This window comes from Festucalex cinctus, chromosome 5 (assembly GCF_051991245.1).
Source record: "Festucalex cinctus isolate MCC-2025b chromosome 5, RoL_Fcin_1.0, whole genome shotgun sequence".
Lineage (NCBI taxonomy): Eukaryota > Metazoa > Chordata > Actinopteri > Syngnathiformes > Syngnathidae > Festucalex > Festucalex cinctus.
Genome location: NC_135415.1, coordinates 23183103 through 23405375, shown reverse-complemented (window position 1 = coordinate 23405375; position 222273 = coordinate 23183103). Strand labels below are relative to the sequence as shown.

At 41.0% G+C, this 222273-nt stretch overlaps 9 protein-coding genes across 14 annotated transcripts in view; 3 read left to right on the top strand and 6 right to left on the bottom strand.

The window, feature by feature from the left end:
• Positions 1-56058: 56058 nt before the first annotated feature.
• On the bottom strand, positions 56059-61733 carry elovl7a (ELOVL fatty acid elongase 7a). Its single transcript, XM_077522264.1, has 8 exons — positions 61575-61733; positions 59749-59834; positions 59481-59671; positions 59249-59329; positions 57717-57773; positions 57513-57618; positions 57296-57432; positions 56059-57188 (listed from the first exon to the last, which is right to left on the bottom strand). Exons 2-8 carry the CDS (start codon positions 59810-59812, stop codon positions 56940-56942), a joined length of 885 nt encoding a protein of 294 aa, XP_077378390.1. The 5' UTR covers positions 59813-59834; positions 61575-61733; the 3' UTR covers positions 56059-56939.
• Positions 61734-62144: 411 nt separating this feature from the next.
• Positions 62145-75548, bottom strand: ercc8 (excision repair cross-complementation group 8). Its single transcript, XM_077522045.1, has 12 exons — positions 75016-75548; positions 74413-74508; positions 73589-73690; positions 73368-73491; positions 70947-71028; positions 70186-70254; positions 68770-68836; positions 67271-67374; positions 66252-66376; positions 65592-65789; positions 63776-63862; positions 62145-62983 (listed from the first exon to the last, which is right to left on the bottom strand). Exons 1-12 carry the CDS (start codon positions 75090-75092, stop codon positions 62918-62920), a joined length of 1197 nt encoding a protein of 398 aa, XP_077378171.1. The 5' UTR covers positions 75093-75548; the 3' UTR covers positions 62145-62917.
• Positions 75509-99233, top strand: ndufaf2 (NADH:ubiquinone oxidoreductase complex assembly factor 2). Its single transcript, XM_077522046.1, has 4 exons — positions 75509-75744; positions 91258-91347; positions 93008-93048; positions 97309-99233. The coding sequence occupies exons 1-4, from the start codon at positions 75630-75632 to the stop codon at positions 97555-97557; spliced, it is 495 nt and encodes a 164-aa protein (XP_077378172.1). The 5' UTR covers positions 75509-75629; the 3' UTR covers positions 97558-99233.
• Positions 97905-100493, bottom strand: smim15 (small integral membrane protein 15). 2 transcript variants are annotated; one of them, XM_077522047.1, is made up of 2 exons: positions 100411-100493; positions 97905-99188 (listed from the first exon to the last, which is right to left on the bottom strand). In XM_077522047.1, the coding sequence occupies exon 2, from the start codon at positions 99182-99184 to the stop codon at positions 98966-98968; it is 219 nt and encodes a 72-aa protein (XP_077378173.1). In that variant the 5' UTR covers positions 99185-99188; positions 100411-100493; the 3' UTR covers positions 97905-98965. The 2 variants fall into 2 exon arrangements, with proteins under 2 accessions (XP_077378173.1, XP_077378174.1); XM_077522048.1 differs by lacking the exon at positions 100411-100493 and adding an exon at positions 100079-100380.
• Positions 100494-102663: 2170 nt separating this feature from the next.
• Positions 102664-169996, top strand: LOC144019116 (zinc finger SWIM domain-containing protein 6-like). 2 transcript variants are annotated; one of them, XM_077521949.1, is made up of 14 exons: positions 102664-103610; positions 142905-143261; positions 144730-144878; positions 147668-147818; positions 149482-149661; positions 150339-150509; positions 150587-150733; positions 150813-150959; positions 151947-152207; positions 153002-153137; positions 161815-161972; positions 162786-162949; positions 163052-163133; positions 165155-169996. In XM_077521949.1, exons 1-14 carry the CDS (start codon positions 103169-103171, stop codon positions 166018-166020), a joined length of 3411 nt encoding a protein of 1136 aa, XP_077378075.1. In that variant the 5' UTR covers positions 102664-103168; the 3' UTR covers positions 166021-169996. The 2 variants fall into 2 exon arrangements, with proteins under 2 accessions (XP_077378075.1, XP_077378074.1); XM_077521948.1 differs by having other exon boundaries at positions 151923-152207.
• Positions 169997-184857: 14861 nt separating this feature from the next.
• Positions 184858-187893, top strand: LOC144019678 (transmembrane protein 252-like). 2 transcript variants are annotated; one of them, XR_013283743.1, is made up of 4 exons: positions 184858-185180; positions 185480-185761; positions 186499-186533; positions 186690-187893. XR_013283743.1 is itself a non-coding variant. In XM_077522888.1 (2 exons), exons 1-2 carry the CDS (start codon positions 184918-184920, stop codon positions 185700-185702), a joined length of 486 nt encoding a protein of 161 aa, XP_077379014.1. In that variant the 5' UTR covers positions 184858-184917; the 3' UTR covers positions 185703-186172. The 2 variants fall into 2 exon arrangements, 1 of the variants encoding a protein (XP_077379014.1); XM_077522888.1 differs by lacking the exons at positions 186499-186533; positions 186690-187893 and having other exon boundaries at positions 185480-186172.
• Positions 186855-206153, bottom strand: pgm5 (phosphoglucomutase 5). The gene is made up of 11 exons (XM_077522887.1): positions 205685-206153; positions 202515-202677; positions 202298-202444; positions 201293-201418; positions 201024-201214; positions 199077-199231; positions 196147-196262; positions 192838-192973; positions 191768-191951; positions 188624-188761; positions 186855-187298 (listed from the first exon to the last, which is right to left on the bottom strand). Exons 1-11 carry the CDS (start codon positions 205940-205942, stop codon positions 187209-187211), a joined length of 1704 nt encoding a protein of 567 aa, XP_077379013.1. The 5' UTR covers positions 205943-206153; the 3' UTR covers positions 186855-187208.
• A 716-nt stretch (positions 206154-206869) lies between these two features.
• On the bottom strand, positions 206870-209902 carry foxd5 (forkhead box D5). The gene has a single exon (XM_077522415.1). The coding sequence runs from the start codon at positions 208755-208757 to the stop codon at positions 207690-207692; it is 1068 nt and encodes a 355-aa protein (XP_077378541.1). The 5' UTR covers positions 208758-209902; the 3' UTR covers positions 206870-207689.
• Positions 209903-210644: 742 nt separating this feature from the next.
• Positions 210645-222273, bottom strand: part of cbwd (COBW domain containing) — a 14529-nt gene continuing 2900 nt past the window's right edge. For 2 of the 3 annotated variants that reach the window (XM_077520525.1, XM_077520526.1), the window contains exons 6-16: positions 221033-221092; positions 220402-220439; positions 218295-218341; positions 217899-217985; positions 217762-217806; positions 217033-217089; positions 214043-214094; positions 211929-211997; positions 211731-211796; positions 211464-211590; positions 210645-211215 (exon numbers count right to left, since the gene is read on the bottom strand). In XM_077520525.1, coding sequence (XP_077376651.1) covers positions 211148-211215; positions 211464-211590; positions 211731-211796; positions 211929-211997; positions 214043-214094; positions 217033-217089; positions 217762-217806; positions 217899-217985; positions 218295-218341; positions 220402-220439; positions 221033-221092 — 716 coding nt within the window. In that variant the 3' untranslated portion in view covers positions 210645-211147. The remainder of the gene's footprint in view (positions 211216-211463; positions 211591-211730; positions 211797-211928; positions 211998-214042; positions 214095-217032; positions 217090-217761; positions 217807-217898; positions 217986-218294; positions 218342-220401; positions 220440-221032; positions 221093-222273) is intronic. The other variant, XM_077520523.1, reaches the window with a different exon arrangement.

The following is a 222273-nucleotide window of genomic DNA, read 5'->3' as shown; positions in this document are numbered from 1 at the left end:
AATGAAGCTTACCCTGTTAAGTAAGGCTCAGACGTCAGCATGTACATTCCGCGCTGCTCTTTTCCAGGTGATCGTTCCACACCATGTGTACAAGCCACGCCCCTCACTAAAAATAGACACAATCAAATCCGTGGCTCCCATTTTAAACACTCTGCTTTACTACAAAAAAAGGTCAAGGTTGGCTTAGCCTGAGACAAATTATTTGCTGTTGGGCTCCTATTCATGTAGTAGTTTGACTAGACAAATATTGTGGGACCGTCATGTATTTAACTAAACAGGCATTCATGCAGATGACCTTTAACCCATCCATCCCGCTGAGCTTTAGACTGATTGGTGTCTGCTTAAGATTTAAGGTCCTAATTAGTGTTCCTTGAAGAACTGCCCGTTTAATTGTCAATCAACAAAGACTACAAACAACCCTTGAAGAGATTAGCGCAGAAGCTGATTTACTAGAATTACTCTCATAACTTCTTCGCAAATATGATATGAATTAAGCCTGTTTCCTCTGGCTCGCTTTGGAATCACGGGCGAGTTCAGATCTGAGTTGACAGGGAGGTAGGAGGAATGATTGGCAAATGATTGGCAGATCTGCAGCGGTTATACGACAACCTGGTGAATTTCTGTCAGGAAAGTGCAATCTTACAACAGCCAATGTGGTTTAACAACAACACAAATGACAGGGGGGGTCAGCAGACCTCCATGTCTCACGGCGACACATCGTCCACGTGCAACACCATCAACCCATTCATTTTCTATACTGCTTAACCTGTTAGGCTAAGTTGGCCAAACATAAGTAAATACTTGTGTATTTTAAGAAAATAGTTCTATAATCACAGCTTGTAAAAAGTCAATATTAACTAATTCACTCCCAGACATTTTCACTGCAGCAACACCCTTCGCTCCTGGCTGTTTTACTGGATTTGGACTGATTTTGCAAGGCCCACAGAATATTGTGTTGCATTGCTATAAAAACACGGAACCTACCAAAAGAAAGATTAGAGTCTCTTTTTTCGTCAGCAAAAAAACGATATTTGTATCTATTTCTGTTTTGCAGCAATTAGCATTAGAATACAGCTAAGTTTAAAAAAAAAAAAAGAATACAGCTAAGTTTCCTCATTATTCACAAACCTGTTTTGAAAACACTGGGCAAAAGAGTTTGTTGCAACATGGCCCTGGTTGATCTCTTGTACTCTGCTGCCACCTGCTGGCCATTTTTTTGGAATAACTACCATTGCTTTAAGTGACCTCTTCAGGTCAGAGGCTGCATCAAAGAGTTCTGAATACTGTAGCATAAAAAAAAAACAAAAAAAAAACATATAAATACGTTTTGGGGAGCAAATAAGTTATTTTTAGTCTAAAGATGCTATTTTCAAGATCGTTGTGGTTGATATGGGCCGAGTATTATTTTCTTATTTTTCAAAATCTTGTCAAGTAAAATTTTCTTGTTCTGTTGGCAAATAAATTTGCTTATTTGAAGTAATATAACTATTTTTTTTCCTTAAATTTTCTACTGTCCTTTTTACACTGGACTGCTCAATCACAGGGCACGTAAAATAAATACTATTTTAGAAAATTATTCACAATGTCACTTAATGGGAACTGAAGCAATACTGAACCCATAATTAAAAAAAAAAAAAACAAGGCTAAATATATGTAATGCTGATAGTGGTGGCCTACGTGAACTGCTGAATCGCTGGGCTTGGATAACGCATCACCAACATTATCGTTCTCACTGGGTCATCGGGTAACATTTTTGACTGTAGAGTCCAGAAAAATCTATCTTCCTTTAATCTTTCCTCTGATCTCTTGAGGTCTCCCTAATCTGTTGGAATTTAGATGTTTCTGGGGTTGGTGAAAGATTCTGGTTTTGTAACTCATAGGTGGTCGTAGGTCTGGTTGGTGATGGATTTCACTTTGTTTCATCTTTCGTTCCTTTGATTCTTCCTCTGGTCTCCTGGCAAACTCACAAATCTGGCGGGTCTCTGAAGTATCCGGTTAAGGTGAAGGGTTTAGGATTTTTAACAGGTTGCATGTGAATTAAAGAGCACAAACTCACACACAAGCATGCACGCATATTTTTTAGCATTAGCAATCAGTGCTCAGATGAATTGAAACTTAAATTAGTTTTTAGAGTGACAACATTTTTGAAACATACTCTACCATATGTATGGCCCGGGCCAGCACAATCAAATGTTTCAGTTTCAGATTAGCATGAGGCTCTGGAGCTTGAACAGCAACACTGTACATCTTTATCAGTCCAGAAAACGCCTCACAGAGCAATAACTCGCATGCTCGTGCGCATCCATCAAGATGTCACTCCTCATTCAAGAGGCCACTGCGCCGCCATTTCCACATAATTAGGTGCATTACACTCACCGCCACAGACAGCGACTTGAAGTTAGGGGGACAAGGGAGCCCATTTGATTATCCTTGCTGTTTAAGCAGGTTGAAGGTAAAAGTATTAATCTCATCATCCAATGTGGTAAACTGTGATAACCATTAACACCCTAATTGAGATAAGAAAAAAACGAAATATTGCTCTGATATTGCTTGTATGTGTTTATCCGTTGCAGTCCTTGAGTGTAACTCGCTTGTGCTGTTCTTCAGTCCAAAGGCTTGATTTACTGAGACCCCAAATAAAAGGTGCAAATTTGCATGCTAGCTCTAACAGATTGCATACTCTGTTGGTAGGCGTATGGCGCACGATTTACGAAGATTAAATTGGGTGTTCGCTCACTCGAGCGGATTGTGTGACGTGCGCAGTTGGCAACAGGCGTAAAAACGGCCACAAAACTAAACAGTGGATATTAAGAGTTAATAGTTAATACAAACAAGGAATGAGTTCTCCTGTGGCGACCAAGTCATTTGAATTGCATTGCGCTCGCGAAATTTTTCTATTGACATACTCTCCTCCCACAATGTACAAAATAAAATGCGCAATAATTTAGCATGTTTGGCAGATGCAATCCTGGTTGAGCGCTGTTAGATAATCTTCCACATAAGGATGTCCATACAATCACGTTTGGGCCTGCCCTTGCACATGCAAACCTTTCGTAAACCAGGCCGCAAATGTCTGAAGAGGCACTTTATGATAAGTGGGATCAGTTAAAGGTTAATTAGCCTGCTGTGACTCTTCTGCACTCTTCTGCATTTGATGTGCCATTCCATTGGCAGTGGAGTTATGTTGTTTGAAATGTGGAAGGTCAAATTTGCTGCTCTACTTTACAAGCTTCTGCCTTTGAGTAAACAACTCGTCTTTAAAAGGTATGATTGTATGTGTCGGAGGAAAAAATCACGTGGAGGCTTCTTCTTTTCTTTCTTTCTTTTTTTTAAAGATTAATGGCAGTAATCACAGAATGCCTCTGTTGTTTTGGGGGTCTTAAATGAGCTGTGCTCAGCAGTGTTAGGATCCCCAGTGCTTAAGGCTGCTGATGTAGCTGAGGTATTTGAGTTCAACCTTAAAGACCAAACACAAAATTTCCATCCATCCATTTTCTATATCATTTGTCCTTATTAGGGTTGTGGATGAACTGCAGTCTATCTCAATTGCCTTTGGGCAAAAAGCAGGGGACACCCTGGACTGGTTATTAGCCATCGCGGGGCAAACATTCACACTCATATTCATACCAACGGACAATTTAGAGTTTTCATTAGCCAGCCATGCATAATTTGTGGATGTGGGAGGAAGCCATTGTATCTGGAGGAAACCTATGCAAACGTCACACGAAGGAGAGATAGATTTGAAAGTGATAAAAACTAACACCCTGGATTTTCAGTAGTAATGTTAGATTTAAGAATATTGCTTCTACTTTGGTTGAAAGTTTCTCTCTCTCGACCCCAGGACAGAGAACTAAAACTTCAGTTTTGTCCTAGTTAAGATGGAGAAAGTTCTGCCAACCAGGAATTGCTGATTAAAATGCGGTTAAAAAGACCATCCTCTGGACTCATGTCATCAGAATATACAGATGTACAGTATAATGCTACATAATATTAGTGTCGAGGCATTGCTAGTCAAATGGCTAGCTTATCCAAGCAGCTAAACATTCATAAACAAACTCCACGGAGTCCAGGTGTGCAGTGAAGTTGTCTATTTATATTGTGAAACTGCAACAAGAAACATACAATTGACATTTGCGCTACATACACAAAACATAAATAATAATAGGACAACAAATGTAATTAGCATATGCTAACAATTAGCGATCGCGATTAGCATTAGCATTTTTAAATTGACAAACATCTACATTTGGCACACATCTAAGCGTTGCATGCTTAGTATGCAAGGTTTCTTTTAAATCACTTACAGACGATGCTTGAGCAAAGAACTCTTGAGGAGGGAAAAGTGGAGCTGTCTGCTAGTTTCATTGATCTCAATTACTTCCGGTTTCTGACTTCTTCTTCTATTTCCACACACGCAAATAACATTAACCACTAGTTGGTGCAACGACACAACTTAACCACTGGGTGGTGCGCTAACACAATTAACAAACTGAACGGTAAACATAATTAGCATGTCACTCCCGGTGACACTGCTAAAAGGGAACATATTTAAAACGAAAGATAAAGTGCCTAAAATTGAACCCTGAGGTACACCAATCATTGTGTCATAGGATTGAGGGAAACTTGTGGCCAAACATAATAAAAGTTCTTTCAGTGAGGTAGGATAAAAGACATATGCAGCACCAGAGAGGCTACCGGATATGTAAGTATATTTAAAAGGATGTGGTCTACTGTATCAAATGTGGCGCTCAGATCCAGCAGAACCTCTAAAAATCATTTCAACCAACAAGAACTATGACTGGGTCAAATATTGATCTGATAGTGTTCATCTTTTGATTTGGCTTGCAAAATCCACACACAGAGAGTTAGTTGGAAATAAGAGGAAGCTGTTAAAATTATGGTTAAAAAAAAATGTAGTTAATGGTGACGTTGACGCTTTCACAGCACTTTTGTAAACGTTTAGTTAGTTGCAGAATGTTTGGTCATTTTCTGTGATTTTATGTTTCCTCCACCTTCGCTCTGCAGCTTGTTTTTAGTTTCTTCATGTCTCCTGTTTTCCAAAAGGGGGTTGTTTTTGTTAATGTTTTTTTTTTGTTTTTTGTTTTTGCTGACACAATCAGATCCAGGCTTGGATGACTGAAATCTACTGTAAAATTTGTGAACAATAGAACTACAGGGAGCAAGTAAAATGGGAGGAGAACATATGTTGAAAGCAATTATGAATTTTTGCAGCCACTTGGGAGGTGAGAAAGCATTTCGTCACAGTTCACACAGAGGCCTCTCGCTCGATAAAACCAGTGATATTAAATAAAATAAATAAATAAATAAAAACATACAGAGGTGGTCAGAGACAGTCAAGTTAGCAAGAGCGGACACATCCTTGAAAGCCCATGTTATCATCATTAGTATGTTATTGTGTTTTTTTCCCTGAATTATTGATTTAATTGAGAAAGAAATACAAAAGATGCAATATATAAGACGGCATTGCTCAGGGGACCTTATTTTATGCTGAAGGCATAGCAACATCTCATGCCATGCAGCCTTGACTCTTACACTGTGCGTCACGCCGAAAGAACAATTTCTTTGAGTCCAGAATCATTTGCTGGTTTCACAGGGATTTGGGATTTTGGCAGCTGCGAAAGAGCAAAACAAATCAATGCAAACAAGCTCCTGTTCCGTCTTTGCACAACCCTGGGGAAGCTGAACAGAAACTCAAGAGGAAATCTGTTTTTACCTTCTGGTTCTATGGGCTTAAATAATGCGTATTCACAACATACTTCATTTGAAGAGATATTCTAGCTGGAGTACAGAATCTAAATGAAAGCAACAAAGTTTTATGACAGTGAAGTGTCAAACAACCCTGAGATTGTATTGTTGGGAAAACTATACCAATAAAGTTTGAACTTGAACCACCATCATCATCCAAGCCTTATTGTAGCTCATTTGCAATTGGAGCAAAATATCTTCTCTGCTGTATTACAATCATTTGGCATTCCAGCCAGCATATTACATACAACACTGTATAAACAGCATATATCACCATATTGCCCATGACTTCAGCCTACCTGATTATTAACAATACTCCTTTGTTGTTGTTTTTTGAAACACCTATTCTGAAAGAAGAATGATCAAGAACGCAAGAAGGTAAAAATATACCCAGGAAGTTACATTAAAGTAAGCAGACTTAATTAAAATCAAGCAGTGATATATTTGTTTTAGGGTTGTTGTGTTTTACATTTTAGAGTGTTTGACTTCTCTTTAGACTCGCTTGACAATTAATAATGTTTAAAACAATGAATATATATTTGACAAACTTTTGATGGAGAACACAGTAGTGTTCACGCTATACTAGGGGTGTGAATTGCCTAGTACCTGACGATTCGATTTGTGTCACGATTCGATTCAATACCGATTAATCCCGATACGAATTTATAAATCAATTGTTGCGATTTGTTTTTTTATTCAAACTTAGAAAATACTAATCAGTAAACTTGTACAGTGTAAGATTTGTTTGAAAATGTATTATGTATTTATCTGAAACTTCAGTCTTATATAGGTTGTAATCTGTTTCATGTTTGATCAGCATTTAAATAAAATATTAAGGCTTAATGTACCATTAATATATCATTCTTTCATGCTTAAGGTGTGAACCCTAAGACGTTATGGTGAATATTTTTCCATCAAAAATGGATGTTTAAAAATCGATTCGGCCGCCTATTGAATCAATTCGAGAATTGCGCGATCTAATATCGTGATATATTGCAGAATCGATTATTTTTAACATCCCTACTCTATACATTTTTCTCAACATCCTTCAAGTTCTCCATTCAACCCGCCAGATTGCTTTTCAACCTGAAAAGCAAACATCTGGCATCATTTTCCTTGGCTCCCCATTTCCAATCAGGCTGTATCATGGGTGCTATTAGTGGTTTTTAAGCTACACTTTCATACACAATTGATGAATTAATTCATATCAATTAAATGGCACTGTCAGCAAACAGGAAGCCATTGCTGCTGATTTATTTTTTTCAATTATTTCTATAGTCCTGGGTGTTTCAGGTGACAACAATTATTGTGGTTTGTGCGAGTTTTTCACTTTTATACGGTACACTTAGCAATTGTTGGTAAAACTATGTGGAAGAATATTTGATCCGGCTAGACAAATAAAGCTTCAGTGTTCACTGTTCACTTTTTTTTTTAATTATCAAATCATTGAACTCACGATATTTCGATTCGATATTTCATAGTACAATAGCACAGTCAGTTCTCACTAATTTTCTAGGTTTAATATTAAATTTAAGCTCAGATTTTGATTTCAGTTTAATATGTTCCTCTTTCTTTTTTATTCAGAGTGATAAATGACATTCACTAGAAAAAAAAAGCAAAAAATAGCATATAGCATCACATGAAATAAAAAGACTACATTATTGGAAGGACATCAAAATTGTTTGGTTTCTTCATCCTCATCCCATCAGCACCATCTGCTCCAAGTGCTGCAGTCTTGTCTGAATTTACGAGGCCCCTTCCCTGATTTCCTCTCCGGGTTTCAGACCGCAAGCTCGCCGAAGGCGCTGCAATAAATATGAGAATTCGCCGCCATCGCTCGGAGCCACGAGGTAACCCGCGCACAGTATCCCGAAAAAGCGCGACTTTTCATCAGCAGTGCCATCATCCATCTCCGCCCTATGACTTCGGCAATCGACTCTATCTGTGAGTGAATCTTAAATGAATGCGGAGCAAAACCCAGCAGCGAGGCGAGGGAAAGTGATCGGGAAAGAAGTTAAAAAGGGGAAGGGTGGAGGAGATGAATAAGAAAGATTACAATTGGAGGAGAAGTGCTCAATCACCAGTTTAGGAAAAAAAAGTGATTTAACGCTTCCATTTTTCTGCCAGCAGTCTCGCTGGCGGAACAATGTTCTTGAAACACACTCGCAATGAGCTTTTGTCTACAGTTTATTGATAGCTTCTTTTGTGTCTCATTGCCTCTGCAATGAAGGCTTGTGATTGCGTAAATGTGATATGAATGTTCCTTGTTATTCCATAATTTACAATACACAGTGGTGAGAAGTAAAGTACAAATAATTTGTTATTGTTCATAAAGAGATTTTTCAGGTATTTTCTGACCACTATTTACTTCTTCTACAGATATCTATACTTTTTCTACGTTTTGTCAAAATATGTTTTTTTTTTGTTTTTTTTCAATCTCCATGAATGATGACAGGACATAAAAAAGGAAAATAATAGAGAGAGAGAAAGAGGTAAAGCAAAGCTCATTTGAGATCTTACTTGATTCAGATCCTGGGTCGTGATAAAGCAGAAAAAAAATGGGACAGGAGCAACAAGGAATAAACCAAGGAGCATTGACAACAACGGCAACAGATTCGGACAAGCCGGGTATACTAAATCCACTGCCTTATTTACGGTAATTGAAATGTTAAGAAGATTCGTGGCGAATTTGTTGTCTTGTGTCTCAAAGCTACCAGCTTCTGGCATTGAAAAATTCTCTGTCTCCACTTACGGGTTTGCCGCTTGAGTAAAAGGAGGCGTTTATCTGCTGCACGCTGGAATTTACAGCCATGTGTACGTTTTTAACAGCTTGATCTGCTGTCTCACCAGGCTGAGAATCCCAGAGGGTGTAAAAATTAACTCGGTTTGTCTGTTTGAGTAGACAGAGGTCACGTTTTTCACAACACATTTCTCCCTTGCACAGCAAGGGAGGAGAGGGGAGATGATTACTGGCAGTTTTTGAAATTCTTCTTCTACTCAAATTTGATTTGATCACCGTGGCCATTCTGCTAACTGAGGTTGTGCCATAATTAGTCGCCGGTTGCATCATACACAAACAAATGGATCCCTCTTCCCCACTTAGGACGAATAAATGCCTCACTTTTATCATCAGCGAAAAAACTAATGAGCTCAGTTCATATACTGCATTGCTCACACCCAGATAATAAATGGTTGACTGAGGAGTTAATTAAAGTCTGGAGCCTTACCATATGTTGTAAACAAGTACAGTATTAAGATGATCATTACGCTGACGTGATTACTCCACAATATTATGTCCATGTTTATGCTTAATTTTGTTTTAAACACCAGTTAATGTAACTTAGTAGCTTTATTATTAATTATTCAAAAAATGCCGCTTTATGTGCCCGCTTTTAATAAATGCCCAAGGCTACTTACTACCTGATAGAATGTGGTACTTAACTCCATTTATTTATAAGAGAATAACTACAGTCTATCTACAAATATAAGCAAGTTTGGGTCAAAATGTGACTGACCCACTTTTTTGGGTCAATTTGACCCAACATTCTGGGTTGTTTAAACCCAAACTATTTGGATCAAAAAGAGACCAACCTACTTGGGTCAATTTGACCCAACTTTCTGGGATGTTTGTGTTAAAATAAACACTTGGGTCAATTTGACCCAACTTTCCGGGATGTTTGTGTTAAAACAAATACTTGGGTCAATTTGACCCATCTTTCTGGGATGTTTGTGTTAAAACAAATACTTGGGTCAATTTGACCCAACTTTCCGGGATGTTTGTGTTAAAACAAATACTTGGGTCAATTTGACCCATCTTTCTGGGATGTTTGCGTTAAAACAAATACTTGGGTCAATTTGACCCAACTTTCTGGGATGTTTGCGTTAAAACAAATACTTGGGTCAATTTGACCCAGCTTTCCGGGATGCTTGTGTTAAAACAAATACTTGGGTCAATTTGACCCAACTTTCTGGGATGTTTGCGTTAAAACAAATACTTGGGTCAATTTGACCCAACTTTCTGGGATGTTTGTGTTAAAACAAATACTTGGGTCAATTTGACCCAACTTTCCGGGATGTTTGTGTTAAAACAAATACTTGGGTCAATTTGACCCAACTTTCTGGGATGTTTGTGTTAAAATAAACACTTGGGTCAATTTGACCCATCTTTCTGGGATGTTTGTGTTAAAACAAATACTTGGGTCAATTTGACCAAACTTTCTGGGATGTTTGTGTTAAAACAACCCAGAAGGTTGGGTCAAATTGACCCAAGTATAGCAAGTAAGTCACTTTTGATCCAAACCGGGTTGTTGCTTTAACCCAAACAACCCTGAAAGTTGGGTCAAATTGACCCAAGTATGTAGTTTTTCAGCCAAATTTGGTTATTTTTGACCCAACTGTTTTGTGTACTACAGACAGTCTGTTTTTGTTTTTGTTTTTTTGTTTTTTTAATGTGCCTAAAATCTTCTATTTGCTTGAAAATATTACCTCTATAGAAGTTGTGTAGTTGAACAAACATCTCTGCAACGCAAAGTGTAAGGATTGGAAAAGAGAGACACACAAATGGCGAATAATTCATGAAATGTGGTAGCAAGAATGGCAGTAGAGAGTGAACACAGGCACATGGAGACCATATCCTAGACAAGCCATATTACGAGTTGTCCATCCCTCCATCCATTTTGTACCGCTTATCCTGTTCAGGGTGAAGGGTGAGCTGGAGCTTTTTTTGGGTGGGAGCAGCGTAGGGCAACGAATGCAGCACATTTTCTGTAATTTTCTACAAAATGTCAGTGTCACAGAACAGAAATAAAGAACAAGAAAGAACATCCCACTTGCGATTTAGTCTGACTTCTCAGTGTAAGACTGATTGTATTTGGTTGGGAGGGAAATTCAATGTGTCAGTCATGATTTGAAAGCTGCTAAACTTTGACATCGACAGGAAGGTGCCTTCATCGCGCCGTGAAATCTCCATAACGACCTTCCCGAGAAGAGTTCACACATCACTCTTCATACATCAAGCCAACATTCTCGCTGAGCATGCTGCCAAACACCTGCGAGATTAATCACACTTTAAATGCGCTCAACAGGCTGTGAAATGAGAATGGTGGGCGGCTGGTGATGTTTTCTTTTAAGCCAGGTTTAAATAATAAATAAATAGCGGGCCTGCTTACTTCTCTAACTCAACACGACGCCAGAACTCGTTTAGTCAAGCGAGCAGACAAACAGACACAATCAAGTATTTTGGGACCAGATAGCTAAAACAAATGAGTTTTGGCAGGCTTAAGTCAAGGGATACAGCCAATGCCCGCTTCTGCATGAAGCTGGCTACTAATTTATTTAATTGTTTCAAATATGCAGTGGATTGCGCACCACCCTCATGAATAAATAAGCAGGTAGATAAGCAGTGGCTCAAAAACAAACCAATTGGCCTGGCTAATCAGTGATATGGAGGAAACTGACACCTCTGTTACTTCCACTCTTTATAATGGTGTAAAATGTTCTAGTAAATTACCGTACTTCCTTAAATAACAGCCTTCACTGTAATAGACGTCGTCTCACAATTAGTCACCAGGTGAGTCATTTAATAACCACCTCCTTCTCCTCCTGGCAGTTGAGGACATATAGTACTAATTGTGATATAGATTGGTGTCCTCATGTCAGGGTATGACTGTAATCGACAATATATTAATCGTTGAGATTCAGTGTGGAATCAATTGTTGAAACATCTTGAAAAAACTGCAGTCTAATCAACATGGTGTCAGCTGCGGGGATTTCAGCTACAGCCACGCAGACCTCTACTATGGCCTCGGGCAACATTATTGTGATCCATACAACATGGCACGGGAGCATGAGTTCATAACTTTCAAAGAGAGATTGCCCATAAAAATAACAATTTAGAAGAGACAGATTCGGTCAAAAAAAAGAAACTTTAGCCTGGGGGCAACAGAGAGCTTTTCCAGTTCCTCGTTGAGAGTTCCAATTAGGAACAACTAAGAAAGGTTAGCGGTTGGTCCTCAAAATGGAAGCACACTTATAACAAATATTACAGATTAGTAAACAATGTTGAGTTATTGCAAGAACATTGGACTTCTAAATATGTTAATACTCATAGTGAATGACTTACTAAGACTGTGAAATTTGCTGATTAAATATTAAGCATACGTGAAATTCCCTGTAAAGTGAAAACAAATGTATTTTAAATTCAACACACCACAGAAAAGAGTGCTGTTAACAACCCTGTCAAATAATTGGGGGGGGGGGGGGGAATTGCTAAGTAATGAGGCTTGAAAATTGAAAAATCAGATGGATTCCTACACATACGTGCACATTTAAGATGTGAAAATATGTACGCTTAAAGATTCCGGTAACTAGAAGTCGCAGTTGGGAATGCCCCGTGATGCGAGGTGCTAGCCACCAGCTAGCTCACAAGCTAACAAACTTTTCAGGCTCTTCCTCTGCGCTGGTGGCCAGCTGGCGGGCTCATCCACAGGGTCTCTCCCCGCTTGGGAATTTAAATGACAACGAGTAGTTCTGAAAATTATGGCATCAAGATAAGAGGCATTTACAGGATGTAGACATAGCTAGCTAGCTAGCTAACTGCACCCTATTGTGGTAGAAATGGGCCAGGTAGTAATAATAACGAAGTAACTTGTAATTGTGTCAGACAACCACTGATGCGATTGAAGGCTCTCAGGATTTTAGGGGAGGTGGTGACTCATGGTAACTAATAATAAGAATATTAATATTAATATTAATAATAATAATAATCAGAAAAGACCAAATAGTGAAAAGCAGCTTGACAACACTTATCTCCACAATTTAGGATTTTGCACATTTTGAGCAAACATGTAAAGTGTATTTAGATATAATCGCAGAATTTACTTTAAAGTGGCTTTTAACATGTCTAATTGAAAATCCTTCACTCCATCTATGTCTTTTAGTGGCAGCTAGCGCAGAAAAATAACATACGTTACATGACATGACCATTCTTTTCTCTTGTGCTGCTCACGTCTTCAATTAGATGGACAAACAAACTGAACCCAACGAACTGCACCTGGTTTCTGCTTTGACATAACAAGTGCACAACGTCCCCTTTTTGGACACAAAGTCAACCAAATCAATATACTGAGCACTTAAGCCCACCATTACTCAAAAGTGCTGTTCACATTGTTGTTGTCAGTACAAAGAGACGCTACCTGTAGAGAAGCTGTAATAAATCCTCCGCCTTTTCATTCCATTGTTCCATATCATGACTGTTTATTTCCTGCAGCTGTTACTCTTCCATCTCTCTTATGATGTTGTTCAATCTAATTTCCCAGCTCTGCTCATTTAATATCGTGTCACCCACTTTTCCTCTCATCTGCCTTCCAGCTCCCCCCCCCACCCCCCCCCCCCCCCCCCCCCAGTTTCATTTGACTTAACAAATTCAAATGCTTGTTTTTTTTCCTGTTTTTTTCACCCATGAAATGAAATCACCATCTATGGTCACCTGGCTCCGTGCCCCGTCTTGGACCTCGAAGTGGCGACCAAGACTGACTGGAGACAACAAAGTGCATTTGGCCCATTCACTTGGCGCGTTTACAGGGGCTACAGTTGCATCTGTGTTGCCATGGAGATGCTGATAAGGTGACTCATGACTATTCATCAATAGCCGCGCTTAATTATAAATAATAAACGGGCCACCCCCAAGAGCGTCGTGAGCGGGAACGCATTCATCAGTGCGGTGCTGCGTCCCTGCACTACCTCTGTAAGATTCACAACTGGGCTCCGTGTTTACATCCTAACCTGTCTTGGCCTCCTTTAATTACCTGTCCTCTTGATGTTAACGCCTCTTTCTGTTCTCCACCTTTACCCGATAGCGTCACTCAGCTTAACTGATGGTGATATCTAGTACTAATTAACTACACTGTATAGTATTTTTTTTGTTTATTTCTAATCAGGCCATCTGTCCATTATCACTTCCATATAGCCACTGTTTTAAGGAGAAATAATATGGCATGTTATATTTTAAAAATAAGATTATACACTCGCTACTTAAGGTTGTCATTGATTCATTTGGCAGCAATCACACAGTTACACGCTTGCATGACTGCGCAGTTGGGACCAAATTGGAATACCGTTGCTTGCAGATTAATGTCCTTTTCCAAGGTCAAAGTCAAGCCCTTTTTCAAGATTAATCTACAACCTTTTCCAGCACCTTGCCACTGTGGTAAACACATTCACACTATGCTCCAAAAGTACAGGAAGAGTGAGTTTCATTCTCCTAATTTTCTGTAAATGGACAAATGGGTTTGATACCTGTAACGATTATCGGCCGGTTGTAACTTTTTGCAACCTCAGTTCCAAAGGAATTGAGCTCCTGTGGCCTGAACATGCCACTGTGGGGGGTGGGGAGGACAAGAACATCCCCCACAAACGCTCTGATTGACACGCGCACGCGCACACACACACAAATCAGAACAGTAAAAGCCTTCTTAGAAACTTGACTTTCTTATTTTGCAACAGAACAATGAATTATGAAATGTTATGTTTGCCATTTGTGAAATGTTGACTCCATGAAATGTCATGAAAATGTTCCATTGCAGTGGCAGATTCTCCACTAAACTTTCATGTGTATGCACGTTTTAACAGTGTAAGCTAGGTAACATTTTATTTGAGGTATTCAATTGTACGTGTTGCATTGGTTGAATTCTGACCTTAGAATCTTAACACACATGGGATCCAGATTCAATCTGATTAGTCAACCAAAAACCTCCCCCAGCTGGTAACTTTCCACTGTGGTCTCAACCGGCCCCCCCCTGGTGTGGAGGCCGCCGCCTTCCCAATTTAAAAGCACACTCCCTGCGTGCTGCTCTCTCTCTTCCGCCTCTTCTCCGCTGCTCTTTGGCTCCCGCTTCTTCGCTGCTCCTTGGCTCCTTCCTGGTCTCCATCGGCGCGGCTGCCAGACAAAGGGCTAGCCCAGCTAGCTTAACCTCCAGCACACGGCAACGCACAGAAGCCATCGCGTGTAGCGACAGGCGCAGCGAAACACGCTGCTTTTAGTCCCTGCAAAGGCTCAACGGATGGTGCTTTTCCCAAGCACGCTGAGGCCTTCACCAAGAGGGCCTCTCCCAGCCAGCAGGTTGACCCCGTGACGCTCAGTTGGCCAGCCGGACGACCTGTCTCTCCCTCTCCTGAACTGAACCTTCTCCATTCTATCTTCAAACGGGCTTGGCGAGTCTCCATCCAGGGTCCTGCTTCTCAGACCAACCCCATCTGTAAGTGCAACTTTGCAGGCCTTCGCCCTAGTACAAATTGGTGCAAACTAGGTTGATTGTGGGTCCCATGTTGGTTTGATTTAAGAAATCCATCACCTTGGTTAAGACCGTTTCTCTTTTCTTCTTTTCTTCTCCTTTGATTATTTTTATTATTTTAGTTCTCGTTTCATTTCCTATCATAGTAGTTAGTTTTGCTTCTTGAAATTCTAAGTAGATTATCCCACCTAGGTTAGAGAATAAACGTGCACAAAACTCAACCCCTGGTTTACTGTGTGTGTGTTTCATCAATTTATAGTGACCTCTAAGCTGAACAAAGAACTCACAAAATTGTAGTAAGGGCACAACCTTCATTTTAATGACTGATTCAACGAGGTTCTCATCTGTTATCCTGATAAAATTATCAAAAAGAGATGTGGTGCTCCGCAGGCAAGCTCAACTTAATTTAAATATTAAGTTTGAGTCTCCTTCAATTAATGAGCCAATTGATTATTAATTTAATAATTAACAATTATTGATTTAATAATTAATTGGACCGATTTCCCTTACATAATGGTGCCCCTTTGGTGAGGCCAATTTATGTTACATATTTTGTGAAACACACACATGTAACAATCCAAAAACAGCTTAGTGCAGCGTGTTCTTCTGGGAAAATTTCAGCTCGTCTCTATAGCAACCTAACTACAACTTTATGCCAGAGCCAATCCGCTGTATAAAAGCAGTGTATTTGAAGCGCTAAATAACAGTCTAACGACTAGTTATTGAGAAGAGAATGAATTTGTCGACTATGTGAATGTTACACACACAAAAGTGGAAGAGTAACGATCACATTTTTTCTATTGCATGCAAAACTTTTTAGGCCTGGGAATGCTTTTTCTAGCTCGTCACGAATTCTGATTGGGTTAAAAATACATTCCAAACCTCACGTGGCGCAATCAGCTTAGCTACCTGATTACGTTACAAGCCTTTAGGCTGAGGAAATAGTCTAGTGCACGAAATTCTGCATTCAGACCACCATTTGAGTCACAGCACACTTCTCAAGGTGTTAAGTTGACTCCCTTTTGTCGGGTTTAGCGTAAGGCACATGGTGCTAAAACTGCTAGCCTTTTGTGTAAAACACACGTGTTAAGATCCGCCATCTTTGGAGGCGTATCCTTAACTCAACTGGGATTCAGGTAACCACCCCTTGAAACCAGTCGACCAATAAACTAATTTGAGGGGCGGGCCCAACGGCCAGACTTCCAAGTCGCTCCTCATTTGGCTGTGGCCCCCAAGAGGATCACATCTCACCACGTGACCCCCCACTGAGAGCCCAGTCTCTGCCAAATTGTAGCACTGAACAACTAGTTATACAGTTCGCTTAAATTGTTGGAATTAGATGTCCATCTGATTAACACTTATAGTCTACTGTTTGCTTAATATTCATATTGCTACACGGCCAGCTGCCAAACTACAGCTAGTATAGTTGATTCCTGCTTTCTAGCAACTCACGTGTGAAGAGGGACACACCGCAGCCCCCTCCCCCCGTGAGCCCACTGTCTGCCTTCTTCAACATCGCATTCAAAGCACTTTATAATTTAAATAATCAAGTTACCGTGATTTGAAACTAATCGAGGGATTTAAATTACTACTGTACCGTCCTAATCTATGATTCTTACTGGATTTAAGACAATTTAACATCACGTGTCTTCGCCACTCTTAAACGTTACATTATAATATTTTTCCTACTCCTGTTTCACCAAGTGTTTACACTGAGTTTAGGGTTAATATTTTTGTACGTTTTGCACTTTTTAATCTTCATTAATTCCGTCGTGTTTAATGAATTAACACCGTTTTACAGTAAGTAGTAGTCGCGATATAAACCTATGGGAATTAAAACGTTTCCGTGGTTTCCGCTCCTTGATTTATTTAAATTATAATTATTAGTGTCTTCTTGATAATTCGGCGTCAGTGCCGCGCATAACAACACGCGCGATTATCCGTAAGGAGTGAATTTAACGTGTTTGACAGATTGACAGCTGGTGACATACGCACGCGCAACTTCCGGTGACGTGCCACTCATTGACAAAGTTTACGTTAGCGGCGTCTTGCTAACAACTTTGCTTGCCAAGTGCTACGATTTTAAAACTTGTGCAAGGTATTTAAACACTCGTTTTAAGACACATTCTGTGTCACTTACGAGCGACGGAGTTGTTTTGTCTATGCGGTAAAGTCATAAAACTTTATTGATCGAACAAAAGTACGACTCTATACTACACACAGGAGCCTCGTTGCGTTTTAAACGCCGACGGCGTCCTCCTGTGGCTATTCACGGTACCGCAGCCGAGGAACTTTTGCCAACAAAATTAAAACGCTTGATAACTTTAATTATTGACTAACCAAAGAGTTTGTTTAAATAATTAACCACCGTTTTCAAGTACTTAATTTTGTTTTAATTAAAAGCAACACTCAACTAGTAGTGTATAGCTTTTCTCGTTGTAGTAAAAGTGTTTACCCAATTTTTAGGCACTTTTGGAAACCTCTATTGAATTAAATGTAATTTTAATTTAATGTGACTGTCCTTAGTAGACTTTTGTTTCCTAAAACCTGTAACCTCAAACGTATGCTGTGGTTAATAGTAATTTAACAGACTAAATTGCTTAACACAATACTTTGTTGAGGGTCCTCAATTATTTAATGCATTGCCATTTAAAATAATTGGTAACATATTTGGATACCATCCTTTAATCTGTGCCTTAAGAATTTTGGTAAAACATTTTGAATCAACTAATTGGGCCCAAAAAGCCAATCTTTAAGCATTAAGCATTTCCAGCATTGTCTAATTGGCTAACAATTAGTCCTTCCAAATTGAGTAAAGTAAGCTTACGCATATCTTTGATATCATAACGCTACTTTTAACAATGGATGCTTTGGAAAATGCCCTTGCGACCGTGACTAACAATCTCATTCCAGGCTATGCCGACGCGACAGCCAGCGCTAGCGCAGAGATTCTTGACACCAACATTGCGCAACTCGTTTGCGACACTCAACAAGGGTCGTTAACCCACGAAGATATGGCACAAATCCTCAGCCGACTAATGGTGAATTTAGTGGCTAGGTGGAAATTGAGTGACCATGAACTCGAACAAGTGAAAAGCGTTCTGACAGCAGAACAGCAAATTCACGCCCAAGTTAGCAGCAAGCTAACAGAGTTGGAAGCATGGTTGCATGAATCTGACCGCGTGGACTTGGGAAACCAAGTTACAAAATTGACACAGGAACTCAAAGTGAGTACACAAACTGCCCGCACGCATGAACAAAATTGGCATAATGCCACATCTGAAATTCGTGAGCTAAAAGAATGCATTGTAGAACTATCAAATCAGCCCACTGAAGCCCATTGGATTGATCTCCAAACTGAGCATGAATTTGACAAGTACTTGCTAGCTCTCGCGAATGATGAAATTGCGGAATTAACTCAAAAGATTAGACTTTTGAAAAATGAACGCACTGAAGGAAAAAGGCAGACGTTTCGCTTGAAATCTCAGTTGATGGCAATGGAAGAAAAACTCCGGCGATTGCAGCATCCATCCTTCAACACTGGCCGGGATGACGAGTCATCCCAGGCTGAATCGAAATTGCAACAAGTCCCACAAGGTAACACCAGGTGTCCATTGACACCGTCCCAAACCACTGCTTTGGAGGTCCCCGTTCAGGACCTGTCTCAGGTGAATTCTCCTTTGCATTTTGATCCACTTGTGGTGCACGCACCTGTTCCTTTTTCAGACGCTGCCACGTTGTCTGATGTGCTGCAGACTTCCTCTGCAAATCTTGGACCTGTTTCTCAGCCACCTGTGCCACTTCCGGTTCCCACTCGCTCCATGGCAAGCACTTCTCCAATTGCCGCTCAACACACACGGGGGCCCCCTCCCTCTGCAGTGTCACTGAGAGGAGCAAGCTCACCTGTCTCTGTGCTTCCACCAAGAAGCACACTTCTTGTTTCGGCACCCCCGCTAGGCGCCACGCCTTCTTGTGCGTCTCCAGTTGCTGCCAACCTTACTTCTCCTGCTCAACAAGCAGATGCTTCTTCACCTCATCATGTGGCGCAACCAGGCATGTCTACAAAAGAGTTAGACACGATTGCCAAGCACATTCAGAAATTTCAGCCAAAACAAGATTGCTCTGATAACACTTCTGTGTACCTCAAAGACCTTGATTTTCATTTGAGGAGATTCCCACAGGCAACAACGGAAGACAAGATTTACCTCATGAAATTGACGTCCACTCGAGAAGTAAGTGATTGGATCGACCGCCAGCCGATCCACATCTTGAATGATTATCGAGCACTGTGTCACGCATTGTCTCGTGAATTTGATGGCCCAGTATCAGCAATGAGCTTTCTTGCTGCCTGGTCAGTAAAACAAGGCCGAAAGGAATCACCCAGCCTGTATTATAGTCGCCTGCGCAAGGCATACTTTGGGCATCGTAACGAACCCAACATGGAAGAACAGGTAGAATTCAAAACACTATTTTTGAACAACCTCCACCCAAACACAAGCCGCCTCTTGGGTGTGACAACTTGTCCTCGCACGCTAAGTAGCCTAGAGCTACGTGAACTTGCATCCAAGGCCTTTGTGTTTTTACGCGAAAACGCTGCTAAATCAGTGGAATCCTCTGTTTACCATGTTGCAGGTGGTTCAGACGAGGTCGAACGACAGTCCGAATCACAGCAAAGCGACGATGACATCGCCGCTTCCCCATCAAATCCTGCACAACGGCCTCAAAATGGTTCTCATCAGCGGCACCAGTACGGCCGCAGTGCACCTGCGCGGTTGAGTCATAGCTCCAGCCGTGGTTGTGAACGGGAGAAACCCTTTGCGAAAACAAAACCTCGCAAAAAGAAACCTCCCCGCACAAATAGTCCTCAGGAGCCCCCATCCACGTCAGGTGACTCCTCAATTGACAGCAGCATCTGGACAAAAGTTCTTGATGGGCTGCGCAAATTGTCCAACGACAGTCAGCCGACAGCCATCAATGAGCCAGAGGTGTCGGACAACACCGTTCTTTCAGTCCAACTGGATCCAGCACCTTCTTTGCCTTCTGCCAGTGCACCTGTTACCGAGTCGAATCAACCATTCAAACAGCTCTTAGGTAACCTCAAGATTAAAGGTGCATCACGTAAGTTCTATTTGAGGACGACACTTGAACAAACATTAGACTATGACGCTTTGGTTGATCCTGGCGCTGACATTACAGTAATGTCCAACACGCTCTTCAACCAACTTCAAGCCATGCTGAAGAACAGTGGCCGGACGCTCCGCGTCAACCACTGCTCATTGGAGATCGGTGCATTTGCACTGACTAACACCCATCTGGACTCCATGGCAACGTTACACTGGACGATTGGACCACACAAATTGGTCCACCCTGTGTACGTGTCTGCTGTGGAATCAGTCCCGCTCCTCATTGGTCAAGATCTGCTGGGCCGCTTCAAGCCCCTGATAGATTACGACCGACGCAAAATCTGGTCACAGGTGCGGCAGCCTCTGCCTGCAGCACCGCTGACCAAAACTGCCAATTGTTATGCGGTAAGCCTAACAGAGACTTTTTGTGAACCTGTTCTGAGTGTACAAAACTCACACCAGGACTCTCACCCAACTCAAGGGGGGACCATGCCTGTTGTCCCCGAGATGCCCTCAAGAGGTCACCTTCGCAACACCAGCTCTCCCCTCGGCCAAGTTGAACGTCCCACTCAGGGTGTGCAACTCTGCCACCTTACGGAACGCGACTTGGATTGCACCTCTGAGCTACGTATGACACAAATTGAGGCCGTTGTCCTCACTTTTGAAGCAAACCATTCAGCTTCACCGCGGACTTTGAACTTGAAATCGCACTTGAAATTGTCATCTAACAACCCAAACAACACAGTGGTTGTTCTTTGCAATCTGCTTGGCGCATTGTGCCTATTTCTGAGCAATTTGTTACCCACCCTGCCCACCCTTGCAATGCAGATGGTGCGCACCACTGCCCTGCCATTCACTGCCCCCGCTTTCGCGCCTGCAGTACTTCGTTTGGGCCACACGTTGTCAGCCTTTGTGCTCAACAACACTTATCTGATTTCAATGAACTTGCAGTCCATTGTTCTTCTCTTGCTTTTGCTCATTGTGTGGCTCACCGCCGCCGCGTGCCTTCCTCGTTCGCCTGTCGACGGCTCACCTGTTCATGCCAAGACACTCGCTTTTGGGGGTCACCTTTTGCTTCCTGTCATGGGCTTTCTTCTTGCTCCTCCGTGGACCGCACATCTCTGCCGTTCGTGGCTCCACGTAGCCGAAGGGGGGGTCATGACATCATACGCCCATGACATGACACATAGCTGTCAAAGGGAGGTCATCACAACAGGACTGGACCAGCCAATCAGGTCCAACCTCCATGACCTCACTTCCTTGGTTACAATTGAGGGACGAACCTCGCCCACCTTTGTTGACCACCATCAGCAGGTACAAGATACACCTGTGATTCTTCCTGTGGTTCATCCAAGATGACTTGGAGCTTTTAGCTCCCACCCATCAGGCACCTATGGGTGCATTTGCCTTTCCAACTGATGCAGGACCCAAACGGTCCCTTCCCAAACAGTGGTTTCAGACACCCTGGCGCCTAATGGCTAACACATTTTTGCTGCTGTTGTGTATGAATGCGCTAACGACATATTTAAAGTGGCTAGGGCCAAACCTAACCGCCATAACGCCATTGAATAGCCAATTAAATTTGTGCTTCACCCATTCGCACACCTGCACTCATACGTATGACACCATGTGCATAAACAAACTTCCTAGAAAGTGTACAGTGACTCAAATGATCTTCAGCAGACTCCCCAAACGACTAAAGCGATTGGTAAGAAATGTGCTTTTAGCTACTGCTTTTATTAGCTTCTTATTTAAAATAAGAACCTTAACTGTTAACGCTGTTAGTCCAAACACCGTTAACTTTAAAATGGCAAAACACGCGAGTCACGACCGAGATTCCTTTTGCCTAACAACGCGTAGCAAACAAATTACCAATCTACCGTCTCCCGACAAAACAACCAAAAGGACTACGCTGGTCCTCAATCTGCCTAGCATCACGCTAAGCTGAACCAAACTAACCACGAGACAGTTTGTTTCTTCTCGGTGTCCCAACCAGAGCACGCTCACACGCAAGGTGTGACCGCGCTGAGACTTGACATGCTGCACTAATCTGTTTGATACATCAACAGCTCAGTTGTGAGAACGTCTTCTCGGCCTGCATGCTCCCTTAATACAGCTTTCTTTTGCCCTAGGAAGATCCAAAGTCATAGTAAGAACCGAAAGTGCCCCCTTTCAGTCACATTGACATGACATTCCTACACAGGCCTTTAGACAACTATTGGACTTCTATTTTTCACTCTCGTGTTCTTCTCCTGTTGCGTCTGTTACTTTCCCCTTCCACTCTATACACGACACGTTGTGTAGACCTAGAGGGAAAGATAACATCATAGCCAACTGCCGAGTCTAGCTTTAGCAAAGGGAGGGGAGGGGTGGGTTTGCACCAACTTTGTACTCTGGTAACTGCATTGTTGTGCTTCACCTGTCCACCTGCCGATGCCACGTCTAGAAGTGCCGACCGAAACGTTCTGTCGAAGAACGTTTCCATCGCCAAAGGGAGGATCTGTAACGATTATCGGCCGGTTGTAACTTTTTGCAACCTCAGTTCCAAAGGAATTGAGCTCCTGTGGCCTGAACATGCCACTGTGGGGGGTGGGGAGGACAAGAACATCCCCCACAAACGCTCTGATTGACACGCGCACGCGCACACACACACAAATCAGAACAGTAAAAGCCTTCTTAGAAACTTGACTTTCTTATTTTGCAACAGAACAATGAATTATGAAATGTTATGTTTGCCATTTGTGAAATGTTGACTCCATGAAATGTCATGAAAATGTTCCATTGCAGTGGCAGATTCTCCACTAAACTTTCATGTGTATGCACGTTTTAACAGTGTAAGCTAGGTAACATTTTATTTGAGGTATTCAATTGTACGTGTTGCATTGGTTGAATTCTGACCTTAGAATCTTAACACACATGGGATCCAGATTCAATCTGATTAGTCAACCAAAAACCTCCCCCAGCTGGTAACTTTCCACTGTGGTCTCAACCGGCCCCCCCCTGGTGTGGAGGCCGCCGCCTTCCCAATTTAAAAGCACACTCCCTGCGTGCTGCTCTCTCTCTTCCGCCTCTTCTCCGCTGCTCTTTGGCTCCCGCTTCTTCGCTGCTCCTTGGCTCCTTCCTGGTCTCCATCGGCGCGGCTGCCAGACAAAGGGCTAGCCCAGCTAGCTTAACCTCCAGCACACGGCAACGCACAGAAGCCATCGCGTGTAGCGACAGGCGCAGCGAAACACGCTGCTTTTAGTCCCTGCAAAGGCTCAACGGATGGTGCTTTTCCCAAGCACGCTGAGGCCTTCACCAAGAGGGCCTCTCCCAGCCAGCAGGTTGACCCCGTGACGCTCAGTTGGCCAGCCGGACGACCTGTCTCTCCCTCTCCTGAACTGAACCTTCTCCATTCTATCTTCAAACGGGCTTGGCGAGTCTCCATCCAGGGTCCTGCTTCTCAGACCAACCCCATCTGTAAGTGCAACTTTGCAGGCCTTCGCCCTAGTACAAATTGGTGCAAACTAGGTTGATTGTGGGTCCCATGTTGGTTTGATTTAAGAAATCCATCACCTTGGTTAAGACCGTTTCTCTTTTCTTCTTTTCTTCTCCTTTGATTATTTTTATTATTTTAGTTCTCGTTTCATTTCCTATCATAGTAGTTAGTTTTGCTTCTTGAAATTCTAAGTAGATTATCCCACCTAGGTTAGAGAATAAACGTGCACAAAACTCAACCCCTGGTTTACTGTGTGTGTGTTTCATCAATTTATAGTGACCTCTAAGCTGAACAAAGAACTCACAAAATTGTAGTAAGGGCACAACCTTCATTTTAATGACTGATTCAACGAGGTTCTCATCTGTTATCCTGATAAAATTATCAAAAAGAGATGTGGTGCTCCGCAGGCAAGCTCAACTTAATTTAAATATTAAGTTTGAGTCTCCTTCAATTAATGAGCCAATTGATTATTAATTTAATAATTAACAATTATTGATTTAATAATTAATTGGACCGATTTCCCTTACATACCAAATGACGAACTTGAAATGAGAGAAGTAAAAATGTGCTTTTATTTCATGTGATAACCACTTACATTAGATACAGCACTTTAAAACAATAACATCTTTGAATACTTTTCAAAGAGGGTGTGTGGAGAGAGTTGAGGGGAGATGGACCCAATGGTGGAAAAGCAAGGCCAAGAGACAAACGGAAATGAGAATAACTTTATTAACTGAGACCAAGTAGAAGACCGGATGGAACGTGAGCGGACTGAACGTGGACAGACTTGGCAGAACGGGGACAGATGTGGCAGGACAGACTTGACAGCACGTGGACAGACTTGGCATGACGTGGCAGGACAGACTTGTCAGGACGTGGACAGACTTGAAGAGGCTCGTGTTGACGTGGAGACGACTTGAGTTGATGTGGAGACACTTGAGTTGACATGTAGACACTTGGCTAGGAGGTGAGAAACTTGACCAGACGTAAAGAAACTTGACCAGACGTTGAGAAACTTGACCAGACGTTGAGAAACTTGACCAGACGTTGAGAAACGTAACCAGACGTTGACACTACACAGCGTAGCACACCTCAACTGGACAAGACGAAACAAGACAAAACAATGCTCCCACGACACGTGACCAAACACCGCTCACTAAATACAACACTAAGGCGACACTGACAAGACACACCTGGGAAACACAGCAGGCAGAGGGCACTAATTAGCATCATATACGGGGAGGGGCGACACACACAGGTGGACGAGGTTAACTTTGACGAGACTAGGGGAGACAAAACCGGACAACAGACAACATAAACACCCAAAACAACCAAAACCCACCCCCTCCAAACTGAAACATGACAGGTAGGCATACTAAAATGCATGCTCTACAGGGTTTAAGTCTGAAGGTCACCATGATCTTCCACTTCTTGCCCCTTTGTTCTCTGACTTCTGAGTTTGTTTTGCTGCTGCCATGCTCCATCAATGAAAATAAGGACACCGGTTTCCAAAAAGCCCTGAGTATAGCCTCCTGTGCTTTATAAGTTTAGTGTTTGTAATAATTACAAGTTACTGAACAATTTCAAGAACTTTTTAACCGTCGAAAGCACTCGACTTCAAAAGTCCCGCACATCAGGTCATTGGCAGGCCAGTGGAGTTTTTGTATCGACCCTACCGTGTGTTTGGGGACCACCTCCGGGGCGCCCATCAATTGGACGTGCCTAGAAAATCTCCATCTTCGGAGACATTCTAATCAGGGGTCTGAACTCCCTCAGTTAAATCCTTTCGATGCAAAAAAAGGCTCCAAACAGTTTTACTTTCTTTTCTTTGAGCCGAAGCCAAACCCCAGAGAAGATTAACACTTACTTTAGATATTCTGTTTGGGTGACAAAGCATTTTTGGTACAAGTAGTAAGTACTGTATGAAGCTAAACAACGTATGAAAACATGTTTTATTTTTTTTATTTTTTTGTTTATTTTTTTTTTTTTGAAGAGCTCAGAATTGTTCATTCGGTAGTCTTACCGATTCAACGTCTTGTCATCATTGCTCTTTTCTTTTTTTTTTTTTTTTTTTTTTGTGTGCGTGTATGTGTGCGTGCGTTTGCGTGCGTGCGTTTGCGTGCGTGCGTGCGTTTGCGTGTGTGTGTTTGCGTGCGTTTGCGTGCGTGCGTGTGCGTGCGTGCAAATACTTATAAATTTATACTCATTCATTCACCTAAAACCTTATAAATATCCCATTACCCTTCGCCTTAACCAGGTACTTCAGAATCTTGCCAGAGTCGTGAGATTTAAATGGTCAGGAGACCAGAGAAAAGGTCAGAAAAAAAAAGAAATAAAGAGAAAAGAAAGGTAAATCAAAGTGACATCCAGCACCGACCAAACACTTCCTGCCTTCCCCATGATTACAAAATCAAAGTCTTACGCCAACCCCGGAAGCCTCTAAATTCCAGCAAATTTAGCGAGATCTCAAGAGCCCAGAGGAAAAACTAAAGAGAGGAAGGAGGGAAGGATCGATAAGGCAGAGTGAGATCAATAGAAGCCAGTACATCCAATCCATCAAAGTGAAGTCCAGCACCAACAAGACCCCTCCTGCGTGGTTACAAAACCGGAGTCTTATGCCAACCCCAGAAACCTCATACTTCTAATAAATTAAGATCTCAAGTGACCAGAGGAAAAACTAAAGAGAGGAAGGAGGGAAGGATAGATAAAGCAAAGTGAGAACCACAGACACCAGCACCAACTGATTCAAGGGGCTGTGGGAGGGAGAGGGTACTTCTGTTGAGTTTCAGTAGATGCTGGTGCGACGGATCTGGCATGCATAAGGACCACCACCAAAGAAAGAAGCCGTCAACCGCGGTCCAGCAAAGCGAGCACCCCCCCCCCCCCCCCCCCCCCCGGAACCCCCAGGCCGCGGCAGCACCAAGGCCACCCCCAAGCCACCCGAGCGGACACCGGTCGGCGAGCCGACCCAGACACCCGGAACACCCCCGCCCCAGCCCCGGCCCACACCCCCGAGCCCAAGGCCGCAGAACGAGGCCCAGCGGGCCCCCACAGTGCCCCACCGGTCCCCAGCCCCCATCCCCCCACGACCCCCCCGCACCCCACCCAAACCCGCCATCCACCACGACCCAGGCCCCACCACCCCCGACCCCCAAACCCCCGAACACACCCCGACCCCCAGCACCCAACCCCCCACCCACCCATACCTCCACCCCCCCCCGACGGCCGCCACCCCCCCCCCGCGAACCCGGCCCCCCGCGAGAACCCCCCACCACCCCCCGGAAACCGGCACCGGGCAGCAGCGCAGAGAGGGAAGATGTGCCCACCCCACCTCCAGCCGCGCGAGATTTGCACAGCGGCGGGAGGGGGGAAGCAGAGGAGGAAGCACCAGGGGAGAAGGCGGAACACCAGAACACCGAGCCCGGTGGGGAGAGGCCCCGGTCGTCACGCCAGAGTACAAGTGACACCTAACCCTGTTACTGAGTCCGCCAGCTCGCCGACTGGCGAGCTCTACCCTACACCGTGAATGTGGCCCCACCCAGTGTATATACAAGTGTGTGCGTGTGGTGCATTAAAATTGGGAGCAGGTGAGTCGGAGCAGAGGGAAAAAAAAAAATTTCCCCTATTCCGACACACCCGTATCCCCCCCCAAAAAATGAATATGTATATGTGTGGTGCATTAAAAAAGGGAATGGAGGGACAAAGTGGTGGGGCAGGGACACAAATGGGGGGGACCACAGCGCTGCCAGGCACTGCAGTCCATCCCCTCTGATGGCTCCCCGCCCCAACTCACCCCTCCCCTTGGACGTGAGGTGCATTAAAATTGGAGGGGAGTTGAAGGGTGAAGACGGTGTTTCCACCCTTCCCCACCCCACCAAGAAATGTGTTGTGTGCCCTATGTGTATATTTACAAAGTGTATAGTGCAAGCTAGTGAAGTGAGTAAGAGGAGCGACCAGCGGGGCCTCACCCAACCCGGCGGGTGTAGGTGGCACGCCCGCCCCCCAGCACCCCCACCCCCTGCCGCCCCCCACCTCATCCACCCGGCACCACAATGGGCGGACAGCCAGCGCAGCAGGGCTACCGGACAGCCCACCGGCCACCGGAGCCCGCCCGGGGCGCCAGGAGTTATACCGGAGTGGGGCAGGCCCCAAACCCTCGCCCGGCCCCCGGAGCCCGACGCCCGGGCCGGGGAGGGAGCCCCAGGCCCAGGGAGAGGGAGGGGGAGGGGCCGCAGGGCAGACAGGGAAGGGGGGGGGGGGCGGGGGAAGCGGGGAGAAGACGACAAGAAGGCGAAAGGGCGGCTGCAGGGCAGGAGGCGGGGGGGGAGAGGAGGAGGGAGGGCGACAAGGGAAAAGGGACCGGGAGGCAGAGGAGGATGGGCGGGAGGAGGCGAGGAGGGAGAGGCGACGGGGGGGAGGAAGGGGGAGGGGAGAGGGAACCACGGGTCACACCGGAGGCCCACCCACCCCGAACCGCGCCGCCGGGCACGGAGCAGCGGACCGCGCCGGGACGGCACCGCCCCGGGCACCAGTGGAAGCACCCCAACACCGCACCCCACAGGGGGCCCAGGGAGCGGCCAAGACGCAACCGCCACCGAGCAGACAACGGGGGGGGGGGGGGGGGGGGGGGGCAGAACCACCCCCGCCCGACCACAGGGGACGGCGTCAAGAAAATTGACTAATTAGCATGCAGTAACACCAAGTGTTGATGCTTAGTGCCCACTAGAAATAGATCTTAAGGAGTTATTGAGTATAGTGTCGTATAGTGTGGTATGCTCGAGCCCACTAGCAGCAACTAGGTTCCTGACTATATAAAAATAAAAACAATCAGATACAAAATACCAAATACAGGAGCAGCGAAAACAGAAGTTGTAACGATGTGGTGGCTCTCGTTAACAGGCAGAATCTTGGCAGGATTAAGTTGCCAAATTGAGATTAAAATATTCTATGTACATAGACCATATTTGTTTAAATCTTGATACTTGATTTTTATTTAAGGCAGAGATTTTTTCCATTGAGATATAATTTATTAGTAAGTTTAACCAGTGGTCGATATTTAGAGATTGTTTATTTTTCCAATTGACAAGGATTATTTTTTTAGCAATAGTAAGGGCTATAAATATAGATTGAGATTGTTTACATGGTAGCTCAGTTATTGTTAAGTCACCTAGTAAACACAGTCTTGGAGATAAAGGAAGCCTACAGTTTAATATATCAGCGAGCTTTTCCAAGATTTTAGTCCAGAAATGCAGCACTGGAGTACATGACCATAAAGCATGAAGATAAGTATCGGCAGTGTTTTGTGAGCACTGGAGACAAATGTCGGAGTCAGAGAGTCCCATTTTTTTCATCATATATTGTGTAATATATGTTCTATGAAGTATCTTATATTGGATAAGTTGCAAATTTGTCTGTTTGGTCATTTTAAATACATTTTCACAGATTTGGGTCCAAAAGTCTGGTTCCGGAACTATAGACAAGTCTTTTTCCCATTTTAAAGTCGGTAAATACGTTTTATTTGTGTATAAAAATAACTTATATATTTTTGATATTTTCTTTATTGTTGTTGGAGAAAGCTTTATAATATCTTTAGCTAAGACAGGCAGTTGGAGCGTATCCTGAAGTGTTGGGATTTGTTTCTTAACCATATTTTTAACTTGCAGATAATGTAAGAAATTTCCCTTTTTTATTTCATATTTCTGGACCAAGTTTGTATACGATATAAACTTATTATCTGAGAAAAGATGATGAAGGTGTGTAATTCCTTTCTGCTCCCATAGGCTTAAATGGAACGACTGATTATTAAGTTGAAAGTCGGGGTTATGCCAAATGGGAGAGAGCCCACAGGGCGCCAATTGGGAGTTTGTAATTTCTAATGCCTTCCACCAGGCAGTCAGGGTGGCGGCTATCATTGGGTTTTTAAAACAATTATGTCGTCTTATTGATTTTGTAATAAAGAGTAAATCTGACAGTCTAAGATTATTACAATCCTTCTGCTCCAATTCCAACCAACAGTTAGTATCTCTGTTGGGTTGTGTCCATAGCACAAGATATTGTAGTTGATTAGCTAGATAATAGTACATAAAGTTTGGTGCCTCTAAACCTCCTTTAGATTTACTTTCCTGAAGAGTAGATAGACTAATTTTGGCTTTTTTTTTATTCCAATAGAATTTTATGATAGCAGAGTCCAGCGATTGGAGCCAGTTAGACGTAGGTTTAAATGGAATCATTGAAAATAAATAATTAATCTTTGGTAAAACTTTCATTTTTATAGTAGCTATCCGTCCTATTAAAGAGATCGGAAGATTATTCCAGCGCTCCAGGTCACTACGGATACTATCCAATAATGGTGAAAAATTTAAAGAAGTTAATTCAGTTAACTTAGGTGAAATTTTAACACCTAAGTATTTTAAATTACCTGTAGGAAAGGAGTAGTGTGGATCCTGACTTGTAGGATTCCATGAATTTTCTGTAATAGGTAATAATGTTGATTTTGTCCAGTTAATAGAGTAATCTGATAAGTGAGAGAATTTAGTTATTAATTTAAATGCTTCCCCTAGCGAGATAGCAGGTTCTTCTAAATAGAGTAATATATCATCGGCATATAGATTAATTTTATGTTCTATTGTCCCGGAGTGGATTCCTTGGATCCGTCTATCCTGACGTATAGCTAATGCAAGCGGCTCAATAAATATAGCAAATAATAAAGGAGAAATTGGGCACCCTTGTCTTGTTCCCCTTTGTAAAGTAAAACTCTGTGATGTAATCCCATTAGTAGTAACTGTAGCTTTAGGAGAATCATATAATATTGAGACCCATTGAATGAATGACTCCCCGAAGCCGAATTTATTTAAGACAGCAAAGAGGAAGGACCAGTTAACTTTATCAAATGCTTTTTCTGCATCCAGCGAAATAACAACTGCCTTTTTATCATACCGCTGTGACATACTAATCAAGTTAAAGAGTCTCCTAATATTATTAGTAGAATGACGACCTTTAATAAAACCTGTTTGATCACTATGAATAATTGTCGAGATTACCGTCTCTAATCGAGATGCCAAGGCCTTAGCGATAATTTTAATATCGGTATTAATTAGTGATATCGGTCGGTAACTTGACGGGAGGGTAGGGTCTTTTTCTGGCTTTAATAAAAGTTTAATTGCTGCTATATTCATATCTTGACGTATATCACCTTTACTTTTAATTTCAGTTACTACTCTTAGAAATAATGGAGCAAACATTAACCAGAAATGTTTAAAAAATATAGCCGGAAAGCCGTCTGGACCAGGTGCTCTGCCATTAGGCATACTGTCTAAAGCACGATACAACTCATCTATAGTAAGCGGGGTATCGAGAATATCTTTATGTTCAATAGATAACTGAGGTATATTTAAGCTGTTTAGGAATTCCTCAATATATTCAGGGTTAGGTCTATTAATTTCTGTGTATAGATTTCGATAATAGTTATAAAAAATATGGTTAATTTCTTCTGGTGATTGTGTGCATTCACCATTTATATCTTTAATAGCCGTTATAAGAGATTTTTCCCGATTCCGTTGAAGTTGATTTGCCAGGAATTTACCTGATTTATTATTATGTTCAAAATTATTATATCTCAACTGTTGTATATATATATATATATATATACGTATGAAAACATGTTAATAACAAATATCTCACCAGAACTGTCCATCAAATCAGGTACATCCACTTACAAACATAACTCGTGAATATTTGACATAGAAGTTTGACATCAAAATATCAAAACATGAAACAAAAGCAATGGCTGTGAAAACAAAGATCCATTTCAGCTTGAAAACATATTTTTTTAATGTAATGAAATAGACTGCTGTAAATTAGCATCCCAGGCTTCCAAATTCAATGGATCATCATAACCCGACTGTAATGGTCGTTTTGACATTTCAGTCTCATCCTTCCGCGTGACTCATGCTTTCCAAGTCATGTGACAGACACACAACAGCGATAGAAGATGCTTAAATCTGCCATTTATATTTCACATCATATTATCGTTTTGGCCTTTTTTTTCTTTTCTTTTTTCTCCCACGGAGAAAACGGCGCCATCTGTGTACCCAGTGCATTTCCTCTCTCACGTCAGCCCATTTGGAAGACTTCCATCTGGGGGTCGACAGCTATCGGGAAAAATCAAATTTCTTGTTCATGCCTGAGAGGAAAAGGCCACGATCATCCGCGGCGGGTCAATGCGAGCTGCAGTTCCAGTTAAACACGACTGCTCCGACCTGCCCAGCGATTAGAAGGACTTCTAAGAAACGTCTATTAAATCCAGACAGCCCCCGGTGGGTGATAGATAGCTCGCACACAGCTCTGACATCATCTGAGATGGAAACATTATGTTTGGGGGCTGTTTTTCTGCAGAGGGTAACGGGCGCCTTCACCACATTGATCGGACAATGAGCAGAACCATGTACCGTGAAATATTGGATCAAAACTTCCGTTCCTCAGCACATTGGAGATGATTCATGATATTGTCTTTTAACATGATGATGACCCAAAACAAAGCCAATGTGACATAAGACGTATATTAAAGTCTTGGAGCAGCAGTCAGTGTCCAAACCCCAATCCAAGGCAAAAGCCGAAGTGAGAGTTGAAACTTGGACCAAGTATCAAGCCCTGCTGATATTGACTGATATCCTGTGTCTGTTACCATTTAAAAAAATATATACATATATATAATGGGTGAGTACCGATACATTTAAAATGAAGGAAGATGTTAGATTGGGATATACGACATACAGTAGATAAATTATCTGTCATTGTTTTTGGGGGAAATTTTATGTACTACTGGAATTGGTATTCGGTATGACTACTTAAGGGTTGAGTCTTTATTTATTGATTTTGTTCCTTTGGTTTTATTGAATCTTCCTGCATATACTTTTGACACTACACAATATTATTAGTGGCCCTATTAAACTATTTTAACTAATTAATCGTACAATTTTCTGTTATTAATCGTGATTAATTAACTAGTTAATTAGTTAAATGAGTTAAAAACAAATAAATAAAATAAATAAATAAATAAATAACACTTTCATGAATTTAAATTGTTCTCCAGAGTTAACGTTTTAATTTTGACAGCACTAAATATTATATGTTAATATTTTAGTCATTTATGCACTTTTTTTTTTTTTTTTTTTTTTTTAATCCATGTGTTTTTTTTATTTTTTTGGGGGGGTAAAAAACATTTTCATTTATTTTTTTATTATGATTGTACTGTGTGTCAGCTGGAGCGGCTGGATAATTAAATTTGCCATTGGGATTAAGTACATATCTATCTATAAGCAAACATGAACACCTGATGAATATTTATAAAAAAATAAGTGTTTACAAAGGTAATGTTGTTGGGAGATAAGAAGGCAATAAAAATAACATATCTCCAATTATTTGCCAGATTCACTTAATACAAATAAAGGCCTCTCTCGCTCTCTTTTAAGTGCCTCCATTCCCCCATCAGAAAAAAAGATAACTGTAACTGTTATCTCGGTTAATAGATGCTATCACACAAAGACATTATAGTGAACTGCTGAGACTTAATGTGGGCTGTAAACAAGTTCCCTGCAGAGCATTAAAAATTCTAAGTTGTCAGGCGATTCTGCAATTAATCCTCCTGTAGACCTGTGATGGCTCCAACACTTTTGTGGTACCATCAAGTCTGCCCTTGGTTTGTGTGACTCATTACTCTGTAATATATATATTTTTTGTTCTAAACTTCAGTTTCAGCTTGACATAAATTATAATATCCTCTTAACATTGTTTAATATCAGTGAAGAATCACAAGGTTAGGTAAATACGTTCACCCGTCGAAAAAATAAGTTAGTTTAATGTAATTATGAACTGATTAAATTGATCCCTGTATGATATGTATATGTACTTACAATGCCCTTGTAGATTATTTGTTTTATAAGGAATAGTACATGAAAAATGAGGATTATAATAGAAGGGTATAAAAAGTGATTGAGGTGTGTTTTACTCACGCTGTCCCGCTGGGTGTCATCCACGGACAGGTCATTTTTTTGCATGGTGTGCACAAGCTCCAAAAACAAGGCAGGGCTCACTCAACCAGGAAGGGTGCTGGTGAGGAAAAAGAAGAACAAAAAAAAAACAACCTTGACAAGATGTTCGAATAGCATTTGTGCATTAAGATTTTTTTTTTTTGGTTGATCTCATAAGAGCACCATGATGCTCTGATCTCCTTGACAACCATGTGTGTGTATAATACATGTGTGTGTATGTGAGCGTGAGTAGAGGGGTCATACAGGGATCCACTGGCCTATTAGAATGCATTAGGCTGTAAAAGGTAAAGGTCAGTGAATTAAAAGCCAGAGTTACACAACCCTGTTCTGTTTACCTGGCCTAATAACCCCCAATCTGACACCTGCCTTTTTATTGTCTTTTTCTGACAGGACTGAACTGAATGTCCCGCACCGAGTGGAACGCAAGAAAAATCCGAATATCTGAAAGTGGAAATACAGATGTAATTGCACCTTGACTTGATCGAAGTCAAGATAATAAACAAGTTAGCAGGCAACTTTGCCCTCTCTGAAAAGTTGGATACATGTATGCATTCCCGAATAATACCTTTACCCAACAACGAGGAAATAATAGCAGCCTCCTCCTCACTTGCCATTTGCAACATGAGCCATACGCGAGGGAACTCCCGCTTAACCAATGTCAGCAGCATTGTGACGTGCTACCGATGAGCAAAACCTTCGCCAGTAAATAGATGCAGACTGACAGCCCGGCGAGGTAATTACTGGAGACTTGAGATAGGATGGAAACAAAGTGGAGGAGAAAGTTAGCACATAAGCTATATAATTCATTTAAAATGTATGTACATTATAGGATAATGGGTTGTTGTGTTGTGACAGACTAAAAAGAACTGTGTCTTAGGAAGTATTTGAAAATGATCATGTCAAATTATTCCAGGAAAAAAAAGTTGCTATGTTACAAGAAAAAAAGTCAGAACACTACAGGAATAAAGTCAATATCCAAAGGGGGAAAAAAAATATTTCTATATATATTAAGAGAATAAATTTGGCTTTAGTGGAGTTTGGGTCATATTGTAATAAACTCACAGAGAATAATGCCAAAAAAATTATAAAGAAGAGAGAAAAATTATAAGATATATCTAAATGTCATTGGAAAGAATGGTAGATGCAAATGTCATAATTTTCTGAGAAAATGTTTGAGAACAATGTATTTTGGGGGGAAAACAAATTTGCATGAGAATGAAGTTTTAGGGTTTTTTTGTAGTAAAAAAATGAAATGACAATGTTTACAATGCTCAGTTTTGGTTCACAATAATAATAATAATAATAATAATAATAATAATAATAATAATAAAGAAAAAACCAATTTTACAATGTTTAAAGGGATACTTGACTCACTGAACAATTTTCAGGAGTGAAAAGTTAATATTTTGCCCAGAATGAATTTGTTAACTTCATTATTTTTCATGTACAATTAACACCATATAAAAAAAAGTAATTTTTCTACTTGCTGTCGACTGATGATGACATCACCTGTGCTGAGGAAGTAGGTCGCGACCAATCATGGCTCACCTGTCTTCTGGGTTTGGTCAGTAAACTGAGCCATGATTGGTCGTGACCTACTTCCTCAGCACAGGTGATGTCATCATCAGTCGACGGCAAGTAGAAAAATTACTTTTTAAAGGTATTAATTGTACATAAAAAATAATGAAGTTACCACATCAATTATAGACAAAATATTAACTTTTTACTGTTTTTTTTTTTTTTTTTACTGTTATAAGTTTTTTATGCTTTGCAACTGCTCTGACTCATACCGATATCTATTTTGAATATTTTAGTATATAAACTAACCCAAATACTGCTCAAGAATCCAGTTCCTCTGAGTTTGTCAAGACTTGCGTTACAAAACGGGAGTTAATTCATACATTTCAGTCAAGGCCGCACTTCCTTGGAGCCTTCAGCGCAGCGTGTCAATGCCAAGAGATGCTAATGAACATCCTCTCCTGAAAGCGCTGACATTTTGCATCTGTCGGGAACGCCGGCAAACCGCGCTTGCATAATAAGTCACTCACAAAAATAACTTTGCGGCTCAGCTATTTCTCTCTCTCAATCCAAGGTGGGCTTAAATCCTTTAGAAAATGACATGATGGATTCAGGTTCAAAAAGCCACTGTTGCGATCGAGACGCGTTTTGACATACAAAATCTCTCAATGAGCAGAGTCTGCTCTTGCATCAATTTGTATTTAGTTATACCATAAACAATAAAATAGTCGTTTGTCACAAAGTTCTTAACCTATGATCCAGTCCGGTTTCCTGCACTTGGGTCCTCAACCACGCAAAACCATAACAAACCGCTAAAGGCTGCGCAAATTATTGCAGAAACTGTGCGACAGTGAACGCATCAGTCAGAACAAGACAGTAGAACGAGGGTCTTCTCGTATTTACTTCTCGACATGTGGCTGTCACTGACAGCCTGTCAGCCACTACAAGTGCCATGTCTGTTTTTTTTTCAGCCGTTTTTATTTTCTGTTTCAGTGCGTGGTGGGCTGGCCTTGGCATCACCTTTTTCAGAACAGCTGCAGCAGTGGCTAGTGTCAGACTATTAAATTGCTTACCTCAATGTGCTCAGAAGCATTTGACTCATCTGTTTCATATTTTTACACATTTACCGTTTTCACATTTTGAATTTTTGTTTGTGTATTTTTTTTTTAACTTAGCGTCTGTTATTTTACACACTTAAATTTACAACTTTTTTTTTTTTTTACCAACGCTTTTAGCTTCTATTGAGTAGTTTTCTATCAATGTGCCTACCTTTTGTTGTGTTGTTTTAGGTTGGACCTTTTTATGTCCTTATGTTATTGTGTACATCCAATGTTTTTTTAATTCACCATTTTCGTGCTCCTTCATTTAATAAATTTGTTGTACTTTACGCCAATTTCATTCGTGTAGCGACTAAGTGCTGTTCCAGTAAAGTGGAGAATGTGGAGTCGAAGAAATTCAGAGCTAAAATAAGTCTTATTTTTTTTCACTTCAGCGATGACAGATCTGCTCGACCATCGGTGGTTTATGTCACCTATGCGGCATTGAAGTACTACAGCTGACTTGAAGTAGTACCAGGTTGTCATGACTGGGTCATGCCAGGGTTAAGTTTGGGTCATGCAAGGTTTATGTTTGGGTCATGACCATGAGGTAAAGTGTGTTTTTAACTGATGTAACCATCATCTGGTTTCAACTGGAAAAACGCTATGTGATGTCCGGAGCTATGTGATGTCCGGAGCTATGTGATGTCAAGAACCTTTAATCTCTTTACTTGGTCAACAGCCAATCAGATAATTTCACGTCAGTCCTGTTACCCACATGTATAGCCGCAGCAAATCTGATCAATTCACTGTCTATTTAAGCCAAACCGAGACGTGTGTGTTTGTCGGATTATTACCTCTGTTCCTCTGCGCATCTCCACAGCCCAAGGGGGCGTGGCGTCTCATGATTCTTGATGCATTCTCGTTGTTTCTCGTCTAGTCAAGTTTGTTCTACGCCTCTCGATGTTATGCGAATAAAGAGTTAAAATCTTATTTGTGTCTGCGCTTTTGGGATCCAACCTCAGAACGTAACACAGGTACTAGAAATAATACAGCTCTTGCTAAAAAAAAAAAAAAAAAAAAAAAAAGTAAAAAAAAGGGCTGCTGCAGCAAAGCGGAGACTGTGGACTCTAGTACTGCAGCATCCAGGCTAAGTTAGCACGTTCTTTTGTTATTGAAGTCAGGCAGTCAAACTGAGTAAATCTAGGGTTAATAGGTTCAGATTGTCACTTGGCCCCAATGCAAGTGTACTGTAACTGCGAAGAGTAAAAAAAAATAGCTATTCTGCACTAGCACAAACATTTCTCAGCGTAAAAATGCCATCCATTACAAAAAAAAAAAATCAGGGTACAGGAAGTAACTAAACAAAGAGAAACAAACAACAAATGCATAACCTTCTCGTTACCTCTCTGAGAGTGTCAATCAAAAGTGAGCATCGTTATCTCTGCGAAAGGCAGCGCTTCTTTTTGGCTCCCATTCGATTGTAAAGACGTACCGTACCTAATATTGTGACCGGGGAGTTCCAGCTTTAGTGGGGAACTACTCTCATCTGTGTGCTTTTCATGTGCGTGACAGATCAGTGGGAGTGGAGCGTGTGCCCGTGGCGCGACCACAGGGGGTTGATTTCTGTCTGAGCTCAAACTTGTTCCTTTAGTTTTTAGAAGGCTGCACATCCCTCACGGGAAGACTTTTTTTTTTTTCGTTTCAAAGATGCAAAAGACCAGCAAGCAAGTTGTCCACAATGGTTAAGGTGAATGATGGATGGAACACCAACTGTTTTGTTTGTCCATGACCTGATGCACAGAATGCAGTATACAAGTGACGAACATGGCAGCTGTGAGCTCAAACATATGCATTTGCTTACAGTTACTTGGGAAAAATAAAAAATAAAAAAAATAAAAAAATAAAAATAAATAATAAAATAAAAAAATATCCATTATACTTTGCTAAGTACTAAGTGGCCTTCGGATAAATTTGAAAATGCAACCTTTCGACTTTGAGGCAGACAATCAAGAAAAATGTCAACGCAATATTTTAGAAGCTCACTTACTGTAGCTATTTCACAAGATTTGCTGATTTTACATGTGATGATAGTTTGAACTTTTAGCTTTTTTTGACTTTTGAAACATAATTTTCCAGGATAATTTGGCTGAACTTCAAATTTGCATGGAATCACTTGCTAGGTTCCACTCGTAACATTTAATAATTTGTCATTCGTTCCAGCTTAACCCTATGAGGAAAAAGCTCTATAGAAAATAGATGGATGTTTTGGATAAACTAGTCCAGGGGTCTGCAACCTGTGGCTCTGGAGACACATGTGAAAAAAAAATTAAATAAATAAAAAATTCAATAAAGATTAAAGTCCAAAAAGTGACTATAAAATGGAATAATTAATAATTAATTAATTAATCTTTCCTTGAGAATTATTACTAATTTGTTTTACCCATTTATTTTTTAGATCAAATATTCTTCAAATGAGTTAAAATAATAATAATAATAATAATAATAATTAAATCTTTCAGAAACGTCAGTCCAAATTTTTAAATTCTCAGAAAAAGAGACGAAAGTTATATGAAAAAAAAGGTTTTAAACAGAAAAAAATATTTAAAAAAAAAGGTCCAAAAATGACCATAAAATGTCCAAAAAGTAAGAGAAAAAGCAAAAACAAATTACCATAAAATGTCCACAAAATTGCCAAAAATGTCAGATAATTAATAGCAAAAAAAAAGGCAGAAAAGAATGTCAACAAAAAAAACAACAAATAGCCGGAAAATGTCCAAAAAAGGACGAGGCATAAAATTATCATATGTCCATAAAATTGTCATAAATGTCCGAAATTTGATATTAAGGCCGGAAAGTCTAGAAATGTATGAAAATTTTTTTTAAAAATAATAATAATTATAAATCCAAAAATGGATAACGAAAGGTAGAAGAAAATGAATCTCTACATATTGGATGCTACATATTTTTCTGTTACAGTACAGCGCTAATTAGCTTTTGAGCCCTCAGTACATTAGTCTAATTCCTTCATCACAATCTTCAAATGTTTTGCGTCTCCAGGCAGCTTTTGGGTTATATATTAGGCCAAAAATAGACAGGAAAGGTTACTAACCGACCCCTGAACTAGTCAAAGATGTTGACTATTCTGCCCTATGTGAATGCTGTTGAACTTTCTACCATCGGTAAAAGTGCAGCGACAGTTCATCACATTAAGTGAGGAAAAAAACAATTTAGACTACAAGGCCCATCCGGCCAGGGAAGGTCACAGCTGTCTTACGGGGCTTCTGAATTTCAGTTTGCCGTGCGAAACGTCTCCCCCCACCCCCCACCCCCCATGTCGAGGCTGCTTATTGAATAATCCCTCGAAAGTAACTCGGTCTTTTATCGTAGCTGTCCAATCGGCGGAGATGAGCTTGTTGAAGCTTTTATTCCCTTTGAAAGCAAAGCGGCGCACTCGCCATATTAATCAAGAGGGTTTTTTTGTTCCATTTGTAAAAAGTCTGTGGGCGCTTGTGCGCTACCCTCACAAACAGACAAGCTTAGATTCTTATTTACTAGAATGGAGCACCTGTCAAAAAGAGCTTCTGCGAAGCTGCAACTGCGCAAACATTGAGGGTCTACGTTGAAGTTCAGCCGATCATATCATCGATCTTGTTTCACCTCTTTGATGGGTGACGTTTATCATTTCATGTCGGATGCCATGGCAACCCGCACAACTTGCCATGTAAGAAAGCACATCCCTGCCTCTCAATATAATGCACTTCTGATTACAATCATAAAAGAAGAAGAATGAAATGTGGACTAGTGGAAAGTGATTTGTGTGGATTTTTTTTTTTTTTTTTTTTTTTTTTTAAATGTGAAAAGACTCACAGTCCCAAGCTGCAATCATTTGTCGTCTAAGATGAGGACCAGTACAAAATCTATCACTTTATACTCGGGCTGGGCAATTAATCAGTTTCAACAATCAATTCAAAGTATTAGTCAGGATGCTTCATGTTCAATCTTTTTTTTCCCCCGGTGATTGTAATTCAAAGTGCGCACTACTTGCACTACCTACTGAGAAGAGAGTGAAATTGTAACTTACAAAAGAACAGTCAGTGTTGCCAACTTTGTTCACTAACTTTTCTGAACCCTCTGATTTGCAAAAGTAGTGATTTATTGTTATGTTGGAAACTTTTGGCCCGAGGTATGTGCTTCCAAACCACTTTTTTTTTCTTTTTTTTTTGCTGAGTCACCAGACCTCACCTATAATGCTAGCGGCGAAACGATCGGGAGAGCTGGAGGAAGTATGAGAAAACACAACAGAACCAGCAGTGGGATTGTTGATTAGGACCAAGAAATTACAAATGAGAAGAATAGAGAATTGGCATTATTTTCATGTAATGTAAGGAAAATGCTATATTGGGATCTATAGTGCTTTCTTTAAAGTGATCTGTCATTGATTTTGGGGGGAATTTTATGGACTAGTAGGATCAATATTTGGTATCAGTATTGGTGACGACTCAAGTGTTGAGTACTCCAACTGGCATCGAACAAATGATGTCGAAAGTGCAATATAAGTTCAGAGCATTTACCATTTACCATGCCTAGTTTTTTACTTCATTTCTTGACTTGAAAATGTGTATGGTCATTTGCTTTTTCTATAACGGGGAATGACTGACATGGAAAATCTGACTTGATGCTATTTTAAGGCCACATTGTACAGCATGATATATATTATATTACATCATGAACGGTGGTTAACTTCTTTATACACTTGCATGTTGACAATTAAGACTATGTCTCATCACACCTAAGGGTCGTTCACGATTTATTGGGTCACAATTATTCGTAACTGTATTTTTTTTTCAACACTTGTATAGTATTACTCTTAAGTATGTAAATATGTTGATTAAAAAAATTCCCAATAATGACTGTTTGATTATCAAAGCTTGACTCAGGAACAAATTGAATATTTCCTGTTTGATAACTTTACTTGAAATTCAAACAAAATGGAGGTTGCCAGCATTTCTAGAACAGATTGATTACATTAGTGGCACCTTTTTATATGTTCAATCATTCAACATGTAATATTGGGTATGAAACATTCTAATATGATAAAATTTTCCCGAATTTCATTGTATCTGGCTAGTAGTATTCCTCAAAATCAATGCCCTGGTAATGAAGAGTTAATTTAAAAAAAAAAAATAAATAAAAAGTCCTTGCAGCATCTAACGCAGCAGTGGCTCCTCCAAGTGGTGGAATGCTCACTCAACATGGCACTACAAAAAAAATAAAAAAATAAAAACGTATAAATAGAAGAGATGAGTTAAAAGCTCACTGTGATGAAATCCTCAGCCACTGGGTTAGCACGACCTTGTCCTGTCCTTTCCACTCCCTCTGCCTTTCCCCACATAAATCAGCTGCAATCAAAGCACCGAGGGGCTGTCAACTCATGTAATGCAATCAGACTCACACTATGGGAAACAATAGATGTCACTTGGTGCAGGTGGGATTAGTACAGTGTGATATCCAACAGATCAACCTGGATTTCCATTGCCATTCATCTGTTGACAGGCCTTAGTCGAACCTCAAAACAATTTCACAGCAATTGGGCACGGGGATGAAATATATTTACTTGAAATGTAAATCAGCACCCGAAAGCCTCCCGGGGGGGTTTATGTCTTGTCTCCCAGCATCAAGTATGACTCACGCACTTCATATTGTTTTTGTGCTGTGAAATTGGGTCATCACAGGGGGGAGTAGAGTGGAAACTGTGTGAAATTGAAGTTAAGGCATTCATAATGAAGATGAAATTACTACTAGTACAGGCTTACACACAATTTGAAAGATCATTCAACACTATATGGGAGAGAGTATGAAACTATTTTACAGTGGAACACCCCAAATGCTATAATTTGGAGTTCAAACGAAACTTTCTGGGAAAATATGCCACAAAAGTCAAACAAAACTCAAACTTCAATCCACTAACGTGTGTGATGTGAGCAAATCTTGTGAGAGTCTTCAACTCTGTGAGCTTCACACGCCATGGAGTGGCTTGTGGTCGAACCCGGGTACATCTGTCAACTCAGCAGGAAGTGACAACGAGAGTTGCATTGTGGGAAATGTAGGAGTGGAAACAATACTGTTGTCAGAACTACACTTTACTGTGACAAAACAATGCAACAACACGTTAGCTGGCCATAAGTTGTAGTTGTTGATGTATTTATTTATTTTAAATGCACAATATGGATATACCTGTTGTGCACATAAATTAGCTAATGAACTAATTTAGCTAAACCACCTGTATCGACCTCTGATGTGCTAACAGTTTTTAGCTAATATTATTTGTTTAGAAGTGAATTAATAATGATTTTCCTTACTTTTTCCAGACTTCAAGCGGGTTTGCAGCTTTTCTCCGTTCGTGGTCCATGTTTGAAACCCGACTTTGTGCCAACATATCACATAAATGAATTAGTAGTGGTCAATTAGTTACTGGGTCAACGGATAATTCTCCCATTGCTACTGCTGGATCTAAATGGTCACACTGTGGTGTGACTAAATTAATACAATACTATATTATTTCTCAATTCCTGCTACAATTTATGTAGTATTAATTTGTAACTGTCACACGTAGTACACGAAACGCATCCTGTCGCCTCGCATAGTGGAGTCGGCATTTATTAGCTTAAAACCTGTACTGCACAATGGATCCAGCAGATGTCACCAGATAGTTGCAGACATTTCTGTGCACACGATTCACAGCCAAACTGTAAATGACTGCAACGCAAAATGCTTATTTCCGTCATAAAAGCTGATTTTGCTTTTATGGGGCTTGAGGATGAGTCACTCGTACATGTGCAGCTCACTGAACTGTAGCTTAATAAGTGAGCCAAACAACTGAATGGCAGTGCCTAAGGCGCACGTCATCTGATTATTTTCAACGTATTCAATTGCCACTTTTGATTGGGACTGTAACCATGACAACGCAAGTGCATAACGCCCTCAGCAACTGCAGCGTGAAGGAAAATTCTGCCCTTTCCAACGATAATAGTGCTTAGTTTTGATTCATGCTGTCAGAGAGCTGTCCGTTTTACAATGTGTTTATTTATTGTGGTTGTTGGCAATGGCATAAAACTGCATTTCATCTTGCTGAGAACATTTTAATATGAATATTTTGTGCCTGTGGTGCACCCGAATAAGATAAGTAAAATATTTATGTTCTATAAAGATGAAGTTTAGAATCACAAGACCTACATGGAGATATGGAAACGATGTATCTGTTTGCTTGTGTTTATTTATTCATGTAGTTGTACATTTATTTTGTATGTGTTTATTCATTTGTGGGTTTGTTTATTAGTGTTTTGTATTTATTTATCTATTTTTATTTTGATGTTTATCTACTTATTTTTGTTTGTTTAGTTAACCATGCATGCACTTTGCACTTGTGGACATTCAAATCGCATTGGCCTTCAACCAATGCTATGTTTAATGTTTGTTATATTTGTAATTTTCAGTATGACTGCTTTTTTTGTCATGTGGAGTCTACTGGAAATAATGATTTTCCATTGTGGATGACTAAAGTATCTCTCTATTTGTATATTTATCAGTTTGTATATCTGTGTTTATATTTTTATTTATTAATGTATTTAAATGTTTTCCTTAGCTGCGATTGGCTGGCAACTGGTCCATGGTGTCCCCCGCCTACTGCCAAGGCCAGCTGAGATAGGCTCCAGCACCCCCTGTGACCCTTGTGGGGAATAAGCGGTTAAGAAAATGGATGGATGGATGGATAGATGGATGGATGGATGGATGGATGTTTTCCTTAGTTCTTGTTCATTATTCTATATCTTTTTCATTATGCATTTTTTCATATAAGCGTTTACTTTATTTGTATACTTGTCTTGTTTATATTAATATTTAGTAATTTCTATATTTCTTTATTTGGTTTTAAGACTTTTTATACAGCCTATATTTATGTATTTATGTTTATTTATTAAATGTATTAGGTGTTATTTCAGTCACACATACAGCCGTTGTAGCCTTTTCCTTTTAAAGGAATTGGGATCCTTGGGAATTTTATTAGCAAAGGCCATAGAGGAGAGTGACATTGCACACGGTCCAAAAAAACAGCGAAAATGTCAACAGTTGTAATGGAAAAATTTTCCAGGGTTCCGGAACAAAAAAAAAACAAAAGTTGTTTAACAAGCTTCCGGATGTACTCCACAGCACATCGCATCATTCTCATGAGATATAAATTCAACCCCACCATCTCTCAACCCCCACCCACCCGCTTCCATTCCCAAATCCCTACAGTGTCTGTGGTCATAGTGTTTTTAACCTTTTGCTGGGTACTTTGTTTGGCTGCTTCAAAAAAACAAAACACAATGGCAGGACGTCCAGGCGAACAAGGAGAAAGGAAAACACAAGATGAACTCTAGGACACAGCTGCTTCTCTCTTCTTCTGCGCTTCCGCCACTCACTCGTGTCCCTCCGAGGTCATTCCTGATGTCCCGTGTCACATCGTGTCGTCATACACACTTGCACAGCTCACACACGCACACACGTCCTCGATCATCATCAGCTTGCAAGTTTACACAACGTCAAACCGATTCAAGTTGTCACACTAAAACCTGGGGACCTTTAGCCACATGCCACATTCGCAACCACTCATCCATGCCTTATAAAAAGGTACAGTGGAAGTCTAAAGTTCCAACTGCTGTTAAGCCATCATGACCTATCTACACCTCAACTGAGTTAGAATCAAAGCATTAGTGTCTGTTTTGCTTTTTCTTTGACTTGTTGGCTGCACTCATTCCAGCTAGCTAGCTAGCTAGATAGCGATAGATAGATAGATAGATAGATAGATAGATAGATAGATAGATAGATAGATAGATAGATAGATAGATAGATAGATAGATAGATAGATAGATAGATAGATAGATAGATAGATAGATAGATTAGATAGATTAGATAGATTAGATAGATAGATAGATAGATAGATAGATAGATAGCTGGAATGAGTGCAGCCAACAAGTCAAAGAAAAAGCCAAACAGACTAGCTAGCTAGCTAGCTAGCTAGCTAGCTAGATAGATAGATAGATAGATAGATAGATAGATAGATAGATAGATAGATAGATAGACATACATATGTTTGATTCAGAATATATTGTTTCTATTTCCATTTTCTCAGGGGGAAACTTCAGAAATCAGAATCGTGTTTGAATCGAATATTCTACTAAATGACAGTACAAGTATACAAGAGTAAGGCGATAGAAGAAGACCATCCGTGCGTGAGCTAATAGATCAAGTGATGACCTCTGTAGGTAGATGGCTGCCTTTTAAGCAAGTACAAAGCTTCATTATAGTTTCAAAAGTCACACGGGTCTTTGGATTTGGGTGGACGCATTCATCACTGGATTCATGACGGTATCCGCCTATATCTGCATGCAGGGAGCATCCTTAACATGATAACTTGAGATATGTTTAAAGAAAGAATAAATAAATATGAGTAAATGTTTAGTAATAGTTTTGAGAACCAACTATTCAATTAAAATGTACTTAAACACTTGGGGGTGTGTGGGGGTTTGTGCGCGTACTACTGGATACTCTGCCTCACTAGAAAAAACAAACAGCCTTATTATTACTGTCATGAATACGCTTTAATAAGCGCCTTATATAATATTCCGTTAAGTCTCCATTATAAAATGGCAAGAGTGGCTCAGGGAAATATGTGACATTTAACTTTGTTGGCACCAAGGCCAACCACTACCCCACTACCCCCCACCCCCCTCACTCCTCCTTTTCTGTAATGTAGCCCCTGAACTTAAACCTCTGCTAAGCGCCACAGTGCATCTCTCAGCGTGACTTTTCAAATGCGCCCCTCTCACAGAGCAGGACCATCTGGAATCCGCTAAAGTCAGACAAACATTTACACATATCCACGTGTTCCGGATCAAAGTGGTTGAACCGAGTGGGAGACGAGTAGGCATGACGTGCACGGCTGCTTTTCGTCTCCGTGCATCGCTCGGAAAGTGTGGCGGCTGATGCTGTGGAAGAGCTCGCGCTCTCTTAATGGACCAGTTGGACTGAAGTAAGAGTTATGTTTTTCCCATTCAATCCAAAGTGAAACTGATTCATGAACTTTACTTATGCTGTCATCACAACACTTAACCTAATTAACTAAGTTAATTTGAGCATTTTCATTTTTAATATTGCATTTGTGGAATATTAATTAATCAGCAAAATCCACCTGTTTTTATCCATCTTAGAGGGCGGCCATTTTGCCAGTTGCTGAGTGAAAATGACATCACAGTGGCTCAGGGCTTAAAGTAACAACCAATCACAGCTCAGCTTGCGAATGTCACATGACCAAACTCAGAAAACAGGTAGGGTGGTGGACCAAACTTGGGACTGCCCACACATAGAAGGTGATTGTAAATATTGAACCGGTATAACATTTATAGTTGTTAGCAACGACTGTTGTCCAAACAGACGAAGGGGTTGAGGATCCGTCTGTTTTAGTGCATCTGTCTGTTTATGTACAATACTGTAGCCTTTTTCACACAGATTCTACAAAATAACGATCACCTAATGTTCCATAATAAGCCAGCCTTTCCTTTTTACCCATCCAAGGTGAAATATTTCCACAACCACTTGTGCTGTTCCACAGTGAGTCAGCATCCTGCAATCAGATAATTAGATGACGACGACATCAGCTGGTGGTCTGGCATGACGTAAGAAGAAAAACAGAAATCGCTTTCAACACAGCAGCGGCAGTAGAAGTGTGAAACTTCACACCTCACTCCCGCCATCCCAGCATTTAGACAGGTGTCATCAGGCTCTGTTACTACCACCCAGGATGGAGCTACCTGGTACGAGATGGCTCAGTACTGGACTTTATTGGACTGAATGAACTCTACAGCTCCAAAATGATTCAAAGGACACAACAATACACATTTCCTGCTATGTAGCCTAGCTTCTGTATTGTCAAAAATCAAGCAACCTTTACAGTAATGGGACAAAAAGGCTCAGTATGGACCGGCTGGTCCATAAAAACGCTAAAGGTCCACAGGTCAGATCTGAGCGGTTTATTGCTGTAGCAAAATAAGCACATTAGACAGCAAGAGAGTAATGTACTTTTCCTGCAATGTGTCCTACACTAAGTGGTTCATATAAACAGCTGCTATAATGCATCATATCGTCACACGCTGTGATGATGTGAAAACAAAAAATTGCCAAGTCAGCGCGCCCACTTATTACAGAGTCCTTATTGTGACTTGCTCTGCACAATAGATGCCTGATCGCGGTTAAGGAGGCGAGACATTGACCCCCCCCCCCCCCCCCCCCCCCCCAACCCCAGTCGTGTTTCCATGTTGGTTATACGGTTCATTTCTGTGACGTCAGGTGACGATAACGCACAGGTGAAACAAAGGACTCAGTGTACCATTGTGCGGTTCCTTGACGTGGATGTGAAGTGTGGCGCGTTATTTGCATGTAGCTGAGATCAGATGAGGCTTGGATTGTTTGTGGGGGGGGGTCCCCCCCCCCAAACACATGCGGCTTAAAGGGAAGTCAACTCAAAAATGTTCTTTACGATAAATATGTTGTATGCTGCCCTATTAGTGCAAACATGGTACTGTATTTGATTAATATTATGTTTGTAGAATATGAATAAAGCAGCAAATTTTTATTCATATCAGATGGCGGCCATTTCGCCACTTACTGTTGACTCAAAATAACATGAAAGTTGCTCAGAGGTAACAACCAATCACAGCACAGTCCTTGAACGTCACATGAACAAACTCGGAAAAAGGGTGAGGCGTGATTGGTCGTTACCTGAGCTGAGTAGTTGTGATGTCATTTTCAGTGGACAGCAAGAGGCAAAATGGCTACCCCCTGAGATCTGAGATGGATACAAATTGGTTGATCTTGATGCTTAAATCATATTCCACAAATGCAAAGTTAATCATGTAGTATTTAGACTAGTGGGACTGCATAGAAGATTTTATTGTAAATACTTTTTTTTTTTTGTAAGTTTTATTGCAGACTCTAAACTGAGCAGTTGTGGATGTGGGCATGAATGGTTGTTTGTCCATAGCCTATGTGAGTTGTGGTTGGCTAAAAGTCAGCTGCGCTATGCTCCAGCTCACACAACCCTAAAGAAAGTGGATGGATATATAGATGTACGAATTGTGTACACGGAACTGTCATATTATGTACCGAATGTTAGCATAGCATAGCATAGCATAGCGCCAACACTCGATTTCAGCCAGCATCAAAGCACTGCACTGCTGTTTTATGATTTCTTTTGACATTTTGTGACTTTAAACAAAAATAAAATAAATAAAATAAAATAAAAAGCATATTGTAATGGACTGGTAACTACTTCCCATTGACTTTGTTAGCACTCTCAGCTGAAGCCGGTATTTACCCTCACATCAGTCTGTGTAGCTTAACAAGCAGCAGCAACGAGTAAAGTTGTAGACTGCTACATTAGCCTCCACACTCACTATGCCAGCTGGTTAGCTGCCATATGCTTGTCACTTTTGTGTGTCTTGTTTTTACATTAGTGTTGGCTTTCAAAAGTATACTTGTGTGACAGTTGATGAGAAAACGCAAGCCACAACTTCCACCAAGGAAATGTTTAGCGCTACGAAGCAGTTTGTCTTAACTGCATGTGCCAGTGAAACAAGGGAAAGTGTGACACATGCAAACACACCCATGCTGCACACAATTAAATATGGGCAACTATTCATGTTCCATTTATATATGTCAGAATTTCTCAAAATCAAATGGGTCACTTTACTCTGGTTCAACTATTGTTTGTGTGAACTTACATGTAATATCTGTTCTTTCATTTGTGTGCAGTACATATTATGACAATATATGACAGTAGGGTAGTTTTTATTTTGTTTCCTAGTGTAGCTTGTGAGCTTCTGCGGCACAATTTGGGACGCGACCCCTGAAAGTCACACCAGAGAAGATTCCGGGGAGGGGAGTTGAAGTCCTTGTGCTCTTCAGTCAAAGTGAGGCATTGCAGTTTGCAGCACGATCCCCCTGCTACCTACGCATCACTCCGAGCACATTAACTCAATGGATTCTAATGCAATGCTTTATCATATAGAATGTGGAAAACAGCTTTGACAGCATGAATACTGCATGTATTGCACTCATCATCACAGCTATTATTATCCATCAAGGAACTTACATGTATTGATCCTTGTCTGGTGTCTCCCCTCTCTGGTAGTCCCAGTCAGCTAGAACCAAAACAAACACGCATGCATCATCACAAGTGCGCTCCCACTCCTGCTGCCTGCTCAGGCTCTCTCATGATGGAAGGAAGGAGGGAACTCTCCACAGTGAGCTGCCAGGCGCTGCACGGGCCAGTGACGTCGCAGTGTTTCCTGCTCCCCATTTCGACCAATCGCAGGGCTCTCACGGTCGGGCCCCCACCCCCTTCCTCACGCTGGAAAACTGTGTGGAAGCAAGCATGAGGTGATAGACAAAAAAAAAAAAAAAAAAAAAGCTGAGTTGATTGGTGAAACGCAGGAGTGGTGATTAATGTTGAATACAATCCAATGTTTTTGTTTCCACAGCCCATTAACTGATCTGCACACCATTTGATGCATGACATTCAGTGGCTTGGTGTTGAAGTGCTGCCTCCGTGAATGAAAATGTGCCCTAGCACAGCTCTATCTTTGCATCTGGTCGTCAAAGTAATACATGCATTTTATTTGATATTCTAAAATACATTTATAAATTGTTTTCTCAAAATCCCCCCCATCTATCGGTCAAGAAAAAAATCCTGGATCCGTGCCTGCCCTCCCTTTTGAGGCTTTTTCAAAAGTCATGCCCTCACTAATGTGCACAAGCAAGATTCTGAAACACGCCCGTTCACAATGGCAAGTGATTATGAACGCGCATAGTCGTGATACAGTAAATAGTCCGAAAAAAAAAAATGTATATCCTGCTTCGACAAAATAGTAGCGCTAGCAATTCTAAGCTAGCATTAGCGTTGTAAACAAGACAACAGTAGTGTCACAGTATGTTCCGAAAACATTTATATAATGTTTTTAAACTGAATTTTTTTGGAGGATACAATCTAGCAAAAAGAAGAGTAAAGAAGCAATAAAATGTACCTGTTGATCAGAAATGTTGATTATTCCGTCACTTCTAAATCCTCAAATGAGGCTTGGCTATTTTTATGTTTAATTTTTGGAGGTGGATATGCCATCATAGTTCCAACAAAGCTCCCCAAGCTGAAGGTCAGCGCAAGGCTGTAGGGATGTCCTCCTATTAAGTAAATGATCGCACCTTGTCAGTCTGATTGGGTGCTTTTCCCACAGGTGCTCATGTTCTTTGTTTGCAAATCAAATTAGAGGAACAAGATGATGCCAGGCTATTTTTTTGTTTTTCACAGATCACCTTACTAATGCAATATGGTCTATTTATACTGACAGCTTTATCAAATATGGCAAACATAAAGTCATTTTAACCTTTATCATTTTTCATTAAGACTTTCAATGTTATGTAAATTTGAATTGATCATATTGTACTGTCAGGGACAGAGATAAGTGTACAGTTTTTTATTAATTTCTACTCCTATTCTAGGTCTTGGTTAATATATTGTCCTGTGGTTGTCATCACATTGTTCCTCTTTGACATCAGTACAAAAACAAATAAAAGCAATTAAAACACACATTTGGAGTTAATCCTTGAGCTGCGGTAAACTATGGGGTATATGCCACTTAAGAGACGGGACTTCCGACTTCCGTGATTTTGCACATGAGTTTGGTTCCGGTGGACTTAAGAGCATTTGAGCCAGCCCACCATGCAATTCTAAACAGACCAAATCTCAGAGGAACTTTTGTAAGAAGCTCCCAATAAAAATAAATAAATAAATAAATAAATGAATAAATAAATTTAACCCAAAAATACTAGCGCTATTCATTTAGTATGCCCGCCGGAGAATTGAAAGTGTAATAAAAAGGTTAAGGGTTGGGTGCATTATTCCGTGCATGCTCTCTCATCACATGTCCTTCCAAGAACAAAATGCAGCTGTTAAGTAATTTGGTGGAAAATGCAATTTTCCAGATGCAATTTAAAATTCCCAGAAACTGTGTTACATTTCTTGACCACAGTGTGGACCAGCTTACCAACAACTTAACAAAAGTGATCTGATTTTATGTGGAGTGGACCGAATGAGACATCAAAGCAGCACCATATTTCTTCAGACGTCACAATAAACGAGGCCTGGGGAGATCATCAGCAAGTTATCAGTGTTTGAGTTCAAATGATTGTTTGTTGAGAAAATGTGTGAAATGTGTGCGTGTGAAAATATTTATCAGTGTCCAAAAACAAAAACAAAAGTCCCCTCCGGGACCAATAAACTGAGGAAAAAAATAGATCTTCTGGTCCCTAAGAACGTGACCAAAAAAATGAATACACAAAACTACTACAGCAAGCGGGGCTAACACTGCGAGAAAAACAAAACAAAAAAAACACTCACCTATGTTACACTGTCACTAGTCATCACATCAAATTAGCCCTTCTGCCTTTTTCCTTACATGGCTGGAACATGTTGAGCCCAAGGCACTTCACTCACAGCGAGCCATCAGCCAACTAAAGCTCTTCTGCACTAAATAACACACAGGAGAATATTTCCTTTCTTTCTGGAGCCTGGCTGTAATATATATATATACTGTATATATATTGAATAGGATGTTGGCCAATGCTGATTTTATATTTCAGAGCAAGTGTGGCAGTGCTAAAATCATATCCAACAGAAAATCTGTTCCTCTTTAGGGTCACAGGTGAGTTTTTGTCTATCCCAATTGACTTTTTGTCGGTCTTCCTGTTGCTGCCAATTCTCTCTTTCCTTTTTCTAACAGGTAAAGCAAATGGCTCAGGCTCTCCCACAGATGAGTTGCAAAGGAAATTGCACAGTGGACATGACTGGATGAGTGATAGGTGCAATTGTAATTGGGTTTGCGGCAACAAATACCCACTAATTCTGCCAAGCAACTACTGGCAGGTTGGTAATTTATTTGTTATGTTTTTTGGGGGGTAGTTCATTATGTAAAATGAATTTAGGTTTTCTTTATTATGTGCCCAAACTCTGAGTAACAATATATAGTGGTGCCTTGAATTACAAGTGTTCCAACTTAAGAGTTTTTTGAATTACGAGTTGTCTTTCTTTTCTTTTCTTTTTTGCCTTAAGTGTAAAGTTTAAGATGCATAGCCAGCATTCTAGTGTAATGAAAAAATACACTGAACAGGATAAGAAGTCCAACACACAAATACGTAATGAAAACACTCGCAAGGAGCATGGCGTTGACGTGGAAAAAGGCCAACCGGAGCTCAGGTCATCTTTATGCCACACCCCCCTTACAGTCACAGATCAACACAAAAATACAAATATTTTAAACCTTTACATTCTCTTTTATGTTTCATCGTGTTTTTATATACATGTTAAAGTGCTAGTAATGACAGATGAATTTGAATGTGATCCTTAACTCATTCACTGCCATTGACGGCAAAAGACGTCAAATGATGTAGTTTTTTCTGGGCTGGCAGTGTGCCATTGACGGCAAAAGACGTCAAATGATGTCGTTTTTTCTGGGCTGGCAGTGAATGTGTTAACTGTCCCCGACGAATGAATTCAATTGCATTTTTAACAGGGTGCATCAATATCAGACATGTAAATAAGTGTATTAAGAGTACTGATTGTACCTGGATGTTAACAATGCAACTCTTTGGATGACATATCATCTGAGAAGATGAGAGAGAATGGTGAGTCATTGCAAGTCTGACAAGTTCAGGCAGTATGTACTGTATATTTCTAATAGAAACAGATGTATATTGTGATAGTTCTAATATCAAGAGTTGTGATCGTGAGAAAAAAAGAAAGCTCATGGAGATGGGATCGAAGGATGACTAGCGCTATCTAAAAACAGCCACTGACAAATCAACCCAGCCCATGCGGTGAGAGTCAGCATAGCTCACGGCTTGATGGCATGTTTGACCACAGCCCAGCAAATCTGACAAATCCAGGTCAGATAACTTCAGAGAACCTGACCTGAATTTGTCAGACGAGTGGTTGCCGTCCGGATCAGCCTCATCCCTAAATGCTACAGAAAGGAAGAACTAACTTGCTAGCTAGCTAACTTTGGTTGGTTTTATAAAGGGAGCTAGCAAATAAGCAGGCAAAAAAAAAAAAAAAAAATAATAATTCCTGAGCTGATAATGAATCACAATTGTTGTCCATCCAACCGATAACTTCAAAAACAGACAGTAAATGTGGTATGCTACCAGATTAAACCGCAATTGAAAACTGTATGATATGTTCATTTATTTGGAGTCACAAAGTTCATGACCCCATTGACGAAAAGTGTTTAGAAGGACCGTCGTAACCATTTTGAGTCAACTGACAAATTTCATTCCACCCACGTTATATGTCACTTGAATTTGGAGCTGCATGGATCCTGTTAGGCACTTTGCTTAGCAGTAAAACTAGCCCTTATTTAAATGCCTATCACACCGGTACATCCTGTTTCCCAACAGGAATAAAAAGTCAGAGGGGATATACTGTCCGTAGAGGAGACTGACGAGGCCCTCAGGGAAGTGAGGCAAACAGGAATGCAGACATGGAATCAGCAAAGCAAGCAGGCCTGCTGCGAGGCTCATAAACTCACTGGAGTGGAAAGGTTATGCTAATACTATGCAAAGGCTCACTGCTCCCTTTTGACTCTTTGCATCATAATAAACACCCACGAATAAACAGTTGGAATGCTCATTGTGGCATGAGGGAATGAATGGGTTTGTAAAACCAGAAGGGGAACAAATACAATCATATGCAGGTGAATTCAATCCAAGCCAGACACAAAATGGATGACAAAACAGTGATCAATAAGTCGACTTTGGGGACAACGTGATACACACTGCTGCAAGGCAGATAAGAAACTGTGAAAATCAGATTTGTTCCAGTACTGTGCACTGCGTGATAACGGCAAAGCTGTTGGCAACTGCCATCACAAAAATGAAAAGAGCAGAGATGTTCTCCGTGGGGTTAGGTGTGAAGACTTGATGCTCTGCAAAGTTAAAGTAAAAGCGACAAAAACACCCCCCGGGTCCAAATCGTGCATTATTGTGGATTTGCATTTTAAAGCAGAAGCAATAAGACTACAGAGTATTTAACACTATTAAGCGTAAAAGTTAAGCTATTGTTTTAATTACAATTTCTAGGTTTGTTATATTGCTTAAACACAAATGAGACAGGGTATGTTGTTGGTTTTGTTGCACAAAACAGAAAAAAAAAAAAAACACGTGATTTCCACCATTTACTGCATGTTATTAAGCCAACTAGCTATACTTATACACTAAAAATACCTTCTTTTGTTTAGTATCCTTACGTATTTAAATAAATATAAAGATACTGGGAAGAAAGTTGTGTTTTATAAAAAATAAGAGCATGCAAAAAAATGCTCTTATTTTTGTAATACACAACAGAACTACGTACAAAAATAGTGACTGAACAGTAGTACAGTAGCACGATAGTAGTACCTCAACTGTAGTTCACAAAATATTTAAAAATAAAGACACTAACATTACGCTCGTTTTGAACAGTTTGAAATTCAGTGACATTTGGCTTGCCGCTAGAGGGAGCCAGTGTACCACACTTCGAGAACTGCTAGCACTTGATCAACTACAGACGAGCTGTCAAAGACTGAAAAAAAAACAAAAAAAACATCAAACCACGAGGCATGACTGGACAAGACAAATAAAATCATACAATTTGAGGAGGCGTGAGCCCATTGGAGAACACAATTGGAGATGGGCACTGGGTAGATTTAGGTGGGCCATTAAGTTGCAGGGAAGACCACCATAAACCTAGAAACCAAAATAGCACATCGAAGATGCTCTTCGTGTCACACCTCAAAATGAAGCATCCGCAGAAATCATGCGTTTTTTCTTTAATATGGTGGTCGTGACTGGCACATGAGAAATAACAGGCTCTCAAACACAGCTTTGTGAGCGCCATCTCTCTTTGCACTCCACAAACCTTATAAAAGGTCATTGAATTTCTTGTTCATGAACAGGAATGGCAGAGAATGCGCCATTTCTGTAATGTTTCAACAATCCCAAATTCTGGTTATGGAAAAGTTCAGAAGCTATACTGCTGTGTTACTTTGGGTGCATCAGAGGATCATTGTGTGTACGGTGAAGGAGGTGTCCAATAGACAGGTCAGGACATGTCCCCAGTCTTGGATTAAAAATAGGGCACTGGACACTGTCACTCTGTAGAGCAAATTATGTTCATGGCAAAATATGTTACCTGTACTTTGAAAAACTTCTAGGTCGGGGCTTTTTGTTGGTGTCAAGGCAAATAGTGGATACTTTAAGGTTTTGGGGTGGCCTGCAGCCAATTGACTAGGTCCTTCCCTGCATTGAGCAGTGACTGAATCCCCTCTCCACCTTCAGAACCAAAACAAGAGCAATTTATAGCAAAACGACCATAATTGACGTTTGCAAATCGAACAATATTCAGCAGGAAGCGGAGGAAAAACTGTTTTTAAAACGGAATGGTCTTTACTCTGTTATGAATAGAAATAGTTTAGGATTTTAGCTTGTACATTTGTTTTTTGCATGCCAAGGTTTAGTAGTTTGTTTTGTTGATTAAGTATTTGCCACAACAGACCTAACATGGCAGCCGCTGGTGTCCAGAGGTGCCAGACGTGACGTCACAGAAAAACTACAGAGACCAAAATTAAATTTGATGATGAAAGGGAAACTCAAAATGAAAACTAAAAACATAACTCCAGTACATGGTCAACATTTATTATATATAAATACATATAAAATACAATAAACAACTTTTCAAGGCACATTAATTTCTAAACAGGTAACAAATCGGACTGAGAACAGATTATTAGACGTGAACAGAAACTGCATCATTCGAACTGCAAACCTCTTCTCCAATCCACACTACTAGCGAGCCTGTACTAGTGTCCTCCGTCAATCCCAAGAGTGCTGCTCCATTCACTTTGGATCTTAAGATCATAATACACAGACACTCCAGTCAACGATCAAAAGACACAGCGGCTGCGCACATTTAGCATTTGTACTTTCCTAAAAATGTATTTTATTCATTTATTTTGAAAATTGTGCCCTGGTACTCCAGAAGAGCGCATCCTGGCTTCTCTTCCCAGGAATAAATCCATCACGCCTCATGAGAACATTTCACTGAAACCGGCACCATCAGATCTGTGACTCCAAGTGTAGAGGTGTGAAACTACATTTAAAATAAAAATATATATACACACATATAAGCACCCTGTTCTGCATGCATGTGACCATTACAATTGCCTTAATATCAGAATCTGCGAGGCTGTGAAATGTACCTTCGACCTTTATAGTGACCCACCTTGACAAAGCAAACAAACAAAATGGAGTCCCACCTAACACTTAAGGCATTTTTGGGAAGTGGCTGGCCACAGCACAGATCAGGGTCATGGAGTCTCGGTCACGCCCTACAATAGTATGACAGGTTTTTCCCATGGCATAATTAGCATTACACATTAAAATACAAAAAAAAATCCCTTTGTCTGGGGTTAAATATAACTTTGGTCATAACTTAAAGATTGTCTCTTTTTGGCATGTAGAAAAAGCTAAATCACAGAAAAACGCAGTTCCGCCAATTAGTCATCTTTGTTGTGGTTAGCATGGCCGTTCATCACGCCGTTTGTGTGATGGGCCCACGTTTGGGCCTGCAGCACCTTGGGCAGCCGCTTGCCTTTGGTGTAGGCGTGGTACCAGAAGTTGAGGAAGAGGAAGAGGAAGATGAGGCCGTACAGACCGATGATGTAGATGAAGACTGGGAACTGGTAGTGGCAGTCCCGGATGAAGAAGTACTGTGAGATGTGCGTGGTCACCATCACGAATTGGAGCTGCATGAGAAAAGAAATGTTTAAAAAAAAATAAAAAATGTGAGGTTTTGTTTCCCGCACTAAGAAACAGAGCAAAACTAGCCTTAGAGGACATAAACATGACATACCAGCTGAATAGTTGTGAGGTATTTCTTCCACCAAAGGTACTTCTGGTAGTTGGGACCCAGGGCAGTCAGGCCATAGTAAGTGTACATGATGACATGGACAACACAGTTGAGCAAGGCGTGGAAAGTCCCCATGCCACCTTGAGGGGAGGAGATAAAGTATATTGTTAAAAATAGCCCAACTAGAAGGAAAAACAAAAATTGAGGGAGCTTATTGTACCTGCAGCAAAGCGAACGCCAAACCACCAGGTAAACGGCATGATGGAATGATGGTACACGTGAAGAAATGTCACCTGGTTGTTTTTCTTCCTCAGCACAAAGAAAACCTATCGTGCAAATGGTGCGAGACAAAAAGGGCAATTGGAGTTACTTGCCAAATTGTCCTGAGCTCACTCAAGTTAGCGACAGTATCACTGCTACTTACTGTGTCCAACATCTCAATGAACTTGGAGAAGTAGTAGAGCCAGCACGTTGCTGCCATCTATTGGAGAAACACAGTCAGTCACAATCTACAGGTATGTTGCAACTTTGAACACATCATGAAAAAGACTTGGTCTGCCTTTGCAAAGTATAATAAAATTCATTTTTTATTGGCAGAGTGTCTCAAACTTTTTCCAGTATCAAACAGCAGGATTAGAATCATCTGAGTAAGACGCAAAAATCAAAACACACCCACAGGATTAACACTTCATTCATCTGTATTTGTTCCATGCCAACACCACACAAAAGGTGCCAATTGATGGAACAGCAGAAATGAACCACAAATGGAAAATGGCCACAAGGTGGCACTGTCGAGCTTGCCTTCCCATCACAACATCAGGCATCTTAAGTCATTGAACCATTTTCAGCAGTAAAAAGGTCATTTTTGTTTTATTATTCAAACAATTAGTTAATGGAAAAAACAAACGAAAATGCTTTTAAAAAAATGAAAACTAAACTTTGCGTTTACAAAACTAAAACCAACTATTATAGCAAATATTTTCGTTTTACTCTTTAGCAATTAATTTAATGAATGAGCCTTGGGGATGACTTTAAATAGCTTTATTTTGATAACAGGAATAAGGACGTTGAAGTGTGTCACAGAAGTGACATCTAGCAGCAGCCAATAGAAAAAGCACCTTCAGACGAGGTCGCTCCCAGTTTTTTTTTTTTTTTTTTTAAATATTGCACAATACAGATTTTTAAAAAAAATACTGAAACTAACTAAACTAAAACCAAGTATTTATTAAACTCAAATTAATAAAAACTAAATAAACACCCTTAAAAAAAAAAAACATGCGAAACGAAATAAACTAAAGTGAAATGAAAATTCCAAAACTATAATAACCCTGGGTGGCATCACCAGTGTTGAGGAAACAGCCAATCAAGGCTCAGTTTGCTGACCAAACCCAGAAAACAGGTGAGCCGTGATTGGTCGTTACTCATTTCGTCAGCACAGGTGAAGTCACCTTCAGTCAATAGCAAGTGGAAAAGTGTTTTTAAATGCATTAATTGTAGATTAAAAACGTTACCAAATTAATGCTGGACAATTTTTTACTTTTTACTGCTGAAAATGGCTCAATGAGTCAAGTATCCCTTGAAAAGGGCGAGTCTTATTTTTCGTCTTTAAGCCTAGACGATTACAAATTGGCTTAATAAAATGACTTGCAGCTAATAAAGACTTTATGACCACAATAGTTTTGGCAGGAGAGAACAAACTGAACTTTGAAATGGAGAATTTTAACATTTGTGTTGTTCATCAAGCAGGTGTACCTAATCAAGTGTCAAACTAGTTTACTCCATAACGTTTTCAGATTGGGTTCTGTTCCTATTGCGGAGAGTTGAATTCAAATTTTTGTGCAAGGCCTAACAGCTCATAATCTAACACTAACCTTACACAAACTACTTCATTGTGCGCCGTTTGTAACCACAAAATCTGGTGCAGTCATGAAGAGAAGACGACGTAAATATATTTACCCTCATAGCTTGTGGTGAGTCAGAGTAGTCGACGATGTCGCAGTGGAAGGAGTATCCTGTTCCCCATCCTGACATGACAAACTAGAAAGGCACACCAGTTAATTGACAAGCAAAACATTTAACATGCTTTTAAGTCATTAATATTTCTCTCAAGCAAACAAAGCAATCATTTGACAGACATCTGATGTTGCAGAATGATGACGAATGCCAGCTAACGACGGCGTCGACCCACCTCGTAGCACATGTAGAGCGACAGTGCCACCACGCTGAAGTTGTAAACCACCAGAACCCCTTTGAGGTCAAAAGCTTTGCGGTTCTCCATGATGCGAGGGCCCAGCGACATGACGAAGAAGATGTACGCCGTGATGATGACGCTCTGCATGACGGGAGACGACATAAGCAACCAGTCCTCCGTACGAGAGTCTGCAGCGGGAGATGGAGCAGGTAAGGCCAAGTGTTTCTTAATCATAATTGATATACGGTGTGGAAAAGGAACCGACCTGCACTCCTGATGAAGCCATCATACATGAGTGATGCTGAAGACTTTATTTTATATAGTTCCATTGTTAGAGCCTTACAAATTCAGCTTTAATTGGGGGAAAAGGCACAAAGTCAGTTTGTGATGCAGTTTCATGTACATTAACTCAGTTGTATCACCTAACTCCAAGGTCATAATAATCAGCATGCTGACTTGCTAGCTTTGCTGAAGTGCAAAAGATTAAAAAGGCATGTGTGCGTGCAAGATAGTCAGTCGGGCAGGCCATACAAAGTAAGCAGTGTAGGGACAGAACAATAAGTGACAGTCTCACAGCAAACAGTGAGGTATGCATTCTACATTACATTACTGGGTAATAATTTTGTTAGCCTTAGAAATACAGAATTGCAAATAAATATGTATCCACCCAACAGCGACAAAGCAGGTTGTGGGGGGGAAAACTCTTCATCTTCATTAATAGTTGGATTAAAATGTGGGCACTATTTTATTTTGAAATGACTGTCGGAAGCATCAAAAAGCCCCAAAACGGGTCACAATACGGCCTACCTGTTAACATCAGCTGCTAAGTGCAACTCAATCTTTATTGATAGCCATTCTCAGAATTTGTGCTGCATGAGTTTTCACTTCCAGTCACAACTGCTCATGTATGATCCAAGAACTAACAGGAAGTCCAAAAAAACAGGCTACTACTCAAACACTTCCCTATGCATCATGCCCTTCATTAAGATATAAGGAAACATTTTTGCATTTAATTATGCCCAAGTTTCCATATGTATCGGTGGGTGTGGACATTGGAATGTAGTCACATTCACCAAAATAAAATTAGCTGTTCTCTTAATGGATTTTTCTGTCTTCCCTCAAGCATGTAGATGAAGACGGGTGAGGGGTAAATATCTGGCAAAAATGTCTTTGATATACTAGCACAAGGTGTGTAAACAGGGACACACTTTAAATTAAATGTTTTATTTTCTAAAAACCCTAAAACGCACAGCCCGCTTATTTATCATTCAAATACTTTCAGCATTTCTCAAAGTAACTAGCTTTATTTTATGCAATTCATAATATTAAGCAATCATTTCATTATAGTGTGCTTCGACTTGCCATTAGAAAAAAAAAACATGCGAGGGGAGCTTCAAAAAACTATTATACTACTGACTAATGGAAAAACAACTAGCATCTTTGCACAGTAGCATCGTTTCACATGGCATGCAATAAGTTGCCCAACTGCACATTACATTACATTACATTACATATTCTTGGCAGTGTGTGGGCCATCCCCCGGTACGATAAACTAGCCAGACTGGTTCTATGAAACAAGACTACTAGTAGTGCGAGAACAAGTTTGTGGAGCCAGTGGCGCAAGTAGTGGCCATTATTGGGAAATCAAAACGGAAGTATATGTGAATACAAAATAATAGCGGAAGTAAGAGGGAGCGAGACAAAATAAAAGTTTTGTGCACCGAACAGGTTTTCTAAAAAGTTCAGGTAGAAGAGCACCATTTTCTACCGGCACAATATATACAAGTTAAAAGATGCACATTTAAAATTAAACGAATTAACACGTCAAACTTCAACGGTGCCCATTAGCCGTCTCGGCATGAGTCAAAACTGGCATTCATTGATGCAGGTGGGGTGAAGGCACCAGCAGCGAGTAGCCTACATTTAGAGTCACACACACGGTCACTTATTGACAATAACAAGGATAAAAGAACGTTTCTGAATGTGATGCGGTGACGCAAGGCATGGAAAAACAAGTCCAACAGCTACTTGCATCCATTCACTTCAACACAGTAAAACCTTCAGAGCGCTGCTGAAAAGTTACGATATTACCTGGAAATGTGTCGTGCAACCACCCAGCAAGAAATCCTTCTCGACGTTGAACTTTTTTTTTTTTTTTTTTTATATAAATCTATCACTATATGCATTTAAAAACCGAAAATTAGGGCCTGGTATGACTCCAAAGTGTTCACAGGTGCGTCTCAAGGTATTGTTCACGTGCTAATGAAGCTCCTCACGGGGTTATTTATGGCATTTTTTTTTTTTTTTTTTGGTGGGCGGGGTCTGGACTCCTTCGTGTTGCTGATTGGGTACTTGGAATCAATGATCTGCATTCATTCTTCGGCAATGCATCAAGACGTCACATTGCGTTAGTTGCATGCGTCATACACATCGTCATCATAATCAATAATTGAAAAAATAACAGAAACTGTATAGCGTGTACAATATCCATTATAATCGATAATTGAAAAATAAACTACAACGTGTACAAGATAAATTTTCACATAACTACTACAAAATGAATGCTCTATGGCTTATTCATTAAAAAGAGGGTGGTGTGGAGGTCCATTGGTCCATTTTTCTTTTTTAATATTGCCATCAAAAAGGCACACACAAATCAAAACCTTGTATCCCAAAAATATTTTTTAATCCAAACATTTGTTTTTTATTTATTTATTTATGTGTTTATTTTTATTTTTTTTACAAAAATGTATTTTTCAGCATTTTTAAAAGAGAAATTTCTTTTTCTAAAAATTTGTCATTTTTTTTTAAAACAAAACACACAGTATTTTTAAACAAAAAAAAGTTGCATATTTTTTCAACACGCATCTTAATACATTCAAGTTTTTTTTTTTTTTACTGTAATCTCTAATTTATTAACAGAAGTTTTTAACAGAAAAACAATATTTATTTTTAAATTCCACTAAATACACAAAAATGTCAGGTTATGGAAAAAACAAAACAAAACAAAACAAGTATTGCAACGGCTAATGTGCTTAACGAGCATCAGGGAGAGGCCATGCTTGGTATCACTCCTGTCCTGTCTTAAGTTTTGGCATCAGGGCCCCTAACATAAACACAGATGTAAATTTACACCAGGAATGACTTGAGACGTAATGCATGCAATGCAAGGTCACTCCCATCCATGGATTTGCTAGCACTGGCAGAAAAATTTATAATACAAACACAATAAAAGACTAGACATACATATGCATAGCAGTCTTCTTACTGTTCAAGCACTTAAAATGCCAAGTCAATCAACCATAATCCCTAAATATACTTTGATGTGAGGATTATTGTTTCACAAGAGAATTTCTGCAGTCTTTGAATCTGGTAATTTGCTAGCAACATAATTAAAATAATAATGTATAGTCCACTGGTGAAACCATCATTAATTAGTCTTCATCGCTGCTCCACGCGTCCTGGAAGGCGGGGTTCACTGACGACTTGATTGCACCATCCTATCAAATGACACAAAGATGAATATCCACTGTGTAATTAAGTCTGTTTTACATTCTTTGATAAAGGCAGATACACATTCATTCTTCTTCTTGGCTTTCGGTCGGGATCTGTGATCATCTGCTGTCGTCAGAGCGAATGCGAGTTGAGTGATTCTGGTGGTGCGTTTCCATATTTATGTCCATGCGGTGAGGGCGGTGAGGTGCGAAAGCGTGCCGGGCGGTGCACATGAAGTATTTTAAGTGAACAATTTGGTTCTTTGCCCATTTCACTGGGGTGTGAACATGTCAACTGATGAAGCCTACTTGGCAAAATGTCTTCCGAAGCAACCCAAACAGTATTGTTGTGATCAACGGAATGACAAAGAAATGAATTGGATGAGAATACCGTATTCACGGCACCTCCACAATGTTGTGTAAATCATCATTATGGACGCTGAGGAGCTTATCTGTTCCGGATTCAAAGAGGATGTTTGGCGAGCCCGAGCTGGTGAGGCCGAAACTTGTCGCAATGTTCTTTTGCGGTTTAACCGGAAACCTTGACTGTCGTTGGCTATAGTTCATTACAATAAAAAAGAATGCGGTGATGCAAGTGTGCCTGGTGTGCGCAGAATAGAACGGAGTGATCTTATTCTTACATTCCTGGCATGATCAGCAAATAATGTCATCATGTTAGGAAAAAAAATAGACCTAAGTCATTTAGTTACTGTACATACGACTTTTATAGTCATGTTTGATGACTCACCATCCTGGCGGAAATACATATTTGCGTTTAGAAGTTAAAAAGTGTGTCACCTGTTCTGATCCTTCCTCTACATCTGGGCCACGCAGGACCGGAACCCACACCAGGATGTTACCATCTTTACCCGCGCTGTATAACTCCTATATGACAGGAAAACGCACAAATGAGTAACTTTGATTATGTTATGTCAAAAAAATGAGTTCCTTTAATTGTTGACATAGGCACAAAAAAAACAAAAAAAACAAAACATATCTTGATCTGATAGCATTTCCCTGATAGATAAGCATCAAAATGTTTTTTTTTTTTTCCCATGTCGAAAGTGGTTTAACCAAACAAGGAGTTTTCATTAACAAGGCCAACTCAGATTAAACTGAAAATACATCATATATAATTTGGCAGGAGTTGTCCTTAGGTTTGGCTAGCAACCAGATGAGAGTGTACTCCGCCTTGCGTCCAAATTTAGCTGTGATGGGCTCCACCTCGCTCGCATCCGTAATGAAGACATGAGAAAATAGATAGCAGTCATAACTGCAACAAAATTAAAGAAAGCGATAACAGTTTTGGGGGGGGATTGGAATTTGTGGTAGACAGAATCAAATGCATATACAGTACTAAACAACACCAACCTTAAAATGTCAGTGATTAAAAAGAAAAATGTTTCTTTTTTCAACTTTTCCCTTTTTTTTAAATTATATTATGAAACAAATGGGGGGGAAAAAATGGGAAAAACGCATGTGCCGAGGTTGGTGTCAGGTTGAGAACTTGATCCTCACTAAATTAACCCAAATTAAGAATCCAAAGAAAAATACAATAACAAATAAAATCTAAAGTACATATTTTGTAAAAAAAAAAATAATAATAATAAAATAAACTCCGTAATAATACTAATAATAATAATAATAATAATTATTATTATTATTAATTAATAAATAAATAAAAAAAAATCACTTATCCTGTATGTCAAGTTGCTTTTTGGCAATTATATTTTCAATATTGTATTCATTTTCTACAAAGTATATATTTTTTTTTTTACATTTAAAATAAACAACCCAGAATATCCATCGATCCATCCATCCATTTTCTTGACCTCTTATTCCTCACAAGGGTCGCTGGAGCCTATCTCAGCTGGCTCTGGGCAGCAGGCGGGGGACACCCTGGACTGGTTGCCAGCCAATCGCAGAACCCAGAATATATCAAATACAAATTTAACATTATTTGTGTGAATTTTTCATCTTTTGATATGAAAAAACTAACTAACTAAAATGGGGAAAAAAAGACAATCGAGAAGTATTAAATAAATATGTCCATTCTGACATTGTGTGAAGTGACCCTTGTTAAACTAAGTTATAAATAAAGAAAATGGTATTTATAAAAAAAAAAAAACTATCCTGATAACATATTTGTACAAGCAAACAAAACACCATTTATGCTGGAGGTAATTATTTTATTTTTTTGTATAGATTCCCCATCTTCATTTAGTGGAAGGATCTTTGGACGAACACCTAACCATTATTTCAAATATAAATCCTTATTTTGCTTATTTTGCCTCATCTCTAAGTAACCAGGCACCTAGTGGATATAAAAAGCAGGTTTTAAACACATAAGAAGCATGAAAACAGATCATTCATCATGGCCACCCTGGAGCGCCATTTCAGCATTGGTGGCTTCTTTGTCGTGAGCCATGAGTGACAAGCAGCTTGACTGCATTCTTATATCAAAGTACAAACAAAACACGATGCACTGAAGGTGGTGTGGGATGGACATCCTTGAGTTGTGCCAAGTAATCTCTTTCACTGGTAGGCTCAAACGTACATCCCATCATCAGCAATTGTGGGAGGAGACAACGCAGCGCCATTGGGCACGTCTCACCTGGTGGTCCGGGTGAAACTCGCAACAGTCCACGTGGTTGTAGTGACCCCGCAGCATGGTGACCAGCTCGCCCGAGTGGAGGCCGTACACGGCGACTGAGCTGCCGCACGGCACAAACACAAACTCCGGACTGCAGCCCTGCGACACCGCGAACTGACGCCTTTTGCGGCTCTCGTTGCTCACCTTCCCGTAGTTCACCTGAGGGGGACGGGTGAAGACAACGTTTATAGTAAAGCCAGAGAGATGTCCAGGGGTGAAAAAGGAGCGTGAGCATAGATAGGAGCGTTTTGTTGACTGATTATTCAAACATGCTTGGGAAACGCGCTTTGTACTTCTTGTTCAACTGTGCCCTCCCTACCAATTTCCACAGCTCAACTATATGAGTCAGCTCAGGTCTGTTAGTTCTATGTTCCCATGAAGAAAGATCTTGGAGGTGGAGCATTAAAAAAAATTAAAAAAAAATTAAAAAAATAAATAAAAAATAAAAAATAAAAAATAAAGCAGCTGGTGCACAAATCATTCGAACAGGAAATTAGAACTGGGAGATGCATTAAAGAGACGATGATGTGACCAGGTAGGTAAATAAGTACACAACAGGTTATGGAAATACAGGCTTATAGGTTGAAGTAAGCAATTACACTCATATGTAAAGTAACATACCAGAGTGTTTTCCCCTGTGGCGCTGTTCCACAGTCGCATGCGATCGTCGGTCCCAGACGTGAGGAGGTACAGGCCATCACTTGTGAAGCACAGGCCGTTCACTCTGCCATTGTGGGCCGTGTTTACTGGGTAGTGACAGGAAACACATAATGGCAGCCAAAGTCATTTTTAACTTGCTTGTCACAATATCCATTAAGAAAAAAAAATACAAATGCGAAGATTCTCTTTCTGTAGATTCTCAGCCATCCATAGGCAATCGTGCTAATGAATAGACACTTAGCCAATAATACTGTTTGAAAGAGTGGATAGCCTGATGTGGCCCGCCATTAATGCTAACATACTTTTTTTTTTTTTTTTTTAAGTACCATTATAGTACCATTCTAAAAAAAAACAAATCTTTGAATGCACAAATGGAAATTACATGTGGTAATAGCTAACTAACAGTCATTAGATTTTTGCATTATTTATTTAACATGGCCCTGCAGAGAGGTTACTTATTTTGTATTTTTTATAGAAAAAAATATTGCATTATTTTAACTCATTCCCTCCCAGCCATTTTGACTGAAGCAACCCCCTTTGCTCCCAGCTGTTTTTACTGGATTTTGACTGATTTTGCAAGGCCCACAGAATATTGTGTTCTATTGCTGTAAAAACATGGAACCTACCAAATGAAAGATTAGAGTCTCTTTTTTTCACCAGGAAAAAAAGTACATCTGTATCTCTTTCCGTTTGGCAGCAATTAGCATTAGAATATGGCTATGTTTCATCAATATTCACATTCCTGGTGAAAACTGACAAAAAGAGCTTGTTGCAACATGGCCCTGGCTGAGCTTTTATACTCTTCTGCCACCTTCTGGCCAATTTTTGTAATAACCATCATTGCTTTAAGCCACCTCTTCATGTCAGAAGCTGCATTAAAGCCCTCTGTATGCTCTTGCATAAAAAACACATTAAAAAAATGTGTAAGTACATTTTTGGGAGTGACAGACAAAGTATTAAAAAGTAAAGTAGAAGCGTACCTGCTTCAGAAGCGGATTTTGACTTGTCTCCGTTGTGCTGGTCCAGTGTAAAGAGGCAATTTGACGCCCGACGCACATCCCACACTCTCACTTTGCTGTCAGCACTTGGGGAGACACAATCACCATACTTGTTTTATTCTACAACAGTTACTTCACAAGGTACCAGATTTTTTTTTTTTACTGTCACACTTGATTTCATAGTTTGGTTGTTCCAGAGACTTATACTTAGGTGACTTGTATTTAGTAAAATTAGAGCTCTGACTGCCAAAAATTCTCATTCTGTAATTGTGCTGTCTCCCCCCCCCCAAGATTAATATGGTTTACCTTAAGGTGAAGGTAAAGCACTGAAAGTATTTGCCACTGTATGTAGAAACTTGAAATGAATTGTAATGCCATTCATTCCTTCCAGAAAAAACAAAACCAAAAACATACTGCATCGTATAATTGCTCGTTAGAGCTCAGAATGAACGAATGATAACTATATGTTATTTCCAATGGGACAAACACAAACAGCTCAGTATGATACAGTGCAATTGCACATCACTGCAAACTCACAATAATATACATGGTAAAAATCCATGCTTCCTTGACAGCGTCAATCAAAAGTGAACATAATTATGTTTGTAGAGGATGAATTGGGCAGGTGTACCTATTGTTGCCTTTATTTGTTACGATCTCTGTGCGTGGGGATTTAACATGCAGCCAAATTAAATATCACGAAGGCGTCGCCGCATGCCGCCTTTGAGTCAGTTGTTTTCAAAATCACTTACAGTCCAAAGGGAGAGCAGCGCATGGGTCCCACTAGATTAATTAGCAGGTCTAATGTAGCATAAAACAGGTGGGGGCTGCATCTACCATATGGTTTCGTGACACGTCCGCTGGAGTGCTCGAGATGTGCCGCCGTCATCTTTGACTCCAGACCGCCATGTGGCCAGATGGCCGGGGAGGGGAATGACAAGAATGATCCGTGCCTGTTATTTTCTCTCTTTGATGGGTCTCTGTGGGCGAATTTGATTCAACTGACATTTCCTAAGGTACACCTGCACACTATAACAAGACCCAGTACAAGAGCAGTATCATAATGATCCCTTATTAATGCTTTATTTTGAGATTATTTTTTAGTGCAACCCCTCAATAGTGGCACTGAATCACATTGCATTTTGCATACCAGCCACTTTGCTTAATTTTCTTGCAGAGTGGTGGATGGGACGTGAGTCTATCATAAGTGATGGTGCAAAAACTTCAAAGTCAGGAACCGTTTGTTTCGCTTCCAACTGCACTGTAATTACTGATATGAATGAAATAACACACAAAAGAGAAACCGATGTGTGGGAGCATACAGATTCCAATCATCGTCTAACACAACACAGTATTAATTCTGTCGACTAATTAACCAAAAGCAGTGTCTACTTGGTATGAGCACCTGGTACTCTGCAGGTTGATGTACAGTAAATATGGTCATTTTAACTGAATTGAAGTAGGTTGTAAATGTTGCCTACCTGGCAGTGGCGAGGATGTGTTCGTATCTGGGTGACCATCGCACGGACAGGACTTCTGCTCTGTGACCTGAGGTGGGCATAAAGATGTTTTTTGTTGTTGTTTTTTTGTTTTTGTTTTTTTAAATCACCTGCGAATGTATGCTGTGTATAACTGCATTGCAGTAAATTATAGTATCATGGAAAATGTATTTTATTTTAGTAGTTCAATTCAAAATGTGAAACATGCATTATATACACAGTAGATACACTACACATGCTAAATGTCTTGCTTTATTATTATTATTATTAACTCATTTGCGCTCAAAAACATATAAATATGTTTTATTTTATGTTTTTGTGTCCCAAAAATGTATTTATACATTTTTTTTTATTAATTAATTTATTTTTTTAATGCTAGAGCTTACAGAAGGCTTTGATGCAGTCTCTCAAATGCAAAAAACAGTTGCAGAAATGGTAGTTATTACACGAACGGCCAGCAGGTGGTAGCATAGCAATGGAAAACAACCAGGGTCATATTGAAAAAAAAAGAAAAAAGCTCAATTACTCACAATTCTAAATAGATTATCATTAAACTGATCTATATTCTAAAATGGAAACAGAAATATACTTTTTTTTCCTAAAGAAAGAAGAGACTTTAATCTTTCTTTTGATGGGTTTCATCATGTTTTTATAGCAATAGAACACAATATTCTGTAGGCCTTGCAAAATCAGTCAAAATGCAGTAAATCATCTGGGAGCGAACGGGATTGCTTCTGTGAAAATAGCTGGGAGCGAATGAGTTATTATTATTATTATTATCATCATCATCATCATCATCATCATCATCATCATTATTATTATTATTATTATTATTATTATTATTATTATTATTATTATTATTATTATTAAGATTATACTGTAGATCCCAGCTAATAAAAAACACAAATTCAACATCGAGAAATTTGAACATTAAATTTAAAAGAAATGAACTAACTTTTAACGTAGTAATTGAGCAGAAATTAGTAGGAATTTAAAAATCAATTTCAAATATGTGTTATGAGTCAATATAATATACCGTAACTTATAGTTCTACTTTTGAAACTACTGACACAATTGAACTATTCTACATAATTCAACTTTGTTGAGATGAAGCTGTAAATGTGTGGGTACACTGCTGTGAAAAAATTATTTATATCCAACTGATCAGAGTTAAATGTTTCAGATCTAATATTAAATAACTCACAAAAATTACTAAAGTACTAACTGCAGGATCTGAATGATTAGCTAATTGTGATTTACCAGTGTTTGAAAATTCAACTGGCCACACCCAGGACTGATTAGAATAATTATGTAAAAATATCAGAAATGAGGAAGAGGGCAAACACTTTTTCACAGCACTGTGAGTATATGCGTGCGTTTGAGGTCCAGAGCACTAACCCTGCAGGACGTGGATCTTTGAACCAGACTTCAGGTCACACAGCTGAATTTTAGGATTTTTGGTGCCAACTAAGAAGATACACACACATGCAATTAACAAAAAAACAAAACATTCTGCCATACTTCACAACAAAAGGATGTTGCAGAATTCTACAAGGGGGGAGTGGTTGGAGAAAGCTCTAAAACTGGACTCCCAGGTTCTCTGAAACAAGGTGTGGTTTATCTGAACACAGATAACAACAGCCAACAACAAGAGTGCCACCGATGCACTCAACAAGCGAGCCACGGCAGATTATCCATCTTACTTAGCTTACTGAGCATGTGAAATTCTGCCAAAACATAAAAATATCAAATTCAACTAATTGGCTTATTAGAGCAGGTTCATTCAAAGGTGACCTCTTTATAGATCTACCAACAGGCGAGTCACACAGAGAAAGGTGTTCCCCCCCACCCCCCTCCCCTTGGAAGCTCCGGTATGACTACAGCAACTGCTATGGGTAACCTGTTGTTCCTGCTTGGTGATGTAGTGGCGCAACACACGTCTCTCTGTATTTCATGCGGTGTCTACAAGCAACCAGCATTATGATCCACTTCTCTACACTTTCTGGTACCCGTGATGAGGGGTAAAATGAGACGTAATAAAAGGGCCGAGGTCAGGGTCTGCTGAAGCGGAGGAATAAATAGCCAGGCATCCCTTTTGACAAGTGTCTGCTCACGCTATTAGTTTTTTTTTTGTTTTTTTTAAATCAGCAAGTGCATACCTGCAATGAGGCTGTGTTTCCTGGCGATGGGCGACAGGTGGTGGCTGTATACGGTACCCTCAAATTCAAACACTTCAGCGGGCTGAGGGAATACCAAGAAAAAGGGCGGTGGGGGTTAAGAAACAAGCGAAGCATGTGAAAAATACTACTGTATGTACAATGCAGTATTTTAACTGTATTGTCCTTACATTTTAGTGCAATACAACAACAAAGCCAGTGGCTGCCTAATCCATTTGCACATTACACAGCCCTGACAGTGCCCATGCAAAAAAACACAATCAAACCAGAATATGGACGAGCTCCTCTTTAAAGCTCATTCTTGCAGCAGTGGTAGCTACAATGCAAATTCTCCAGCAAATATAAAACAGCCTCTGTTGCTGCTGCACCATCTGTCACTGTGTGCCACCACCATCAGTGGGGCTCACAGAGGAGCCTATGTTTGCATAAACATGCAGTGGCCCCATACGCAAATGTAAATAAAGCACATGCTATAATATTGCAATATGGGAGACAACAACAACAAAAAACGTAACAACAAGCTATAAAAGTTCAGTCGGTTCATTTCTCGCCCCATCGCTGAACTTATGAGGTAACCGAGAGGCCAGTGAAACTGTATCTCAGTGCAGAATCGGTCATCTGCGACGAGGTGGCATAGGAAGGCAGAAAGCGTGAAGCACACAATAAGGAAGACACTGGTCAAGAATGAAAACAGAGACCAGGGGGATGAGGGGGGGTTGTTATGTCAACAAATCAGTACAGTGGAACCTCCAAAGTCTGACGTTTTCACACTATTTGGGTTTGGACCACAACTTCAAATATTTTACAGTGGAACCCTGCATACTCGCGGCTTGGCACCCATGGATTTGCATATTTGCAAAAAAAATTCCGAATTTTATTTCTGTATTTCAAAACTACAATTAATTGAAATTAAATTACAATTTCAATTATTGCACTCCACAATTACAAAATCAGCATAATCGTAGAAAAAAAGATTATTAATAAAAAAATTTGAGTTGTTTAAATTGATAAATTTGCACCTTTTAAATTTTAAAATAATTAATTTAATAAATTAGGTTAATTATAGTGTTTCAAAGAATTTTATTTGTCTTAATATTTTTTATTTGTTGTTTACCTTTACCTTTAAACATTTTCTTGTTTTGAAGTTGAGGTTTTTGTCAACATAAATAGGCCTATTATTATAAATGTTATAAATTCTGTTTGGTCCAAAATGAACTTACATAATTATAGTGCCTCTATTTTTTTTAATTGGTCTTAATACTTTTAAATGTGTAAACATTGTCTTGTTTTGTACCCAAAAAAACAAATTATTGTCCTCCTGTGCAGTGCACAAAACTTTTTTTTTGCCAACATAAATAAATGAATAAATGAATGAATGAATGAATGAATGAATATTATCATACATTCTGTTTGGTCCAAAATGAACTTACATCATTATAGTGTTTATATTTTTTGTTTAATTTGTCTGAATATTTTTAAATGCTTAAACAATTACTTGTTTTGTACCAAAAAATAAAGCCGTTTGAATAATCGTGATTTCAATTATTGCCAAAATAATCAACATTATTATATTTCCCCATAATCGAGCAGCCCTATAATAATTATTTAAATTAAGAATGATTATATGCCGAATATATTAGGCAGAATGGCTTGACTTTAAAGAAATTGTGTTAAAATCCTGTGTTCATAATCATATTTTTGTTTTGTATTTTTTCCTTCCCAATTTGAAAGTCAATTCGGTAGACCAGCAACGATCTACTCAGTCATTTGCGGGCATACGCGTTACATATATATACCTGTACATGGAACCTTGACTGACAAATGTAGTCTATTCAATCGTCACATTCGAACAAGTCCTCACATGCACAGCGCTTGCTCACTCAAGTGTGAAAGGTCTGCGCAACAGCGTGCCCATATTTGGAAGTGCTGACGTAGCAGCCTACCAAGAAAGAAAAAGTGAGGATTTTTCCCCCTTGTTTTGGATGGGAAATAGATCTCGACAAAATATATCTCTCATTGCTGCAAAAGAAAGCCCCGACTTTTCTCATTTCAAGAAGGAAGGGGAAGGGACTAGATGCATATTTCATTGTTGATAAATGCACTATATTTATCCAGGCTTCCTTCAATGCTCTCAGGCCATAACATTTAAATAATTCAGCCAAAATAGCCATAAATTGCTTTGCCAGCATCCCACCCCCCCATTAGAAACGCTTTCTGACGTTTGACCCTTTCCATTTCTCCTCCAAAGTCAGCTGCCATTCGTAATGAGGCCAGTGCTATACAAAATTGATGGACGGATGCATAGACCAGCTGATGACCCCAGGAGAATCAATTATTACACTGTTTCAGCAATAACTCACTGTGTCACTCATGTATATAGCTGGTGTGGGAGTGACGTGTTACCTTGAGAGTCTCCGTGTCCCAAACCTTCATCGTCTTGTCAAAGGAACTGGATACAAACATGCCAGTGTCATATGGATACCACTGGACTGTCTCTACACTGAATTTGTGGGCATACTTGCTGGACCTGCATTTAATTACATTGGAAATAATTTTGCATTTAACTGTCAAAGAGATGCTGCTCTCTAGTGGGCAAAGCATGTTAAGCGGGGCTGAAGAATCACCTGCCAATGGTGGAGACAGCCTTGCAGGTGTACTGCGGTTTCCCACTGAAATTCTCCAGGTCATAGATGACAATCACTCCATCAGCACCTCCAGACAACATGCTAAACAACGCACACTTAAGACCACTATCAATTTGAATCAAATACAGTGTACAGTAAACCGTTGCCATTTGAGAATTAAACCCCCACTATTCACAATTTTTTTCTGTGGAAGCTAAATAATAACTTTTTGCTCAAAAGCTCACCTATTCACTTCATACCTAGGTGACCTATCTACATATTTTAGTTTTCTTTCTGGAACAGTCTGAGACGTCCCAAAATACTGCAAGGCGCCATATTAGCAAACTTAGCAACTAAGAGGCCACAAGATGGTGGCAAAGCAGTACCATTGTCTGCTTGAACCTCCTCAACTCACTCAACATATTTAATTTGCGCTATGATGCCACACAGTGGCAGGAATATTTGATTGCTTTGGCCTGATCACAAAATCAGTGAAAAGGTGAGTTTCCAGCGAATATGGGGAAAAAGGCTCCCCCCAAATGTGTCAAGGTGAAGGATTATTTATGTTGCACATTTAAAATACAGTAAATACAGCCCAAAGTGTTGCCCATATTAAAATAACTATGACAAAAACAATAGAGAAGAGAATACAAGTTAAAAGAATAAAATGGAAATGCCCATGTTAAATAATATGAAAAACCCCAAATTAGTGAGTCTTTCAGTAAATAAATGGGTACAGTTTCCACAGGGAAAAAAAAAGTGAACCATGAGAATGCAGGGGATTATTAAAGTTCATAGGAAAGAAAGGTGGACATTTGACTCACTATTTGCCTTCTATTACTTCAATGTCAACAGTATTGACACCATTGGCGTGGATTCTGTCCATATCTCTGTCTGCATTCAACTCCAAGCTTAGTACCCTTCCAAGATACATAAAGAGAGAGAGAATTATTTATTGCATGTAGGGCTGTGAAATTAATTGAAATTCAATTACATTTTCAATTATTACACTGCACAATTACAAAATCGTAAACAAAAATAAAAGATTATTAATACAAATTTTTAGTTGTTTAAATTTATACATTTGCACCTTTTTTTATTTGTAAAATGACTAATTTAATACATCCAATTTGGTTCAAACTGAACTGGCTTAATTATAGCTTTTCAAAAAATTTATTTGTCTTAAATCTTTTACGTTTAAACATTTTCTTGCCTTTCACCAAAAAAAAAACAACAACAGATAATCGTCCGACTCGTGACTTAAATTATTAACAAATTAATCGTGATTATTTTTTTCTTCAAATCATGCAGCCCTAACTGCAAGAAAATAAAAGCGAACACCAGTTCTTTAACTTTAGTATGCATGTATAGATTTCATATTGCAGATACAGTATTACAGAGCAAATTCACATTGGTTAGTCGTTTACCTTCTCGTCGCCTCCACGCGCCTGAGTCGCAGAGGGTCATCCAGACCGGCCCTCCTTGCTGCCAGATAACCCAGCATTGTTTCAAAATAACAAAATAGAGGCTTAATAAATTAGTGCATATGAAAGATGTGTTCGATGCTAACGCTAACAACACAGCTAGCATGTTATCTGTAGTAAGGTAGGGGTTTTCTAAAAAACAAAAACGTTTCTCATACTGTTTGACATTATATCTCATCCGTGGCTATACGACGGTAACATCCACGATACAATGCATTGTGCGCTCTTATTTAAGTGGCTTTGTTTTTTCATTTATTCTTCTGAATAAAACAAAACGCAAAAAAAAAATACTACCATCTTGAAACACTTCCGGTAACAAATGAGTGATTGGTTCAGAAAATCCGATTTGTGACCAATCGGCACCAGGTTTGCTCAGCATTTACCCGCCTCTGCGAACACTTAACTGGACAACTTGAAGATAGTTGGCCAACCAGATTGCAGTTTACTCACTATTTCCGCGCCTACCGGAACCGTTGCATAAACAAACCCAGTGAAGTGCGAAACGGCTGATAAGGGTACAGAGAAGACAACTAAAACTTTCTCGTTTTCTGGTAATTATGAATAAATTTTTCGGCGCTCTCCGGAGGACGTTCGGCGTGGTACGGGAGCACGTCGGTACGGACCACCTGGGGAATAAATATTACATTGTCCCCGAACAGAAGACATGGACAGGTAAGCTATGCGTTGGTCAATGTGCTAAATTTAGCTCGTCTAAATGATATTTAACCAAACTAACCAGCAATCAACGCTTTTAAATTGACTTACTACGGTCTCGTTCCGTTCTAAGCGGTCTGTTCGGGATTATCTACGCTTCGTTGGTCCTCGTGCTTTCATGTCTCTAAATATATTTGGTAAATATTATGACTTTGGTAAACTTTACCTATTTATTTTATTTTATTTTTTTTATTTTTTTTTGCTGAACAATTTACCTATTTGTCGTCTATATATTGTGAATTTTGCAAAAATATTACAACTATAGCTTTTAAAAGTGTGCATGCACCCTTGGTTTGACAGTCCTTTCACCTCTGTAGTACCTCAGAGTTACTGCTAGGTGGAGACCGAGGCTCAAAAAACATTTTATTTGCTGGTTTCAGTGCTGTTCAGTATTTCTTGTCCTGTACAGTATTACACACTCGTCTATACTGTGTATATATACACTGGTATATACAGGTACAACAACAAAACAACGATTCCTGAGAGGAAAGTGTATTTGGTGAGTGCCATGTCAGGGGTCCATATAATTAACCAATAAAAGAAATATTGACCCTTTTCACAGCCTGTTTCAATTTTGACCTTCAATGAAACGTTTGTTCTCAAAGATTATGCTTCAATAAATTCCACACTGTTCAACAATATGATAGAAAAAAACAAACAAACAGAGAACAAGCAAGAGAACATTTAATAAGCTCTACTGATCTCATTTTAATTAAAAAGTATTTAGGCATACTTTTATATTTAATACGTTAAACCCAGATTATACGCACGTGTCTGGTATTGTAACTGCATAACTGATAAACAAACCAATCCTTGCCAAAAAGTCATGCTTAATTTATTGAACCCAAGCACAGTTAGTTACCGCCAATACAACTGAATGGAAAGGATCGCTGTAAACTCCTGGTTAAGGATGGCTGCTATGTCTGCATGTCCTTAACCAGCCAAGGCTTCCTCTTGTGGTTATGTATGTCTATGTGAAGAGTGCTGCACTTCTTCTACGTATTGCGCCAATGCAGTTCAGCACTTCCATCTGCTGGCAGCGGCAAGGTACTTTCTTGGCTCCGCCCTGCACTTTGTTACTTTTCTGGCCAATCAGAAGGACTAACTGTCACTGGCATTCATTAAATACAGTATATCAGATGTACAGTTCAATGTCTGTATGTTCAGTGCATGTGGTATATTTCTAATTTTAAATGGCTGATTTAGTATAGCTGCAATTGGCCGGTCAACCAGTCCACTAAGTCAGCTGGGATATGACCCTAATAAAGAAAAGCAGTATAGAAAATGGATGCACGACTTAGCACAGGATTGTCATTTTCAGGAAGACATTTTCAGACATTATGGAGCACATCTTGATTAAATACAGTAGATGATATGCAGTCATAATTAACTATTCGTGTGAAGTTATGTCTTTGTCCGGGGACAGAGGCCAGCCTCAAGCAGGCTTGCACGCATGGTTTCATTCTGACTGAACTTGACTTTGTGCTTCACCTTTTTCTTTGCAGTTTGCCGAGGAAACTTGCGCCCACCTCATATTTATAATTCATTACAAGGCTGCGGGCTGTCAGACTATTCAAATGAGACATCACACAAGCCCATTTCCCATCACGCTACAGGCCACCGTTTGACTGGCCAATCTCAGTGACTGACACCGGTGGAGAAAACAGAACACCGGACGGCGAGCGCGCACACACACGAGCACATCAATGCATTCCAGAAAAAAAAAAAAAAAAACGCAATATATGCCACCCATATTTATGTCATCTTCTTTTTTTCTTGCCACTCAGCCCAGTCCAGGCTGGTGGAAATAAAAGCAGATGCATTATTCAGCCCATATGTCTTGCTAAAGCGAGCTCTTTTTGATCTTAAACTGATAGGCCAAGCGTGGGCTCAGGGCCTTGAGGCTTGGACCGCGGGGCTTTTTTCTCTGCCGCATACCAGCAGTCGGTTCAGGCAGGGTGAGTGAGAGCTTTCTCCGCTCTACCTACTTCTTTCTATTCATTTGTTCATCCCCCAGTGCTCATGGTCCATCCTCCTACCTTTATCCATGCTTTGCTGCTCCCATTTTCTACCTCTCTCGGCCTGTTAACTTTAGAAAACTGGGGCGTAAGCAATCTTGCGTGTGGTAAACTATGTATGAAGACTTTAATAGTTGTTCCGAGACAGGACTAAAAGGACACTGCCGCCTTGTTTTTACCTCAGCCAAGTGCAAAAAGCATGAGGTTATATTTTGATTAGTTATATTGGACTGTTATTTTGCAGAAGTACCTACAAACTGTAACCTATGGTACTGGCAAATCTTGTAAGTATGTATGAAACTCTTCCAAATCATTGCTATTTAATTACTTGTCAACTATTTAGCTATAGATAGTCACCTTTTGCCCTTGTAGTCCACTCGCATCGGGGTTACCAAAGCCTGCAGATGATGTGCTGCTGGTGAGAAAAGGTTTCCCGTGTTTGTAAGTTGCATCTTTCCACGATACTGGCTTGGCTCATACCTACTCAATTTTCCATTCATAGACAATGTCACCTAAAACTTACAAAGTCGAAATGTGACATCCTAATCCATCAATAACCTATGCTAATGCAGTAGTAAAGTCATAATTATTGTACATATCTGTATGAAAACGCTTTCTAGACCAGAAATATAAAAGCGAAAAATGAAAAGCAGTAAGTACTGTATTAACAGAGTGTGATGTATTTTGCAGTTTGGTGATGCAGTCTCATGCCGTTGTGCAAACCATTTCATTGCACACCATTTATAACCTCGAAACATGTAATTCTGTAGGGTCCAGCACTGAGGCGCCAACATATAACATTTGCCAGGGTTTGACATTAACAGTGGCCCGGAGCCACTTTGTGTGGCTGTGTCGAGCCACCACCTACCTACAGAACAGATGCTGGTCCGGCCGGGCCACTACAGATTTCTAAAGTCACTGAAAATTTGCAGTCGCCATAAATGGCCCAAAAGTGCATTTTTGGTTTGGGAGCAAAATACTTTTATCACCAAAACAACCTGTCAGAAACAGAATATTATGATGACGCAAGGAAAAAAACAAAAAAACAACTCGCACACATTTGATGAGATGAAGGGGCATGAATTGGGGTTAGCCTCATGTCGCTAACTTCGGCTTCGACCCTAGCATGCACCATTTCATGGTGATAATGACAGCAATAGACTCTTCAAAATATAGTTGATGTCTGCTGGAATGATGATGTCCATTTGCCGTAAATGACATACAGTATTACTTTTATAATTGTTCCAATTATGAAAGTGTTATGAAGTGATCGAAGCATCAATATCTGATTTAATGAGCCATTCATAGTTTTACAGTGCAAGCAAGTCCATGTGTACATAAACAAAGTTGTTTTTTGTGTTTTTTCCCCCCAGTTTTTGCTGCAGCAAAATTGAGGTTATGAGAACATAAAACTCAACCTCTAATTAAATAATAATAATAATAATAATAATGGCAAGCATATGCTACTAGCTAGGTAGCATCTCGAGTCCGTAGCTTTCTGAAAGAAATGGCCGACGGCAGTGCCTCGCTCGGTGGGTGCCGAGTGGGTACACATGAAGAGGGAGAGATTGAAGGATGGAGCTTGAACCGTCGCCGATGAAATTGTCTCACGCACCCAACGAGGATTGGAAAGATGTAAACAATAACACTTAACGTGTTGCAATGCATATGGCCCATAGTTGTGCACATCACTGCCACCTACAGTAGCCTAACACATTCTGACAAAATAGTCAGATGTGGATCATCGGGCCTTGGTCGACGTCTGCTCTTCTATTTTTGTTTGTGATTACATCCCGTCAGAGTTCCACCGTGTCTTCGTGCAGACCTCTTTATTTTTCTCCAGTGAGGCCATCCTCCCCTTGGCCCCCGTTCTCCTTTTGTTGCTGCCTCTCGACTTTTCCCCTCTTTGAAGCCTTGCCAGCGAAGATTGCGATTCAGTACAGAAGAGTAGTTCAGTATGGTGGAGTGGGTTGGCTCAGCAGAGGACTTTCTTTCTCTCACCCCCTCCTTCCAGTGCCTCACATCAAAACGAACAGGCCTCAGTGTGAAGTGCGTGCCTGGAGTGGGGAGCAACTGTACTCGATACCCACCACCGCCCTATTGCCGGTCCACGGTGCCCCGCTGATGGTTGTCTATGGCCACTGGCTGTCCATCCGCTGGTCTTCCCGAGCCTTGTTGTTTGCTCCATCCAGCTGAATATGGAATCAATATTCCATTCCGCTCTCTCTCCTGCATTCCCAAGGCCCGGCCGGCTCTGCCTTTACACTGCATGGGGCGCCGTGTCATGCTAACCAGATGAAAGCCGAAGACGAACGAGCCCTCGTTCGGCGGCACGCCTGCAGCTCCCGACGCCTGCCGTCGCCTCCTTTTTATTTAGGAAGAAAAGAGGCGCGCTGACATTATCGGCCGCTGCAGGCGCATTTGAAAATAATTGCCTGTATGATTGCTATTTTTCTTACCTCTTTGAGGAGGTGTAGCCTTTTGTCTCGGGGAATCAATGGCTGCTCAATACCGGACAGAGGAACGGCAGTTTCCTTTCATGTCTGCCTGAAAAGGGGAGTATTTTTAGCCCTATTCATTTTTAGCGGCGTCTGCCATGCAGTTTTAATCTATCGCTCCTCTCTCCCAGCGTACGGAGAATGGAAGGGATTCAGAGGTTCCTCAGAGGTGCGCCACGCTGTGTCAGAGAAAAGGCGCACCATCACTATCCCTCTGCCTTTTGTCTATTATTTATTTGATCAGCCAGCTCTCTCCTATGAAGTCCAAACTGAAAAGGCCTGCACTTGGCTATTTCAGGATGGCCGACTCTCGGGATTGCGAGGGAGGTGTGTGCTTGTATCAGCTTTGTATTTAAAAGGAATCAGCGATTGTGTGTGTTTCCCCCCCCCAATCTCCGCTTCATGCCCTAACACACTTAACACAACAACAGATGGCCGCGTGTCATCAGAGCGTTGATTCAAGCCGCTTATTTTCATGGAAAGAGTCGCAGCGCAGGGAGACGCGGGTCCAAATGGCTGTTTATTTTGCCACAAGTCTTCCCCCGGGTGCCATGAAGGAAGGTCTACCCTACAGTAGGACATCAAGGTGCCGTTTACCGTGGATCGTCGATGTCCAGACCCGCTACAGTAAATCACGCTAATTGATCAGCAGCTTTTGCGGTACACAAGGTTTAAATGAAGGTTGCTTAATCGTTATAGAGACGCGAGTGTGTTTGGCTCAACTCGCTCGGTGCCGGGTGCCAAGTGTAGGCACGTGTTTGTGTGTAAGATGGAGCATCATGGAGTGGCTTAACTACTAAATTAAAAAGGCATTTGGAAAGATGGATGCGCAAGCTGAGATAAAAGGCGACAAATTCCAGTGGGAGAGCATCACAAGGGGGGCAAAGCCGCCAATGACACCACAGTTTGAACTTCAAGTCTTTGCCTTGAACTTGAGTATGCGCTAACTGGTCACTTCATTAGGTACATCTGCTCACTCAAAAATTGGGTTATAGTATGCTAATACAGATAATATGGCCAGTCAGTGAAGACTATTATCGTATGTCTCAGAAAAATTATCCTGTGGTGAAGGCAAGTAAAGCCTGGCGGCCCGCCAGGCCTATAAAGCACTGGGGGAAACCCTGTATTAAACCAACAATTTTTAAACCTGTTCAGTATTTCCGATCGGAAATACGGTGTTCAAGGCAATCTCAGTGTACGGTGTTTAAGGCAATTTCATATTTCATTCTAGTCATTATTTTATTGGCCACAACCTATTTATATTGGCATCTACTTGGTAAAATTATCCATCCATCCATTGTCAGTAGCGCTTGTCTTCCTTTGGGTCATTGGTGAACTGGAGTCAATCCCAGCTGACGTTGAGTCCGGGTACACTTTGACTGACGCCAACCGATAGCAGGTCACATACAGTATACATATAGACACTTGTGGATAATTTTGAGTCTTCGATGAACCAAACATGCATGTTTTTGGAATGTGAGAGGAAGCCATAGTACCCAGAGAAGCAAACGCGTGATAGCATGTAAATGAATCAAGTCCAGTGAGCTGCCTTGGTAGAATCACTTTTTTTTTTGTGTAATTTATTTGTGTGTGATGAGTGTTAAATAATGTATTCACACTAGAGCGTTTTATTTAATCAGATTTCAAATTCGCCTCACAGGGTCAGCTAGCTGATCAGCATTTTTCAATTGGTCAGAGAAAGCCAAATTTTCTTATTGTTGGTATTTTATTGTGTTTTTGTGTAGTATTGATTGGTTTTAGAACTGTTATGTGATGGTGGTGGTATAAAGAGGTGGATGAGGCTGGGTATGGCCCTGGTTCAAAATGGCTATCATTGCTCAATGACTATTTTTCCGACAGCTTCGATCAAAATTGAGATTTATTACGACGAGGCAAGGCTTCCAATGATTTCTCAATTACTTTCTGCAAAGATGCGATTCACCGACCAAAGCTCTCCGATCTCAGATGGGCCGGCAAGATGTTGAGCCACCCGAGGGGGCTTCCTGTCACGAAAGGTCCCAACTGGCACACAAGCAGACAGCCCTTCGCCGCTTATTCTGAATATTTTAATGAAGCAGACGGGCATAGAGGAATAGGGAGTGATAAGACCCAGTGTGGTAGAAAGGGAAGGAGGGCGTGGAGGGGAAAAAAAAGTGAGTGACAAAGAACAAGGGGGATGCTGACATCCATGGTGAAATTACTGAGCGGATGGGATGGAGGGGAAGAATGGTGAGTGAAAGTGAAAGGAGGCTTTTTGACAGAAAGAGGGTGAAATGAGTGGGTGGAACGGGCAGACGGGAGAAGGTGGAGGCAGGTTAATGGAGGCGGGGGGTCTTGAGGTGCAATGGAAGGAAAGGAAGGGGGTTGGATGAGTTTGACGGAGGTGAATGGAAAGGGGTGGACAGCTCTGTGTATGGACATCACACACAGTGGGCACACAAAAGGACGCTGACTTCCTGGCTCGCCACAATCCTTTTCCTTCCCTCCACTGAGGGGACTTCAAGGGGACTGGTGGTCTTAAGCAAGCGGGGGCAGCGTATCCCTCCTCCCCATAAGCATGCCTGCGTTTAGTTAAAAGTGACACTCGGGGGAAATCAGCATTCTTTTCTTTTTTACTTGTATATGAATTATTCTGCTTTCCGCTGCTGTGAGTCGCTCAAGCCTCAGCGGCTTCAGCGGCGGCAGGGACAAACAGAATGAGGGCTGAATTTAAAAGTATGGAGAAAAAAAAAAAAAAAAGTACAAGCGGCAGCAGGCCTACTTTACGCCTAAGCTCCTCCTCTCTCCACAGCGGATGCAAAGCTACGGTTGGCCTTTTCCTTCTAAACCTCTCTCTGCGTCACAAGGCTCACAGCTAATAGGTAACCATGGTTACAGGCCTCACACATCCCCTCCCAGTTAGATTAGAGATTGGAGGAAAGAGAGTCAGGATTGGTACCTGGTTTCCCTGGTATCACTGATGCTTATCGGATCACTCCATCTTCATAAGGCTGCCCGTGCGCCCATTGGTGCCCATTCCCTCGGAATGACATAAACTAGGCTCCGTGCAGGCTTACAGATGGGCGTCTTCGAGATGCCCTTTTGTTCCGCCTGTAATCCAGTTCATTTCGGTTCCCCGTGGTATGGTTTTAAATATAGGGATTCTCTGATCAGCGGCTATTTCTGCTGTCGATCACTGCCAATACCGTTCACGTGTGTTATAAGTCAAAATTTCATTCTTTGTTTTGTTTTTCTTAGCTGCAACTAAGTCTTATTTTATCATTGATACATCCAACCATTTTATTCCGTTTATCCGTGGTCTGGTCACGGGTGCAGTAGCTTTAGCCGGGAAGCCCATTCCCCAGCCACTTCATTCAGCTCTTCCAGGCGAGGATCCTGAGGCATTTATTATTCCATTTATTCCGCTCCTTGATTTGAGTCATCAGTCATTTTTTCCCATTACGGTCACCAGTAAGGGGTGGGAACCTCTAGGTACTTCATGATACGATATGCGATACAAGGCTCACGATAACGATTATGTCACGATATGACGATACCGCGATTATCGATATATTGGTCAGGTAATAAGCCCACGATAATCTACGATAAAACTAATCAAGACATAAACTGATGTTTTTTCAATGAGAAATAGTTTATTTTTGTACCACCACTGAAACACAATATTAAAACTGCTGTCTTCTTCACCGTGAGTAATTTAGTGCATTTTTCTTAACAAATACAAATGTTATTTTAACAGTTTTGTTAGTAAGTTTGTTTCTGTGGGGGGTTAGGGTTATTTAAAAAATTTGTGTCTTCCTTAAACACTATTGTCATGCAACATGTCAGTCAGTCACATAGTCATTTGGTTCATTTTATAAACTGACAATTTTTGTGCAATATTGCAAAAGTAAATACTGTAAATAAATACAATGACTTAAATATTAAATCTTAATATTCCTCAGAAATTGTGTTCTTCAAAAAGTTGAATCATAAAATATGTTTTAAAACTTTAAAATTACAGATATAATACATATTTTCATAGAAACGAGTCACTTGCTGGACAGATAAACGTAAGCTCATGAGTCTTCTTCGCCTGAAGACTTGCGTACATTTCCCCGCCACTCTTATGAGGTACTCCCCCTAGTGGCCCGCCAAGTAATTGCTCAATAAGTAATGAACAATGGAGCCGTTATAGCGGCTGCATATTAACTACAAATATCAATACTTGGCGTAGGTATATCAATAACCGATCGGGAGACAAATTATCGCGATAAATCGCGATATCGTCACATTCCTAGTCACCAGTGCACTTTGAGGTGTTTATTGAATGGCGAAAATAGTCAACCTTGCAATTAAAAAATGGTGCTGTTGATTGAGCATAACTCAACCAGACGCACAAAACAAACCAGCTCCTGCCGTCAATCACCAATCCACGCCCCTCAAAGGCACCCATCCAAGACACAAATACTGCATTATGTACAGTAATTACACTTTAAAATTAAAATTAGTTTGTCTTAGTTCCACTGTATGTTTTTCTACGATACGTTCTTTTCTTTATTAATAACACAAAGCAATGGGTGGTTTCTGACAGACTACCCTAATAATTCCAATTTTGTGATGCCCATCTTAAAAGCATCTTATGTTATTCAAGGGAGCTGCAGTTTGAAATATGCGCCCGCTTCCCCACTTTCTACCCCGCTGCGAGTCAGGTGCATCTCCGGCGAGGCGTTGGTCCACCCGTTGGAGAGAGATGATTTGTTTATCGGTCTCCCTCCAGATGTTTCCAGTCGGGTTGTTTTCCCCTTCGCTGACATCTGCGGGAGTCATCAAAAGAGCGAGCGCTTGACAGTCTAGAGACGCTCGCCACGACATTGCAGAGGTGAAAAAAAATAAATAAAAATACTCATAGGTCGCCCCCGGCGGGAGTCACCTGGGAGATGATGTGTCAAGTCGGGGGTTGTGTATGTAAGAGACAGCGGCTGAGCTGGCGCAGGTGATGGAGTTTAGCAGGGTGTATCCAGGGTTCAAAGAGCAGAACCCCCCCGGAGCACACGCGCGGCATCTTATTCTCGCGAAGGCGTGCCTGACGTTCGATTGGCATGCTGCCACGGCAACCCCCTTCGCCGCCCCACCCCCAAGTCTCCTCCCTCCCTAGCTCCCCTCCCCCACCTGCGGGCTCACAAATGAGTTGCACTCAGACAGGTGAGATGGCTCATGAATATTAATGAGGCGGGATTTCATTCCTACAGCTGCTGGAGCTCCTCCTCCAACACCCCCCTCTTTGCCTCCCCGACGCAATGCTGCTGTTTGTCCTTCACGGTGAGAGGCAGCGCCCTCACTCCTGTCCCTCAGGTTAATCTGCCTGTTCGCCAGCCTATGTGTGTGCATCTATGTGTGTGCGTGCATATTGGTAAGTACTGTAGGTTCCCCCTAGTGAGTGATGAGGAGACAGAGCTGTCACAAGGGTCCCGCTGAGATCGAGAGCTGCTAACACCCTTCATGCCTCTCTCATGCCTCTCTCACCTCACCTCTCTCTCTCTCTGAAGGGGGAGGGGCCACTCAACTCAATGACCAAAAAAAATGTATAAAGTCAGTCATTAGAGTGAAATACCGTATAATCATTGAACTGTAAAGTGAAGATTTTCCTGGGGGCGCCAGGAAACTTTAGGGATGGTGAAACAAAATATTAGCTAACTTTATGCCAGGCAAAATTGATGTATGGATGGATTTTCAATTCCTGCAATGATAAATGACAACTAAAAGTCCACAATGCAAGCTCCACAAAGTGAGTTGAACTGGTTTTAAAAGTTCCCTGTGATTGGCTGGCAACTGATCAAAGGTGCACCCTCCTCAAAGATTAACTTTGGACATGTATGATAGAAAATAGATGGATGGATCATTTTAAATTTCCAGGCAATTGTGACATGGTAATATGAAAGAAAAAAAAAACACTATTCTAAACATCATGCAGAATGATAGATTTTGTTGCCTAACCACTACTCCGCAGTCTGGTACTGGTCTCCGGGCCATTTGGTACTAGGCCACACGGAGAAAAAAAATAAATAATAATTTTGTTTGTTAGCAAAGCATATACGTCTTTGGTTTGAAAGTTAAACAAAACACAATAATAAGAAGCAAATGCACATCTAATGGGCATCCATGATGTGCTGTTATCTTCCGTAGATTAACTAATTTGGTCCCAGAAACGTACAAAAACGTTCTATTTTAAATGTTGCCATTTTCTCAAAAATGTATTTATATGTTTTCTATGTTTTATGCTAGAGCATACAGAAGGCTTTGATGCAGCCTCTGAACTGAAGAGAACGGTTGAAGCAATGGTAGTAATGACAAAACGGCCAGCAGGTGGAAGCAGAGTATAAGAGAGCAACCAGGGCCATGTTGCAAAAACGCTCTTTTCGCCAGTGTTTAATCAGATTTATGAATAATGATGAAACTTTAACTATATTCTAATGTTAATTGCTGAAAAACGGAAACAGATAGAAAAATTCTCCACGATGATGACAATTTTCTGCGGGCTTTGCAAAATCAGTCAAAATCCAGTAAAACAGCCGAGGGCGACGGGGGTTGCTTCAGTGAAAATGGCTGCGAGTGAATGAGTTAAGATAACAAGATTTCATGTGGGCCGACCATCAACTGGTTGGGTTTGAAAAGAGCAGGCCATTGTAACACCGTGATGATGAGATGTAATTGTAATGCAACTCACGAATAGAAGTAATGTATAACAATCATTATCTACAGCATATCTGTATTATATTATTATGTTCATCTAATTCTCAATAAAAAAAAAAGCCTCCATTAGATTGTTGTAAAAGCTTTTCTAATTAAAGTTTAAATACAGGAAATGTTGGGTTTTCACCAACCAGCAACTTAATGTGATTCACATGCAAGCTATTAAAGTCTTAATGGAAATCCACACAACACTATAATCACTTACACACTTTCTCCTCTTGTCCTTTTGGTTTTATGGTCTTCTTCGTTTACCATTTCAGTGAAGACAGGTCAAAGTCACCCGATAGTGCAGTAGCCAATAAGAACACACGCTTTGAGCCACAAAATGAAAACGCTCACAAGTACCTACAGTAAGACAAAACTCACATAAAGGGAAAGAACTCATGCGTACAGTTTTTGGGACTTCTGGCTTGTCCCAGCATTATAATTATTTATTTATTTTTGAAAATAAAAGTAGTTTATTCCATTACATTCTATTTTATTATGCTGTAATACAATGTAGTGCTACTTTGTTTCATCAAAACATGTAACAAAACAGATTAATGAAATGTCAGTTCATTTCAGTGTAGAATATTGATTTTATTATACAAGTACATTGAGTTGCCTTGTCACAGCATGCATGAAACTTACAAGTACAGGTACCACTGTATCAGGGAATGAAATAATCACAAAATATAAATGATAGCATGAATGTAGCCCAGGCTAGGACCGATAATTCAATATTTAATCAAATCGAAAAAAAAATAAAAATAAAATAGAATAAATGCAAAAAGGAAGGCCATCGTTGAATTGAATTTCCTAAGCTAACCACAACTTTATTTTGATTGCTTGTAATTAAACTTAAGTTAAGGAATAAAATAATACCAAAAAAGTTGAACCAGTACTGACAATTTACTCAATTTTGGGGGTAAAATAAATAAATAACTGAAAACATAATGAGTGCAAAAACACAATGTGCCAAACTACAGAAAGAATATCAGTTTTTCAGCTAAATGTAAACGCTAGGGAATTAATTATCATATTATAAATAATAGGCACTGTTAGGCCAGTGCTGATATTTAGCTAAGAGCTACCTAAGTGTTTTTCAATAAAATTAATAAGTCAAAGGTAATGCTAAAAGACCATCACTGTTAATTTTTTTTTCAACTTCAATATGGCATCTTCTAATCATAGCGTTCTAAATCATGACAAGCAACTCTAAAGAATGCTTCTATTATTTTTTTTATTATTACAATGAGATACTATAGAAATTAGAGCAATGGTCATGCTCAAGCTTACAAATGCACCCATGTTGAGCATTTCAGGTATTTGTGCATAACTTCAAAAACTTCAGGAACGAGCCACTGCAAAGTACGTTTTAATTTTGACAACAAGTGTCTTATCTTGCATCATTTTCAATAGTGGTTGTGTAACCACAGCCTGCGTGTGTTTTTATGCAGCTGTCCTAGTTGTGAGGTTACTAGCAGAGTACCGGTCTAGCTCGTGAACCTCCCCTCCGTCCGCCTCCGGTATATGGTGGGAGGATCAGCTGTGTTTCATAAATATATGTACATACGGTATATGTTATTCAAATCCGTGGATAAATGCCTCGGTGGGCACAGGAGTTTAGTCATGCTGTCAAAGTAACAAGACAACAGTCTGAATGGGAGAACGCAACCTTGCCGAAGAAAGCGTATTAGTTCGGCATTAGCTATAGCGAAACGCATTGCGTGGGGGGCTGTGTCATAATTGTACCGTTTCTGTACCGCTGCCACCCACACCCAATGCAAATATGGATGGGATCAGTTTATAATTAGCATACCTGTTAAATGTATTTGCTTGCCGCACCTGGAGACCGCAGCCTTTTGTTTGCTGGCACTTGCTTTTGTTCTGCAATCATGGAAGGTGGATAGGAAGTGGAGGTGGGCTGGGTGCATGACTTAGGAAGCAGTTCCTCAGAAGATATCTGACGTTAGCGAGCGTGAGGATCAGAGAATCTGTCCTGGTTTTTTTTTTTTTTTTTTTCTTCCCAAACCCGTGTATCAGGAAGGAGCTGTGGAGCCTATGAGGCCCTTTAGTGACAATCTAGTGGGAACCAAAGCAGAACCAAAGCAATGCTAGCCTAATTAGCTGACCTGATTACTATATAGGCAGGCACATAAAGTATAGAGTCAACCTCGTAAGGCGTAATTACAAAAGCGTATATGCACAAAAACAGCTTTTGTTCTCTCACAGCGCAGCAGTAAACATGTAAAGCGGATGCTAGCATAACAACCAAGCAGTACGGTTCAGTTGGGATTGTCATGGCCGTGTTTAGAAAGGGAATACTATCATCCCATGGGTTTTTAGTGTGGATATATACATACCATGTCATCACATCAGCATGTAACCATACTTTTTTATTCACTTATTTGACTAACCATTTTCATTTTCATTTTGTATTAAAGTTTATTACAAAAGCATTTTCCCCCTGATTACTGTTTATTAACCAGTGCTTGGTGTTTACTTCGTACTTTGTATTCATATAGTGATTTTTTTTTTTTTAAGGGGGGGGGGGGGGGATTCATGATGTACTGTTACCAGATCAGTCATTGTTTTACAAAATCAAAACAGATGTTTGCAAATGTCTTATTTTGATTAAATACGGAAGATAATCAGTCATGAAGGACTACAGATATCCGTGAACAAATATTTGGGAAAAAAAAAAAAATGGCTCGAAGCGATTACTCGATTACTGAAATAGTTGCCAATTAATATGATAATCGATTACTAGTTGATTGTTTTTGACAACTCTAGTGTTAATACAAATATCATTCAGTCTTTCTGTTTTCAATTGTTGTTTTTATTATTACTATTTTTTTTTTATTGATCTCCAAAAAATTCCAACATGCCTGATTTTTATTTATTTATTTATTTATTTTTTGTCCCATTTCAATTTTAGGCTCATTTCATCAATACAAAACGGAAAATGGGCCACAAAAATGATTTTGGTGTGAATATTTAATTGGTCAGGTTTACATGACCATAATTACAGGTACAATCAATTGCGATGTATCAGATGGTCCATAGAGCCATATTATGTCAAGGAGAAAAGTGTTTGCATTGTTACTGTAATCAACTTCATCGATCACGTCCATTTCCACCGCTGTTTGATAAGCCCAGACAGTCGTGGCCAACCCACATGCGCTCGTTGGCTCACTTAGTGGATACAGTGACATCACCTGGACGTGGGTGAAGTTTTGCCTTCAGTTGGAAAAGTGTACCAAACTGTTTGGTGTAAACCGCAGTAAACGCTTCGTGCCCTTGTCCATTTATCCTTGCACCGCAGCCATTCAAACATTAAGGCCTTCAGTCCGTGTACAGTCAGCTGACCGCTGGAGCGCTGATGGAATCCTGACATATTGTCAGTGTTTTGGAGCGTGTTGTTTTCCTTGCCCCTCCATTTCTCTCCTCCTAGCCATGTCTTGTCATGCATCATCAGTCTCTCTCTTTCGATGACTTGCCTCCTTTTTACCTCCTCCCGCCCATCCTTTCTCACGAGGGGGGGCGGCCGGACATGTGACTACCTGTGAGGGGGAATCTGTGGAAACAAAGCACTCCCGTCGCCTTATAAAGCCGCACCGTTGTTTTTGTTTCATTCTCTCGCTCTCCACCCACCCTCCTCCTTCCATCGCCATCTCCGTGTCATTGTGTGCCAGCCAAACTTGTCTAATCAGCAGATTTCGACCCAAATAATTGGTGGCGGCCTTGCTGCTGGCGAGCCTCGTGCCATACACAGATAGGGAAAAGGAGCGCTTAATATTCCACACGGCTCGTGCCTGCCCCCCTCCTTCCCGTACTGTTCCCTGTGATATCTGACCTCTTTTGTCTCCTGCGCGGCTTGATGTTGATTTTGGAGGGCATTGTTAGCCGCCGCACCGCCATTGGTAGAGCCGGTCGGCGAAAGGCGGTCGTTTGGGGGGGGGGGGGGGGGGGGGGGGGGGGGTTGGTCGGGTGAAAAGGAGCTTCATTTGCATAAAGGCTTAGCCCAGATTTGGAGCCACTCAGCGAGATCTGAGGAGAAGGGCCCGGGGGCCACGAGGTAATCATCCATGGCCTGTCACGGCGCTGTCATTCCTCCGTGTATTTATATGTGTGCGCAAGGAGGGGGCTTGCGAATGTGTGCGTGCGTTTGTGTGCGACTCCGTCATTGTTGTTTGTTTGTTCCCACTTTGCATCATCTCGTGCGCCTTCTCCTTTTGTTCCAGGGAGACTCGTCCGTGCCAAGAGGATGGTGGAGGCCCCAAATCCCACAGAGTACGAATATGTAGAAGGAAGGATACCTATCGAGTGGGATGGTGAGTGTCCATCCATCCGAGGCCTTCACTCATGTCTTTCCTCTTTTTATTCCACCCTCAAGATGGGGGATGGGAATGTACTTTTTTTTTTTTTTTTTTTTTTTTTTAAATCAAAGACACCTTCTGCCAGCGTTATACAAGCGTGCCGGTAAAATAGCGTTCCTTACAAGTGGATACAAACGCTTCCCTCTGTCTCAGGCTGGCTTTATCCACCTTAAACCCCTCATCCCGCTTCGCCCCATCCCTCATGCATTTTCATCAGCATGCAAATAAGAAAAGGGATAAAAGAGGGCCCAGAATCCCCCGCGCTAGCTGGAGGAAGAGTTAGAGAAGCTCTGTCTCGCTCTCACTCTCGCTTCGGCTTCCTTGAACCTGCTAGGCTATGCAGCCAGCTCAGCCAAAATAGCTTCTTTAAAAAGAAATCACATAAAAAAAAAACTGTGGGGATATGACAGACAGACAGATAGAAGGCAGGAGAGAGGAGATAGAAGGACAAAGGTACTGATGGGAAATGACACTGAGATCAGAGTGGATCCACCCATTCTCTTCCAGGACTTTCAGTGATCCATCTGGTTGGATGAACTGTTTTATTTCCCCCATTCCTTTGTTCACTGAACTAAACAACTAGAAACACTTAAAGTGTCCAATATACGGTAGTCTGTTCCAGGACACTGTTTACCCTTTAATAGGAAATACACGCATCAGTTTACGACGGTCCTTCCGTACAAGGTTAACAAGGTCAAGGAATGAATTCGTTTGCACAACCGTGAAAACATGGCTACCGTACTTACTATTTTTTATGTGATTGTTTGATATTTACCGTTATTTATTTAATTTTCTGAAACATTTCATTTACAAATTGGATTTCCTCAATAGACCCTTTTACCATGATGGGGGTGGGGAAGGTGGTGGGGGGGGGGGGGGTTGGGGTTGGCTTTCAGTGCAAAATGCAACAGCAAATAACTAAAAATTAAAATCACAATGGCAAATTAAAAGAAAACATGGCAACACTTAAAAGCACAACAATTAACTATTGACAACAACAAATAATACAACATCAAATTTACAAAAAAAAAAAAAAACCAGCAGCAATTAACTGATTAAACAGATTAACAAATTAAACAGCATAGAAAAAAAATAGCTAAGCACAACAGCAAATGAAAACAACAGAACAACAAAATAAACATTTTCCTACTAGACTCGTCGCTCAATAGGATGAGAGGGACAGTCCTCCTCTCATCCAATCAGCGATGAGTCTGTAATATAATCCTTGTTTTTTTTGTTTGTTTTTTCATTGTTTTTAGTTCAAATCAGTTAGTTAATCATTTTCTTAAATTTTTTTTTTTTTTTTTTAAATCATTAGCCTTCAACATTGTTAGTTTGCCAATTAGTATGCCAAAAAAATCCAAAGAAAAAGCAAAACACACACTTAAGACTTTCATGCACAACAGAAGCTCAGAATCTGAATTCATTTTTTTCCCCTCCAAACTTTTGAATTGCGACGTGTCCAAATTCAGGAGCCTTGGATCCATGAGAACTCCAGATGAGACCAAGTCAACCAGCAAAAATGCTGCTGCTTTATACAGTATACGACTGCATGTTTTGTTTGTGTGGGTGTTCTCACTATCTGTATTTATTTATTTATTTTTTATTCCCGCAGCTTGGATGCGCGGCAGACGGAAGGAGCCTCCCTCTGTAGAGGTATGTCTCCCCAGCCAGCACCTAGCAGCAGCCGCAGCCTCCCTGCTGTGATGATGCTCGGACTCTTGGGTGGGGTGGGGGCTTTCAAGGGAAAGGAGAGGCTTTTGATTTGTTTTCTTTCTTTTTCTTTCTAACGTGGAACGTTTGGGAGCGGCATTAAAATAAACTCCATGAAAGGTTCTGAGGGAACCTTGTCCTGGTTAAAGCCGGTGGCGATACAATGCTTCACGTAGGGATTTTTAGGTATCTGTACTTTATGTGAGTCTTTATTTTCCTCATGTCTTTTTACTTTTACTCCCTATGTTTGAAAACAGATATGTACTTTCCAATCCTTACTTTCTCGTAACATTTGCTATTTTTTCAACACGACAATCTGGGTTTTTTCAATTGACAGTAATAATTTGTTTTTAGCTTTAACTTTTTTTTTTTTCTGCAGTAGAACCTCATTGGTACAGCTGAATCTTGATTTAGAAAGACCGCTGTATGAACAAATCCGTTTACAAAAAAGATTTTCAAATTTTGCTTCAGTTCGTGAGCAATCAAGCATCCACGGGACTTCTAAATTGCTTGACTACTTTCTCTCACACAGAGTTAACATTGTTTACTTTGTGTATCATGTGTATTTGAAGTATCTGTTTTTGTTTTTTTGCCAAAAATTTGCCCTAAGTACAGTATATGGCTCCCTTATTGTATTACTGTTGAAAATATATATTTATAAAAAAAATAAAATAAAATTAAATCAGGAAGTAAGAGTACTGAGCTAAACAGGAGAATGGTGTTTATTTTTCTCATCTTGTTTGTTTAGTTTAGGTACTATCTGTACTATTGTTAAGAACACAGAGAATCCGGGTCAGTGTATAGCCTATTGATGTTGTAAATAATAAATCCTTCTTGCTGTGGACCAGCTGCATCCTAAAGCTAAGATAGCTAGTTAGCTGGGAAGATGGTCTCTCCTGAGCTGAGCTTGGCTAACACCTTTTCTATGATTGAGTGAGCAGCAAAGTAATGACGGAGGAGTTGAGACATTGCCGACCGAGATGGGCTTCATTGACCGTAATTGCTGAACTTTTTTTTTTTTTTTTTAAATGCCCATTAGCTGGCTAACGTTTCCCTTACATGCCCATACATTTCCAAAGTTTGTTGTCGTGTAATTTGTTTCAGGGCCTGGAACTGATTAATTTTACTCCCATCCATTTTAATGGGGGGGGGGGGGGGTGCCTTTTGCTGCAAAGTCTGGAAACAGATTCACTTTGTGAACCGAGATTGTACTGTACTTAGTCCAGGTGTTGAATCTGTACTGAAAGTTTTACGAGAGCCTTTTTGAGTCACTCGCTATAACGTGCTTCACTTTAAGCAGTCTCGCTGTTTCACGGATTTTTTTTTTTTTAGTGCAATTTTGCATGTTTTTTATTTTTATTTTTTTATTTTTTAACAGTGTTGTAACTATTTTATAAAATTTATGAAGGTTTGAACATTGAGAATGTTTAAACAAGAGAAATATGAAAAAATGTGAATGTCTCGATGAGAAAAGTGTATAAACTGTGTGGTGAGGGGTTGTAGAGCTTTAATATATTTATAATAAATGTAAAACATAAAGCTAACTACTTCGCGGATTTCATTTATTGCGGGTATTTTTTGGAACCTAACCCCAGACGTCTCGCATCAAGGTAAATCCGGTATATTTCAAAATAAAACAGTTTGTGAACTCGTTTTTTTGGGAGGGAAGCTAGCTAGCTAGCTAGCTAGCTACATAGCATGACATGAGTCGGACATTTAAGACAAAAAAAATGATCTCAGGATAAATTAAACATGACAAAATGACACAATTTAAACACAAAACATACTTACCCATGTTAAGTCTCAGAAATAATGTCCAAAAAGCATACAGGAGTGACAACAGGAAAGCGTGGCTATTGTTTACAAAATAGGACTATATACACGGTTGTTATTGGGTGAACTCAACTCTCCAGCTTGAACCCCACGTGATGTTGTGTTCTGTTGGGAGCAGATTTCCGGACATGTTAACGCACGCGGTGTGTGCGTGAATTGCATTCCTAGCGGAAGCCGTGAGGAAACCGTACGGAAAATGCACCGCGTCCCTTCCGCAGCCAGTGTGAATTGGGCTTAATGTGAGCACTATTGCCATCTGTTGTTAAAGCAAAACTCTTTTCTGTCTGTGTCATTGAGTGTGAATGGGCGTTTGTTCGTATGTGGCCAGCGATACGCTGCTGAGCAGTCCAGAGTGTACCTCGCCTCTCTCCCAAACTCCGCTAGAATTGGCTCCATCTCACCCGCAACCCTAATGAAGCTAAGCTGTATTGAAAGTAGATGGACGGATGGTTAAAGCAGAAGGCCTGTCTGTGTCGTTTGGCCTTTATTTTTTTCTGGCTACTCTCCTCGATGGAAATGCTGAAGGATGGTCCTTTCTTTCTGCCTCTCCCTCGTGTCGCTCTCTCTGGGTTTTAATTGCTCTTTAAATGCGAGAATGCTGGAAACGGTTTGGGCCCCGTAACGCAATGTGGCTCTATATCGGAAATCCCTCGCTCACTGGTTGTGTCGTCTCTCCTTGCCAGCGGGCCGGTGCCATCCCTACCCAGCGTCGTGCCAGGACATTCTATTCCAATTTTCTTTGCCTTGTGTCCGCTCGACGACAGCTGGACCGACCAAGGCTTCACTCCCGGCACATTTACCCTAAACCCCCTTGTCACCCCCCCTCTCTTCCCAGTCCAAGTCCGACATAAATTGATTGGATTAAATCCTGTCATTAACAGGCTGGAAAAGCAGCTTGGTATGTTTGTCTCCGCTCTACCCCCAAAGTGTCGCTTTTTTGGCCACGCCGCTCGCTTTTCCAGGCCAGCGCGCCGCAGCAGCCCAGTCGGCACGGCCTTTTTATGACATGGCTCAAGTGATGGGGGGTGGTTTCGAGCAGGAATGTTGGTTGAGCCGGTCTTTCCAAGCGTGGACAATTAGACGTTTCACTCATTGTAATAAATGTCCTACTTCATGCTCGTTTGTTCCTGGCAGTGCCACGTTGATTCGTATCTGCTTTTGTTTTGTTTTTGTAAGCAGATGCCGCTTTGAGTATGGACATCTTTCTCGCTATCAATGTCACTATCATTCTCTCTTTCTATCACTCTGCCTGTGCCTACCTATCTCGTCATCTCTCTCATTCCAATTTCTCTATTTATGCAGTATTTGCTCTCTTTTTCTTGCACTCTCTAGATATGATTGGGAAAAATAATCTGGAACGCAGAAATGGTGAAAAACATTTCAATCTCAAAAATTCAGTTCAATTTTTTTTTTCTTTATTTGTCAGGACTACAAATACAAATTAGCAGTTTCGCTAAATATTTACAGTTATGCATATTATGATCAATGGTCATCATTGTGCACTATGTATCCAAAAATAAAAGTTTAAATATTGACAAAGCTATCTGATAAATTGACACTAATGTAAATAAGATTGACTCACAGTGCCATCTACTCACCATAAAAAAAAAAGTGACACCACTGGCAGCCGTCTTGCATTGCCACATCAACAATGCGGTGAAATATAAACCTCACCACTGTAAGTCATGATGCTGACATAATATAAAATGAATGGTCGATGCTAACTGTGAAGTTTGTCCTTTGAGAAGCTCTCGTTACTCCATACAGGAATCCTGCGTACAATCCTGGTAAATGTTTCAGTGAATTTGAACAGAAGTTGTCAGTAACAGTGGCAATGCAAGATGGCTGCCCTTTGGTTTCAGCCACGAGAAGCTAATTGTGTCCTTTTTGTATAAGTCAGTATAAAGTGACAACATATGTTTGATAGCCTAGCTTTAAGTGGCTAACTTTAGAGTAATACATTTTGCCAACATAAATGGGAGGGAAAAAAATCATTTGTGCTGCAGACTTAGATGTATTAGGTTGATTCTCAGCTAGGAAGTAGCATCATCCATTTTTCAGGTCATAGTATCTGTTCTTGATTGACAGTTGAGTGGAGACAACTTGAATTTTTCACAATTGAAGCCGCGTTATAACTTGTCATTTAATCATTTAAGTTTTTTAACAAAAATGTAGAAGATTTTCATTTTTGCTTCACAAGGACTTAATAGCATCGTTCAAAAGTCCAAAATCCACTTGACCGTGATCTATTCTGGGGCTGTAAAGTTGCTATGGTTATATTTTAGCAAACACGCCAATGCAGTTTTTTTTAAATACATTCAAATTTGCATCAGCTGTTCACCAAACGATGGTCTGTGTGCATTTACGCAGGAGCTGGCGAAGAACGAGTCCTACAGGGAGCAGATCAAGCTTAAAGCCATGGAGGTGGAGGAGAAAGACTTGGCCCTGAAAGCGAAGGAATACGAGGAAGGCCTGGTGGCGACGCCGTCCCGGACTGTGGCCGCGGGCCACGCGGCCGCCACCAGCTTTGGCAAGCAAGAGCTCAGCGAGGAGCCCAGCAGCACCGCCAACACCTTCCAGCCGGGCTCCTGGCGTCCTAATCCCAAACAGGACGCCTAAGGAGACAGCGGCGTGGACTCGGCCCATTTGGCCGTCGAATACAATCCAATAGAAAGGCGGTTTTCATACAACTCTTGTATCGGATCTTTGATTATGCTGCTAATGAAGAAGCAGGTGAGTGTGTTTAATGTTGGTGTGTCAATAAACAATAGGAACATTAGTTGCAACCTGTTTGAGGTACTATTGTATATTCCCAAAATTAGAAAGATATGTTTTATGTTAAAAACGTGTTTGACAGTGTCAAAAGTTTTGTTTTATCTGTGTCACCAAAAATGCTTTTAGCCTTACATTTTAGCTTGTGTAAATATGTAAAAAAAAAATCAGATTCAATTGTTCACACTCAAATATGAAAGCATTAATCTGCCAATTTAATGTGTTACTAACCAAAACAGCAGCAACAAAGCACATACAGTAAGTATAGATTACAGCATGTTGTAAATGAGTTGTGTATTTTTTTTTTTAGGCTACTAATATCACATTTAAAGCATAACTTTCAGTAAATGGGACCACTATGACTGGGAAATTTGGGCTCAGAATGATATCACATTATTTGTCAGCTGGTTTGACGTAATTGGACAAATTTTGGCATTAAAACTTTTGAACAGCAAAAAACGGAGGTGTTAAGGAAAATGAGCTACGTTTTAATGAGGCAGTTGTGCACAGAAAGTTACAAAAATGTTTGGTTTTGTACATATGCTACAGTTATGTTCATCTTGCTTTTTAGCTTTGTTTTTAAAAGCACTTTCAACATGCAAGTATGCATAGTAGTTCATAAATAGGATGTACTCTTAATATTTTTGAACAATATATAGTTTTATTGATTCTTTATTCTGCTCTTGATAAAAGAGCAGACCTTGGAACACTCCTAATTGAAAATTTTGAATCATGGTGGTTGTCTCCCAACCCAGAGGTTGTAGGTTCAATCCCATACCATTGTGACCACGTCGAAGTATCCTTGAGCAAGATACGGAACCCTCAATTGCTCCTGATGCTGCGTCATCAGTAGGTGAATGGGTAGTCAAAATGTAAAGCGCTTTGAGGGCCTCGTAAGGTGGAAAAGTGCTATATAAATGAAGTGCCATTTGCCTTTTTTTGTTTTTTTTTGAGCATCCATGAAAACTTTAATTACAAATAAATCTGTTAGTTTCAGAAGGGTTTCATTACATTACAATTGAACACAATGGTGATGTTAAAAATGGAATGCAACGTTTAGCAAAAGCCACTCATAACAAGCAAACTTGTGTGTAAAAATGTCAAACACACATTTGCTGAAAAAAGTCCGGCGGGAATGTCCGTCCGTCTCAGCACTGTTTGACCACCGTGGGCAGGACGTGCCCCCACCCTAAAGGGTCCGTGCTGGTGGTGAAGGCAACGGGTGGAGGGGGGCTTTCTACAGCCCTCCGTCTTTCTAGTTTCTCTTCACCTTGGCCAGGTTCTCCTGACGCCGCAGCCTCCTCTTCTGCTCCTTGTCACGCACCTCGATCAGCTTGGCCAGTTTCCACGACAACAGCGCGCTGGCGATGAAGAGGGGCGTGAGCGCCAGCAACACGGTGGTCAGGAAGCCGTACGGGTCCTTGGCGGCCCACTCCACAACGTACACGGCCCATGCTTGCATCGTCTCAATCATGGTGCTGGGGGGAGAATAGATGGGAAATAAAGAACATTTTGGTGTTAAATATAGATTTTTGGTGTTTAATTCTCCTGTTTTATAGTACACTTCAACTGGGAATACAAACAGCTTAAAGCAAACACACTTCTCCAACCATGGCTTTATCCAAGAGAATTTTTTGATATTGTGAACTTCAATAATGATTTGTGATACATGTGACAGTCGAACACCTTCTACGAACATACAGGTAAGGTGTTTTGGGGGGGGGGGTTCAGTTAACATGAGCTACTTTTACATTCTTTTATTAGTCAGTTCACATTGTTAGCAAAACTACAGATTTGGATAGTATCAGAGCCTAAGACAATGCTTGATAGATCTGTTCTTTTCTTCTTCTCTGTTAGTAGTACTATGCAAGTTAATAAAACTTGTCACACCACGATATGACTTTTATACTTGACCTTTCATTCCCTTCCGACTATCGGTTGTATCTATAAACACCCGAGAACTTCATTTTTTTTTTTTTAAACAAATACCCCCATTCCATAGTTTACCCTCATTGGGGGTTGGTGTGAAATGGTGTTTACCCCAGACGACTGGATGAAAAGACGGGATCCTGTACAACGAACATAACTTGAATAGACAACCATTCACACTCAAGGATATTTTCATCCTGAATGAATCCAGTCAGTATGCGTGTTTATTTAATGTGGGAGGAAGCTAACAAGCATGGGAAGAACATCGCACTTGGCACAGTAAGGCCGAAACCGGGATTTGAACCATAAACTTGCAGCACACGTGTTAACCACCTGATTCCATCAGCCTAAATTGTAATCACCATAAGTACAAAATCGAGCAAAAACAGACGTAAAAACGTATACTCGCCGAAATACATGAGTAAAATGAACGTCACACCTTTAAAATAAGTACTAACTTGATGCTCGCTACTTCTTCATCATTCAAAACGAACAGAAAAAATAGCTCCACGTCCTCAAAAATATCACAACTCGTTTCTATTCATCTCTCGTTAGTAATATACGTGAAATATGATGACATCCGTGCGGGATTTAAGCAACACTTTCGTACAGGATTAGCATCATCAGCTAACCAGGAGCCTACGCCGGATAACGGCCCGAGTTGCATATAAGGTGAGAAAGTCGACAAACGAAGCTTGCGAATAAATGTGCATTTTAAAAGGTATGTTGTGATTTTCGATGTACGATTAACTAAATGAGAAAGATACGAACCTGCGTTCGGTGATTTCTTTTTATTTCAATCCCTCTCCGATTTCCTTTCCTGTTTCCGGATGCAGGGCTAGAAAGGATGTGACGTAAGCTCCATGTTTAGCTGGGTTTTGTAGTTTTTTTTTAAACTGAAATGTAGGTAATGCATAAATCAATAGTGTGGACAGCAACAATTTATTATTAATTATATTACTTAGATGTTTATGAACAGCATTGTTAAACAACCAGTTTAACAAGTTCATATAGTATAGGATCTCCTCTCCTGTATGTCCAAAAACTAGAATACCACTAGGAAACATAATGAATTGAATACAGTGTTGATGGTATTCACAATGAACTTACATTTAATTTATTGAATTTATAGCACACTGTATGCAATAATATAATATTTTATTTGTAATACATAATTTAAATTTAAACAAAATTACAGCAAACATTGGAATTAAATGGACTCCAGCCATACTTCTCTACAGAGAAATGTTTTAAATTGAATTAAAACTCACCATTAAATATAAAATTATTGTATTAAATATAATATAAATTGCAAAAAAATAAATGTATCACATAATTGTCAATAAATGACATGTAATTTTCGGTTGAATCAAAACCTAATTAATTGCAAAAAGTATCTTTTAAATAAGATTATTACTGTTATTACCTGTAAACGGCTGGCTGGAACAATACTGTTTTATTTAAAAACAATTAAATGCTAATTTGTTACGTATTTATACAAATATATTTCATTTCAAATTGTTTCTCAAAAACAATGTTCATATTGTATCAACAAAATGTTTTAAAAATGTGTATATATGTAAGCAATTAAAATTAACTCATGGTAATACATTATCCTTTTATTAGTTCTTACCCATTATGGGGGGAGCGGTAGTAGGTAGTAGTGATTAATAGAGATGCGGTCTGCATTGGAGCGTAGATCACTATTTGGGGAGTCACACTGTGAAACACATGTAACCTTGTAAAAACACACACACACCAAAACATCTGACACCTGGCTTTTATTAAGGAAAAAATGTGATCACCAGTAAATTTTCTGTTTGAACAATCCTTCAAATTATAAAGCAATAACTCCTGTTCGCAAGAAGAAAGAGAGCCAAAAAGGCTCCATTGGTCCTCTGAGAAAGATGACTAACATAACAAAGCAAGACCTCCTGGCTTTGTGAACTTCCTGTGGGGAAGTATTGAAACCAAATCAGGTTAGGCCACATCTGCTGGCTCCATACGGCACAGATCGCTTTCAACGCGGTTCAAAGGGCAGCCTTTTTAGTCCCCCTCGCAAGAGTCGCGACGGGGGCAGCTGGGAACACCGTTGCTTGCATTTCTGATTTACAGGCATACTTTTGGCTTGCTTTTATAGACAATTAAGAAGCACGGCGGCAATCTGGCGGACCTTTTGCTAAATTGTTTTAATTATTACGGTAGTTTGTGGGCGTCTCGTCAGTTGTGGAGAGCTCGAGGGCAGGCGGTATAACCACAAGCTTACACCCGCAAAGGCTTACACCCTGCTGTCTTGTCGCAGTAGGAACACACACAGGAAGGTGGGCAACGCCAAATGACTGTACCGCCATTTTGTATGCATCCACCTCCGCTACTTTTAATGGCTGTTAGGGGAAAGTAATCATGTGGCCAGACACTGAGAAACAGCAGACATTTTTGTGGGAGGTATAGAATGCACTACAAGAAAAAACTAACTTTAGTAGAAGCTGGCAAATAAACGACAAATAAATGCCTTCCTTTTACAATCAGAGGGAGGAAAAAAGCAAGTGTTACAGGCACTCCTTCAGTTCATACAATAGATCTTTACACACAACATAAAAGAGTTAGATGCTAAGCACATTTGTACACTGCGGCAAAATCATCACAAACCGACATGGCTAGCTTTGGAAAAACTCCCTTAAATATGTGCCTCCCTTTAACCATTTTTGGGGGGTATGAAATCCCTTTGCTCATCTGAAATGTTCCTATGTGTTGTCACAGCTGTCAATCAATTGGACCAGACAAGGTACCGCTCTATTATATTTATTAAATGTTTTATGTCATGTTATTAGATAAATATTGATTCTGAACTATGTGCGTGGCATTGTTGTGAGCTGTACACGGGAGTATTGACGTGAAAGTGGTGGTATAAAGTGGATTCTGTGAAGGCCCAGGCAACAAAAGCACCTTAACTGAAAATTGTTGTTTGTTTACATGTCCACCTCACTAACTTTTATCACCCCTATCTCTTGTCTGTGTTAACAGCTAAAAGTCATCTTTTTGGTGGGGGGCGTGAGGCCTCAAAAAACAAGCATGATGTTGTTACTGCAGCTCCGGCTCTACTGGAGGGGAAAAAATGAAAGGGGAGAAAAAAGTGGGCTTATTCGCCCCCCTTTGGGCCCGTTGGGAGCCGCCGAGACCGCCTCTGGATTAAGCCCCCGCCTTTAAACTCCCCACAAGAAGGCAAAACTTCAAAAGGCCCGTCGGCCGTCGGGGCTCCGCCCTCGCGCGCCCCGACAGCTTCACAAAGGATTTGCCGACGTTCGGGAATTCCGCCTCCGCTTCCTTTTATAGCAGCACCCCCTCCGAGGCCACGCCCAATCGCACACAAAGCTCTCTGTGACGACGCAACGGTTCCGCCCATATCGCCAAATAAGGCTCGCCTGCCCATGTAGGGTAAACAATCGGCGCGAGAGTGCCCCTTTTCTCTTCCTTATCCCGTTTATATGATCGGAGAGGCTCGGCGAGGCAGGTCGGAAGCGGTGCGAACATGGCCGAGCGAGTCCAGCAGCCTCCAGCCAAGCGGCTCTGCTGCCGGCCCGGCTACAACCCGGCGTGTAGGCAGGGGCAGCGGGCTGGAGGAGTCCTGTGTGGCGGCGGCGGTGGCGGCGGTTCGGGCTCCGCCGCGGGGCAGAGCGGCAAGGCTCACAACCCGGAGTCTCTGCTCGACATCGCTGCGCGCCGAGTGGCCGAGAAGTGGCCCTTTCAGCGGGTGGAGGAGCGCTTCGAGCGGATCCCGGAGCCCGTCCAGCGCCGGATCGTATACTGGTCGTTCCCGCGGAGCGAGAAGGAGATCTGCATGTACTCGTCTTTCAACGCCGGGGCCGAGGAGAGTGGAACTAGTGGGGACAATAACGACGAGACTCAGCTGCCTTTTCTGCGGGGTGTCACTCTGCTGGAGGGCGGTTGGGTGGACAACGTACTGCAAGTCGGTGAGTGCCAATCAACACCACTGCTAGACTTTTTTTTTTTTTCTCTCTCTCCTGTTCTAGTGTAAACAATGCCGGGTATTTCCACGTAATAGTAGCCCACTTCTCCTTTGCCCGGAGCTCTCCCCCTTTCATTGGAGCTTATATAGCACTTTGTTCCTATTTTTCTGCCTTTGCAGCTCTCCCCCCACCAGCACCGACCGATCCACAGACAAAAGCCCCCCTATATCTTTTCACCGCTGGCTAAATAGACGATATTTAGAAAAGAAGGGTGGGAGGGCTGAAGCGATTTAAAGCCACAGTGCTTCTATTTTGGTTGCCAAACACTCTTTCTCTTTCGCTCTCTCTCGCTCTGTCAATGCCAGGACGTATGTGGCTGCTGGATGCAAATGATTCACCTAGTTTTATTACGGGGGAGTGGGAAATGTGGGCTAAGCGGCCCCCTATCTCTGACCCCCCCCCCCCCCCCTTCATATTTCACCAAGCGCGTTGGACTCTGAGCTGTCAATCCCACTCCACACCCTTGGAAGCCGTTCAGGATTCTAATCCCATTACCCTCCCCTGGTTCATCTGAATCTGAACGCATCCTGCAAACAAGATTTTATGCATGATCTTCCTCCTCCTCCTCCTCCTCCTCCTCCTCCTTGGCTCGCTATGCCTCCAAAGAATCTGCGTGCGGAGATGGCTGGAGCTCTTGTGGGCTTGGAGAATGTGCAGTGCACAATAGTAGCCATGGAGCAGGCAGGCAGACAGGCGGGCAGCTCTCCCTCCTCTTCTCCTCTCTTCTCCTCTCATCCACTCTCCTCTTTAGTTGGCTTGTTTACCAGATTCCCCACTAGTAGACTCATTGGACACTCACGTTCCAGGGTTGGGGTTTTGGGACTCAATTGAGTTCAGAATTAAGGATAAATTGGCTGTTAATAGTTGCTTGGCGGCATGCCGTACTAGTGGTTATTACGTATGTCTCTCAGTGACAGGTTCTGGGTTTGATTCTCGGCTCATGTGTGTGTGTATTTAGTTGGTTTTCTGTCCCGTCAATCCCACATTACAAAGCTATCCATGTTAAGTTCATCAAAGAGTCCAAATGCTTTTTGATCAACTGACCAGTCCCAGCTCTCGCTTCAAAGTCAGCTGGGATGGGCTTCAGCTCACCTGCCACCCTAATGAGGATAAGCACGGTAGAAAATAGATGGATGGTTGTCATAGTTGGCAGCATGGTTATGGAGTGGATAGCACAGCCTCGCAGTCAGTAGATCTGGGTTTGAATCTTTGTTGTCCAGTTACGTCCAGCTCACCTGGAACAATATATATGACAAGCGCATTAAAAACTTACTAATGACTCATTTAGCCATTTCCAGCAATAACAAGTTAATATTTTGTCTACAATTGATTAGATTATGTAATTATTTTTCATGTACAATTAATACCTTTTAAAAACAAATTTTTCCACTTGCTGTCGACTGAAAATGACATCAAAGGTGCTCAGAGCTCAGGTAACGACCAATCACGGCTCACCTGTTTTCTGTGTTTGGTCACGAGGCATTCACAATCTGAGCCATGATTGGTCGTTACCTAAGCCCAGAGCACACACAATGTCATTTTCAGTCCTGACAGCAAGTGGCAAAATGTGTTCTTCAATGTATTTATTGTTTGAGAAAAATAACGGTTATCAAATTAATTATAATTAGGGAAAAAAGCGTCTTACTGCTGAGAATGGCTAAATGAGTCGCGTACCCCTTTAAAATACATAACGTATTATCCCAAATTAATACTTAAATCAACAATAAAGTGCACAACAAACACAATACCTCTTATAACATTTATTCAAACGTTAAACCATGACCCATTATGACCAGTTTTAAGAACCAAGAAGGTAGCTCTTTCTTACTAATTCTTTCCATCGTTCAACATAAACACGGACAACAAATGTAAACACAGTTGAAGGAATGCAGTAATGTACACTAGCTTGTGTGCTAACTTGATTAGCCTTGGCTAAAGTCATTTTGCATCAGTGTGTAGTGTTGTAATCAACGACTGAGCGAAAGAAACATCATTAGGAATTTTTGGGGATTGTTTTCATCACACGCACTTCTAGGCTGCGCCAGCAGAGGCGCTGTTGATTAAATCGCAGAAGAGCGTGAAAATATGACATCATCTATAGGATGTTGCGTCAACAAATACTCCACGCCTTCTCCCAGCACTGCATTGGAACAGTGATAGGGAAACAGGAGTACAGAATACTTAGAGATATAGCAATTACATATAATAATGTATTTGAAATACAAGTGACCAATCATTAATCTTTTTTTTTTTTGCAGTAATGGACCAATGACTTTTATTCAAATTCCTATACTTACATGGAAAATCTGAATATTCTGAACTCCTGTTTCCATGCTAGTCTGTATGGAAGTACCTCCCCTTCCCAAAGCAACTAGAAAAAGAAAAGACATGATGTCACCTATGGGAACAAAGTAGTGATAGACCGATATGGCTTTTTCAGGGCCGATGCCGATACCGATTATTAGTTGTCAAGGAGGCCGATAACCGATATTTCAAGCTGATTTTCATTTGCAGTAAAAGAGAAAATAATAGCATAAAAAAAAATGCCTTTTCTTTTAATTTTAAACATATAAACAATAGACAGCTTTGTTTAATTAAAAATTCTAACAGAAATTGTAGGGAACTTCCAGGGTCATCAGCTTGTGTTAAGCTAAATTCAAAACTAAGCAAGTAAATAAATAAATAAATAAGTTTCCTACTGTAAATAAAGTTTTCCATAATTTCTAAATGTGTGTTTGTTTGTTTTTTTAAGCATTTTTAGTATTTTTGGGGGGGGTTTGCAGTGACTAAATAAATAAATAAATATTTTTCTAAAGTTTCCTACTGTAAATAAAGTTTTCCAAAATTTCAACAATTTTTAAATTTAATTTTTTTGTAATTATTATTATTATTATTTTTTTTTATAAATTAAAAAGTGTTGGGACTTCCCAGTGTCAGCAGTGACAAATGTATGCAAAATTAAATGCATTTAATTTTGGGTTTTCGTCAGGGTTCAAAAGATCTTCGCAAACAGTGACAAATTGTCTGAATATGTTTGAAATGTATTTGAAACAAGTAAAAAATGTCTGTGCACATCTTGCAAATCCTGATAAAACATTTGCTGCGTTCGCAAGCATTCACTGTTAGGTGCGATTCCAGCTTTTATCGGCCTTCAGTTTCGTAAAAAGGCCGATGCCGATATTGGTCAACATGCCAAATATCGGCACCGATAATCGGCCCGGACGATAATCGGTCTATCCCTAGAACAAAGACCTACATTTTGGCAGGACTACATTGTGCAACATTCTTGAGTCCAGCGATTCATTGATCATTTCTTTTCCCAATCGTCAACCAAGGACCTTTCGTGAATGCCCAGAGGTAGTTTACTTATTTAGCCATTTTTGGCAATCAAACAATATTTTGCCTGTAATATATTTGATATTTTCATTATTTTTCATGTACAATTAGTACTTTTTAAAAAAAAACACATTTTGCAACGTGCTGTCGACTGAAAATGACATCACAAGCGCTCAGGTAACCAATCACAGCTCACCTGCTTTCTAGGTTTGGTCATGTGACATTCACAAGCTGAGCTGTAATTGGTTACCTGAGCCCTTGTGATGTCATTTTCAGTCGACAGCAAGTTGCAAAATGTGTTTTTAAAGGTACTATTTGTATGTGAAAAATAATGAAAGTATCAAATTAATTATAGACAAAATATTAACTTTTTATTGCCATAATGGGCTAAATAAGTGAAGTATCCCTTTAAATGGGAGCTCCCTCGGAATGTTCTGAACACCTGTTTCCGTGTTGTTCCTGCAAGGATGTACCTCCACTGCCCCTCACAGCTAGGAGAAAAAGAAAGACACTGACATGGAAAAGCAAGTTCAGAACATTCAGAGATATAAAAAAAAAAAAAAAAAAGACAATGATTTAATTCGTTGATCATTCATTTCCACATTAGTCCATGTAGCTTACCTTAGATGGAACCCTCTGAATGTTCTAAACTTGTGTTTCTGTGCCAGTACGCGTGTAGCCCATGTAGCCCCGTAGCCCTCCGTTTTGTCTCGATTGCTTCGAGACGTGATTAATCAGCAATCAATCCCGCACAATCGGAATCATTCTCAACAATCAATTAATCGTCTAATTGGGTACTATGCCTGTCCTTTCTGTGTGGTGTGTGTCAGAGAAAGAGAGAGAGAGAGAGAGAAGAAGAGGGGGGCTCGGGGGTGAGGGTCTGCGCATGTGTTTGTGTCCTCGTCTGCACGGGCTGTCAGTCTCATCCGCTCACAACAGAGGCGAGGATGACAGGCGAGCACACAGCAGGAGGACGACGACGTGTTATGCTGATTGCAATTTTCGCTCCAGTTTTTTTTTTTTTTTTTTTTTGCGCGGGGGTGGGAGGGTAGTGTGGTTGGCGGTAGAGAAGAAATAAAGCCAAGGAGGAGGAAAAAATGATAAATAAAAGATGCAATCTACTCCAGGGGACAGGCAGCCACTGGAGGATGAGGGGCTTAAAAGCAGGGCAGCATGGGGTAGAAAAAAAAAAGGGGGGCGGGGGCTGTCAGCCACATCACATAGTACATGTATTGGCCCATCACACATATACAGTGGCCTGGAAAAAAAAAGTGTTTATCCGCATGTGTGTGCGTGTGCTGTCACAGGGATGGGATTCATTGTCGATGATGAAAGACAGTAGCGCAATAGAAGAGATGCTGAGGTTATTGTGTGCGTGTGGGAGGGGGAGGCTAATATACTTGAATGGATCTGCTGTCGCCGTACTCCTCTCTTCCTCCTCCTCTTTCCTCCTCCCCCAGCCATAAAACTCTCCATATTTGCTCCCCTAAGGCCAACTACCAGCCCCCAGTCTCCTGTGATTATTTATCTTTTTCTCTAAGACATTAATCACACACTTTTTTTTCCTTCCCCCCCTTCCTCTCTCCATCCATCCTTGAGCATACATATATCAGCCCGCTGGAGGGATTGGATGGTGGTGGTGGGCCACGTTTAAGGGGAAGCGCAATAGACGGGGTGATATCAGGGAAGCCCGGAGGAGAAGGTGGGGGGTATTGAAATGGTGATTGCGGGAGAAAAGTAACGGATGGCGAAGGCGAGCGAGTGAGATGGATGGCTTGCCCCCCCCCCCCCCCCCACACACACACACACACCCTTGCGAGCTCATCTGTTCCAATGCCAGCCATCTTCAGATAAATATTCATACACAAGCGTTAGCCGACGGTCCAGCGTGCCGTGCAGGCAGTGATGAATATGTCAGGTGGGCTACCTGTGCTCTTAAGAGCTTCTTCATGTACGCTTTACTGGCTAACAGCTCGGAAAGTCGAGAAAAAGAGGCTACAGAAATAAAGAAGACTTAAATGATTAAACTAGCAAGGAGCAAGTGAGCTTTTTTGCACTTTTATTATACTTTTTTTGCACCACCGCGATGTCACAGTAATAAGCAGTTCATAGCTATACAGAATATAGAATAGCATAACATATTGATTAATATAGCTTGTTTGTGAATATGAAATAAGCGGCAAAATGCACCTGTTTTTAATACAGCTCGGGGCCATTTGCTGTCAACTAAAAATTACATCACAGGTGTTAATGGATCAGGTAAGAGACTAATCACGGCTCACCTGTTTTCTGGGATTGATCATGTGATCTTTGCAAGCTGAGCCACGATTGGTCATTACCTGAGCCATGAGCAACTGCAATGTCATTTTCAGTGTGGCAAAATAGCCACCCCCTGAGTTTGAATAAAACAGCTGGATTTTGCTGATTAACTCATATTCCACAAACGTAATATTAATCAGAATACCATGTTGAAACTTGTGGGTGGGCGCATATGGAGCGCATTTTAGTGCAAATAACATTTTTGGGTTCACTTTCCATTTAAGTGCTATACATGCTGTTAACTTGTTGAAATTTGTCACAATGATTGTCCAAAAGGAAAAAATGAACAAATAAAAAAAAGTATTAGGTTGTAAGATGAGTCTGAAATTATATTAATTGTTTTGGGATTATATAGCTTGTGCTATATTTAAAACTAATGGCTGTTTGCGTTATTACAGTACAGTAAGACAGTAGGACATAAAGCTGGTCCACGTATCACCATCTAATGGCCTGGAGTGCACATTACACCATGTTGTGTTTTTGCTAGCATATTGTTGTATGAACGTATTATAAATAACCATCATCCTTAAATGCAGTGTTTGAGCTTCCACGATCATATCCATTCAAAAATGTTCTGGAAATCTCCACCTCTTCGTCGCTTCTGTTCCGCACCCTCCCGACAACCCCCTTCCCCCGCTTGTGAAATTTAACCTTAGCTGCTCACTGTGGCCGAAAAGGAAGGCTAGCATTATGATGCCCCCATCCTCTAATTATAGAAGTCTAATCCTATGGCTTTGGCGAGGCATGACAAAGCATGTTTCCACTTCATTACCCTCCTTCCTGTTTTTAGTCCTCCAGACTGGGTCAAGTTCATCCCCTCTTCTCCCATTCATCTACTGTCCTCCCCCTCCTCTTGCTGACCCCTCGCGCCTGTATTTCTTCTTCGCACCCCCACCCCCTTGTGTCTGTCTCCAGGGCTTTCTGCCTGGAGGTAAAACGCACACACACACATGCACTACACCGCCTCCTCCTTTTACTATCCTGTTACCGTAATGTCCCCAAGGAGCGACAGACATAGTGATGCCTGGCATATGTCGCTCCCCGCAATGTCATTAGGCCGCACGCCTCCTCTCCCCCTTGTTAGGCTAATTCCTCACATGGAAAAAGATGTCATTTTTATCAAGCAGCTGCCCCAAATTTAAATGACGAGGCGCACGGGATGAAGCATTTTTATTTTGTTAAAATTAGACTGAAATGAAAATAAAAAAGTGCCCGCAGTGGCGCGCCTGAACCATGTCGCCTTCCAAATATCACTCGGCGGCAGTGGTGCCTGTTTGAGTGTGAATGTCATCCTGCTCCGGTTCACCTCCTTTCTCCCCGTGCGTGCGCATGTGCGTTTATGCATGCACGTCTCTGCTCGTAACTTGGGTTAATTTGTTCATGCTCGGGAGATTCTTAATTAGGGTTCTTGCTCTCCCTTTTTCTTCACTTTCATATTGTATCATGCTGTCAGTCAGGCAGGTGGTTCCCTGTCCTTTTTCCCCCTTTTTCAAGCTACTGTAGTGATAAAGTTGAGATGCATTTGTATACATTTAAGGCCAGACTTAATCACCAGGTCAAATTGTGAATTAAAGTGACTATACCAGTGGAATGTGGATCTTATTTAGATGATAAATGACAAAAAAAAATGGCAGCTAAAATTATGATCAGAGATTTATTGATGGACATTTTTTTTTCAATATTTTCCGGTTTCCGGTTCTGTTAAGCGAGTATGATTGTCTCTCCAGTCCAAACACTTAATAATTTGCCTGCTGTTTTGCTGTTCAGTGTTGGATACGCTCCTCCGTAATGTGGTTCCAGCCCAACTATGAAACTGTGAAAAGTACTAGATCACCAAAGCACTTAATTCTAGTGTATATGTCAATCTTAAATTAGCTTAGCACTTAGCATTACTTGCCTGTCGTTCCTTGTTATCCCTTCGTGGGAACGATATTTTTCAGAGGAGTATTTTATTCCCTGCCATGGACGCCATGATTACTAACTTAATAGCGACACCACAATGTGTTTAGCCGTATTAGCTAGCCAGTCGAAGCTCGTTGCTAGCTAGCTGGTATGGCACAAATAGCACTGATTTTACCCATACATTCAACTACTCAAGCCTTTTAACAGTAATCAAGATCCAATACAAATCTGCATTGAAATACATACTGCCATTACAAACATAAGAAATCACATGTTTGATTGACACTGCCAAAAAGGGTTTAATTTAACAATGTTTATTATAGCGGTATTAGCGGGGGCTCGACATTGCGTCCTCAAAGGTGCAAAATTTATGATGCGGATGCTGCATAAATCTTGCACGAGCATGTCGCTCGCCAGACACCGTCAGGCAGAGCTGGCTGAGGGCTTCTTTGTCTTTGTCTTTGTGAGTGGGCTGTTTTCAAGTGTGGGTGGATCTGGATCTCGGATCTCCGTTTGCGCCTCTTTCCCTTCTTTCTCGTAATCTTCCTCAATTTTGTTGTTCTTCCTCTACTTCTTTATCTTCTTCCTCCTCCTCCTCCAATGCCCATCAAAAATGAGCCCGCATGCGCAGCGCCCAAGTGACAGCTTAACAAGTTGCTGACACAATATGATTCAGAACTTTTAGGAAATTTCGACTCCCCTCCTATTCCCCTCCCGCCTCCTAAAAAAAAAAAGTCTTTCATGTTATTTGAAATGAAAGGTTGTTGAGTAATTTCATGTCTTTTAAGACATCCATGTGTATGGGGAAAGTTTATTTAACAAACAAAACAAAAAAAACCTAGAGAATTGTTTAAATGCAAAAAAGCGGAAGCTCAACTGAAATGCTTTATGAATTAAATGAATTGGTGGAAAGTGTTACTTGAAGTTGGAATGGTTTGAATCAGTCAAGAAATTTGGAAGTATCTTTTAATTCTAACATTTTATTGCGAGTATTTACATAGATGTCAATGTTGTCACAATACCAAAATTCTGAATACGATACTATTAACAGCATTATCAACATCAAGTACTATACCGATATTGACATACTTTTATAGCAGTGCTGATGTGAGCCCAAGGCACTAATCTAAACTTCAGTATAAACAGTGGAATCATAGATTACAAAATGGGGAATTTCACATTCTAATGTATTTAGATACTGGATACTGGAGGTTATTAAATGAAATTATTTTTATATAATATCATTTCTTATTTCCATGTCGTTATACAGATGAATTTGTTTTTATTGAACACTTTGGTGGTTAAGTAAATTTACTGTACAATTTTCAGATTCAAACATTAAACTTCAAGTGGGACTCATAGTGCATTGTGGATTACGTTATTGTGAATTACATTTTTGTCTTCCAAAGCTGCTTGAGGCGGTGTCCCGTTTGCCGTACAGTTGTTGTGTGGGGCCCCTGAGGCTGAATGAAGTACGCTACAGTTTACCACAGGGCACTCCTCCAGCTTTTGTTCTTCCCAAATCAAAATATAGTACATAGTTTGAATAAGTGAGCCATAACAGGTTGAAGCAAACACAATTACTTTTTTTTTTTTTTTTTTTTTTTATAAATGTCTGTGCCAAACTGCGCACAAGTATCGAGACTAAAAATACATTTACATTTACAAATACAAATACATTTATTTTGATGCTGAAGTATTACAGTACTTTTGTAGTACTTGTAGTCCATGCAGCCCTAGTCCTGAATGAGTTGAAAAGTTTGAAGGTAGGATTGTTTGAAATTAATGTAGATTCACTTGAACACCTTTGGGGAATTGGGGTGTGTGTCAAAGGTTTTGGTATGTGGAAAGTAATACCCCAGGTGTCCTTAACGTAGTGAATCTTTTGAAGTTTAAACAGCTTGAATCAGTGGAGTAATGTGGAAGAAGTAGAATGCGCAAATTGGCAGAATAATAACAACGAATGCTCTTCGGCATTCGCAAAATAACCCTCTCACAGCCTCAAAGGTGATCCAAAATCCCGGATTGCGGATCTATCCCCGGCCCATGTGACTAACCCTGGGCCTGTATCGTCATGGAAACATGGCTGAGCCTGGAGCGAGTGTAAACATCTGGCTGTCCGTGAGGGACAGCGAAGGGGGCAGCGGCTGCATTCATGTGAAAGACTGTCTTTGGGGATACAATTCTCGCTCGCTCTCATTCTCATTCTGACATTCCCATTCAAAGACACAAAGAGACTTGAGCCTTTTAGCATGTTAGCACTAAGATGTACAGTTTTAAGCCATGACTAAGAGTAATTGTCTTAATCAATTTTTCATAGTGCTCCAGTAGCCCTTCATCTCTTCTTGAATAAAATGTTTCATTGTTAGATTTTTTTTTTCAAATTTGTTTCCAAAATGTAAAAAATAGTCTTACATTCTGATGTTAGCTTACTCAGTAGCTGCTCTTCAGCTCCAATATTATACTTCCTCTTTTTCCGTGACTTAGTCTGTACCCTCTACAGTACTCCACAGTCCCCGCTTTGCTGCACCTATCCTTTTTCTTGCTGCCTTCACTCTCCATTTGGATTGTCATTCTCCTTTGTTGCTGATTGTTGGCGTGTTTCATTCCCACTGATTGTATTCAATACAGCCTGGTTGTTGCAGTTTCCTGCTGGACTGTAAAGTGGGAGGGAAAAAATTGAGCTGGACCTCTGCAATGGAAAAGCTGCAAATGGAACCGACCACCATGATAATGGCCATCCTTTGGTCATCCTCCATGAACCAGGAAGTGCCCTGATAACTAACAGATGGACAAACAAACATAATTGTGCCGGTCCACTGTTATAATTTTTTTCCCACTTTTGTTAGCATTTCTGCCTTGGCCGAGGTCTTCATTATACTTTATGATATGCTAATTTTGTATGTTCATGATGGCATTGGTAAAACAAAGCCTTTGTTAAGTCCTACGTATGTTTACAGTAGGCTGTATGTGTCTGGAGGAAAAGACACGTTTTGTGTGTGTGCCGTCTCGAGTGTGACAATTATCCCAATTATTGTCTTCCAATCTCCTGATTATTTTGGCGACAGGCTGAAAAATGCTAATTTGCCCATTTTTTTGTGTGTGTGCGTGTCCAACAGGCAATCAAAACAGAATCGCTGCCATATGCAATGAGATTTAAAAAAAATAAATAAATAAATAAATTTTTCTGGAAAAGCATCAGAAACGAGGAAGTGGGTGATCAAACGTGTCCCTTTACGACAGCCCGTAAAGTCCCCTGCACACCAGACGGTCCCAGAGCGTGTGTGTGTGTCATGAACACCCCCCCCCCCACTCCAAGTGAATCACCCCTGCTTCATCCCCTCCCCAAGTTCTGTTTTCCACCCCCAGCCTTAACTTCTCTTTTCACCAAGACACTAGTGGAGCGACCTGCCATCAAGTGAGTCCAAAATGTCTCTGCCCTATTTCCAGTCTTTCCAGCCCACTGGTGCCAGACCCCCTCCCCTCATCTCTCCCCCGATTCCCATTCCAAGACTCAGACATGGTTGCTTCCTCCTTAAATCACCAAAGCCAGCCTTGCCTCAGTACCAAACTCCAGATGTAGCTTTTCAAAATCACCCCTCGCAATACTAACGCATTTTCAATTTGCTACATCATTGTGTGTGCGGCGTGCGCGCACGTGTCTGTGTGTCCCCTCTGTTAAAATAAACCAGCTAAAGTAATAAAGCTCCTGCGTGAGTTCCTTCCCGGTCCCCCCCCACCCCCCACCCGCCCCTTTTCCAACTCCACTTGTCTCCGCTCCCAGACTGTGGCTGCTCGCCTTGCGTCAGCTGCTAGACTCTGTCTAGGAATCCACTGGTGCTCCTCTTGCTCCACACTCCTCCCCACGAGGAAGGAGCAGGCAGGGCAGCAGAAAGGCCCTACTAAATCCACAATGACAGCGGCCTATTAAAAGCCTTTTTTTTCCCTATTTCATTTAATGACTTTTATTGCCACGCTGCCCTTCGATTGGGCAATAATAACAAGGGAATGCAGCACTCAGCATTCTCCTATCAGATGCTCACTTTTTTTTTCCCCCTTCTCTCTTTTTAATGAATTCCTCTTTGCACCAATAGGCTGCTGAAATAAGCACAAAGCAGCTTGCTTACTGCGGTGGAATTTTCAAAATGTATGGATGCTGTACAGTATGCTAGTATTTGTGTGAGAGGGCATTTTGTGTCCTGTACTTTGAAACATCTTAAGGCTGAATGAACACAGTTCTCTGATTTTCATTCGTAAACAAAATAAAATAACTGAAACTACATTTTTTTACATTTATAAGACTAACTATAATCATAGCAAGTATGTACTTTGTTTTTAACTTTGTCAGTGTCATACGTGATTGTTTGGAGGTTTACTTTAAATGTATTTACTTCAGTGTATATATTTTTTTTAAACTAATAAGAACTAAACCGCTCAAAACAAAAACAAAGTAAACAAACTGAAATATCGGAAACTATTATAACTCAACCCCAAGTTGTCATGGCAACTGAATCTGTATTTTCAGCAAGATAAGAAATCGTTTCTGAAGTGTGCTGTAATTCTTGATCCTTGATTCTTGATCCAAACACCTGGAAACTGTTTTAAATTTCGGAAAGAGCATAAAATTCCTCTTTTAAGAAAGAACAGAGGCTCCCTGTGCTGGCTGATCAACATCTGCTTCCTTGCCAGAAGCTAAACTGCTTCGCCTGAGCCCAAAGGCGACAAACAATTCTTTCGCTCGCACGTGTGTGTACTTAATTGGTGTATGTTTTTGCGTAAAGAGAGTAAAGTTACCTGCTGCTTTCTCACTGTCCCTAAAGCTAAGGTGAGACTGTGCCACTTGAGATGTTTATCTTAGCGCAAGAGTGCTTATGGCAAGGCCAATACTAAAAGGTGAGGCATGTAAATGATAAGCGGGTGGATGACATTCCCGTCTGTCTTCATTCCCACACTATCTCCTTTCTCCTCCTGCACGCACACACACACGTTTCCTTTTCTTTCTTTTTCTTTTTTGTTCAAGACACTCCCTTGCTCGGCGGTGCCAGGGCGCCACTACCTCGGCGCCTAAGAATAAACAACCGCCAGCGATGAGGGCTTACCTGCCGCTGACCCCTGTCACGCAAGCACAGGACGAGATAGGGGTGTTCCTCTCGTCGAGCTGTCCCAGCGTTGACCTCATCACTTTACGCCCCTACACCCACCCGAGGGATTTACTAAAGCCAAAGGGCATCGTGGTCAGACTCTCCCCCCCCCAGTGGCCAATTGCTCTACTTAGACCAGCGAGCTGTCATTATTGTTTTCCGATAAACAACCGAGCTGGCCTTTTGCACGCTAAGAGAAGCGATTCCTCTACCATATTGGCTTTTGAAGTCCTTTTGCTGGAATAGGAATACAATGAGGAATCGGAGTCAGATTTAGGGTAGCGACTGACATCAGTGCAGTCAACTTATCACGGGCGAATGTTCCAGACCTACCTGTAATAGTTTAGATTTAGAATACATAATATGAAGAGACCATAAACAAACCTTTTCTTATCTGTACCACACGTATTAAACACGCGATTAAAACACGCTTTTACTTTTTAAAGTATTCCATAGTGGCTATTCTCTTGCTTGCAGAGTTCTCCAAAAAAAGGGGGGCAAAGTGTACATGCTTCATTTTGTCACTCGCAGTTGAGGTTTCCTATACAACTGATACTGAAGACAAATTAAAATTTAATATTGCACATTTAAACACCAAAATGTTCAACCAAACCACTTTATTTTCTCTTACCACCACCGCTACCATATCATGCAAAACACCATATAGGGATGCTAGCATGAATGTTACGGTAATTCTAAAACTGCTAGCTTAACGCAACAACAAATACAGCAATACGCAAAGACAGAAATTCTCTGATTTAGGAATAATGAATAGTAAATTGGCAAAAACAAAGAAAAAAAGTACTGCAGAATTAGTTAACTTGTAGGTCTCAAAGTGTTTCTGAGTATGTTATGGCACAACGGTAGTATACTGAAGGTGAAGCTCCGGTTTGAATGTCAGTGGCGATTTTTCACAAAACGTGCAGAAAATGAAACATTGATTCATTTGCAAACAACTGAAATAGTGTTTGTCAATATGAATAATGCAAATTACTGTCTCCTGAATTCGCTAAGTACACTTTTCTTGACAACGTACGCAAGAATGTTCTTCCCAAGAAGGCGAGTCTCTTAGTAAATTGCAACGGCTGTGCATTGTTCACTGACGTTGCTTCCGTGACCGCAGCACCAAATGCATCTTGTGAATGTTTGGCGAGGAACGTAAATACAACCGATTCATCTTTGGTTTAAGCTAGCTGACAAGAACAACTTCCGCGTATTCTGTGCGTTCTGTTTTTATTCAATTGGAACAGTACTTGGACTGCGACTGATGACATTTCATGAGATCACAAGTATGTAAGGAATAATAACGCCAATTGAAAAACGACTAATGTTAATCTTGCTAGCTCAAAAGAATTGTCCCAATTGCTGTTATTACTAGTTGCTAGGTAGAATTTGTGGGGGAATATCGAGGCCGATTCAGGGTTCAAGATGATCTTCAGGTGGAACCACTTTTAGTCCATCTGTCTGACAGTTCTGAGGTTCTGTTCTAAAAATTGTCATGTGAGCTCCTCCGCAACGCTACTGCTCAGTATGCACGTCGGGGATAAAAAGCGCACTGACCACACAGCCACCTAATTGATAATAAATGTGAAAAAGTGTTTCTTTTTTAATTCATAAAAAGAGTAGTTGTTAGTAGCAGAAGCTCCATAAAGTCAATCATATGCATAATAAAGGAAAATAAACTTGCTCAAGGAGTCTCATTATTAAAGATGTACAGTGTAAACAAAGAAGCCAAATGACAAAACTTTCCTCCATTGTCAATCCAAAACGGTTGTGTAACAGACCCTAGGGGGCATTTTGTTTAACCCTTCACACTCCCAGCTCAGCAGGTTTCAGGAACCATGTGATATGTGGGGGAAGGGTGGCGATGATAGTGGTGGTGTCGGGAAGCCCAGAGAGCGCGAAGTGCCTCTGGTTGCGCCTGGTGCAGCGATGTCAGGCTGCTGTGGCATGCGAGACATGAGCTCTGTGGCAAGTCGCTGCTGAATACGAGAGAGGGAGAGGCCGTTCCTGGTATGACAGGCAGTCACATGGCTTGGTTCACTTTTGTCTCACTTCAAAAGGGACATTTGCACCCACGCTGTTTTTTGGGTAGCCTGAACATGTCAAGATATGAAAATGGGTCCAGGAGGCTAAATTCACACTTCAAGTGACGCGATGGCTCTAGAAACAGTATGCAAATAACTTGTGTCATCCTCTGCAATCGTTTTTCCATATTTAATGGGCCATTGAATGTAACAGTTCAACAACATATATACATAAAGCTCAAGGAACTGCTGTCCTTAAATGGCGTAAATCTCAAACACATGGAAGCAGTTTCTTTAGAATGTCGATGTTTTAGCTTGGCTGTTTGATTGAAATTGTATTTTGTTTCTCTTTATATCTGTAACAGTGTATTTTGCTTTACGCTGTTTACACTGCGGTCACATTGACAGATTCCTGATTTCGATCTGATTTTAATCCACATTTGGAAGATGCCTGATTCTGATCCAAGCCATGTACAAGTCCATGTGTTATTTTTCTCTCTATATGCAGCCATGTACTCTATTGGTTGGTGTACAGTGGACCGCGCACATTTGCGGCATTTGCAAATTTATTTGCGGAGACCTTTGCTTATTCACGTTTGATTATTTTATTTATTTTTACTTGATCCCTTATTTATTTATTTATTTATTTATTTATTTATTTATTTTATCAATGCCCCATATAGATTCCAAGTTATTATTTCATGATAATTAAAAAGTAGTGTCAGTTATGCACCAATTTTGGATACTGATCCACATTTTGAAAGAGACCTGATTCTGATCAGAGTAGATCCAATTCTGTGCATTTTACACTGCGATGACTCGTATCCAAATTGTGCCATATGGGAATAATGCTTTACACAGTAATAGAACACCATTATTATTTCTATTTAACCCTCCCTTTATTGTTTGTTTTTGTGTACCAGAAATGTTCATGTGCCTACTCACCTGCTGTGAGCTCAGTAATTAAAAAATACATAAATACCGGTAAATAAAAAAAAAAAAAAAATAGAAAGTTGATATAACGCAGTCAGTGCCAACTATTTTTATGTATTTATTTTTTGAAATAATACTTTTTAACAGTTCAATATGACCCATGGGTTTTGAAATGACTGTTTCAGATGCTGTGTTTTGACATTGCCAACTAGTGGCCGGGCATGCACATACACGCGACATCATTATCCCCTTTCCGCGGAGGTTCCCGTTTTTACTGGTTCTTTTTATATAAACATACCCTTAATTATTGCTCTTTATACTCATCCATCGTTTTCCTTCCTCTTCTCAAGCTCCTTCTAACCATCCCGCGTGTCTCTTTTCCTTCCTCTCCTTTTTATATGCTCTTAGACTCTCAATTTCTGCGCTTCTCAATTTTCCCCCCATTTCATTTCCCAAGCCGGGCAATAGAAACTCATATCTTATTTACACTGCCCTTATCTAGATACAGCATGTTTCCATAATGCTTCCTGTGTCCAATCTCCCAGAGGATGGCTTGCCTATGCAGCTAGTTCTCTTCCCTATCGGCGTCTCGTTCCCAGTCGGAGCGAGTGAGCATCCCGACCTCAGGGCTATCTGCTGCTACATTTAGAAGCTGTGTTTACCAATGTCTGGAATTAGGAGGAACAGCACTCGGCCTATTTGCTGTGATGTCGCTCTCTGGAGTTTTCCCGGCGATTCCTCCCCTTTATGTTTTACACGCTGTGCTCTGGCAAACAACATCATGGCTTCTTTAATGTTTGGTCCTCGTGATCAATGAATGAGCATGTTTTGGGGTAGTTGTGTTTTTGCGTGTTGGGGGCCTGAGAGTTTCAGAAGAATTTGAATGGTACCAAAAGTTGCTTTTATAACCGGACTGGATTTTCCCGTCACATTAGCATTGCTGCAGACGTGTACAAAACAGGGCTGGGCGTAATAATAGGTCGGTTAATAGATCATTTAGAGATTCATTGATTGTCTTGAGGTGATTGTTGTTGTCTTGAGGCAACTGAGGCTAAAGTTGGATTGACATCGCATAGTTGAAGTGACACGATTCCGAGTGTTTGCTCTCAAGCGGTACAATTGGGATATGCATCTTGGTAGTAATTGAATGAAATCAGATAGCTTCAAATCAAAATCAAGCCTCTTGAAAATGTGGCTAAACATCGATATATATATATATATATATATATATATATATATATATATATATATATATATATATATATATATATATATATATATATATATATATATATATTTATATTTGCCTATGTGAGTGCAGAGAAAAACGTGCCAATTGCATTTCCACCAATGCTAGGTGACGTCGTTAAAATGCATCGATTGGTGATAAACCACCTCATATGGAATATAAGTTGAGCAGCATTATCCACCCATTTTTATCCATCTGAGGTGGCGGCCATTTTGCCACTTGCTGTCGACTGAAAATTACATAACATTTGCTCATAGCTGAGATAATGACCAATCACGGCTCACCTCTCTTCTGAAGCTGAGCCGTGATTGGTCGTTACCTATCATTTCAGTCAACAGCCACCTGGCAAAATGGCCGCTCACTCTGATAGATAAAAATGGGTTAATTAATCGTATTCCAAAACCACTGCTAATTATATGACAATATTAATCAGAACACCATGTTCAGACTATGGGGGCACATGCAACAAACTTGTTAAAAAACAAATTGGGTTGACTAATTGTAATTGACTCTGCGGTGTAAACCCAGCCAAAGTAAACCTCAAACCTTTTTGTACAAAATCCGACTAAATTCTCATGAGAAGCAAAAGCTTTCACGTCTGCTTCGATTTGTAACCTTGTTTACTTGAGTTGCTGTCATCAATAAAACATGGACCTTGTTTTGTACAGGTAAAGTGCTTGTCGACTGCTTGTCTTTATGCAATATTCAGCGAGTGTGTGCGTACAATGGCTTCCTTTTGTTGGCGAGGAAAAACATTCCTGCGTAGTATGTTAGTGTGCTAAGACTGGGCTATCAGTGCTAGTGTGGACATATTTACTAGATTCTTAGATTTATTGCTTTTTCTTTTTTTTTTTGCTTCTGAAAACTTCCACTGGTTTTACCGCGCCTTGTTCTATTGGGTTCTAGCCACGCTTTTCGCTACACAACCGTACACTACTTTCAACAATGGCAAAGAGCCGTCATAGTGTTGTTGACAGTTGGCCGCCACAGTGGCATTTCCACCCTGTCTGTCTGCATTCTTGCCCAGAACCTCATATCTGGCTGCCTGTCTGTCTCTCTGGCTAGCTATAAGCCTGCTAGCCGTCCCTCCTGGGCGGCTACGTCATCTCACCTCCTAACCCTTTCATAGCCACTGACAGGCCACCCCGGCCCGGGGAGACGCGGATAATGGTCGTCTCTGATGTACAGCCGGACTCGATTGGAGTGGATGGCAGGCGCACGCCTAAAATAACAAAAGGAGGAGTGGAGGGGGACGAGTGAGGGAAGGAGCGAAGCGATCGATAAAGCAGGGGACACATCGCCTAATAAAGATTTATTCCCTTTTTTTTTTTTTTTTTTTTTTTTTTTTTTTTTTTTTTTTTTTTTTTTAACCTCGCAGCCCGCCTTGGCAGGAGAGAATTTGATTAGTGCACTTCTTCTCCCAAGGCGCCTCTGATTGCATGTGCACGCCCGAATCCGAACCCCTCCCCGGTGTGTTTGTGTGAAGGGCTGATGCCGACTCTTGTGTCGTTTGTTCCATGAGCCGTGGCACGGGCAGCTGCAGCTGTGTCCCGGCCTCGCTCTCTCGCTGTCAGCTAATATTTAGTTAATCTTTGGTCTGGGACCTACGGGATTGGCCGGAGCTCCTGGTGTCCCATCCATCTCGCGCTGATCTATATTCCACACTGGATGCCTGCGCCATTAATCGGGGCAGAGGGGGGTGGGGAGCAAACGGGGGGATGAGATGGCAGGGAAGCGGTAGAACGAAGAAGAAAGGGCAGATGGGTGCAGGGAGAGGCAGGAGAGTGATGGAGGTGATCTCTCTTTTGGACCTTTGTTGTATAAAGCTTTGGTTCCACCAGGTGGTATGGTTTGAGGCAGAACGGTGCCCTAATGGCTAACACATCTGCCTCACAGTTCTGAGGTTCAAGATTCGGATCTTTCAGGCCTTCCAGTGTGGATTTCGGCGGATATAACTACAATCCTGATCCTAAAAACAAGCACAAACCAAATTCGATGGATCGATGGTACTGATCAGCGCATTTATTGACTATTTTAACATCAAAACTAAATTTCCTCTTCCTCTTGTGTGTTAGTGTTGTATATGTTCTGTAACAGCCCTGATGCGGATATTTTGCAGAATATCTGTGCTCGTGAATGACTTGGCACTTCCCTGTACTGTGAAGCATTTTTCTTTGTTCAATTCATTGCCAAATTACTACTGCGGTGTGGGGTGGATCATGTCCAACTCTTACCGAACCTGATGAATCTATCGTCATCCTGGAAGGGGAGATTCAGGTTTACATGACCCAACCTGTAGTGCGGCTTTGAACTGACAACAATATTGTAAACTAAAGGGTTGTTGGTGTAAGTCGGCACCCACCATACGGTGCTTCAATATTTACCATCGGTGCACAATGAATTGCTTTGCGTAGCAGCGTAACAATACATGGTCATGAGACTGATATGCTGTTATTTTGCAGAATAAAATTACAATAGCGCCAAATTTTAAAATGTATACAGTGTTCACTTTTGCAGTCACGCTGTATCGCAGATTTTTTAGTGGAATTTTGCATGCTTTTTTTTTTTTTTTTACAATATTGTAGGTTTAAAAAAAAAAAAATTATGAAGGTTTGAACATTGAGTGTAACGACATGCAAGGTTTTGAGTTTGTGTAGCGCCGTAAGATTAAAAATATGTGGCCATGCGGCTCAAGAAGGCTCGGCTTATTTACCACCATACTTAATGGTTTCATCCGATTTCTTTGAATTGATGGCGTGTTTGTCATAAAAACATTTACCATCATTATGACTGACTACTGCATGATCGTAGATTTACAATAGTTATGAACATATTTGGGTGATGTCACTCTGTTTTAAACAAAGCCCCTGTAGTTCATGTTTGAAATAGAAATAGAGGAGTTGCTTCGTCTTTTCCTGCTGTATAGGCATTTTTGGCCACACTCTTTAGGGTATGTAAAACTGTGGTGTACGTGAAAGCAAATGAGGGAAGCAGCAGGCCACGTGCAGCTCATTGATATGCGTCACGCAGCCCATATATGCAAGCGCCGCACACCTGCAAAATCTGAGTGCTGAGTCACTCGTGGCCAAAATGCTTTTTATGCACGACCCTCGTGTCCGTCTGAATGGAATATGATCGGTCATAAAGTGCTTTGGTAGAAGTCCCCCCAGGTGACTCGCTTTTCCTAGAAACCAAAAGTGTACAATTTAACGTCTCTTATCCCTGTTTTGTCTTCGTTTTTTTCCCGAACTTCTGCAGCAGTGACTAACCCCCGTGCCTCACAATTCACAGTCATATGTGTCTTTTTTTTTTTTTTTCATTTGCAACCGCCGGCTCGCGAGTGAGTGTGCGTATATGGCACCTGGTAGTGAGGGCTCTTGGAGCGTGCTTAGGGTCACGGTGGCGGGCGGTCCGCAATGAATAGCGGGCCTGTTGCCCGAGCACAACTGGCTCGAGGAGGACCGGTCTGGCGAGCCAGTGAGGAGGGGACGAGTGGTTTGGGGAGCCAGTGAGCCTTAACCACCTCCTGTCTGCGCTTTCTCCTGTCTGCTGTGGCTGGAAGGAACAAAGTAAAAGTACTTGGTTACTGTACTTTGTCAAAATTGGCTTGTTTCTAATTTTGAAGTCATCATGTAAAAAGAATGAAAGCAGAGAATGTTGAAGTCAACCACAGTTTAATCTTGGAGTCTTAATAAGGTGGAAAAAAACAGGGACAGCAGTGACAAGCAGGAATGTGAACCTCCAGCCACGAACCATTAGTAATAATGGCAGCAGATTCAGATAAGCAAGATAATCTCCATTCGTGGCTTTATTGAAGAGAATTTGATGTTGTCGACTCCAATAATGGTTCATGACAAATGTGTTGTTTTGTGTGCCAGCCTAAAAAAAACACTCTTTTTACTTTCAAAAAGGCTCAGTCTACTTTTAATCTTAAAAAAAAAAAAAACACATACAATGAAGTCATCTGTCTTCGGTCTTTAGCATTAGCTAAGTTATCATTTCATTTACTCAGTGTACTTCACAGTGCTAGCAAAGCTATGATAACATTTGTTAGCATAAATCTCAGATTCTATTACTTTTTTTTACATTTGGTAAAGTGCAGGAGTTGAATGAGTACTTTTACCATTTTTTGCACACAGTACAGACTGTGAGTGTTTGCCACCACTGCAATTTGGAATTCATTGGCTTTTCCACTGTCCACCTCCTAAACCTCCATCCCCACCCCTGCATCCATCTCTCTCCTCTGTTGAAATTCTCCCCCCTTTCACCCGTCTCTCTGTATGTCCTTCCAGCTGCTGGCCAGGGGAACAGCTGACTAAATCTAAAGCTGGGGGCCCCTGGCTCTGGCCCTGGCCCCAGCCATGCTCCTGCCTTCCCCCTCCTGTTCCCAGCCCTCCCTTCTTTCCTTTCCTTCCTCTGGCCTGCAGCCCTTGGCTCGTCTCTCCGCCGCCCCGGCTCGGCCATGGCCCTGCCTCCGCGCCTCGGATCCAGCTCGGCTGGCTTGACTCGCAGCGCTTCCCTTCCAACCATCCCCACTTTTGCAGCTGAAAAGCCTCTAAACACTTTCTGTCTCGCTCTCTCTGTTTTGCCCATAAGCACGCCTCTCCCTCCCTCCTTCCATCCCTTCTTCCCGTCGCCGACAAGCTGCGGCTGGGCCCTTGGTCTGAGCCCAACTTATCTGGACCGAGACTCCATCCAGGCTGGCCGCAGTTCAGTCCTCTGGCTTGCATACCCGGCCGCTCTGTTCCAGGCATTTCTCCCTGGCTGGTAACGTTAGTCACTGTAACTCATTGTGGCTCGCTCCCCCCACCTCCAAGCCACGTTCAGCTCGCTTATTGGAGGCCTCGCTCCTCATGTGTCTCTTTGTCCGCTCGCTCGCTCCTTTATGTCTCTTTAACTTGCAGAGACAGCCCAGGCCTTGGCACCAACGTGAGTGTGTGCGTCGGGCGAGGGTGCGAAGCATGTGACGCGTGATTGGCAGCAGAGGGCGGGGGCTGGGGGGAGCGGCGAAGGGGGAAGTGGGTCTTGTCACAGCTCCTGGCGGTTTGATTTCTGCCCAGGGAACAGAGCTTTTCGTCCTCCTCCTCGCCATCTCGGTGGCTGTCAAAGCTAGGCTGCAGGCTTGTGGGATTAGGTGGGGTTCTTGCCCGTAGAAGACACCTGTCAGTGGTCTTCCACTTTTTCCCTGACACCCCTTCCCCTTACAAAACACCCCACAGACACACTTCCCCAGTGTGAAAGTGGGCAAGAAGATGAAGCAGTAGCAGATCAGCAGCCATGTGGATTACTGAAGCCTTTGGTCGGCCAGTGATTCACATGGGCGGCGTGGCTCAGTGGTAGAGTGGTCATCCCGCAACCCGGAGGTTGTGGGTTCAATCCCATGCCATTGTGACCGTGTCGAAGTATCCTTGAGCAAGATACTGAACCCCCAGTTGCTCCTGATGCTTTATCATCAGTAGTCGGATGTAAAGCACTTTGAGGGCCTTGTAAGATGCGCTATCTAATGAAGTGCAATTTGCCATGACACTTTTTTTCTTGGGTTCATTGTTTATGCAGTGGTTCTTATAGATGACTTTTGGGGTTGTTAGTAGTATAGTGGTTCACATACAGCAGTTCACCATTTGTAGCCTTTCACCATTGGTGTATACGTATGTGGGTTTTCAAAGATCGGGCCTACTGGTAGTGTCGTGTTTCACATGGGTGACTTTCACAAATGGAAACCCATTGGTAGTGTAGGAGTTCAAAACAAGTGACTTTCGTGATTGAGCTCATTGTTAGTGTAGTGATTCACAAAGGTGATTTTCCTGTTTGGGGCCGGAGTTGTTCACATAGCTGACAATTTGTTGTGTGAATTTTACATAGAATATGTTTACATGCAGTCAGTAACCCTTTCAAAACCCAAATATTGGCACTATTTGGGTTTTGAAAAGCCATGGAAACATGCAAAAACCCAAATAAGACCCTTGAGTTACCCCTTTTCTAACTCAAATATTTATTCATGTAACTGAATCAGGGTAAACTCCTTTGTACAGAACTTTGGTTTGTGTTCTGTGCATGCAAGGAATGTTCGTTTTTGAGTACAGTCCTCTCACAAGGCCACTAGCAGAGGTAAACAAAAATGGCGATGCAGCACAGAACCACACTTATTAGTGTGGTTGAGTGAAATGAATTTAATGTCTTATACTATCTGTAAGAAAGTTAAAAGCGGAAATGATGTCTATTTGTATGTCGTGCATCGCAGTTTAGATGGGGATATATATACGGGAACTCTGTCCACCTAATCCAAATATTAACTGCATGTAAACATGGTCATAGTTGACTTCACCATTGGAGCCATTCGTAGTTTTAGTGGTTCACATTGACTCAAGCCACACCCCACAGAATCACTTCCCCGTGTGAATACTACAAAAGCCATAGCTGCATGCTCACGTCACCGCGGCAGTGCCTTGTAGGATATTATCCAGCCCACTCTGGCTGTTGTTGCCATTTTGGTTGTTTGTGTATGCACAAAGAGGAAACCAGAGGGACAGGTGGGGGAGGGAGTGTGCAATTCGTGCAGCGCAAAAAAAAAAAAAAAAGTTTCCTTTTGGGTTCCTCGCGTTGACTGACAAATGCGGGACGATGAAAGCACATTCCGAACGCAGCGCGTACTTCAAAGCGTCCTGTGTTCCGCCATTTATCGGCAACAAGCCGCGCTCCCACTGTGGCTTCTTGAAAACGGGGAGGGGAGAAACTTGAAGGAACAGAGGCAGATGACAAGCAAGCAGCCATCCAAACAGCTGGAGGGGGCCCGGTGGAGGAAGAGGAGGAGGGCTGCTAAATAATCAGACCTAGACGCTGTAACCGAATCGGACTGCTTTTCATAAGCGCTCTCAATCAAAACGGCTTGTTTGATGCACACGCCTCCCGATACAAAGGATGTCTGAGCGGAGAAAAAAGTGACTGCTTGAAGTTAGTTAGAAAAACAAATCTGCTTTGGGGGAGTTTTGAAGCCTCGTTCTGCTTTTGTATGAACACAAGTCACTATTAAGTCTGTTTGGAAAACTCACATGAAGTCAACCAGTCCACTCAGACTCAAGACTCTGGAGTCTAACTGCTTTGAATGAGTCCACTAACTTCGCTAAACTTTCTGCTCTTGATGTGGTTTGTAAGCTTTTTAGCTGCACACTCCATGGTTTGATGTTCTAAAATTACAACTTTTCGTGTAGCAGATCACTTTGGGGGCTTTCGCGATTGATGGCTATTGCTCGTGTAGTGGTTCACACAAGTGCCTTTTTTGATTAAGGGGTCATTGATAATATAGTGGCTCACATAGGTGATACTCAGTGTAGGTCAATATGGGGAATTTCACAATTGGGCCCAACGATACTGTGCTGGTTCACTAGCTGACCTCACATTTAAGATTGGGGACTGTTTGTAATGTAGCGATTCACATCGGAATTTTGTGACTTGCTCACGTATAATAGTTCACTGGTGATTTCGTGTTTGGGGCCAGTTCTTATGAGTGACTTTCATGACTGGAGCCCATAAGTAGTGTAGTGATTCACATAGGTTTGGGATAATGGTAGTGTACTGGTGTACATTGGTGACTTTCTTGATTGAGGCTGTGGGCTATACAGTGATTCACATTGTGGACCATTGTTAGTGTAAGGGTTTGGTGATTGGGGCCATTAGTGATGTAGTGTTTCACACGTGCTATTGGAGCTCATTGTCACGTAGATGAGTTTCAGGATTGGAGCCATTGATTGTTTTATGATTGGGGCAGTTGTTAGTGTTGTGGTTCACCCTGTTGATTGTTCATAAAGTGCTTCTTAGGTGACTTGTGATTGGTACCGTTGGTGGTGTAATGATTCACATAAGCGACATTTGCAATTGGATTATAGTGTAGTGGTTCACATATGTCTGACTAATTGGCACTTAATGCCCCTTTCATTCCTACCCTTAATTTCTAAACGTGTGCTGTTACGACTATGATGTCACTCTCTTACAAAGCTGACGCAGCTTTCACACACCCAACTATGGACGCCACAGCAGGCCTCCAAACCACCCCTTGGCCACCGAAGCGCACCGCGTGGTGGAAACATGGCCTTAGCCACGCACACCCCTCTCACCATCCTCCCCCCCACACGCTCACATTGGCATCCATTGACTGCCACTGACCTAATTTGGGAAAATTTCACTGACCTACTTCATGGGTGAATGCTGACTTGCCCACAGGATACGAATCTCGCATAAACACATCCCCTATCCTTTTCTGTGAACTCGCAGGTCCTTCTAACGTCCTTTCTGGTTGCCATGGTGCCGGGTTCATACCCCCGTGAACGAAACGCGCTACGGGTCTATAGCCTGCAATAATTGAACAGATTCGTACAGACTACATGAGGCGAAGAAATGTGATGAACACACAATGAACGGCTGTGCCGTGCACGCCTCTTATTTGCTAACAATCACGCGCCCTCCAATGCAAATACGCACGCTTGCACCAGCGGCGAGTTGTCATGGCGACACATACAGATGTCAACAAAAGACGGAGGCACCTGGGGGGGGGGGGGGGGGGGGGGGGGGGAGCGGAGTGGTCTTTCCTCTGCTCTTCCAGCGGAGGGTCTATTTCATCTCGATGTCCATTGGCGTGAAAGGAAAGATGTTTCTGTAATGTCTGCTTTTAGCGTGAGAGTTGAAACTGAAACCACCCAGAGAGGAGGAAGAGGAGCTCAATTCCCCGATTGCGAGGCTTCACCCCTCATTGATTTCTCCCCCCAACCCTCCACCCGCTTCTGTAGCACGTGATGCCACCCCCTCCCTTTTGCTTTATAGCTTATCCTTGGGAGAGTGCTCCTAACATCAACGTCAATATTTACAGTAATAGCCCGCAGGCACCAGCATCGACCCCCGTGTACTCTTACCTTTCTCCAGACCCTCCCCTCCCCCTTCGCCGTCATCCTCATCCTCCCTCCCCTTCATTTCACCGCCTCTTGACCGCAGGTATTTGATGTTGACTTGAGAGATGCTGCCCGACGCGTGTCAAGCGATATTAAAACGTGAGAGATGCTCACCTCCCACCCGTCACCTCGTTCCGTGCTCGCCCTTCCGGTACGAACTGTCTGCTGTGGTTAATATGAGCTGTGACACTTCTTTGTCTTGTAGCCTTTCATAGGAAAGAAGAAACCATTATTTCCATCCATCTATTTTCCATAGTGCTTGTCCTCATCAGGGTAGTGAGCAGGAACTTGGGTGGAATACGCTCCCGGGACTGGTAGCAAGCCCATCGCAGACAAAACAAGCATTCACACTCAGTCATAAATGGACAATTTACGGTTTTTCGATGAAAGTAACATGCTTATTTTTGGAATGTAAGGAGGTAGGGCTGAAACAAGTCCTCAAGGTACAACAGAAAATGCTTGAAGTATTTATTATTATTTTTTTGCACCAGATACTCACTTACTTATTCAAATGTACTCTGTCAGGAAGCTGTCAAGCTAACCGTAGCAACTGTTCATGCTATGTACGTAGCAACAAATGTGGTGTGCAAACAAACTTTAAAGTAAACCTTGCATTACCAAATAATATATTGGGATTAATGCCTTGAAGTGCTTTTATTTTGAAGTTGTTCCCATCAGCATGTTCTAGCGTAATGGCTGACTTTACTCTCTTTCAAGTGTTTGTTGTGTTTATATTGCTATCACAAGCTATTACTACCGATGTCAGCAACACAACATCATGCTGAAGTCACCTTCAAATACCAATTAAGGGCGCTAAAAAAGACTTAATTACGCTGACGTATTGCATGTTACCTGTTGCTAGCCTTTAGCGACTAGCAGTGCTAGCTAGCAGAGCTCAAGTGGCCTGTCTCGACTGGCGAGAGCCATCTATTACTTTTCAAAGGCAGGCGAATTGACCTAAATTACTTTGTACACTTTGATGCTGACAGCCTAACACAGTTGTCGTTCCGAATGATTTGTAGTCACACATTTGTGACTTTCAGTGACACATTTGTGGATTCTCGTTACGCATTTGTGACTTTGGTTACGGATACAAATTATTTTTACGTATTTGTGGATCGAAAAACGCATTTGTAAATGGTTTAGGCACAATAATGGCCCCATATGCTAACAACCGCTCGTAAACCCTGGTGCCTGGTCATAATGATAATGGAATTAAATGTAATGAAGGGGTGCTCTGGTTTCCTCCCAAACTTCAAAAGCACCCAATGTTAGATTTATTGAAGGCATAGGTCTGACTCTGAATTAATGTGTCCCCTGCTCTCTTGGCCAAAGTAGGCTTGGATAGCTCACCCAAATGACAACTAATGCTATAAAAAATACTTTTGAATGGTGGCAAGTTCTGTGGTTACCACATCTGCCTCACAGGCATCCTGCTTGTGTGCAACATTCCAAAAACACGCATGTTAGGATCAGTGAAAAATCTAAATTGTCCAGAGTTGTGAATATGGGTGTTTGTCTGTATCCTCCCTGCAAATGACTGGTGACCATCCGGTGTGTACCGAAGTCAGCTGGTGTAGGCTCCAGCACACTCGTGACCCTAATGAGGACAAAAGGGATGGGTGGACTTTAATAAGATGATAGTCCAAACCTCATGGAATTGTTTTTCTTTTCTTTTCTTTTTTTTAATTAATGATGTGTTTTTTGGACTTTAACTACACTCACCCTCACTGTGATCAAAGAACAATGACAAATGGAACATTTAACAATACAAAGCCTGCCCGCATTGTTAAAAACAAAAAGAAAATGGCTTCTGAAAGGCTTAACGGACTTCCTGGTGTGTGCATGCATGTGTTCTTTCATGTGTGTCAAGGTAATGATATGAACCTATGAGCTATATAATAGGATGTTGGGGGGGCTGTTAGGCAGGCAGGATGGCGGGGGAGTTGTGGTTGCACAAGCACACACATGGACGATGAGGAGAACGGCCGGTGTGACCTCTTGCGTCCGGGAAGGAAGGGGTTAAATGGAGCTGGCGGTCCGGTCGGCGGGGGGCTGCTGTGCGTTACGCAAAAAAAGCAGCGGCTGGCTGGAGCTGAAAGGGGAAGTGCTGAGCTCAGAGGAACGCTGGCTTGCTGCCACCTCAACCCCCCCTCGCCTCCCATCCGCCAACCATCCCCCCCCGCTCTCCCCCGCCTACCCGCTACAGCTGAGCGCTCCCCACGCTTCCCCTCCGCCAGGCGTGGTGATGTGTGTCTGTGTGCCTGCTCAGGAATGCACCCCCCCCCCCCCCCCTCTCTCTCCTCGCCGCACCCCACCCCCTCGACTGGGGCCTGTGCGTGTGTGGTTATGTGTGCACGTGTGTGACTGTGTGTGTGTCTGGAATGATGCCTCTTCTTGTCTAGTAAGTGACGTCAGTACACACACAACGGGTCAGCACAAGGCTAGGGAACATTCACCGTGTGTGTTCGTGTGTGCGATGGGAGGGGACAACCGGAGACGAGCCAATTATTGAGGAGAGAGGAGGAGCTGTTTGGAGCAGGAGGAGGAGGGTGATTGCAGGGAGTCACTGAAGCCAGTAGGAGTGCATGCATAAAGGCGACAGGAGTGTCAGGGTTGGGTGATATACTGTATACATGTATTGTACGGCGGAACCTCCGAGGACAAGCTATACAGTTATCGCCCCCGCATATTCACAGTTCACTACTCATAAATTCAACTATTCAGTCTCCCGTTATTTGCTGAAAAACACACCTGTTTATGTTTTTGGGACCTTTCTAAAACATACTAAGATGGCAACACATTCCTGTCTCAACAGGAAAGTGGTAATTGGTGTCAAAGAAGTATTGTTGATGTGACATCTCAAGTTAAACTGTATGTTGGGCTATATGTTGTGGCAGGATTCTATCCCTACTGTACAGTGGACCCTCTTGAGCTATACGTACCGAAAGAAGGCAGAATTAGTGCTGCCACAATTGTATACTTTTGGAATCAATTATTCAGTCAGATTAATCAGATTCATTTTAATTTTTCATTAAAGTAAATTACAAAATCATTTTTTTCCCTGGGCAGCACAGTGGATGACAGGTTAGCACGTCCGCCTCCCAGTACTGAGGACGCAAGATCGAGTCCAGGCTTCTGCCTTCCTGTGTGGAGTTTGCATGTCCTCCCCGTGCCCGCGTGGGTCTTCTCCGGGTACTCCGGTCTCCTCCCACATTCCATAGACATGCATGGCAGGTCAATTGAACTCTCTGAATTGTCCATAGATGTGATTGAGTGTGGATGGTTGTTTTTCTCTTGTGTGCCCTGCGATTGGCTAGCAACCAGTTCAGGGTGTCCACCGCCTACTGCCTGAAGCCAGCTGGGATAGGCTCCAGCAACCCCCGCGACGCTTGTGGGGGAATTGAGTTGTACTATGTTACCGGTTCGACTATTTTTTTCCAAAGTAAAAACACATGTTTGCAAATATCTTATTTTGATTAAACACAGAAAATAATCAGTCTTTGTTCATGAATTGCGACAATTTAAATGAAAAAATGGCTCCAAACGATTACTCTGTTATTAAAATAGTTGATTAATCAATTCATTTTGACGGCTCAAGGCAGAATCAAACTTTCTGGTGAAAGGAGCGTCTTCTTTCGTTTCTCACAGTTTCTCACCTGGTAGCCTACTCATATGTGGTAGTATTAGTAAAGGAAAAAGAAAAAGCAAAGATGCACACCTGCTCTGTTGCTGCCATTTTATACCGGACACAAAATGCGGTGCTGCCGCTACATTACGATATGACCGATTGTGTGTTTGCTGTTCATCATCGTACTTTTCATCTTTGCCATTACTTGATAATATTATGTCATAGTCGCGGGAAAAAAGCCAAAACAAGTCAGATACCCACAGCATGTGTGTAATAAAATACACCCACAGGGCTGCTTGCACTTGCACAGCCTGTCGCATGCAAATAATTATTTTCAGTTGGCTTTGGTTTTTGGGACAACTTTTTTCCACGCCATGATGAATGCTTTTGATCAAAATAATTCATTATGGGTCAAAGTGCAATTTTGGCCAGAGTAACGCATGTGTAATCAATTGTGACAAAATGTCATTTTGTGCTAATCACACACACACACACACACACAGCCCCACGCAACACGTCCCCTCAGCACCTACGCACATTCCAAACCACTGAGCTGCATTTATTGTTTGACTCTTTTGTTTATTCTTGAAGCTTGGCTGACTCCAGGCGGCATCATCTCACTTCATTAGGCCAGCACTATCACATGTCCACTATTCAGTGGCGTGCCATGAATTTGGTATCTTCAGCAAGGACTTACCTGACTTAATCCACCTCTTCATACCACCATTAGCAAATCACAATTACAAACCTTCTAAACACAACATAAATAGAGCTGTGCCATGTATGTCATCTGGAGTAATTCCGAATCAATATAGATCTAATAACTGGACATGTCATACTCATGAGATCTACTGATTATTAAATGTACTAATGTGGAGATTGCTATAAATGTGTTGTTGCTAGTTGAACTTTGCTGTAACAAGTTTCAGAGGACGTGTGATTGGTTAAAGAAGCAGTCTCATAGCTAACAAGTCTCATCGGCGATCTTAATATCCAAATGTACCGGAAGCAGTGCAGCCAAGAGAAATGCTACGAAATGAACAGAATTGAGTTTCATGAAAGAAACATTGGAATTTAGGTATTAAATGCTAGTCCTTCCCCCGCTCCACTGGCACTACTGTATGGCTTTGTCATTAGGCCTGAAGGGGCACGTGATGGCTTTTCAATGGGGCCCATTACCTTCTCTGTCCATATAGCTCGCGCAGCCCTACTGGGACACACCTCTCACTAATTACGCACATTCATTCCCTGGGTCTGCGGTAATTCCATTCACGTTAATGAACCTCACACACAGATGACTATAATGTAAAGTTAATGTACAGCCAGGAGGCAAAATTATTAGGCCACCAGCTTCTCAAGTGACGTGGATACATGGAAAGACGATGGGATGCGTGCAACCTGAGCTGGATAATTCTACAATGAAGCGTTCAATAGAGATATCATTGTTGCAAAGTTGTCGACCAACTTTCCAAGCAAAACGACTACCATCTCGACCTAAAAAAGCAGCTGTCACTCCAGATTGTAGTTTTGTTTTGTTGACTTTGTTCAAATACATTATAAATAGCCCCCAAACGCGCGCCTTGTCTGCCTTTTATATATTTTGTTTCAAGTCTAATCAGACACATCCGGACAGATGAGCAGCATAGCGGACGCTAGTGAAGATCAAAGACGTAGCCCATTTATGCTAGCTGAGATTTTAAATACTGTAAAATTGATAAACGGCTTATTGTCACCTTCATAAATGAGCTCCCAGCAGCTCTTTTAATTATTTATACAAATATTAAACCAGAGAACTGCCATATTTTATCAGAAAAATGACCACGCTAGCGATCCTTTGGCAAAGCTAATCTAAGCAACCACTGCTTATTTTAGTGAATCTGCAAGACACAATTTATGTTTCCATAAATCTACACAACAGTGGCATCCAACTCAGTATAGTGGATGTTAGCCCACAGCAACAATGAAAAAGACAGCGCTTTTATGCTAGGTGAGATTTGTGTGTCTCTTGTGTTAACTGCAGTTTTTAAACTGCTAGCAAGATTGATTGTATATTCTTGTTGTGGAGGGACAAGTGTTAAAATAATAATTAAAATCAAATTGGAGGCGTAAGATGGTGCCTGAGAGGGATGATTTTTTTTTTTTTTCCAGAGATCATATTATTGTTCTGTCAGGTCATCGAGACAGCTTTAATATAGGATATGTGAAAAGTGTTAAAAAAAAAATTAAACCGCAAATCCCCCCTGAAATACTGGGAAATATTGTTCATACCGTAAATGTTATGATGGCTCCTTACAATTCAGACTAGCTGTCCTTTTAGCTCAGCTATGCTAAGCATAAAAACTGTTGGGCAGCAGCTTTATTGAATCACTTGATGCCTTACCGTCTTAAAGCTAACGAGAATACATTTCCATAAATGTACACACCATATACAGCATACAAACTTTACGATCACAATGCCTTATTTATTTTGCACAGAGCACAATAACTGTACAATGATGTCACTCTAGAGAGATAAGCGCCCACACTAATCCTACAAAATGGATTATTGAATGCTTGACTAAGTATTAAAAAAAAATATATATACATATTACTCTTGTATGTAATGTTAATTATATGCATATTCAGTTCACTTTAATGTCTTATTCATTGTCCAATAAAAAGCCAGCACCTCCAATTCTGTAGTCAAATAAACAACAAATATTTCCCATTTCAAATAGTGGAGGGACCTGATGATAAGATAAGAACCTTTAGAACAATTATGTATGATAGTGTGAATATATATAGAAAAAGTATTGTCTTCTCAACAGATTTATTTTTTCCTAATTAAAATGCTAAGTGGGTCTCTTAAAGCTCTCATTTTATTAATTCTATCATAAATCATCATTGTGGAAAATCTCTGGCTATCTTGCCATCTAATTTACCACCTATAGATATGCCACGTTGATGCTGTTCATACAGCCAACCCCATTATAATTCTCATTCCTTCTTTTCTTTCGATTTCTTCCTCATGCAGACGCTCGGCTGTCTCTGCGTCGCCGCTCATCCTTCAGAGTGGCCAACCTTTTGGGATCCGTCACTGACAGGGCCGCCCGTCCCGCGGAATTACAATCCATTTTGAAAGTGATAGTTGGAAAATTGCAAGTCACTCTGGATGTAGCGCCTGGCAACTAAGTGGCAGTTGGCGGCGGCTTGTCACTTGCAAACGCCAGCCAGTGACAGCTCCGATTCCCCCCACCGTCCCCCGGGCTCCCCTATGCGCACCCGCTTCTGTCCTGATGATTAGCATGCACTTTTTACTTGTCCGAATCAGAGGGTAAAAAATAGCATGCAACACTAATTCAAACGTTACAGTGGTAGCTTAACTTGGGGCGTGGCCTATATTAGTGACATCAGGAGCTGGAGTAGGATCATGAGAGAGGTGAGAGGAAAACACATCTGGGAAGAAGAAGGCTCCTCACCCTCCCCGGAGGGTTCAGGGCATAAATATGGCCGCCCTTGGAGCTCAGCTGTGTTATTCCTGCCCCTCCCACACCTAGCACACATTTGAGACAAGGTCTTCTGCAGGATAGCATTGATCCCTGTTTACAGTCCCCGTATGGGTGCTACCTCATAGGACCACACATGCTCAGAGTTCCGAAAAGGCCTCTTAATCGAGCCGCGGTGAGGAGATTAGGGGGGGAGCTCTTTTTACTGTGGGTGGGACAAGAGTCTAAAGGTGGGGGTTGCCCGGCGACCTCTTTTCAACCCGCTGCAAATCTGTGCTTTCGGATCAGATTCCAGCCTAGTAGCCTTTTTATCCATGAGGTTTTTCGCAGGCCATCTTTGGTCAACACGGGAGTCAGATGGCGGATTTTCCAATCGGCCGCAGGCAGTCGCGGGCTTTGGATCATAAAAAAGCTTGTGATGCCCTCCCTTCCCCTCCTCTTGTCTGATGAGGTAATTTGATTAATGTGTGAGGCCAAAGTGGATGAGCACTGGCACATTTAACATCTATTTGCTCTCTTTGTTGACTTGCTCTCACAGAGGAATCAATCACGGAGTCGGACTTTTTCGCACAGCCCGATTAGATTTTGTTAACGATCACTCCCAATTCTGCCAATAGACATAATGACCACTTGCATCTTCTACTTTGACTTGGAATCTTAACTCAATTACGGAAATATGTTTGTCGCTCAATCTAATTTGAGTTTTCCCTCGCTTTTTTGGGACACTGTGCGCTTTTGTGCAAATCTCTGAGGCTGTCGACCGCCATTCCTGCCGGGCCGCCTTCATGTGGGGATCTAAATTCTATTTTATAGGCCACATATAAAGGCAGCATTCTTCTGTCTCGCTATGTTGAAGACTTCCAGTCTGCAGCTTTGCCTCCAAGAAATTGGTGTCGCGTAAGGATGAGGTCTTGACATATTCTTTTCAGCAGCTATGGGAAAAATCATGTCATCACTTGTGCATTCATCTATCCATTTTCTACTGCTCATCTTGTCCAAGGTCACAAATAAATTAGAGGCCAGCTGACATGGGGCAGGTGGCGTGGTACACACTGGACTGGTTGCTAGCTAATTACAGGGCACATCGAAGACTTACAACCATTCAAACTCACAATCACACCTTTAGATGATTTAGAGGTGGACGCAAACTTGAACTTTTTAAAACAGGTTAGGGTAAAAACCCATTAAAAAAAAAAAACCTTGCTATAAACCGCAGATTCATTGGGTTGGTTGACTGACTCAACAGTGCCTCTAGACTTGGAATATTTAGTTTATTTTAGGTCTTTTCTTGCTGAATGGACAGTGGTGGTTGTGGCTGGTCCACAGAGCACAGTCCAGTTTACCAGTGCTAAGAAAAAAAAAAAAAAAAAGAAAAACTGCAAAAGCAAACAAGAGGGAATGGCGAATGTGTATGTATGTTTGGGTGTGTTTTTAGTTCATACCTTGCCCAGATATGCCATAAGTCTTTTCACAAACGTTGAATTAGAATTTTTAAATTCGAGTCAGAACTGATTATAGCATATTGTCACAGTGTTTGAATGGATGACACTTAAATCTCAATGTGACAATATTTGGCCAGCTAATGAGCATTAAATTCAACTTGTTAAGCAGTCAGTCAATAAAGAGTACGGTAGCTAGGCATTGTAGCAACTTTTTGTTTTTCACTGATGGCCTCTCACGCCATCATAGCAGAAGGGAATTTGGCTATGACTGGTTAGCTTAGCGCTAGCCAGCTAGCTGGTATGACACAATACAAATGGATTTACGGGACCAGAGCAAAAATTCAAGATTCTATTATTGGCCAGATTACTACAAGGGATGCTGGAAGTTGAAGTAAGCTATTTTAAACAAAAAAAGAAAACAATTCCGTAGGTTAATGCTGCTGCATCAACGCACCAGTGTACACTGTGTTTAGACACATGGCTCAGTCATTAAATAAGTGAATGAATGAGGCTTTGTAAAGTGCATTCCATTTACCATTCAACATTTTATTTTTAATCAAATTGGGTTTTGTGTTCATTTTTCTAGAAAAGTACGAGTAACCGATTTGCATTCATTTGTACTCGCTCATTCACATGAACACAAAGAGTGAATGCAGATTTTGGTCCTGAATCCAAACTCTAATACATACATAGAGTTTATACAAACACAATATACATGCACTCATTCTGGCTCGCTCTTTCACACACTCTTCCACAACGCCGGGGGCCAAGTGTGATTTCACCGCTGCGGCCAGGAGGGGTTTCTAGGGCAACCTCACTGAGGCCTTGTTCTAAAAATGGCCGCCATGGTTACTTTGAAAGCCAAGGCCGGCCTCTTGAACCGGCACAGAAAAGAGCCCTGAGCACCGCTCGGGGAGGGGGGATGAGGGGGCCTGCTGCTAGGTGGACCGGGGTGGGAACCAGGCGCTTTAATAGCCAGCACATGAGACGTGGAAGGTTTCAAACCCGCCCAACCAGCAGTCGTGGGAGATGTGTACATGTGTGTGAATGCGTGTATGTGTCTGCATGTAGCTAAACAGTAATATCCCTGTACTCAGCACTTGGCTAAATTAAAAGGGCATATTTGGCGTGGGGGGCAGTTTTTGGTGCCCAGGCGATTGGACGGGGAAAGGCGAAACTCATTACCTACCCATCTGTCAGTGAGAGGGAGAGTTGTGGGAAAAGCACGAGGGTTGGTTGGTTGGTTGGTTGGTCGGTTGGTGGGAGGGCGAAACAAAACAGACTTTTGAATGAGTTTTATCACCACTTCATCCTCCATGTGTGATGAATTTGAAGAAGGATTGTGTTAATTTAGCCTCGCGGGAGGAAACAGAAAAACACTTTGGAAACAAAAAGAACGTGCAGATGTTTTTTTTTCCTTCTTCTTCTTTCTGTTGTTGTGGCTCTCACATGTTTTTGATGTTCTCTTTTCATTGCACTCTCCGGACTCCTCTTGAAACATGTTACACACACACACACATGCGCACAATACTTTGTATTACAGCAACGATATGTGGTACTCTAAAGACAAAACTGGTTCAGCACCACTTTGATGGTGCACCAGCTTTTAATCAGGAGGATAGCATCCCTGCCGTTGCCATGGCGACCCTTTGTCGCCTACTCAATGACACTTTTCCACGGAGAAAACCTTCCTATTTAAAATGTTAAAACCACAACTTTTACTTACCTGATCATCAAAATCCATATCGTTGTTCTTCGGTAGCCCTTGCCCGCAACGGTTGGTGTAGTTTTGGCATCATCATGGCAACAAAAGCAAAAGTGAAACATCTCTTCTCCAAAGCCTTCTGTTATCTGTGTGTAGTTTACACACCAACAGAATCCTGTTTAGTCCTCCGTTGTCGCACCAGCTGCACGGTTGTAAGCCTTTTTGTCCCACTTAGGTGAGTCGGCGTGACTCCCTCGCAGCGGCGTTGGCTCGCTTTGATCAGCGCAGATGCAGGCGGCTGCCATATTCCGCGCACACCACGTCTTGTGTGAATATTGTTCGTAAAGGTGTCCTCCCTTTTGCCAGCTGGCTTTCACCATGCTAGGGAAAAGCACAAGAGCATTTCCTTGGCAAATGCTTGCATATTTGCCGCCAGCACTTCCTGCTCGTGCAGATAGCGTTGTTGCATCGGTTTGTGTTCTCAGCAAAAGTACGCACACTGTACAGATACTAAAAAAGTAAAGTATAATGCCTTTACCGTAGATCCCAGATCAACGATGTTTTTAAACACAAAAAAAATTCCCACTAGTCTAAAAACAGTATTTTGATTATTGAGTTTGTGGAATATGAGTTAAGCAGCTAAATGTACCTGTTTTTATTCATCATTTCGTCATTTTGTCATTTTATGTTGACTGAAAAGACATCGCATTGCTCAGGGCTCAGGTAAACAACCAGTCACGGTTCACCTGTTTTCTGAAGCTGAGCTGTAATTGGTTATTACCTGTGCTACTCATTTTCAGTCCACAACTAGTGGTAATATGGTCTCCCCATGAGACTGATAAAAACAGGTTAATTTGACTGCTTATCTCATAATCGACACACAATACACAATATTAATCAGGGCGCCATTTTTAGACTAGTGTGGGTACATGAATATATTGTAAAGAAAATGTTTGGATTGAATTCCCTGAAATAATAATAAAAAAAAAAAGCAATGCCTTTAGTTTTTATAGACCTCAAATAAAGGTGTTCTGTTGATTAAATATATACTCCTAATATTTATTTACTCATTTTATATATTTCCATGCGTTGAAAATAAACAACAATGAAATAATTAGTATGTCCGGCACCACTTCCCACCCCCCCCTAGACAGATCGATGATTTCCTTAAAATAGCATGAAATGAATGTCAAATTTGTGTTCTTCTATCCCTAGATATACAGTGTTCCCTCCTTTTCCGCTGGGGTTAGGTTCCAAAAAATACCCGCAATAAATGAAATCCGCTAAGTACGGGTACTATAAATGTTTTAAGACTGTAGAACCCCTCACCACACAGTTTATGCACTTTTCTCATCGAGGCATTTACTTTTTCACACATTTCCCTCTTGTTTAACCATTCTCAATGATCAAACCTTCATAAATTGTATAAAATAGGTTAAAAAAAAAATCCGCAATACAGGGAGACTGCGAAAAATAGAATAAATACAGCAATAAATTGTTTAGTATTGTTTGCTAGCTACATCAGTAAAAATGTAATAAAAAAAAATAATAATTCTGGTCACATGGCTTACAAAGTGTTTAGAAGATGTGTTTTATTTAGCGTCCAACCTGCAGTGCTTGTATGTGTGAAACCCTTGATAGCTGACCCCTTGTTTAGCCAACGCATGCGTCCCATTTCCATCTGTATGCGATGAAATATTCAACTCCTCCCTCGCCTCTCACATCAATGGAGAGCCGCTTTGATATCCGCTCTAATACATGCTTGATATAACAGCGTTGCGTGCGCTCGACCCTTTGATAAACATGTTTAGGTGATGTATGTCTTCGCCTGTGCGGTTGGCGCATCTCTCCTGAGCGCATAAATGCATTCATAAACCCACCTTGGCCACTCCCATTATTAATAAATGCATGATCTCACGCTGCGGCCGAGCGTGTGTCTGTTTCATATGCTCATCCTGTGCGTGCGTGTGCATGAATATGTGTGTGGGTGGGTTGGTGTGGCTCCACCCTGCTCATTCATATTCATCCCGGCATAATAAAAAGCGGCCTCGCCTCCAGATAGCGCAGTCAGGGATAAGATCAAACATTGTATTTAAAATTGTGGGAGGAGGGGGTCTATAATTCATACTGGAACGTCCCCACACGCTTCTCACTTCCTCATTGTCGTTCACATGCATTGCAGATGTGAACTCGCTGAGATGTGTCACTTAAGCAGGATTTTTTTATTTTTTTTATTTATTTTTTTCACAACAGTCAGGCTTTTGTTGACTTTGATCATGAGAGAGGGAATATGCTCAAATTTGTCCCGAATGTCGGAATGTATGTTGTTTGGAATAATGTGACATCATGAAGCACAACACAATATACAGGGTGATGAACTAATTGTTCCAAGCTGTATCTTGTCTCCCACTAGTTTCCACTAGACCTGATTTCTATCTATCACTGCTGGGACATACACTGTGTGAATTAAGCCTCAATGTTAAGGCATATAGCTTGAGCATTTCTTTGTAAGGATATGTGAAACGATCTGTCATTTCTGGAACATGAAAAATGAGTGATCTCGTACAGTTTGAAGCCGATTTCAAATTCAGCTGGTGAACAGTCGGCTAAAATCTTGAAATTCTGCTGCTGTTCTTTCGACATATGTCATCTGTTTGACTTTTAAGCACACATCAAAAGCCTGTTACTTTGGTGCTAACGTTTTTAGCATAGCATTCAGAGTCCGCTTCTTGGCTAGTTTTGACTTAGTTTCAAGTATGCAAGTGTTTGTGAGCATATCATACTCAGGTCCACCACTTGGTGCTTCAGCATGTTTTGGATTGTGTCCTAAAATCTCAAAAGAAATGGTCCAGTCTCTGTTCATCAATCAAAAGACCGTAGTTTGTCCAACTCCACCTGAAGGTACCGTACCACAGTGGCTGGTACCTCAATGATGGGCAATAAAAAGTGTTTTGGTGTACAGGGGTACAACTGAGCTGTAACCCTTGTAATGAACGTAGAGTATTGGCTTAAAAACAAAAAAAACATCAGTTTCAGCCACTGTTACATTACAGCTTAAACGTTTAATTCAATGTTTCCACTGAGAATAACTGAACTAAGACGATTTTTGTCGTCCATCTCATCTCCAGGGTTCCACTTGAGCGGCACGGTAACGGACCCGGCCACGCCCTCGTCGCCGGAGCTCGTATGCAGCGTCAGCGTCAGCTTCGACCGCTGCAAGATCACGGCGGTCACGTGCACTTGCGGCAACAAGGACATCTTCTATTGCGCCCACGTGGTGGCGCTCTCGCTTTATCGGGTGCGCAAACCCGAGCAGGTCAAACTGCACCTGCCCATCTCGGAAACCTTGTTCCAGATGAGCCGCGACCAGCTGCAGAAATTCGTCCAGTATCTCATCTCGGTCCACCACACGGAGGTTTTGCCCACAGCACAGAAACTGGCTGACGAGATCCTATCGCAGAACTCCGAGATCAACCAGGTCCATGGTGAGTGTGTGCTAAATGCTATATAGAGTTTGGGACAAATATTGGTGTGTTAAATTTGCATAATGATAAATCTTCCTTACATTGAATCCATTTATCAATACAGTATTGTTGATAAACGCTCAAATGGAATTTCATTCTGTTTTGAGTACTCTATGGATGAATACTTCCTTGTTAAGCGTCAAGTGTAAGAAATCCAAACTGAAAGAAAACAACAGATTAATGAGAACAAAAACATGTTTGTATGCTTATTATTTTGTCATTTTAGTGTGTTTTTCCTTCCGTGGTGAAACTACGGAACTACAGAGCTACTTCTATATTTTGTTTAAAATACATTGTGTTCAAGGCGGGAAATGGCTATTTTTAATTAACCTTTGTATATATATTTTTTTTAAGTAACACTTAAAAGCTGTAATTTTTGCTGTTTCACCATGATACTTGTGTGCAAACTATCACAATTAATTGGAAGCTCCTCTGTCGTATATGCCATTGCCCTGTCAAGGATTAATCAGTTTTTCTTTTCCCAAGTTACACGTTACTACTCTATAAGATATATTGATCTGTCACCTCTCATGATGCTAAGGTTATCTGGTCAAAATAATGCATTGACATCTAATCAGGAGCTACATAATGGTTGATTTTTTATTTTTTTTTATTAGTTTTTTTCCCCCTTTTTAGCTGCACAAATATCAACCTGAATCATTGTTGGACGATCATGCAATCGCTGTATTGTAATGTTTAGTTAGCGAGAGCAAAATACTACGTTTATATTTATCTGGATGGATTATAAATGAAAGTGATCATTTCGGATGTTTTAACTTCCATAATCATATAGATCGTAACATGTATCGTCAATGGCTTTCTTCATAACAGTCTCTTGTGTTGATATTATTGCATCGTTTCGTACCCCTTTGAAGTAGGCCATGCATGCATTTACCCATACAGTCATTTGTACGTGAGATGTCGTTTGGCTTCCACCTGCGTGTGTATGTGTGTGTATCGACTCAGGGATGAAGGTAAATTGCGGTAGGATCAATGCCATCCTCATTAATGGGACGCAAACAGTAAAGGGGAGATTGGATGCCTCTAATCAACGCTATATAGAGCCCTTATTTACCTCTCGAAGTGCAGTGAGAAGGAGATGGCGATGATTGCAGGGAGGTTTAAAAATGAGGGTTATGCCTTTTATTCTCTTCTGTTGTTTGCTTCTATTCTGCCAGCTTGGTAAGACATTAAATAGGTAGTTTGCAGAGTTAAAATTGCTAGCATTTTTTTATTTTGACAATGGCGTTAGGACTTTCTTTGGTGCTTTTAACAAGACAAACATGGGAATGGAGCCAGTCAAAGGAGACCTAGAGAATATCATCAAAAATCAGTTTCAAAAGTACAGAACGGAACAAAAACAAACACAATCTCAATGTTGTAAGATACTTACGTCAACTCATATACAGTGTTTGTGTATCTGTCATAGGGGCACCGGACCCGACCGCTGGGGCCAGCGTGGACGACGAGAACTGCTGGCATCTGGACGAGGAGCAGGTTCAGGAGCAAGTTAAGCTCTTCCTGTCCCAGGGAGGATACCACGGCTCGGGCAAGCAGCTCAACCTGCTCTTCAGCAAGGTCAACAGCCGCCAGCGTTGTTCTTTCAACATACACTTTACAACCGCACGTACACAACGGCGCATTCAGTACCCGACAGGCGGGCCTAAACATGCTATTCGGTCCTCGGGTTTTCCTTTTCACCGCAGCAAGACAAATGTAGTCTCTACTCTGCATCTGGTTAATATTTTCCCTCTCTAGTGCACTTATATGCTCCTCATCTCCCTCCTGAGAGGAGACCTTTGTTCTCCAAGTAATCTCCAACGCACATTGGCACATGCATTAGAAGTGCTGTACTGCCTCTTAGCTTGCGGCTAATTGCTGGAGGAAGCCAGCGAACGATATGTGCGGTATGCATATACACTCATGGGCCACAACATTAGGTACATCTCTGCATTCGAAAAAAATCCATCAAACGATTTGTCTTCAAAAAGGTGCCGTATGGCTGCAAATTTTGGTCTGGGGTGAATATTAGCCCAACTTTAGATGGAAGAGGGAGGTGTTTTTGGAACAATATTAAAACAATAAAACAATTTACAGTCTGTCGAGTGAAAGAGTTGATTAAAACAAACTAAAAGTGATTATTATGGAAATAATGTATTTAAAATGTGTGTGGAACTCAGCTTGAATTTAACTGCATGCATCTATAGATAGATGCTGCTGTTTTGCTTTCACCATAGTTCAAATGGGCTCAACAGGTAATAGCAGTTAACTGTCCCGGTATGAACTGAGATCATTACAGGGGCGGCATCTGTTTGAGGGATGTTTTCATTTGTCCTATGCATGTGACATATATTTGAGTGACAGTCTCAAGAAAAAAAAAAAAAAAAAAAGCTTCAACTTTGTAATTACGCGTCACAAGTACAAGGAAACAAAATGCAGAGTTCATCTCAAAGGACATGCATAAGCATTAAATAGCATAATTATATACACTAAACAGTAAAAGCACTATATAGTGTAATAGTGCTCACTGCTCACTGTGCTCAGTCAAGACGGACTACTACTATTTATGATTATAGGTGTAGTTTTGGCGTCATACTGAGAGCTGTTTTTTCATATTTCAACTATCTCATGTCACTAAATAAGCAGCTAGCTAGTTGGCGGCGAGCTATTTATCTGAAAACTCTTATGCTAACTTTAGCAGTTGCCGTACGCTTCTTCTCACAGTCTTTAAGGCTTGTCCTTTTTTTTTTTTAATCGAGTTCCCCCACTATAAAATATATATATGTTATATATTTTATAGTTAATTTTTGTGATATCTTTGTACAACGCTTGAATTGTGTGGCGCACTCTGGTGTGGTATTATTATTACAGTAGCAAAGGTGAGGTTAGCCGTTAGCGTTAATGTGTTGTGTGCACTGAAAAGTCAGCAGAGCAATACCATTAACGTGCAGGCTGCTCGGCTCCATGCTCCTTAACAGTGTGTATAGACACACTCACATTCATATACAGTACACAGTAGAATTTGACATGATGCACACACAGATGAGAGGCAAAACCTAAATGATGATGATGATGATGATGACAAAACTTTGCATCAGCCGGCGTCTAAAAGAACCTGCGTGTGTCCCAGGTTTCAAGTGCAACATGTCGATCGTATTCTATGTGAACTCTCTCTCGGATGAATGCCCAGCTTCAAAACGTGCTTCAGGCTCAAAACCGCTTTGTATGGCAAGGACGCAAAAAGTACTCCACACAACATTTGAGAGACTAAAAGCCACGAAGCTTGTCTTTATTTCTTTGCATGATGTGACCGTGGAAATTAAATGCTACAATTGGCAACGAAGGCAAGCATTTCAAAAGGCATTGCAAAGTCTGTTGCATCAAATAAAAAGTATGTCTACAGCCTTCTCTTCTGCTTTTGAATCATGTAAACGACTGACCAAATGTTTTGCAATATGAAAGTGAATGATACATAAAGCCCCGCAATGTAATGTAGCCTTGTCTAGGGCGGGGAGCATATTTTGTTACTTAAAAGTCAAATTCTGATGATTCATGATAAATTTAGAATTTTTTCTTCTTCAAATATTTGAGTCCCCATATAGTCATCAATATGGTTAATTAAATATGGGCAAAAACAGCAATGGATTTTGGTGAATCTTTGTCCGTGGTAGCTTTAGCTTTCTAGCAAACTCATTAGTTAACCATTAAGTCTGGTACATAGTTTGTTGTCTAGTTAGAATTGTGAATTGTAGCATGCAATAAGACTTGGTTAGTTAGTTATATGAAATTTTCTAAATGTTAATATAAATTGAGTTTGTTAGTTGGCTACCTAGCTCAATAGTTAGCTACTTTAGCTAGTTTGTCATCAGAATTAGTGCACGTAAAAATGGTAAAACAAAACTTGGCTAGTTAGCATTAAGATACCAAAAACTTCTGACACCTTTGGGCAAGGAAAGAAAACAAAACATTTGTATGAAAGTAAAGGAAGTGTTTTATCAAAGTTAGTGGTTAGTATTAGGTAAAAACTAACTGATTTCCATAGTTTGAAGCTAAGGAGTAATCATATTTTTCTGATACAGAATAAAGGGCTTTACTGTATTTTATTTACATGATAACAGTCTGTTTGCATTGACACGCTAGGTCCGAATTATTAGGACTCGGTGGAGAGACCCATACGCTACATTATTGTACAGAGTACAATAGCAAATCTTGTTCCTGAACGGTATTTTTTTTCTCCTCATTTAATTCAAGTGTCCATAAAGTGACCATTATTTTGAGCTGCATACAATTTAGTGTTTATTATTGCATCCACATTGTGTGTATGTCTATGTGTGCATACTGACGGCCCTCGCTATTGGCCCCTGTAGGTGCGAGAGATGCTGAAGATGCGTGACTCCAACGGAGCGAGGATGTTAACACTGATCACAGAGCAGTTCATGGCCGACCCTCGGCTGGCGCTGTGGAGACAGCAAGGCACCACCATGACAGACAAGTACAGACAGCTCTGGGACGAACTGGGTATGCCGCACGCACGCACACACACACACACACACACACACACACACACACACACACACACATTCGACAAGCTGGGTGATCGGCCCCAGACATTGCCCAAAAGACACGCTGTGTGTGTGTTTATTCTTTGTTTTTGACAACCCGCACAAACACAGAAAATCCAGTGTGAATATTGGCCAGATAACACTCCTCAAACTTGGCCAAGATGCAATCGTACACTCCACAACGTTGGCCAACATGCTGCAACACAATCATCCAACATGGCTAACATGTTGCAACACAATCCTCGAACATGGCTGCAATGCGCTCGATAAACATGGCTGGCATTCTGTAACAAACTCCACTAGCATGGCTGCAATACACTCCGCCAATGTGGCTGACCATAAACGGAGCAGGTAGCACACATGCTAGCATTTTCCACAATCACGGCAACATGGCCGACGTATTCCCTGAAAACAGGTCATTTTCCATACAAGTGCTCATTTTTGACAGAATCTCAAAGTGTTTAGGTGGAGTTTTGCATTGTTTTTTTCTGTAGAAAATAAATAATCCCAATGAAAATAGCTAGGCTCCATCTTCAACTGAGCACTATTTGCGTTTGATGCAGTGCCGTCTTGTGACAGACGCTCAAAAAGCGACAGGACAGCCGCCATGTTCTCTCCAGCCTTTGTTGTCTTCGCCGCTGCCTCTCACGTTGTTGACGTCGATGTCTCGTCTCCCTTTTGCTCTCGTCGTGCACTTTTTGTTTGGACAGCCCAATGATCTCATCTGTTTGAGCGCCACGTATTCCCGGAATTGGACGCGCGCGTCGGCTCTCTTCTTTTTGAAGCCGACACTTCAAACCCTTCTTCTCGAGTCCTTATCACTCCCCGTGATGTGCGCTCATTGCCGCCACGCTCGCCTCTTTTCTCTTCATCCTCACTCTTTTGTCTTCGCCTGCTTTTGAGGCTGCGGCTCCTCGTCTTCCTCCAGACTCAAAGCCGAGCCTCCTTGTCCGCATCAGCTCCTTCTTTTCCATTTCATACTTTATTTTCCCCCTACCTTTCTTTATGTGCACCCCCATTTTTTTTTTTTTTTACCTCTTCACATCCTGTCCTTGTCTTCGCCCTTTCTCCCAAACCCACCCCTCACACACAATGGGTCGTGCAACACAGTCTACAGAGTAAAATCCCCGAATGTGCTCATATCCCGTGAGAGTGAACCACTTTTCATATTCTGTTTGTTCCAATTTGCTCCAAAATGATGTGTGCGCAGTCTGCGTTGCCTCGGGACTAGTTAAGTTCTTTCACATGCTTTTTTGTGGGGTACAAAATGCGCTCCAGGAGGAAAATAGTGAGGCCGCTCAGAGTGCTGCGCTTCTTTGAAAGACGCCCTCAAGATGTACCCTGGATATAAAAAGTCTACACACCCCTGTACAGATACCGGACCAGGATAAGTCATTTCGAAAGTTTGTCCACCATTACCTACAACCTGTATGTTTTTTTTTTTTTTCAAAGTGAGATAATGTGGTTGCACAAGTCTACACACCCTCTCATAACTTGAGATGTTTGTGTTCAGACTGAACCATTCACATTTCCGATCAGGCCCATCTTTCCAGTCTCAAGATGAAATGTGACTCTTGCGCACACAACTTTAACGGCTCCATCCTTTTGGTGTCCACCAGGCGCCCTGTGGATGTGCATCGTACTGAACCCGCACTGCAAGGCGGAGCAAAAGTCGTCATGGTTGCGGCAGCTGCGCAGGTGGAACAGCGTGGACGTGTGCCCCTGGGAGGATGGAAACCATGGCAACGAGCTGCCCAACCTCACCCACTCGCTGCCTCAGGGTGCCCACAGCAACCAAGGTCGGTGTTGCACAGGTTTTTTTTCACCTGTCAATTTCATTTAATGGCATTCAAAATAAAAATTAATTAATTCTACACAATCAGGCTGCCAGGCTGTTTTGTTTCTTTTAGTTGGATGCATGTTGGAGTTTTTTTTTTTTCCCGCCCAAGTATTCACATGTATAGTGAATATTCACTTATACTTAAATGAAGAAAGTTGTTCTTTGCTCATGTTTTTTCTTTAACTTGTTTGTTAATAACAAGTAATTGAAGACAAACATTGGTCTAAGAAAATAAAATTATATACCCTATAATTTATATTAATTTTCAAAACATGAAAAACAAAAAATGAAAATGGCTACTATTTTTCATGTTATGATTTATATTTTATATTATTTAATATTATATTATTTTTATGGTATTATTATTATTATTATTCCACTAGAGATTTATTGATAGCCATGCTAAAATGGTGCAAAACATTTACTTCCTTTTCTCAAAATTACTTACACAATTTTGAGAAATGCCCTGATTTCATCACAATTTAAAAATAAATGGCTTTTTTTTTTTTTTTTTTTTTACATATTGTATAGAAAAGAAACATTTTTAAAATATGTTTTATGAATATTATTGTTGTTGTTGATGTTTCCCTAATTTCTGGTGATGATGATGAGTGCGTCCGTCACCCTTCCTCGCAGAAATGCGGCCCCACAGGACTGTCTTCACGCGGGCCATTGAGGCCTGCGACCTGCACTGGCAGGACCGCCACCTCCAGCACATCATCGCCAGTGACCTCTACGCCAACTACTGTTACCACGACAACCAGGAGGGCTCCCTGTTTGACGCGCGCGGCTGGCCCTTGTGGCACGGTGAGCGGAGAATATAGAAACACGGGAGATGTTGCAATAAACTTTACAATTCTCTCCCTATATATTTTTGGTCATAGAACATGTCCCGACAGCCTGCGCAAGGGTGGATGCTCTGCGTTCCCACGGTTACCCACGAGAAGCACTCCGTCTGGCCATCGCCGTTGTGAACACGTTACGACGGCAACAGCAGCGGCAACTCGAGCACTTCCGCAGGCACAAAAAAGGTGAGGCCCCGTTTTCAGCCCACCTGGAATATTCTATCCTCCGCTTGTTGTGTACTGATGAATGTATTGTTTGTCTCAGAGTTGCTCCATAAAGGCCACACTTCCATTACCAACATGGAGGGCTGGGTGGGACACCCGCTGGATCCCATCGGCACCCTCTTCAGCACTCTGACAGAGTCGGGACGGGTGGGAGAGGAGGGATCCAATACCTGCTTGGACCTCTCAGGTACTGCTAATGACATGCGTTCATTAAAATATGTAAAACTCCAGTCCGGTGACAATGAACTGCTTAGTGCAGTTAATATAAAATTTGTTAGCTCGGGGATTTTTTGATTCTTATTTGTCATAATTCATTTAGTGTTATAAAAATGTATATTTTTACAAGTTTATTTACATTTCAATGTGCAGTATTATAGTATGCTTCCCAGTAGGGCTGGGCAATAAATCAAATTAATTCAATTAATCATCATTTTAAAAATCGAATAGTTAAAAATTCGCTGAATCGTGAAATTGAGGCACATATAAATATACTCAGGACTTCTTCTGGATTTTTAAAAATGTTTTTAAATTCTGTTACATCCAAACATTATTGTGATTTGTAATTTTGCCCGTGGCAGACTCGTGGAAGGGTGGTTTACAAAATGTGTTTATAACTGTTCAATTTATTATTTTTATTAAAATTGTAATCATCCAGAATGAAAAAAAAATTATTCTTTGGCCATTTTGCCCAGTCCTACTTCCCAGGGAGGAATTAGGAATTAGGCTTTTACGCAATCCGGATTTTTGGGATCAATCAATGTTCATCAAGTTTGGGGGGGGGGGGAACATAATTGATCATGATTTGATGAACAAATTAAACAACTCATTTACTCTACAGTTGGCTCAGTTGAATCCACTTATAATTGACGGTCATTGAAAGGTATAAGAAAAAAAATAATCATTTAAACCCCCCAAAAATCTTCAAAAAAAGACAAGCATCTCCTTTTCTGTATTGACTTTATATGTAATCACGTTGCAAGAATAGCTCAACTCGCATTCGGAATGACCACAGTATATCTCCTATCCTCATTTAGGAATTGTTTTATGTCAACAGCTCATCTATTGTATTTCCATGTTAGTTCAAACAACACGCCTGCCTGCTGATTTTCTGATTGTCTGAACGTGATCTTTGATCTGATACTCATCTCAGCGCCAATGCGTCTGCTCGCCACAGACTGCTCCAGCGTGGTGACTCGGGCGGACCTCCAGCGGATGCCCGTGCAGAGACTGCTGGGCGACGGCGAGTCGTACGTGGCGCTGGCGGTGGAGACGGCCCTGATGGGGCTGGGCCAGCAGCGCGTGATGCCCGACGGCCTGTACGCTCAGGAGAAGGTGTGCCGCAACGAGGAGCAGCTGCTGGCCAAGCTTCAGGAAGTGGAACTGGACGAGTCGTTGGTCAAGATCTTCCGCAAGGAGGCCGTCTTTCTGCTCGAAGGTAGGCGGGATTGGTGGAATGAAATTTAAGCGAAAAAACTGCTCAAGTCAAGGTACCGTTGCATTTTTCATCCTTTCATTTTGTGGTGCAAATAGAGACTGAGCTGACCAAAATGAACTCTTAGCTTTGCAACACCCATTGTGTCAGCACACACACGCACACACCGACACATACAGCAGTGTGTTCATTTACAGTGCCGAATGCCACGACAGGGAGGAGTCAAAATTTGTCTCCCGTCTCCACCCAAACCCCCATCAGCATCCAAACCGAGGCCTGGTGCGACCACCCACCTCTAGATCTGTTTCGAATAGAGAGCGCCAGCCCCCTTCGGCCGCTGGAGGCCGCAACTCCGCCACCCTGTGATGTGGTCTGCGGTTGAGGGCATTTAAAATAACCCACCAGAGACAACGGCATGGGGTGGGACAAGGCCAAGCACGAACATATGGTTTTTGACATCATTGTTTGTTTCAACGCCACGTGGTTAAAACGGACAGACCACTGTATGACTATGTCCATATGTATCTTTACTATTTTTAAACACATTATTTTCCTCACTACACGATATAAAAATATCTCAGCCCACGTGAAAACACATTACGCCAAACCATAGGTGGTGCTAAAACGGCAATCACGGTTACGATTATTTATTTATTTATTTTTTAATTTGGTACATTGGCAAATCAAAACAAATTCAACGTGGTCAACAAAAATTTTAATCGCTTCACATCCGTTATCACTGTGCTTTCCATTGTGTCTTTGACTGACGCGAGCGTCTTGCGTGTTGTTGCATGCAGCTGGGCCGTACTCCGGGCTCGGGGAGATCGTCCATCGAGAGAGCGTCCCCATGCACACCTTCGCCCGCTATCTCTTCACCTCCCTCCTACCTCATGACGCTGAACTGGCGTACAAAATTGCACTGAGAGCCATGCGGTAGGTGATTTTTATTTATTTATTTATTTTATTCATTTTTTTTAAATCGCCACCTTTTGTTGTCGCCTGACCAGTCACAAAAACCTTTCTCCCTTACTGACATACACTCTGTTATGGTGAGATCTGGACGTTGGGGACCCCATTTAATGCAGGCAAGAATGAATGTTAAGCACTTTAATCTGTGCTGAGTCATCACCAAACAAATCAGGGGCCGTTGAGCGGTGGTGGAGCACCGCTCTCTGGTGACTCAGCCGCGCCGTTATCCACTCCACTCGCACACTGGGTCACACACGCACGACGCACGTGCATAAACTGTATTGCAATAATAAAAATGCACAATTATTATTCATGATGGTTGTTACACTTTTAATTTTCTGTGCATCCCTCTCATAAAGTCAGAAGCGTACATTTGTTGGTTAAAATGGAGCTCAACTCGAAAATTTTCTTTACAGTCATATGTTCTCTGATTAATATTACATTTGTGGAATAACAATTAAAGGCCTAGTATGCCGGTTTCACTCAGGAAAATGAACTTTTTAAATAAAGGATGTACACACTTTAACTTTCTCTCAGTCTACACATCTGGGTTTGTGTTAATCTTTGGTGGTGATTTCGTCCTAAACCCCCACACCCCCCCAGCCTGTATTTTGTCACTTTGTGTTTGTTTTGTAAACAGCAGGCCGTTTCTGTGGAAAGATGTTTACACCCCTCCAGCCAATCGCAGAGCGGAGGGGTGACGTGTCGCAAACGGGGCCGGGCGAACGTGTCGGCTCTGTGACGTTACTCCCGCGGCAATTTGAAAGCACTCACGGATCTTTTCTTTTTTTTCACTCACTCACTCACTCACTCACAGAAGCTAACGTGTGTGAATGAGTAAGGGAAGAAAAAAAAAATCCGTGCGTGAACCCGGCAGACTGCGCCTTTAAAGTGAAACAATCCATCTGTTATTATCCATCTCAGGGGGGCAGCCATGTTGCATTTTGTCACGTGACCAAACCCATGAAACAGATAAGCCATGATTGATTGTTACCTGAGTGATGTCATTTTCAGTCCACAGCAAGTGGCAAAATGGCCACCGCCCCCAACATGGAGTAAAATGGCTGCTTAATCCATATTTTTCAAACACAATATAAACTGTTTAGAAGTGGGTGGACATAAAACATATTTTTGCCATGACTTTTGACCTTTAAGAATGTTTGAAATGAGCTGCACAAAATGGCCATTTTGAACCGGATTTTTAATTCAGCATCGTGATTGTTACACTTAAATCTTGTCATGTCTCGACTCTCCACCAGACCGCAGTGTGCGTGCGTGCTTGTTTGGTTTGGCCTCCGTCCTTGCTCGCGCTCGTGTATGATCTCTCTATTTTGGGTCTCCCCGAGTGCGCGTGTGTGCATCCGTGTGTGGACAATGTGTGTTAATCAGACTACGCTGTTGTGTTTTGATGTTGTGACTCACGGGAGCTGGATCAGTGAATATTAATTACATTAATGAGAGTGTAATTAGTGTGGCTGTAATGAGGAAGAGGGGGGGGGGGGGGGGCACATCCACGCACCCACGCAAACACACGCACACACGTGGGTTTGCATGCAAAAAAGCCAGCAGGAACTGGGAAGTGTGGGAAAAATGTTTGTCTGCGTGCAAAGTGAACAATTTATTGACTGAAGTGGACAGCGAATGCACCACACTTATATATATTGAAGGCAATCAAGCACTTAGCAGTGCTTCTCACTCCCCAAACTTTTCCCCGAGTCAGCCTCCCTCACTTGTTACGCCTCCGTACGCCCCGCTGTGGTGCGAAACAGGCCGATTTAGAATAATACGGGCCACTTATGGGTGCTCCTGGGAGCCCGGTGGTGTCTACTCAGCACATAATGAATGTGTGTAATGTAGCGTAGTGTAATACGAGAGCGTATAGCTCAGCGCTCCCACGGGACGGCGGACAGTTAAATATAGGGGAGGAGGTAAAGGAGCCAGGGCTATTTTAATGGCCCCATTATAACATTATCATTGATACATGCAGAGAGAGAGAGAGACCTTTTCACATGACATGCTTTTTTGAGGCGTCTTCATCTGGCTGCCTCACTTGCAGCATTTAATCACCTGCGTAATGAGAGTTTTTGTTTTTTTCCATGACGATTTAGTAGAAATGTATACAAAATGTAATGCACTCTAAGAAGAAAAACGACATTTACATTAAAAACGTTTTTAAAGCAGTTTTAATTATTTCGATGTGATCTTGTTTTACCGTTTTAAGACCCATAGCCCCTTTCTTTAACATCCCAACATTGTTGATGTACTACCCAAGCCCTCAAAAATGAGCAGAAAATACTGTAATAGACCCAATGTGTGTTTTTCTTTTGTTGTTGTTTTTTTTTTTAACCCACTCATTCAAGATTTCCAACTGCAGTGAGTGTAAAATCATTTTAGTACGGTATGTTGTTTTTTTTCTAAACATGTCTTTTTTTATTATTTTTTTAACCCACTCACAAAATAACTTAAATATGGCAATTTCTGCCATAAAATGTCATTTTCAAATCAAGTTTAGGAACAATTGCTAAGGTTGTCCAACACAGTAAAGATTTTTTTTAAGATGAAGTCAAGTGAAAGGAACACTTGACTCATTGAACAATTTTCAGGTAGTGAAAAGTTCAATGAATTTGATAACTTCGTTATTTTTCATGTACAATTAATACCTTTAAAAACAAATGTTTTCACTTGTCCAGTGAAGATGACATCACCTGTGCTGAGGAAATAGTAACGACCAATCATGGTTCACCTGCTTTCTGGGTTTGCTGAGCAAAGTGAGCCATGATTGGTCGTTACTGACTTCCTCAGCACAGCTGATGTCATCATCAGTTGACGGCAAGTAGAGAAATTACTTTTTAAAGGTATTAATTGTACGTGAAATATAATAAAGTTACCACATTAAATATCAACAAAATATTAACTTTTTACTGCGGAAATGGCTCAAGTATCCCTTTAAATGTTATGTTTTATACACCCCTAGTAGTCTAAACGATAACAGTATTCTGATTCATATTGTGTTTGTGGTATTAAGCAACAAAGTCCAAAGTGGCGGCCATTTTGTCACTTGTTATCCACTGAAAATGATATCACAGTGCATAAGTGCTCGGGTAACGGCCATCACAGTTCACCTGTGGGTTTGGTCATGTGACATAAGACCTTATAGTCACTCTGTCATTTTCCAGACAACAGGAAGTGGCAAAATGGCCACCAAAACTTCAAAACAACGCTAAGAGGTTGTTGCTACACCCCGCCATATTAGTTTAGAGTTTAGAAATTTGTTTAAAATATACATATTTTTTATAATATTATAACATATTTGTATCATTAATAAACTGCTGCAAGTTACTTGCAGTTTTCAGAAATAATTATGGTTTGCCCATTGAGCAAGCGGGTGTATATAACATCATTTAAAGTGAAAAAAAAATCATATATAATTTATCAACCTTTCTTTTACTTTGAAGTGGTGCCACCTAGTAAAAAATGTACATGTAATTATTATTTTTTAAATTAAAATATGTTAAAGTAACAATTGAGGCGCAATAAACATTTGCATATGTGCTGCAACGTTTATGTTCCTTTTAAGTATCAATTTTAAACGTACTGTCGTCCTCAAACTGTGCGTGGGCAGACCAGAACAAGGCGGAGCTTGCTGATTGGTTCGTGGGCATGCCAGAATTTCAAATAAAAAATTTAGATGAGGAGATGATGATGAAGAAGAATCAGAATCTTGTTGCTCTTGCACATTTTCCTTATCGGCCCTCCTCCAAAGCCAAATAGCTGAATCCGAAGCGGCTGGTATTATCATATGAGATTTCCATAGGCGATACGACACTTGCAATGCTAATGAAGCGAGATCCTCGCTATAATCCACAACCTTTGATCCGCCGCATAATCTTTGCCGACGCCAGCACTGTTTATGCTCTCGTTGCGACAATGTTAAAGCAATGACATTGGCTTTAAATTGGGGCCGACACCTCACATGTTGTACTCTTTTAAAAGTCTAATGTCTAAAACCGCTCCGATACAGATTGTACAGGAGTCCCGAATAAAGAGTCCATTTGAAAATGCTGTATCATTCTGTCCAATGAAAAGAAATGACGGTCCCAGAGGCGTCCGAGCGTGCTATATGTATGGATGTGGCTCTTGGTCAGCGGATGTGCAGCTTAGCTGATGGATGAGCACTCGAGGAGTGACGGGGGCCGAAGGGTGTTTACAGTCCAGATGAGGAAAGGACCGTGACACAGGGGAGGCCTGGTCGTCATGGTGATGCTGACCAGATACCTCATTTTGGGGCATTGGGATTGAAGTAAAACCAAGAGGTGCATTGTTTGTTTTTTTTCCCAGCTTTTTTTTTCTTTGTTGCTTTTGTGTTTTGTAGCTGACATAACTAAAGGTTAGGGTACGTGTTCACTCTTCACAATTTTTCACATTTTTCTTTTTTCTGTTACCAATTTATGTTTTTTGTACTATTTCTAAGCTGCTGAAAAAATGTTTACTTGTAGGGCTGGGTCTAAAATATCGATTCATAAAACCATGAATCGATACTTTTATTATTTATGGTTTTGATCAGGCCATGTTCAATAAAACATACATGATATATGATTAATTTTAACTGTCTTGGATTCAATTATAAATGTAAATATTCATATTTTTACTAATGCACCAAGTAAGAGAGAAGTTTCTACTATTGTGCAGCATTGGTATTTATGGGAATGTCTTCCATATAAAAGTAAAATTGAATCAAATCAATTGTGGAAATCTGAATCGATACCCATCCCGATTTACTCGTTGTTTTTACTTGTATTAAAATTTGTTTTTTGAAACATTTAAGTGTGACAAATGTGCAACAAAAAAAACAAAAAAATCAGGAAAGGGTGCAAACAGTTTTTCACACTGCTGAAGGTGTGAATGTGAGTGTGAATGGTTGGTTGTGTTGGTTTTATATGCGCTCTGTGATTGGCTGTTGGCTCGAAGCAGGTTACATCCCGCCTCCCGCTCATCGTCAGCTGGGATCGGTTCTGGCTCACCCGTGAGTTATTGCGCGACAGAAAGTGGATGCATGGCTAGCCTCCATCTACCATTTTGCATCCCTCAGTAGGGGTCCGACTGTACTTGTGCTCGAGTGAATGCTTGCACAACAGTCGGTGGATAGGATACGGGACAACAAAAGCCCACTATGGATTTCCACCCCCAACACGTTGAGGAGGTTATTTTTCAACAGTCCCGCTCGTCCTCTCGAGCTCCCATCCAGTGGAGGCCCTCTGGCTCTCTCTGGTGCAAACCAAACAAAGCGTGGAATGTTGATGAGGCCTCCATCTTTTTTACCCGGGGCCCTTTTTTCTTTGCTCTGCCGCACCCCGGGATTCTTCTAGGAAGGCCCCCAGTGTAGCGGAGGCTTTTAGCGACTGTTTTTTTGGATGGTGTGAGAGGAAGGAACCCGGCTGTTGCTTGACCATTGAAAGAAAATGGGGGGAAAAAAACTCAACATTTTTCCAACAAGTGCAAATGTTCACACTGTTGCATGTATCGCAGCCAGGTTTTTATCACCTCCTGCTGGAGTGTGGATGTTTTGTGCTAATGCACAAAGTGGCGTGTATTAAACTTACGTACAAAATCAAATTGACCACAAATATGATGTGAAATTATAAAACATAACACTGACAAATATATTATAGCTTTTTTTTTTTTTAACACTAATGCTCCAAACAACAAAAAATCAGACTTGTACCACTGTCCAAATCCTAGTAATTTGTTCACAAAAACATAAGTTGATATCTATTAAATCAATGAGAATGAAGGGGACAGGAAGCTGAAACTTACTGAAATGAAACTAGTACCAGCACTAAACATTGCGTAAAGGGGGCACATAATGTTAGATAACAGTGCGGCTAAGTTACATAATAACCACCACCATAAGAGTTTCCACCACCCATGACATGATCAGCTAGGCTGGATGAAGCTCCAGAGCCACTTTCAAGTGGCACTTTTGAGCGCTGTCACAGCCTGGTTGCTGGACTCAAACTACTGTCTAAAACTGAGAGTCACCATGTGTGGTACATGGTACTTGGTTCCCTCTAGTGCAGGGCTGGGCAATCTCGGTCCTCGAGGGCCGCGGTCCTGCAGGTTTTGCGTGTTTCCCTTCTCCAACACAGCTGATATTTGATCAGCTCATCAGCAAGCTGTTCATAAGGCTGATAACGATCCTGTTGATTAGAATCAGCTTGTGTTGGAAGAGGGAAACCTCCAAAACCTGCAGGACTTCAGCCCTCGACGTAGTGGTAAGAAAATAAATAAAATAAATAAAAGTCACTAAATAAGTTCAGTTGTATTTAACTTATAAGTTGAATACATTGCATTTCATCTAAGAATGTGTTTTTATACATTTATTTAGATAGCATTATTCGTCTTTAAGTACAATTTCATTTTACTAAATGTAAAATCTACGATAATTGCCCTACTAGACGCAGTTATAATGGAGGATCATAAAGCATCAACACATGCAGCTAACATTTACGCAATCCTGAACTCATTCTAGATAAATTACTATTTAGTAGTTACATATTTTTAGTGCGAAAAACTAGATTTAAATGAGGCTCATCAGTAGTATTAGCGAGAAACCTAGCCTACATAGCATGCTAGCGCTAACGTGACGTGACGTCGCACATGGGATAATTACTCTGCACACTGTACATGAACGATGTAAGTCATGAACTCGCCTTTTATTAGTAAATGTTAGGAAATGCTTGCAAAGTACACATTTAGGAAGCTGCATCGTGAGAGAAGCAAAATCAAACTCTTACTTTCAGATTCACTTCGATTATGCGTTCATTTCAAACACTGACAAACACCAAAAATGATATAAACCTAACAAAAAAAATCACCAATATTTGTAATGAGTTGCCGCCAGAGTACTACGTAAGTATTCCAGCTAATAACAGAACTGTCAATATGCGGGCATTGACTATATGACTCATTTAATAGAACCATGGCAACTGTTTCTTGGACTTGTAGTTAAAGACCAAACATTTTTCCAGCAAGTACAAATGTTCACAGTAGCGCATATCAGCAACAGGGTTGTTATCGCCTTCCCACTTGAACGCGCAAGTAAGTTGTGGTGCAGAAAGTGGAATGTTTTCCAACGTGTCTTTATGCCGGACATCATCACACGCGGTGGAATTGAAAGTTGGCATTTAGCATCGTGGTGCTTTTTACCAGGCTGCTTTGATGTGCTCCAAAAGGGCAGGTCTGTGTGTGTGAGTGTGTATGTGTCGGTATTTGTTTGATGTGTGTCCAGGCCCTGTGCGGCTGGAAGGTGAATCCCTTAATTTCCCCGCGGACTCAATTAGCTTTGTGATTGGTGGAGAGGAGGCCAGGTTGCTGCCTTGTGAAGCCGAGGAGACCTTTTGAAAAGTGAGCGGTGGCGCAAGAGTGAAGCGGAATAGGAGATGAGGGGCCCGCCCCCTGTTGCCGTGACGATGATGAGGATGATGAGAGGGTGAGGCTGCTCCGTCCGCAGCAGGTGTTGCTTGGCTCTGAGTTGATTAGGAGCAATTAGAGTAGCGAAAATAGTCGCTGACGGCCGAAGTTGGGATCACGTTTGCGTTTTCAAGTCCCTTTCAAGTCGTCACGGTTTCTTTCTCCTGATTCATGCATTGGCCACGCCGCATCCGGCAGATGTTTTATATTTAATACAGAGCACCTAAGACTTCATATGAAGTTGTCTTTTAATCTGTCAGTCTTGCTTCTCTTGCCATCTGAATTTCAGTTCCTGCTGAAACTCACTGTTTCCTTCTGAGTTCCTGTTCCTGCTTGCTGGCTCCTTCATTCTGAGTTTTCTGTTCCTTCTCATGCTGGCTCACCCTGAGTTTCTGTTCCTGTTGGCTCTGTTGCTGTTCCTGCGGGATCTTTCCATTTCCTTCTGAGTTTTTGTTCCTGTTTGCTCTGTTTGAGTCCTGAATTTTTGTTCCATTTGCTTTCTCTGTGACCCTTTGAATTTATGTTTCCGCTGTCTCTCACGGTGTCCTTTTGAGTTCCTGTTCCTGCTGGAGCGCTCTCAGTCCATCTTTGTTAGTCCTATTGTTGGCTCTCTTTCCTTCGGAGTTAATCTTTCTGTTCCTGCTGACTCTCTTACTGTCATTCTGAGTTTATATTCCTGTTCTGCTCGGTCTCTCTCTGTCCCTCCCTGTGCCTGCTGGTTTTGTCTGCGAACGAGTTTCTGCTCGGTTCCTGCTCTGTGCTCATCAGAGTTTCTGTTCTGGTTGTGCTGGCCCTGTTCCTGCTCCTCCTCCTCCGCTCTGTCCCTGTTAGCTTTCAATGTCATGAAAGCAGCTTCATAAATTCTGCCTAGCAACAGGTGGTTGTGCATGACCAGGAACAAGTATCTCAAATAAGCCAAAGTTATTATTCTGCCTGCTCTACAAAATGTGAATCATGCCGTAAATGTGTGTATTAAAGAATCCAGTCATTTTGTTGCATAATTTAGTTTTAGGAGTAATTTATTTCTACTCTCATGACTACTTCTCTTGACAGTATAAATTTACCATCTCCTCAAAATAACACAACATATCATGTCAAAAGAACTGGCAACAAAAGTGAGTGAAAATGTTGATATTTTTGGATCTAATCGTGAGCTTGTCTTTCCATTCAGGTTGCCCGTGTTGGAGTCGACGGCATCGTCGGGCGACCTGTCCCGGCCTCACCACATCGTGTCGGTGGTGCCCAACCGCTACCCGCGCTGGTTCACACTCAGCCACATCGAGTCTCAGCAGTGTGAGCTGGCCTCCACCATGCTCACCGCGGCCAAAGGTGCGACACATGTAAACACTACACGGGACAAAAGTATTGGGAGCGAAATAGATGCTGGGCTAGCTTTAAGTTCGAGGGTGGGCAAACTTTAGTGCTCAAGGGCAGAGGTGGTGAGAGTACCCAAAATTCTACTTAAAGTAGTGCTTGTATTACTTTCGAGCAGTCTGTAACCTGCAGCTCTGAAGCCACATGTGGCTCTTAATCGCTAAAAAAAATAATAGAAATTGATGTTTTTCTTTTCCATATTTGTTTTTTTGATAAAATATTATTTGAATGAATTAATTCTGAAATGAAAACAAATAATTAAATATTTTAAAAATATTTAAATAATTGATGAAATGAAAAATGAATAAATTAAATGTTAAAATAATTATTTAAATGAATTAATTTTGAAATGAAAATGAATAATTAAATATTTTTTTTAAAAATGTCAGAGATCTTTTTTTAATGACTTAAACCATGGGTGGCAAACTGCGGTCCTCGAGGGCCGGAGTCCTGCATGTTTGATTTCCCTACTCGAAGTGCAGCTGATTCCAATTAACAGGCTCGTTATCAGGCTTCTGCAGAGCTTGCTGATGAGCTGATCATGAAACAGCTGCGTTGAAGAAAGGAAATATCCAAAACCTGCAGGACTGCGGCCCTCGAGGACCGGATCTCGCCACCCCTGACTTAAACTGTCCAAAATTTACCATAAATGTCCAAAAAGGAAGAGGAAAATCCAAAAATTAGCATAAAATGTCCATAAAATGTAGCATGAAATTTCTGCTCTAGCTCATCCTCAAGTTGTGGGTTTGGGTTCTTCTGACATTTCAGGTGACAGTCGCAGGCTGGAGACGGTGCTGGAGTCCATTCAGAAAAACATCCACTCGTCGTCTCACATCTTCAAACTGGCGCAGGACGCGTTCAAGATCGCCACCCTGATGGACAGCCTGCCCGACATCACGCTGCTAAAAGTTGCTCTGGAGCTGGGACTGCAGGTAAGTAACCCGCGCCCAGATTACCAAAAATGAAACACTACTAGTTAAGTCTTCTACCATAGTTATCAACCGTTACTTACTCTTGTTTTTGTCCTGACGTAGGTGATGAGAATAACTCTGTCCACGTTAAATTGGAGACGGCGGGAAATGGTGCGCTGGTTAGTCACATGTGCCACTGAAGTTGGTAAGTGAGCTCGTCTGCTTCTGTTGGGAATGCCCATTTGTGGCAGCTTTATGATATGATGAACTAGAAACTACAGGAAGAAGAAATTATTATTAATTGTATGCACTCTTAAGGAAAAATGCTATATTGGGTAAAATACCGGCATTGCAACCTAGAGTACTGTCTGATACAAATATCCATTTGATAGGATATCAGCAGGAATGATGCATACTTTTTTTTTTTTCCTTAGTATGAAATGTTAGGAGACTTGATCATGTGATACTATTCAAACAAAAGACAATAGTCAGCAATAGCAGGTATGAGAAAATATTATTCCAGACATAAATTCTACCACTTGAAGAAAATAAATACAAAAAGAATTAAAGGACCCGAGAAATAACCCTAATAAATTCAATAAAAACAAAATATATTCTTTGAAGTGCAAAATAATTGAAGTTTGAGGAATACATTTAATAATACATATATTTTTGGAGACTGGGGTCAAGGTGTATTTTCAAATTTTCCCTCCCAGCCATTTTCACTGGATCAACCCCCTTCGCTCCCAGCTGTCTTACTGGATTTTGACTGATTTCGCAAGGCCCACAGAGTATTGTTTTATTGCTATAAAAACATGGAACCTACCAAAAGAAAGATTAGAGTCTCTTCTGTCATCTTTCATCTGTTTCCGTTTTGCAACAATTAGCATTAGAATATAGCTGTTTGATCATTATTCACAAACCTGTTGAAAATATTGAAAAAGAGCTTGTTGCAACATGGCCCTGGCTGATCTCTTATACTCTGCTGCCACCTGCTGGCCGTACCATTGCTTTAAGCCACCTCTTCAGGTTCGAAACTGCATCTTCTGTATGATCTCACATTGGAAAAAAAAAAAAAAAGTATAAATGTTTTTGGGAGTGAAGGACAAAGTATTAAAAAACGTATTTATACGTTTTTGGGTTTGAATGAGTTAAAAATGTGCAGAATTTAAAAAGTTACTTCATGTTAAAGATTAGATAGCTCTTAATATGAAAAGAAAAATGCGCTGAGCTGTCACCGTCTTGCAAATGCAATTATGCCATCTAGTGGCAGCAAGATGACCACAACACAAATCAATATCACACTCGTTTTTTTACAGTACTGTACATCTTTTTAATTTTAACTCAATTTCATGAATTATTGTGGGAATGCTCAAGCATTCCCACATATGTTATTGTGATTTTTATTCTCCACACTTTTGCCACGTAACAACTCCCACATAATACTTCCAATTTACACTGTTCAAATTTTAACTAGCTTAAAAAATTCAAGCCTCCCGGGGTATATATCGTCTGATTCCACATTACTTACAGTATTTGCACAATTTAACGTTTAATATCAAATTTTCACCATTCATTTTCAATGGGACAGACATTGAACTTTTTCTAAGTATCACTTGCCACGCCCACTTCCCTACATATAACTTATCATTATTACCAGGTGTCTTACACTGCTTGGTGGCACAGTTAATAAAGTGCATTGTCCAGTAACCACGAGGTCATAATTTCATAATTTATCTCTCAATTTACTTCATAAGCATTCCAAATGCATTCAAATCTTAGCATTCAGCTATTAGCATTCAGCTTTCAGCATTCCCACGCAATTTCTCCAGAAATTGCACTTAGTCTAGTTATTATGAAGTTACTGTATGACTAAAAGATGCAGCCACATTTCTATGAGTTTAACATTTTGTCCACTTTTATGTTCAGAGTATGAAAATTTAGAAACAAATTGTACATTTAGACCAGATGTAAAATTTGCGATTAATAGTGAAGTCATGCGATTAATTATGATGAAAAATTGTAATCGTAATATCGTAAATACCACTATTACTTTTGATACATATCCCCAACCTCCCCAAAAAAAGACAGATAACTTTAAAGAAAGACTTATATAAGCCAATATAGCATTTGTTCACCTTAAGATTGCATGAAATGAATGGCAATTTTTTTGCTCTTCACGGCATTTGTTTGTGTTGACCACCTCTTTGCGTGCGTTTGCGTCAGGCGTGTACGCGCTGGACAGCATCATGCAGAGCTGGTTCACGCTGTTCACCCCCACGGAGGCCACCAGCATCGTGGCCACCACGGTCATGTCCAACAGCACCATCGTGCGCCTGCACCTGGACTGCCACCAGCAGGAGAACCTGGCGTCGTCGGCGCGCACGCTGGCCCTGCAGTGCGCCATGAAGGACCCCCAGAACTGCGCCCTGTCGGCCCTGACGCTCTGCGAGAAGGACCACATCGCCTTCGAGACGGCCTACCAGATCGTCCTGGACGCCGCCGCCACGGGCATGAGCTACACGCAGCTGTTCACCATCGCGCGCTACATGGAGCACCGCGGCTACCCCATGCGCGCGTACAAGCTGGCCACGCTGGCCATGACGCACCTCAACCTCAGCTACAACCAGGACACGCACCCGGCCATCAACGACGTGCTGTGGGCCTGCGCGCTCAGCCACTCGCTGGGCAAGAACGAGCTGGCCGCCGTCATCCCCCTGGTGGTGAAGAGCGTCAAGTGCGCCACCGTGCTGTCGGACATCCTGCGCCGCTGCACGCTCACCACGCCCGGCATGGTGTCGGCGCTGCACAGCCGGCGGACCTCGGGCAAGCTCATGTCGCTGGACAAGGCGCCGCTCAGGCAGCTGCTGGACGCCACCATCGGGGCCTACATCAACACCACGCACTCGCGCCTCACGCACATCAGCCCGCGGCACTACAGCGAGTTCATCGAGTTCCTGGGCAAGGCGCGCGAGACCTTCATGATGGCGCACGACGGCCACATCCAGTTCACGCAGTTCATAGACAACCTCAAACAGATCTACAAGGGCAAAAAGAAACTCATGATGCTGGTGAGGGAGCGCTTCGGCTGAACTCCGATACTTTTCTACGCACTCGAGTCTGCCTTTTCTTTCTTTTTTTGTTTTTTGTTTTTGGAACTTCCGGGAAAGGAAAAAACAGAGGGAGGACGGCGAAACAAAGCGGAAAAGGAAAAAACAAACTCCACAGAGCCACACGCGGTATTATTGTTCTTGCTGTTGTTCTCGTTACAAACATTATCGCTATTATTATTATTATTGATAATAATATTATTACTACTACGTGTACAGAAGTGTTTGTTTTTTTGTTTTTTTCACGAGAGGAAATTTGTCACGTGAATGTTGTGCGTCTGCGTGGGTATGAAAGGAGAACAACGTTTTGTTTTCAAACATCGGTTTCTTTCTCGGGTGCATCTCAATACATTTGAATTGCGGCCAAATGTAGGTCAGTCGTTGAACTCAAAAGTCAATTCTAGATTAGATAACTTAATAGTCCTTTTGTAAAGAATACAATGAAAAGTAGCAACATAAGCCAATAATACATATGAATTTTAGCTTTAAAAAAAAAAATATCCACAAATGATTTGGCCCATTCTATCCTTTTAAAAATAAAAAAGGCAATATAAACCATTTTCCACATTTATTAATTTAAGTTACCAATATTACATACGAATTTTAGCTGAAAAAAATATCCACAAATGATTTGGCCCAATCTATCCTTTCAAAAATAAAAAAGGTAATATAAACCATTTACACACATACATTTAACATATTTTAATAAGTAATTGATCACTTATTATTAAAGTAATTAGTATTTTTTATTCTTGAATTTTACTACTAATACTAATTTAAATTTATTTTGTATTTATTTTTTTCATTATCCACAAAAGATTTGTCCAATTTGTCCATATAAAAAAAAATAAATAAATACAGCCCTTACGCCAAAACATTTATTCCATTTTCCTATGTGTTGAGATGCACCGATACGTGGCTGAAGGCCTTCTACAGTAGCGCTCATGTTATTAAAATAATAAATAAATAACACACATACACACAAAAAAAAAAACCCTGCATCCTCGAAAGAGAAACTAAGGCTTTAAAATAAACACACATTGCACCTCCCCTTTGGCCCCCGGGCTCCCCCCCCCAACAGGGGGCGCCAGGCAGCACTGCACAGCTTAAAAAAAAGCCACCGTCAGCATTTTTCGAGCACTTGAGCAGCCATTAGTTTTCTCTGAGCGCCAATACGCACGACTGTGCTCTTAGCACCCACCTGTGTAATGTGATGCATGCAGCTATCTGCAGCCGTGGCACATTCGATTTAATCCAACCTGGATTAGAGATTAATTAACAGTAGGTACACCTGCATAATCCAATACAAGAGCGGTATCAAAATTCCAGACTTTGTTCTCAGAGAGATGTTTATTACTGCAGCTTGCAGGCTGCATTGTAGTCAGCTGTTTCGAGAAATTGTAGATTGTGTTTTAAAGATTAAAAAGAAAAGGAAAATATTTGGACATATGTGATTTAGCACATATTGTGCAAATACACTGGAAAAATTCAGATATTTCGGGTTTGATGAATAATTCACCTGTTCAGACCAAATCCAATTCTGATCATTTGTTTTCTCAATATTCTTACACCACTCACAAAATGAAGTATGTACCTGTAAATGTTTAGCTTTTTGCCAAAACATGGAAAGTGTCAAAAGAGGATTTCTGTAAAAAAAAAAAAAAAAAAAAAAGCCTTAAATACAGTACGCCCTCTAGTGGACGTGAGCAACATAACTGTTGACATGATGCAGTAAGTGCGTCAATGTCATCATACCTGGGTATCGTTTCCTGGCATGAAGAAGCTTGCCTTTGGCTCTACTCGAAATCATCCAATATTTCCGCTTTTGTAAGTGCTTGGACTGAGAAACACAATCATCCACCTGTTCCAAGCAATCAGCACAGTTGTTAATTAATATTGTCACCTTTAATTTAAAATCATAAATGTTTATTGTTGGGGGGTTTTCATGTTGTTGTTTTGTTTTGTTTTTTTGGTAGAAACAATTTATCAAAATCTGTAGGTACATGTCTGTATTGTACAGCAACTAATTTATTTTTTATTTTTTATTTTTTTGCCAAAACAAAAACATTCATGCATGACGAAAAAGTCACTTTTTTTTTTTATTTTTATTTCTTTGTTTTGTTTTGTTTTTTTGGAGAAAATTCACAATCTGGAGTTGTTGTTGGTGTTTTTTGTTTTTTTTGTTTTTTTGTACACTGTAACTATAACAACGAATTACCCAAAATGAATTTTGTCTTGCAGGAAATAGTCACCACGTTAGAAAATTTAAAATGGTATTAATAGCAAAAATTGTGTCCCCACTGGAATATGTGAAAACTATTCATACCCAACATAATTGCAAGTTTTACAAAATCCACTGACTTTGTCAAGGAAAATATACCTTCAAACAAACAAAAATCAACCATAATTGACAAAATCTTTTTGACAGAATTCCAGGCCAACATGAGTATTTTCCAATTGGGCTGTGCAGGTGTCCCATTGTTATGTCCAACGAGTGAAGCTGTGCTGAAGGGGGAGCGACTACCTCATTGATGCAGCGTGGAACCTGCTCCCAGCGGAATCGTGCCGTCACGGAGGATATTTGTGGCACATAATATAACAGACAGTGTTCGTCATTTGCTCTTATCCCTGCCCCCCGATTGGCTACAAGCAGGCGCATCACTCCCCATCTCATTTCCGTCATTATTATTATTTTATACCACCCCTCTTTCTTTAATAGGCCAGTGTCATTCATTTCCCTGTGTGTGTCATTGCAATGAGACTTTCTACTGTTGAGAAAAAAAAAAAAAGTGTGCAAGCTCCATTAATTGTCCACCGGAACGTTCTCAGGGATTTCTTCTTTTCCTCCACAAGAAAAAAAAAAAAAAAAAAAAAGGCGGAACAAAACCAACGACTGACTACATGAAAATAGGAGAAAAAAAAACATGAGCGAGCATTTATTGTACTCTGTATATATGCCATAGTATATGTCTGAATATGGAGGATCTGAAAGTATATGTTAACTAATTTATACAGAGTATTCTATGTAATGTGAAATACTTGAAGCCGCTGTAGTTTGCTCTCTCTCTCACTTCTGTCTCCTTTTTATTTGTTTTTTTTGTTTGTTTGTTTTTTGGTTATGTGATGGAAACATATCAGGAGGACAAGACTTCATTCCTGCTGACGAAGCATATAGACCAGGAAAGGAGGTCAAAAATACTCACTGGGGGCCAGTAACACATTTTTGTCGCTTTAATCCACGTTTCAATTCTTTTCTCATGCAGTAAAATCGACACTGAGTCTCATATCACGCACACCCGTCAACAAAGGTCTGTCTTTTACTCACCATCATTTGTGTGTCCTTTTTTTTTTTTTTTTTTAATTAAGTGTGTCTTGACAAAAAAAAAGAAAAAAAAAAAGAAAAAAAAAAAAAGCAGCCTTTTCTTCTTGCCTTGTCTTAACGCTTTAACGTAACCAAACAGGAGTTCTGTCTAACAACCAAACGCGTTCAAAGGGGTGAGGCGAGCCACCTTGGTCCAGCTTTAGTGTCCTTAATTAGTAAAAAAAAAAAAAAAAAAAAAAGTGAATGGCTGTGTTATTAACTCTTCGTCCTGCTTTTGACGACAAAGCAGCTCCTCACTTGTGTGTTTGATGGTTGAGAAAAAAAAAATGAAAGAAAAAAAAAAGTGCATACATTGTCCGGTGTCTCTCAACAATTTCCTCTTGAGTCTTTCGAGCTGTTTTTTTTTGTTTGTTTGTTTGTTTGTGTAGGAAGCTCTCCTTTTTTTTTTCCTTTTTTTTTTTTTTTTAATTTATTACGACGATCCATGTATACATGCTTATGAAATTCAAATTTGATACGCTGATATCAATTTATTTATGTAACTAAATCACTGTTTTATAATCTTGTTAATGAGTCAATTGATTTTGTTTTCTTTTTTTTTCTTTTGTTTAAATAAAAGTTAATTTTTGAAATGTTGACGTCTTCTGCTGCACTCTTTTGTTGTTGTTGTTTGTGGATATGAAGAATTGTATTCCATCCCTAGTTTTATCAGAGCACTGCAAGTTTTTTTTTTGTTTGTTTGTTGTTTTTTTTTAATAGCATGTGCATTTATTATAGCATATGTGCAGCCAAAATCAGGAGCGTGGTATGTGGGAGGGGGTGCCAGCCCAGTCCAGCCGCTGCCCTGTCATGTGGAAATGTTATCCCTCGCTAGCCCCCCCAACCCCCCCCCCTTTTTTTTTTTTTTTTTTTTGCTTTGTCGTGTCAGCCGAGCTGCAGGATGACTACATCGCTGCACTTTGTCAGGTGTTTGCGCTGCCTGCCTGTTTGTGTGTGTCAGGGGGTCTTGGGGGAGCGGGTGGGAACAGGTGGTAGCGGCGGCGACGGCAGACTTACAGGAGCTCTTGACAGCAGCGAGATCCCTCGACTCGCGGCACCCCCCTCTCATTAAACATTGACACAAAAACACCACAACTGTCTGTGTGTGAACAGTAATGAAGTGTGCACGCATGCGTGCGTGCGTACACGTGTCTACTGTCGTCCACCTGCATATCGAGGAATTCGTCTGTTTAGAAACTAAAGAAACGATGCAGTCACAAGCCATGCTCAAATGTCTGTTACATGACATGCCAATACTGTACTCTTTGTTAACATTGTTCATAGAAGTGTTCACCTAAACAAAATCCATCAGTTTCAAAGCAACTCTGCTGTTGAAGGCCACGCTTTGGTGTCTGATTGTTATTAGGGATGTAACGATATCCAAATATCACGATACGATATAATCACGATATGAAGGCCACAATACGATAATTATCACGTTATTGTGGGGGGGTTGGAGATATTTAAAAAATAATATTGTAAAGAAAATAAAAAATAAAAAACATAGAAGGCCAAAACATCCTCAATGAAAATTAAATTGCACTAATAAACTCGCCAATAGAGGGTGCTAGAACTGCACAAATGTAATCAACCTGACTTTTTTTTAACAGATGTGTTCCTTTTAAATATTGTGAACATGACGACGACGATATTGTGGCAGTTTTAATATCACGATATCACGATATTGCCCTTATCGTTATATCCCTAGTAGTATAACTCTGCCATCATGGGCCAAGCTCAGGTGCCCAATTGTTTCGTGATCTTGGACAAAATAGTCAAGCAGTTAAGCGTGTTAAAATCCTGTAAATATGAGTTGGATTTTGAGGGTTTTACCATCTTAAGCAAATTCTGCTGTCATAGGCCATGCTCAGGTGTCAAATTGTTATGTGACGTATCGCTTCCTGGGACAAAATAGTCATGCGTGTGTGCAGTGCACTCATTAATGTTGATTACAGACATGTGCACCAAGTTTTGGAAACTGAAGTAACTCTGTGCTGTCAGAGGCCATATTCAGGTGTCCAATTGTTATGCGTGTGCGCCTGCATGTGTATGACCTGCATTCAGGTCCCTGGCTCACGAGCAGCTGGTAATGACGTCCCGCGGGTGCAAGCGAGCGCAAGCGGGCCTGTCTGAGTGTATACTTCTAATGACATCGTGATCACACGCCGCTTGCCTTTCATGCCCAAAAACGAAAAAAAAAAAGAACGATATGAAATCCTAACCCACGCCGTCATCTCTCGCCTTCCCGCCACATCAAGGCTGACGTTTACTCACCGCAGCTGTCAGTCAGTCTGGCTTTCAACTTTCACCTCTAATACAAAGAGTAGAGTTTGAAGATGGAACAAAAGACCCTTTAACACATTCACTGCCAGGCCAGCAAAAAAAAAGCATCATTTGACGTCTTTTGCCGTCAATGGCAGTGAATGAGTTAAAAAAAAAAAAAAAAAAAAAAACTTGCACTGGTTGATGAAGAACGGGCAATATGTCATCATCCTCGTCAGACAGCATCGACGATCACTCTTCATGAGGTCTTCATGATGATGATCGAGGTTGTTCTTCAAGCTGCAAGTGTCACCTTCCTGTCATGTGTGTGCTTTGGCAACAAAGTAGACCAGGCAGGTGCACAGAGACGATGATAAATAAATATATTTTTAATTGGATTTGAATTATGAATGTGCTTCCATACATCCGATTTCTTTACCTATTAGCAGGTTGTAATCTATCCCGGCTCATAAAAGGCAAACTACACCTGACAGTCAATCACAGATACGCCATATAGAGATGGAAAACCATTCACCATCAAATTCACTCTGTCACTGAGTGGCCACTGAACCCACACGGCCTGAACCCAAGTCAGATGATGATGCTACCACAACACCATCACTGACTTGATTTATTTAGAATGGAACTTGAATTTATTTTCAAATTAAATTAGTTTAATTAACTTTTTTAATTATTAAAATAAATTGAATGCATTTATTTATTTTAATTAATTCACATATTTTATGTTTATTTATTTGAGTAAATTATGTTTCGTTTTTTGTTGTTTTGAATGAAATTAAATTGTATTATGCTGAGTCATTAAATTTGTAAAGTGGCTAAATGGAAAAACTGGAACAATTGCCAAGGGTCAAGCCAACATGCTAACCTCAACTTTAGTCTATATTACTTTTATGGTCAAATTATCGTACATCTGCCATTTTTTTTTTTTAAATTATTGATCATACATCATACAGAGGGTCAAATTATCGTATAAATCTGATAATTATCGTACACCTTGCAACACTGACTCGCATCCACGCATGTGCGCATCAAATCAAAGCACAACTTTCAAAATAAAAGCATTTACTTTGAAATTATGGTCACTGTGAGGGCGGGCCGGATGTGGCCTGAGTTCTGTCTATAAATAAAATGTAATGAAAATTAAGGACCCTGAAGGTATCACATTAACACAGATTACCACAGTATATCTCAGCAATCCCCAGTATGTTACTCACATAGTGTACGAGTTCAATAAAAATGCTGGTTGATGAATGCGAAAAGAAGAAAAAAAATAGCATTAGCCTTAGCATTTTGACTGTAACACCCCCGCAAATATTTTCCCTGGGACCCAAGTTTGGGCAACTGCGGCCTTGTGTAAGTGATGTTAAGGTATTCCCTTTGAATTCCAGATGTTTCATGTTTTTCTTCTCGTGCGCTTCAAGCTCGTTAGCATTACACGGCTAACGCCACAAAAAAGGATCACAGTCGCCTGTTCTTCTACACGGCCCCGCCGCAAAGCGGGACTCGTCTTCCTCGTCCTCCAGAAGGCCGCCGGAGTTTGATCTCCTCTTTTCCCCGTCCCCCCCCAACCTCCATCTGCCCCGAGGCGCCTGATTAAATGCTAATTAAATCCGTTAGCGCCGCTATCGCCGCCGCTAACTCCTCTCTCTTGCTCTGTCATGGAGATTAATGCCCCTCGTTCATCACGGACTACCTGCCCGACTTGCGAAGACCTCAGCCCCCCACAAACCCCCTTCCTCTCTCTCCAAGATGGACGAGGGTTTTAAATTTTAATTTGAAAATTGCCCTCAATTACTTGACTGGCGACCACTTGGCGGGAGGCGGGGTTACGGCAGCAGGTCAGCGGCCATGATGAGCGATAAGGGGACATTAATAAGAGCCGTGCCCGGGTTCATTTAAAAAGCGGACAGGCCGCTTTCTCATTATTGAGCTCCCCCCAGCTTTATTTAAAGGACTTTATTTAAGGCCGGCCCGTGAATGTGTCCTGCAGGACAGACGCTTAAAGCGCCTGACAGAGTGGGAAAGTTACGACCATAACTTACACCCTGAGCAGTGAGCGCTCACACACACGCACACCCCGGACCCATCTTTTTTTTTTTTTTTTTTGGACATTTCGCAGGCCGCCGAGCCTCTACGAGCCTCCGAGGAGCCCAAAAATGTTTGAACAAAGTTATACACGTCGTTTACTTTTATGCCCCGCACAATCTCCGGCCCACAAATGTTTTAGTGGCTCCAATATCTGTAATGATTATAAGCAATTGGAGGATATTGAGCGAGAGCTAACATGTCCAACCTGCTTCTTTCCAAAAAAAAGTCTCAATTCTTCTTCTTCCTGCTAAATGAAAAGGGATGAATGATGACGGGAAACCTCTGTGGAGCAGACATGAGGCCGAGCCAACAAAACAGTACGCGCTCCTGTTTAGCCTCCACCCTTGATACACAAGATGAATTACACATAGATTTACGCACCTAAGACCAGTCTGACATCCAAAAAATACTGTCACCTCCTCTCCTGCTCCTACCTTATTTATTTTTTTATACCAAGTGTGCGCCGGATGTCCCTGCTGGGGCTTTAAATCTGTCGGCTAGTGTTTAGAATGTCACTATGAGAGCAGAGAAATGGAGGAAAAGCCCACTTGACTCCTCGTTTTTCCCTCTGCAAATACACTCTGCAGACGTTTTAACTCCGTGTGTAACATCCAAAAAGAGATGACAATGACATGGTTAGAGTTGTTTGGGCGCATTCCAACTTTTTGGGTCCAGGACCCCCTCATAATCTTAACGCCAATAAATGGTAACTAGCATGTTCACTGTTTAAATGCCATGGGATCCCACACCTCCCTAAATATTCATGACTTGTCATTAAATTCAATATTTATCCAATGTCGCTAGCTGACTGGCACTGCCTCCACTAACAACATGGTTGCAGGTAGCTTATGAAAGCGCAGTCAGTGTTCCCAACATAAGTTCAGGTTCCCGCTAGCAATGTTTCATCTAAAGCAGGAGTCCGCAAACACAAACACGCCACTGATGATTCATTGTCCTTCATTCGATTATGTAGTGTGTATAAACGTCAATAATGCAAATATCAATACCATCTGATTACCTGGGAAAAAAAGATCCCAAAATAACAGCTCTAGGGCACCTAGGGGTTCCAGTTACCCCAGTTTGAGAACCACTACTCGAGCATGAAGGTTTAATCGCACATGCGGTGAGGACGTGGGCCTAAACACGAGCTTCCACATTCCCTGGCAGACTGCTTGATTAAAAGCCGAAACGAGGAGCAACGTGACATCCCACTCAGTCATCCACGTCCGCTTCTCTTTGCCTCCTTTTCCTCCAGCAGCATGAGCAGCACGAGGCGCTGAGCGTCCGGCCGACTGGAACAAAGACGGGAAGAGAGCGGAAAAAGAAGGATGGAGCGACAGGAAGGCGAGAGAATGAGAGCATACATCACGGCCCTCGTCGCTGACATTTGTGCTCGCTGCGGAGAGACGCCATGAATTTTAATATGAAGCCGTGGTGAGGACCGAGAAAAAAAAAAAAAAGAGGTCTTTTTCTTCTCTCGTTGCAAATCTTTTCAAGTCGTGACCCAACTCGCCTCATATGGGTCAAGAAAACACTTCAAGGTGAGCATTCGGACAATGGCTCCAAGTTTTATGGCAGGGATGGGGGCAACAGATAAGCATAAAAATGGCACACTTTTTACACCCAAGATTTGTGGATCACAATAAACTCCGCCCCACAACCCCCCTTTTTGTCATTTGTCATTTTTTTCTTTATTTTTTGAAGTCTGCAAAAAAATGTAATGTCTTATTCCTTGGCCCTTACACAACCTTGTCACAAAGATTTTTTTTTTTTTTTATAAAGCAACCCCAAAAATTGGTTTGTTTTGTCTAAGACAACCAACATATTTGGGATATTTTGTACAAAAAAAATTCCCCAAAATTAGTTTTTATAAAACAATTGCCCAAAAATTGCTCGGTTTTGTATATTTGTCCAGGACAACACCAAAAATGTTGTCATTTTTTTTAAACAACGAAGAAAAAAATAAGTATCGTTTCGTACAAAACAACCCAATAAATTGGGTGATTTTCTATACAACAACCTCCCAGAAAATTGACCAAAAATCATTGATAGGAATTGAAAATTGTACATAATAAATAAATACATAAATAATAAATAAATAAATGAGCGCAAAAACACACTGGTTTCCACTTCAAAGTAGTACCACAAAAAACGTGCTGCATTGAAAGCATCATTGGAGTGAGAAACTCAACGTTGCAGAAGCCTGAATTTTGCAATTTAACATTCGTTATGCGTTATTCACGCCGTTAAGGAGGGTTTTAACAACTGTTATGTACTGCTAACATAGGTAATAAATAAATAAATAATTGAAACTCCATCTTTATCCAGATTTTCCGAGTATCTGATGAGATGTTTGGATAATAACAAACAAACCAAATAAGAAACAATAACAGCATATGCTACTTGGAGGAGGTAAAAAGAATGCCATTGATTACAAATCTCAAGGACCTGACCAATTATATCCTTCATAGAAACCCAAACCCACATGTGCCCATTGACAAAGGATGCCTGAGATATGACAGTTACAAACAGTACATTGAACCCACGTTCAATGAAATTAATTGATGGAATAATGTCCTTGGTGGAGGAAACCAACGCCATTTTTTTCTCCAGTGCAGGAAGTCACAGGGATGCAAATGTGACAACTTCCTTCCTCTCCCATCCCCCCCATCTGCAAACACCGCTAGCGAACCCCAGGCCTTTCTCGGGCTTTTTCTATATGCACAAGCAGTGACAGCAGTCATGCCCCCGCCATAACTAAGTGTCCCTCCGTAACGAGCCGCGCGATTGGTCGGCCACGCCATTAGCCGCCCTAGTCTCATCTCACTCTGCTTCCGCACCTACTCACCTGGTGGTGTGTGCGTTTGCAGACGACACACACGCCCCCACCACCACCACTAATCCCCACCTTCTTCAGGGGGGGATAAAAGAGTCATACAACAAGATCCAGTGCTACTAATGAAATCTTATTATTTTCCAGAGCCGGAATGTCGGGTAGTAGTTGGGGGGGGATTTTATGAGGTATTGATTGACTCAGAGTGGAAGGGATGCCAGGAGGAGGGAAGTTTTTCTTTTTTTCTTTTTTTAAAAAATCCGTAGAGGGAATAATGAGAAGGAGAAGCTTAGCAGTAGATGGGAAAGTTGAGTGGCGACACGATGCATTTAAACGCGTGCGAATGGCTCGCAGATGCTCGGTCGTTCTCCATCAGAGCCACCGTTCAGCCTCAGAGATTGAGTTAGGCCCGGCCCCTTTACTACATGGTTGCCATGGGGACCGGGCGACACCTCCGCTCAAGGTTGCTGTATTTTCCCCCGCATCCAGCAGATGGCACAATGGGGGGAAACGAGGGTTGCGTAAACTAATGTTTATTTTATAGTTCAGACAGAGTAGTGTAGTTTTGGGAGCAATTTCCTCAGCCACCTTTCCTGTCCTTTATTATCCACCGAAATGGGTATTCTTGCCCATGTTTGCATTATGGACCATAGGCGTATCTAGTCCACTTTTATGAGTGCTGAAGCACCGCAAAAGAACAATGAATGTGCCCCAAAATTTAACAGCTCTTTCCAAATTCTTCTTCTTCTTCTTCTTCTTCTTCTTCTTCTTCTTCTTCTTCTTCTTCTTCTTATTATTATTATTATTATTATTATTATTATTATTATTATTATTATTATTATTTACTCTGTGTTCTTTTTAAACAAGCTAGAAAATTGTAAAACAAACAAGTCAAAGAACAGTCGAAACAAAGTAGCTATCATATTTTTATCGTTAAAATATTTAACAATAAAAATACTCTTTTACGTCTCACCCCTCCCACCTTTGCTTGGAGCACTGAGTGCAATCAAAGTAAGTTATTTCTATTTCTTCTCATCATTAAGATTGAAAATGTCCAGGATATGTGACACATTTATTAGCTTCTACTCAATACCAACATTATTATCATTACATTTTTTTTTTTTTTTTGCTGCTGCATTTACTGTGCAATCAAGTTGCTATGCCAGCGTTAGCTAGGAAATGTTACAGCATTTGCAAGTTCACATAGGGAACCTATCCTTTTACTTATTCACTAAAAAAAAAATGGCCTATTCACTGTTTTGTGCCATTTTGCTTTGACTTCATCCGGGGCCATCCTGGCACCAAAAACCCACACTGAACTGATGGGAGGATCCTATTTTGTCAGACGATAGCTTTGTCTCACATCAAAAAGTGCTTTGCCGCCATTTTGTAGCATCTATAAGTAATTATAAACCTTTTTTGTGTGGGCGCCAACTGCTTGCGAAATGTTCACTATATGATAAGTGGGCGATTTTGAGCCATTGGTCATTTCAAATGCATCGATGTGCAAAATTAAAACAATACATGCGGCAGCTCAATCAAACATAAGCAGCTGGCAATCTTTTTCCCCACATCTGAATCACATCTACATATATTCATGTATAATCATTTGTCTTATTGAACTTCTTTTCCCCTCGAGAAATGCAGCATGCATAAGATCACTTAAGCACCACACGCACACGCACAGCCGGATCCAGGGATGTGCTATTGAAAGCAGATCCATGTCTGTGCGCACAAATTGGAGTTTTGTCAGCAGCGCGGCTCTAATGGATGGCCAGAGAAAGGATGCCACCCACAGCACCATCTGGCTAATGCCCCGTCCTCTGCCTATGAATTTGGCTCAATTGTGCCCAAGAGAGAGAAGCCACATGTTCATTATGAAAGCAGCAGGGGGCTTAGAGATCCCCCGAGTGGCGGCGAACGAGCGAGCGTGTCACAGGACGGCGTGACACACAACGCGGCGCCGCTGTGGAGGAACAAGCAGAGGAAGAAGAAGGAAAAAAACAACAACACAGACAGACAAGCTCCTCCACTCAATGAGTTTGTCAGCCAACCTTGACGGACTTCCAGCAGGGAAGTTGTTTCCATTGTCTCGAGTAGATTCTTTTTCCCAGCATGCATTGTCGGCTCACATATTGCAATAGTGATGCCATGTCAACAATTATTTGTTCATTTCCCCATAAAAGGCTTTTTGGCCTTTTTAGCTACAAGAAAACAAGTTTTAGTCAAATTTGTTGGCAAACAATACCACGACTCGAATAATGTTTGTTTTCATGGCTCTCTGCTCACCATGCATACCACAACCCCCACTTTACATTGGTGCATTTTTATTAGCCTCTTCATTCCCAAATTGCATACTAGTTTTCGTTTATCGTCTTTTCAATTTTCTGTCCCTAATGACTTTTACACTGTAAAATAAATGTTAAACTCATGCCAGCATCTGCAGTATCAAGTTTTTAGCCTCTTTTGAGTGTCTTATTCACTATATGAGGTCATAAAATGTATTATGTATCTATATCACACTGTAAAATTTGTGGTCTGCATATTTACTTTTATTTTGCTTTGTTTCTTTTTTTATTTCTTCTGTCTACAGTCAGGTCGGCATTGCAAATGAGAATCTGTTCTAATTGCCTTATCTGGATGAATAAAGTAAATAGTACTTAAAAAAAACAAAAAACAAAAAACAGTGATTGCATGGAACACATTGGGCAGAAAATAATAATTAAAGTCAATGAACTGAACAGTGAAAATGTTGTGAATAATCAGTTTTGAATTAATGAATATTGACAAGATTTAAAAATAAAATGTTTATTACCGTTTTGTTGCTTATCTCGTTCGGCCAATTATATTATTTTTGTATTTGTTTCTTATATTTGGGTGCAGGTAAATAATTAAGTGCATAGGGAAAAAAACATTTGTATTTAATTGCTTTAGTTGTTTTTCAAATCCATTTAATTATTACTTTTTGGCTTTTCGTACAGCCATTGCATTTCTTTTGTTCAAGGAACTTGGGAAGTCGGACATATTCCACTTGGAATCTCCCACTTCCGACTTCAAAGCGGTCAAAGAAAATCCAATAAAATGTTCACAGTCGAAATCATGTTGGGTTACGTAAAGTTACTTTTTTGAATAACTAGCTTCATATTATAATAAAAAAATAATATTTATAATGGTGTAAATTACATTAACGTTTTTTTTTCTCTGCAGGCTTCGCCACTGTCGAGTGATGATTTTTATTTCCGATTTCGCAACTCATATTTCTAAGTTCAAAGGGGTGTCCCCGTGCATACCTCCTGGTATGAAATTGGAAAAGTACGACTTCCCACCTTCCTCGAATGCAGCATAATACCACCTGTTGCTTTGACAAACACCTCCCAGCCTGCAAATATCCGTTTGTGTGGCTACAGATTAATTCTAACAAGACTAATATCTGGAAAACTTGTTTTGAGTAGAGAAAGTATATTTTCAGTGCAAATGCAGACATAGCCTGAGTGACACCAGGACCTGAATTGAAACATGGTTGTCATTTTGAAGTAAAATGCTCACAACATCAGCGAGCGTGCACAAACCCCCATTTGGTATCTTTATCTGTATCTGGACCATCGTGAGAGCAGCCTAACAGCATCTGTCAGGCCCCGCTAAACCCCCGCGGTACCATAAAGAGCCGGGGACTCCTCGGTGAAAGAATGGAGGCTGGAGGAACCCGCTGGGACTCATAGGAAGGAGATATGGAGAGAAATAAAATGTGCTCCCCTCTCTCTCCCATTCCAGCACGGCGTGTGCCATGCGTCGCCATGCAAGCAGATGGGGGAGGTGCAGGTGGAAATAAAACATGCATGAGTCGCCTGCAGCCCAGGAAAATAATTACTGTCATTTAGCAGACATGTAGAAGAGAGCAGCCCCCAACCACGTCTGCGCACAGGACGCTACACGCCGCCTGCATACCGATCAACGGCAGAGCCAGGCGGGGACGGACCACGTGTTTGCCCCACTTGATTACCTGCACCAGGGAGATTATGTTGTTATCGGCACAGCTTTGTCTGTTTGTCAACTCAACCGTTAGCTTATCCTGTTTATGGTTAAGGAGGTTGAAGCCCATTCAAGGTGACTTTCAGTGAATGTTAGGGTACGTCCTGGACAGATCACTTGAGAGTCCCAGGACTGACACATACCTGTATGATATCCACAACCACTCAGACATATATACTACTTTGTCAACATGGGTCTATCGAGTCTTTAGAAACTTTGTCAGTGATAAAGTGCTATTTAGATAACCAAGACAATATTTCGCAATTTACAAATGCTTTGGTAGCGGTGAGTGGTTATGTTCCAAGGAGACATTGCTTTCTTTTGACTCGCTCTTGTTTAAAAAGAGTTTCAATATATCCAAAGAGTCCTTTTCCTTGGATCACATTCCATGATGTGGTCCTTGGATCTTGGCTAACGTTAAATCACATCCAAATACCATCACCTCCCCCTTCTCTCCTTGCTTTTGTCTCAGTGCTGTGGAGTGCGAGCAGCAAACACATTTATTGGGAGTGGAGGGCTGCCAGTGGAGGTCAAACGTCTGCCTCGCTATCATTCTTTATGACTGATCTAGTGGAGCAGCCTTCATTACCCTGAATTATACGCCGCCATTATTACCGCTCCCCCAAGGCCCGTGTATGGGACACCTCTGGCCTTATCAAGCTATCATCTTACCCACGAGGAGCGTTAAAGTGGCAACTCTCTGATGACATCTGCCTCTAACACGGACGACGTTAACATTGTCACGTGCGTCACGTATGTGCATGACGCGCATCACAAGCTTGGCAATATCAAATACTCTGCCTGTCCAAAGACAATAAGTACAGTCGGACCTTTCTTACAGTTACTGGACTATAGTATTCACATGCTGATGCACACATCAGCATGTGAATACTATAGTAGATACAAGGTATATACATACAGGTATAGTACATACATACTATAGTACAATACAAGGAGCATAGCAAAATGAATGACGTCAGGGATTGGAGTCAGAACAGTTGGGGCACTCACACGTCAAGGTACGAGTGTAGTTCCCAAGCTGCTCTTAACTGGCAATGGACTGACTGCATCAAAATGTTTTTTGCTGAAGGTGTTCATTGTTGCTGATTGAGCCCATCGGTGCGAAATATTTGAATATATTGTAAATCGGGAATGAGAACAGCGGGGAAGCTCCAACCTGAATCACCTTGTTGTCACCGCTGCCCGTCTCTGCAGCGCACCTCCCGTGCACCCGCTGTGTTTATTAGCACAAGTGAGGCGGCGGTGTGAAGTAGACTGATAATCTGCGAAACCAGCGGGGCGCTGTTCTGGCGCCCGGCGTGTTTTGCAACTCATTGTTATTGAGATAGAAGTGGCAGCCACAGCACAGGAGGAGGGACGGACGGACGGATGGACGGACGGACGGACGGACGGACGGATGGATGGATGGATGGATGGATGGATGGATGGATGGATGGATGGATGGATGGATGATGGTCGGATGGATGGTTGGATGGATGAAGGATGGATGGTTGGATGGTCGGCTGGATGGATGATGGGTGGATGGCTGGATGTCTGATGCTGGATGGTCGGAAGGATTAAAGGATTATGAGCGGATGGATGGTTGGATGGCTGGATTGTCGGATAGCTGGCCGGTATGGTCGGTTGGATGATGGATGGAAGGTCGGATGGATGGCTCGATGGTCAGATGGATGGTTGGATGGATGATTGGACGGATGGCTGTATGGTCTGAGGGATGGACGAAGTGTCAGATGGATGGATGGTCGGATGATGGGTGGATGGCTGGATGTCTGATGGATGGATGGTCAGATGGATGACTGGATTATGATCGGATGGATGGTTGGATGGATGGATTGTTGGACAGCTGGCCGGTATGGTCGGTTGGATGATGGACGGAAGGTCGGATGGATGGATGGTTGGATGGATGACTGGACGGATGGCTTGATGGTCTGAGGGTTGGATGAATTGTCAGGTGGATGGATGATCGGTGGATGTCTGGATGTCTGATGGATGGATGGTCGGATGGATGACTGGATTATGATTGGATGGTTGGATTGTCGAATAGCTGGCCAGTATGGTCAGTTGGATGATGGATGGAAGGTCGGATGGATGGATGATTGGACTGATGGCTGGATGGTCTGAGGGATGTTTGGTCGGACGGATAGCTGCATTGTCGGATGGATGGTTGATTATGTGATGGTCGGCTACATGATGGTTGGATGGATGGTTGGATGAATGGATGATGATTGGATGGCTGCTGGATGGGTGATCGTCAGATGGATGGTCGGATAGAAGGATGATATTGTGCAGACTCAGCATGGTGTTTGTGTCGGACACTCCAGTATATGGATATTACACGCACGCACACGCACACGCAGGTCTCCCTCCCCGGTGTGCTGCCATATCGGGCAGCCAGTCAGGGAGTCAGTGCGCAGTAACAGGGCTATTAGGACTCCCAGGGACCCTATTGATCTCCTCATTGATCCCCTTCGCATCACCAGGGCCAGACAAGCGGCCGGGGTTTATACGGCCTCGATGGGAGCGGGGAAAGTGCTACACTACAGCCAAGTGTGCCCGCTCACACCAGAGGATTGGATGCCAGAAGAGCAACCATGACAGAAGGTGGAACACACACCTAATATGGCCTTAAGCATTTACAGTGTTGTCAGCATATACAGCAACAAGACGTCCGTTCAAAGAGCTTCAAAGGAAGTAGAAACATTTTGACATTGAATTCAAGAACAACATAACATCACCCACTTGGGGCCTCGTGAGGTACTGCTGCTACAAATCACATGTAAACGAGGAAGTGACAGGAATCCACTTGGTGTGTTCACAGTTGTGCACTTTTTTTTTTTTTTTTTTTTAGCAGCGTGCAGTACAAACTGTGCGTTATTAATATCAGAGGGCAGCTGGCAGGTCCTCATCAAGTCCAGTTGATTAATAACAAGCCCTGTCATACCTTCACTCATCACTAATGGCCCTCTGTCTATTATTATCACTTCATAATGAGGTCTAAAAGAAGCCAGGCATACGTGTGCACACGTATGTGCACGCTGACTCTAATTACACATAATACAGCTAACGCATGTCTTGATATTTTTTTCTCAGAATATGTCTAGCACTAAGCATGTCTGCCTCACAGTTTTGATGTTTGGGTTTCGCATCATTCCAGGGTGTACCCCGCCTCTTGCCCAAACGTGACAGGCTTCAGCACAACCGACACACTTATGAATGCATGCATGGCTTCAAATTCAGAATACAGCATAATAGAACATGTTACATGATGTTCTTATCATCCTCTTGAAAATGACAGACACACCAGCCTGCTGCATATGTAAACAGGCCACATTAAGCTAAAGAATCCTAGTAAGGAGTTAGAGCCAACATTAAGTCAGCATTGTGCAGATAGGAAGAGGAAGTCTTAACCTGTCAAAAAACATGTCTGTGGGGCAAAACTCCCCTCAGGGGGATTAACACCTAGCTAATAACAAGGAAGAGCTATGAAACTGCCAGTAAAGATCTTGAAAAGCTGCCATTTAGGTTAAAAATGCAGAACATACGGTAAAAGTCCTTGTCCACCACTTACTGCCACGAGAACAGCACGTGTATGGAAAACATGAGGTCATGAGTTTTCCAGCATGGTGTCAAAGTTCACATCGTCAGTTTTGTGGTTGGATTCGTTAGAATATACAGTACAGCCAAGTGTTGAGCAGGCTCTTTCAACCAACGAAATCTGTGGCTAACAGCACCCTCTAGTGGCAGGAGATGTCATAATGTCAATCCATCCATCCATCCTTTCTCTCTAGCTATAACGCGTCTGTCCCAGTCCCACATGACTTTTGGGCGAGGCGGGGTCCATCCTGAACTGGTTGTCAGCTGCATATATTACTATTGACACCTACGGACAATTTGTTTTACAAATGTGGGAGGAAACTCCAAACAGGATTTGAAGATGGCTCGAGCTCACAAGTGACCCTTCAGAGGACAAGCAGCATGTATAGAAAATAGAGATGGACTAGAACCGTAATATTTATAATGATCAGTTGTGGTGTCGTGCTAGTTGTGTGATGCAAATATTGTTCCCCAAGCAAATGAAGAATGTGTTAATAAATAACCGAGGAAGCTGTGTCGTCTGGACGTTCCCTTTATACTGCAAGCACGACATAACCACATCATACACAACACACGATTACTGTTCAAGTGCAGGTGAGAATGTGGCAGGTCTTATTTGAAGGCATCGTCATCGAAACCTGCAAAGAGGGGTCGGTACACAACGAAGAACATGTGGAAACACTTGTGGGCTATCCTCCAAAGGTTGACGCCCTGTGTTGGGTTTGCGTTACTATGCGTGGGCGGATATCTGATGTCATCGAAGCTCGGGCATGCGGACGTGAGGGGACGGCTCATGGCCTCCGTCCTGATGACTTGCGGGTTCCTGGCCATCTTCTCCGTTGTCGCTTGGACTATCTGCGAACACGTGACAAGTAAGGTGAACCAGAGGAGGAGGAGGCAACAGCAGAACATACACGTCTATACCATAGAGAGGTCAGTTACACGCAATAACCCTGGATATATATATATATATATATATATATATATATATATATATATATATATATATATATATATATATATATATATATATATATATATATATATATATATATATATATATATATATATATATATATATATATATATAATATATGAGAATGGAAAATTGGGTTCTTCTGCATCTCATAGCACTAGACATGATAAAACCAAAATAGTCCATCATTATGAAAATATCTATAAATGACATCAAACTAGTACCTCCCTTTCCCACTTGCTACCATTTTGTTTAGGAGGCCCGGCTCCTTCCCTCCATCCTACGAAGAGTCCCAGAGGTGCCACCAGCGTCCAGAGGCAGACCTGGAGTACGAGGAGGTGGTCCTAGATGGAGTTCGGGTGGTACTGAGCCTGGCACCTCCGCTCTACTGCCAGGATGAAATGCAAAGCCCGGACTACACGTATAGCTGGGAGCAGCCGCCAGCTTATGAGGATTCTTCTTTTGCGACGTGCCGATAGGGAGAGGATTTCCCATGAAATGGGAAGATGTGGCGCAGACATCTGCATGCCTGTGCATGGTATGTGAAGGAACATCAGCAAAGAGCTGACTGGATTGGATTGATTACAAATACACGTAAGAGGATATAGCTTTGGATAACTTTATATTTTATGGGTTTAATTGAGCTGTTTGTTTTCCCCTCACAGGTTACTGTATTATGTTGTATGCTTATTTCTATGCAAGTGAAGCATACGGCTACAAATAATAAAAAAAAAATAAAATAAAAATCACACCACTTTGGAGAAATATTCTGTGGATTGATGAGCCATAAATTAAACTTCTCAGAAGGCGCATGATATATTACATCTGGCATAAAAATAACATAATAATAATGCCAATAGTCAGCCATAGTGGTGGCAGTGTGATGGTCTCTTTCAGGACCTGGATGACTTGCTGTGATTAATGAACAATAAATTCTGTCAGAAAATCCTGCAGGCAAATACGCTATTCATGTCATCAGCACTCACCCGGAAACATACCAACAAGTCTAAATAAATAAATAATAATAATTAAAATAAAACCTGGGCTTAAATCCAACTGAGACACCAAGGTATGACCTTAAACTGGTTCTGTTCCTGCTCAAAAACTCCAATATGACCAAGTGAAAACAATTCTGTGAAAAATGGGCCAACATTTCTCACCAGCAATGTGAACGATAAATCACCAGCTATCACACAAACGCTTGATTTCCGTTATTTCTGCCAACGGTGCTACAAACTGTTTTACTAATACACACAAACTTTCATGGTCTCCCAGGTGGGGAAGTGAACCCACACCACCCGGCACCAAAGGTAAGTGACGATTCCACTCCTCCGGGTCCGGATTCGGGCTGGTGCAATAAACAAGTGACTGCTAAAGACATCGCCGCATATATCCACTGGCATCCTCAACTCGTAACCACGGCAATTAGTGTGTTTATGAGTTCCGTTTCTCTGTGTCAATTTCAGACCTTGTAAAGATCAACGCTTTTCTTCTTATCTTCATGCAGCAGCCTTGAATACCGCGAATCCGGGGTTTCCCAAACTGTGGGTCAGGAGCAAAAATGGGTCAGTTTTTAGTGGTTCTCTGACTGATGTGCTATAAACACGATTTTAATATGAAACTCCATAATATTGATTTCACAAGGATTTATTAGCCGTGATGTATTGCCTGCTTGGCTTTACATGAAAGTGTTTTATAGTGGCGTATACAAACATTGGGGGGGGGGAAAAGTGTCTAAGCATAAAGGTGGGTTAATAACTCCTGTTAGGTGCTAACAACTCCATAAAACACAAATAAATGCACATGCGCATTCATTAGGCGTGTTTGCACGCTTTTTTTTTTTTTAATTATCCATAATTCAAAAACTCCCTGTTGCTGTTGATACTTGATGGTGGCCATTGAGAGAGGGAACAGTGTAATTTTATACTGGACTGTTTTTATAGGCACTTTCAGATGGCATTAAAATGTGTTTTTCTTCTTTTTGCTCATGTGATCACGTTTGGGCCGCGGCGTCCCGTCCTCTCGTGGATGTTGGAGATCTTGAGCGCGATGGCAATGAGAGGACCCAGCACCACCTGCAATTGAGCAACACACAGCTTGGGACCAAATTTGTCACTTCATACGGGTGCCTAGCAACATCTTGACAGTTACTTTTAGTGTACATAACCAAAACTGCTCAATATTTTACTGAACAGGAAAGTCTTTCGGTTGTACACTACAATTTTTCATAGTATCTACTAACTTTTTTCATTCTAGTTGTTTTATGCCGTCCATGTACTCAATATTTGTATAATACTACACCATAGCAAATGATATCTACAACAATAGACGTAGTGGTGAATAAACAACTCTGACAGAATCGATCAAAACTGAACACTATTATCTGACTTGTATTAGATCTCTTTAGCTTGACTGTGTACCTAATGTAGTGGCCAGCAAGCATAATATTATGTAATCCTATAAGTTCATAAAAACAAGTCAAAATGAATTTTGCAGGCGCAATTACCCAGTTTGTCACCTGATACTGCTAACTTACCATTTTATCTGTTTATGAGTCATATCAAAGTTACATCAGGGGATTCCAATTCGTGACTCATTATCGTGTCATTTATAACTGAGCAACTAAAATGATGTCATGTATGATGCTATAATGGAAACAGTGGCTTAAATGAACTTGTATTTTTAATATGAAGTCCTTAGCATTAAATATAGCCGTGTTTTTTTTTTTTCTCTGTCTGATACTTATTTTGAAAACAATGGCTTAAAGGTATGGATGACATCAAGTGAGAAAAAAAAAGTCAAGAGAAATGTCCTCATTTTATGAGAAACAATTGTAATATGTGAATAAGACTTAATTTTCTTCAAATTATTAATATGAAAAAAGTGACTGTAAGATGTAAATACTGACAAGATGTCTACATTTTATGAAAATAAGTCCTAATTTTGCAATAATAATGTTGCAGTTTTACAATAATGGAGTTATAATTTTCATAGAATACTTTTGTACAACATGAAAACGCTTTTTTTTCAACTCCATTTACACTTGACAGTTGACATATACTGCAATGCGTTATTTATTTTTTAATTAATCTCATTCTTTGTTTTAGTTCTGATAAAAGATACAGATCCCTATACAACATTATTTAACATCATTTTTGCATTTGCAGGATGATGTTTCATACATTGTTATGAAACTGTATGGTAAATTGGCATCTGCCTCGCCATTATGCAGTTTTATGAGTATGGCTTGAAGTACAGTGCCTATCGCGATTCCCAGCACCAACAACAACACTCAGAGCCAGTCCTTCTAATTGGTGCACACTCTACAGATCACATGAAGGTGCACACAGGCATAATAAGGCCTGCCAACGGTTTGCACAAGCAAACATGCATACAGTACCTGCGTCTCTCTGTTATGTCTCTCAGGGTCTCTCTCGAAGCTCTCTGCATAGATCCGGATGATGGCACCCATGCCACCGCCGCTTCCGCTCATCCGAAACACCAGACGGGATGCGTCACTGAAGACAATTCTCAAACCCTGGGGGAGGGGGAAACGTGCATTCTGTTATTTTGATTGTCAGGTTTCTTCTCTTTTGTGGTTCATCCATCTACCTTTCTTTGCTATGTAAAAATTAACATGAAAAAAGTGACTTTGAGGACGGACCCCCAACCCCCCCCTTCATTCATTCATTCATTCATTCATTCATTCATTAGTATCAATTCATCTAATTAAGGAGCCAAGTGAGAGTGAATCCCATTATTATATGTGTGAACGTGGCAACATCTTGTATTTAAAATTAAGCGTGCAAAGCAATTTGCAAATTTGCAGAGGATTTATGTAGCTTTTAGCTTGTAAAGAAATAGAGCTAAAGGCAATTTAAGTAAAAAAAAAAAAAGTGTAACATTAATAAAAAAAACAACAACATTTATTATATAAAAGTCATGATAAATTCATTCACAGTCACAGTATTGTATTTCATATTTACAAAGCAAACAGATAATTTGCTGATGGTCTATAAAGAGAAGACTTGAAAAACTAATGAATGGGTGGAATTTAATGCCAATAGCAGCAAACATCCACTTGATGTCACTAGAGGCATGCATACTGTATTTATAGCACTGCAATCAAGACTGCACCACATAACTACTGCTACTCACCTGTAATGTGTCATCATGTACTACAGTAACTAATTGCTATTCAAGGACCCAAATATGACTTCCACTCAGCCACAAATCAACAAAATCAAAACAGCATTTCAATGTAAACATCTTGTCCCTTAGCTAATCGGCCTGTATTCCAAACAAACATGATGATGGGGGGGAAAACCTATACATCTTTATTGAAGACTACACAGAGACTTCATGAAACTCAACATGAGTCTACTATAATTCTTCAAGAATAAAAATAAGAGAAGCCATCTTATTTTGCTATCTTTGAGCTATCAAAATAGACGCTTAGGAAATAAAGGTTGGCAATTCCAAACTTACATTAATATGGCACCAAAGGTGCTATTATGCTGCATTCGAGGATGGTCAGAAGTCAGAAATATCCGAGTTCAAACCAGGAAGTGTGTCTGGGAACGCCCCCCTGAACTCGGAAATTTCACTCGCAAAGTCGGAAAAAACCAAGGACCCCGACTTCACCGGTGGACTACAATGTGACGTCACTCTGAATGGCAAAACACAATTTACTCGAGTATAAAACTAGATCGCTTTTTTCATTCATAAATATTCACCAAAACTTCCTGTAACGCAACGTATGTGACAGTATTGCCGCTATATATCCCTGCATGAAATTATACGGTAAACTGCAAAAAGGTAAGTTTCCTGGAGGTCAAATTGAGTTTTGCGGACCAAAATAAAAAACAATTGATCACTATCCGCCATTTTGGTTGTTTACTTTCACCTCGAACGCTTTGAGGTCGGAACTGGGAAGTTTCAACTCGGATATTTCCGACTTCCGACCATCCTCGAATATAGCATTACATCGGGCTAAAGTTAGCTTGCTTTCAAAGGCAGCTAACAGTGCTAACTTGGAGAGTACTGACAACAAAGTAGGATTTCAAATTGGGGCTTCTAGTGTAGGTAATGGTTTGCAGATTAGTTCCCTTCCTTCTTGCTTTCCTCACCTCTTTTCATAACACAATTCCTATCTTCAATAGATTGATTTTGGTCACCCAGTATCTGCCCTGACTTAGTTCAGTTCGCCCAGTAGTGTCGGCTTTCAGAAAGTTTAACAAACGTTTAAGAATCCCAAGGGAATGTTCTAGGTTGCCATGGTGATTGGCAATGGAACTACAAGGGAAATGTTGTCGCACAATGTTTTAAACCACAGAGAAATCTTTGTCTCTTATGTCCACACTTCCATGGGAAGCTAAAATACGTTTGTTCATAAGTAATAGTTTGCAAATAAAATCCTCCAAAGAGGGGTGTACCTAATGAAGTGTCCAGCGTCTCTCTATGGAATGCTACAACTTTTGCCTTTGGTGCCAGCTTCTGACGTTCGTTTGATCAACCAAACAGGTCTGTGTGTTAGCATGTTTACGTGCGCGCGTGTGTTCTTGTCTCCTGGAGAGTGGAGGCAACAGCTGATATAATTCTGGCCTGGCAGGAATGCGTGCTACAATAACACACACTGGGGGCAACCGTGTCTGGAGGGTTTACCGGCGAGGTTAAAACCACATTTTGGGGATGAGGGACCAAACTATAACCGTGGTAACACTTTCTCATCAGCACCGTGATTGACGTTCTCCTCACCGCGCCATAAAACTGTCACACAAAGTGGCAGGGTGTTGGTATGTGTGTTTGCGGCAACTGCTAGTATGCACAAATCAGAGTGGCGTGCACGTGTGCGTGCTTGTGAGTGTGTCAGGCATGTGGCAGGGTGGGGCAAGTGTCAGCGCCAGACGTTTTAGAACAGCCCCAATGGGAGTCAGCTGGGAAAACTTCAGAAGAGGACGGGGGCGCATACAGGAAATACATGCAGACTTCTCGAGCGTGCGTGTGTGCGCTTTGTTTGTGTGTCTGTTTATGGTTTAAAATGGAAGATCCACCATCATATCCAAACATGGATCTCCTCAGTTGAAGTAGTGTGGGTGGTCTGTGTCCAAACACGACGGCGATATATGAATGTGAGCAGGAAGAGGCAACCTTAACATGAAGTCGCGCCTCGTTTTATTTTTTTATTATTATTATTATTTATTTATTTTTTGTATGATCGAAATGATAGAGCCTTCAACACAAATAAACACTACAATTTAGTTTTTAGGTGGCTAGAAAAGCAAGCTTGTTAAATTCCACTCACACTAGGACACAAAAGGAAAAAAAATGCTCTATTTTTGGGTGTGGATGAATAGATGTAAAAGCAAATAAACACGTAACTGTGCTGCCTGTTAACAGAATTGGTCTGTGCTATAAGATCAGATCTTGACATAAACATTATTCACATTGAATAAAGACATGTACACACTGAAGCTCGTACTAACATGGTACATATTGTACAGAACATTACTGTCATTGCCAATGTTACATAATCAGCGCTCACCTGGTTCCTCACTACCGTTCCGTCAACTGGGTCGATGTACTCAAAATTATCGGCCCGCTCCACATTGTACATGTGATCTCCGACAGCGAACTTCTGGCTGCTGAATGCTTTGTCCAAGATGACCGACTCCAGATCCCTCATCAGGTAGAAGGCAGTGCGGGGCTCGAGGCCTTCATAGTCAAACCTGACACAAATGATATATTTTTCACCTTCATATTTGGCAGAAATGACAACTTTCATGCATGCATTTCAGTACTGTATCTCAGGCTTTCTCACAAATTACAAAACATGCCTGTTAGGTTCATTCAAGACTCTAAGCCCATATCCCACTGAAGGGTGAACATTTGCAATGCTAACGAATGTTGGTTTCCCGTCAAGTTTTGCACCAGATTCCTACACTTAGAACAGTTAGGACTGTAGAAAAATTAGAACTGTTTAACACATTCACTGCCAGCCCAAAAATGCATCATTTGACGTCTTTTTCCGTCAATGGCAGTGAATGAGTTAAGAAATCATTAAGACTGTTTAGAAAACATTTAGGAAATGCTGCGACCTTGAACAAACCCCACACTGAGAAAAAGCAGCACTACATGGACGAGAAGTACATACTGTAATACGCAGTTGAGGTCTATAGGCCAAGACAAAGCACAACATTTTTTCCACCACAGTGCCATCTAGTGTATTGGCGAGCATACTACCTGACAAACTGTGCACTGCGTTCATTGTCACATTCAAAGTCTTGTTTATGTGGACCTGGAGCTTTGCATCAGCTAAGCGAAGTGTGGGAACACAAAAAGCTGCAGCAGCAAACGGCAACAGGAACATTAACTCTCGTTACTATCTATGCTACTCACTGGGGAGACGTTAAAATAAGAGCAAGAGGGGAGGCCGACTGGAGGAGGAGGAGGAGGAGGAATGGACAAAGGTGAAGGCTAAGAAGTTATGTTTGGCTTCATCCATACAAGGGATGATGATTTGCAGTACAACCGACTCGCTTGTGAGTTGCAAATGTGCGGTGAGTATTCCAAGACCCGATAACTCCAAACAAAGCAAGCAGTCCTCGTGTTTACCTGCAGAAGTAGTTGCGTCCAAACTTGGCCCAGTGCTCTCGGACAATCTGCTCCACACTCTGTTTTTTAGCGGCCATGATAGACAACCACATCAGCACTGACCACAGACCATCTTTTTCACGAATGTGGTCTGAACCTGTAGGAGAAGAAAACTTTTAATTAATTTGATTATGACTAATATTTTTTAAACTTTAGTGCTTACATCATGTATACATTATTTTCAGAGAAACAAAGTATTATGATTAGAAAATGCTTATTGTAGGAATAATTGTAAATAAGTTATGAATTTGCTGCAGTGAAGAACTGCTTATGCTTGCAATGAAGAACGCTTTGCTTTGCTTCGCACTCACATTCACATAGCCTAGCCATATATGTTATCTTATCATACATTTGCTGCAATGAAGAACTGCTTCTGCTTGCAATGAAGAATGCCTTGCTCTGTTCCCACTCACATTTACATAGCCTGGCTATTTTGAAGATGACTCAAGAAGTTGAAGAACCACAACATCTAACGCAGCAGAATGTTTCAAGCCAGTCTGCTGAGGTCGCCTGTTTTCTGTTAAGAAATGATTGCAAACTTGACCACACGTGTACTCTGCAATCTTCCACTCAGATGCACAACATACAGACAAACAAGTACACTGTGTTCCAACTATGCCTTGCATTTGCATTTTTAGGGTTGGAACACCCATGTAACTAGGGGCGTGGAAGGGGCGTAGAAAACCAAATAAATAGAGAGGGTGAGGAGAGGAATCTTCAGAGTGCAGGAGTGAATTGTGTCAGTCAGTTCATCTCCTCTCTCCTTGCGAGCCCTGAACTGAGTGTCTTCTCTCCTTTTTGTGTCGTGTTTAGTAGATGTAAAACAGGTAACCCTGACACTTATATAGGTCTTCGTTATACTTCCAAAATAATTTTGACTATTACTATTGCATTTAAAGCTAAATAAAAGACACCATCGTGAAAAAATGCTGTGAAATGTCTATTGGTGGGAGGAAACTATTTTGAGGAAATACATTAGCTACTTAACCTAAACTGGCATTTTGGTTATAAGCAGTTACATAATGAATGACGCTCAACATTCTTAGGAAGAATGCAAACAGAAGGGCTCGTCCAGGAATTGAACCCGGGACCTCTCACACCCGAAGCTAGAATCATACCGCTAGACCAACGAGCCGCTGATAAACACTTGCTGACGAAGTGCAACTCGGCCAACTTCATGTTCATGATCGCGTCGCGCTGTGAACCAGTTTCAAAAGCCAGGAAGTGTCTGGCACCTCATTGTCCACTGGTTCACTGTCTCAAGCCCAAACGTACACGCACACACGGAACTAACACCCTTCATTGGGGAGCTATTAGGTTGCCTCACGTGGACAGCTGCAGAGTTTCTGTTGTGAACACATTGACATTTTAACAAGAACAAATGTGTGAGCAACACTTCCCTAAAAGGGCGTGGAGCAGAAAAGGACCAAATGAAAAAAAGACGCATCTCTCTTGCGCATGGCATATCACGCTCTCGCTGAGCGGCTGCGGCTGCGGCCGACATCTGTTAGGAAAGTGACAGTCGCCAGTGTTTAATCCCAGTCTTGCTGTCTGTCTCCCTTTGTCTGGTATCACATAATGCATCAGATCCTATTATCACATGACGACAACCTAATGGACCGCTTTCCAAATGGCCTTTCCAGTCAAAAAATGTGGCATAACACATGACAATAATTATAAACGATATTTGTAAAGCTGTTTAGGGAGAGTCGTGTACAGTCGAGATGATTTACTGCAAAGCTCCCCTTTGAGCTTTCTGGCCTTAAAAGGACAGACAAGCTCCTCTGAGTGCTCCTTTCGCTTTTCTCCTCCCAGCTTTCACGTTCGCTCTTTGCTACACACTTGCAAGACCCTTTCACTTTCCCCTGAATTCTCTCGAAAAAAAACGTATTGGAGGCAGGTAGACACAGCAAATGCACTTGTGTGCCTCAGTGGCGCTTGTCATTGAAAGGGAACTCCAGTCTCCTTTTATAGCAGAAGAATGGGGATTATTTACACATGCAGCCAGGGTCAGAGTCACCACATCTATTAGGCGGCAGTCAGGATGCACTCTCTTGCCAGAGAATGGCCGGTTTGATAAGGAGAAATACAGAGGAGCTAAACAGTAATTTGGACCTTTCAGTTGGCCTTCTTTTCAATCGGTGATAAATAATTTGCCCTCGAAGCAAGAGTCTTGGCTCATGTTGTAATAACCATGATAAAGCAAAATACACCATTATAAATCTTCCCAGCCAAAATAAGTAGCGCTAGGAAATGTTAAAGATACAGTGTGTAATATTATTAGTGCCATCTAGTGGTGAACTAATAGAATGCTATTACTTAGAGGCATGCCCACTTTAGTGCCTCAGACAGACCACACTTCGCAAGCTTAGGCCTACCACCAATTACTACCAAACTAACAAGTGTGAGTAGCAGAAACTAGCTGGAGCAGTTAGCGAGACAAGCTAGCAAAAGTTAGCGAAAGCAAAGCAGAGGGAGACAAGTTGCGGGAGCCCGAATCACATGACTCAGTGATGACTACCTGCAGGCCCCAGCTGTGGAAGGTAAGCGGCAGTCGACTACCACCAGAGGTTAATTACATTTGCAAAGTTCTTCTCCTTCGGGTATCCGTAGTGACCTATTTAATATAATAAGCAATTAGTAGACCTACAATTATATTTAAAAAAATAATGTAAGTAACTTGATTAACATGTTTTTTGCACATTATTGAAATAAATAGTGGGTGTTTAAAATGAATGCCACTAGATGGCAATAAATAATAGACACTGTCTCTTTAAGTGCTCAATGTGTCCTCATGACAACTTAGTCAAGTCAAGTCAAGTCATCTTTAAGCCTTAGTGGCAAATTGTGTGGGAATTTAAGTATGGAGAAAATGGACACAAATAATATGAATATTATTCTCATAACAAAAGTTTAATGAAGTACAATAAAACAAAGCAAAACATTGTAAATTACTCTAAAAAATAAGTCAGTTTTAAATTTCTGTGAGAACTGATCTCTGTGTTTCATGATTGCAACAGGGACACACTCCAAAATAAAGGTGAGTCATAACAAGCTCCACAAACTGCTGCATTTTCCCACAGAACTCTACATTTGGTCGTGGTTTCAAAGCTGCAGGGAATGGAGAGTTTTCAACTAACACTGATATATGATCTCACAGTTTCCTACTATTTCAAGTTATTACTACTGAATGAATTCCTCATACTTCTCATAAGAACAGGGTCATAAGGATGGTCAAATAACCAATAATATGTCGAGGAGATGCGGTACCTGTCCCAAAACTTTCCTCCCCACAGAGGGAACAACGGCCGGAATCCATCAGGTTCCCAAAGTACCTCCAACCGGTAGGAGTCTCGTACAGTGCCAGTTTCATGGTTTTGGCTACCCTAAAAAGAGTTTTAAAATAAAACACACTCAAGTAAATCTTTTTGAAGCACACGCTCTTCTTATAGTAAACAGCAGCCCTTTGCTAGTAAAAATTTACTGTGAACTTTCAAATGTTTCATGAGGAGCCAACAGGTTCTCCACTTTAATGAACAAACTCGGTGAAGTTCATGTCGCCTTTGAAAGTGAGCCCTGCAGAGGAGATGAGCACTTGTGTGTTTGTAATTGAGAGTGTATATTAATACTTTATTTCCACACTTAGTGGTCTAGGGCGTTTATTTTCTCAAATGAAGATTAGGGATTCTTGTGGAAATAGTGGAAGGCCTCACTGCAGGATCTTTCTTGCTTTTTAAAATACAATATATGAGTGGATAATATACAGGGCATATCTAATCCATGAATCTTGCTGCCATACACACATAAAGCCCCCAGAGTGCCCATCGCAGTTGTTTACACGAAAATGGGATAAATGACCAAATAAGAGTAAACCAATGTTATCCTCGGGGACCTAAGAGCTGTAACGGAAAGCCTGACATTCCACACTGAAAAAAAAATGTGGTTCTCCCATGTAGTTTTGAGGCTCGAAACAGCACGAGCACAAACGTCCAGGTTACTAACATCAGCACAAACTGCTCAGTACATTCAAAGCAGCAACAAGTGGGGAGGGGGTGAAATATTATCAGCTTTTGGCCCGGACTTCACATTTTGCCAAACATAGCATCCAGTGACCCGTCTCCACTGACGAGAGCTCAGCCGAGATTTAAAAGCTTTGGTCTGGCATTCTGACAAAAAGCGCCGTATGCTGGAGCTTTACTTGGACTTGAAATGAAAGTTCTTCCTTGACCTGAACACGGACGCCTTTTATTAAATAGTTAAGGAACACAACCCTGGTTGAGTTTGATCAGTTTGGTGCTGTAAATAGTTACTGGTAATTCATGTGGCAGGTACTGCATGCTAAACTAGCAATAAGTCACATGAGTTGCAATGACTTCTTCTTCTCCTCCTCCTCGTTCTTTCTTTTGGTGGTTGGCAAATAGGTACATTACCACAACGTTCTTTAGCATCCTGGCCAGGATTCTTCTATAACTTTGGCATACAATGCGATTTTAGGATTTTAGTTAAGGTAATTAAGCCATTTTACACTAAAAAGAAAACAATTTCTGTAGTTGGAGTGGAAGTTCTGAATTCAACCACAACTCCTTCAGTGCCTTTTGGGTGGGAGCCTGAGTCAGACTGTTCTTGCTCTCGGTTTTTGGAAAATAAAATTCGCCCAAAATGCGACTCCAGATCATCTTATACGTCCCACCCCCCTATTTTAATGATACATTTTTTGACTGACTTTTAATCCGAAAAATATAGTATAATAATTACGGAAGCATAGAACTGCCAATGCAATGCCAATGTAAACATTTTTGGCTGGCGAGTATGTAAATATGTTTGAACATACTTGCAAATATGTTCGAACGTATTGAAATATGTTCGAACATACTCGCAAATATGTTCGAACATACTCGCAAATATGTTTGAACAAAAAAACACTGTTCATTCGTAACTTTTCTGATTTATTATTACACTGTTTCTTGTCTACTTAATTTTCTAATGAATTGGTAATGCGGCCCAAATGCCTAAAAAATGTGGTTTTGTTTTCACTCGCGCATCCGCAAATAATACCCAGTGGCATTATGGGAAGGTATGCTAACTTTGTAGCATGTAACCTACAAGTACGTTCGAACAAATTTGCGAGTATGTTCGAACATATTTCAATACGTTTGAACATATTGCAAGTATGTTTGAACATACTCGCCAGCCAAAAATGTTTACTCCACATTGGCAGCTCTACACTTCCATAATTTGAGATACGTTACCATCATGGTCATGCAACAAACTGAACTTGGAAATCAAAGCACCGTTGTATTATTAAATAAATCATTGCAATATAGTCCACAGTCTCCACTTTTTTTCTTGCTACTCTCAGTCTCTTTTGTTTTGATTTACGTTTGATGGTCTGTTATCCGGATTACACATTCAACAAGCACTTAATTTTGGTGCAAAACTGAACTAAAAAAAAACTTGGACAGAGTAATTTTGTTTCTCTTGTTGAGATCTAATGGTAGGGATTCTGCTGTGCACAGTTATGCATTAGCTCAGATATACTTGCCTTGGTTTTCTACTTCCAAATAGCACCATTGGACACTAGGAAAGCCATGCTGCATTATTAGTTGTAATGAGACACTAACAAACTCATGGCAAGGAGACAAATTTTGTGCAAGAGGAACCTAACGTCAGCTGCAGCCAAGTGGAGAATGTGGAGTATCACACCACAGAGTGAAGGGGGCTCATCTAACTGTATAGCACGTGTGTTTATTTTTTTTACTTATTTTTACTCGCGTATCCTCAAACAACCCACAAATTTGCACTGAAGCTTCATGGACATTAGTGTAAAAAATTAAAAACAAAAAACAAAAACAAAAACACTGTAAAAAATGATAACCACAGCAAGTAAAATTTTACATTGTGGCAAATGGAAAGCTGGGATTCTACCCGTTCCCCATCCATGTTTGTGGAACAATTTTAATGGCCCTAACTTTAGCGATGGCACCCATTCACTAAATGCCCCCTGCTCTTACTCTTCCCTCACATAACGCATCGTATTTATAGGCTGTGATGAGTAAAAGTGTACATAGTATATGTGCATGTGTGTGAGTGTGCTTAACATGATCGCAAATTCATAGTGAGGTCAGTCGTCATCTGAGAGTGTCATCCCTGAAATAATACTCACTAAGCAAAGTGTGCGTGTATGTGCGTGTTTGTTGTACCTGTCGAGCGCAGCACTGGTGGCCATACTCCTGGCGAAGCCCTTGACGCCCACCTGTCGGAAGTAGGGCACGGAGGACAGGTTGGCGGCCATGATGGCCACAGAGTCCGACGGATTCACAAAGAAGGCGTTCTCCCCGAGGATCATGTAGCGGTCCTGACAGAAAGAACACAAACGGACATATGGACATGCATCAAGCGTTATTAATTATTATTCCACTGGAGCTCATCAGGTTGAAGCTGTACCAAATGTTGTAGTGACTGTAGATTAATTAGGCTTGCAATCAGCATAAACTCGTGCATGTGTTTATGGAGCCCAGTTGTATGCTCAGTGTCTGCTTTGGGCGAGATAAAGATGACAGCATTACATAACATCTTACAAACACCCTCACTAATCACTGTGAAGGTTTTGAACCTGATGGGAGCTCATATGACATCATTCCCCTGATGATAAGATCATTTATTCTGGAAATGGTGGGCTGTATCTGTGTGTGCGTCCACAATAAGCAGTAATGATGACACTTGATGGAAAATTAATTGGGTTTCTGTGCTCTGTTTCTCTTTCCCAGCTATTCACAAGTTATTTGTTTTTTAAAGAAAAGAAAACAAGCCCCTCTTTCCCTCTGTACTGATACAGCTGTATATTTTTTCAAGCATCTAAAACACATTTTAATAAACATTCAATGTGGCTCTTGACGTCTAAACTTTCTTTCTTCAAATTTGTCATATTTATACAGATTTCATGATGCATCTGCGTGTCTCATGACAATAAATAAACATGACTAACGCTCTATGTAGCAATCCAACAGTAAGTGACAGATTTATGATAATGATCCTTCATTCTCTCACAAGCCATGTGACTCGCTACAGATAAATATTTGGTGGAAGATGACCATAATGTATCCTCCTGGGCATTCTCCAATCTTTTTTTTTTTTTTTTTTTTTTTTTTTTTAAATAATATAGCATTCTGCGCTTGCAAATTTCAGCTTGTGGCATCAGCAGTCCAGTCACTCACATAATTTGTTGGGCATGTTTTTTTTACTTAATTGAATTGAACCCATGCTGTCTGCACAAATTTGGCAGCAGTGTGTACCACTACACTATCACTGCATATACAGTACTGTTTGGAGCAATGTCAAAAGGTTTTTCTTTTTTTTACTATTCTGTTTGGAGGACCAAAACTGCCAAAATTCGAAATAAATAAATAAATAAATAAATAAATGACATTGGTCGAGGGAGCAGCTCGGCGATCAAGGAAGTCTTGCCGGCTTGCAATGGAGAGCTCCAGCAATGGACGACTATCTTGTCCACTGTCTGTTCTCACTTGTTCTCTAACAACTCAAGTCACAAGTTGAGGTGAAATAAATAATTGACTAAATAAATGACTAAATAAAAAAAAAAAGACTAAATAAATAGATAAATGACTAAATAAATAGATAAATAAATGACTAAATAAATAGATAAATAAATGACTAAATAAATAAATAAATGACTAAAAGTGAAAATAAAAATGAATATAAAAAAAAAACATAATTCGAAAATTATACCTAAAAAAATAAATACAAATGGAAATAAATCAATTTTTATTTTCATTTATTTATTTCGAATTTTGGCAGTTTTGGTCCTCCATATTCTGGGGGCAAAATTGAAGAAAAATGATGACATTTCAAGTATTTGGATAGAAGCACAAAATTATAATGTGGTAATGAAGATGCTGTGTGCACCCTTGGAAAAAGTTGAATAAAATTTTAGCATACAATTACCATTTTAGCACGAGCAAGCAAGTCTTTTAAAACCACTTTGTTCTTTAAGAGGTGGCAGTGAGTCAGTGGAGTGCCAAACAGCTGTGATACGACCCGCTATCTTTCCACAGAGCTTATCTGCCTCTATACTCCAAATGCAAGCCGTTAGCATTTAGCAGCTAACCGACCCTTATTGAGAATCTCACCCCGTCTGCGTCAAAGGCAGCGCCCAAGCCAAAGTCGCCTCCCTTCATTGCTTCCACCAGCGAAGAGGCATACGTCAGGTTCGGCTCGGGGGGCCGGCCCCCGAAGTCCTCCATCGGGACGCAGTTGACAGCGGAGTTAGCGGGAGCCCCGAGCTCATCGCATAGAATTCTACGGACATAAGGGCCCATCACTGTAACAGCAGAGGAGATGTCATTAACACTGACAAGAGGCTCAGTTGGGTTTCGCCACAAAATGATGACCGTCTCACCTCCGTTCATAGCGTCGATACATATCTTCAGCTGATCCGGTCCTGTCAGAAGACTTTTGATGGCGCTGAAGTCGAAGATGTTTCGCAGCAATTGGAGGTACACCTCCACTGAGTCCACTATTTCCACTGGAAACACAGTCGTTTTATACTGTTTTTTTTTGTTTTGTTTTGTTTTTTTACTTAAGGATCACGTTTAATTTTTAAAATGTGCTGATGGGCACTCATAGATGATGTATCAGGACAAAAAGTTGAAATGCATGTAAAACGACAAAAAGTTCAAATAGCTCATTTTAACAATCGAATAGTAATTAGTCATTTTTAAATGTAATTTTATAATTAATTTCACTAGCTATACAATAAATTATATTTGAATGTAAAGGTAAAATATATTTTTATATTCTTTTCATGTTATTATTGTAATACTTAAATTGCTTAAATCAAAAAAATCAAAAAATAAATAACTAAATAAATAAATTGTGTATTGTAACCTGAAAGTGGACTGGTGTCTCGTATTATATATTATCTAAGGTGCGGATAGTAATATATGAATATTACTAAATATTGTTTTTATAAAAATAATGGATTAGAGATATGTGGGTAGGAAGTTAGGAAAAGGTAAGTTTATGCTTCTTCTTACTTCTTTTTAAAAATGTATATAACATCACAGTGCCTAAAGACTCAGCTTGTGAACGTCACATGACCAAACACAGAAAACAGGTGAGCCGTTATGGTCGTTACCTAAGCCCTTAGGTGCAGTGATGTCATTTTTTAGTCAATAGCAAGTGACAAAATGGTTGTGCCTTGGGGTGGATTTTGCTGCTTATTTCATATTCTACAAAAGCAATATTAATCAGAATGCTGTGTTTAGACTAGTGAGGGAACATAGAACATAATATTGTAAACAACTTTTTTAAATGTACTTCCGTTTTAAAAATGTTTACAATAAGTGACATGTACACCATGATGGTCCAGGGATAATGAATATAAATGGATAGTGTACTGTACCTCGAAAAGGTTTGAACTTGTTCTCAAGGTCAAACTCTTGTCGTCCCAGTCTCGAGAGATCGATACGGAGGTCAGGGCAAATGGCGTACTCCTCGAGAGTGCGGCTCACCTGATGGATCCGCTCCATCACCGTGTCTGGAGATGGGCCTGTCGCACAAAACCAAAACCAACCAGGAAGCCATAGTCTAAACAAGAGGCAGCTCAACTACTCCCTCACCTCCGTTAGCCACGTTAAACTTGACGCCAAAGTCTCCTCCGGGGCCGCCGGGGTTGTGACTCGCTGTGAGGATGATCCCACCAATGGCTTTGATCTTCCTGATGATGCAGGAGACAGCAGGTGTGGACAGGAGGCCATTGTGGCCGATTACCAGGCGGCCGATCTGCAATCACACAGGCACAGGATCCACAAGGATGATTCAACAAAACAGTGGAGTGTTTTACAATGTTGTGTATCAACCACTTTACAGACAACAAATATTGAGGCCTATGTGATACTTCAGAACAGCTACGAGGTCGTGAAAGGACAAGGAGATCATGTCAGGAAAACACAAACTCGTGAATTTTGTGATTTAATCACTACAACAAAAAAAAATGTTTAGCTCAAGCTCGAGCTCAAGTCACCACATTTCCTCATTTCACCAACCACTAGAACTGGAAAGTAACTGTACATAAACAGGCCTCTTTTAAAAGCCAAATCTCTGTGCGACATGTGGATCCTAAATAACATAACAGAGGGGAGCCACACTCTCTATTTATAATTGTCTGCTGCTTATAACCCGGTAACGGCATCAGCATCCCATAATAAGCGTGTCCTCACCAGAGAGGCATTTATGCTCCTTAGCGTGCGTAGTCGTGCGTATGTTAAAGGATGATATGCGGTACTCTGTCTAAGTCCTGTCCACTCAAGAGCCTGACCCAAGAGAGAGAGGTGGAGGGGAACAAATATAAGACCGGAAAATAGAGCAGGATGGATGGAAGCGCTGATAGGAGTGACACTCAGAGACATTTGGCTACAGAACAAAATCAGATTCCCTTCAGATGTTCCCTTGGAAGCGCTCCAAACTAATTATGAAGATGTCAGAGCGGAGCTGTGGGGATTTTCTCGCTCACTTCCAGCTTTCATTCGTTGGAGAGCTGTCAAGTTTCCTCGTGTTAACACAAATAATTACTTAATCGGATCCTTTCCGTGTGTCAAAAGTGGTGCAGCAGCCGTGATTGTGACACCCGAGTCGGATTAGCAAGCAATGGACATGGGCTACCCACTTTGAAGTTGCCCTCTGCTCTAATTTTAATGTAATGGTAATTATTTACTTATGATTGTGACGCATATTGCGAGGTTTTCAAAATGCACGCTATTGCCTTGTGTCTCAAGCAATATGTATTTTTTATCCACTGCTAGATGGCAGTAGCAAATTTCACAACATCAAGCAGTCGTAATTCTTCATAAAAATGGCAAACATCCTTTCTGCAACCTTACACGCCTAAATTAAGTTGAATCTAAAACAAAAAACAACACAAAGACAAATAACACATTTTGAATTTTGCAAACCACATAACTTTACCTCACAATAGTTTACCAGCTTAATGCTAAAAGGTACTATAGATAGGCTAACAAAACTAGCTTCACTTTTGCAGTAGTTATCAACCTTTAAACTATAAATATCGGCAAGAATCCTCAGATCTCCAAAATTACTACCTTTCAAGAAATCACAATTCTGTTGCGCACCAACATATGCAATACCAGCCCAAAAACTTGTTCAATCGCTAATTTAATAAACTAAGAAAAATGCTAATTAATTACACTGTATGATTGATTAAAAAATGTAGGACATGGCGAGCACCATCTGATCTCATCGAAGTCTGCGCACACTTCGGACTAGAGCTCACATTTTTTTTCGGGTCCCGGGAATATTGTTGGATTCCCGCGGAATGCATTCAGCTTTATCTTTGATCATAGGATTGGGACGGGACAGGATAAAAAGTTCATGGAATCAGACGAGAGCGAGATTATCCAGTCCGGCTGGGGGAAAAAAGTGATGTGATTTTTTTTTAATGGAACTGACTTACAAAATGGGAGCAGTACGGGAATGGGATTCATTCTGAACGGGGAGCAGGATGGGACAGGAGTTGCTTTCACTGGGAGCTGGATGAGACGGGATTTATTTTATTTTTACTTTGGTCCGGGACTGGAACAGGAAATGATTGTTTTTACTCCTGTGTCACCCAGGCACAGGCCTACTTCCACTACTTAAAGGTCCTTAAAAGTGAACTCATATATTAGTTTCACCCTATGCATTTGAGAGAGAGGAGAGTAAGGCTTGATTTTCACGATTCTGAACCTCACATTATACGCTTGGTGATTTTTAAATTTGGGCCTTGAATTCCAGGCCTTGAATCCCAGGCCTGGAAAGGCCCTGCCTTGTCTTGACAAAGGCAAAGTAAGGCAAGGCAGGGCATTGGCAAGGCAAGGTTGCAAGCCTTGAATCCCAAGTCTTGAATCCCAGGCCTTGAATTCCAGGCCTTGAATTCAGATGCGGTGCCATATTCGCTCAAGACTCCACGACGGACTCCTCTTCCTTTAATGCCTAAAGTCAAGAAGGAGCTGGAGCGCATGGAATGGATTGGGGTCATCAGTAGGGTGGAGGAGCCCACTGATTGGTGCTCGGGCATGGTGGTGGTACCTCAAAAGAATGATGATCCACAAATATGTGTCGACCTAACCAAGCTATATGAGTCAGTGCGGAGAGAAAAATACATCCTCCCATTGGTTGAGCAGACCCTGGGCTCACTGGCTGGAGCCAAGATCTTCAAGTAAGCTCGACGCCAACATGGGGTTCTGGCAAATACCGTTAGCTAAGGAGACAGCAAAGCTGACAACTACAGGCAGGCAACTACTTTAAAACTCTCTGTAATAAATACAAGCAATGCAATACAGTGTTCCCTCGTTTTCCGCTGGGGTTAGGTTCCAAAAAATACCCGCAATAAATGAAATCCGCGAAGTAGTTAGCTTTATGTTTTACAACTCTTATAAATGTTTTAAGGCTCTAAAATCCCAGACCGCACAATTTATACACTTTTCTCATTGAGGCATTTACATGTTCTCACATTTCTCTCTTGTTCAAACATTGACAATGTTCAAACCTTCATAAATTTTATAAAATGGGTATATTATTGTAAAAAAAATATGCAAAATTGCACTTAAAAAAAAATCCGCGATACAGCGAGACCGCGAAAAGTGAACCGCGTTATAGCGAGGGAAGACTGTATTTCAAAAGTTTAGTGGTTAATACATAAAAAAAAAAAGAAAGAAATAAAAAATAGTTGTGAGAGTTAGTTAGCAGTGGAATCCGTCATTCGATTCCAAACCGTCCCCGGCCATATACTCACCCCATTGGCGGCCGCCATCTGGACGATCACCTCGATGGCCCCGCGGCTCAGGTAGCGTCCGTCGCTGCCCACCACCATGGTGCAGCCCTGCCGGTCCCGGAGGTCTATAGAGGACAGGACGCTCTGGATGTAGTTCTGCAGGTAGTTCTTCTTCCCCTCGAACACGGCCGTCTTTCTCCGGAGCCCGTTGGTACCGGGCCGCTGATCGTCAAAGGGGGTGGTTTGGACCGTCACCACCGGGATGGGGCTCGTCTCCATCGTGGGAGCGGGAGAGGGTCCAACAGCAACAACAACAAAAAACAACCGGAGAAGGTGGCTTGCTTGTGTGGAGAGCGCTGGCCACGGGGACGTCCTCACCCGAGAGCTGCTACATCCCTCGGAACCGAGTCAGTGTGACAGCTCCCCTCTCTTCCTAATAAGCATGAACAACTGACACTAGAGGAGGGAAAAAAAAAGAGCACTGGGAGGGTCCAGAGCACAAATAAAAATAGACTCTGACTGATGGCACTGGACAGTTGGGACTGTACCAAAGAACATACAGTAGAAAAACACTTTGTATAGTTCAATACTCAATGATATAAAGTTTATATTAGTGCCACTTGCTTTTTATTTTTTTTAGATTAAATCTCGCGTCTTAATTCTCTTAAGCATACTTTAAACATGCACTTTGATATTAGCATGTAACCGAATACTTTAGTACTTTCCCTTTACACGCACTGCTGAGTGCCAATAATTGGTCAATGGCGACATCTTGTGGCAGAATGGAGAAAATGCTCCATAAACTATGCACTATACTTTGTCTCTTTTAGTGCATGTACTATATGTCAAAGCTCATACACATCCATAATGCAGATGACATTCACTTTGGCATAATTGTATTTCATTTAGAAAATTGAATAAGCGGTTCGGAAATGGTTTTTATTGTTTGCAATGCCAAATTATTCAAACTAGTATTGTACATACATGATAGCAATAATAATGTTTAGCTTTTAATTTTTATAATCAAGTTTCAGAATGCATTGTTTTCCTCAACTTATATAGCACATAAAGACTTTGAGTACTTTTGACACCTTTACAGACAACATGCCTCTGAAGAAACACAAAGCCATATTTTCACAGTTGTAATATTTATTTTGAGGGATAATTATGAACACAACATAGTCATTTAAAAACCCGTTCAACCAATCAGTAGAGCACATTAAGAAAGCAAATACGTTTTAAGGGCCCACGGATGCTAGCTCAACTGTTTGTATAAAGACCATTGAATTATATAACTCAAATAAATACAGGTAGAAATAGCCAGTCATTCATCTTTCAGCAATATTTCCATGCGTTGAGGAAAAACAGCGATGAAATAATTACAAAACCATCCAAAAATACAGTGAATCTAAGGCTATCAAAAACCTTTGATCTGTTTAAAAGTTAATTTGCCTTCCTATATGCTTCCACAATCCACATCGAAACCATTTAAAGCTCATATTAGAAAAAAAACAACAACAACAACAACAAAATACTCATTTCGTTACAATCCAAAAGAAATATAAAATGCAAACTGTTTACTGGTTCTAAAATTGTTAACCAGATCATCTGACCTTATAATGTAGCTAGTGAATACCAGTGTTATATGCGGGCTCCCTCTTGTGGTAAGTTGAAGAATTATTGCCTTAGTACAGTTATGTTGCATTTAACTTTTAAGTGAACACGTTTGCATTTAAACTTGAAAAAAAAAAGTTTATTCTTAAACATTTCTTTAAGGACATTTTTAACTAATTTGTGCTGTCCATTTAATCGAAACAATTTTATGTTTTTGCACAGAAACACTTGGACAACAGGTATTTTTTAAAAGTGGTATTGGTGTAAAAAGTTCAAGAACTGTGAATTCCTTCAAGATTATGTCAACATAAATATCATGCAGTGAAATATTTCTTTAAGAAATGAGCAACACGTGTCTTATAAATGATGACACAATTAAAACAACAACAACAATAATGATAACAACACCTCATCAGTGTGAGTATGAACGTCTGAGTTGTTCACTTATAAAAGGCGGACCACTTAGCATGGCAGAGGGTCCAAAAGGAGTTCTGTGGTTCTGCAGGAGTGTGGGGACCAAGCAGGCCACGTGGTTCGACATTAAACGGGGGTAAGCCAGGAGGTTCTCATGGTGACCCCTGCTGGGGGGAGCTGGTTTACTCATGATGGAGTCGATGCTGAAGGAGCACTTGGCCTGCGCTCCCCGGCTTGTGGGCTCGGTCGTTTCTGTAGTTCTGAAGTCTTTGTGTCCATTGCACTCGTTCCGAGTTTGCGAGAAAACGTGGTAGGACGAGGGAGGCATCATGACGCCCTCCTGCAGCTGTGCGTATCCCACAGCAGCCAGGTTGACACGTTCCTGCACGGGGTACGGTTGCCCGAAATGCCGGCAGAAGAACACGAGTCCATCCTTGCCCAACTCGGGCTGGTTCCTCTTGAAGCGCTTCCTGCGCCTTAGGAAGCTGCCATTGTCGAACATGTCCTCCGAGGCCGGGTCCAGGGACCAGTAGTTGCCCTTGCCGGGGTTTCCCGGCTCCCTGGGGATCTTGACGAAGCAGTCGTTGAGGGACAAGTTGTGCCGGATGGAGTTCTGCCAAGCCGGGAACTTGTCGCGGTAGTAGGGGAACTTGTTGCTGATGAAGTCGCAGATGCCGCTCAGGGTGAGCTTCTTCATGGGACTCTGCAATATGGCCATGGTGATGAGGGCGATGTAGGAGTAAGGAGGCTTCACCAGGCTTCCTCCACCGGCCTTCGCGGAGCAGAAACCGCTCTCGCTCTCGGCAGAGGAGTCTGCCCCGGAGGAGTCCAATTCGGCCCCGGAGCCCAAGTCGGCGTAACGACCCGCCGGCTCGGGCTCATCCTCTCCCACGATGTCGATCTCCTCTAGAGGCAACTCGGCGTGTGGGGAAGATTCGTAATCACCGGAAAGTGTCATGGCGAAGTTCACAAGCGGTAAAATGTAACTTCCCACAATAATGAAGCACGAGGCGCTGTGCGTAAAAACACAAACCTCTCGTGCGTAAAAGTACATGTGCTCGCCCATGCACCTCTGCTGTGACCCGGGGGGAGAAGCTTTATAAACTGAGAGGCTTTTCGCCCAGCAGGGTAGACCCACCGGGGTGGGGGTCCTGCGGACCTATCAGGAGGAGAGCTAACAGGTGGGGGAGTCAAACGGCATGCACACGTTAGTTATTTAAATCTCATCAGTGCATTTCCGAATGGGACTCGCCTGAATATTAGCATATAGTTAAGTTAAACATTTGAAGCTTGGGCTTATAAAGTGATATTGAGTATATAAAATAATAATTTTGTTGTTTTTAGTTTTATTATTGCCATTATTATGTAATGATGTATAATTCACAAAAGGAATGTTATGTGCAACATATTAATCTAGATTGTATAATTTATTTACCAAAATGTATCAGATATTAGTAAATTAAAGTAACAGCCTACTGCATGTATAAGATGCGGGACATCCGGCATCAATTAAAAATACACACACAAATCACTCTTTATATTCTCGAATTTTTTTTGTGTTTTTTTTTAAGTTGACATTTTGTAACTTATCAAACTAAAGACTATGTCGCTGCGTCAACCCGCCTCAAAAGAAAACTTTTTAATAAAATATATTCAAATAACAGGCAACAAAAAAGTAATTCATAGCTATTTTTACATTTAGCATTTCAAATTTTCATCGGCAAAGTTGGTAGATGCGAGCGGAGGTTGTGTGGGGTGTTCAGTGTTGTCAAACCACGCCTTCGCTGGACCCCTCCCCTTTCAACACCCACGCGGGTTCGTTTAGTTTGCCACCTCGGGATGCCCGCGGGTGGCGTGACCATGAAAATGGCCATGGCTTGATGTCCCGCGGGGCAGAGCAGAAAAGAGCCGATGGCCGCTCTTAACGAGGCCAATCAGCATCAGAATCGAGTAGGAAACGGCCCCAACTGCACGGTGCTGCTCGGCACAACCTAGGCCGGGGCGCGGGGGATTTTACGACCTGGGAAGCCATCATCAAAGAAAAGCAAGCGGATATGTGCTTAAAAAACAAAACACAAACAAAAAACGTCATCTCAATTGCAAATGAGCAGAGCTGGGAAAACTCCACCCACTTCCTCACCTGACCTGTGCGCGTTAGCGCGTGCTTGTGAGAAGGCAGCACAGCAGCTTTAAACTGCACCAAAGTATGGCGTGTACAGACTTAATTTAGGGTAAAAGCAGCGACACCTCAGTTAATCATTTAAGCTAATGCATTCAAAGAAAAGAACAAGTTGACTTCTTCAACTGCGTTATTTTTTTTTTTGTGTGTGCGCTTTTTTTGTGTGGTCCTTTTAAAAGGCAATTGCTTTAAAACATTCTCCAAACAATTCTAAGTATTATTAGGTTGATCAAACATACTTTGAAATGCTTATGTACATTTAATATTTTGTATATATATATATATATATATATATATATATATACGTTGACTTATTTAGAAAATACCAGAAAAAGGTGTTACAAATATACATGAATTCTGAAGCCCAAAAATATATTGAAAAACTTGCAGGGCCGCCACAAACTGCACTCAACACTTGCTAAGTGTGCGGGAAAAAAGTGATATGGTACACCATATAGCATGAGGACTCTGCCTCAGAGCGTGATACAGGCTTGCACAGTTCACATTTCAAGGAGTCAGTTTGGTAAGTCGCCCAGTTCTGAATAGCAAACTGTAATTTTTTGCGATGATCAGGTCCTATGTTGGATCTGGAAAGATCGCTGTGTGCGCAGCTGTTACAATGATTTGTTTTTACATGCACAATTTTGTAAGTACAATTCATACGTTTTTATGCTGCTGTTTAATGAGGTAAAAGTTTACTTTCTAAATTCCCAGACAAAGACAAACAAAACAAAACATTATTGGTATTATAACACAAAAATGCAGTTACATTAAAAACATTCAATGTTAATTCTGTATAATGAAAATTATTTAGCTAGAATTATTTGTTTAGAGAAACATAAAATACGTTTTCATGATTTTCATGTGAAAAAATTCCAAATATTCTTCATGTTTTTTTGTAAAAGAAAAAAGAAATACAGTTTATTTGCTAAAATCATTTTTTTTTTTTTTACATTGGGAAAAGGGATAAAAAAAAATTGGAGATGGATGATTTTCATTGTAAGATAAAATTTGCAATCTCAAAATTACAGTCTTGTGTGTATTACTTGTAACTTAATTGAATACACAAGTAACGGAGCGTATTAATAATACTATTATCATTAGTGTTGTCAGACAACCAATTTTTAAGTAAAATGTCAGGACCTTTCATTAACATTAGCTACCCTTTGGTATGCTTTGTAATCTTCAGTAACTACACGGAGCTGTCTTCTTTTTTTTTGCCCGAAATTGGAGGACTTCCTGTAGAATTGACTATTTTCCACGAGAAGGCCTTCAGATTATTTGTGTTTTTGTAGCACAGTGGAGATGAACTGCTGTTGGAGAATATCTTTGTCCAAGTTTCTTCCTGAGAGACAGCACAAGACAGAAATGGTCATCAAACTCGTCTATGTTCTATATACAGTATGATTATAAGTGCTCCATAAGATGCAATGTGAATGTCCTCCCTGGTCCTTCTTGTTAGTTATAAAGTCTCATGCTTCAACGACCACGTTACACATTAGCTGCATTTAGTGAACATTAGCAAGTGCAACTTTAATGCAAGTGAATGAAGGGAACATGCGTGGAAATCAGCGTGTATGTGTATTTCTTTACCTATAAAGACCAGCCGGCTGATCCGCGGCTGCTCCTCCCAAAGCTGGGGAGTCTCATTAAGCTCATACAGTTCGTGGACCCCCTGCACCATGACTTGGTGGGATTTGGCTGCCAGCGACAGTATTCCCTAAGAACGCGCACGTCACATGTTACGAGTGACAGATTAACCCACGGTGAAAGGAAAGGCCCGGGAACGATGAATACAGATAAGGGAGCGGGTTATTGATGGCTGCCCGCCACCGAGGCGACTATTGTGCTTTACTGTACCTTTAAGCGGATGACAGTCATGGGTTGTCCCTCTTTGTTTCGTAGCGTCTTTTCCCAGAGGAGATCCTGCAAAATGTGTGGAGAAAAAAAAAGAAAAAAGAGAGAGGATTTACTTTCTCAATGGGCAGCATTGTGAGGGTGATAATTGGGGAATGGGAGTGGGGATGCAAAGCAGAGGATCACAACATGTGTTTGTACCTGAATGAAAAGATTCAGGGCATCTTCTGAAAGACTTCCCGCCACTTCAAAGGTCACTGTTAAAATACTCTGACAATAGGAGAGGATTCTTTTTAAAACAAATGACATTATATGTATTTTTCTGCTCTATTCAATGTCATAAATACACATGAAGCCACAACATCACGTCCAGTATCATGAAGTGAAACATGAAATTGTGCTGAGAGAATAAAAATAAACTAAAAGAAAGACGAATAAATAAATAAAAAACATGGGTTTTGTTTTGGAATATTAAAACTTTATTCATTTAAAATCTCCACGTTTTTGCTTGTATATTTACAACTCAATTTCCATAAAATTATACCATTTTTTTTAGGCATGTCACTACCCAATATTTTTTTTAGAACCAATTACTTGCAATTATTTCATGATTAATCTAATAATCACATAAAATCATTTTGCATTTAAGTGTTTTACGAAACCATGTTTTCCTGATTACAGTTCATGTTGTTTGGCCAAATAAACAATGAAGCAATCTCACCCGAGAGGGATTGAATTTGTACTCACCAACCTTTTTGAAACTAGTTCAGACAACGTTTTCCAAAGTGAGGGTTTGGAAATGTTTAATTTTGATTAAACAAAAGAATCATTATTGCTTTCATGAAGGATGACAGGAATCTGACAATAATTATACTTTTGAGAGGACAATTTTAAGTTTAACAATGGCTCTAAATGATTGCTTGTTTATTAAAATAGTTGTCGAATAAATGATTATTTTCTCATCTCTACCCGAGTTCCCTCTTAAAATTTCTCTTTTTCTCATATTAAATAATTAATTACTATTATTTCATCACATAATTTTTTTCTAGTAAAATTACACATCTTCCTGTGATATTACCAGTTAACTTGTTTCTCTTAATATAAAATATAAAGTTACACTTTTTTTTCCAAGAAATATTACAACTTTTTGTGCTGTTTTGTCTTAAAATTACGACTTTCTCCATGCCTTACATTTATTTATTGACTTTTTTTTTTTTTTTTTTTTTTTTAATATGTCAAAGTAGTACAAAGTAATACTATATTTTTTTGCAAATGGTCCATCTGCCAGTGTTATAGTATGTCTTCTACAATTATGACTGTGGCAGCCTTTCCAAATACAGTATATTATATTTTTAAATTTACAGATGGCAGTGGAATTAAAAAAGCCATTATAACAGTTAAACAAAAGACATCCCTGGCTGATGACGTTGTCAACGACCACGTCGAAAACCACAGCTCCACTCCCACAGCCCGAAACAGCCCACCCTGCCCTCGCCACTCACTTCTCACCCTCCTCTCTAAAATTTCCTTGTGGCACTAAAAGGACACTTTGCAGATATTTGCTGTTTTTGTGTTGAAGTGTTAAGGTTACACACTTCCTTGTCATTTGGTATAACAAGAGAAAAACAGCCTTCTCATTTACATGAAAAGAGCAACAGGGTGAGGAGGGGCGGCGTGTGTGTTGGTTGGGGGGTTACCTAAGCTTCATGCGGGAAAAGGGAACATGAAGAAAAGAGACAACAATAGTGGTATTTACGCACACAAACGCATCTCATCTGCGTCCATCCTGTGGTAAAACTTAATGGGCATGAAACAATAGAAAGCAAATTGCGGTCATGACCCGTTTAGGCTGATTTCCAAAGAAAACACCTCATGAAAAATGCCACAAAAGTACATTTGGAAAATGACAATTTAGATATTGAACTGCATACTTCAATAGCTTATAAAATATAAAATAGAGCAAACTTGTAAAAATTGTAGAGACATTTTTTTATTTTTATTTTATTTATTTTTTTAGCAGTTTGTCATATGACTCAAAGTGGATCTATTTACAAGATAATAATAATAAAAAAACATCAAAAGCTTCCAAGTTGATCTCCACACAAAAACAAGCAGGGGAGGGAGTTTTCACCACAGTGTCGTCGCCCGAGGGGATGCGGAGCACAGGTTTTTTTCTTTTTTTTTGGCCTTAAGGAGAACGAATTCCCTTAATCTTGCAGGAAATTATGTGGCAAAAGAAATTAGCAAACAAAACACAAGGGCAAAGGGAGTGAATAATAATAATAAAAAAGTAAGGTAGGAGAGTTAAAGGATACCTTGTCAAGATGAGGTCTGCTCGGTTTCACAATGTGCAGCTTCTCTGCTAGACTGTCAAGAGGAGAAATATGATTTTGTCTTACATTTATTACTCGCATTAGTCGCATAGTTGGACAAATGATTACAAACTGGCATTGCTTTGGTCATTTGTTTACATGACAACTTTCTTTTTTTTCACTTTTGGTCTCAAAAGTGGAAGTTTTTGAGAACAACAGTGCTAAAAGTTTTCATGGAAACACTGAAAACAGTCTGTGAGAACAAAGGCAACGTGCATAAGCATGCACATGTCCGTATGCAAAAGCTATTCAAAAGATGGTTTATTTCTTGAGGAGAAGCAGTTCATGCCTACGTGTATATCATTTCTCTTACAAAGTGTCATTTTGAATGTCTGTGTGAAGAGGGATTGTTGAAAACAGTCTTTTCTTTAAATAGTTCAATAGTGTAGAAAATGTCAGCAACATATTTTTGATTCTACTTCTGTCCCACGGATGACAGCCATTACAATGTGGGTGCCACAGAAGTTGGTCATTTGTCATCATAGCAGCATCTTCTGGGTCAGTTGCCCAACTAGGCCAATATTGTGACTGCAATAGCGAAAAAGTCAGTAAAATCCTTGATCCAATCTTTGATTTAGATTTAGATCTTGATCAGATGTAAGGATTTACAATGGAGTTTGGTTTGTAATAGTAACATACAGTACAGCACCCTTCATGATTTTTGTCATCCCTATTTAACATCTTTTCTTCAGCTCCTATAAATTCTTTTTATAGGACCAAAATAAAGATAAAAAAAAGAAAGAAAAAAAAGAAGAAAAAAGGGGAAAACAACTTTTAATTCAAGTGTATTTACTTAGTAGGGAAAAATTCCCACATGAAGAAATTATTATTTTTCCATCAAATCATGTGTGGCACATTATTAACACCCCTGATATTAATACTTTGTTCATCCCCTTTTGTCAATAAAACAAAACCTAATCTTCTCAAGATGGGAGAATACTGAAAGATGAATCTTTGACCATTCGTTTTTGCAGACTGTCTTTAAATCTTACCTTATAAAATAAAATAATTAATATATAATTAAAAAAAACATATTTACGTATTTATTATATTTTAAACATTATATATATATATATATATATATATATATATATATATATATATATATATATATATATATATATATATATATATATATATGTATATATATTTTCAGCCTGCAAAATGCCACTGCACTGATGCCACCAAACAGCAAAAATGATAAAATTTCCTCCAATTTAAAATAAATGATGTGTTCATGTTAACGTCCCCTAAAGATTACAAAACTCAAACTTTAGGAATAATTGTTTTGGTATGGAAATAAATGGTATCCATGCTCTACTTAGCTGTGGATTACTATATGCCCCCCTTCCTACAGTATAATCAGCGCTTAACAACACCAAACCCTCATTGGACTTGTGAAAACTTTAGAAATGTCAATTAAAGCCTACAAAACACCCACTGCAGCCAGCAAACAAACTCAGCCCATTGTTCTCTCCATCAGGCCTCGCCCCCTTCCAGTCTCGCTGACCTCACAAGGAGGCTAAATGTTGTGCCCATCAGTTTGAGCCCGATGCACTGTTAAGTTAGTACCACACAGGCGGAGCAGCGGGTGGCCCCGCTTCAAACAGCCAGCGTGGGCCCTAGGGAGGAGAGGAGTAGAGGACGGCCCCCACCCTCTCCTCGACTCTTTAAGGCAAGGGGGAAAAGAGCTCTCTGTTGGGACAAGGGAGACTCCTCGGGAGCCAGTGGACACACACGGCTCTAATCCTCTGCAGCTGGCCTCACACACACTGACTGAGTGCATGTAAAGAGAGCTTTAACGCCGCTGCCCGTTTCATTCACATGAAGGGATGAACACTGACTCTATTCATGACAATGACATTCTACCAGAGGGGAGAAGGGGGACACAATATGATGATCACCTCGGGGTGTAACGGGAGGTGGGGTGGGAGGCGTTCACTAAAAGATTCTGTTAATTAAAAAGAGAACACGGTGAGCAACATTGTCAAAGACTGTTGGCTACACGCTTCAGACGGACGAGCAACAAAAGACCGTCGAGGCAGAACACTAATATCATTGCAACCTAGCAACCGGCACAATAACAAATAACATGGCAGTTTACTCTTGCCAGCCACTTCATTAGGTACACCTGCACATTCTATTGACATCTCATTAAAGTGCAGCTGAATTGGACGTATTGAATTATTTTTAATGTGGTTTGCAGTGGAGTAGGACTGCACTGCATCATACTGAGAGCTGTTAGAACTACTACTGATGTGGCTTCTTGTAAAATTATCAGTTTTGCCTCATATTGTTACAACATCATTCTTGAAAGGTTTAGAGTTTTATCTAGTCGTAGTAATAATACTATTTTCATTAAGTTAAATGCTTTCTCTGAATATTACGAAATGATTCTCAATTTTTTGGCCCTTTACGCTGATAGAATTAGCAGTTTCATTCTCAGTTACTTTTATTCTCATTATAGTTGGGCTTTATTCTTGTAAAGTTAGCAGCTTTGTCACTTAAAATTACAACTGTATTGTTGTAAAGTTTAACATCATGACATATTGTCATGCAGTATGATAATGTATTCTCCAAAAATGAAGTTCCTTTTGAAAATTTACAAATGCCCCCCCTCCCCAACGCTCATTAATTACTTTATTAATAACGCCTCATAAATGTAGTGTAACGTTACATTCATTTTCTTTACTCGTAATACAACTTTATATGGGTAAAATAATGTTTTTTCTCTTTTTCTTTATTAATTTATGCTTGTAAGTATAAAGAAAATTGTCATAATCTGACATCCATCAAAACTTGGGATGGAATCTGTACTATTTTTTTCCACCTCGTTCTAATAAACCTATTGAATGTAGAAAAACAATAAAATGACTAGTGAAATGTCTCTTCATTGTAAATGAAATGCCACATGCATGTATGGTAAAACTTACTTTGCTCCATCCTTACTATCAAAAGAGTGAAGGTCGAGAACTTCCGAGAGGTCCACCCTGTGGAAAAAGACCAAGTTAGACTTTTTCTGTGGCGTTTTATCATCCCTCTACACACAAAGCTAATGTTGAAATAACGTTTGTCACAAGCCAACCTAAAAGTGATGGAAAATAAATAGATACTGAGTATTTATGAGAAGGTTTTTCTGATTAACCCCTTGCTGCGTGGCCTCTTTTATCTTCTTGCCCTTGTCTGAACTTTCCTGGTAGGGGGTGGACAAACACACAAACCTTTGACAGATGCTGCTTGTGTCAGCCAGGTGCTACCTGGGTCCAATAACAAGACCAACAGAGTGTACAGACACACATACACAAACGCGCACACACAATAGCGCACACGCGACCCCCGTCGGCAGGAAGAGCTCAGGTCAAAGAGAGCAGAGCATCCTGGGTAACTGGACACCCGTGCACGTCTGGTGCTTACTGTGGATGCGGCACTTTGTGTATGTTTTCATCATGTGAGTGTGTGTGTGATGAGAAATGGGAGGCGGTCCCTCTGGTACAATGTCACGCCTACGCCCCTTCATCTTTGATATGAAGATCTGAGCAGGGGCAGCACGTGGAGTTCATCTGCCACATTTTATAAACAAAAGAAAGGAGGGCGGGCTGCAGAGACGCTTTATAACCTCACGATAAAAAAGACCCCGCTGTGAGCGCGACGGCGCTAACTACCTTGATCTTTGGGTTTCCAGGATTTTCGCCACACCGTTTATTGACCTGGGGGTGGGAACAGCAAATGTTATTCCTTCTTCCAAATCCATCATTTTAAACATGTGCCCATGTCATGGCGAAGAACACAAAGAGCTTACCTGACAGCATCTCGGATTTGAGCAAGTTCCCCTTCTCTCACCAGATCGGTTTTGTTGATAATTGTCAGGTCAGCGAGTGCAATCTGCCTACAAAAGATTTTGACATCATGCCCAACAAGGGGTTCAATATCTGGATTTGAAGTTTAGGTTGATGAAGTTTAAAAAGGTGAAAACACAAACACAAAGGAAGAATGCAAAAGTGCTGGGCAACTGGTTATACTTATTAGCGTTATTTGTCCAACAAACAAGAACACAGCTGCTGGGGGGGTCACAAACAGAAAGACGACAAGATGGGTGGAGATAATCTCACGTATTATCACAATATGTGGGAAATACAAAGCTGTCTATTTACGATATGAACATATTCATTCAATATGAACATAAAAAAAATCTAACCTTTCTGCCTCATTCACAAGTCCATCAGCCTTTTCCTCTGTTAGATGCTATTTAAAAAAAGAAGAAACATGCTATGTAAAAGCAGAAATTCACTTAAAATTTAAGGATTGACACCTACACAAATAACTTTGGCCTCCATTTACAAATGTTAGTTGCAAAACACATGAAGACCACAAGAAATCACTTTCCTTTTTTTTTTTTTGGGTTCCTATAGTTCATCTTGTTTTTTCCTCTTATTATGACTTAATTCCCAGAAATATTTCACAATGACGTAACGTTATACTCATATATTTTTCAGTTTTATCTGGTATAGTCATAATGACAATAATATTTAAATGTGCTACTTTTTTCCTTATCTTCCAACTTCTTCAAATATATTCCAATTTTATTTTTGTAAATTAAAAAAAAAGGTGCATACATTTTTGTAAAATTCCCATTATTTTTCCCTTAACATTAAGACTTAATTTATCCTTCTATTTTTACATTATGCTCATAAAATTATTTTTTTCCATAGTTTTGTCTTGTAATTATTATAACTACAATATATTCTTGTAAAGTGAAAAAAGGACATTACAATTTATTCAAATGTTACACTTTTCCCCCTCAGTATTAAAAAGATAGCACATCTTCTGGTTTCTACTTTTTTTTACACGACAGCTTTTGTTGCTTTTTTCCCCTCATATTATTCCAACTTTATTGTTCTGATTTTTTTTTTTTTTTTTAAATATTCAGACTATTTTAAAAAAATTCAGATTGATTTTTCCCCTTGTAATATTATCATTAAATTCTCCTAACATAATCGATTTATTATAGTCTTTTTTTGTTGTTTAAAAAAAAAAAAAAAAAAAAAAAAAAAAGTATCTGTTGTTTTCTCCCTTCAACCCAAATGGACAAGTATATACGTCATGTAAGAGTCGCATATGTGAAAGCATGAGCCGTGGGTGTTAATCTGATCCAGATGCCATGTGTCAAACGGACATTCCTGCAGGCGAAGGGAATGACAAAAATGCATTGCAAAGTGTTTATGAGTGTCACAAAAGTTAAATCCAAAGACCTTCGATAATAAGATATTCTAAGGAACACATGAAGGGAGAGACGTGTTGGAATGACTGCTTCACTTGAAGTTTTCCCCTCTGGCATCGATCGGCCAACAAAGGTGACACTTTGGCGGGCTCGACACCTTCGCAATACAACCCATTATGCAGGTGTCACTTGTCCTACTGCTCTGTGTGTTATCTATTGCTATGCAATTGCACAGTTTGAATTTCATGAGTTTAAGAACTTAAATAAGGCTTAAAAGCGACAATGTATTTGAATGCACATGTCAGGTATTGCATTAGAAATGGGCACGTTTTGCCATTCCATCTTTAAATAAAAACGGTTTACTCAAACATTAGGTGGTTCTTGCTAATGTATGAGGTGAGGTTGTATTTTTCACTAAGGGAGAGGAGGTGATTTTATTTTAAGCTATATTTAAGCTAGGCTCAATAACCTGAATAAATGAAACAATGTGGCTGGGTCCCTTTTAGAGGGACTGTTGATAGTGCAATCAGCTAAATCCATATTTTGTCATTATTTCGGATCGCTATCTGCGGGAAAGCCTGCTATATACACACTGTATTGTGTTTTACAATAATACTTATATTAATACTTTCTTATGTACCTGTGGATGAGAAAGTGAAGTGTGGAGAGTCTCTGTTGCGGAAAATCATGAGTGCAGTCAATCAGTGAACAGCCCTCAATTATCGACACTCCTTTAATTTCGCGCCCATTTCCTGTCTTTATAATGATACAATATAGTTACAGTAGTGAGGGTATTTCACTTTTACATATTTGAGTTTTTAAATCTAGTGGTTTTCATTTGAAAAATTATTTTTTTATCTTAACATATTTGTACATTGTTAAATTGCTTTAAATATGATAAATGGGGACACATTGAAGATCCGTGAATCAATGAAAATCTTATGAGAGTTTTGTGGATAAGGTTGCACATTAAGTCCCTATCACATAATTTAGTCCTGATTGTTGATTTACAGCCTTCAACTGTTGTTTATAAATGTTCAATTCCTTATAATTTTTAATCAAAACCAACAATGCAGAAGCATACCTGGAGTCCATACTTGGCGTCAATGACAGTCACAATACCTGAAATAAACAAGACGACGAGGAGTTAAAAGTTATCGCTGACAATTTGTGCCCATTCTTGACTAAATTGCATGCAGCCTTTTGGTGTTTTTACTTTGTCTGTTTTGCTGCAGAGAGATGTTTTCTCTCAACAAATTTGGCTTTTGGTCGACTGCCCTGGAACAACACTGAGGACAGCTGAGCAGGCAATTCATGCACACAGATGCAACCAAAGAAAATATTACATTCCTACAAGCACGCTATGTACCATTTGGGTAAACATTAGCCACTCCTGTTGTAATGCTTTTAAATCCCTTTACCATGGACAACCTTTAAACTTCAGAGCTGAATGCCCGTGTCGTCTTACAATTTGGACGAGAAAAGTAGTTGCACAAATGTTGCATTCTGAACAACAATGTGTAACTTCTTATTGAATGTATAAATAACTAAGAATGTTTAAAATGTGGTGTGAGAAGCAAATCATCTTTGCTTTGTTAGATTGACAATTACCTCTGATATTGCTTGAATCCAAAGTAGCAATGGTTACACAATTGTTTCATCTAAAATGCAACTTATATGAAGCCCACAATGACAGCTGAGATGAATTCAGTTACCATCCAGATAGATGTCACTGCCGAGCTCTGCATCAACCCAAAACATGGAAGCCACGGCGCCTGTAAGACAAACACATGAGATGTTATGTTTTGATGTAGGCTAATAATCTTTTTGGGGAACTTTTTTGTGTGAGCTCATTACTCATAATCTGGTCCAAAAACACCTTCAAATTAGAGATGAACAGTGCAATTTCATTAGTTCTCAACATATCTCCTCAAACATTTTGTTTTTTTACATGCTACTCGGGGACCTCTTCTTCGATTGAGCTCATATAAGCTGAAAGTTGACGCATCAACATTACTTTGACGTTTCTAACAGCATTACTTTCCCTAAAAACTCGAATAGTAACATTATTTGTGAAAAGCAGAGTTTGGCCAGTACAGTAGGTCATGTACTTTTGTAATAAATTGTTTGTTCATGAATTTACTTGTCATGAAGTACTTTAATTTAAAGGACTTTGAAGTACTCATTCCTTGTTCATTAGAATATTCCCGCAAATATGGCACTTGTCTCGTTGCCAAAGAGTTCACATTTTTCTCGTCACAATTGCTCATTTGCATGAGTAATGGGTAACCTCTTCAAATTAGCTAATTTCATTGAGAAATAGCGTGAGCAAACTGTGCTGAAATTAACTATTTAAATTCCCATTACCGGTACTTAAGAGAAAAACTAAAAATCCAGCATCTCTGAATGGATTGTTTTTTTAATGTTACAAATTCCAGGGTATTTATTTTTGTAGAGGTAGAATAGGACCATCAAGACAAAATTATGTTCAGCACAAAATTAAATTATGATGGCATTTTGATCTAGAGAGAAAGGAGGATTAATTTCCAAAACCGCTGCCAGGATTTTAGTTCCAAGTGAGCTCTTAAGAGGCAGATTGCATCATTATCCAAGGCTTTCAATTGCTTATCTCTAGCTGTTACGTTTGTTTTGCTCCAATTTTCCCACCTATGAAGTTATCACGGGTCTCTGTGTTATCGTGGCAGCCACATCTTGTTCACATAATGCACTTTTGTCAAGATGCCAGCTGGGAATAGAGAAAAATTGTACATATTTGATGGGTGTGTAAAACAATGTTTTTGAGCGACATTTTTCATTCATGTCATCCGAGCCCTTCCCCGGAGGGAGAGTCAAATTTCGCCATCCCCTCCCCCAAAGTTGGCATTATGACTGACAGCAGTGGCAGGGCCACTGGCAGTAGATAACAAGTTTGTCTGGTCTAATAACATGTCAAGAA

Coding starts and splice junctions, on each gene's coding strand:
- elovl7a (XM_077522264.1), bottom strand. CDS start 59,812: ATGGAACTATATAAAATAAAGTCTTCAGCATCACTCATGTATGATGGC. Junction 57,774..59,248: donor ACTCACCACAAGCTATGAGG/GTAAATATATTT, acceptor TTTCTCCAATAG/ATGGCAGCAACGTGCTGGCT. Junction 57,619..57,716: donor TCATTGAGATGTTGGACACA/GTAAGTAGCAGT, acceptor TTTGCACGATAG/GTTTTCTTTGTGCTGAGGAA.
- ercc8 (XM_077522045.1), bottom strand. CDS start 75,092: ATGCTGGGTTATCTGGCAGCAAGGAGGGCCGGTCTGGATGACCCTCTG. Junction 73,691..74,412: donor GAAGTAATAGAAGGCAAATA/GTGAGTCAAATG, acceptor TGCGTTGTTTAG/CATGTTGTCTGGAGGTGCTG. Junction 73,492..73,588: donor GCTGTCTCCACCATTGGCAG/GTGATTCTTCAG, acceptor AATTAAATGCAG/GTCCAGCAAGTATGCCCACA.
- ndufaf2 (XM_077522046.1), top strand. CDS start 75,630: ATGAATAAATTTTTCGGCGCTCTCCGGAGGACGTTCGGCGTGGTACGG. Junction 75,745..91,257: donor CGAACAGAAGACATGGACAG/GTAAGCTATGCG, acceptor CTTTTGTTCCAG/GGAGACTCGTCCGTGCCAAG. Junction 91,348..93,007: donor GATACCTATCGAGTGGGATG/GTGAGTGTCCAT, acceptor TTATTCCCGCAG/CTTGGATGCGCGGCAGACGG.
- smim15 (XM_077522047.1), bottom strand. CDS start 99,184: ATGATTGAGACGATGCAAGCATGGGCCGTGTACGTTGTGGAGTGGGCC.
- LOC144019116 (XM_077521948.1), top strand. CDS start 103,169: ATGGCCGAGCGAGTCCAGCAGCCTCCAGCCAAGCGGCTCTGCTGCCGG. Junction 161,973..162,785: donor CATGCTCACCGCGGCCAAAG/GTGCGACACATG, acceptor CTGACATTTCAG/GTGACAGTCGCAGGCTGGAG. Junction 162,950..163,051: donor CTCTGGAGCTGGGACTGCAG/GTAAGTAACCCG, acceptor GTCCTGACGTAG/GTGATGAGAATAACTCTGTC.
- LOC144019678 (XM_077522888.1), top strand. CDS start 184,918: ATGTGGAAACACTTGTGGGCTATCCTCCAAAGGTTGACGCCCTGTGTT. Junction 185,181..185,479: donor CACGTCTATACCATAGAGAG/GTCAGTTACACG, acceptor CATTTTGTTTAG/GAGGCCCGGCTCCTTCCCTC.
- pgm5 (XM_077522887.1), bottom strand. CDS start 205,942: ATGGAGACGAGCCCCATCCCGGTGGTGACGGTCCAAACCACCCCCTTT. Junction 202,678..205,684: donor AGATGGCGGCCGCCAATGGG/GTGAGTATATGG, acceptor GTGTGATTGCAG/ATCGGCCGCCTGGTAATCGG. Junction 201,419..202,297: donor CAAGTTCAAACCTTTTCGAG/GTACAGTACACT, acceptor CTGTGTTTCCAG/TGGAAATAGTGGACTCAGTG.
- foxd5 (XM_077522415.1), bottom strand. CDS start 208,757: ATGGGCGAGCACATGTACTTTTACGCACGAGAGGTTTGTGTTTTTACG.